The 230,227-nt window shown below is 37.8% G+C and overlaps 9 protein-coding genes and 1 long non-coding RNA gene across 76 annotated transcripts; 4 read left to right on the top strand and 6 right to left on the bottom strand.

Annotated features, from left to right (window-relative positions):
* Positions 1 to 581: 581 nt before the first annotated feature.
* On the top strand, positions 582 to 9,907 carry LOC110361950 (uncharacterized). The gene is made up of 4 exons (XR_010474358.1): positions 582 to 4,409; positions 5,966 to 6,099; positions 7,572 to 7,668; positions 9,798 to 9,907. It is a non-coding gene; the product is annotated as an uncharacterized LOC110361950 (long non-coding RNA).
* Positions 9,908 to 11,477: 1,570 nt separating this feature from the next.
* On the bottom strand, positions 11,478 to 21,096 carry RTCA (RNA 3'-terminal phosphate cyclase). Of its 2 annotated transcripts, none has more exons than XM_065072572.1 (11): positions 20,957 to 21,096; positions 20,118 to 20,218; positions 19,050 to 19,193; positions 17,833 to 17,956; positions 17,305 to 17,363; positions 16,644 to 16,785; positions 15,275 to 15,399; positions 15,090 to 15,148; positions 14,380 to 14,474; positions 12,419 to 12,523; positions 11,478 to 12,060 (listed from the first exon to the last, which is right to left on the bottom strand). In XM_065072572.1, exons 3-11 carry the CDS (start codon positions 19,166 to 19,168, stop codon positions 11,962 to 11,964), a joined length of 927 nt encoding a protein of 308 aa, XP_064928644.1. In that variant the 5' UTR covers positions 19,169 to 19,193; positions 20,118 to 20,218; positions 20,957 to 21,096; the 3' UTR covers positions 11,478 to 11,961. The 2 variants fall into 2 exon arrangements, with proteins under 2 accessions (XP_064928644.1, XP_064928643.1); XM_065072571.1 differs by having other exon boundaries at positions 20,340 to 20,962.
* Positions 21,097 to 21,172: 76 nt separating this feature from the next.
* DBT (dihydrolipoamide branched chain transacylase E2) lies at positions 21,173 to 31,952 on the top strand. 3 transcript variants are annotated; one of them, XM_065072566.1, is made up of 11 exons: positions 21,173 to 21,378; positions 24,297 to 24,420; positions 24,591 to 24,666; positions 25,576 to 25,757; positions 26,122 to 26,249; positions 27,005 to 27,242; positions 28,034 to 28,200; positions 29,230 to 29,307; positions 30,208 to 30,399; positions 30,576 to 30,647; positions 31,556 to 31,952. In XM_065072566.1, exons 1-11 carry the CDS (start codon positions 21,328 to 21,330, stop codon positions 31,721 to 31,723), a joined length of 1,476 nt encoding a protein of 491 aa, XP_064928638.1. In that variant the 5' UTR covers positions 21,173 to 21,327; the 3' UTR covers positions 31,724 to 31,952. The 3 variants fall into 3 exon arrangements, with proteins under 3 accessions (XP_064928638.1, XP_064928639.1, XP_021149029.1); XM_021293354.2 differs by lacking the exon at positions 21,173 to 21,378 and adding an exon at positions 22,094 to 22,561; XM_065072567.1 differs by lacking the exon at positions 24,297 to 24,420 and having other exon boundaries at positions 21,315 to 21,378.
* A 477-nt stretch (positions 31,953 to 32,429) lies between these two features.
* On the top strand, positions 32,430 to 46,730 carry LRRC39 (leucine rich repeat containing 39). Of its 4 annotated transcripts, none has more exons than XM_065072578.1 (10): positions 32,430 to 34,874; positions 36,644 to 36,717; positions 37,026 to 37,226; positions 38,105 to 38,210; positions 38,959 to 39,115; positions 39,656 to 39,792; positions 41,333 to 41,478; positions 41,857 to 42,009; positions 43,062 to 43,201; positions 44,228 to 46,730. In XM_065072578.1, the coding sequence occupies exons 3-10, from the start codon at positions 37,102 to 37,104 to the stop codon at positions 44,281 to 44,283; spliced, it is 1,020 nt and encodes a 339-aa protein (XP_064928650.1). In that variant the 5' UTR covers positions 32,430 to 34,874; positions 36,644 to 36,717; positions 37,026 to 37,101; the 3' UTR covers positions 44,284 to 46,730. The 4 variants fall into 4 exon arrangements, with proteins under 4 accessions (XP_064928650.1, XP_064928652.1, XP_064928651.1 ...); XM_065072580.1 differs by having other exon boundaries at positions 44,270 to 46,730; XM_065072579.1 differs by having other exon boundaries at positions 36,647 to 36,717.
* On the bottom strand, positions 44,351 to 51,391 carry TRMT13 (tRNA methyltransferase 13 homolog). Of its 2 annotated transcripts, XM_065072568.1 has the most exons (11): positions 51,201 to 51,391; positions 50,843 to 50,889; positions 50,687 to 50,753; positions 49,920 to 49,982; positions 49,731 to 49,800; positions 49,178 to 49,284; positions 48,056 to 48,223; positions 47,696 to 47,768; positions 46,636 to 46,710; positions 45,062 to 45,476; positions 44,351 to 44,755 (listed from the first exon to the last, which is right to left on the bottom strand). In XM_065072568.1, the coding sequence occupies exons 1-11, from the start codon at positions 51,324 to 51,326 to the stop codon at positions 44,560 to 44,562; spliced, it is 1,407 nt and encodes a 468-aa protein (XP_064928640.1). In that variant the 5' UTR covers positions 51,327 to 51,391; the 3' UTR covers positions 44,351 to 44,559. The 2 variants fall into 2 exon arrangements, with proteins under 2 accessions (XP_064928640.1, XP_064928641.1); XM_065072569.1 differs by lacking the exon at positions 45,062 to 45,476.
* SASS6 (SAS-6 centriolar assembly protein) lies at positions 51,365 to 64,441 on the top strand. Its single transcript, XM_005498765.3, has 17 exons — positions 51,365 to 51,483; positions 52,723 to 52,783; positions 54,029 to 54,108; positions 55,191 to 55,295; positions 56,147 to 56,318; positions 57,248 to 57,325; positions 58,292 to 58,411; positions 58,516 to 58,707; positions 58,916 to 59,110; positions 59,496 to 59,585; positions 59,679 to 59,858; positions 60,473 to 60,554; positions 60,989 to 61,098; positions 61,987 to 62,109; positions 62,428 to 62,519; positions 63,030 to 63,121; positions 63,224 to 64,441. Exons 1-17 carry the CDS (start codon positions 51,365 to 51,367, stop codon positions 63,307 to 63,309), a joined length of 1,977 nt encoding a protein of 658 aa, XP_005498822.2. The 3' UTR covers positions 63,310 to 64,441.
* A 583-nt stretch (positions 64,442 to 65,024) lies between these two features.
* MFSD14A (major facilitator superfamily domain containing 14A) lies at positions 65,025 to 80,650 on the bottom strand. Of its 3 annotated transcripts, XM_005498763.4 has the most exons (13): positions 80,570 to 80,650; positions 80,415 to 80,484; positions 73,260 to 73,355; positions 72,042 to 72,104; positions 71,306 to 71,433; positions 70,714 to 70,828; positions 69,406 to 69,624; positions 69,013 to 69,126; positions 68,434 to 68,505; positions 67,930 to 68,042; positions 67,688 to 67,785; positions 66,910 to 67,073; positions 65,025 to 66,360 (listed from the first exon to the last, which is right to left on the bottom strand). In XM_005498763.4, the coding sequence occupies exons 4-13, from the start codon at positions 72,066 to 72,068 to the stop codon at positions 66,154 to 66,156; spliced, it is 1,257 nt and encodes a 418-aa protein (XP_005498820.1). In that variant the 5' UTR covers positions 72,069 to 72,104; positions 73,260 to 73,355; positions 80,415 to 80,484; positions 80,570 to 80,650; the 3' UTR covers positions 65,025 to 66,153. The 3 variants fall into 3 exon arrangements, with proteins under 3 accessions (XP_005498820.1, XP_064928637.1, XP_064928636.1); XM_065072565.1 differs by lacking the exons at positions 80,415 to 80,484; positions 80,570 to 80,650 and adding an exon at positions 78,880 to 79,003; XM_065072564.1 differs by lacking the exons at positions 80,415 to 80,484; positions 80,570 to 80,650 and adding an exon at positions 78,335 to 78,571.
* Positions 80,651 to 82,698: 2,048 nt separating this feature from the next.
* On the bottom strand, positions 82,699 to 106,077 carry SLC35A3 (solute carrier family 35 member A3). 7 transcript variants are annotated; one of them, XM_065072576.1, is made up of 9 exons: positions 105,743 to 105,975; positions 96,288 to 96,539; positions 95,641 to 95,845; positions 94,720 to 94,874; positions 94,516 to 94,638; positions 92,692 to 92,863; positions 89,408 to 89,526; positions 88,776 to 88,909; positions 82,699 to 86,518 (listed from the first exon to the last, which is right to left on the bottom strand). In XM_065072576.1, exons 3-9 carry the CDS (start codon positions 95,825 to 95,827, stop codon positions 86,428 to 86,430), a joined length of 981 nt encoding a protein of 326 aa, XP_064928648.1. In that variant the 5' UTR covers positions 95,828 to 95,845; positions 96,288 to 96,539; positions 105,743 to 105,975; the 3' UTR covers positions 82,699 to 86,427. The 7 variants fall into 7 exon arrangements, with proteins under 7 accessions (XP_064928648.1, XP_064928647.1, XP_064928649.1 ...); XM_065072575.1 differs by lacking the exon at positions 105,743 to 105,975 and adding an exon at positions 98,784 to 98,799 and having other exon boundaries at positions 96,337 to 96,539; XM_065072577.1 differs by lacking the exon at positions 96,288 to 96,539 and having other exon boundaries at positions 105,780 to 106,077.
* Positions 106,078 to 106,454: 377 nt separating this feature from the next.
* LOC110361750 (hornerin-like) lies at positions 106,455 to 158,486 on the bottom strand. Of its 50 annotated transcripts, none has more exons than XM_065072507.1 (75): positions 158,331 to 158,486; positions 155,412 to 155,607; positions 153,056 to 153,192; positions 152,655 to 152,746; positions 151,472 to 151,580; positions 150,841 to 150,867; positions 150,445 to 150,483; positions 149,623 to 149,667; positions 148,240 to 148,281; positions 146,718 to 146,759; positions 145,720 to 145,758; positions 144,830 to 144,865; positions 143,570 to 143,608; positions 142,930 to 142,947; positions 142,605 to 142,640; positions 141,377 to 141,406; positions 141,089 to 141,124; positions 140,715 to 140,756; positions 140,391 to 140,420; positions 140,097 to 140,132; positions 139,728 to 139,769; positions 139,403 to 139,432; positions 139,103 to 139,138; positions 138,697 to 138,732; positions 138,062 to 138,094; positions 136,526 to 136,546; positions 136,222 to 136,260; positions 136,085 to 136,126; positions 135,869 to 135,904; positions 135,711 to 135,752; positions 135,495 to 135,530; positions 135,331 to 135,372; positions 135,115 to 135,150; positions 134,954 to 134,995; positions 134,694 to 134,729; positions 134,537 to 134,572; positions 134,153 to 134,188; positions 133,656 to 133,685; positions 132,401 to 132,436; positions 131,695 to 131,736; positions 131,454 to 131,495; positions 130,497 to 130,538; positions 129,945 to 129,986; positions 127,569 to 127,610; positions 127,428 to 127,466; positions 126,986 to 127,027; positions 126,824 to 126,883; positions 126,468 to 126,509; positions 126,327 to 126,365; positions 125,883 to 125,924; positions 125,722 to 125,781; positions 125,492 to 125,536; positions 124,968 to 125,033; positions 124,039 to 124,077; positions 122,381 to 122,419; positions 121,666 to 121,704; positions 121,312 to 121,350; positions 120,716 to 120,754; positions 119,943 to 119,972; positions 118,841 to 118,882; positions 116,943 to 116,990; positions 116,703 to 116,750; positions 116,469 to 116,513; positions 115,772 to 115,810; positions 115,458 to 115,493; positions 115,033 to 115,071; positions 114,634 to 114,672; positions 114,032 to 114,070; positions 113,200 to 113,235; positions 112,543 to 112,572; positions 111,398 to 111,436; positions 110,176 to 110,214; positions 109,701 to 109,739; positions 108,079 to 108,108; positions 106,455 to 107,667 (listed from the first exon to the last, which is right to left on the bottom strand). In XM_065072507.1, the coding sequence occupies exons 1-75, from the start codon at positions 158,358 to 158,360 to the stop codon at positions 107,569 to 107,571; spliced, it is 3,345 nt and encodes a 1,114-aa protein (XP_064928579.1). In that variant the 5' UTR covers positions 158,361 to 158,486; the 3' UTR covers positions 106,455 to 107,568. The 50 variants fall into 50 exon arrangements, with proteins under 50 accessions (XP_064928579.1, XP_064928585.1, XP_064928582.1 ...); XM_065072513.1 differs by having other exon boundaries at positions 135,711 to 135,749; positions 136,085 to 136,123; positions 138,697 to 138,735; XM_065072510.1 differs by having other exon boundaries at positions 136,085 to 136,123; positions 138,697 to 138,735.
* A 28,328-nt stretch (positions 158,487 to 186,814) lies between these two features.
* On the bottom strand, positions 186,815 to 221,789 carry AGL (amylo-alpha-1, 6-glucosidase, 4-alpha-glucanotransferase). Of its 3 annotated transcripts, none has more exons than XM_065072505.1 (34): positions 221,519 to 221,789; positions 220,937 to 221,086; positions 218,260 to 218,470; positions 217,202 to 217,368; positions 216,739 to 216,942; positions 212,143 to 212,324; positions 211,792 to 211,903; positions 211,382 to 211,502; positions 211,097 to 211,199; positions 210,909 to 211,006; positions 210,158 to 210,297; positions 207,555 to 207,742; positions 206,142 to 206,265; positions 205,388 to 205,551; positions 204,751 to 204,852; positions 204,379 to 204,531; positions 204,148 to 204,298; positions 202,943 to 203,067; positions 202,720 to 202,832; positions 202,459 to 202,593; positions 201,834 to 201,964; positions 201,106 to 201,242; positions 199,351 to 199,484; positions 198,448 to 198,623; positions 195,959 to 196,061; positions 194,478 to 194,703; positions 193,923 to 194,034; positions 193,403 to 193,538; positions 193,154 to 193,266; positions 191,904 to 192,115; positions 191,250 to 191,347; positions 190,620 to 190,707; positions 190,395 to 190,528; positions 186,815 to 190,129 (listed from the first exon to the last, which is right to left on the bottom strand). In XM_065072505.1, exons 2-34 carry the CDS (start codon positions 221,016 to 221,018, stop codon positions 190,012 to 190,014), a joined length of 4,593 nt encoding a protein of 1,530 aa, XP_064928577.1. In that variant the 5' UTR covers positions 221,019 to 221,086; positions 221,519 to 221,789; the 3' UTR covers positions 186,815 to 190,011. The 3 variants fall into 3 exon arrangements, with proteins under 3 accessions (XP_064928577.1, XP_064928574.1, XP_064928576.1); XM_065072502.1 differs by lacking the exon at positions 206,142 to 206,265 and adding an exon at positions 206,628 to 206,751; XM_065072504.1 differs by lacking the exons at positions 206,142 to 206,265; positions 221,519 to 221,789 and adding exons at positions 206,628 to 206,751; positions 221,181 to 221,365.
* Positions 221,790 to 230,227: the final 8,438 nt, after the last annotated feature.

The raw sequence follows: 230,227 nt of genomic DNA on the forward strand, positions 1-230,227 counted from the left end.
CCAAATTGCTGATGTTTGTCTTCCTACTGTCTACTCATAAAGAAAGTGCTTAGGAAATAATTTTTCTTTGATAATCTGGAGTCAGCTGTTTTAGAAATGTATCTGTGTAACATGTGAATTTGTGTCAACCAACAGCTGTGCCTTTTTAGAGAAGCATAACTATAGTGTGAACTGACAGCCGTCCTTGCAGCTATTTAATCCCCTGACCTAAATGTGGGTGTTTGTCACAACCACCAGCACTACTACTATTTGCTTCTAAGACTAAAGGGGGAAATAATGTCTCTATCTGCATGTAGTTGTAAAGCTGTGCCAGAGTAGGTTTTACTCTGTTAATTACTAAAATCTGTAAACTGTTAAAGTAAAAGCTGGTGCTGTTTAAGATGCCTTTTTTTTTTTTTTGGATAGTAGAAGACATTATTTTAAATACTACTAATAGCTACGATTAAATTAGGTGGATGTTTAATTTAACTTTGCTAATAAATTTGTCTCCTTTCCAAATGGTTGAGTTGCAACGGTGTTTACAAGGTAAGAAGTAACTAAGTTGATCCCTCTTTTTTTTTTTTTTTTCCACACCACACATAAGTCATCCCAAAAGCTAAGATCTGTTTTGTTAGTCTTTAAAAATTACCGTGGTTCTCCCATAAAGTAATGATCTGAGCCCAAAAATCATGTATTAACAAAACACAATGCTTTTCAATGTGTAAGTAAATTCAGTACACTTCACTGAGGCTTCAGTAAGTGTTTTCTGCGCTGTGGCCCAGCCCTGTGCTCCGTGCAAGATATGTGACCGTAGAGCTGCGGGGCTGTAATTGCAGAAATGTTGCGGAGAGGAGACAGGGTAGCAGCTTGTGAGACAGTGGAAGGATGGCCATGGAAGCACCAGGACTCATACAGCACAGTGACCTACGTTCTCAAAAAGTTTTCCAGATTAAGCACTTTTCCTGCAAAGGTTTTCCTCTTGATTTTGTGCATAAAATCCTAAAAATTGCTACAAAATCGCAGTTGATCCTAAGTTGAGACCCCCCCAGACTCATAAGTGAAAGTTGTTTCTGAATAACTCTTGTCCTGTTTTCTTGTTTGTAAAGAGAAATTATATAGATCCTGTGCACTTGGGAGTATTAATGCTCTACTGGAACAGCGGTGGTACCGCACACAAGCTGGGTGCTAGATTTTGTTCCAGAAAAGCAAATTATGCTAAATTCAAACAGTATGTGAGGCACTTTTGAACTTTTGAGAGCTCTGTTAGCATGAAAATAAAAAGATGGATTTTTAGCCTGATACTAGAGAGATGTAAAATATCATTACCATCATTACCAGTGATGTGCAGAAATCTTCAATCACAATCATTACAAAATAGTAAGAGCAGTCAGGCAGTGCAACTAGGAACCGAGAACCAGGGATCCCAAATCCTACTTTTTGACTCGGTCTTTTCTAATATGCCTTTTAGCAATTGATTTCACTTGTCACAGTCCATCTGTCCTGTATCTTGCCTTGTTGCAGTTTTATCTTATAGGCATTATAGTGAAGCTTAATTTGAGTAAATCACCCTGTAACTCCTAAGAGAAAGATGCTGGGGCAGAAGAGTGCTCTTCCTCATATGGTGGTAGTTTGAGTACAGGGTAGATAAAGCATATGTAGGAGTAAAATTCTTGGAAGGAGACTTTTCATGAGGTTCAAAATATTTGTTCAAATTTTCTTTAATCTGGGCTTTTTGTGGATTTCACCTATCTCGGTTTAATTGAAGGTCAGTCTTACAGTTACGTGAGAAAAACCGGTCTTGTTTTTTTTCCTGGATGAAGTTGTGAAACCTCAGGAATTTCATGCAAGAAATTTTGTGAAATTTCCGTCACAGCTTCCCAGCAGTTTGGAGGCAGTCTTAGGCATCCTCTGAACAATGCTCTGACACCTGAACAAGGAGAACTAAAAGAAAATCATCCTTCTTTCAAAGATGTCTGTGGTCTAATAACTGTTACTTTGCTAAGGACTGGGAGGTAGTTGCAAGCCTTCACAAATCTCCAGATATACAAGGAGGCCCATTTTTGCTAGAATTTGACTATATGTTATTATGGACTTATTTTTTGGCTTGCTTGAGCTGGAACTCCCAGACAATCCATGCCGCCTACAGATTAAAATCTCATTTTGTCTAAGTTGTTTGAGCCAAGGGCTTTCCAGGAGGGGTGACTCAGGCTCGGGGATCTCCAGATTCACACAGAGTCCTACCACTCCAGGCTCTGGGTGTACAGCTGGCTCCGGGAACTTGAGCATAAACGCAAGCACAGCTACAGCATTATATATGTGAGCTTAATTTGCTTCAGTTTCATGTGGTTTAAAGAACAAACTGTTCACTGCAAAAAAACCTCCAGCCAAACTCTTCAGGAGCAGGTGTCTCTCTTCTGCTCATGCAGAAATAAGGTGAATCCCATAATGCAGTGTTCCTTCTGTTTCAGAAGGTATCATGAACTGCCATTTACTGCAGCTGCCTCTGCAAGCAGCTGCGTTTGTGGGAATATCTCAGCAGAGTGGAGCCTCTGCCCAGTTAGACTGTAGGAGGGCCTTCAGAGTTGTCCTTGAATGCTTTCTCCATCTCCGATTGTTCCAGTTGGGAGGAAGTAAAATGGTTTTGCAAGGACAAAGGTTAGCTGGAGCCAGACTGTACTTCTAATTCTGTAGTTTAACAATACCATGATATTGTAATGCTTCTGTAAGTAGATGTGAATGTGAGTAAAGGGACAAGAAGCGAAATAAATGTAAATTTGGAGCAAAGGTGAGGAAACACACATAAAGCAGGAAAGAAATGAATTTGAAAGCGAGGCAGAGAAAATATAAATAAAAGCAGAAAAATAAGTAAAAACAAACAACAACAAGAAAGAATGTGTTTGTTTGTTTGTTTTTAAATTTGATCCCATTTGATCCTATTTGTCATAAGTAGCCAGTTGTGCTGCAACTGAGTCTGTGAGCTGGAGGTGCTGACAGCCTACAGTGCAAAAAATGGGCACTGGGTTGCTCATTTCTTCACAGATTCACGCACTACAGCCAGCGGCACAAATACAACAAATACTGAAAAAGAGAGAGATAAAGCAAGCAAGCCAGCTTAGATCAATAGGATGAGAGTGTGTAATTTAAACCTGCCAAGTATTGGAGGTTTTGTAATATGTTGTGAGATCGCATGGAAAACTGTGCAGTTTTTGCTGAGATTTCCTTATTTTCTTCTGCTGAATTTTGACTGTATTTATCTTACCCATACTACTGATGTGTTCGGGGTCGTAGTGGCTCCTGGAAATAACCTGCCTCTGGTTTACTGGAAACTTGAACTTCACGCAGTCACGTGGTGGGAGAAGCAGTGAGATAACAGTGGCTGGCACTGAGTCTCACTGTGCAGCTCAGGAGGAGCAGGGAACCGTCTGAATTCTTAGTGATTGCTGAGGAGACCTAAGCAGTACATGGGTGTCCTTCAAACCCAGTTCTTCCTGCAGGGATGTCTTTTCATCCATTTGTGATCTCGTAGTGTGAGAGCAGCAAGCTTTTAATCAGAAACACAGCAGGAGTCATTTAACAGTCAGGACAAGAGGTGGTAAGGTTTCCTTCTTTGCACAAGGTGTGAGTTAAAGCATCAGCCAGGAAGCAAGAGATCCAGGTTTGACTTTTTCCTCTGCCAGAAAGGATTTAAATAGTTTCCCCTCCAAACTGCAGCAATCACTAGCTGCCCAATTTGCTGTGGGAGAGACACTCTCCTCTTTCCCTGCCTGATAACCAGAGTGGCTGGAACATTAATGTGGACGAAGGTTTCGTTAGTTCTTTTTCAGGATCATTAAATTATCATTGGATAAAACACGCATCTAAATTCTGTCTAAATGTGGGCTTGAGCTTGACTCTTGATTGAATGGCAAAGCATTTGAATTGCACTTGTTTTACGCGGCACGTATGAAATACTAAACAGGATACAGGAATCTGGCTTGCAGTCAGAGGACATAAATCTTGTGGTCCTGGAGGTCACCATGTTCTAAGACGGAAGCAAACAAATCTGTCTAACAGCACAGTTTCAAAATTATTTGTGCTGACTGACCAAAATAAATTAAAAGCAAGTTAGTTCAACATCACGTTGACCTTTTCTCTCTGACGGTGGTTATTGATTCAGTTACCTTAATTCCTTTCTGCAAGTACAAAGGGTTGATATATTAAGTAATTTTATTTAGCGTATGGCTTTTTGGACTGTACTAACCCATTCTAAATATTCTATTTCACTATTACTATTCAAATCTGTCTTCAGCTGTGCAGGTTTTACAACTGACTTAAAAGTGTGAAGAAAACTTAAATATGCCCTTAGGTTCAGAGGAGCTGAGCAGACTGTGATGATTGTAAGCTTCGGTGGGAGCACAAGTAGCTACTTCTGGAAACAAGACTTCATAGAGGTATGTAAGTATTCTTTCCTTGGAAGCCGGCCCTGCCCTATGGAAAGACAGAAACTTCTAAACCAGTTAGTCACTTTTAAAATTTTGCTCCAGCAGTCCATCAAGTTTGAAAATTTTGTTCCTGTTGTGATTATTAAAGTGAAGGAAATCAGCACATGTGAATGTTTTCAGTAATTAGCTACACAGGTCTTTTCTTAGCCCTCCAGCAAAAGCAGCAGCTTAGACTGACTTTCTGTTTTTTTGTTTTTTTTTAATTGTTCCCTTTTTTAGCACTGAAAAACAGAGAAAGGAAAAATATGGAATTAAGAGTTATTCTCAAAGGCTTTTGAGACCAGAGACTCTTTCATTTTGGAATGGTAAAAGAAAAAAGCAATTAGTGGTGCTATTAAGAATGTTTCAGCTAAGAAGTCAGTTATGTGTAGCAAAATTGCTGGTAAAGCTGAGGAGCTGAAGTTTGAAGTCCAGAGCTATGATGTGGGGGGTAATAAAAAGATTAAAGGTTTGAATGGCTAGAAAGCCCAAGATCTGCGGGGCTTTATGGAATGTAATTAATTTTTAAGTCCTGCAGTTTTTAAGTTATACAGTTCAGTTTAACTTGCAAAGTCTTCCTTTACAGTCATACATCTGATAATTCAATTATGAAAATTGACTCTCCCACATAGAAGAGAATGCTAGCAATCTTGTTCTGATAAGAGATAATTATACAGCACCACCAAATCATTTAAACATAAGGGGGCCATGTGCTTATCCTCACTTCTGATGACAAGCCAACCGTAGCTATCTCAGATTTGTCAGCACATGTTGATATTCCCTGTTCAGCTGGGGCCAGTGCTTTCCAGTGCTACTTCAGAGTAATTTATTCAACTTAATTGGTATTCTGTGACTTTAATTGCTATAAATTGAGACTCTTTCTTTACACTCACATCTTAAAATTAATTTGCTGTAGAGTACTCTCTAGCAAGCCATTACAGCAAAGAATAATTCAAATCAAAGTGGTCTGTGGCTAAGTTTGCATGGATGATGGCAGAATAAAAGTGATGGAAATGCTGTATAAACTAACTGCTTACTCCCTACTCCCCCGTCTTTCTTTGCCAAATGCTGTAATCTGATAATCTTTTTTATTTATGCATATAGCCAAAATTCTGTCCTCAGTTATACAAATATAAATTGTCTTAGTCATGGTTTCATCATATTACAAGCAAAGGTTTGCTGTTGTATTATAACAGAGAAGTCTTGATCACTGTTTCTAAAATACACTATACTGGAATTTGTCTTGGTCTGTACATTCTGATAAAAAGTAGATGCTTTATTCGTCACCTTTCTTTTTTAATCGAATGTAATACCGGTATAGGAAAGTCTGGGATTGAAACAAGCCTGACGTTTTTCAGATACTACAAGTCTTAATGACTGAGAAAACATATGAACTACTAGTGCATTCCTGGATTACAAGAGTTGCATAAACTTCAGGTCAGCTGGAGTGTAAAGTTCTATGTTTATAGAGAGATTTCCATGTGGAAAAATCAGTAAAGTCTTTCACAAATTGTCTTTTTACACAGGAATCATTCCTCTGGTAATGGAAGTCTTCAGTGGCTAGACAAATTTATTTGGAAGGAGAGAAAGAGAAATAATTCTACATGTTTTCTGAGCTAATAAAATTTGTTCTTTTTATGGATCTTTGAAAACTTGCATGGTATGTCAGAAAGTTTGCCTAAAATTTCAACCTAAAATACTTGTATGTAAAGAAAAAAATTGTTATTATTTGAAAGTGGGATTTTCAAATCGGAGTTCCTTGTTCTAGCAGATATCCTATCATTATGGGATTACGGTATTGGATTTGGAAAGCATTAGGCAGAGGAGAAATTGTGAAACACCTCAGAAACAAATGGATGGTACAAAGACTCAAAACCACACAGCTTGTAGTGTGAGCTTCTGCATCTGTGTACTCCATAAGAGCTTTTAGCTTTTAAGTGGACTTATCAGTAGGTTTCCTAAGCCTTGAACTTGGGTCTTCAATGCACTAGTAAAGCTGGGATTAAAGGAAAAAATCGGGTTCTGCCTGAGTTTACACAAGACTGTGTTCCCACTTGTTTTAACTCAGTCTTTACAGACTTTTCTGCAGTCAAATATTAGGAAAGCACTTTCCAGTTGACCTATCTTACCTGATTTTTAGATACTGATATTACTTCCTATTCCCTCCAGTCCTCAACAGATTGAATCTCTGGGTTTACATTCACTTACTTTTAATACGAGAAGATGTAGCTCTAATTCTAAAAAGAAAAAAATATCAATTTTTTCCATTGTAAAAAATTTCATTTGGCATTTTTTCCCTACATGCACCTTTATTTGGTATAGTGTTTTATTTAACCTATGGCTCATTTTAACTATGTCATTTATAAATAAACTGTACTGGAATATTTTAGAGGATGCTTCTACACTGTGTTTGAATGACCACGAGTTGCCAGAGAGGGCATTCAGGATCACAGGATAATCGAGGTGGGAAGGGACTGCAGGAAGGCTCTGGTCCAAACTCCTGCTGCATGCAGGGTCAGCCGTGAGCTCAGACTAGGTTGGCCAGGGCTTTGTCCAGCCTGAGCTCTTGTCTCAGTTTAACCCCGCTGTCTCTGACCCTCCCACCGTGCACCAGCATGAAGGACCTGGCTCTGTTTTCTCCATAACCCGCTTGCAGGCACCAGCATGTTGCTGGTGGGTGCCCAAATCTGTCCCCTCCCCAGACTGAGCAAGGCCCTTCCCTCAGCCTCTCCTCACAGAGCTCCAGGCCCAGACCAACTTGACCACTGGTGTCTTTCTTGTATGGAGGAGGGGCCCAAAGCTGAAAGCACTTTTCTCAACATGGTCTAGAAAAGAGTAAATGTTTTACTAATATTTTAGTGACCAAAATGAGATGCACAGGCTCAGAAAAGGAATGGTTACCCGCTGAAGTAAGTTTAAGGGCACGAGAGGAGAAAAGGTTCAAAGGTACTCACTCTTTTTGAGAGAAACTCAGTTCAGTCAGAACCAGAGTGCAGTATTTCCTGGGGAGGTTTTTGTAACCATATGCATAGAATGCCTTCTTATTTGTCTTGAGACTTCAGTCACTGCACATCTCAGTGCAGTGCCTTTCTCTGGTCATCTTTCATCCAAACACAGTTCTCTCTCATGTAGGTATGCTACGGGCACAGCGTTTGAGAGGATTAATCCCATTTCCTTGGTATATGGAACTTGTGAGTCATCACCACTACTTGTTTGAGCAGTATTAAATGTAAGCATCTTAGTTGTATCTATACACCCACACTGAAGTTTTTATATAAGATTCAAATATGCCTGATTAACATAAGAAAACTCAGTGCACATTTGTAGAGCAGGTGCAAGCAACGTTTCATCTCTTCCTGAACAAAAGGTTAATACATTCTCACAAGTGACTTAATCCAACCTTATTGCTAAAAATTATTTGATTGTAAATTTATATAAATGAAAGTTAAAAAGCTTCAAGCAATGCACTGTAATTATTAGCTCAGAGTCAAAAAGGGCAGAAAGATTTTTAAAAGTTACACCACTAATTACCAACAACTAATTTGCACACACTGCATTAATTTTAAGAATTAATTATACTGTAAAATTTAAGCTTAAGTACATGCAGCACGTGCAATGTAGGAGCATGATGTAACAAGATCTGCAGCGCATGTTTTGACTTGTGGATTTAAAATCTAAGTGAATTGAAAATAAATGTAAACCTGGAAGATTTAAATTTTATGATACAGAATCCCATTGAAAAGGGAAAATAGCAACTTGGTCAAATATGAATTTCTGTGTGTGCATGTATAGCAGGAAGCCAGAATTCTTTTGGGAATTTCATCCTATTGAAGAGTAAAATCTTTTGTGGATGTATCCCATCTAGGGGTTTTCCAGCCCTCGAGGTAAAAAAGGCCGTATGTAAAGCCTGACCAGATCTGCACCAGGTTCCTTCAGTCCTGGAAACGCTGCAGGGGTGGCATAAGGAGACAGGCAGTACAGTGACAAAGGCAAGCAAGGAAGGGTCAGCTCGCCGGCCTTCCCATCCATCCAGTGGTGGCCCCATCAGTCATGTCACAAAAGAAGGCTGGACACTTGAATGGGCCTAAGGAAGCTACCAAGGACTGCCAGTTATTAATGACCGGCAGCTATTTTTAACCAGCTTATGGAGAGCAGGGAGGTGAAGTAACAGTTGTCAGTATTGCTGAGCTGCTATTCATTGTACACTTAGGAAGAGGAGGTCAAATAGGCTTTCTTTCCCTGGTAACCTGGGTTTTGTTAATCTTTGTTAGGTAGGTTGGCTGAGCATTTATACACTTCTGTATGTCTATCTGGAAGACAGGAATTGCATTTCAATCCTTCAACAGGAATTTTTTGTTCAGTGACTTTTTTTTCTCTGTAGAAACAAAGCCTGCATATTTTAAAATTCTTCCCAAAATAAATTTTTCATTAGATAGAACTGATTTCAGGAAGCGTTGTGGATATAGCTGGGAATTCTAACGTGAGATAGTTCTCCCAAGGTTTCGCTAGCTCTTATTTTTTGCTGCAATGGTTCCAAGACAGTCTTGGGCATTCATAAATGTGGAAGAATTTTGGTAGCACTGCAGATAACACCTCAGGTGTGTAAACTGGCATCGTTTTTCAGAAGCAAATAAAAGCTATGAAAAGATACCCCAGCCAGCCTTTGAACAGATAGAAAATTGTGGTGAGGCTTATCTTACTTTTAATGCATAATTCAATATGTATATGTGCACAAATATGTAAAAGCCTGCCTAATCTGAAAGATTTAATTTAGCTGTGCTTTTATTCATAAGGTTTTCTTCACATAACACGAGCTTGTGGTGCTGATTTATTTAGTCTTTAAATCATCTAGGCATTAACATCTAAGTATACTTACAGACCACGAAGAATCTATTACGCAAGAAAGTGGGTCATTCTTATTTGATTGCTGAAGTGAAGCAGTGATTACAGGGCAAGAAGGCAAAGTGTGTAAGGCATTCGCTAGAGATTTTATAACCTGAGGGCTTTCAAGCCCCTAAAGCGTTAGTTACTGGATTGTGCTTTATAAAGATCTATACAATGTTGGCTTACTTTGAATAATAGTACAAAGAAAGTTCTCAAGAAGCATAATTTCTACAAATGTTTTAATTGCATTAAAAAAAATAGATTTAATTGCCTGCACCCTTGTGAAAGTTGCTTGATTGGTTCTTGGTAAAAAGATACTCAACTACACAGAATCCAAAAATTGAACTTCAAAAGTATTAAAAAGGAATACTTTGTTAGTTACAAACTGTACTCAACATGCTTTTCTGTATTGATTTTAAGCAACAATATGTAACTATTTGTAATTAATTTTTGGTTTTATCATCTTATTTCTAGGGTTTACTGAAGCTGCCTTGTTTTCAGCTACCAGAGCAACCTGAGGATTCCCCACATACCAGAAATCTTTGAGTAAGACAGAACTGATTATCTAATTGTCTTCTGCCATGTTTTCTCTTGAAGAAATACTGAACTGGTACAGTGCTAAGCTCATTTTCCCTCCATGTTTCCTGTAGCAGGAAGTAACTTCCATTTAAGAAGTAGCCCCTCAACTTAAGAAACAAATAAAAAACTCCATCAAAATAAATAAAATGCCTCCCCCCCCCGCCAACAAACCACCAAACCAAAACAAACAATAACACAACAAAAAACGTAAGCTTTTTACCTGCTCACACTAAATGTCAGCGGCAGGAGTGGTTAAGCTCTGTTAACAAGTTGATCAGAAAAATTGTAGAACCTCCATCTTTGAAAATTTTCAGAACCCGACAAGGCCTTGAGCAACCTGATGTAACTTTTAAGTTAGAGGTGCTTTGATCAGAAGGTTAAATTAAATTACACCTAGCCATCTCTTCAGCAGGAATCTCCCCGTTAGAAGTAAAATTAGCCAAGTAAAGATACATTCAAATGTGGTTTAGAAGAGCTTGTTTTCTTAAGCACAGAGAACAGCTCCTTGTGGCTTTCTTTCAAGTTTTGTGGGAAAATACATTCTGAGTTCTTCCAAAACGAAACATTGCAAATCAGCAGCAGCACAGACTAGTAATTCAGAGAGGTGCTCTACATCAGCAGTCGAGTCTGTGGTACAAACGCACTTCAGCGGGTGTCTGCTGCCTCCTGCAGACCGTTCCCAGCCTTAGGGAAAAAGAACCGTCTTCTGGTCAGACATTGACAGCATCCCATTCCTTTGCACTAGTTTTTGGGTGGGGAGAGAGAAAGAAAACTAAGAAAGATGTTGTTAAGCAGATGGTTGGTGAACATTTTTGTGTATCAGCAAAGGATTTTTGTCATGTTAGAAATGCACCGTAATGCAATTATCTTAATAAGTACGACAAACAATACTTCAAGTTACAACTTCAGTTGTTTAGATTTAATTGTCACAACTGAGGAAAAAAAGATCTTAGAGCAATGGGTAAAGTCTGGGTTATGGAAAACCTTGAAATCAATTTAAGCTTCCAGAGTGCGTTTATATTGTTTTGGTTAAGTGATTCAGTTCTTTGTATGCCAAACAAATGATGCTCTGTCTCTCCTTTTACTTCAGAACAAGCTTTTGTAGCGCTATCAAGGCCAGATTGGCAGAAAGTCTTCCTTACTTCATCCACAGATGGGGGATTTTATATACCTAAATATACCTGCATGTTTATGCAGTGCCATGTACATACATTTCTGTACCTGTGTGCCTATGCATGTGTGTTCAACAGCTGAAATCAAGTACACCCTTTAAAAAAAGGCTAAACAACAACTTGGTGAAAATACAGACTCAGCTAGCATGTTAACAAGGACAACTATAGACAGAAAATCCAGTCATATCATAAGTTAATATTTTGTGTTTGCGATGTAATGTTTTTTAGCTTGCTTGAGAAGGTTTTTTTAAAAAATAGATGAAATCAGATGTAAAATAATATTATTTTACGCATTGAGTGGGTTTTTTCTGTTGGGAAAGAAATTATCCTTCTGAAAAGTTACTTTGTATTCAACTCCCACTAACACAACCTGCTGAGAAAACAGCAAATATAAATACCAGGCTTTTATATGGTGATACTGCTTTATTATTTCCTCATGCACGATTTAAACAAAATGGCTATAGAAGGAAAGCAGTACAGATTTGATGGTACACTGCATTCCCTATACCTCATAACATAAAGGTTCCCATTTTCAAAACTGAAATAGTTATTTTCTGCTGTGGTGAATCTGAAGTTTTAAAGCTTCTAATTGAAGCTCTCAAATACATACAATGTATTCTATTTATTGTCCTGTCTGTACTCATTCTGCTGCTAATACTTTAAAAAAAAAAAAAAGGAGAAAAGTGTAAAGTTGCCATTTTTCACACCACAGATTCTCAGCACATCAAGGAAAAACTCGACATCATCCTTGAAGTCAAAGCCCTCAGATGTGACAGAAGGCTTCTCCTGTTCATGCGCATATCATACATCCATTGAAATGTAGTGCAGTACATCACTGAGGTATGTTGAGTTTTGCTTTTGTCAGTTTTCTGCCTTTTTTTAAAGCCCTATAAATTTGAGTTTATCATCCCCATTCCTTGGCACTCAATGATGTAGGTATCTGTACTGGAATCTTCCTCTTCCAATTTTGTCACAGTAAATTTGGCCTAAAACAGAATTAGAAATATATCACTAATTAAGTCATAACATACGTAAGTTTAAATATTCAATATCTGATTTCAAATAATCGTATTGCCACGTGTTTATCAATATTACAGCTTTGACTGATTTCATTAAGAAGTGTTTAAATAAAAGTGGTGAAAGTATCTAACCATTCTAAAGGCATTTAACTGTAATGTATGTTCGTTTTCTACAGGTAAAACTCCCATATAAATATTGTAGCAATTATTTTGCTAGTGCTTTTTCTGCATGATTAAGTTCAGTTCACAATGCCTGCTAAACCGCACATTTTCTAGTTGCTGCATGGCAACTGACAGGGAAAACTTCCTGAAGTTTTGGACTCACCTTTGTTAGCTGCTCTGCAAAGTGTATAGCTGTTTGAGTATGAAGTGTAATTGGTCCACTTTTCACTCGAGACACCCCCTTCGCTAGTGCCATAAAAATGATCAGCTGAAAAGGAGGAAAAGGTAATAATTAAGTAACCCTTCAAATCTTAGGAACTTATTGATTTAAAAAAAAAAAAAAAAAAAAAGAAAGTATAGAAGATGTAAAAATCACAGTATCACAGTATGTTTGGGATTGGAAGGGACCTCAAAAGATCATCTAGGCCAATCCCCCTGCTGGAGCAGGAACACCTAGGTGAGGTCACACAGGAACATGTCCAGGCAGGTTTTGAATGTCTCCAGAGAACGAGACTCCACACCCTCCCTGGGCAGCCTGTTCCAATGCTCTGTCACCCTCACTGAGAAGAAGTTTTTTCTCAAATTTAAGTGGAACCTCTTGTGTTCCAGCTTGATCCCATTACCCCTTGTCCTATCATTGTTTGCCACCGAGAAGAGCCTGGCTCCATCCTCATGGCACTCACCCTTTATATATTTATAAACATTAATGAGGTCCCCCCTTAGTCTCCTCTTCTCCAAACTACAGAGACCCAGCTCCCTCAGCCTTTCTTCATAAGGGAGATGCTCCACTCCCTTGATCATCTTTGTTACCCGGCGCTGGACTCTCTCCAGCAGTTCCCTGTCCTTCTGGAACTGAGGGGCCCAGAAATGGACACAACATTCCAGATGGGGTCTCACCAGGGCGGAGTAGAGGGGAAGGAGAACCTCTCTCGATCTACTAGCCACCCCTCTTCTAACACACCCCAGGATGCCATTGGCCTTCCTGGCCACACGGGCACAGTGCTGGCTCATGGTCATCCTGTTGTCCACCAGAACCCCCAAAATGTGGTTTGCCAAGTTTCTTAAACGTTCATTGTGCTGAGTGTGAAGTTTGATCCAAGGCGCAAGAAGCCTGGAAATAACTGCTGTAATACCTATTAAAGAAGGGCTGCTACTTTTCTCAGTGGAGTTTGGCATTTACTACATTTAACTTGGCTCTCCCTCACCCTCCTGCCCCAAAACTCCCCAAAGTCATGTTAGGCTCCCGATTATTACTTTTGTGTGGAGAGAAAAACCTCAGGAAGGATTCTTTTTTTGTTGTTTTGTTGTTGGTGTTTTTCTTTCTTTTTTTAAATTATAACACTTTCTGGTGATGTAATCACCAGACAGATACTTAAAAATTCTGATTTCAGTTACAAACATCACCATGACAAGTACTCAGTAAAGTATCAGGTAAGTCTGAATAGTTCCCATACAGCCTGAATCTAGCTGTGGCATGTTGCCACCAAAATTGTACTGTGTACACTTTGGAAAAAGTAGGATGAGTCCTACACCAAAATACTTCCTATTCTACTATGTAATAGTAGTGTGTGACCAGGTGTTTACAGCTAAAAGGTAATGTCTCCTACCTAGAACAACCCAAGACTCTTACCAAGCTGCATTATTGGAAATAAGATAGTGGAGGGTGGAAGTTCTTAATTCTCAAATGAAATTAGGTGAGCATGACAAACAGGAACACCTCTTAGATATTCTATTCTCTTATAGCTTCACTTAGTACCGTTCTTAATGTGTAACCAGGGAGCTATTTTTACTCCACTACATGGAGTGCCAAATAGACGCAAATTCCTACCTCTTTTCTTCCATACCTACTAAAATTTGCAGAAAGGGAAACATTAATAGTGTTGGTGCAAAGCCAGGAGCATCTGTGGTTCCTGTGTACTGTATGTAATTTGCTAATCCTAGCGATATTGTGACCACACCTGGAAATCTCCTAAGACTTCTAATTATGTAAAGTCATGCCTACCTGTGGAGATGCAGTCTAACTTTGAAATCTCATTCTTCCCTTGGTCATACTTATTTACAAGTCATACATACATGCATGCTCTTTCTACTTCAACCTCATGTAAAGCCATTCAGAAGCCTTACTTGGTCTTGCAGAGAATCGTCCACAGTTCCACCATGTTTAAGATTCCTAAGCAGTATCTCAGCTGCTTCAATGCCAACCTTGTCAGGATTCTTTCCTAACAGAGAAATACAGGAGATTAGGATGCTGCCAATTATTTTTTAACATTCTAAAAATGCAGAAAGAGAAAAAAAAAAAGACAGCATCAAGGAAAGATCAACTTTTTAAACGCTATTTCCATGCTCTTGCCTCAAATGTCTTCTTAAAAAGACTCCCATCTTATGATGGCACATAGTAAGTAGCCCCACTTACAGCCAGAGAAATATTTTATTCAAATGATTTAAAACTAAAATAACTTCTATTCCTTTTCATCTAGATACACATCAACACTCAGCGCTAAACAAAAACTTCAGGGGTGAACCACAAATACTGTATGTTTTTAAAGTCCAGAAGTATTTTCAACTCAGTGATCTGTAACAATCCATTCTGATAAAAGGTGAGTTTAACAATTTTTATATTTTTGTCACTAGGCAGAAGCAGCTTAGAAGTATAAAGTGTAAGTTTCCATTTACTATGTTTAAAATCTGCTTATTTCCACTGTCCTTTATTACAGAACGACATCCATTTAAAAATGCAACACTCAAAGCATCACATCTTTGAACAAATTATACTTCAGATTCCTACTTATTAATAGAACATTAAATCTGTGAGGTGTACTTCATACAACTCTCACCTCTTTTGCCAAGTGATGACCCAGCTAACAAACAGCCTGTTGAAGTCTCTGCAACAACACTAAGCAGCAAAAATCAACATTAAAACCAAAATCACTCACATTATACTTAACAGATATGTAATCAAGATGTAAATAATCAACCAGCAAGGTTATAGGTGTCAACGGAAAGTCTGGGCTCATCTTACATTATTCCACTTCCAGTCCCAACGGCTTGATCATCAGGTTCTCGAACAGGCTGAATGTTAATGTAAAGATCCCTGATTTCTTTTCTGATGCATCTCACTGCTGCTGCTGACATGTCTTTTGCCAGCTAACAAGGTAAGAGGTAAAAAACATTAATTAAATTATGCAACTATAGTAATACTTTTTCCTTGTAAGTTGAATTATTACAGTGGATCCCTGAATAAAAGGGCTATTTTATCAACTAGCAAAACAAAAGACTCTAATAAAATCCTACAAGCAAGAATTGAACATCATATTTTCTGAGAATTATCTCACAAAATTAAGGTAACATTAAATGTTGAACAAATGAGAATTAGAGTGATATAAGTAGAAGCTTCAATATCAATAGAAATTCAAGAACTATTCTCCATTCATAGGGAGATTTGATTTTAGTTTTGATTATCTCAAAACATGAGTTTGTGAAACAAAAAAACAACCAAACAACGCACACACCCCCCAACACACATACAACCACCAACCAAAGAAACACCAAAAAACAACCCACAACCAAAACCAAACAAAAAAACCAACCCACAATTATTATGTGCAGGATGTACTCTGTAAGATATAATATATAAAATAACAATTTTAAATCACGGGCAGGTGGGGGCATATGAAGCTTATCCCATACTTGTGATGCAATCATAGCCAATACTAATAGGTCTGAAGATTTTAAGATCAAAACCAGCTCTTCAAAAAGTAACTCAGTTTCTCAGTTTCTTTACTAATTCCTAGCCTGTGCATGAGAAGGAGCATTGGAGAGATCCTGCCACTTATTCTCTGCAAAAACAGACAGGATAGGAATAATAGAAAGAAGGAGGTAAAAAGGAGCAAATTTCTCTCTGTTTTATCTTTGGCTAAACCTACCCTTAACTTGTTCTGTCTAATACCCTTAGCAATGGTCAAAAAATTTTACGTAGTCTGACCTCTACCTATTACAGTACACCACAGTTTACCCATAAATCTATGAACGAGGGCCATGATTTCAGATTTAAAATAATTGATGTAAATATGAACAATATGTACATCAGATATAAGGTACACCTCAATATACACTAAGAACTTTTGAAGAGTCATATGAGGGATAACAATGACATCATTCCCATTTCCTGTTTCAGATGCTACCATATTCCTATGCAATAAATGCATTTTAGAAACGTCCAAAATGCTATTCTACAGCCTGAATAACTGAAACAATTTAATAAGGCTACTTAGTTTGTATGTGGAAAAACTGCAATATACAGGAACAGCAGATATATGTTAAGCAGATCACATGCAATTTTATATAGATATATGAAGTTGGACAGTATCAGGGCTATTATCAAAACTTACTTTTATAGGCAGCGCTCCAGCAACAAATGCTCTTCCGTATATCTTCGTCACCGTGCCACGTTCTGTTAAGTTTATTGGGCTCAACTCTTTGACTGGTGACATCTGGACTACAACTTCACCACCTCCCTGAGGATAGTAGCCCCTATTTAGGAAAAGTAATAAGATATCATTAAATGCAAAGAGCACATGGAAACCAGTAAGAGTCAGAATGCTCTAAATAAATTTCATTATACATTTTTATGTTCTCTGTTACTGTACATATGAATTTTCTTGATGTGTTCCTTACAAGTCTTTATGAGAGAACTAGGTTCTCTAACAGTATTACCTCATTACACTTAATATTAACTACCTAACATCAACATAACTGGCACCTCAGAAAAAGCTCAGTAATGTCCTGCCTGTTCAGCAGGCGCTTCCTTCAGGGGTGCCCATAGGAAACATTAAACAGCAGCTGAAGACTCAGCAATGAAAAAAACCAGACAGGAAAGAACCATATCCCATTCATCATCTGGTGGCACTACACACAGGGGCAGCTGATGCAGATTAGTTCATCTATTATAAATTCATCCTCGGCTTGACCGAGGGCGCCTCGTGTGCGTGCCTCTGCGCTCACGCACTGGTTCAGTAAGGCCTGCCTCTGCCACATGTCTGCGTAACTCACCTCTTTTTTATGTCACAATTAAATGTGAAATTGAACTTTTCAACTATTGGCTTGAAAACCTGAAAAACAAGCATACATAAAAACATAGGGAGAATCTATTTTGCATTTATAATTTTCTATTATTTTATGCAGTTTTCCAAATAGAAAAATATTTAAACACACAAATTTCAGTAACATTATTGAAAAAAAAGATAGCCAGTCTTATATATACAGCTTATTTGATATTCCACATACTTCATTCTGAATAGACACTTTGTGTAAAAGGATTTTCTTACAGAAGGAAGAGAAAATCTTAACAGTTTACAGCACTTCTAGAATAAATTATATATTTTCTTTAGTAATTAAAAGCACAGAGACTAGTTGCTGCTTCATGAAATTCCGTGAAACACTGGTTGCTTTCTACGTGAATAGTGCAACGCCTAATCCCACAATTACAAATAAAATTGCAGCAAGAGGAACAGAAGTACAGTAGTTATGTTGCATGTATATGCATGAAATATGCACCAAACCGAAGAAATGTTCCCCTACCATGACTGTGTAGTCTATCTGAGGAGCCATCTCAGCATTAGTCCCACCTTTTAAACGAAGTTCTGATGGGGAAGCAGCAAACAGCACACAGGGCATTGCTACCTGCATCAGCAGACATACGCTCCTAAAAGCAATTGCAAGATAATCACAGAATCATTACACATCAAAGGCAAATGACCTTCCAGAGCATTGATAAAAGTATGTGATTTTGAACATGATCTGTAAACTTATTTGCCTTAAAAAATACTAATTTAAAACTTCATGTCCTTAGCAAGTCTAAATATGAAGGGTTTTGTTTCACAATAAGCGCATCTTTAATATTCCTCTTTGAAAGAAAAGTAATGTAGCTTACTTAGTATACTGATCCAACTGTGAAAACTGAGGTTTAGCTAACAGATGATAAAAACAGAAAAGTCTTAGGCACTAATTTCAACATTTTAATACTTATTTAATAACAAGATGTTTAGAAAAGTACAGAATTGCCTAGCAGCTGGTGAGCATCCTGCACAAGAAAATTCAGTATAGAAAATATGCTTTTAAAGTAATTTGTTCAGCAAAACAGTTATCTCAATGGGGTTTCAAACATAATTTTGAATTGTGAAAACAGTAAAACATGGGTTTGTTTTCTTAAATAACTTCCAAATGTTTGTGAACCATACTGTCTCCCTTTTTTGTGTGTGTGCTTAATTACTAATTCTGCTGCATGATTGCTTATTCAGACCTTTCTGTGTTAAGTAAAAGGCAGCAGCATGATTGTGTTAAGTAGAAGGCATCAGCATGATACTGCAGCTCAGAAAAATATTTATCTTAGCTTAAAGGAAACTTCAACCTATGCCTAAACTAGCTTATGCTTCCAAACAACTGTTCAGCCCCGCCTTCCATAGCTAAATCCAACTTGGTTTTGCCACACGGGCAACTTTTTTTGCTTAACATTAATCAAGTGTTCAACTTATAGATCAATTATAATTTTAAAACTTACACCTGCATGTACTTCATTCATATATATCCTGCTATTCTAAAGGTTCTTTGGTCACAGGTCCCTGTCTCAGGCAGCACAGATTTTGGCTCATTATGTGTGTAATAATGTTCTTTTTTTTCCCCCTCACTGTTTTGTGATAATTTTAAAGTTACAAAAAGTCTTCTATCATAATTTTAAAGTTACCAAAAGCAGTTAAGAGCAGTTACTCATCAGTCATTATCCATGTACAAAGACATACCCTGCTGTTTTTGTATCTGCTATGTGGGTTCCACCTTTAATCTTCCCAGGAGTGAAGGTTATTTCTGTTGAGCCAATTTCTCCACCTTCCAGCTTCCCCTCACATAGATCTCGAATCATCTCCAATCCAGACAGATGCTGAGGCCTTGGAGTAACAAAACAAAGATATATGCAAACAGACTAAATTCTTATGTTACGTTAAAAGAACTACTAAATACCAACTAATAAATACTACAACTGCAAATTTCGGATCAAGCAAGGATCAGAAATTCAATCTGGTTCCTATAGTACTTCTCCCGAGTTCACAGGAGCCAAGAGAGCAGCATTCAGGCCCTTCTGGAATTTGCAGGATTCTATTGTGTTTTCCATTAGAATGGGTCCAGGCAGACAAGACACAGGAGCAGTCACTTGTCCTAATGTGATAAATGCTTGGACAAAAATGCAATGGTTAACGATGGGAATGCTGAACTGGAGCCAAGCCAGTAACTGGTAGTCAGAGCCACAGGAGAGCCAACAGCTTTGCTGTTTATCTGTCTCACTGTGCCTGTGCTTCCACTTATTTGAGTAACTGAAACAGGAAAGAAACAAACTTCTTAACACCACACGCTGAGTGAATCACATTTTGCTGAGGCACTACGTGACCTCAAACGTACTTCAGGTTTCACGCCATGCAGTCTGCTTAGCACCTTGGAGGGCACTTCTGATGCTCTGTGTGGGGGTGTCTGACCGGCGGGCCCGGGGCAGCGCCGGCAGGACCAGCGCCGAGCGGACAGGGCGACGGGTCCGGAGCCTCCGGCCGGGAGGCTGCGGGGCGCCCAGTCCGCGGCCCAGCTTTCCTCCGGCTCAGCCCTTCAGCCGGGGTTTTCTGTCAAAGGGCCTTCTTAAAGCGATGGAAATACTTGGGGTTTGTTCTTGGAAGTACTTCAGGCAAAATCAAGCCAAGGCGTCTGCAAGGCCACGTCCCCGCCGGGAGGGCCTCACACACGGCCGCGCTGACCGTGCCCGGGGACCGCGGCGCCCCGAGCCAGCTCCCGGGAGCGCGGAGAGAGGCCGCGGGAAGGGCCGTTACCTGAGGCCGGGCTGGCTCCTCCCGGCGCGGATCCGGCGCACCCGCAGCGGCAGGCCCAGCAGGCAGCTCAGCGCCGTGGACACTCGCAAGATCTGCCCGCCCTGCACGGAGAAACTGCGCTCGTCAGCCGGTACAGCGCTGCCCGCCCAGCCAGCCACCGGCCCGGCCGCCACCGCCGCTCGGGGCGAGGTGAGGCGAGCCCAGCCCGCCGCCGGAGCTCACCCCCTCCATGATCCCGCCGTCTATCTCCACCCGGTCCCCGTCCATGGCTGGCGGTGAGCGGAGCAGTGTCTCGCAGAGGCCCCTGCCGCGCTGACGGGATGCCAGCGGGGCCCTGCACACAGCGAACCCTCGGCGAAGCAGCTCCCGGGGCCGCGAACGCTACCCGGAAGCACGCCCGCGATGCGATGCGGTGCCGGCGGCGCTGGAGCAGGCGCAGCCCGGAGCTACCTCCCGCCCGCCCTCCGTGGGTGGGCAGGGGCGGCTCCGCTGCAGGAGCAGCCAGCGGGGCACAGCGCACGGGCAGCCGCGCAGTGGCTGCAAGAGCTTCCTCCGCCCCGCGCTAAGGACCGCGTCCCGGCACAGGGCGGAGCTGCAGCGGCTCGGCGTCCCGGAGAAAACAACGCCTTGCCCCCTGCCCGAGGCTCTTGGGCCGCAGCGGTGACAAACGCGGCAGCCCGCAGCCAAGCGGCGGCTGGGGCGGCAGCCCCGGGGGCACAGCTGTGCCCCGCAGCACTCTGTTGCCCCGGAGGAAAGCAGCGGGATTCCGGCCGTCACGTTTACAACAGAGTAGTTCTCCCCTGAAGCCGAGTCGCTGATAGAAGCGCGGAGAGACGTACGCATGTTGGTCCGGCAGAGCGCTCGTGACTTTATTACAGGCGTACGGGGAAGGGCCGGGGTCCCCGCGCTGCCCTCACGCCACTCCGGCCAAGGGAAACCGCGCTCTGCTCCGGGAGGCCCCGCTAGGCGCTCGGGCACGTGACGCCCTCCGGTTACTTCCTGTGGGCGTGTGACGGCTCCGAGGCGCCGCCTGCGCTCCCCGAGCAGCGGCGGCACGGAGCGCCCGCTCCGCCGCCCCGCGCTCCCGCCCCCTTCGCCGCCGCCCACCCTGGCCCGGGTCTCGGTTGGCTGCGGCCGCCGTGGCTGCGCGGCGATTGGCTGGTCGGTGGGAGGTGTGCGAGGCGCGAGCGCTGCCTTCTCCCGGAGTAAGATGGCGGCCCTAGGCGCTCTGAGGAGCAGCTGCCGCGGCGCGGGGCGCCTGGTAAGGGGAGGGGGCGCTGCGGGGGGTGGCGCTCCCGGTTGGCCGGTGAGGCGGTGGCCGACGCGCGGCTCCTCCACCTCGCCGGCGGAATCCTGAAGCCCTGTGGCTTCCTTTCAGCCGGGAGCGAGCGAGGACCGGGCCGCAGCCCCTCCGAACAAACATGACACAGTCGCGGATTTGCCGCCGCCTCAGCCCTCCCGGCCGCCGCCTCCCCCGCGCCTGCGGGCGGGCAGTGCCCGCGCTGCCCCACCCGCCTCCTCTCAGCCTGTCCGGCCGCTGCCGGCCGGTGCACAGGTGACCGTGTCCCTGTCAGCCGGCAGCGCTCGGCCCCGCCCGGCCCGCGGTGCCCGCGGAGCCCACCCGCCGCTTCACGGTTCTCAGAGTGTTCTCGCTCCCCAGGGCCCCAGAACAGACTTTCTCTGCCCCAGGCTCCTGCCCGTCAGGGGCTTCGCCGTGTTCCCTGTGCAGGAAACGTGTGCCTCCCGTGACGAGACACTGACACCTTTCTCTTCTGTTATTTCTTAGTCGTCTGATTGCTTGCGTTGCCTGTGCGTTACACTGCCAGCAGCGCTCCTCCACCCCGCCATCTGCCCGCTTTGCACAGCGTTCTGCACAGAGGGGAAACCTATTGCTTTGGGTCCCAGGAGCCTTGATATTTGTACATTAAGTAGCTGAGCTACCGTATTGTACTTCAAGAGGTGAATCTACTTGATTGCGTTTTAGGACGCTTATAATCTCCTATACCATCCTGAAGACTTTGTGTTTCTTCTGTCTTTTTGTGCTATGGTCTTCCTGCTCTAGTGAAGAATGTTGGTTTCCAATTATGTCACTGCTGTTTTGTGGAATGTCAGAAACATCTTTTTGGAAGATAATCCAAGTGAAAACAAAATTAAGGATCAGTTGTAGTTCTCAATTTTTGCTCTTAAAAATTATTTGTATTGTATTTTGAAAAGGAGAAAGTAATGGTGGTTGTCCATGGGGGCTGTAAGTTGTGAAGAAGTAAAGAAAGAAGCCTGGAGGTCTTTGTGTGAAGTGGTAGGGAAATAACAGTCACCTGAACATGGTACCAGGTGTTTAGGTGAGGAATAACATCTGACTGAAACATGCTACCAAGGACATTGGTTTAGTATATAGGCAACTATATACTTGGAGATTCAGAATATATAGGCAAAACAAATAAAATGTAAGTAAATGTTCACTAAAATGACTTAATGTGACAGCAAGTCAGAAGAGTTCTGTAGAGGAGTATCCTTTAATGTGAAGTCATTGCCATTGAGCACAGCTATGCAATTTGACTTTGAAATTCAATGTTATTTCATTAGGTAATCAGTTGCCTGCAGGATGCATAAAAACATTTTTTCTGAGGCTAGCAGTAGAGCTTTGGGATCAGTGGTGGCTTAGAAAAGCACAGCAGGCTTCTTTTTAAGGAAACAACCAAAAGTGAACTAAACAGGGGAAAGGCAGTTCTCCCCCAAATAGCAAACAGCTCCCAAGTTGTCTTGGTTCAACCACAGGTCTTAGTCGGGCATATGCCCCTGGCTGGTGTGTCCACAGTAGCGGTAAAGAGGCTGGAGTGGGTCCTCAGTTTCTTCTCCCCACTGTAACTCCGTGCATTGAAGACTTGCATGGAAAAGGTGTTATCTTACTGTGGCTTTACTGCCTTTAAATTGTCATACGAACAGCCTAATAGTGGTGACATAACTGCTGGTACTGTGCTTGTCTTTTATTACTATATTTTTCCAGACATCAAGATATGTAGGTGGGTATGCAATGGATATTAGAACTAATTTTATCTTTTATATGCTTTTGGTTTTTTCCTTATTTGGCATTATACCAAAAATAGTAGTTTGGTGATTAAATACTGAAATTAATAAGCACAGGCTCTTTAATGGATTTTATTTTTTCCACTTGTTAGAAAGGAACACTCTTTTATGAACTGATTGGGTACTGTATATTTGCTTTAACATCCTAGCACACCAGCTCTTTAGTAGAGAATATGCAAAACTGCAAACCAGAAAGATTCATTTTTTTTTTTAGTGCAGTAGTTTTGAATTATTCCTACAGATACAATTTGAAACAGCATTTAAACTCTTCTGCAACAAAGCCAGCCTGTCTTTTTTGGCAGTGATATTACTAATTTACTACCTGCGTTGGTTACCAAATGTTAAAAACACATGGAAAGCATTATGAAACTTCACATTTAGAAATAGTTCTTAGATTTGCTGTGCTCCTTCACTGTCCGAAGAACCTTTCAGAAAATTCCATTGACCCTTTAAGTTGATTTCTGGATAAATATAATTGTAACCATGAAAGAAAACCACCTCATGTGCAGTTCTTAAAAAAATCATTAAAGTTGATGTGAAATTACAGTTACTTGAAGACCGATTGCCTTCTATATGTTAACAGAAATAAGAGGGCAACTGTCCCTGCCTGCTGATGTCAAGTTCCTTTCCAGTTCGTACTTCAGATCAACCTTTGATTGCAATAAGAACTGACAAAAATATGCTAATTTTTCCTGCAGTCTAGGGGACCCTTGCAGCATCCATTCTTGATAAGAATGTTTCAGATGGCTGATATAGTTAATACCATGTATGCTTTTTGTGTGTGTGTCCTGATTAAACTGATTGCTTAGAGAAACAATAGCAAGTATGAATCTCTTACCAGATCTTGTCATGATTTTTGTTAATTGATTATGCTGTTGTGGCTTTGATCTCCCCATGTGTTGTGTTAGTGAAAGAAGTTAAAATATTTGGCAAAGTTTATGCTAGTTTAATGGTCATTGTACATGCAGTGTGTGTCCGGTATAATAGTGTTTCCATAAGAACTTATATAAACTAGAAACTGTTGCATCAGAAATATTAAATGAGCTCTACGTTCCTCAGTCCATTATATTAACACTTGAGACTTTTCTCTCCCAGGTTTGCATTCACCGTGTTAGATCGTGCAGCAGCATTCGCTTTATAAAATCAAAATATGTGTGCGTGTTTGACAAATCTACCCTCAAGTTTAGTCATCAACAGCGATTATTCAGAACATCTGCTGGTAATCTTTTTCATAATAAAATAATGTATTTTATTTTGCTATTTTATGAGTGTTATGTTAGCAGTTTGTATATGACTGGTATGTAGACTAATTTTGATGCATTCAGATTGTTCTGTCTGATACATCTAATACTAAACATGCTGTATTTCCATTTCCTTGTTTGTTTTAAGTTTCATGTGGCCAAATTGTCCAGTTTAAGCTTGCTGACATTGGAGAAGGGATTACAGAGGTGACTGTAAAAGAATGGTAAGCTCTGCTTTATTAGAAATACACTAAGAAATCATTAAGTAGTTTAACAGCTGTATCAATTATTTATCTGAGAATATGTTTTCTGAGTTACTAGGGAAGTTTTTTAAGTTTAATTTTCCACATTTTAAAACCTTGCATATACTGAGCTTTACATTTTGTTTATTTGCAATCTGGTTTATTTGGGAGTGGAAAAGATGTGAGTTAGGATGGCCTAACTGCACCTGTATTTAGGCTTTCTTTCAGTGACTAATGTTTCTAGAATGCTGGAGGTCTATCTTTTATTACACTTGCTTAGGCTGGACTTTAGAAACAAATGACTGGTCTGGAGAATCTAGATAATTTCATCCTATACCCCTTTCCTATTGATTTCAGTAATTTGAACATTTAAATAGTTTTTAAAAAGCCAATGATGAATGGATTAAGCAAAATCCAAGTGTACAGTGAAGGAAGGCAGCATTGAAATGCCCCGTTCTTTGTACAAATAGGTGAAAATACCTCCTTTGCATAGAAGACAGCGTTTCCCACTTTTGGTGTCTTTTCTGAAACTGATTGTATACTGATCCTGGCACAAAACGAAGAACTTCCTTAGGTTCAGATTAAGCTGGCCTAGTTCTTATTTTTTAGATGTCGTATAATCTGTCAAGAAAACTCTGCTTTACCGAAGTAATAGGAAGAATATATGCATGATGATATTGTAAATCATTGTGTTGTTTCAGACAGCAAAGGGTTCTGAAGCAGTCAGGCAAAAGGTATATAGCAAATGTATCCATTATGTAGAATTTGTCCTCTTAACTGGAATGCATTTGCATGTTGTGGGGATGTATATAGCTGAAGTTATCAAAAGGATACACAGCATGGATTTTTACACTTAATGTGTTTTATACTGACCCGTGTCTCTTCTCTCAGGTATGTAAAAGAAGGTGATAGCGTGTCTCAGTTTGATAGCATCTGTGAAGTACAGAGCGATAAAGCATCTGTTACTATTACTAGTCGTTATGATGGCATCATTAGAAAACTCCATTACAATGTAGATGAAACTGCTTATGTTGGAAAACCATTAGTGGACATTGAAACTGATGCTTCAAAAGGTATTTTAAGCTGTTTTTTCTCTTATATATTTTATGTTTGTTCTTATAAAACCTTCAGTGACAGAGGCGTTTACGTTTTCCTCTTGAAAGTCTTAAAATTGAGTTATTTTTTTTCCTTTATAGAGTCAAGAAAATTAGTAGAAAAAGCTGTGATATTTTACTAGGATTTAAAATCTCGAAAGCCAAACATGTCCTATTGAAAGTTTAGCTTAAGCAGCAGGCTTTCGCATGCTTTGTTCCCATCCACAGTAGCTCAAAGTAAATGTTAAAAAGTTCAGCTGTCACAGAATCGCGGGATGGTTGAGGTCGGAATTTAACAAATGCTTTTAATGTAGAAAAGTTAATGTTGTTCTTTCATTTGTAGATGTTGCTCCCGAAGAAGATGTTGTTGAAACACCTCCTATGTCTCATGAAGAGCACACTCACCAAGAGATAAAAGGTCACAAAACATTAGCAACCCCTGCAGTTCGTCGTCTGGCCATGGAGAACAATGTAAGTTTGCTGAATCAGGTCCTGCTACATTTTGTATAGCAGCTTGACTGACTAGGAGAACAGTGATCTAAAAGGAAGTGCAGAGAGAAATGACTTGTTTTCAAATACTTTTAAAATGTCTAAAAACTGTAGTAAAGGTGAGAGGACTATGCTGTCTGATTATTACGGTAGATAGGAAAAGAATTACTGGACTTGAAATGCAGCTAAGATGCTTTAGGCTGGAGATTAAGATGACCTTTTTGGAATAAAAATAATAAAGTGTCAGAATAGATTCCTGGGACAGAGGAAGGAGGAGAGAAAATGGAATCTCAGCTTTAGCTACCTTGTTCTGTTTTTCACATTTGTATTGGAGCAGAGGATGTACTAGGTGACCTTTAAGTGCTATTCTAATTATTTTTTCCTGTGAACCTACAAGAATTCCATTGGTTTTGAAAGCTTGTGGTGCATTTTTAGGAGAAAAAATTAAGTGACAAATTGCTTTCTTCAAATTAATATTTCATTATTGATTCTGTGAAGTAATTAAGAGGCAAGTAGTATTCATAGTTCCTCTTTAAATATGCAGTTAGACACCTAGCTGGTCTTAAAATCTGGGTGATTTTAACACCATTGAGTACCTAATAAATCATAGAAAGTGAAAAACAACTGTAGGTATGTTAGACCAGTAATCGGAATAATTTTTAACTGTAGCTTACAATATAGGATATTTTTATATTGCTGTAAAATGAAAGTATCATAGCTTGTTATGTTCTTTTCAGATTAAATTGAGTGAAGTTATTGGAACAGGGAAAGATAACAGAATCCTTAAAGAAGACATACTCAACTACTTGGCCAAACAAACAGGAGCTATTTTACCTCCATCGCCAAAGGCTGAAATTATCCCACCTTTGCCAAAATCAGAGACTGTGCCAGCTGCTCCAAAGGACAAGGCACACAAAATTCCTGTTTCCAGACCTATTGTGTTTTCAGGAAAAGATAAAACTGAACCTATCACAGGTAAATCATGAAATATGAAATCTTGAGATCATGTTCCCAGTAGACTACCACTAAATGTTACTCAGTGAACAGTTGATTCCTTTTGATGGGAGTGTTTCATGTTATTGTCATGCAAGTGAGCAACAGGAAAACATGCTCTGTAAGGGGGTGTTGCATGAAATAACTATTTTATGAAATAATTGTTCATGTTTCACTCAGATGGAGTTGGGCTGCAAGTTGCACTTGCTCATTTTTAATCCATGTTTCTTCAAACGTATGCTGAAACAGGTAGGAATTCTGAAACGTGAATTTGTTGCAGTATGAATCATCATGCAATTAGTGGCAAAGTGCAGTGAATTTAAGGGTTTATCAGTGCCTAACAGTAGCGTATTTCAGCATTCACATTTGTTCTGGAGAAGAGTGCAACAAAAGATGGCGAGTTAAGAAAAGTCACATTAAAAGAGGAAGATAAAAGGTTTTTGCTTGCCTTTCAGTCAATGTTTATTTGGAGAGGCTGGAAAGAGTAGTGCAGATTACTGTATTAGGATTTCAAATAAAAACATACATAGGAGATATATGCAGTAATATAATCTGAAATATTACAATTGTGAAAATTGAATTTCATTTGCTAAATAACTGTTGATCCTAAAGTGAGTTTACACTGTCCTTTTTCTGTTGTGGTTGGGTTTTGTTTTGTTTTGGTTTTTTTTGAAGTTGTGTAATCTCTTTGATGAAAACAAGTAACTGAAATTTCACCATAGCTTCCCAGAAGCTTATTTTGTTGGTTTAAGAAGTTGGTGAATATTTTGCAGGTTTTCAGAAGGCAATGGTAAAGACTATGAGTGCAGCCCTGAAGATACCCCACTTTGGTTATTGTGATGAGATTGACTTGACTCAGCTTGTTCAGCTGCGAGAAGAGCTGAAACCTCTAGCACAACTTCGTGGAGTTAAGCTTTCCTTTATGCCTTTCTTCATAAAGGTGAGATGTGCGGCAGAGCACTGTACAGAGCACTTATTGCCAAAACCCGATCAATGATCGTTGTAAGTTTGGAGATCCTCTCTATCATGTGAATAATTACAGGTCACAAGAAAAGTCTCAACTTCTCCAGTTTATTGAACCACTTATCAATTTACTGTTGGAATTGTAGTTAGGGTTATATAGTATCAAGGAAAATTTTTGAAATATGAATGGGGAAGGACAGACCAGATAAAGCATTATTCATTATGGGGGTAAGCATCACTGGGCGTTTGAATTACACCAAACAAATTTTGGAAACTGTCAGTATTTTTTATGAGCTCCATTAAAATGAACCTGGTGTGAAATGTGTCCTTATTATTGTTGTTGTTATTATTACTATCATATTTCTGTTGGTAATGAACCCCTCAGGTGTGTCCCTTCTGTGGTTTAGAAGACCAGGTGCTTGCATTTGTTTAGTTGCCATGGTTCTATTTCCAACTGTTGGCATGAGCGGAGGCTGGTGCATTAGCTAAGCTACACATTGAATGCATAGCTTAGTCTGAAACTTCTGGTAATGCTTTTTCAATTAGAGTGCTAAGTAAGCACTCATTGTGCTCATTCTCTTTAGGGCAATAAGTATTACTTCCTTGAAATAATTGTCATCTAAGTGGGGAGCTGAGAATGACATTGCTGCTGCATCTCGAATCTTTTGTCTTGGGATATTTTATTTGAATTGTGGAATAGAAATAACAAATGCGGATTCAGCTTCAGTTATACTTGGGAAAGAGATTATAACTTTTTATGTCTGTCTTGATGTATATCTGTTTTTTGTAAGTTGTCCTTTTCTTCTGCTATCTTCATAATCACAGAATATCAACAAAGAAGATCAGGAGTTGAAGCGAAATTTGATTGCATTGAGGAAATCCATATTGTTATTAAGCTAAATTGTCTCCCACTGTTCCTTCCTTTCCATGCAGTTTTATGGTTATAAAATACAAATAACTGTATTATTTTTGTCTTTTTTTTTTTTTTGTCTTTTTTTTTTTTCAGGCAGCCTCTCTGGGATTATTGCAGTATCCCATTCTAAATGCTTCTTTGGATGAAAGCTGTCAGAATGTCACATATAAGGTTTGTAAACGACCAATAAAAGTTGTGAGCAGAAAACCTAAACTAACAGCTACCAAGTGCTTTTCAGAATGTCTGAGCTACTTGTTAGAACCAAAATTATGGTGATGTGCTGGGAAATAGTTTGTGTGTCCAGATTCCAAGATTAGATTTGATTTATTATTGATCTTATTTCAACAGTTTATTTGATGAGTCACTTGGTTATTCAGGCTTGCCTCAAAAGCGTATATTAATATAGTGATTTCCTATTTTTCACCTGAAGATGGGCCAAGCATTCAAAATGAAAACATTTAAAATCTAATACAGTAATATTTGTAGTAAAGGCACAGCGGTTCCACTGTTCTAGTGTTCAATCCTCATGTATTGAAGTAATATTTTAAACTCAATTTTGATTAAAAATGAATTAGTTTTCATACAAACTGCTGGATTGATACTTCTGGGCAGCACGTTTCTATTAAGTGATGTGTATGCATTTCTTGTAATACAAACGTTTTTGTGCTGGTTTATCAGTATCTCTCAGATGAATCCTTATATATTCCTTCTAGCAAATGAAAGGCAACTCAGTTTTCTTTTTTAAAAAATTTATTGTTCTCTCTAAAATCTACTAGTCATGTCTTGTTACTCAACTGAAATATTTTTAGTGCAAAATTGATTCCAGGATTTTTTATTTCCTGAATGTGAAATTGCCAAAAACAATTTGCACTTTGCAGATGTGGAAAGCTAATATTGAAAACTTTACATCACTTTCTCCCCTCAAAGTTGTGTAGAGGAATTGTTTACTACAGACAGCACTTTCTAGGTTAAAAAGTTATTTGAAGAAGACATTATTCAAGTGCTTTTTATGCCAGATACATTTTATGTTGACTGCTTACGTTAATGTCTGGTTAATGGAACTTGTTGCAGGCTTCGCACAACATTGGAGTTGCTATGGACACAGAGCAAGGTTTAATTGTCCCAAATGTGAAAAATGTTCAAGTCTGTAGTGTGTTTGAGATTGCTTCTGAATTAAATCGCCTACAGTCCTTGGGCTCCGCAGGCCAACTGGGAACGAACGACCTCACTGGGGGAACATTCACCCTTTCAAATATTGGCACGGTAAGTACAGAAAAAGGAGAATTTATATCTGAGAACTGCTTCTGAAATGAATACCTTAGTAAAGTTTTATATGCAATGAACAGAACGTAGCAACTAATGCAAGAGGCAATCTGCTTTAAAAAAAAACGAAAACAAACCAAACCCACAAACTAATATTCCCAGATTTTTCTTTCTAGATTGGTGGCACATATGCTAAACCGGTGATACTACCTCCTGAAGTAGCTATTGGAGCACTTGGAAAGATACAGGTATGTTAACTTCATCTTAGTGATGTGAATGCTTAACTCGACCTAACTCAGGTCATCTGTAGATAAAATGAAATGTGGCATCCCTTTGTTTTGTTTTTGTTATATAAACATTTCCTCTTTATGTTACAAAAAACTGCATAGCTTGTGATTGACAAGTTTTGTTATGCTTTTAGATGACTATGCAGAGACACCAAATGTTTAAACAGAGATCTCATGCCAAAGGTTCAGATTTGTTTTCTAGAATCCTGTTATATTTCACTCACATGTATGTTTAGTGTTCTAGTTATCAAGAAACAACATAAATATGTTTTTACAAGTTTTACAACGTCTTGATAGCATTTTTGTTATCATCAAGGAGAAAACTTGAGACTAAAAACCTATTCTGATAATGAAGTTTAATTTCATGAGCCAAGTAGCTTAATCCATACAGAACTCTGTATGGTGAAGGCAGTTTAATATTTTCTGAATTTCAGGCTTTAGTTCTTCAACATATGTGTTTGAGATCAATGTTGGAAATGAAATTTATATTAATTAATAAACTTTTTCTGTGTTATTCCTATGAGCGTTTCGTTTAGGGAATGTTTTAAGGAAGCTCTCACTTTGAGCACTGACAGTGCAATAAACTATTCAGGAAGAAACTTTTGAGCCAAGAAGAATTTTCACTACTTAAGCATTTCCATGATGGTGCAAACAAGATATGACTGGTTATGATGTAGGTTTGCAACATCTTCTAATCCACAGCACAAACAATAATGGGAAGGTCTTTGTTTTTGGAATGGCACTACTGCTGTCTGTCTAGTTCGGCAAAATGTTTAAATCTAGATTAACAAATTAACAATAATAAAACACAGATTTGTTAATGAAAGTATTTAATATTTATTTTTTCTCCACCTTTCTCTGATTTTTAGCTTCTTCCTCGGTTTAATGGAAAAGGTGAAGTATTTAAAGCACAGATAATGAATGTGAGTTGGTCAGCTGATCACCGCATCATTGATGGAGCTACAATGGCCCGGTTTTCTAACTTGTGGAAATCTTATTTGGAGAACCCTGCTTCAATGCTGCTAGACCTTAAATAAAGAAACCATGTCCAGAATATGCCTTTAAACTTTGTGGATTAGACTGAATAACTATAAAAGCTGGCTCTGCTAGCACGTGCCCTTTGCCACTCACATAATATAATAATTTTATGTGTTTAAAAGTTCTCAACAGCTGATATCAGTCTATCAGTTAGTTGTTACTTCTTTTAATTAGTAGTGCTGCAATTTCTTCTACAGCAGACTGTCAATAAATCATGGTGCGACTTCCGAATGTGGTGATGGAATGTCTTTATTTTGCCTTTTATAATATATCCGGTTGTGAGGCTGGTGTGACTCAATGACACTGACCTACATCTGCAGTATGTATAATCTGACTAACCTGTTTTGAAGGGAGATACTCATAGTTCTTTCTTGTTGGACATGTAAATTTATTTTAACAAATAATATACAAATTCACAAAAGAAATTATGCAAACAGCATGAACAAATAAAATGCCTTTTATGCTTCTGCTGTAAGATGTCCAGAGCGATTTTTGTTGTTTAACTGAGTAAACCTTTCAAGTCTTTTGCTAGTTCACTTTTTCCTGCCAATTACTTGCCCAAGTACTCTTTATCAAATTATAAATTAAGAGGCCATATCTATTCCAGTGCTTACTGAGAACATTTATTGATAACTAGCAGGGCCTTAATACCCTCTAGAACAGGGAATGTAGGAGTAGTTACATTTATACAAGCCTAAAATTACATTCGGCCCTTGGAAGGCAACCACGAGGCTGATGTGGCCCCCGGTGAAAATGAGTTTGACACCTCTCCTCTAGAATCTCCTGGTTTTTTTATAGGCTGGAAGTAGTTTAAGTCCTTAAATGCTTTCCAGTTATTTTTTTTTTCTTATAGGAAGCATCTGATTGTTAAAAAAAAAAAAGAGAGAGAGAAAAAAGGAGGATCTCGTTACTCTGTCATTAGGTAAGACTGACAGTAAGCAGAATGTTTTGTAAAACCTTGCATCACCTTGTATTATTGATGTTCAGATACTAGAATTTGACAGATTAATCAGATACAACAAAGAATTAATGTTAAAAAATACTATGTGAGATAAGGACTTTTTAATCTCAGATATGAGGCCCATAATGAATAGGTTCAAGTTAATGCCTTCAGTTTTGCATCTTTAAGGTAAACTACACAGATAATGAGGGTTGCACTGGTTATTTAACAAGAGATCTGAAGAAAACTGGTGGATATAAATACCTTCTAGAAACGTAAGTTGCGAACAGACGCAGGAGGAGACAGTTACATGGCCTTAAAAATTAATTTGTGAGGCACAAAATGGACATTTTCTCCTTTCTTCAGATGTATCAAAAGCTGCCACTACAGGAGCATTCTTCAAAATTGTAAACCAAAGTTGTCTATTGCATTTAGCTGTGAAGATGCAAGGCACAAGCTCCAGAGGCAGAATCTCTGCTGTCCTTGATGCTGAGACTGAGCAAGAGGAAAGCTGGTAATGTAGGGGAGGGAGCACAGGATCACACATGTAAGATGCTATTTATATTTGTATTGTGGTATAAAGGTCTTTTATACATAGGTCATTTCTTGCAAAGTTTGACTGATATATTATGCTTATCACCTATTTCATTTTGATTAGATTTATTTATTCCTAATAAAAAAAAAACACAAAAAAATTGTTGTAATATTGGTTTTTTTTGTGAATTGTATGCAGGCGATCCTGTACAGGTGATTCAAATTTCTATTTCTTCTTGTCTTAAAGAACCTACTGCACTCAAGACTACCAAAAGAACAGTCTAATGGCTACTTTCCTTCAAGTATAGTTGTGGTTAGGGCTTAGTTTGAGCAGTTTATTTTTTAATGTTATAACCATGGAGAAAATAAATAGAGGAAATGTAAGTGTGTGATAGAGAGCAGTAAAGTGCTTTTGAAATATTTGAGACAGAATAATTTTGTTCACGCAAGGAGCCTGAAATTTGTCTCTCAAAACTCAGTGAAAGGATTTTTTTTTCTAGTTCTAATTGTTTGTCTCTTTTAAGGAGGAGGAGATTAGTTAGGTAGTGTTTAAGTTATGACTTTTTTAGATCAAGAAAAAACATTGATTAAAAAGCACTGTGGGGACTGAATTTATACCAAAAATGAAAGAAGAAATACCTATACCAAATAAGTTGTTGGATCATTTTTACTTTTGCATAACTTTTTCAAAAAAAACTCAAACCACAAAGTTTAGAAGATGGAAAGTTAAAGTGGTTCGTGTCTTAAATGGGTGTTGGTGTTCAGGTATTTAGTTGGTCATGGACTGGAGAGGGGTTTGTTGGTTACAAAGTTCTGTGTGGTAATGCTAGAATCTAAGGCTAATAATGAGGAAAAATATTTCTGCTGAAAGAGGATTGTAACCAAAAAGGTAACCAAAGATTTAAAATTTAAAATTTCATCTTCACATCTTGTACTCCGGTGCAATAATTGGTTAGAATTATCCAGGTTTATGGTTTCTGCCTCAAATAGTGACTGTGATTATTGCTGTCCCTTTCCATTTGGTTAAAAAAAGATTCTGACAGAATTGTTCTTTTCTATTCTGTAAGGGCTCTTTGAAGAAATAAAATGTTAAAATGTTTAGTGATTGGAAGCATGAAAAGGAGTGAGTAATAAGCCCTCTGCACATCCCAATGAAGATTACTTTTCTGCCTGTACTTCGATAATTTGCACTAAAATTCTTCAACAAGAGAATTGTTCAGCATGGACAAAAGTAATGAGTAAACTACTTAGTGATATAATGCTTTTTCTAGTGTAATTAGTAAATATTGCTCTATCATAGCACTTGGAAGCTCAGTTGCCTTGAAGAGAAACATTACTAGAGTAAAGAAAACAACTGTCCTTTTGGATTCAAAGCTAGTTTATTTTTCATTATGGACCTTAACAAGTACTCCTTTGTTCTTTTTGTTCCCAATTTGTAACTTTAGTTAATGGAGTCATGTTGAGTGGTACATGTTTGGGGGGTTTGCAGAAGTGCCTCATGTGATACCTTCTATTCTCAGCATAGGTTAAAATTAGAACTAGACTGACATTGCATTGCAGTCTGAGTGAGAGTTCTACATGGTTTTGACAGTACAGGCAAGATTCAGAATCTGTCTCTGCTCTTGGCCAGAAAGCAATGAGTCACTGAAAATCCTAGAAAACACCAGATAATTGAGGTAAGTTGTTGTTAAAGTCTTTCAGATGCTTGGAGGTGAATTTGTTAGGAGATCTGATTACTTGGGAGTAAGTTTGCAGTTGTTTTACAGCCACGCTTGGGAATTCACTGCTGAATTTTTGGCTGTGATGGCATGATTATTATGGGTTTCATTTTCCTGAAAAATAATGAGAACTAAGAACAAGAAGCTTTTGGTGGAAGTCAAGCTATTATATAATTACATTTCCTTGAAAACAGTCATATACTTAGGCTCTCTTTCATATTTCATGGTTTTAAAGCAATGTTAGTTGCATAATATCCTTTCCACAGCAAAAGATAGTTGCCCAGTGTAAGCTTTCCCCCAAAAAGTGTTGTTTTGACTGTATATTCTGATACTGGTTTTAGCAGTACAAGTTTTAACAAATATCTCTAGAGATTTGCACCATAATGTCTCTTTACGGTGCGATTTATGTAAAAAGGCTTACAGTTCAAAAAATGTCGCAAAACAACAAGAAACGATAGATCAGGTGAATCACCTAATCCGGGTCTAATCTCAGTAGAAATTTAATCCTGAAAAATAAGGCAATTTAAATTGTAACCAGTAATCAGAGCAAAAGCTTCATACAATGTCTTAGTCATTATTGCTGCATATTGGGATGAGGAATGGCAAGGTAATTACTATGAGGACCACTGAAGGAGAAGCTAATCCTTCAAACCAGTAAATGTGATCACGTTTATGTGGGGAATGGAAAGGGGATACAATCCCTCTTTAGGAATCCAAATGCCAGACTTCATTGTGACACACTGTGGTTGCCATTTGTGTCACCTGTCAAATCCTGCCATTTTTTCTTAACGAACAGAGAACAGTTAAGAATCCTTAGCATTAACATATTGGACCAGATTCTTCTTTGTTCAAGCATTATAATTTGATTTTATGACGTCTTTACAACAGGAAGCAATCCTGATGATTTACATGTCTTACTATTTGCTTGCTTATATGTTTTTAATTAAGTGATTTCAGTATAATCAGGATTTACAAATAACTATGTTAGCAAAGATATGGTAAACATAAAATAGAATGATGGATAGTTTGAATACGAAAATGTTCACTGAGCAATTGTGGCTTATCCATGCCACACAAAACTGTAATGGAATAAATTCCATAGAAAAGATTGCTCTAGAAGAGAGGCCCGCAGCAATTACTGTAGTGAAATATGTGTATGAAAAGACATGAAATTCCGTTTTGTTGTTATCTACCTGCTTGCTTGGCTGAAAGTTATCCTCACTTTTTTAGTTTTAATGGGTATGTAAGACATTTTTCTTAATTGTCTCTGCGAGTATTAGTAAGGGGTTAGAAAGGGAGCGTTCAGATCATCAGTGCTCAGAGTACACATGCTGCTGTTGGCATGAAATTTAGCCCTCCAAGCTTATCTGAATATCAATGTCTTGGCTCCAGTTTATTTCAAAAAAAATCTCTTCCCCAAGTGACTACAACAATGGCAATACAAATGTTTTTTAAAGGGATGCACTGATTAGGATGACTTTGCTGCTCTTCAGGAAAATATGTATTAATTATGTCACTAAGGAGTAGATGACTTCAGAATTTTAGGCTGAATTTTCTTTTAAATGTGGATCCTGACACTCAGCAGGGCTATAAGAAGATTCAGAGAGTTGTGAAGACTGTTAAAAGTCTTTTCTTAAAGGTAATGCATTGTGAACTATAAAATACATTACAATGAGTTAAACTATGAAGAAAATGACTGCAAATAAAGTATACTAATTTATTTCCAGCAGCCGTTCTGTTTCTCTAAGTGCAAAAGTCATTTAGGATGCGACTAGCAGGATTTAACTGCATTAAATTGCAGGTAAGGGCTTAATTTCTTCCTGGGAAGGGAATGAATACTCATATCTGCGTTGAACAATTATGGTCAGTTCTCAGCCTTCCACTGGAAGGAACTGAGAGCAGCAGTTGTTTGCTGACTAAGAATGCAGAGAGGCTGCAAAAATATAATTTCTTGTTATAAGAAAATGTAGCTACATGCAATTATCTATTTTTATAAAGAGAAAGCAGTTGGTAAAATTCTGTCGGTTCTATACATTAACTAAATTTGATAATATAGTCAAGTGGGTATTGCAGCATTTTAGTTTTCACATCACTGTCCCCATTTGGTAGGTGAAACATGCACTGATGCATTGAGCTTGGAATTTAGAGTCAGGTTCTTGTGACTGAACCTAAACATGTGAGGATCATGACTGACACTGCAGTTTGTGTTGGAACGTTCACTGCTGTGAAGAACCTTTGGGAAGTGAGAATACACAAGATAAATGAAGAACTGCAGAAAGAAAAGGAATTCAGGCAGAGGTCTGCAGGAAGGTAGGTAAATACAGATCTTTAAGTATGTGAAATGCTAGACCGTAGTTACATTTCAGAAGACTATAATTGATTTTCCTAAACTCATCCAGAGTCTAATTCTTTAGTTGTTACTCCAGCAGAATTCCCACTGGTTAGAATCTAGCAATATGGTCAGGTCAAACGAATAATTGCATTTTGTGATAAAAATATTAGCATATATACTAAATGCCCTAAATTCAGATATTTGAATCCTCTCCTGTGTGGATATTCTAACCAGTGGAGATTTAATTTATTACGCTTTCTTCTCAATGGATGCATTAACAGGGTCACCTGGTCTTCTGTCTGGCCAGCATTTCATGAAATGTGAAGGAATTTAGCATTCTGGTTTGGGAATTCTTCCTAATTTATCAGATGTGCTGAAATGGAATACCAAATTCAAACGTTACTAATGGAAAATACAAGCAGAATGAAAGATAATTAGCCTAATTTTCATAATTCTTTTTTAAGTTCCCTTTGGAAATGAAGAATCTTTACCTGCTTGACCTTGTTTGATTGCGCTTATGTTTGCTGCAACTGAAGGCTTTATTTTTAGGAGACTGCTTCAAAATTAATGGCTTTGGAACTTAAGTCCACATGACTTCATATCCTGTTGCCCTGCTGCAAATGAATGAAGTTATATCTTCCTTCTGATTGTCAATTTGAAGGACTGTAAAACAGAACTATAAATTACCTCAGCCAGACATTATATTATCTTCTGGTCTTCCCTCAAACTGATAATATATTTAGTATCCATATATATGTGTTGTCTGACATCCAAAAAGGCTAATCCAGAAAACAGAACAGGTAACAATTATTGCCTGTATTCGTTGTTGCACCACTGACAGATCTTTCCCTTTTAGGCTACTGCTTGTCTGGGAGGAGAGAGCCGCTTTAGCAAAGTTGAAAGAAAAAGTTATTAATGAAGATGGAAGAGCGATTTTAAGGATAGAGGAAGAAGAATGGAAGGTAGCGTTGATAGGAATGAATGTTGCGTGGGTTGAATGACTGATGCATTTCTTACTGTTGTTTATTTTCTAGGAGTGAAAATGAGCCATAATTCTTATTTCTAACCTGTGGGGGGAAGCAGCTAACTGTAGGATCAACAACAGAGTGGCAGCTCACAGTCTGTTTGGAGCCACACAAGTGCAGATGCCAGTTCCCATGAAGTGAAGAGAATTAGACTGTGTTGAGGCGAGGGAGAGAATGACGGCCACACCAGCAGTGCTCTGATGGGCCGTAGGCCAGCGCTGCTTCAGAACTTGTAGCATACAGGCACTGCAGTTTTTCTGTCCCTCAGCTCTTCTGCTCTCTGCTGCTCACTGTTTTTCTTAACAGAATAGGAAATACAATTTAGATTACCATTAAAATGCAAAAAGCTATGTAGAGCAGTTTCATCTTCAGTTATATTGGCTTTGTTTAAAAAAAAAAAAAAGAAAAAGAAACAAAACCAAGCCTGAGGCTTTTCAAGCAATGACGATAGGGCAGATATCTAAATCCTGGCAGCAAAAAGTGGGCAGGTTAAATCTGTGGTCAGAATGACTCACATGGATGGTGTTCATTTGGGGATGTTACAGTATAGCTTGAGAAGGATCGATTTTTAAATTTAATTTGATTTTAAGACGACTGTTACTGTTTCAAATAAAACTTCTACCTAAGCTTGTATTCTTGTTGTATACTAAGCTGAATTTCTTCTGGTTCATATTTTTTGTTTTAGACACTACCCTCATGCTTATTGAAACTCATCCACCTCCAGGAATGGCAGCTTCATAGAACTAGTTTGCAGAAAATTCCTCAGTTCATTGGAAGATTTCAAAATCTTGTTGTTCTCGATCTATCCCGGAACTCAATTGAAAGAGTACCTAAAGAAATAGGTGAGCCGTGCTTTCTTTTATTTTAAGCTGCTTTTCTTTAAAAATTAATCTTACACAAACATGCACTTTGTGCACTTTGCCTGTCTAATAATTCTATTGACTGGCAGCGAGACAGGTCTTAAAACCATGGATTTTCTATAAATTAAAACAAATGGCTGGATGGAGGAGACAGACTTTTATGAAACCTCCACGTAAGAAAAAAGCTAGTAAGCACAGCAGATACAAGGTATCAGAATGCAGATAGAAGAGTGATATTGAAAGCCAGGTTTTGTGTTCTGAGTCCCCAGCATGGGTAACCTATGTTCATAAGGTTTTTTTTGTGTTTTAGGGGTATTTTTTTGTAGCACTCAACTAGAGTGTAGTTCTGTACTAAAGAGTCCTGAAATCCTACTATTTGAATTTCAGTGTTTGTGTTTTGGGGTTTAAGTGAGAACATAGAGCACTTGCATAACAATATAAGCATAACACAAACCAAATAATATTGTATTTCAAATAGAATGAATGTGAACATTTATCATTTCTCCTTTGTGCTCTCTGCAGGCCAGCTGACCAGCCTCCAAGAGCTGCTTCTCAGTTACAACAGAATAAAGTCTGTTCCTGAGGAAATAAGGAACTGTGTCAGTCTGGAAAGACTGGAACTGGCTGTCAACAGGAATATCTCTGATCTTCCTCCTCAGGTTTTGACAGACTGTGTTGTTTTGTTTAGATTTGTTTAATGTATATTTTTAATCTATCCAAAACCAATTATCATGAAACATTGCATGCCAAGTTTTCAGATTTGCCTTGATATTTTGATTTCATAACTACTCCCCAGAAACACAGATGTGAAGAACATTTGTATGGCTAGTCAAACTGAAACTACATAAGAAGGTCATACATACATATGTAGTAGTTGAAGGAGCCAATCTTTATTTTGTCCTGATAAATTACTTGGTAGTCCATGTAGGACAATGATACACTTGATAATTTGTTCAGGCTGAAGGTTTCCACTGATTTACCCCACCGAGGATCTGACACCTTAGCACAGCGAAGTTCCCTTTTACGGTTGAGTATACAAACTCACACCACATGCCAAGACACAACTGGAAGCATCCTTACCAGAGCTGCTAGCTATGAATAGGGGTTGTGTGATTTAAACAACTGCCTATGCACAAATAGTTGAACAAATGTTGTGAGATGATGAAAGCACCTAAGAGAATAAAAACAATTGCTCACCTACTGTTGAGCTCTAATTGGACTGATATAACTGTAAAGAGACCTGCATCTCTTAAGTATTAGTCTCTTAGACAGAGACAACAAGTATGTAACTATATTTACTTGTTTTAATTTATTTAAAAAAAACCAGTAGTGGCAAGAGTTGACAGCAATCAGTGCCTTGCACAATTGAATGAGTCCAAACAATAATATCTAACAACAAACCTTCAAATGAAAACATGCACTGTTAATCAGAATCCAGAATTTACAAAGTCTATGTGGATACAGGTTACATGGTGTAATGTAGAGTTATAGCTTTTAAATTAACAGCTCATAGGAAATACATAGTTCTGTGCTATTGAGACTATGGTGATGGGAACACTGTGAAGCTTTGGTTATGTGTACTTGAGTGGCATTCAGTGTTTAGGCAGTTGGACCAGATTTGCAATAAAACACCTTTGCATCACTTGAATATTGTATGAATCATGCCTGAAGGGATGATTCACCAAAGCACCTAGCTGTTGCCATACTGAACGATGCCATGTTTAATTTTTAGAGTGTCTTGCCATAGTAGTAGACTTCACAACATAGAAAGTGTCTCGGTTCACTCTAAAATACGGTCCATGCAATTTGATCCATAAATATTGAAATATTTGACTAATGAAAAATGGCATATTGCATGGAGAAACACCACTGAGTGTGAAAGACTAAGGACAGTGAAGTCTTTAAGTTTCATTTTTTTCTCAAGGGTTGGGGTATATCTGTGTTGCAGTCACCCAGTTAAGGCATTCACTGCCTGGTGGGAAATAAAGTTCTGCTGCCTCAGGCCCACCCACCTTCAGGTGAGAACAGTAACTGTTAGGTAATACCAGCTAAGGTAACTCCGAAGCCATTTTGTGTTTACTAACTCCAAAACGTGTTGTAATGTGTTTAAATTGTTTCCTTCTTTTCAGTTAACATTATTACAACACTGCTGTCGTGGACAGCTGTACAAATGTGTATTAAATCTCCCTTTCTTTTCAGCTCAGTGATTTAAAGAAGCTTTCACACATAGATTTGTGCATGAATCAGTTTACTACCATCCCTTCGGCTCTTCTCAACATGCCAAATCTAGAATGGTTAGATATGGGGGGAAATAAACTCCAGGAGCTTCCTGATGCAATTGACAGGTACAGAAAGCTCAAAGCTCCCATCTTAGTTCCATTGCATTGAAATTCTAATTATTAAATCCTACTTAAAAAGATTTTTTTAATGTTAAACTCGTTGCAAACTTAAGATTTATCAGCCCTAATGTAATATTTTTGATGAGTTTGAATAATCAATTCAATAAAGAATAGATTCATCATCAAGTTAAATATTTCTTGCCAATGACATTTTTGACTACAGGTTAGGTGATTATCTTGGATATGGGATTTTCTTTGACAATGATTGTATTCTTTATGTGAGTCCTTTATGTGGCTGTAAAAATGAATCCATTACTTTACATTAATGATTGATAAGATTAATTTTCTGAATCTTAATTGATTGCACAAATACCTATTTTACAGAATGGAAAATCTCCACACTTTGTGGCTCCAAAGGAATGAGATAAAGTCTTTGCCAGAAACCATTGGTAATATGAAAAATCTTAGTACTCTTGTTCTTAGCAACAACAAACTTAAGGATATTCCAGCTTGTATGAAGGACATGACAAATCTGAGGTAAGAAAAAGCAACAAATGTAAATTAAAAAGCTATAAGTTTTAAAGCTTCCCTTGAGTTTGTATGTCATAGAATGATACTAAGGAAATGGAAAAGGCATGTCCGCAGTTAAACAGATGAACACAATACTATATAAGTCAGCATAATTACACAGATTCACAACAGTTGGGGATCTGGTCAAGAAAACTTTGTGTAGCACAACTTATTTAAAGAAGTAAGCTATGGTAGTTACAGTCCCAAATGAAAAAGGAGACTGTAATACATTTTCTCACTTCTGAAAGGTCTAGATGCCCACTTCTAATTGGCCTTTTATCTCACTCTCTAAAGCCAAGAGCTAGGAGGATAAATGTGTGACAAGCGTAAAAACGACAAAATGTAGAACTTTGGCACTGAGAAGTCACATGTTCAGAATTAAACAAAAAGGACTAGGTATAAGGATATGAATGAATCTCTCCTGTACTTGATTTGAAAAATAAAAATTAATTAATGTAAAATTTTAATTAGTAAAATTGGAAATATTACTTTATTTATTGCAACAGAAACATTCCTGTTGTTTGCATTTTTATTTGAATTACTGGATGCTGGGCACTCTAGAGAAAGAAGTAAATCAAATCTAACCCAGTAAGACAATTGCTGTTTTCAGATGTTTTGGAAGAAGCAGCACCTCTTTAAATATATAGAAGTCATAGGCCCGGGGATGGACCAAGGACAAAGGGACAGGGCTGGCTATTGCCTTGCAGAGTTGGGAGGATGCTTGTTCTCTTCCTCTTACCTGTTTGTGGAAGTTCAATAAGGCTGATAATGGGGTGAAAACCTGAAGACAAAATGACAAGAACTGCGATGTTTTCTCCCACCGCAATCAGCTGTTGTTACTATAAAGCATCAACTTCTCTTAATTTACTTAAGACTACTAATATAGTGGTTTAGTATACGAAAAGACTTATTTTGTTTTATTCCAAATACTGTTTGAGGAATCTTAATTTAGTTTCAAGATACTTGTTCTCTCTGGACAAAACCTTCTGCAAGAGTAACCTTTTCTGGTGAACTGTCAGATTTGTCAACTTCAGAGACAATCCGCTGGAGTTAGAGATAACACTCCCTCCATGTGAGAATGAGGAAGAGGAGGAGCAACAGGAAATGTTTGGCATTGAATTCATGCACATGTATATCCAGGAGTCCCTCAAGAAAACAGGTATGGCTTTTTTATTAATTCTAATTCCTCTGGAATACAGTGAGGAAGGGAAGGATACTCTGGATATAAGAAATCTAGGATATGTATACAAACGAAACAGGAATAATCTTCTTAATGAGTAACATTTTCCCAAATGCTGTGAACGGGTTTTAACTGAGGGCAGCAGTGCTCCTATCCTATCAGGAGTTGGCACAATAGGTCTCTATTTGAACAGCATATATTCTAGTAGGAACATACTGGAATCATGGAACATTAGAATAAATGTGCCTGAGTTACCTATGGTCTGGATAACTGGAAGTTGATAGCTGTCTTTTTGTATTTACAATTTAATCAGAGTTTACATAGTGTGGTTCTTCCAGCACTGTTTGTCTCTCGAAGCTCAACTTTCCCTGTTTTTGTATGTTGTCCAGCTGGGGACTACCAAAGAGGGATGTAAGGCAGAGATGCTAAAGTTCCCAACATACATTTTTTAGCAATTAATGTCAATACCTGATATACAAATGTTTCTCACAACTTGCTTTCCCTGACAAAAAATCCAGAAACCTAAACAAAACGTGCCACAATTTCATCCCATTTCTAAATCACCATGACAAAAAAATGCTGTTAGTAGTCTCAAAGGTAACTACTTAAAGGTTGCAGTCAGAGACCAAAATAAGCACTTTTGAACAGATGTGCAGGTGGCAGCTGTTACTTGCAGAGAGAACTTTGTGCACTGCAGGTATAAAATATTCTCTTTGATCTTCATTCTATATAAGGTGAAGGCTTAAAAAATGAATGACTGAAATGTTCTTGGTTTAGAATGCTAAGCCAGCTTTTTTCTTATCAATATTTCATGAATGGTCAAATTAGCAAAAATATATTAAGATGACAGTTCTTCTTTAAAAGATTCCCCTAGCAGCATGGGCTGATGGAAGTACCTAGGCCTACTTAAATAATTTAAGACCAAATACAAAGCTATCCTGAACTTCAAAGTGAAACAAAGTATTAATATGTTAATTTCTCTTATTTTAACCCCTTGTCTTTCAGGAAATCTGACAAGTTGTACCTCTTGTCCTTCTCCTATCGTAGATGCTAGCGAATAAAGAACGCGACTGTGGATGGAAGAAAATATGAAATATACTTCTTCCTAACAAAGAGGCATGCAACAGGTTTCAAATATTCTTACAGATTTTATTTTTCCACTGATGAGAACTTCTTTGCATATTTGTAATTCCCAGTGAAAATGGGAAATATAAGATCTTTTCCTGGGTACAGGAAAGACTAAAACAGTTTTATTTTGTAAGCAATGAATTCACTTTTAAAAAAATCCAGATAAGTTTTATAGGTTTTTTTCCTGCCAATTCCAAACCTATCTCCTGTCATGTAGTTGGCTCTGGTATCAAAGATGGCCTTGGGACAGCTGTCAACAGGACATTCTCCAAGGACACAGCAGACTCTGTATAATACTGTAGTGCAGCCTTGTATCCTCGTTGTTGTAAATATTCAATCCGTCCATGATCAATCAGCCGTTTACAGAGGCAACCTATCTCCTTTCGTTCTTCAACCGTAAGTATCCTAGTTTCATAAAGAGGAAAAGAACGAACGTGTCAGAAGAACAGTTTTGTTTAATTAACGTTAGCAGTTAAGCTTAGAAAAACTACTGAAATCACTGTAAGTTCACTTCAGGCAAGCATGACTGTCTAAACATTTTGAAATGTATGATGTCCATGAAAATTGTATTTTTAAAGTAGAGTATTTCTAAAAATTTAGTAATTAAAATATTCAGTCAGTCATTTTGAGGACCCAAAACAACTTCATATACCACTATACATAATTTTGCTTTTCTGTAGGAGTCCATTTGCTGGGAAAAAAGTTACATACCCCTGTAAAGTATCAGAAACATTCTCTGTATTGCTCAAAGTTTGCTCATGTTCTTCTGTGTCATTAGTGGGATCTTCAGTTTCTTCACTTGTAGAGGCTTTGGTTGTGGTTTCTCGCATGCCACAAGTGGCCCAGCTACTCATTCTCTGAAAATAATTAAATTCTACTGGTCCAAGTCCTACTGATTTAAAGAACTCTCTGCCTACATAATGTGTCCAGTCACACTTGTGATGGCAGCACAGTGCAATAACAATTCCAGCTACAGGCGTACAGTTGTCTTTGTTGCTTTCATTATCAGCAGAATTGTTAGAAGCCACCTCTGTCTTATCAGTCCTACAGCGTTTTGGTGCAGGCTCTTCATTTTCTCTATCACAGCAAGCTGTATAACTTTCAACCAAGCATGTCAAAGCAAGATCTGGGAAAAAAGAGATATACCCCCCCCCCAAAAAAAAAATAGTGATGAACACCGTGCAATTATTTATGCAGGCTCTATCATGGTTGCGAAATGTACTTCCCACAAAGAAGAATAAAAGTGTACATCACAAGCTAAGCCAAGAGCAATTTTAAGGATAACTAAAAATTGCAAGCATGCTTGGGCAACCTGAAAACCGTAAATGCTAAATGAATATTATGAGACCTCTGGAGCTACTAAGGGCTGATCCTCTTGAATATTTGTTCTACACAAATGAATTTGAAATACCTTGGTTAGCAAATGGGCATATTGAAGGAGGAGCTCCTCCCTGTAAAACATGCAAGTATTTGCTCCAAAAGTTTGATATCCAGGACACAATCTATTTAATATGTACATGTACTTCTCAAATCTGAACTGTGTCATCTTTGTAACAGTACCTATATAGGTGTCATATCTGAAGTGTCTTTATCTACTTAGTAGACATATAACATTAAAAGTGTATTAGTCAAAAATTATCAGGATAAAAACACATTCTTCTAACTTGTTTGCTTGGGGTACAATATTCAGACAACCAATACAAATTTAGAAAGAAACATATTTCAGAGTAGCGATGATGTTGCCAAAAAAAAAAAGATACTTTCAACAGTTTACACATACATGACCCGTGTCGCCATACACTATTCTTTGCCCTACTCCACAGAAAACAAGAAAGGTTTTACTTTTGTCTGAAGTAACCCTGCATCTATTCTACTGAAGTCAACAGATATTTAGAATATCACTGCTACATTCACCAACAAAGGGTGAGAGGACAAGAAAAGCCTAAAAGAGATCCGTCCATTTAGATTGTAAGATTTAGTATCCTAACTTGCTGCAGTCAACACATTCTTCTCTCAAGTAGTAAGTGATAGGACAAGACAAAACAGCCTCAAGTTGCACCAGGGGAGGTTCAGATTTGATATTAGGAAAAAATTATTCATGGAAAGGCTTGTCAGGCATTGGAACAGGCTGCGCAGGGAAGTGGTGGACTCACTATCCGTTGAGGTGTTTAAAAGGCATTTAGATGAGGTTCTTAGGGACATGGTTTAGTGCTAGGGCTAGGTTATGGTTGAACTTGATCTTGAGGGTCTCTTCCAACCAAAATGATTCTATATATAATTCATACCTGTTGCAGCACCACACAAATGCTTCCCAATTCCTACTACTGGTAGTTTTTTCTTCTCCAAAATAGGTACCTTATCTGGAGGGAAGGGGGGGGGGGGGGGGGAATAAATAAATAAATAAACATATATATAAATAAACACCCACAATCCACAACACCCCCAGAACCTCTATGATTATAATTGCGGCAATATGTTTTCTGGATAATGCAATTTCAGCACACTTTCAAAAAAGAACTGAATGCTTACCACTACTAAAAATACAGCAGTCTGTAAATACAGTTGTAAGCTATTAAAAGGAAAAGTCTCTTTTTCTAAAACCAATTCAGAGAATTGGATGCTCTGGCTGAGAAGAATATTCTTCTTTTGCTTAAACAACTCAATCTTGTCCAAAGGCAAAGAATGTATTTTAATGGTATTATGAAGCAACAACATTACTATATAGCAGTAAAATGATTACCAGGAACACTGGATTGGTTTTCCTTAGCAGAATTATCTATGGCCCAGAGATCAGTTCCAGCTAAATAGCAATATAAATACTTCTCCTTTTTATTAAAATAAAGTATTAGAAATACAGGATTTTGCATTATGCTAAGATAGTTACATTTAGCTGTTTAACCATTTCAGCCATTCTAAACTGCCTATGAAATGTAAATATGACTTTAAGGCCCCTCTTGACAGGTGTCCCCACAAATTCTACAGTGTTGACATGCACAGCACATCAATGATGTGCATGACTTGCTTCATTCCACGCATCTAAAACAAACAATACAAAGGTGTGTAATCCTGCAAGTTCTAGAAAATCTTCCCAATGTTTTTGTTTTGGTATTTCTCACCTATAATGATGTCTTATAGGTGTATAAAAAGCAGAACATTTTAAGTCCTCATTTAATATAGATATATGTTTATACAAACAGCATTAATGTGTCCAAGCCACCATTGATAATAGTCTTCAGAACCAGGTATATTTAAGCATGCTACCTACAAATTGATTTGAACTCCAGTATTCAAAAATCTAAAATTAAGCCCCTATTTCAGAATTACACAAGCCAAGAAGGAACTTACTTAAACATAAGTGTTGAATATCAACTTGAAGCCTTTCAAATACAGAATCTCTCCTTTTATGTTTTCCATCCACCTGTGTAAACAGAACAAGGTCATTAAGTAGGGCTGGCCACTACTAATTATAATCTTGCTCCAGGTATTAATGCCAGACTTCTTTCCTGTCAAGTCAACATCTGCACATTTCCAACATTAGACACCAGGATTCTTTTCTTATAAATTTGCTATCAAAGTACTGAATGTAGGCAATCACACTTTGAGCGTTTCAAAAGACTTTATGTTATTTTTGAAGATAAAAAGCAAATGCTAACAGCTTCAATGACAACAGTTTAAAAACACTAATTAGACAATACCTTCTCTTACCTTGAATCTTGTAGTTGCCCTTTCCACGAGCAAAAACTGAACATTTTCAGCATTCTGTAAAGCAACATCAACCCAATGAGACAGCTTTCCTCGCCCGGCTCCAAACTCAACAAAACATCTTCCTGGGCCAAGTAAATGTAATTTTTCCATGTTACCTAGAATAGAAGCCTACAAACATCAGAAGATTATTTGCAAACCAAGCAAATATATACGCTGTGTATCATACTGCCTGATAGAAAAATGATTACTTCACCCAACTGCAGAAGACTTTTTCAAGTCTTCCCTTCCATGTGGGATTTAGGAAAAGATCTTGTGTGTACAGAGGAAAAGGATTATAAATTCTGCCTAATCAGCATTACCATGCCCTTCTTCGCTGCTCACAGAACTCCAGCCAGAAGTTTTTTGAATGGATTTTTGGGATCAGGTACAGATGAGAATAGTGTTCTCTGCTGATTCTCAAAGTAGCCATCCAAAATATGGGGATTCTACTGGACTTTCTGTGAAGTATCAGTGCCTGCAGAGCCCTCTCTGCTGCATTTACACATTTTGTAAGACAAAGGAAAGCAGAGCATGGGAAGAAAGTACAGAAAACAAACATTTCTCATTTTTCTTAAAGCTTTTTTCTTTTAAAACTTTCTCTTTTAATACAGTATAAAGCCCATCTCTCTTAAAATTCCTTCTGTTCAATATACATTAAAAAAGGCAGAAGGTAAACTCAGGCTCTCTAATTCTTTTTATGCATCTGTTACACAACCAAGCAATCTAGGACCAACTCTTACAGAAAAAGTAAAAAGTTCCTTTCACTTCTTAGGTAATACATTTTACCTTTTGTAGCTCATATTTATTATGAATTACTATAAAATAAGTAAAAATTCAGAAGAACAGCACACAACTTGTAACTTATTTCAGCATCCTTAATAAACCTTTGGTACTAAGACTTAACAAAGCAGCCACTCAAAAGTTATATATGTGCTGTTATTTGAAGGGCATAGTTATAAAGCATATCAGATTTGGTCTGTACGAAGTGACCAGCATTACGCACCCCCAGTTGCTAGAACTTCCAGCAGCAGAATTCCACATGCTTGAAAACATCTACAGCTATTAGTAAAGCAGTGACCATACCTGTTGTTTCAGGTGTTTGAAAGCAGATTCCCCATTCTTTGGGTCATTTAAGGCTTCCTGTAAAGCCTGGTGGGACAGTATTTGTTCCTTAAGGTGAAGTTCTAGGCCTGCACACAAATGCAAAACTTTTAGGTACATGTTTCCAGTTTCAACAGTTTCTGGTTGTGCAACACACACCTTACAGTGGTCGGACGTGAGCTCACACTGTGTAGCACCAACAAAACAGTCTGATGGGGGCATAAATCTATCATCGCATGTTTGTAACAGAGCTGTATTGTTATCTGTAGTAATATTTGAGTGGGAAACAAACAACATAAAAGGAAATCAGCTTTATGAACAAAAGATCAGTGGTTTATCATTCTCTCAATCTAGTTTGTTCTTCTGAGTAGTATTTAACTATCAGAGGACTGCCTGCATCTTGATGATTATTACTTAAGATGTGCTCAGTGCCGAATGTCTCGCTTTTTCGCAGATCTCTAACAACACAAATAACAGTGAAATATTTAATCAATTAAATTCAAAACATCTTATTTTCAGTATTAAGTAAGCTCACCATTACTTGCTTTTTTCAACTTGATAATTAAGTTCTCCAGCTCTTCTTTGGACAGAGAAGAGATAGGTACCTTTTAAGGAAAAAAAAACCTGTCATAAATTCAAGACCTTTTTGTTAGTTCTTTAGTCATATGATCAGTTGGAACATGTTATGTAGGGCCTGAGCTTTAGAACAGATAAATGTACTCACTTGTTTTTCCGGTATTTCTGCTACATCTTTTAAACCTGCATTAATGTCTTGAACAAAGTAGACCTTTAAAAATCAAAATAAAGGAATCTGTTATTGACCGGGAAGCAAACATCTAAATTCTTCACTGTTTTTATCATAAGGTACATAGCAATAGGAAGCCAGTGCAAAATAAGATATTCCAAGTATTTTTTTCCTATAGCCTGATCCTTAATCCCCAGCTGACTGTTCTGACACAGTTTGACAAGACTGAACGTGCTCACAGGAGTTGAGCTGTCAGTGCTTACTAGGCTGAAGCCAGAGTCCATGTCAAGGTTGTGTTGAGACATCCCCCACCTCCCCCAGCGCGGGCTGCAGCCTGGCTGTCCACGGCGCTGCGGGCCCGACACGCGGGCGGCCGGCTGGGGCTGCAAACGCCCACAGCCTCCCTGCTCGCTTTGCTGTCCAAGGACGATCGCTCACCAAGCCTCTAAACGAACGGCATTGTGACAGACTATTCTGGGGGAAACTTTGTGAGAAAAAATAACTCAGCATTTTCATTCGTCACTAGAACTGAAAAGTCGTACTGAACTACAGTGAGAGGGGACAGGGAAGATGAGGAGAGCAGAATGCGAACTGCATTTCAGCAGGCACTTGTCCAGCTTCCACACTGTCCTCGCTGGCGTGCTTGCTGAGACTGCTGTTCCAGCTCACAACAGATCCTGTGCGGAGCTGCAACGTTTTGGTCTTATATCTGAGAGGAAGTAGCGCTGAGTTTATGCTGCACTTACCGGCTTTGGCTTCTCTCTCGAATTACATTTTGTTAAGTGTTTTTGTAGTTGGTCTTCATATACAGTGCTAAAATCCAAAGGGAAAAAAAAAGTAGGGAACAGCATTTATCATGGGAATGCTAACAAAGAATAGGAAAAGTATTTACATATACTTACTGTTTTGGATCAAGAGGGCACGGAATTCTTTTTCTGTCATTTCCTTCCTAGTTATAAAGGACAAGTTTTAGGCAATACTTTAGAATGTGTTCAGTGTTTCTGTTTTAGAAAAGCTCTCGAGGGACATCTGGGTTTTATAAAACATCTCTTCTGAGGTAGCTAGATTAACCGGAATGGAGATACTGAGACAAGGATTTCATACTTAAATGGATCCTACAGGAACAAACCACGGCTGTAATGGCGGTGTTACTGCTGAGGTGAGCTGAGCTGAGCTGACCTGCCGGCCCTACACACGCAGGGACACAGCCCGGGTTCCGGGCCCCCGCGAACCCTCCCCAGCCAGAGCACGGCGCAGTACCTCCCGCTGCCCGTGCTCCCCGCAGAAGCGCCTCCCCGGAGCCGGGATCATCCTGCAGAAGCGCTTCTTCCTCTCCACGAAGTAGGCGCATCGCCCCGGCACCGGGCTCCCCTGCGGCGCCGCCATCGCCGTCCCAGCAGCCCCCGCGCTCGCCGCCCCGCTCCATGTTGCGGCTCCTCCTCCGCGGGACCGCGGCGGCAAACTCGAAGGGTAAGATGGCGGCGGAGAGTCTGTTCAACCGGCCGGTGTGCGTGCAAGTGAGGTGCCAGGGCTGCGAGGAGAGGTGAGGGGCCGCTTGAGCGGCGCGGCGGGCGCCGGCTCGCTCTCCTCAGCGGCTGCGGGGGAACTTTATTGCGTTGTTTATGAGAAGGGCTGCCGAACGGCTCTTTCTTCCTCCCGTTTCTTTGCGTTGTGCGGCGCTGAGCGGAGCGGCCTTGCTCTCGTTTGGGGGCCGCTTGCGACGATCCCTCGGGGTTGAAGAGGGGAAGGGGGCTCGGTGGCAGCCGCGCTGGAGCTGGGGGCTGGAGCGGCTCCTGCGAGCGCCGTGCCGGGGGACTGGGGCCGAGGAAACACGCAGTGGCATTAGGAAAGGTCCAGGGGTTGGGGCCGAACGCCTGTGCTCTGCGGGCGGCGGGAGGGCCGGGGCTCGGCCTCAGCCCGCTGGCCCTGTCAGCGCCGCCCGCCCGGCCGGGCTGCCGGCTGCGCGGCTCCCGGGCCGCGGCCATTGCCCCGCGGGCGGGCCCGTCCCACCACCGCCGCCCTCTCCTCCCCCGGTCAGCAGCCGGCCTCAGCGCGGCCTCTTGCCGCTCTGCAGCTCCCTGCGTGCTGCCCGCACGGCCATGCCCGTCGGGTTCTGCCCTGGGATAAGCCGGTGCGGGCGCACCCGGGTACGCCTGGCTGAGCGCTGGTGTTCGGTAAAGCCCAGCAACGGCTTGTGTGAAGTATCTGTCCAAATTACCGTGAATTTCGGCAATATAGGACCTGTCTGGATTCGTGTGTGCAGGTGTCAGGGCTGCTGTGTCTGGCCCGTGTCGGGAGGCACAGGGGGCACTGGTGTGCGCTGTAACACAGGCGGCCTCTCGGGTCACTCAGTAGGTAAATGAAGACAAGGTAGCGCTGTGTAAATGATCAGCAAAAGTTTCAGCAGGCTTTTCCAAAGGTTCTGGTTTCTGGATAAAGTTTCAAAACTTCTGCCTTGTTATTTAAAGTTTGGTGAATGACAATAGAAAACCCTGAGCTGGCTGAGGAGCTGTGGTGATAACTGAAACCGGGGCCTGCAGGTGTCTTCGTAGAAGTTGGCAGCAGGAACTTTTCTTCATATTTGTGCCTAAGCTTTTGTTTTCTAAATGTCATCTGATTCCTGTAATTTGGCAATTATTATACTATATATATATATAGTGTTCTCTCTATATAACATGCTATGTGTAGTATGCTATGTATAGAGAGGACACTATATATATATATATATTGTTATCCGGAGAATGTTTTGATTTGGTACTAAGTTTCATCTTTTTCTACACAGGAGATTAAATGTTCGAGTGAATATTGAGCTACTGTCAATTTCTAATCCTGTTCATAAAAAGGTTTGTGGATTAATTATATTTGTGTCATTCATTGGGTGTTATCTGAATTTCATTGTATATGAGGACACAGACAAAGGAAAAGCAAAATAGGATTTTATTATTTTTGTCACTTGACCTTATTTTTCATATGTTTTCTTGAATAGTTTATTTGGTTTGTTATGGTTGGGTTTTTTCTAGCCTTTTTAGTCCTCTCTTTTAGTTTGGCTGTTCATGAGTCTTAGTAAACTTGCAAATTAAAAGTATCTGGAGACCCTCAGAGGAACCCAAGTCAGAGCTTAAGAGCAGTCTTGCTTTAAATATATTGAACTCTTATTTAAGATTGTAGGGTAGCAGTTGTCTTTGCCAAGTCCTCCTGTTAACGAGCAATAATTCTGCTGACTGTGACAGTGACAACAGTTGAAGCAGCAGTTCAGTTCAGAGCTGTGTACAAGTGGCAGCCCCTGTCAGCAGGAGCCTGGAAGTCAGTTGGGTACTTCAGCGAGTGATCAGTCTGTAAAGCTAACCTCAAAGGCTTGGATCGGTCAGCGGGACATCAAACCGAGCAGGCAGTCGTATCGTCACCAACCCCACTGTTTTGGGCTGGTGTCAGCTTTAGCATAAGCTGAGCTGTACATGTAAATCTCTGTGCTTGTTTACACATCTCCAACTGAGCGCTTTGTTAGTGTTACTGGTATCTGAGTTACTGAAACTCGTTTCAGTTCTGTGTGTGTACATGTGCTATGGTCACGCTTCAGTGATACAGGAAGAGCTGTGTCGGGTCTGTGCTTTTTTCCTCTCTCCTGGGGAATGTTACATTCATCACACAGGTGTGAGTCTCCTTATAGAGAACAGGTGCCTGGGCCCAACAGATCAGGTGTTTGGCATAAGCTAAGCTGCATAATGCTGCAATTTTCCTTATGAGTTTACTGGACTTCATCTGTATCCATTTTGTTTGCTTTGTGAAGGTCTGCATTCAAATACATAAACTTTTCAGAAGGTGTTTTCTCAAACTTGTAGGAGCAGTGTGCTCTGAAAAAACTTCCAGTTATGAGAATGATGTGTTTGTGGTCCGTTCCCCACTGTAATATTTGAAGTTGTATCAAATGTTAATGGTTTCCACCTTCTGAATTAGTCACCACAAGTCTATCTTATTTTTGGTTTAAAAAAATAGTAAATACTGTTTGCAATATTGCTTTACAATATTTAAACAATCCTACCGAGTGGTTTGTAGTATTTTTAATCATATTTAAATGTCTGTTTTTTCAGGATTTAGCTGTTCGATTGACTGATGATACTGATCCTTTTTTCCTTTATAACCTTGTCATATCTGAGGAGGACTTTCAAAGGCAAGTGAAACAATAATGTTTTATCTGTGAAACATTTCTAAATGGCAAAAGATGTGAAGGAATATTTTTAGCTTAGAGTGGTCTGTCTTAAAATTTAGGTTTTGGCATTATTCACTTGTGGAGTTTTGTCAGTATTTTGGTCGTGTTGTTCTCTTTGACCAGTTGGTGAAACAGCCAAGTATGGGAAAGCGATTGGTTCACATTATCCAGATGAATGACAGAACCCTGATATTACGCTTCCTACATAGCTACAGTACCACAGTTCACATTACTGCTTGCATCTTCTGTTTATCGTAACTACTTCTTACTATTGTATGTGTGTGAGCTATTTCACGGAATAATTGCAAGAGGAAAGTCTGTTTGCATGGGCATGGATTCACAGACCTGAGCCTTTGTCTTAGAGGTTTCTTGCATACTAATTGTACTGTGGGTCTCACTTGACTTGCTCAGAATTTGATCGTCACATTTGGGCACCAGGCATGAACAGTTCGGTTTTCTCCTTTGTTGTTTGAGAGTTTTATTTGTTTGTTATATTTTTTTTTTTTAAAGATACGTGATCAGTGTGTGAATCAAAAGGTAAAATAGTGTTTGTAAAACAGAAGTGCAGAAGAAGTGTTTTGCTATACAAGTTGTGACTTTGTGCAAATACTGCTGAATGTCTGTTTCTGGTTTCGAGTTTGTGTCTATGGTGAAGGCATGCAGTTAAATAAACAAGTAGATAAAGTCATGTTAGCGGTTGAGTCTCCCCTTGTCCTTTGCTTGTTCCATGTGCTCTCATCCAGTGACTTTACCACTCTGTGCTGTAAGGACGTTGTCTACTCAAAGGAGCACATTTGTTCTGCCACAGTAACTGATTTTTTTCCGTAGCGCAGCTCATTTGCAGGAACTCTTGAAATCAAAAATAGCCTCTGGTGGTGGTTATCTAAGACATGATCACATTTATCCTGTGTTCAGGACTGAAAATAACATACCAGTGAACTTTAATGGCATGATCAGAATTACTTCTTTCTACTGGTGTAAACAGAATATTTTATAGGAAATAAATTACTCTCTGATATATTTTTTCCACTCTGTTTGTATAGTTTAAAATCCCAGCAGGGTCTCTTGGTGGACTTCTCTGCTTTCCCACAAAAATTTATAGACCTGCTTCAGCAATGCATTCAGGAACAGAACAAAGATATCCCAAGGTAGGTAATAACTGAGTGTCGTATTTCTCTGTGTTCTTAAAATACTTGTCAGCTGCTCAGACTGAGAAGAGTCAGCAGAACAAGGAGAATTAACCTTCCCCTGGACACGTCTAAATATGAGTTGGTGGATGTTACTAACAAAACTTGGGAGGACTGAGCGGTGGAATTGATGTCTAGTAGTAGTGTTCCCGTCTGAGTTGAAGCTGTCAAGCTCCCACCCGAGCAGATGTGCAAGGATGCAGCACTAGGCCGTTGTTGGTTTTTGTGAGTTTAATGCTAGAGAGCTAATCTGAGTTTGGTGGACCGAGGTATGAATCGTTCTGTTTCACAGGAGAAGGTAGAGTTACAAGGCATTCTGACAAGGATTTTTTTAAATTTCGGGGTTTAGATATTGAGACATGAGTGGGGGACCATGAGGTCCATTCTTTCCCGTAGTGGCCTTTTCACATGTTGTTTTCGTTGGTGTGGGTGGCTGAGGAAAGCCCTGCCCAGAGTCCCTTCTCTGCTCTGGTAGGCAGGCCATCTCCTGAGGTATGTCTTGGCGGCTATGGGTTTTACTAGGTTGCAGGAAACATAAAAGCAAGTTTTGGATCTGAAAACTTTACAAATAAACAAACTGATTAGTTTTGTCTATTTCTTGTAATAAGGTGCAAACATTTCAGTTGATATTTATTTGTAATATTAACAACAACACAAGTATTGATTTTTGTAGTTCTTTTTCAAACAAAAACTGGACAGACTTATTGCACCTATAAAAATATATTTTATTTGAAAATGGCTTATAGGATCTACGGGTACTTTCAGGAAAAGAAATATGTTAAACACTTGTTAATTTTTTGTATTTTCTCTAGGTTTTTGTTGCAGTTAGTTTCTTCAGCACCTGTTCTCGATCACACACCTGTCTCTTTAAATGTAGTGGAGACCAACCCTTTTAAACATCTTACCCATCTCTCTCTAAAATTCCTACCAGGAAATGATGCAGAAATAAAGAAGTTTTTAGCCAGCTGTTTGAAATGCCTTAAGGTAAGACGAAGGTTTGTCATAGCTGCAACTAGGCCTTGATGCTATGTGTATTTAAGCATTTTTTTTCACTCTTACACTTCAGAAGTATGTACCAAATTGTATGCTCTGGTTTAGTTTTTATTTTATCTTGCATATGTAATTGCATGCAGTTATTTGCATGTTATAAAAGTGAATTGTTACTGTCACTCTGGCAATGAAAATATGACGTGCATGTTCAACCAAGTGCTGTAATTTGACCTGGCAGAAAATCAGACGTCACACATGCAGTGCACATAGAACGCAGCTGTTGTGTAAATGCTCCAGCGTCTTGTGCTTTAGAGCCTTGAGCTGATTGTCAGATCAGCTGCAAAATAAAATACCGTCAGCTTTCCATCTCTTTGTTCTGCGGTTGGGTTTAGGAAAGCTTGCGTGTGTATGTGATTCTAAGGCTTTATGGACTTCAAAGGGCTAGTAGCTATAAATAGCAAACAAAATTGTAATGTTGATGCAGTTGGTAGCATGCTAGGTTTTATTTAATGAGAAATGAATGGTCTCATAGTTTGCCTGTTGTCTGTTGATTTATGTCTTTTCTACTTTGCTGTCATGTTTATAACCACCTAATAAGCCTTTTTAATAAAATAAATTTACAGTGTTTCAGTTGATTTCTTGTTCATGCAATTCATTTTTAAGCAAGTCTTTATGATAACAAGTTTCTATAAGGAAATACTAAGAATTTAACTCAGGGTTTTTACCTTGTGAGTTAATGCCTTTTCTTTTAAATTTATTAATTGTATCTTATTGAATATGATTACTTCAGAAGATGTTTTTTTCTACAAATGTAATGGGTATGTGGTTGCTTAGGCAGGGTATGCTGATAAAATGGAAGGTAAATATAATAGTATTTGTAATTTGAGAGCTAAGGATTTGACTTGATGTCAATTTGTACATAGGAAGACAAAATGATGTTGGAAGAAAAGCTTAGAAAAACTGAAGAGAATCTTAGCAGACAACTGAGCTACACTCAGCAGGTAATGCACATTTTTAACTTTCCTGTTGTCAGTTGCATTTCTTTTAGTCTGTGCCAAATGTGCCTTCTTGTGGATGGGTTGGTTTAGCTGCTGCCTAGCCAGGGGAATTAACTTGGGAATGAGTGGAAGTTCTCTGCTGGAGCTTTTCTTCAGAAAGAGTAAACGTGCTACTGGATAATAAAATTTAGTTGTTAAAGTACTAAACCAGAATTTTACTGTGTTTTGTACAGAGGTCTGTCTGTATATGCACACACAAATTATACACTAAATATATGTTAGTGTGAAGATAAATATACTCCACGTATTCTGTGAATGGTTGGAAATCCTTAGATTTGGAAAAATTGTGAAACAATGATAGATAAATCAGAAGTCTTGGACTTCATGTTATTCTGCTGCTGCTTGATTTTTTGCAGTCAGCCCAGTAATGACTTCACATTTGTGTTTGTGTCAAATTCTAGAACTATCAAGGTTACTTTTTAACTGTCGTGAAACAGAAAAAAGATCCATCAAAACTATTATGGAGCTTTTTTGGAATGGAATACTTGTTTACCTCATCTTTGCACTTCCAGCTGGAGTTACTGGAATGTGTTTGCTGAGTTGGAATGCAGAGTTACAAATCAAAAAGAGGAAAATATGCTGCTTAAGAACTTTTTTGTTTTTCAATTCCCTGCTAGGTTCTGTTACAAGGGTAGGGAGCATGAGCAGACTGGCTTTTCACTCTTAAATAGTGGTTGGAAGAAAATACAGTTGGAAATGAAGATTGTTTTTTCCACAGTGTCAGAAATGCGCTCTCTAGCTGCTTGGTGCCGTACTTTCCTCTTTACAGAATTAATAGATATTTTGGCATCTGATGTTGAAATTTAGACTTTCCATGTCCTTTTAAAGAAATAATAGTAAAGAATCATTCAGTATTGACTGAAATGCTTGAATTTTTAAAACTCCATATGCTTTGTCCAACTTTAACAGAACTTGTCAGAGAAGAGCCGAGAACTAGACAAACTGAAAAATGAATGGACATCCTACACTACTGCTCTAACGAACAAACACACACAGGAGCTGACAAATGAGAAGGAAAGAGCTCTCCAGGTATGACAACGGGAAAAAATTAACAGTATTCTTATATGCGAATAGTTTCTTGGCTGAATTTTCAGATTTATTAGATGACTACTTAGTTTCTTTGCTTCTCATAGGCACAAGCTCAGTACCAGCAACAGCATGAACAACAGAAAAAGGAATTAGAAAATCTGCATCAGAAGAGTATTCAACAGTTGCAGAACAGACTCTCGGAACTCGAGGTCATCAATAAAGATCTAACAGAAAGGAGATACAAAGGAGACTCCACAGTCAGAGAACTGAAAGCAAAGCTTTCTGGAATAGAGGATGTATGGCTTATTAATTTCCATAACCACACCTACTATTTTTAAATTATTAACACTTCCCTCCTATGCATGTAATAGGAAATATAGCATATTAAGTTTGTTCAGCTCCTCTTCATCCCACACTATGATTGCTATTTAGATATATCTGTTTGAGTTACTATTAGAGGTTTTCTTAAAAATAATAAAATAAAACTCCTTCCCAACATTCTAGGAGTGTCAAAGAACAAAGCAGGAGGTGCTGTCGCTGCGTCGGGAGAACACTACTCTGGATGCTGAATGTCATGAAAAAGAGAAGCTCATTAATCAGCTACAGACACGGGTTGCGGTTCTGGAACAAGAGATCAAAGATAAAGATCAGCTAGTTATCAGAACAAAAGAAGTATTAGATGCGACACAAGAACAAAAGGTTCCTTCAAGTTTCAAAATAATTTTCTGTGAAGCTCTGTAGAACCTTCTTAATTGTAGTCCCTATAGATGAGCAGCTGGCCGGTTTTTATGAATACAGCAAGTAAGCTTTCAAATGTAGTTAAAGATTGTAAATTATAGGATCTAAAGTATACTGGATCCAGTTTGACACGGCTCACTGCTGCTTTAATACTGTGGTACTGGAGTAAAGTCAGTGGTACTTTTAGTAAACCAAAAAATGGATGGATTGATATCTGTAATTTGACTGAAAAGCAAGGACTGAATTTCTTGTAAGAATTAGTTCCCAAAGAATTATTGAGCTTGTACTTGAAATCATAAGCAATGTCTTATATCTTTATTACAATATTTTTTATATTCTTTTAAAGGTGATACTGGAAGAAAGTACAGAGAAAAAACAAAGTCATATTGAAAAGCTGGAGACAACAATTAAGTCGCTGTCGGCTGAACTTCTTAAGGTTTGTTTGAATGTGCTGTTGTCCTCATGAAATGTCTTCCTTATTTCTAGGTGTTTCTTTGTTTTGAGAATATCTGATTTTTTTTTTTAATAGGCTAATGAAATTATCAAGAAGCTACAAGGAGATTTGAAAACTCTAATGAGTAAATTAAAATTGAAAAATACAGTAACAATTCAACAGGAAAAGCTATTGGCAGAAAAAGAGGAGAGACTTCAAAAAGAGCAGAGAGAATTGCAGGAGACAGGACAATCTCTGCGAATGAAAGAGCAGGAGGTATTGTGATGGGTGAACCCCCTGTCTGGTAAATGCTGTTGTGTTCAGTGTAGTGGGGTTTGTGAGTTTTAATACAGCAACGAGGTCTTAAATCTTTCTGTGGAATAGAAAGTACTGTATTCTTAACATGTTCGTTCAAATGTGTAATCAGCTTCTCGTTTTTTTTCATATTAAACTGGTTTGTAAACGCCATCTATCCATATAGAAAAAAGTAAAATTGTATTGTTAGCAGTACAGAGCGATATGATGGATGAATTGTCGCGCTGTACAGGGCACAGTCATGTGCAGCTTGGTGAAGGAGGTGAGAACAGGAACAGCGTGAATGTTTTCCATTAAGTATGTTCCCCTGCTTAAAGTCTTTGCGTTATTTAATCATAGAAGAATTAAGGTTGGAGAAGTTTCTGACTGTCATCTTGTTAAAACTCTACCTAAAAGTAAGGCTTTTTTTAAAAGGATTATCATACTGCTTTTGTAAAAACCTGAGTTGAAACTTCTCTAAATAATTTTGGAACAACTTCATAGACCCTTTTTATTTACCGATGCTACAATTTTTCTTCAGTTTGTAATTAGTAGCAGCTCCTGATGGTGTTATAATTATTATGGGAATATTGCAGGTTTGCAAGCTGCAAGAACAGCTGGAAACAACAATACAAAAGCTAGAAGAAAGTAAGCAGCTACTGAAAACCAATGAAAACGGTAGGTGTGTCTGATTTCATTTCTCTCTCTGTAAAAAGACAGTGAAGTAGCTGCTGCTGAAAATTAAGGGAAGCAACAACACTGCTTTACCTGTGCTCTTTCTCTGTAAAGAGCTGTGATTATGGAAAACAAGCTTCTGTCTGTAGCGGCTCTATGGCAGCCTAGAGCTGCGGGTGGAGACCATTTCGTTGCATGTGGGGCTTGGGGTGGTGTGTGTGGGGAGTAACTCTGGAGGCGCGGCGGGAATCGTCTGCAGGGTGGAAGAAGCTCTGAACATGAAGGCTTTTCATAAGACAAGGACTTGTAGTCATGCTTGAGCTTAAGGAGGAAAAATAGTCCTCCAAGTTGTCACTTTTTTTGAGGAAGGGCTACTTGCTGTTTTAAATGGCTTATAAGAGGTAGGAGGTGACTCAACCGCTTTCTTCTCTCTTCAGTTATCACATGGTTAAACAAACAGCTGAATGAAATTCAGATGGCCAAGAAGCTGGAGCCTTCTGCCCCGACGCATGGTGCTGTTAGGAGTGTCCTGTCACCTCACGGCTTGGTAAGATGCAGCTGTAAACACCGTGGCTGTCATGTAGTCATTATGTCCTGAAACACAGGGCCTCTGCAGAAAAAAGGGAAAGTGCTTTCATCCTCTTAGAGCCCTATAGTTTCAGGTGGGTGTGCTGGTTTGGGTTTTGGTGTGTGCTTGTTTTTTTCTGTTTAGGTTTTTTAGTGTTTGTTTTTCTTTTTTTAATAACTAAATACCCTGATGGGTGCTACTTGATGCCTTGGCATTCAAAGTGACAATTTTCTAAGCTGTCATTTATTAAAATACACAAAACAATGCAAAATCAGCTTGGAAAAGATGAGGTGCAGGGTGAAGGGGGGAAAAAACAAGGCGGCATTTTTGTGTTGTGAGGTTAACTTGCGTGCTGATTATCTTTGTATAGGATTGCAAAAAACGTACTATTTGAATACTCTTATTAGTGCTATTTAGAAACATGAAAATGAGGGGTAAGACACATATCACCTACTATTTTTGATAAATACCATAGCTTATTAGTTCGTTGTTGTCCCAGTGTGTACAGATGTCCGTTGCCACTCAGCAATCAATGAGCTGCTTTTTGCGCAGCGGAAGGGCATATTTGTGCAAAGAGGTCTCTGATGTATAGCTGGATACATTTACTGTATTCAGCAATTATAGGGTGTGTAGCTTATTATGAGCTTGTTAGCTGAGTGCTCAACTCATCTAACTAATAAAAAGTGACAAGTTTTCCTTACAAAGTGGGTCCTGGAGAAGGGATGTTTTCTTCCCATCCGGAAGACTCAAGTGAGTGTTTGCTTTGTGATTGCGGCTACCTGTTAATTTTGGAATCTCAGATATATACAAACAATTACTTCAATAATTGTTTTTCTCCTTTATGGACATGTTCTGTTTCTCTTACAGCCCGACCGACCATCCTTTCCCAGCCCAGGAATCAATCATCCCCTTTCTCCCCTGTATGCCTTCCAGAACTTGGGGGAACCAGCGCACAACAGAACCGTCAGTTCACAATATCCAGTACCAAAGGCAGGCACTTTGACTTTTCTCTTTGGTTAAGAATGGGATGGCACAAAATAACAAAGCTTTGTGTTTTATTTCTCAAAATGCATAAATATTTACTGTATACCCTAGTACTCTTAAATTTCCTGTCTTAACCATTGTCAGTATTGGTTATGTTATAGCTAATGCTTGTTTCTAGGACGCTTATTCTTGTGTGCTTTGCTGCGCAGAAGTGCTGTGCAAAGAACAGGAATATTCATCCCCAAAAAGTTGTCTCTGAATACAGGTACGGGTGAACCATCGTGCCTGGTGTAGCTCTCACCTCCAGCTCTTCTGTTTCTGCAGGTGCAGTGTAACACACAGCTTTCTAAAATGAATCCATGTTCCAGTGTTCAGACGGTGGCTGCTGCAAGTAGCCATCCAGCAAATAAGGAGAAGTAAGTGTCATCTATTGCATTTTTAGTGGTGGTGGTGGGTTTTGTTGTTGATGTTGATGTTGTTGTTTTTTGTTTTTTTTTTTTTAATCTTTTTATAAAACCATTTGTCTTCTTACGTGTGTCTGGAACTGAGCAGAACCTTTCCAGTACCAGGCTAGTTGTGTGATCTGCCTTTCTCCATCAAGTTGTTGTGATAGACTGAACTGGTCACTCAGCATGGCTTGTAGATAACAAAGAGCTGTGCTTGCAGGAGTGGGTCTCAAGGAATAGAAGTTCATTGTCCCTCCTGGTGACAGATCAAAGACCATCAGGTGATGGGTCAGTTGAGGAAAAAGAAATAGTTCTAGACTGTTCTTATTTGGTAATAGTTTACCTTTAAATAGGAGTTCACAGGAGTGCAGTAGTTCCACTTCAATTTGATTTTTCTGCATGAGTCTGTATCCACACTTGTTGATGTACTGCTAACTAATGACATTTGTTTTAAATTTTAATTAGCCTTTTTATTTCTAGTGGTGATAATTTGGGGCTGGAATCAAAGTATTTCAAGAAAAAAGATGACAGCATTCCTTTAAGAGGGCTTAGTCAAAATACACTGAACTCAGGTATGTATGGAAATATTAAAACAAGACTTTGTTTGAAATGTGCTTAAAGGGTATTTACATTTATGGTTCTAAGAACAGAATCTTGTTTCTGCTGTTCTACAGAGTATCTGAAACCCTACTTAGCAACAAAAGCCCAACCATCACCAAAAGCTGCAGTAACACCAGCCTCGGCTTATTTTCCTGGATAGTAGGCAGGGTGCTTAAAAAGAGGCTGCTTTTAACTATTTGGGGGATTTGTGGATGTCCTGCAATGATGTATTGGTAAAGTATCAATGTGAACTCTCAGAATTTTCTAAGTCTGAATTTGTTTTCTTTGAGAAAGATATCTTGACTGACTTGTATGACTTTTCAGGATACTCAAGCCTAAAGAAAAGATAAAGCTTTAAACAGCCTCAGGCTTAGTGGGGCCAGTGTCATAGTTAAGCCAAAGGGGCAGTGCTGAATTTTCTCTCGGAGTATTGGAGACCCTGTATTCTTCCTAAAACCCCTGCAGCACACTGAGTGTTTTGTTCTAGGAGCCGATGAGATGCAGGTTAGATAGGTTTCCCTTCTCCTTTCAGAGAAGGATGATGCCAACAGCAAGTGCTGCAGAGCAGGCTGAGGCTGTTGATTTTAACAATGGTCAAGCTCTTAAGTTGGCACAACTGCCTCCCTGATCCTCCCTTGCAGTTTTAATTTTAGAACCTGCTTAATTTTGCAACCAGCTTATTTGAATTGCATACAGACTTACAAATGTATTTAATATTAAAGATGCCAAATTATTTCCTCAAATGTATAAAATTATAATTTAAGATGCTCACTCTTCATCACCCTAAATTTTCTATTAATCTGTCAGGATCATATTCCACAGGCCACATGCATAAAAGGTTATAAAGTGAAATAGCTGAAAATTTAACTATTGAAAGTATCACATCTAAAAGCTACTTTAGTTTTACTAATTATACTTTACAACTGTAAGACTGTACAAAAATTTAGGTTACTCTTAACACTCAACTTTATTTAGGCAGACTGAGTCTATTCAATGTGTTTGACCTGGTTTCAAATCATGTGCCATCTTTTATTTGGTGCACTGGCATGCAAGTATTTGTAACATTCAAAATACACCTTTTTAATGGCTATTTACTTACATTTGTTGTTAAAGATATTTCAGACCTTTTACTTTAGTTATTTAACTGCATCCAGAGGATTGTATATTTAAGTGCTTTGTTTTGCAGTGCAAAATGTGTATATTTGTTTATAAATCAGCACCATGTCAATGTATATTCATTTGTTTTGGCATGTGTAAGTTTCAATGGTAATATTAAATGGTTTTTATCAAAAGCTCTGGTTAGTAATGTTTTAAAAGTACTAAAATGATTCCATTGCTGAAATTCCAAGACGAGGTAAGTGCCAGGTACTATTTCGTTCATCCTACCTTCTCCTGGAGTTTTCTTTCGAGCGCGTTCATTTCCCCAGGCAAGGCAGCGCCACTGGACCAGCACGCTGATGCACGTACAGCCCCCTGATGGCAGCCACCCTGCTCTAAGGTCTGTGCTTTATGCTACTATTTCTAGTTAAGTTTTAGTAGGTGTAAATTACTTCAAGAGGAATAGACCAAATTCACATCATATAGAAGCTGGTAATGAAAAGGTGGTGGCTTTCCCCCTCTCCTAGGCCCACTCAAAGCTAAACTGCAGCAGCAGGGCTGTGCAGCACAGGGAGGCAGAGGCTGGAGGCCTGGCCTTGGATCCCAGCTCATCCTGGTCCTGCTCCCTGGAGCCAGCACAAAAGGGAGAAGGTGTTGTCAGCATCTGCAGAGCAGCTCTATCTGACAGGTAAAACACAGTGCTGGACCTGCACGGCTGAAATAGAACACACATACACTATAGAGCTCAATTAATGTTTAAAGACACATTAACAATCATTTAAAAATTCATTAAAATATTCAACTTTATTAACAGTATATTTACATTTTTTTTTCCTGCTCTTGGTCAACCATGGTGAATGTTCAAAGGTAAAAAAGCATTAAGCAATAACCACAAGATGAAAACATTTTAAACCTATACAATACTTTATACACAAATTTATACAAAGGAACACTTAAATAATACAACTGGACACAAAAATATACACTTTTAGAGAAATTCACATCAGTAATTGTATAAAGCTCTCTTCTTTACTAAGGGTCCTGAAAATTTAGGACTAAAACATTAGCTCTGTAATGCAAAAGGGTTATTGTGACAGTCCTCAAAGGCCACTATATAGCACACGGACATATTCAAGGCTATCAGCTTATATTTCAGTCTGTGTATTCAAGTTTTGAGGTCCTTTATGATTACGCAAACATCAGGAATATAGTGGTATAATAAACGGTGCTTAGGAAAGCAGAGTTTTAGAGCCAATATTAAAATTAGTAGGCTCAAAACACCCACTTAATATTTAAACAAGTGTTTGATACTACCGTTTATTCAAAAATAGAGTAAATGCACTTACATAAAAAATAACTTTTACTGTTCAGCAAGCGTGCTCATGTGATTTTTATATTAGTACAAACTTAAAAAAAACTGCCATATGACTCTTAAAATAAATGATACCAGTTTACCTTCTCCCTCCTTGAGTACATTTACATTAAGGCTTTGAATCATCTGACCCAAGATTTTACGACAACATTAAAATGAGTGGGTCTGCACGGACGCGAGTACGTCTCATTGAGACTCAGCGTGACTAGAATTAAAGCTCACCACCTTAAGGAAACAGAAGGACACATGCTCATGCCTTGACTCTATTCTTTTTGTCTCTGGACTAGAAAGTAAGGTTTAGTAGTAACAGTATTTCATGGCAAGCGACAAGTATGTAACAGTTTGTTTTTAAAAGCAAATTACTAATTCCATGGCAACATCTTTGGAGACACTTCTTTTTTTTTCATTCCTATGAACTTCATGCAGAAAGATAATTCTTAAGATTACCTTAAGAAATCACATTTTCGATGGAATTGGAATGTGTATCCCAAACTGCTGATGAAAAACAGTCTAAAAGATTTTCCTGGACTTCTGTCATACATTTGTATCTTGCAGTAATGGTTCCTTAGCCTCACCAGGAGTTTGTGGACTGTGGGGATGGCCATGGCTGCCACAGTGTTTCTTCCAGTTGCTGGATCGCAGGTTTAGGTTTGTGTGTTCAGGAATAAACAAGGCAACAAGTAGCGCCAACAGCACAGAGCACGCTCCAAACAAGAATGGGGGTCCAGGGATTATAGAATTCTGAAAACAACAGTAACACCACAAAGTATTAATGAACCTTGAGACACATGTTAACAGACTCCACTTGCTAATTACATACATTTCAAGAGTGGGAAGAACATTTTATTGCTACACTATAGGCAATACAGTATTTGTCCCCTGGTGCAGTCTTCTAGAAGGAATGTGGGAAGTGTTACATCCCAAGAATTAAGGGAGCTCTAATTAACATGTGCCAACATCCCTGTCTTAAAAGAGAAATAAACAAAACTGTACAATGGCTAAGAGGTAAATACAATGCCAGGGAGACAAGAGGAGTGGGCTGCTGCAGTTATCAGTGCATCCCCCTGCACAAGAGTCCTCCACTGTCTAACTGCCACCAGCTCTGTCTCTGAACGTTAAACTGCACTATGCCAACAGCCCTCTCCAGGGGTCAGTCCAGAACCTTTTTTTTTTAACATGCTTCATGTACAGTTAGCTTAACATGTAATACAGCATCACGCTCGAGAACTGGTGGGCACATCTTGCCTTCCTAAATTCTATTTTTGGAATTAATAAGTAAAAGAAGAATACCTGTTGTAAATGGTATTGTGTGACCACACTACCTCCTGGTGGTGATTCAGGCATAGGGAGTTCATTCAGTTCAACATGAAATATATAGAATATAAAACCATAAAGTGCTGGTCCCAAACCATTGCACAGTCCTCTAATTCCTGTTATCATCCCTTGAACAACACCTGGAAAAAGTAAAATACGCTGTTATCTGTCTATAACAGATAATTATACAGATATAATTATTTTTAACAGATTATCAGCAGATCAGTAAGACTTTAGTCAGTTCACCTTCCAACTGATGCAAGCAGGAAAGCTTTTCTAAATGGTGTTGCACTATGGGTAGCAATAAACAAGGGGTGCAGAAAAGTTGTCATTATAGTATATTCAAGGGTTGGGGTTTTTTTTTCCATCTCCCTATAGGCACCAAGTAGTATTTATTGTGCTGTGCTCATTCAGAGACCAGTATATATACAATATGCATACAATGTCCTTGCAGGCAGTGTCTCAGAGAACACACTGTATGCAACCTGGGCAACTGAACAATACTTTTGTCAAAAGTGAGGAAAATAACCAGCATTTTTAAGTTTGCTAAATAGTTTGCTGCTGTTGGGACCTGTCAAACATTTTCCATCTGTGCCAGAGGGATGTGATACTCATGTATTACAACTTTGAGGAACTTGGATTTTGCCATTTTGTGCCCTGTGCTCGGGCGCGGGGCAGCTCTGTGCCACACCTGTGCCACACCTGTCCTCACAGTGTTCTCGGAGGAGAACCCGAAGAATAGGACAAAACCTACCCTGCTGGTCAGCGTCTGCAGTGCGTGAAACCAGCGCGCTCACTGCTGGGAATGTGATGCTGGACATGGCTGCGACAGCGCCGGCCGCCCACATCATCCTGCAAAACACACAAAGTCACTGCTCTGCGCCTGCAGGGGCACAGGTATGTATACATGTACACCACTGAAGTGTCTCCCTTGGGCAAAGGATAAAATGCAGAAAAATACCGTATTATTCAGACATTAAAGTGAAATGTACGTACCAGGGTTCTGATCCAAAGCCATACCATGCAAGTTGCAGTATTTGAAATCCCAGGCCCAGCAGGATGGTATTTTTGTTTCCAATGGACCGCATGAGTAAACTCAAAACTATTGTCTGGCAGAGGTTAAAAAAAAAAAAAAAAAAAAGAGAGAAACACATTTTATTCTAAATGTTAAATACATGCAAATAAATTAATTTTAAAGAGACAAATCAAATTCTCCAAAAGCAGTATTTGCCAAGTATTCAGGAGCCTCTACAAAAAAATAGTATTCATTTAGTGAGTATTTCAAACAAACTGTCACACAGGATTTAGTTTTCCCAACACAATGTATTTTGAATATTGATGAATCAGCTCCTGGCTGGCCAGCTGTTTTGTCATCCAAGGTACAGGAACGGTGTTAATTGTCAGTGACTTAGAAGAACAGCTGCAGAAAGCTGAGTCCCATTTTTGGAACCACAGTATCATGGAAGTCACCAAGTGTATGAAATATGCAGCAGAACTTACCTGTGCAATAATGGAAAGAATCCCCAGGACTGCTATAAATGCCGCAACACTTTCAGATGAAAATCCCATTATCTATATTAAAAAAGGAAATTTGATTATTAACCTTAAAATGTGTATCATGAAGTCACAAACATCAGTGGGGGAATACACAGTGCAGTAGACCAGTATTCAACTCCTCCCTAACTTAAAGAATGTGAGGTTTTTGTTTGTTTTGTTTATTGTTTATTTTTGTTTTGTAGTTATTAAATCAAGAAATTATACAAAAATAAAGGGGCATAACCAGAAAACAAGTAAATGGTTCATTCAAAAAATTTAAAAAGAGTTTAACATAGTAAACATCATAGTCCAAGAATAAGGCAAGTGATTAAAAAAAAATATAAGAAATTGTTTTCTTACTTGTTCATCTCTCTTTTGTCTCTCTAAAAAGAGACAAAAGCAACAGCAAGAGGACTTAAATCCTTAAAGCTGAAAGCTTTTCAATGACACTAATGATCTATACTTTCTGTTTTAACTCAGCAATACTGAAAACTTTCCTACAAATTTGCTTTTGTTCAAATTCTTACCAAAACATTAAGTTACCTGTCTGAGGTAAAGGAAGAAGCTGGAATATTGACCTGCCTCTGGGAGGTAGGAAAGAAAGACTGTTATGCAGATTAGCAGCACAATCGAGTCCTGGCCGACTTTCTTCAGTGACTGTGGCAAGAAAGAAGTATAAAATGGTTAGTGTTCATATTCTGAAAAGTTTACCTAGCAAGAGTTTGAAATGTCAGCTAAAGAAACTATTGTGTGGTACCACCAAAACACCTGCACGTTTAGCAAGGTCATTGCAAAAGCATTAGCAGCAACGCAAGGTTAAATGTGAAAAAATACAGGCTTTGTTTTTGAAGCTTGAGATGCAGAAAACGCAGTCTTTCCTGTCTCAAAAGGTCAACGTTTACAAATAACTCAATACTCCATATTTAAATAGCTTACTGCAAAAGGGTCAGCCTGTTCCCATGAAATGGGCGCTCCCCAGGATGCCGGCCGCATCTTCTCTGGCAGTGATTCTGGTACAGCAACAAGAATAAAACAAATGTCTAACAAGGCTATTGCTGTAGCCAGGACCACAACCAAGCTGTCTCCGTAGACTCGACCAAGGTAGGCACCGATAGCGGGGCTGGTGACCAAACTTGCCGCAAAAGTTGCTGAAACCTACAACAAATAACAGCTGGTAAGATTTTCAATTATTTAAGTCAACAGTATTATTACCCGTTTTTCCTCATTTTCAGAAGCCTAACCATTCTAATCATGCGGTGATTAAACGTTAACCTTTGTCCTGTGACTATGTGGTAGCAGTGGTATATTTTACAGACAAAAGTTTTCAAGAAAAGCTTTTTTTTGTTTTGTTTCTGGACAGCAGTGTGAGGCTCACAGCTCTCTTACATGTACTGACATAATTAGGTGTAATTAACTATACACTCTGCTCATATCTCTGGGCAGTGATGAGCTGTATTTAATCTTCATATTAGCAAAATATGCAAGGCCTGTTGAGAAAAAAATTCCATGTATTAAGAGCATATTAATCCAACTCAGAGAGCAGTGGATCTTCAGAGGGCAGTTTTCAGTTAACCAGCTGGCCTTGGTGTGAAAGGTGTTAACTGCCAAACTGAAGCACTTTTCTCAACACATCTCAATCCCTGACACATAAAGGCAGAAAGAAACTATTTAGTGCTACATCCACTGCTTTTGGCTCTTCCTGCTGAATATGACAATGGATTCTGTAACGTGAATGCAACAACTGACTTGCTAAACCATAACACGTAGGGTTGTGAAGGCTCCCAAGATCTGGCAGGTTATTGGGAGATGGAGAACTGGAGGTGAGTTTAAGAACTTAAAGACAGACAAGTTAACTCAGGTAGACTTGCTCTGAAGTGCAGCAGTGTCACTGGAGACATGGGCAGGGGTGGTCAAGATACCATACATCAGTTCCAAAATGATCCAGAAACAAAAGGTCAGATTTTTTAAAAGATGACAGAGTAGTGCTAGTGTAAGAAACAGTGGTGGAATAACTAAAGTCCCTCAAATCACAGCATTAACACTGATGATAACTGTGAAGACAGCCGTCTGAAACACAGCTTTTAACACAGTCATATGGTGTTTTAACTAGAATCACAATATTCAAGATACTCCAAACTAAAATCAACTTGCTAGAGAAGAACCCAAAATACAATTTTGAAAATCTTTACCAATTCAAGTATTTAGTACTGAACACCACAGAAACAGAGCCAAAAAAATACATACCAAACCATAGGCCATGCTTCTTTCATGTTCTTGGGTTATGTCTGCTACATATGCAAAAACCACAGAAAACGTCACTGCAAAAACTCCAGACACAGAGATAACAGCGAAGTACCACCTAGGAACATTATACAAAAATTAGAACAGCTAAATACAAACAAAAAGTCTCCACAATCCCAGTCCAGTTCAACAGTAAATCCTCTTGTCCAACTGATGGATTTTAAAACTTGACAGAAGTACAACCCTGCAGCAACATTTTAGGTTACAAATGGTTACTTCATGCACTAGCTAGCTTAGGCAAGGTTTTAATTTCTGGGTAGCTGGTTAGTATTTGAGTACTATGGCCACAATAAAGACCTGCAGAGTTTACCAGATAGCATTCTAGTATCTTTTGCAAATGTGCTGAAGTAGGGCCTACAGCTCAGGGCAGCTACTTCAGTTTGGCTCTGTTCTCCCAGCTTTGCCCTGAAGTAATAGAAAAGCTTCAACCTTCCATGGAACACAAACAATATTTTACCAACAATGCTACAAGCGTAAGCCTTATATGGTAACCTTGACAAGAAACGGCAAATCTAGTGTGAAAGCGTTTACTAACCATGGGCTGATCTTCATTAGTGGTATCGGTGCACAGGTGAAAAATACTGTTAGCAGCAAGAAGGACTTTCGTCCCCACACATCAGACAGGGCACCTATGAGTGGGGCACTGAGGAATGATAATAAGCCCTAAATGAAACAAAACTTAAGTTAAACCTAGGTGGTTAGAATTGTGACAGCCAACTGTATCACAATCTGAGAGCAGGCGGAGCTGTATTTTTATTCAAGTTGATGACTATAGTGCAATGCATCAAAGGCACTATGGTCAGGCATTACTAATCTGTCTCATGTCTGGTTACATAAAGTTTGGATTTATTAACTCAGAGCTACACAAAATTCAAAATGCAGATGATCCAGTGATACTAGCATTTTTATAAACTGTGTTTTATAGCTTTATCTTTTTCTATTTCACATAAATATAAGTAATTGAAAATACCCTACTGGAGCAACAGACATGAAGTAAAAAATTCTCAAATCTATTAATAAACACATTTGGGATTAGTGAATTACATTTTTATTTGTTGAACCCAAACAGCAGGTACAGAGCAAAAATATCTCATTAAAAGTAAAATGATACATATATTGCCTTTTTAGGAATAATTTATTCCCATGCTTTATTTATACCAAAAGGCTATATTAGAAAAACTATTGAATGTTGCTCTCATTTGTCAATGATTTCTATATTCCTCCCATCACTCACTTCAAATTGTACTTGTGATTAACTTCTGTCACCTTACCTTTACTCCTTGAATTAGACCATTCATTAGAAATGTGTGTTTTGGGAAGGTTTCATGCAAAACCTGGAGAAGAAATACAAACACTGTCATTTACTATTAACCATAAATATTACTCATGATGCATCCAACTTCTACAGTGGCACGCCCACACTAGTTTTCTGTTTTCATAAAACATAAAAAGACACCACGAATAATCTGTTTAATCTTTAATTCACATGGAAGTTACTTGGAGATTTTAGCTGTACTTGGTAGAGGCCTTGGTTCTCTCAACATTTTGGGAAGGATTCAGGTCATCCAACCTCCGTGTCTGAAATCTAAATAGGCCACAGAGAACGTAGAACATGATCTCAAACCAGACTCTCCACACATTACTGTGTCATCTGGTGGGGGTGGGCTGGGGAGAGAGAGGAGAGACATCATCATTCTGAAGTGTCTCTCAATTTGGTGATGAGAGCCTGGATACACAGGTTAAAACAGGCACCTCTCTCAGTCTAACTTGTGTTACGTGAGGTGGATTCCATTCAGTGACCAACGTGCAGTTTATATCCAAGAGACTGTTCATGGTTAACACCGGCTTACACAGCCGCACCAAGACTGCATTTTAAGTGGAGTTTGCTTGGAGATCTTTAAGCCTTTGGTCCTTTTAATTTCTAAGCATGTGTCACTCTCAAAGATTAAATCCAAACAGAAAGCAACCAACTACGTTAGAAAATAATTTGGTACAAACATGTTGGTATGACTGTCTTCCTAATCATAGGGAAGCTTCGACTGGTGTAACAGGGTCTGAGCTCTGAAGCTTCCATTTAAAGCACAGCCAGGTCAGCAAACATCGCCCTACCTACACACACATGCTTGCATAATTTTACCCAATTTAAAGTGTATTTTTGTCCTTACATTTGTAATGTGCCAACTTTTTGTAGCATCTTGAAAGGAAAGATAATTTCATTACTGTCTTACTGACTTCAAGTCAGAAAATAATTACATGTAAGCTTGAGTCTTAGCAGACTTGCATGTAAAGAGCTATGCTGCATCATTACACTGCTTTAATGAAATAATTTTAAATTCCTGATTCCATGTAAAAACACAAAACTTTTCACCTGCACAACAGAACAGCTCCATGATATATAGTTTTCATTTAATTCAGAAGATGTTCAGTGCCTTTGCAGTAATTGCCCCATATCCCATACAGGAGAAGAAAAGCTTAAACGTATCACTCACCACCAGAGTGGGTGCTGTCAAGAGCCCCCAAGCAAAAAACTCCAAGAAGATCACTATCACAGCATGGTAGACACTAGGTGAACCTATTCCTTGAGCCTAAAAGAAGAGAAACAACAGGTAATTAAAACAACTAACAATATATCATAGTAATGAGAAATGCATATGAACACTATGAACAGAAGATTAAAAAATGAATGACTTAAAACACTGGAATACAGTAACTCAACCTAACTGGTACTTCGCAGCTAATATCCTGAGGTGCCTTAATCTTCCACAGAATACAAAAGGCGCTCCCATCTCAAAAAAATAAACCACTTACACTGCCAGTCTGGGAAACAAGGATGCTACTGAAAGCAGAATCAGACTCTTATTTGAAGAATTAGTGTCTTTTCCTTGAGAAAAATGCTTAAGCCCACACAATGCTGCAGGGAAAACAGGTTTTCATAATTTCAAAACATGGCAGAGTGCTCGCACTTGGCTATCCCAAAGCCTAATTAGCTGGTCTATCAAACAGCTTTCAAGTACTTCTGTTAGTAAAAGGCAGCACGGTTGAGTTCAAAACTTTGATAACTCAAAATAAAGAAAAACTGAAATAATTAGCACCAGAAATTAATCTCAGGAACAGCATGGACCACTTCCCAAACATTAACAGCAGGCCTATTAGCTACTATGTGCTTCAAAAGTAGGAAGAGATTTAGATGAAAGACTTGAAATAAGGAACTTCAAATACTTTGGTCATTTGGTATAATCAGAAGTAGCATGTGAGAACAAAAAGAGCATGGGTGGGACAACCTGCTCATCTCCCAGACTCTCTAAATGCTACCCTGTCAAACAACATGCCAAAGTTAATCATTTGCAAATTGAGGAAACGATGCACCAATTATTTTCATATGAAGGTAGCAGTATGAATAAGTAATCAGAAATTTCATATGCATTCTTTATGCATAGAAGTGCTGCCTTAACATCTACTTTCCTGGCCTTGTGTGAAGAGGAGTTACTAACAGAGTAGTGCTGATGTGACAGACACAGCACTTATACTGAGCAAACACACACAGGCTGAAATCCTGAGCTGCTTCTCAAGAAGGCTCAGAGGGATCTTATCAACATATATAAATATCTGATGGGAAGGAGCACAGATGACACAGCCAGACTCCTGTCAGAGGCATTCAGTGACTTAAACCTTGAACAAAACAAACCCCTGGAAACAGGCAGCCCAGTGAGGCTGTGGAACTTCCGTCTCCAAACCTGACTGGTCATGGCCCTCAGCAAACTGCTCCAGCTGACCCTGTTATTAGAGATGTTCAGAGGTGCCCTCCAATCTCAAATGCTATGCAATTTTAAGTTTGGGTTAGGTAATACTAGAGTCTTTCTTTTATTGCAAGATCTATGCAAGTCATACTTAGCTTTTCTGTATTTCCAACACAGAAGAAAAAAAGCCTTTTAAACAACTGTAGGAAATAAATACAGAAGATAGCACTGGCCATTCACCCCCATTGCTAGAAAAGGTCATAATTTTCAAAAGTAACCATATCGATATATAAAAGGTGAGCTGCAACAGCACCTTAGCACTGTGCTGTTTTCCTTTCTTTTTCTTTCCCAGGCTCTCTTCAGTAAATACAGACATCATACCATACAGCTCTTTCTGCTATTTTTTTCATGCTGTTCTCTTAAGGAGGTAAATTAACAGTCTTTATAGGTACAGAAACTGGCTATAGTTATCTTCACTTCCCACAATTCTTTTCCCTTTCCACCCACAATGCTTATTTTAGTTTTGGGCTAAAAACTGATCCAGCTCAGCACAAACTGTAAGCAATGATCTTAGTTGTCTGCCTCAGTCTGATACAGAAAATCGGGTTCATTCTTGTAGTCCCCAGATTCCTGTCACGTTACTGGCTCGTGACTCCCAAGGCATTACAGACGCTGAGGAGTCATGAGCCATGCCTGGCCCTCCAAGCCCAGGGCTCAAAGGCACCTCCATTCTGTTCGCACACAGCAAACACAGACTGACTCTGTGCTGCCCTTGTCCAGCTCTGGGCAGCTACCCAGAGATCCCACACAAACCAAACCAGCAGAATGAACCCTGGGCTTGTCCTGCATGGCTATCAACTGTTGGCGGCTGTAATCAGCCCAACTAGATGTTTCTGTTTCATTGGCAGATGGGGATCCTGAGAGTGTAGCTTTCTTCCTGCTAACACTCACTTATAAAATTTGTCCTTATCTATAAAAAATTAAGTCATTTAGTCACATCTAGATCATCACCTCTGTAGCTATTTTTCAAGATGGTTGCAACCATAAAGTATCAAAAATACTCCTGAGGTGGAAGAAATAGTGAAGATTAGAAGTGGTTACTTACAGCACATTAAGATACATTATGTCCATTCAGTACACAAGACCTAAGTACTAGTCTGATGTACTCTCACACCCCAACATGAACAGATGTTGGGTACTTAGGCCCCTCTTACTCCACAAACCCGCCCTGCTGTGCTTTACAAACTGGCTAATGCAGTGTCATGTAATGTAACAACCCCAGTGCAACCACATCGGAAGACCTTACACCTGGAGATAAAAGATACAGAGCCTCTGTGTGAACAACCTGGAACAGAGATGTTCCAATCAGAGTAACAGCAACCCTTCTTATGTTTGGCAAAATCTGTGGCACAAAATAGGGCTCTAAGTGCCCCTTTCTCTAGTTAGAATGTCTTTAACCAAACACTTTCTACTGTCAGTCATGCCAGTCAGAAAAAGTGTATATGCCAGGCAACCCTAAGAACACACTTCTGACAACAACAGAATAACTATCAAAGCAACAAAGGCATCGGATATAAGATCACAGCTGCTGCTCCTCGGCTAGAAGAGGTACCAAATGTCATACTAAGCTCTAATTCTTTCCAGCATTGCCCAGACATGCACCTCCCAATTCATTTACTGAGCACTTGAAAAATGCATAATCTTACATAAAATGAATTCCAACTGGTCATAAAGGAAGGCAAAATTAACTATAGGGTTGAAACCACTTCACTGGTGTTACTGCCTCTCTTGTGACAACACAGACTTGAGTACACATCACATTGTCTTCTGTGATACAGCTACTAAGCTGCAGAGAGAACACCACAAAAATACCACCAGACACCAACCCAACCTCCTGCACCACGCACCGCCTTGCCAAGGGGATCCAGCATAGTCTGGGCGGGAGAAAAGGCTCTGCAGAGGCAAGGTTTCATTTCCATATCAGTGGTTATAAGTAACAATAAATTGACAGAAGCTCCCCATCAGTAAACTCTTTTTGCCTGTGACACTGCCCCACTGCCAGCAAAAGAGTCACAGGGTTTTATTTTATGTCAAATAATTTCAAAATAAACCAATCAGGCTGGAAACTGTACACTTAGATGCATGTTGGGTAGCCAAAGAAACTAAGGAAACTGAGCACAGAAGGCTAATTAAATGTTCCAGCAAAAAAAAAATCCAAGCATAAAGATTTTGCTGTCATTGTAAAGAAGACTGCTCTACCAGACTTTATAACTTTAAAAATGTATTTAAAGCGAATTCTCAAAACATTTATTTGGAAGTAGAAAATATATCAAACTGGTGTTTTTGTTATCTAACAACCATCTGCATACCTTCATCTAATGTTAATAGCTCACCTTTCCACCGCTTTGAAAACAACTGAAAATCATGCAGAACTCGCAGAAGTTTGCACTCTACTTTTGAACTGGTGGGAAACACTGATACCAAATGCAGTTACTGTAATATCCTTTCTCCTCTCTTGGCAAAGGAAAGTGAAAATTGAGGGATAAAGGAGACTTGGAAGTATACTCTCTTTTAATCAATGATTACCCCAGAGAGAAATTTGAAAGCACCATGTCCTACGAGTAACAACATTTGCTCTGCTTCTATTAGTAAACCTAAAATATTTGCATTTAACATTTGTACAAGGTAATCCATACATTTCTGTCTTTAAAAAGAGCAGGAAAACATGTCCTGGAAAACATCAACATCTATCACTGGAATTAGTTTTGCTTCTTACCACTAAGTAATCCAGGCAGTTGGTCACCAGTTCAGTGAACAACTACAACGACTAACACCTCCCTTTTCTCCAGTATTGTTCCAAAAACAAACTGAAAGGCCACCAGCAGTTCAGTCTGTCAAGATGTCTCTTCATTTGAAATACTAATACTGTATTTAGAAGAGTGCACATCAAAGCTACACAATGTTACACAGCTGAAAAAATCCAGGGCCATTGATACATTTGAAGTAATGCTACTCATCTACTGAAAAAAAAATCAAGCTACAGCAGCTGAAACATTTAACAACTCCCCTTCTTTTTAAAACTGATACATTTAAGAGGAAGCAAGACAGTGGGAGGGAGCTGCAAAACACTTCTTCCAGGCACCCTTTATGGACTCCTCTGATGCAAGAGTTTGTCCCGCTCGCTGGCCTGTTCCTTCTCGGACTGCGGGAGGAGAGGCCGGAGGTGCCGGTGACCCCGCACCGCGGCGGGCCCGGGCCGTCCCGCTGCCCTTGCCAAGGCCCAACGGCCGCCCGCGCGCCCCTACCGCCCGCCAACCGCCGGATCCCGGCAGCGCTTCCTGCCGCAAAGCGTCACTTAACGAATATTCAATGCAAAGTTGGGTTCGAACACTTGCTGCTGGTCTCGCACACGACAGCCGCAGTCACCTGTGCCTCAGCCCCGGGCCGCCGCTGCTCTGCATGCCCGACCCGGGCAGCTCGGCCCGCACTGAGGAGCGGCACTGACGAAGCGACCCGAGCGAGCGTGACGCCCTCACAGGTGTTTCTCGGGCAACTGCCCCACGGAAGCCAGCCCGGGATGCCGAGCGAAGCTATGGCGGCCGCAGCAACCCGCAGCATAAAGAAACGGAAAGCTCGCCGGAGCACGGCCCCGCCAGGCCCGCGGGCCCACCGCCCGCCCCGCACCTGCCGCGGGCCCCTGCCCGACGGCTGCCAGCTCTCCGCACGGCCGCGGGACCCGGGGCCCCGCCGCCGCCAGTTCGCCCCACAGCCGCCCCCCTGCCTCCTCCAGCTCGCCCCACAGCCGCCCCGGCACCGCCTGGCCTCACCGTCCCGCCGTCCTTAATGATGATCTTCTTGGCCAGCATGATACTGCGGTTCACGGCGCGTTTCTTCTTCTTCCCCCCCTGGGTCATTTTACCATCCTACAGCCCCGGGGAGGAGCGGGGGCAGCAGCGGACCCTCCCCAGCAGCCGGGCCTTCGCCTCCCCTCCCCGCGCGGCCACCGCCACCGCTCACGCACCCGGCGCCATCTTGCCCAGCCACCCCCGGCGCGAGCCGCCGCCGCGCATCACGCGATCGCCCCATTGGCCGGCCGGCGGTCACGTGCGCCCGGCCGCCCCCCTGCCCCCGGGCCCGCCGCCAGCGCCTCGGGTGTTCCCGTTCACAAATCTGACCGTCAGGGTTGGGAGAAACACCCACGTTTTAAAAATGAAATAAAAGAGAAGACGCTGCTGCCAGAAGCCGTGCGGCTGGCTGTGACGCGGCAGAGACAGCCCGTGCGCCGCCCCCCGCAGAGGGCTCGGTGCCCGGGAGCGCGGAGCCCCCGTCACTCCGGGCTGAGCAGCCTCCACCTCCGGCACACCGAGACCACCTGCGCTGCCGGACACGCTCGGCTTTGCTTCCAATCCGGACAACGCTGGGATTTTGAAACACGTATCGCGGCCTCTTCTGCCCCTCAGAAGCCTCTCCCGGTTCCGCGGGCACCGACCCGCCCAGCCCCTTCCTCCCGCCCCGGGCTGCCCGAGGGGCCTGCAAAGAAGGAGCAAAACCCCACACTTCTTACTGGATACACCTGTTGGACACCGAAAGACGTTTCTACAGCCCAAGTACACAACCACAGATATAATCCGTCTTAAAAATCCAACTTGGAAACGTTCTGCTTTCTTATTCTCAAGATTTAAGTTAGCTTGTGAAAGCTTTGGCAACTTCAAACAGGCAGGTCATTTCAGGTTCTGATTTACCACAGAGCCTATGGGTAATAAGATAACAGGGATCAGCTTTCCCAAGGCATCATACCCACTAGTGGAGGAAATCCTTTAGAAACATGTACTATTATTGTTGTTATTAATTATTCTGTGGCTTAGAGTTTAAATTCCTTCACTGCTGATGTCTGGCAGCACTAAACAGAGCAACATCTGTCCACGTGCGGGACTATTACATTTACGATCTCAGACACAACTCTCCATGGCTACATGCACATACCACTCTTTTCCCTATGTTCTTCACTCAGTCCTCCACCTGCCAGCCCTCTTGCTGCACATCCCTGCCTCCCCAGCTCCTTCCCCCAAAACTTCAGCCACACGCTGACATCTTCCCTGTCCATACAGGGGCTGCTATGTGGAACCCCAGGCCTGACACACACAGCTGTGCTCCAGCTCCCTCACAGCACCGACACCACTGTGCTAACAAAGGGGTGTAAATCAAGCACCACTAAAGATCATGGGGGCTTATTGACCATAAGACCGAGCACCCTTTTATCAAAATGCAGCTTTTAAGGAATTTAGAATTCCATAGGTGTAGCTCTACTCAGGCCAATGGATCTATTCTGGTCTTACCGTGAGCCAAACGCAAGCAGGCTCCAGCTCATGACGCAAAGTGTGTCTCTACTGGGCTACTCACGGGGGAAAAACGATGTTTGCAGCCATTGCTACTATCAGTAATTTCTTACAAGTCTTAATAAATTATGCCAAGTATGTGACAATTCTGTTCCAGGGTTCCTCACCCCTTCTACTTGTAAAAAGGGGTCCAAAATACTGGCATGGTTTCAAATCTACTCCTTGGAGAGAGTGCTGTTACATTTTGGTGGGAAAGTCACACACAGACATGTACATGACATGTAAGGTAGTCACATTGAAAGTTAACACAACTACACCTCGAAGACATTTTGTAACTCGTCTGATTAAACAGCTGTTTTTCCATCCACACCTTTATATTAGATCAACCCTGTTATCGACGTCTTTATCCCAAAATAAATGCATCTTAAATATCGATTTCACTTTCGTAGGGTGAGCAGATGACTCAAGTAAGAATTGCTAAATATAGAACAAACTCTAGATAAATATGATATGCTTTTGCTGTCATGAATTTCAGCCAGCTACACACTTTCAAATATCAAACTCCACTTACCTATGTAAGTCTTGACTTAATCCACTCTGCCATTATTTGAGACACAAATTCCTGACAAAGACTTAATCTCCTGAAGAAGAGAAAAAAAATTTGTCTTTTACATCTCAACACCTGTAGTGTTCAACCTTCTCTACAAAGTAAGTGCATCATAGTACCTGCTAGCTGTAGAAGACATCACCATCTTTCCAGAAGCAGGATGAAAACAGTAGTTATCTTCTCCCCAAGGGAAAGCCTTGCTGCTAAAGCACAGACAGAAGATGGTTTCAGTTATGACTTCTACAGATTGCTATTAGGCCAGACTTGAAGAACACTGTCCCCTGCATCCCAGTACTCTGTACCACCTATGCTCCTGCAGTTAGTTGATGAATAATTAATTTCTGTCACCTAATGGCCTAAAAATTCCAGTTTAAATCACGCTGCATGTGATCACTAAGATCAGAGCAGAACTGCAAAAGCATTTGACAGAAATGAACAGTACTGAACATTATTGGTGCATAGCTGGTGAAGTGACCTGATTTTATTATATATCTCTGAAAGGGCATGGAAATGTGTTATCTACCATCCACAGTAATGTGTTTGTGAACTCTGTTCAGGTCTTTGATATATTGTAATGTATAGCTATACAAAACCTCAGCTTCTAAATTGTGACATGAAGCAATGGATTGTGTTGTATTCTAGAGGGTATATTGTATGGTACTTTCTACTGCTGTCAAAATTCAATATTTAAAATGGGGGACGGAGGGGAAAGCTATGGAATCTAGCTGGCTCCTGGTAATTTCTGGCAAAACTCTCCAAAAAGGATTAAAGTGTTTTACAATTGCACACCATACTATGTCTTGGTATGTGATACACAGATGCTCCCTACCAACTCCAGTTCAGGAACCACAGTCCTGAACAAGGAGATGAGGCTTTCGGGCCCAAAGAGTACAGAGACACACCGTCACAGAACACTGCTGGAATGTGATTCACAACGAGTCATGATACCGTGGTCAAAAAGAAGCATGTCTAAATAAAAATTATATTTCTCAGAAAATTCAGTAAGCTGTATGTTGAAAGGTACCACTAACGGACATCTTATAATAAACTGTTTTATTTCTGCTAAAGTGTATAAGGCAAACTTCTCTATTTACAACGCTCCCAAACATTTTAATATCATATTCTTAATAAAGCCGGTGCTTCATTTTAACCAGTTCATTACTATAGTGACATTATCTACACATACAGGAGAAAAAAAAATACAGTATGTTACCTTAATATGGAGGTAACTGTATGAGGTCATGTAAGATGCATTCTACGGTTCAGCAGTGTTATACCAAAAAAATAACCTGTTTCCAAACTGCCTGGAAACCATCCATTAGAATTGTATTCACTGTAATCACACATAAATGTCAACATCAACATATAAAAATATCCTACGACTACCTAAAAAACTTGCTAAAATGTTTGAATACATGATTTATATTTGGGCTTATATATTTAAAATGAAATTTAAAATATATTGACAATAAAGGCAAACTTTAAAAAAATCTGAAGTGTTACTCATAGCAGCAAATCCAAACAGATGCTTAGCATATATGCAATTCTTACTGAGCTATAAATTGCTAACGAAATGAAATGAATTATGTCTAATTGCAGCCAGAACAATGATGGAAGGTCTTCTAGAAAGAGTTATAAATTCATCCAGTGGGAAATGATTAGAAAAAGTTATGAACTCAACCGAACAGAAATTTGGATTCACAGTAACCAGAGCAGAAGATATAATCTAATTAATCCCAATTATTTTGCCGCATTTCCCCCTGTGTTTTTTTTTAAGTAAAAATATCTTAATTCTCGATATCTAAAAACATATAATGAGCTTACCTGGAAGGAGTGGAACTCTTTAGTAACTTCCTCTGGAAAATAATGAGCTTTAAAGATAAAAGAACAATGAAAATAAAGGCAAAGGGACACTTCCTGGACTTTCTTAAAATAGCTGAACACCATAGGTAATGATGCACTACCACATACATGGTATAACACCACGTTATAGGGAAATGTTACCTTTCTAATACCCAAAACCGCCTTAATGCTTTTTAGTATCTCTCTGTTACAAATCATGGATTTCAGAGAAGAAAACCATGAATAATCTTCCTCACTGACCGTATATAACAAGGCACATTTTCAACAGGAGGAAAATTAACAACTTCAAACTTGGAAAATGATGATTGTTTAAATACAACAGAACATGCACAGCTGATAAGGAAATACATTAAAATATGAAAGTTACTGACGACAAAAACCAGAAGAAATGCAGCATTTCATTTATCAATTTTAAAACAATTTAACAAAATCCATTACAGTCTTTCGAATTACAGCCATGAAAATAAGTTAGGAACACAAAACAAATACGTACTTCTAAAAACCTGTGAGAGAACTGCATGAGCAACTGAAATGCAAGCATATGCTACCAGAATAAGATTTTTTGAGGAAAAATAAAACAATAGTTTGTAAAAACTTACAGGAAAAACCCCAAGGTGCTGTATTGTAGAAGCCAGTTCTAGAACATTAATCTACCCATTATTAAAGCAAACAAAAAGGGACATTTTCTTATAGTTTGTCCAAAACAAAGAAGTTGAATAGAACTATAAAATTACCTTAATTCTTTGAGAAAAAAGATTACTGGGCACTTGGGGATAGCATAGAAATAGAATGTTTAAAGGAAAGTTTATCTTACTAGATTAGACTCAAGATTTTTCACCACTGAACTGCTGATTTATTTTGCTTTGAAGATAGTTCTCAGTTTATTGTTATCTGATAATTTATCATGTATCCCAGAGATTCTCAAATAAAACTACCAAATATCCAAGTATTCAATAAATACTAGTACTCCCATTATGCAAGTCTGAGGAAAAAAAAAAATCACATAATTAAGTTATTGCAAATAAATACCTAGGAAACTTTATAAATATTTAAATAAAATTTTTCTACATATAGGTTATCCTTCTAAATATACAACTAAACTAACAAATCCATTGTCTAAAGGACAGAAAAATAGTTCAGAAAGACAGGTTTATTTTTGCCAAGTTAGACTCCTAGATTGCTTTTACAGGAAACTCACAGCACACTATCCCCTGCTTCCCAATGCTCTGGGCTAGCTACGCTTCTTTGGTTAGCTAATGGGTTACAAACTTAAAACTGCCTTTTTTATTTTTAATTTTAAAATTCAGATACAGAAGTATCTCAGTGAGAAAATGTCCATATGCTCTGAGATTGCAAAGGTTACAGAAAACAGTCAAACCCTCCTCAAATCCTTTCTGCTCTCAAGAAACATATGGTGTCTTCCCTCTATCTAGAGTGACGCTTTTCAGCCTGGTGCATCTCTAGGCAAGAGTCTTTCCTCACCCTGCAACGGGCTAAAGAAAGAGAGCTAAAAAAGCAAATTCGTATTCCCTTTATAGCAACAAGTGGATGAAGAGATCTATCCTTCTACTGGAAAACTTAATGGAACTGTAATTGAAATAATTGAAAGCATGGAAGAGTCACTGGTCTATGGACAGGAGTTACTACTCCATAGTACAGTAGATATATTGTTTTCAAAAGCAAAGAGCACATATTCCTGTTCTTTCCTTTAAACTGATCCTTATTGACAAATATTGACAGGTGGACCTGAAATATTAAAACTGGGTTTTATGTTACAGAACTCCAGCAACATGGTGGTTATTTGGCCAATTTGGTCCCTTCCTGCACTACTGGTTTTAAGCGTTCTCCTCAGCCTGCTCCATATGTATTTTGGAAAAATTTCTCAAGAAGTAACCAATTATATTGCCTGAACATTTCCACTACTGTGATTCATGAAATTAAAAGCACTATCATGCACGCCAAACTCCAGTTCAGATTTTACTGCCAACACTTCTCAGATCATTTCAGAGTCATGCACTTCCCATTCCACACTAAGTGAGGCTGGGAGCCATTGGTCTATGCATATATCTTACCTGAGGCTGTATTTCAGTGGCAAAATGACTAAATATAATTTTTCAAGGATTTTGCCACACTGAGTGATATAGGTAAAAGGTTTAATATTAACATAGAATGCTAATTTAGGGTAATATGGGATAGCTTTGACTATTGAGAAGTGGAGCTCCTGCAATTATGGCTTGCTAGGATAGATTCACAGTTCACAGAGTTTAGCAAGCCCTTGCTGTAATCCTGAAATTTCCTGGCTCTGGTATGATAAACAAACAGAAAGTTGATAATCTATGTCACTGCTAAGAAGGAAAACACAATTTTTACTTGGCTAACGAAAGTGGAATTTTTCCTTTCCCATTTACAACACTTCATTAAAAAAATCTCAGAGCACTCTTACAGAATCTCCTTGCCAATATGGAAAAGATGACGAGGTACTTTGGTAAACATCTCTCTCTTCACAACGTGTTCATTTGCACAAGTGAGAAAGAGCATGAGGGGGGAAAAAAGGAAATGATACCTTTTTACCTCTTGCCATTCTACAGGTAAGGGACTATTGGTATGTTTTTGTATAAATCTGTACCTTTATAAGTGTAATATGTGGATAAGAAGTCACTCTACGCTAATATCCATGAATAGGTCTCCTGAAAACAAGTAATTATAAAGACAGCCTTTTTGTTTAGTAGCTCTGGCATTTCTTTTTGGTGTTTCTGGCTATAAGAAAATATTTCAACAAGTGTTCATAATTGCATCTAGGTTTCTTTGTGAAGTATGGTGGGTTTTTTTGGTTTAAAACAGCAGAACAGCATTCTTTTATATTTACCTATTGCACTATTAATTACTTTTCCATTAAGTTTCCTGTTGAAGTATTTCCACCAGTAGATGGAGTAGCTCCAGATAAACCATTTTGGTCTGTTGGCTCAAAGACTTCCAGAACAAAAAAATAATAATAAAAAACAATAATCTCTAATGAAGCCATTACATAGAAATGTACTGAAAAAGCCTTGGAGAGTTAATGAGTAAACAACACTTGTTTAAAAAACACCTCTGTAATAAAGTACAATACAGTATATGGATGATATACCATAATAGCTCCAGGTGGAGCTGTTACAGACAACAATAATGCATTTAAAATGTTTATTATGGACTTTTTAAAAAAATGTGGTTAAAAAAGTCCCCAGAGGATATTTAAAGCATAAAAACTACTTTAAAGGTTCTACCAACAAGTTTATAATCAATAAAAATAAAAAGAATGAACATTACATTGGAGCAAGCACTCCATCATAACCTGCTCTTAGTGCAGTAACCTCTGGCCTGTGTCCACAGAGTTATTGCATCTGGTGGAACACTACAGGCTGTCCTGAAGGCTGGAGCATCAGCACAGATTTCCAGCTTTCACTCTGAATTTCTCCCTTTGCATACTTAGGTGAGAAAGTTAACGTTCTTACAACAGCTTTATATAAGCAACAGAACACAGATTTCTGTTATTAAATCAGCCTTCTAAAAATATAAAAATATTTGATATTGTGAAAGTGTCTTTCAATCATACTTCAATCTTCACAGTTTTAATAAGGAATATTTAATTAGAACCATCACTTTAGAACTATGATGTGTATTCAATTGATTTCATGTAAATAGACAAACAGTTAAAAACATATTTACTAAGATTAAATATAGTCAAATTGCAAAAACATACAACTGACAATGTTGTCATGTGCTCTTTGAAAGAGTGCATAGGATGTATTTCTCCAGCAGTCAATACAGTAAATTCTTTTGAAGCAATCTCAGTCAAAGCTGTAAACATTCCCAATTGTAGTTTCTCGGAAACTTTTTGTTCCTTTCAAGTTTTTATTAGCACGTTGCACTGGGCGTTCTCCTGCCATTGTTTTCCCCATCAGTTACAGACAGTATCACCATCAACCTTTAACCCCTCTTCGCTGTTCATAGGCATTTCTTCACTAGGTCCAGGGCAGTATTCCTTCCCTTGCAGTGCACAATGACACTTCCCACATGTCATTGTTAGCAAGGCCCCCAGCACATGATCTTGAGAAGCAGGTTGATAAGGAGTCTGCTATGCCTTAATGGGATTTCCTGCAGGTTTGGGATCATAACCGTATAGGAAAGTGGCTGCTATTACAAGGATGGCTCCGAAGAAAAATACACTGCATAGAGAAGAAAAAAAAAAGTTAGCTCATTTTAATTTGATAACATTTTATTTTTGTAATGCAATCAAAAGAAATGGCATTTTTCCCGAGGAAACACAGAAAGATTGTATTTGTCCAATTTATAAAGAACAAAATAGTTTGCACATATTTATTACAGAAGGATGCAGGAAGAAGTTGAAATAAGAAACATCCACAAAGTAACGTGTCATTATACTGACATATTCTGAAAATTAAAATTCTCGTTTCATGGAACAATTGTCAAAAGTAATCAGATCAATCCTTTTTTTTTTTTTTTTTTTAAATTTCTTTGGCTTAAAGCTCTGTGCAAAATGTAAGCAGAAGGTAAACAAGTGAAACTACTGTGGTTACCCAGCCACTCAACATCTTACATACATCATGCTGCTGAAGTTGTGTTTACTTTGAAGTCCAAATCTTATGTCAAAACAAATTATTGCTGCCCAAGAACCAGTTTACAAGACAGTACAATCTAATTTTTGGCAGATACATAAAGATTTATGCAAGGAAAAGATAATAAAGGCATCTTTTGTATTGTGACATATAGGCCTTTCAAGCTGTTTTCATAGTTACAAGCCAACAGACAATCAGCACACATTTTAGAAAAGAACCTTGTCATAAAGACATGCCAATGTTGACAATTCGATCTTCTGAACCAAACACTAAAAAAACTTTGGCGCATGACAGGATAATCCTTCAGAGAATACAGTTGGCCTATTTCTGGACACGATCCATTGCAACACGTTCAAGCACTTAAGTACTTTACATCTATTATCCCAATCAAAAATGTTTGTTGACGTGAAGTGAGAGAAACAATTACTCAGTTTCAGTTCAAATAAATTCATTTGGCATAAGCAAGGTACTAAAGATTAAGTTTTATTAACTCAAGTTAATCAAGTTTTATTAAAATAGATGGCTTCAAGTTCTACATGCTGCTAGTTCGTTCTACCTGATTTAATTATTTACCACTGTTTCCATTTTCACCATGTTTGCACAAGCTGGTAAGTTACTTATTAATTTCCCATTTGAGCACACAGAAATTCTTAAAGTACTTTCTACATTTGTTTTGATAGGACAAGTATAGGCTACTTATAATTTAAGTTCAATGTTTTCCACATTTTAAGACTGAATAGTTGTTCTACTTCCTTTTTTTGAATGTTTAATTAAACTCCTGCTAATATTGCAAATACTACTTTTAGATAAAAATGTTTCTTTATATCAAATACAAAATTTGTAAATATGATTCAAAATATTTTTACACTATGAGTCTGTGTAATATATGTGAGGAGTGTAGGTCAATTATAAGCAAATTCCTATTATAAATCTAAAAGTTGAAATATTACTTCTACACTCCATATATTAACAAGCACCACCAGGTCAAGCGCTATTCCAGAACCTACCCGTGTTTAAAACCCGCAGTGCACAGAGCTACTAAAATCTGATTCACAAAATTTCAGGACACAGTGTATAGGACCTAGTAGCATACAGCAAGCGTTTTTCTCTCTTTCTTGGCTGTGTGTTTTCACTAATGAATATGGTATTATCTTTACAGAAAAAGCTCTGACTTTGGGCTTCTGGGTGTCCTTGGGCAACTAACTACTATGGTGTAGCTTCCATGTGTGAGTGATTGCAATTAGCTCTTGTAGAGACTGTATTGAGACTGCATGGAAACCACTATAAAAAGATGATCATCGTTATTAGTGTTCAGCCATAACTCATCTTGCAATGAGATGACTTATGGAAGACAGGGCCATTCAGAGGACAAGGAAAAGAGGCGTCAGGCATTGCCTCTGTCAGGACCGTACTGAGTGCAGCCGGCAGAGGGGAGGCTGCTTCACAGAGCAGAGCCGCAGGCAGCAGAACAGCATCAACACTAGAGCAGACATATTGAGCATGAAAGCCAAGTGGGCACTGAACAAGCCCAGGGAAATCGGGTAGAAGGAAAAGGGGAGAAAGGGACAGTGAACTAAAACAGAGCTCGCAAGAGTGGTTTGTCAAAAGCCAAGGTTTGAGATTCAACCATTCTTGACCTGTGGGGGCTGTATCTGACAGAAAAGGTCATCTTGCCAACTACAATGAGAAAATTGTCAGTTATGTTATGCTATGAAACTATACTTTTGTCTGCAAGTTGCAGCTAAACATTCTAAAAGTGTGGCTTAGACTGTTTATTTATTTTTGCAGTTATAGCTGGTAAACATTAAGTTCTTTTCTTTCAGCATACATGAAAAAGAATTCTTACCTTGTAGGGACAAAGTCTTGCAGCCAGAAATAGGAGATCAATGTTGACAGTATAATAGAGAGAGAAGTTGCGAATCCCTTTAAAATGTTGTCTGCGTATTTTATAACAGCAGCAATCACCAGACCTCCAAGTGCCTGAAACATATTGAGGTTTGGATTTGCAACCTGATAACTTCACTGAAAGCATCTATTTTAACAACATGTGTTTACTTTAGGAAAAGCTCTTGTCTGTGTTTAGGAGCATTATTTTATGGATATATACTGGTGAAGACAAGTATTGGAGGAGTTCCTCTTGCCCCGCTGAAGACATCATTGATCATATTATCATCGTTAAATGAGTGGAAATGCTTGTATACTATACATTTTTAGCCACAGGAGGAAGGGCATTTTTTTTTTAACACTGCAAAATAAATAATGCTTACCTGCTTTTATGTTGCAAATACTTAAGTCATATACTTGCTATATATTTTCCTGGTTTTTATTTAGAGGTTTTAGCTAATAGTGATAGATCAGACTTTTGACTACAAAATTCTCAGTAGCTTCAATGACACCCACTAGTTTCCCCACTCGTTTATAGAAGAGTAAATCCCAAGTGCCAAGTTTCACAGAAACATATAATACTAGGTATCTCACCTGTAGAACAACAACTATCCAAGTAAGTTTATTGTATCCTTGAAAAAATCCATTCTTTGACAGTTGTTCTCCATCATAAATGTATACACCCATCAGTCCAAATATGCTACCAAAAAATCCTGAAAGTATAAGAAAGATTTGAAAGTTTCAGGTGAACAACATGCAAACAGGTTGTCCTCAATGACTGTTCACATACATCTGATTTTAAAATAGGACTGCCACTTCCAATACAATCACATTCAAATGCAATACAGATATTCACTTTTAAAAGCAATTTTCCACACTTATAACAGTTTTGACTGTTTCCATTAGGACATTCTTATCTTCCATTGCTTTTTTACTGGAATGGGGTAATTTTTGTTTATGACACACAGCAAAATCCATTAAGCACCATTTAGGTTTTCCTGCAACTAGTGATGACTGAAAGCTGAAGTCAAACTATTACCCGAAAAGAAAAACAGGGAAATCTTTCAGTGGAGGAGATGGTCACTGTCGTATTAAGCGCAGGAGTTATCACTTTGCCAATTCAAACAAGGATCTTGGAAGTGGAATTTTTCTGGACCAGTCTCAAACACAACACAGGTTTACTAGTAGAGACTTAATGTCAAAAGAAGAAACTAGGATGAGATTAAAGAGGTTATCATTTGGTGAGTACAGTGTTCTTTTATCAGATGGGAAACTTTTCCTAATCCCCTCAGGCATGGAAGCAATACAAGCACCTCTTCTGCAACTGATGTAGCCTCTTGTCCTGAGCAGAAAAGGGGAAACTTTTTTCCATTCCATTTCTGTGAAAAGCTGACCTCTATTTTCATCACATTTCTCTGCATCTGAAAAGGGTGGCATTGTTTTGAACAAAATAAAACCTTCCATCTGACAAGAAATAATTCTTTTTTGTAGACATAATTAAAAATTTAGATTTAATTCAGATTAAACCAATTATTTCTATTATCCAATTGATCTGGTAAAATAAATAAATAAATAAAGCATCTCTAACGTGATACTAGTATGCATTAAAAACTGAATGAGGACAATTTTTCAAACATGATTCAAATATAATTTCCAATTTTTTTCTACAGTTCTAATAATTCTCTATGGATATGAAAATTAAAACCAGGTTGGACATATAGTTTTCATTGTTTGTGTTTTAAGAAAAGCTCTATTTCAAAGCTCTTGCTTATGACTGGCTTGCTCCTGACTGATACCGTGTTGTGCAAATACCTTGTAGTTGCAGAAAGGATACACTAATGTATTTATGAAACTGTGATTTAATGTTTTGAATATTTTCTAAGAGCTGTATCAGGAAACCCTCTATGAGACATGAGAAAAATAATCTCTTTTTTGAACTGAAGAGAACTTCAATAGTAAACATATTCTACTGCATTTTGTATTGAGGCAAATTAAGCTCACTGACAAAAAATAAAGAAAATCAGGTCATTAAATTCTCACTAATAACACAGACATTTATGTCTTCATGTATCACTGTCCTAGCTATTAATTACCCTGAACAGTTTGTGTTTAGATGCAGTCTGTTCTGATCTCATAGTTTTCACAAAGCAATTACTGGAGCATTCAATAAATGACCAGGCTGGCTATCAAACTAGTGAACTCATTTGTTTTCATATATACTTTTGTGCACTGTAGAAAAAACTAAAGAATGTTTTAGAAGAGAACATTGATTTTTCAACAATTATGTTTAATTGGAAATTGTTTCAGCTATCTGCATTGTTGCCCACCAAAGTGCTTTTAGCATGGAAACTGAGAGTAATAACAATCAGCTTTTCTTAGCAATGGATTTTACATTGTAGCTCCATCCAGAGCACCAAATCTTACCTTAAATCCTCGACCAAGCCCCAGCTACCCACTCTTCTCTGCCTCCAAAATTCCCTAACATAACCTCTCCTGATGTAACCCCTACACCCTGTTCAAGAAAACTTAGTTTCATTATACATTATTTCAATAAATACTAGCAAAGAGTAAGTAGAGGTTTTGATCCCATTCTCTCTCCTCAAGTTTCAAACCACTATGGATGTGTAAAAATACTAAAATATAATCCAAATGCAGTTCTGCATTTTTAACTTATTCCATTTATAATTAAAACACAGAAACAGGAAAATGAAAAAAAAAATATAGCTTGTATTGAGACATTTTTTACCATACCAGTTTTGACCAACTATCTACTTACAAACAAACAAACAAACAACCCACACAATCTCCTGTTTTCATGGTACTTCATTACATTCTACCAGACTGAGCACACAGCCCTGATCCACTAAATCATCCCCATGACTTAATTCTGCAGTACCATGGATTTGATCAAGAGTCCATGCTAAAATGCTGGAAAGTTCAAATTCTGCTGAAAGCATTTGTTCAAATATGCAATAAATAATTATTGCCTACAGGTGGAGACTAGAGAAAGAAGGGCAACTCCAACGATAAGTTTTGATCCTCTTGCAAAACAGGAACAAAAATATATTGCTGATAATGAAATATTGAAATATTGCATATTTCCAACCCTGTACACTGGACAAGATTGCTCTGATCTGACGGAAAACTCATTCAGGAAAATGGATTAATTTGGCCATTAATATCTAGGGTCTAGATGACCCAGAACTACTTTGGAAATAGAATGTATTCTCTTACTGATAGGTGCAAAATAGGTGACGGCATTAAAATGGTTAAGATTAACTGTCTTCTGCACACGCCTCTCTGCAGTAATTATATAGACAACTAAAACAAACTGACCTTTATACTGAAATAATTAATTCCCTCAACTTTATTCACAAAGTAGTTCTTTTGTATTATAAGTGCCAATCTATAAAAACTACCTACCCAGACAAAAGAGAAAAAAATGTTAATTTTAAATCATCTCAAAACATTGATTTCGAAACACATTTTTGGTTTAATGTCCCTATATTATCTTAAAAAAAATAACGAAAAACTATCTGTATTTATCAGATCTTACAAATCAGTGCAAAAGACAATCATTTTAGACACAGAGGATGCACAGAATTCTGCATAACACTCTTTAAAACATTTTAAATACAATCAAACAGACCCTGTACAAACTTACTGACACTCTATAAGCAAGTTAAATTAAGAACTTGGTTGAGATCAGAAAGCAACTCTTAGAATTCTATCTAGAAGAGTTTGTACTCTTGGTTTTAAAAGTACATTTACACAGAATACTAAAATGTTGGTGATATCTTTATATATCCATATTTTGTACATTTATCTTAATTCTTCAGAATGCATTATCTCTAAGAGATGACTAAAATCCAACTTACCAAGCTGGATGTTTCTGATCCACACTGACTGCTTAGTTTCTTTCAAAATTTTCTCAAAATAAACCCCAGCAAATCCACTAGAAAAGCATGCTGTAAGAACTGCCATCAGGCCTACAAACTGAGATCCTGCTGAATGTTCCTTAGCAGCCGTTGCTTGAGAGTCTGAAGGCCACTGGATGCAAAAACAGTTACACAAAATTCATGGATAAAATCAAGTCATGAGTATCTATAAATGCAAATTTGTTTTCTAGCAACAGTTACTAAACACAGATAATCACACACTTGAAAAGTTCTATATTTTGCACCATAAATACTTCTAAAGGACTGCAAAACCATAATTTTTCTTTCTACGTATTTGTAAGGAGCAAAATTGTGCCTGGACTGGGAGAACACTCATCAACTGCAGCAGGTCCAGGATCTGTGTTTTATAAAGCAGAACTATTCCTGAATCCCAGCATGACTCATCATGGTCATTCACAGTCACCAACTTTCATCACCGGACAGTTACTTGTCCTGGTTTCGGCTGGGATAGAGTTAATTTTCTTCCTAGTGGCTGGAATGGTTCCATGTTTTGGATTTAGCGTGAGAAGAATGTTGATAGTACACTGATGTTTTGGTTCTTGCCAAGGAATGTTAATACCAAGCCAAGGAGGCTGCAGGTGCACAACGACATGGGAGGGGACACGGCCAGTACAGCTGATCCAAACTGGCCAAAGGGGTATTCCACACCATATGACATCATGCTCAGTATATATTTTGGGGGATGAAGGAGGAAGAGGGGACAGGTGACAGAGCCCTGCTTTCCTGGAGGTGGCCGAACACCTGCCTGCCAATGGGGAGTGGTGAACAAAAACAAAAAAGGCTTTTGCTTTACTTAGTAAACTGTCTTTACCTCAACACACAAGCTTTCTCACTTTTACCCTTCTGATTCTCTCCTCCATCCCACAGTGCGAGGGTGAGTGAGCTGCTGTGTAGTGTTTATTTGCTGGCTGGGGCTTGACCACATTACCTTACGAATATAAGCACAGTTAGAAAACCACTTATACCAGCTGTCTTTAAGATGGGATGAACTGTCTTTTGTGTGTGCCCCTCCTCAGTGACTATGTAGACAACTAAAAGAAGCTGAAACTTATGAAGCTAAATCCTGCAATATATCTAATGCTAACAGAATAAAATGCAATACTATAGACAAAAACATACTGAAGAGTCTGTTAATTACTAACAGAATGTTTTATTCGAATTTTTAAATTATTAAATTTGAAAATTTTATAAAATTTAATTATCAATTTTTTTTGTCAAATCCTTAAGTTCTAAAATAAAAATTCCTAATAGGAATTTAGGATACGCTAAAAAATCCTTAGAACACTCTCTTATCCCATGATCCTGCCCTCTGAAAACTACGAAGTCCTGTACTTGCTCTATTAGAACAGATGCCAAGTTTGCCCCTTGAAAAAATTGAAGTAAATTTGCTGTGCTGAGACCACAAGGTGAGAAGTAGGACTGTGCTGGCACAGAAGTACCTGTGAACCCTAAATGTCTGAAGAAGTGTGCTAATAAATACTGCTTATTACTTTTATTTGCAAGTTGCTCCAGAGGCCCTGTCACATTCTACAATAGAGCACTGGGACACAAAAGAGGTGATCTCTTCTACTTTTGAACCATTTCTGGTGTCCTCTAGCCCTGGCGAGGGGTGATTCGTAGCTCCTGACCATACTTGGTGCTCATATGCAGCTGGTAGAATCAGAAAGCTGTATGATCGGTATAGAAATTCACGTTCCTTGAATAAACACATTAAATTAAAACAAACCACCTGTTAATATTTACCTGCACAAATGCCACTCCTGTCATCAATATCACTAATGAAAGCCACTGGTATACACCCAATTTCTTGCTTAACATGGACACAGAAAACAATGCTGTGGTAAGAATTTTCAGTTGATATGTAACCTAGAAGAACCCAGAAACAGTTACTACCACATAATTCATGAGCTTTTTTTAAACTTACAGAGAAATACATATGTACAATACCTGGTATGTGGCTGCATCTAGGTTTGACAATGCAACATACAGCAAGTTATTCTGAAGAGTATAAATTCCTGAAGGAATAGCAAGTTTAAGGGTTTCCATGGGTTTATTAAGGATTTCATCATGTAGTACTCTGTTCAGACTCCGTAAATTGCACTCTACCCAAAGAAACAACAAAAGAAATAGACATTCACTAAAAGGAGAGGGAAAAAGAGAGCGTGGAGGATTCTGTTCTTAAAGATTGTTGCCCCCTTTCTATAGCTATCATGACCTCAAAATACTGTGTTTATTTGACTTTAAGAAGCCTCATATATGTAAGAAAAAAAGTCTGCAAAGTATCTTCCTGTAGCCTGGAATATCAGAACTAGAATGATAATACAAAATACTTTAAGTAAAACTTATTGAAACTATATAAATATTTGAAGATGATACATTAAAGAGTATCACCTAAAAATTGCACATTAAGAGCCTAAAGAGTCATTAATATTTATGCATATACAATATTTTAAAGCTGTTGAAGATCAAACATACATGTCAAGGAACTTCCTCCCTTCAGCATCTGTTGTCTATTATAGGCTTCTAAATTATCATCCATGCTTTGGATACACTTAAAGCTTTTCATTTTTTCCTGCTTCTACATATGAATTTCATAAAATGCCTGAGCAAACACGATCTTCAAGCTGTTGGTAGAAGATATATCCTTGCACCCCTCAATATCCACATTCTTTAGAGAACTCTCTTCAGCAAATAGACAGTATTGTGTGTTGGGGAGTGCAGTTTGATTAGCATCTTTCCAAGACTATTTCTCACATGAAAAGGGAAATGCTTTGTTGTACACCTGTACTCACATGGCTGCTTTGCAGCTGCCACTGCAATACAGCATATTGATTAGGAAAATTAATTGGTACAAAATTTGATACCTACTGCTGTCTTTGTAGATCAACAGAATGCAGGCCAAAATCTTCAGAAGTTCAGCAATAACCACTGCAGTAGAGGACAAGTAACGAGGTCCTTCTTCTTTCAGTGTTCGAGAATAACGCATGGTCAAGACTAAACCTGTGGTCTGAAAAACCAGGATGCCCAAGGAAAGGTATTTTAAATTGGTAGACATTTCTTGACTTTCTTCCTTCTGAAACAGAAAAACAAAAACCAACACAACCAGGCTTAAAAGGTTATATTGCAGATAGATGTTTCCCTTAGGAATCAACATATTAAAAGAAGTTATCCAGGGAGCTCAGCCAACAGAAAACAAACCTAATCTGATATTTAAAAATAAAAAGGAGATTAACACTGTAAAAATGTTTTTCAAATACATTATAACAAATGGGGGAGCATATCAGAAGAAGAGGTGATAACTAATAGAGAAATGAAATTAAGTATTCCTTATCTGTAACAATAAAGTAAAATAAGGACTATTAACTCATAATTTGCCTTTCAATAACTGGTTTCACAAAAGAAATCACCTAAGTTAAATCAATCAGGTTTTTTTTTTTTTTAATGTAAGTGAAGGCTCAGAAGATATTTTCAGAGTGAAAAAGCCCCACACTGTAGTACTGCAGAATGTCCAGTACCCCTACTGCAAGGAGCTATTCCCAGAAGGCAGAGATCTCATTCTTCTACCTCTGAAGTTTTTCAGGTTGCAGTCTCTGCCTTGCCAGATGACAGTTCCAGCACAAGACAGGGTCAGGGTTGGGCTCCTTCAAATGAAAACAAGAGGAATGCCTCATGCTGAAGAAGTGTTGTGGGAAAGCAGGGTTGGATGGGAAGACGTGCGATGGAGGAGCTGCAGAGGAGACAGCACTGAACCTGTCCTGCTGATTATCCTGCTCAGAAAAAAATAGTTGAATATAGATAACTAGGTGACTGCACCTACTTTTACATACTGCACTGACTACCACAAACCTTACATTAGTAAAGATGTATCATCTCTACCATGAACTTTCACCAAGTTTTTCTTTGCACTTGGTCACCAATCAAAGCACTAAATTAGTGTAGGAGACTAACAGAGAAAGCAACTTTCATTTTGCAAGCACAGTATATTACAAGGAAATTTAAAAAATGCATCGCTGCTATTCAGAACATTATATAATTTTCTGCTGTTCTTCATATTAAGTATGAAGAATTTCCATATACACAGAAATTAATACTTTCTATTACAAATTCATTGTCCACATATTCAAAAACAGAGCAGTGTTTTATAATGCCAAAGCAAAATAAAACCAGTCATTAAAAGTTATCAAATACATTTTCAAGTGAAAGAAAAACAGTAACAAGTCAAGACAGTGAACGCAGTTCTCACTTTCAGAAAGTGCAGAGATGGCATAAGCAACAGCTAGTGGATATATATGACATAGCTGTCCCTATGCATGTCTTACACCTACAGATGCACAAGTTTTGACTCATTAACTATCTGTTTTTGTACACACTGCTGAAGGATGCCCTGATATTTCTAAATATTTGTAGCTGAAACTGAAGCTGCTTCTTGCTGACTGCATTTCTCTAGCTCAAGGTGCATTTCATAACAATCTTCATTGCTATTTTTTCAGAAATCTGGAGAGCTGTGCTATTCAAATATTTCTGACTTGCCTTTATCTTGTCTCTAAGCATTAATAGATTTTCTCCAGTCAAGCATACAATCAAATGAATACCTATATGGCACGGATACTTAAGAGGCACTGCAGTAACCTGCAAACAAATATGAAATACCAACAGCTGCAGAGATATGAAGCACATATTTGTATCCTACACAATACAATTGTTTACCTCAAGAATTATATGAATGTAAAAATACTTGTAAAAGCATATTGGCAAAGGAGGAAGAAAAAGATGCCAGGATGCAGAAACTGAGGAAGGAATACACAAGGATTCCTTTAAGGAATCTTAATAGAAGATACTTTCGTATGAACTATGGTCTCATTTAACTCCCTGAAGAAACAAATACTACAGATGCAACTGCCCTGGACAACATAAATCAGACAGAAACGTAAAGCACAAAGGAGAAGAAAGCTGCAGACAACATTCAAGATTTGATAACTTTTTCCATAGGTTCTGGTGGAATAACACTTTACATGAGGATGTTAACTGTGGAATTAAGCATTCCCAACAATAAAATGGAGAATATCAGCTAGTCAAACAGTAACACCTTTGAAGAACAGATTTGCTCTAGCTGAGAACAAGGAGGAGAAACAGAAGAACAGTTCCCATGAAGGGATGAAGAGGGACATGCAAGGCCAGAGATCATAATCACTGGAGAAGTACCAGCAACTTAGAGAAGACGGAGAAAAAGGGAAAACAAACAAACAAACAAACAAAAAAAAACTGAGAGAAAAACAGAACTGAACTTCATGAAAATATCTGCTTGTGCTACTGAAGAAAACTGACACTGCAAAATGGACATTCATGTGACCCAACTTACACAAACTGTTTATTCCACCTTTTCCATCTACCTAATTTTTTAGTACTGAGACACAACAATCTGGAAACACAAAAAGCAATATATGGTTAAGATGAACAACACTAAATTTCATGAAAGCACACTTGCAGAAAAATAGGTTCTTAAACTTTTTGGTTTTCAGTTTTCAAAATGCTTCTGCATATAATATAGATAATGGGAACACACATCTCTCCTGAGCTTGGACCCAAATGTCTGCATTCTGTGAGCCTGTGAAGTGACAGAGGGTTTTACAAATGTTCAAAATTCTCAGAGATCAGTTCCTTAACCTTCAAAATAGGTCCCAATATCAGAAAACAATGTTTACATTAATTTCTTGCTGAAACACAACCAACCTCCTTCGCTGGAGACAATGAAAACCCACCTGGACATGTTCCTGTGCAACCTCACCTAGTCGTTCCTGCTCCAGCAGGGGGATTGGGCTAGATGATCTTTTGAGGTCCCTTCCAACCCCAAACATACTGTGATACCGTGAACTATTTACTAAGCTGCTTAAAATGTAATTTTAAATATAAATCACTAATACCTTGTTTATAAGCAAGTATCAAAGCATTCAGCATGAAAACATACCAACAAGCATAACAGTTTAGTAAGCCATCAGCAAAGGAATACATACCACAACATTATTTTGAACTACAATCTTGTCTTCATTAGTGGTCATGATAAAAAAAGAACTTTCCCCAGACAATGTCTCCCAAAGGTGCCAGTAGCAGAAAACATTTCTTTACCACAATTCACTAAAGCAGTTTCAGAGTTTCCAAAAGTCACACAAAATAGACTTTAAGTGTCCAACATGACAGTTGAAATAAGATATTTGTTACAAGTTGTCCTGTCAGTGGTCAGCAAGACAGGCTAGTAAAGAACAAGTCTGTGAAGTTTCATACTGTACTTACGAACAGTTTGTTCACAAAGCCGGAACTAGAGTCCTGAACTTACATTTGCCAATAAAATAACCACCCTCTACTGAGCACACACAATATCTTATCAGCTCTCCTGGTCCCACCTCCTTTCTGTTAAAAGCAGAGCTGCATATCAGTTCATAGAACTTGGTGCAAACTGGCCAAAAAAAGCCAAGTACTGAACTTCAAACAGTTGAACTGACTTCAGCTGCAGTTTTACAGCAGGCTTAGATCTACAGATTACTACCAGAGCAATGCAGTCACATTCTAAATGAACTATTGTTTTCAGTAACAGCCCACATTTTCATTGTCTTAAAACAATAATGAAATGAAAGTTCCCAATGCATTTCCTATACAGAGTCACAGCCAGGCTTAGATTTCTTACTGGGCTTTGGAAAGACTACTCAGTACTCTGCAGGATGCATCTGTTCCAAAAACCAAATTCAGGTTTGCTGATTCAAAGACTGGAAGTTAAGTGGTCACATTAACTCAAGGGACTTTCAAACTGCATCTTACAATGGCAGTTCCAAGTACCTGCAACTCATTGACTGTAACATAGCCTACCACATCTGTTAATTCAGTGACTAGGCTCATTATTCTTTCATTTTATTAGTCTTGGTAAAAGAAAAGTAAACCACCTCCATGCAGTTTATACCGTGTAGACACACCCTACAGCTAGCAATACAGAAGGGAGGGGAAGAGGTTACAGGCCGGTCTATCTGGCAAGTCAACATGCAGTAAGCCAACACGGTATTTACCGCCACGTAACCTCCAACTTCAGTACACACAGGTGGGTATAACTGAGGTGGATACTACATGAAAAGTTGTTTTCCTTAAATGTATAAAAGAAGAGGACCTGGGAAAGGTTTCACAGACTCCAAAAACAAAATAAAACAATCTGTACAAGAAGTAATAGCTTCAGCTCAAAGTATCATATTGTGCAAAGTCTGAAAAACACCCGTTCAAAGGTACCAGACTTTTTAAAGTGGAAAAATCATGGAATCATTTAGGTTGGAAAAGAGTTTTAAGACCACTGAGTCCAAGTGTTACCTAACACTGCCAAGTCCACCTCTAAAAGTTCCTAAGCATCACATTTTTTAAACACCTCCAGGGATGGTGACTCCACCTCTTTCCTGACAGCCTGTTCCAATGCCTGACAAACCTTTCCATGAATACATTTTTTCTAATATCCAATTCAAACCTCCCTGGCACAACTTTAGGCCATTTCCTCTCATCCTATCACTAAGAAAGATTTTCTTACAGTCACTGCAGCTGGCTCACTTTTTATTTTTTTTTTTTTTTTTTTAATTTCTGAAACTTCAAGAGACTATCCGAGAAAACCTGAAAAAAAGAAATCAGTGCCCAAATAAACCCAAGCACCCAACGCTATCTCAAGAAGTAGATAAGACAACAAAAAAAAAGCAATTAACATTGAATTCCAATAAGTCACATAACAAAAAAAACAGGTTAAATTCACAGATTAAAATAACAGCATGTGCTCTGTCAAATGACTGAGCAATCCACAATAGAAGTCACTCATGCAATTACTTTGTATTTGAACTACCGGATAACAGAAGTGACAGCCTACATTACAGTCAATGAGTTGGAGGTACTTAGCACTTCTCACTTTAACATCCAATTTAAAAGTCACTTAAAATAGTTTTGAGGTACTTGTGGACATAATGTCTATAAATCAAGGTCCATTCACCACTTTCCGCTGACACATCTTTAGAAGGAGTCCATAAAGATAAAATGAATTCATGACAGAGGAAAGGTAACAGGTCCCGCTGGTTAAGGCTCCCATCCTGCAATTTATGCCTCACTGGCAGTTCCTGGGATTCTACACAGGCACAAAAGCAAAGGCCTTACTAGGTCATGGCCTAGGGATGCACCCTATGGAAACCAAACACATACAGACTAACAGAAAATCAGGAAATGACACCTTCCCAACAGGCTGGAGAGTTAATGTTTATGTTCTTTCCTACCCATTACAAAAGATTAGACATGAAAATAAGTTCTACTGGCAACTATTTCTTTACTCCCTACTCTGTCACAAAGAAAGTAAATTTTTAAAACAGTAAATTACTAACTACTATTATGCTTCCAGTCTTCAAAGTGATGGCAATATGTCAATTAATTCCAGCCTAGCTGTGAAATGTTTCCACTGCTCATCGTCCTGTAGAATAAAAAGCCAAGTTACAGGAGTTACAGCTATCTCTTATCCCATTTTATGATTAAGGAGTTTAAGATCACAGAATCACACAATGTTAGGGATTGGAAGGGACCTCAAAAGATCTTCTAGTCCAATCCCCCTGCCAGAGCAGGAACACCTAGATGAGGTTACACAGGAAGATGGCTTAACCAAACAAAAGGCACTTTCACAATAGCTAAAATGCAAAGCCAAACAGAGGCAGACAACCAGTTTCTTAAAACTGCAAAAGGAAAAGTTTAAGTTTTGTGTGCCAGCACACCAAGTTCTATATCTGGGAACTGTCAGGAATTAAACATGGATTGAGTCTGCCTTACAGAAGGAAAAATAGAGTGGAAAGTAAAGTACATGATTTCATTACAGTGGAACAGGTATGGACACACGTCCTGGGTGTTTGCTTTCAAATCAAGATAGTGGACTAAAGACACAGGATTGAGTTCTCATATTTCTCAAATGAAATGTCAACCCAGTGCTGCTGCTATACCTACACAAATATAAGCTGGAAATAGAGAGGAAAAGCACAGTTGGAAGGTGGAGTAAAAGCCAGCTCACAGAACCTGAAGAACATATTTTTATAAGACTTCCTTCTATGCTTTCACACATGCATTGCCCTCTTCCCTGTCTTGCATAGAACACAAACAACATGCCACTTCCTATAACACAACTGCATTCCTCAGAGGAAAGTTCTATAACACAGAACTTTTTTCTGTTGGACTCAATATAGCCTTTTTTTTTTTTTTTTTTTTTTTACTAAGAGTAGTATCTAATAAAAAAAAAAAAAAAAGGTTTATGTATAGAAATCAATGGATGGAAGGAACCTCATGAAGTTCAACAAGGCCAAGTGCAAGATCCTGGACATGGGCCACAGCAGTCCCCAATATCAATGCATACTATAATCTTACTAACATTTCTAGTAATCTTAAATCTTATATTTCTCACTTCAAAAATGTCACTAGTAATGTTCTCTATCTTCCTCATACTTGATACAAGTTTCTGCTCTGTTCTCTCCCATAAGCTGTCTATAATTGTCAGCTGTCTCTCCCCAAATACATGGCACTTTTCAACTAAACCACTGCAAATCACTTCATCATTTTAAAACTTACCTTACTCTTTCTTTTGTTTTTCAGTTTGTTAGTCATTCTTCTTGCTGGATATATTATAATGTGTACACTGAAACAAATAAGCTATGTTTTTCCTAAAATCTTGTATTCTTCTTCAGAAGCGTTATTCAAAGCAAATTCTCCAGCAGCGTTTTAACACAGTAGAACACTGGTGGACCTCGCTCCTCTAACAGTCATCTAGCTCCCTACCCACAATCTTATCTTGACCTCTTCAAAATCATACAAATACGTTTTAGCACTGGCAAGTGCACTTATGCAAAGAGCAGTTACACATTAAGTTGTAACTACTAAAGATCAACCAATGATTCTTCTCAACTTTGCTCCAAAAACCTAGGCTTTCGCCCAGGCTAGTGGAGGCTGTATTCACTGGCCTGTCACTCAACCAGGAAATTCCACTATTGCCAACTCTAACAAAAGAAATACAATTACATATTAACTGTAAATTGCTTGGGACTCAGGTAAGGTTTTCTTACAGGTTGACAGAAAACCTAGCAGAAAGGGAACTTCACACTGCTAAGTTTTTTTATGATCTCACAAAGTGTTAGTTTTTGTTTGTCTAGGGTTTGTTTGTTTTTCTTTTGTGGGGGAAAAAGCCCCACACCATTCTAATCCATGTATCAGACAGGAAAAGTTGGGCACTGTAAATCTTAAATGTCAAATTTGTGCCTAAATATTCTTCATGTCCACCCCATCCTCTTTATCCTTTACACCAAACCTAAAGAATCCAAAGATAAGATTTGTTTGGCTGATGAGAATTTGGGTTGATAAATATTAAACATATCACATATTGAGTAAAAATACTCAGCATTCAGGAAAATCAGCCCCTCATTGAGCTAAAACTAGCAGCAGTATTTCTTGAAAGATGAAGACTTCAACTATGTGCACAGTAGTGCAATAGTTTTATATTGACATAACGGTTATTAAGCAACACTCTGCCTGCCAGCACAGAAATTTGATACAACCTGCCTTAACTGCCTCTCTCTTTTTCAAACAGTACATACACTACGTTCATTGTATAGTTCACAGTATAGAAAGACCGTAGTAGTCACATTCAGATTCTGTGAGCAAGGAGGCATTTGGTTCTTAGTTTCAGTCGCAATGCCCGTCCCTCCTCAAGCGTCGAGGAGTGCAAGGCCATGAACTGAAGCACTGCCCAAAAGCAGCTCTTGTGGATGTGTCAAACCAATGAAGGAGCTTGACTGAAGGTACTGAAGGACTGAACATTGAATACAGCCAGGGTTCAGCTGCCACTATTTATGAATTACTAATCAAGTCTGCATTCTTGAGGCAATGCAGCCACCCTCAGTAAAGGTGACCTAATTTGAGCAGAGTAAGGCAAACTACACACTACAGTAAAATCTGAGACACTTATTACAGAAATCTACTAATTACAGATAAAATTAGACAGCTGAACAGTGTGCTGAAGGTGTATGAATATAAGACAAGGTTTGAAATTTCAATGGGAAAATCCTGAACTCCTAACCATCTGAAATTATTACGCTAGATCCTAAAAGGATCTTCTCTGCTCTAGAGACATCTTCTATTGATGGGATTCAGCTGTGCAGCCTCCTGAGTCCCAATGAAGGCACAGAGCCTGTGCAAGCAGCATACATTTGGTGTGAACTGGAGTAATCAGTGAAGAATAAGCCCAGGTGGCAAGCAATTAAAGAATAATAAGAGAGGAATAAGTGTATCTAGCAAGGCTGTCCCAGAGATCAAGAAGGTGTTGCTCTCACTTAACACTGCCAAATCTGGAACTGTTTTAAGCAGACACATGTGATTTGATTTCCCTAGGCACCTGGTTCAGATGATCCCTGCCTTCTTCGTGTCACTGCAAACAGCAGCATAACCAGCATAAGGAATAAGGCTGTGTAGGCAGCCTGTAGGATTGTTAAAGACAAAGTGTCACTTCTAACAATACACTGCTCTAAATAAAGCAAATTTATACTTACTACCACCATAGTCTTTCCCCAAACCAATATTTTTGCTACGCGTTCTAACTCTACGAACCAGAACATCATGCATTTCAAACCAGTGGATCTGTATCTCCCAGAACTGTAATTTTCAATCATGAATTCTCACAATGCCTAACAATGTACAAGGGAATAATGAGCTACAGTTTCTGAAAGAAGAGGTTATTGTAAATCAGTTTCTCCACAACTATCACCTCCCTCAAACTCACCCTGCCGCCTCTAAAGAAATCTGATGCTGCTTATTCTTTAAGAAAAGCATGTATCACAGAGCGAGAGTCTACTCCTGCAAACTGTCCGTACAGTGACAGTTTTTGTGTAGGTCCTGTGTACTAATTTAACAGAGAAGAGCTGAACAGGTCAGGCTCAACTCAGTACACATACAAAGAGTTCAGATGAGTCAAGTGCAGTTCCTGTGGAGAAAGGGAACCCCACAGATTTTGGGAGAACCAGCTCATCATCTAATGTTCATTCTAAACCCGATTTTGTCAGTCTGCACATACGTTCTTTGAAAAGTGGGAGTTGCTTTAGATTGCAACGCTCCTGGGTAGAGGCCACTGTGGCAGATAAGCTTCCCACTATGGTGCTCACTCAGTTTTAGAAAGGTTTGTTGCATGTGTTTTTATGTCCCAAATAACACATTCCCCTGTTGCAGGAAGCAGTCTCAGTATCCTCCACCCAATCAACACTTATAAATCTTTTCTCTAGTATACAAGTCTTCTTTACTCTGACTTAAAATATAGCTTATAGGATTCAAAAAAATGAAACAAGTTGGAGGACCTTTTGGTGTTTATCTTTTACCTTCCAGTCTATTCCATAATATGTATTATATCATGATGCTCATTATCTCCGCATTTTCTGGTATGCTGATTTAATCCATAAGCTTTGTACTGCTAAAGCACTTCTCATTTCAAAAACTCAGTATAAAATCGTGATGCCATGACAATACTTGTGAAGTACGCGCTTCTGTTAACTTCGCACACAGCACCACACGGGCACCGCGAGCAGCCCCTCAGCAGACACCACCCGCACTGCCGTGAAGCAGACACACGGCGAGCTGCCGGCTGGACCCCCATCCCTTCCCAACTTCACCGGCAGCTGCTTCCTCACAGGAACTTCACCATCAGCCCTCCCTCGTTCCCTGACTATTCCATTTACAGACATTTCTCTCAGGATCTCCTCAGTCCCAGCCTTCCCCTTCCCAGCCTGCTCCCTCAGACCTGCTTCCCGCCCCATCCACCCACCCCGATCGTTTCCCCCTCCCACGCCACAGGCCTTCCTCAGGCTTCCTCCCCCACCCGCAGCCCCGGCACGGCTCCCTCCGGGACAGCGCCAGCCGGGCTCTGCTGCCCCCGCTCCCAGCCCAGGCCTCCCACCTGCAGCTCCCGGCCGCCGGCCCAGCTCGCCCCTCACCGCCGGCTCCGCTCGCAGCCGCCACACGGTGTTTCCGGGCGCCGCGGTCCCGTCCCGCAAAGGCTCCGGCTGCAGCCACGGCCCCGCCCGCTCCGTTCCCAGGGCCGGGGAGAGCAGCGCGCCCGGCCCGTCACAGGCCCCGGCGAGCCGCGGAGCGCTAGCCCGCCGCTCTGGGAGGAGCGGAGACGGGCGGGGGCCAGCGGGACCGTGCCGGGGCCCCTGCAGCGGAACAGCGACGCGGGGCGAGCGCTGGCGGCTGAGGCGGGGGCCGGAGGTGCCGCACCGCGCCTCGCGCTTCCCGCCGCCCGCGAGGCTGCGCGCGGGGTCGGCGCCACCACCCGCAGCCGCCGTCAGCGAGCGTCCCCCGGCAAGACCGTCTGGCGACAGGGGACTGCCGGGGAATGGCGCGAGTGTTTCGTATGAGATCCGTGAGAAATTTATTGAAGAAGTGCAAGGCTAGTTCGAATTAACATATGGACCTCCCAGAAACAAAGTGCCCACCAAAGTTTGAAGATCCTGTTTAGGCAAAACTCCCTTATGCTTCAGGCACTTGAGTTGATTTGCGGATGGTTGGCAAAGGACAGTGAAGGCATGAAATCCTGTCCCCACTGAAGCTGGTGGCAGAACTTGAAATATATTTCATCAGTTGCAATTGTAAACCATGGGAGACAAGCATGAGAGTAATAAATTTAATTTTAGTACGAGGCAGATGTTGAAAAAGACATGAACTAGAAGCATGCTTTAAGAGAAGCCACTGCAGGAACACGGCCCGCGGGTGCTGACCCGGCCGGAGCTGCAGGAGGCGGAGCCATGGCGGCACCATCGCTGCCAACACGGTGCCGGCACCGCGGTCACTGCGCACACAGGAGGTGGCGTTGCTGCGAGATGGGGAACTGCTCCTGAACTCAAAACCAGCCACAGTCTTTCTGTGACCACATTTACTGTACCTGCTTGCACATGTCAGCAACATTCTTGAAATTAAACTTGCAGATAGGTATCACAGGTTAGACTAAACACTTGAGAAAAGGAGCCAAGATAACTATCAGTTTTATTAACTTAATTAAATTCCCATTCCTTCCCAAGGGAAAACACATTGCTTTTCAGCAGCTTTTAGAGTATCACGCTAATCTGGGATGCATTGTCTCTTATGCTTCCGTACAGAACTGTAGGTGTTTGCACTCAGTGTGAACAGAGCTCAGCACGTCTTTCCTCTAAGCTGTTTGGCTTCTCTAATGATTTTTTTTTTTTCACTTTGAACCTCCATATTGAACTTGCAGTTGATTACAATAGACTAAAACAAATATTCTGATATTATCCTAGCATCTTTTCTTCTGCCCCATGGAGGACTGCTTTTCAGATGTTTACATTAGCCTCATTTTATGCGATGATAACCAGGCATGGTGCTCAGTTTGTATATACAACAATTCGTTTGATCTCCTCTGCTTTGGTTAATAACCAAATCTTTTCTAAATGTTTCTTGCACCAATCAGGTTTCAGGTAGGTGTTCATCACATTCCCCATCAGAAATAAAAATAAACCATGCAGGTAGGGTACAACATACTCTCTTAAAATGATGCCTAAAACAGTGACAAAACTAATGGTATCTACTAATGACTAAAACCAAAAGTAAACTAATGAGAAGCATGACATACTAGCTAGACATACAACAGAACAGCCAAGTAGCATTTGACAATTTGACTTAAGGGTACTTTTTTTCTTACATCAAGTAATTAATCTAATATTGCTGAATATAATCCATGCCTAGGATGCCAAGCAGCTCTTCAGAAGTTCATATAGACCATTTTGATGTAGCAGCAGAGAGAGCAAAGGCACTCAGAACACTGAATAACAGCAGGAGTTGGGGAGTTGAGTGTTTCCCAGCAGAGCTCTATTTAAAAAAAAAAAAAAAAGAGCAATTGGATTAACCCAATTCAAAGTAGTTCTATTTACTATTATAAAAACATAGTAAATTTCAGGGATATATTTTCCTATTAGCCCCTTCTGTTATGTAAACACTTATGACGTTACAAAGATCACGTGCCACATCTATAGTGCACATAAATCAACAGGTGTTCAGTTTTCACATGCCAGGCAGGATCAAAAGTATAAAGCACTTATGTGATCCCACTTTTCCTCATTTCTGTTGATACTATTCTCATATATTATGTTGCACATGTAGTCTCAAACATTTTTTCAGATATAGGAAATGTGACAGATACCTCACAGTATAAACACCACTTTGTTTTCTACAGTATATATAGGAAGAAGCCACTAGAAACTACAAAGAAAAAGTGCTTACCACTTGACTGTTGCCTGAGGAAGGTGAATTCTGAAAGTAAACAAACAAATTAATCTAGAAGTGTTCCCACCCAATGGTTTTAAACACAGTTTTGCCTGTGATCAACAAAATTTTAGTAGCCTAACTCACAGCATTGTGTTAAGTTGTTCAAGAGGAAAGCAGCTTTGCATAAATAGCTTTAGTTACACCCTCTACTCTCATCTTACATCTGCAAATTTCAGCTAAAACTGATGAAAGGGCAAAAGTCTATTTTCCTCTCATTCCATTATCATATTCCATACAGTTAAAAATTGATAAGCACTGAAGAAAAAAAAAGAAGTGCAAAACCTGGTAACTTGCCAGTGAAAAACTCAACAATCTAGCTTATTAAAAAAAAAAAAAAAAGAAAAGTGAAGGATTAACTGAGCAGAGCCCATGAAAATCTGCACAGAAAACAGTAATTTAAAAATAGAAGACAGAAAAATGTAACAAGGCCACTAACTGGAATGTGAGGCAAGACATATTCAGATTTAAAATATCACTGATATTGAAATAGTTTTCTGAGGCTGAGGCCGTATTTTTCACAGCAGTTTCTTTAAATGCACTCTAATACAAATGGAACTAATACAGAATGTTCTCTTCAGACCAAATCATCCTGAAATTGCTCTACCAACCACCCAGATTCTTTGTTTACTAAGAAAACAAAATTAAATCACGGTGATGAAAGTATTCTCATTGGTTCCCCAGAATAAGTGCTTCCTGAGCCAGACAAGCCCTGTAAAATAATTATGAACCATTTATTTTTATTATATGAGACTCCTAGTGAATTGTGTCCAAAGAGCACACAGCCGTCTTGAAAATGCCCTGGATATTGGTAGTTTTGACACTGCCTTCGATTTTACCTTTTTCCTTGCACATTTTTCCCATTTTAATTGAATACTCTCAAGTCAGCACAGTAATGTTCTTCACAGCAATGTATCATTGACTGAACTACAAAGTTTGAAACTGAAACAGTTATCCTGATATTTAAATACATCATTCTTAATAGAATTACCCAAGCATGTTCCTATGAGTAAGTAACAAGAGTATATCAAAACTCTGCTATGGGAGGAATGAATGCTGCCTCATCCTGAAGTTTAAGTCTGAACAAAATATTCCGATTTTTATTGGTCAGCTTTCTCAGAAATTTACCATTATAACAATTTTAAATTTTACCCTAGTTACTGTTACCTATTTTAAAAAAACAATACCCACATTTCTAACTTGACTGTGGAATAATGAAAGCAGAATACCCTTACTGACTTTCCCTGATCACTGCCTCCTGAGGAAGACAAGCCCTGAAAAAAATATACCCATTTTCGACTCTAAACCTCTTTGTGCCTCAGTATATTTTTGCTATCTGGAATAAAGAACCACAGGAGAACAAACACTATTTTGTGTCTAGTCATCCAAAAATCCCAGGGAAATCTTATCTGAAATACAGATATTTAAAATCTTTCTGTTACAAGTATTCTTTTGAATGATGTATTAGTCAGAGAATTCAGTTCCAAGTCCTCAAGAAGAAAGAGCTGTTTTGTAGTCATGATATGTTTAATATATAGAAGGGAAAAAAATAATAAGGTGTTTGGGTTTTTTTTACTTACTGGTTTGCCCTGTTTACTGGCTCCAGAAGGACTTGAGCCCTGCAAGAAGTGAATCACACATCTATTAACTGAATGAAAAAATATTCTATCACTGTCCTGAGACAATTTGCCCAACTTAGTACAAACATATTTGGATATTGTTTGAACAAAGCGTAACTGGGGTACCCAAAGCTTAAGCTATCTACAGCACAGCAAAATAATGGCCATTTGTTATTCTGAATCAAGAAAGTGGTGTTACGAAATACAGTATAGCAATTATGGTATGTTGAAAGGAACATTTTTACACAGAGTGGTAAAAATGTAACCAAATCCTTTATTCAGCTTGCTGAAATGACTTGAGTTAATACTACCTCAACTATTTAAGGTCAGTAAAATGACCAAATGAATGTATTTTTCAGCATCAAGTAACTGACCTGAACTAGACAGTACAGGGGAAGAGTGGGGAGTGATGGGAGGAGGAAGAAAATATACTCACCTGCCCACCATACTGGCTGCTTACTGAGGGAGAAGAGCCCTATTAAAAACAAAACAAAATATCACAGGAAACGTAAGTGTTTAAGTGTTGGAAGAATAACAACAGTTACTTCTCCCCCTACTCCCCAGTGGAGAATGAAGCATAATAGACTTTTTGGCGGGAGGTGTCAGTAGCAATCTGGAAAGTATATTAATCTAAAAAGATACAGTGAAAGACGTCTGACTTAATTCCTTAAGTTCCTTAACAGCTGAAATTAGTAAATTTGGCAAATATTCAGAAAACACCTGCTATGACTATTCTCTGACATAAATATAGGGATATAGTGTCTTTAAGTGTGGCTCTGTACAAGGGAAAAAAAAAAATCTACGTTGTGATTTTCTGCTAGGTAAAACACGTTCAGAAAGCATCCTTATTATTTCAAATAAGTAATTTGGGAAAAATTTGGTTTGCAGCTTTTACAATTCCTCTCCATGCTACAAGAAATGATCTTCTTAATAGCGTGATATTGAACTCTAATGCTTGCCAACGGAATAAAAAGAAACTAAATTATTTTTTAGTATAGCAGAGTGAACAGAATAATATTAATGAAAAATGTGTTCCACCTTCTTATTAGATAGCCATCCATTACATCTGTTAACTATTTGGGCTACTAAGATTTCTTGATCAGTGACAAACTACTAAGTCTACAAAATATGCACAGGGAGCTGCTTACAGTAAGAGACTCAAATGGCAGGTGAAGATGAGAAAAGTAGTATTACTGCAGGTAACACAGCAGAATTTATCTTTTCAAAGCAATATCCATTGGTACATTTTGTACTAAATTTCCAAGTATTTAATCTAAATAAATGCAAAAATAATAATTCAATATGATGATTGAAAAATAACACAGAAAACAGATTTTGAACTGGTGTGGTAGCAATGTGAAACTGAAACATAAAAATGGTTAAATAAAATTATCACTTGAGATAAGAGGCATTCTGAGGTAATACAACTAAAATTATCATCTATGCATCTATCTTTAAACTGAAGTTTGTTCATGCTACTCCATTTCAGTTACTGAGAAATGGTCCCTTTTTCAGGTTGAGAGTAAAATTACTCTGAAAAACTGAGTAAAATTATGCTGAAAAACTGATTGGCAGTATATGCACTGCATCATATTTTTCATTCAATAAATAGCACATAGGAAGAAGATCTAGAAAACAAAGAAAAGTTGCTTGCTTGCCTGTCCTCTATATGGACTGCTTCCAGAATATGATGAGAGCTGTAAAAAGAATGTGAAAATTTTGTAAATAATTTTTTAAAATACCATCTGGCATCAAAAAAACCTGGACCAAATCTAAACCATACTCACAATACTGATTAGCTGGAAGAACTTTACACAGTTTTTAATGCAGTGGCCAATTTGCCCTGATTACTAGTATAGTAATTCTGTTTGGTAGATTAAACAAGTAAAGGATTTAATTTCAATTTATCCTTATTCCTTCAGATTGTTTACTTGCAAAGAGAAGCTGATAATTTACATGTTGTTTCAACACTTCTCAGAAGTGGCATGTATGCCATGAGTGCTGTACTTCTGGCATGTGGGTTTTGCTTGATTTCATAATCTGAGAAAGTGTAGTAGTCATCTAAGCAATTTTGACTATACTGAGACAACAGAAAACTGAACTCCCCCTCAAAAGTAAATCAGCTTAATTTCAGTAAATAGTGGTTTGTTTTGTTTTCTTTTTAAAGTATTTACAAAAGCATAGGGAATATACTAATTAGACAGAAAATTGGAAATAGCCTTAACTTTTAAAATTGATTGTTCTGTTCCTACTTGGAAGCATTTTGGGCCAAGATTTTCGATCTAAGTTTCACTAGTTCAAATCATACTGTTAATAACCATCATAAGAGCAGCATTGTTACACAAATGTGTAAAACCCAGCAGATAAACTATGAGATATTTGGGAAACAGATTCTTAGGAAATTTCCAGGCCTCTCTTACAAACCAAAATAAATTAAATGCTTTGAAGCAGTTATTCATAGCTGGATATTTTACAGAATTAGCCGCAGTCTTCCTTTAATACAGATATTGGAGAACACTACTACTTCTTTTAATCCGGGGTGGCGAAAATGCATTCTATTTTATATGTGTTTCTTCGAAAATAGAAATGTATCTGGGTAGCTAGTTTTGAATATAACAATATCACAGTTGCAAGTCACTTAATGTTTTTGTCTTACGCAGGTTCAAAAGTTCTCATTTTAGCACAACGTGAAAAAAACTTCCACCATACATATACATTCACAAATAGAATTATTTCAAGACATGTAGTTTGGGAATTTTGCAGTATGTGTAGATAGTATGAAAAATATACAAAGAATACTTACTGAACTTCCACCGGGGCACACACATCCACTCTGCATAAAACACAACCAAACTTATTTTCCTGAGTCTATGACTCAAAGAGGCCTCTGAATCAGTAAACTAAGCTCACATGCTGCTACTGCAAGAATATGGACTACGAAATCCTGCTCACAGACTCACCAAGCTCCATCTAAAAAGTAGTTTCTTTCTGTCTCCACTGTCCTTTCAGGGTAGCTGTGCACTTACTGATCATTTTTTTAAATACAGCCTTCTGATTTCGCATTTAAAACTTAAAGTAAAAACCTTACCCACAAAAAGGATGAGTAAAAAATTCTGACTAGTACTACAGAATGTTTGGGAATATATGTAGTACTCTTTCATGCTACAGATGTTACAGAAAACACTAAAGATGACTTCCAGTGGAGGCCTGCATTGAAAAATGTTCAACACCAAAGCAGGTCCAGAACCTCCCATACAAGTGCCATTCAGACAGTTACTACTGGCTGCTCTGGCCTGCGGGATGTCTGAATGACACAGAAAAAAGAAAATCATGTGTTGCTGGGGCTTTAGGCAAAAAGGACAGTGGTGAAGGAAAACAGTTCTTCTGAAGGAACGACTCAAAGTAAATTGTGAGTGCCTGACAGCAGCAGAACCGAACAGTGTGTGGAAATAAAGCATACCTGTCCGCCAGACTGGCTGCCTCTTGAAGGAGAGCCCTGGAAAACAGGAAAAACTGATTATTTCTGTGTTATGGTGTAACATTCTCATTTGTTCTCAGGCTTTCAAATAGCTTCTGTTTAAACATAACAAAAATGGGCTTCTTGAACCCTGATCTGTGTAAGGAAGCATTTGCATGCTGTCACACAGATCCCTGTATCATTTGTTCATACCATGACCTGATGTACCAGGCAGACCCATACTTACCAAAACCCTCACTCAGTTTAGCTTAAAGCTATTCTCTCTCAGAATCTTCCTTTTTTAAAAAAATGCAGTTCAGTTTTCCTAATGAACTGTGTTCTAAAACTGCAAACACTATGAAAGTAGAAGTTTTACCTGTCCGCTATACTGGCTGCTTCCTGAAAAAGCTATACCCCAAAGAAATGAGAGAGTATTTATGTTTGTTGCACATTCTTTAACTTACAATGTCATAGGAAAAAAAAACAAAACACTTTTACTTGTGTTCCATTGATCTAAATGTCACGAGAATGTGAACACTTCCTTTATAACCATATTGAAATCTACTAGCCTTTACAATGGCTACTGTTTAAATTGAACAAAGTTTAAATCCAAGTCAATATAGGCAGGTGTGATTGTGTGCTCAGGGCAACCTCCTGTGCTTTACATTCCTGAGTGGGCTGAAGCAGCAGAAGGTCATATATTCATCTATTCTACTTAGATGCTGTTTTGCTATAAGCCACCCCTTTATAAAATATTCTGTTTTTCACAAACCAGAAAAAGAGAGAAGGGTGAACATTAGAAAAAACAACCCATAAATAGAAAAACAATTCTCACCTGTCCTCCATAATGGCTGCCACCAGAGTAAGGTGAACCCTGAAGAAAAGGTACCAGTTACTTATCTATCAAAAAGCTTCTTTAAGGGTTTTTTAAAGAAAGACTATTTGATTTCTCTGTTGTACAATGGAAGACAAACACACAACCTGTTCCTTTATGTGTTCTATGCAAATTAGAGATGGTTTGTACCACAAATCTTCCATAATACTAATGATGAGTTAGTAGCATTATATACCTAGTTTTAGGAGAATGTATTTGGACTAGAAATCTCTTTCTCTTCTAATTCCCTCTCCAATAAATCTGACCATAAATGTTTTCAGAGGCCAAGGACGAGTTTGTTGGGAATTTCACTCCGTATTAAGGGCTATACCACTAGACAGCACTAGGAACCCTATCCATCACCTTTCATTTCCCAGGAGCATGGAACAGCTCTCACCAACTCCTGCCCCACTCCCCTGCTCCCCGCCTGAGACACACTGCTCCTCTGATATCAACTTTGATATCTCATTTTGCTGAAGGAAGCGAGGTATTCTGGAGGCTAAGGTAGAGAAGGAATGCAATCTGGGTTTTTGGATAAGGACTATACAGGAAGAGTTTCTCACCTGTCCTCCATACTGGCTGCTTCCTGAAGAAGGTGAACCCTGAATAAAAAGAATTAAATTCTCTCTGTATCCATGTCATAGCTCTCCTTTAAACCATGCTCCATAGGAGGGAGAGGTACCTAATTTCTTTCAGTGCAAAACCAAGTGGACTGAACCACACTGTGCAAAAAGGACTGAGACTCATCTGCATTTACCATGATGAATCAGAAATTACATCTCCTAAAAACTCTCCTGTGGCTTTGTATCACATACATTTATAACTACCACACACCAAGCAACAAATGAAATAAAACATGAAAAAAAAAAAAAAAAATCAATCTCCTTAAAATGTTATTTTACACAGACAACTACTAAGTCTTTTGGATGAAGTAGGAAACACTATGAGAGAAGAATTCTCACCTGCCCACCATAATGCATGCCTCCTGAGGAAGTTGGACCCTGAACATAAATAAAAAAGGAAATAAAACTTCTTTACACCCATTTCATAGAATCATAGAATGATTTCATGAGGCTTTTAAAAATTTTGGTCAGCTTCATGAGCTACTAATTTATTTCAGAAAGACACAACTTCTAAGTCCTGAAAATTTCAGAAGCCAACTGAGTCAACTATGTATTTCAAGTTCTATTTTTTTCTTACTCTTAAGTAATGGTTTTCATCTGAACTTGTTTTGTTTAATCACAGTAGCAGCGAATGCTACAGAGAAAAATTTACTGAGATTTTAGACTAAGATAAATAAAGCTAAGGTAGACAGCTGGGTATACAATGAATAAACTACAAGTTTGCATAGGTCAAAACTACAAAAGTAGGGACTATTAATGCTTACTTGTCCACCAGAATGGCTGCCTCCATAAGATGACCCCTGGAAAAAATATTCAAAATCAGTTTTTTCTGAATATCTGATTCATGGAGACGGAGAGTAAAGACATCAGTATTTTGTTATTTGACTGTTTGTTTGTAATCTGCCCAGAATACACTGTATATTTTTGTCTTCCTTGGATTCACAATATTACTACAGAGAATACACTATAAAGTTTCTTGAAATATAAAATTGAGATAGCTATCTGCATAATCCTTTCCTTGATAAGAGTTGAATGATGGTAAAACAAATATATAACATAAAATATTAAAAGAGCTTACATGCCCACCATACTGGCTAGCTCCAGAGGAATATGAACCCTGTAAAGAATACCAAATAAGTGAATTACCTGATGTAGGATTTCTTTAAATCAAAACATGACTCTCCAAGGACAATAGGAATGAAGGCAGGACTTTTTGTATGCTTTAATAACTAGAGTGCAAGCCTTACAAGGTAACTTGGGGAAATTCCCAAGTTCATAAGCAAGGCTGGAAGGTAAAAAACCCCTACTGCTTAGTTTTTGGAGAATGGCATGTCTTTACTTAGAAAGCTGAATCCTGGGCCAAAGCTAGTGGTAAAAGATCAGCAACCTAGCAGGACTCTGCAAATCAAACCAAGCAAGTTTACTGAAACCTCATACAACAAGAGGTCTCTTTAAAGAGGGGAGATTTGGTTTGTTTTTCTTCTTAATGGACTTAGGTCCACTAGGAATCAAAATTGCTATGTTTTGATTAATTCTTTCCCCACACCTATTTTTTGTATGAACTTCATTATGCAAGTTTCACACAAACAAGGGCACTATTTGCTAAAAACGTCTCATGTATAACTTTTAGGACATATCAAACTCAATGATGAATTTAATTTACTGAGGTTTTGCTCTTTAGACTTATTTCCCATATCAAAACTGAATTTGAGTTTGTGAATAACCCTCATTCACAAAAGTGGCAAGCTGGATCTCCTTTAGGAACGAGTGCTTACTTGGCCGCCATACTGGCCATGGTGGCTGCCTCCAGAAGATGAGCCCTGGGGAAAAACAAACAAACCAGTTATTTTCCTCTGACAGAACTATTTCAAAGCAAATCTTTGGAAAGGATAGCAATATTTAAATTTCTATTTAAACATTTTTACATTTTTGTTTGGGTTTAAAATCCACTCAAAATGTAAAATCTAGCCTTCCCTACTTTGTTAATACATCTAAAATTTAGTGGGTACCTGTCCACCATACTGGCTATAATGGCCACCTCCAGAAGAAGATGAGCCCTGAAGAAAAAAGAAAAAGAAAAAAGAAACTAGTTATTTTTCTCTAACAGAACTATTTTAAAGCAAATCTTCGGAAAAGATAGCAGTGTTTAAATTTCTATTTTCAACATTTTTGTTTGAGTTTAAAATCCACTCAAAATATAAAATCTTGCCTTCCCTCCTTTGTTAATACATCAAAAATTTAGTGTGTACCTGTCCACCATACTGGCTATAGTGGCTGCTTCCAGAAGAAGATGAGCCCTGGAGAAAAGAGAAGGGAAAAAAAAAAAAAAAAAGAAAGAAAGAAACAAAGAAACAACCTAGTTATTTTTCTCTAGCAGAACTACTTTAAAGCAAATCTTCGGAAAGGATAGCAGCATTTAAATTTCTATTTTAAATATTTTCGTTTGGGTTTAAAATCTATTCAAAATATAAAATTTAGCCTTCCCTACTTTGATAATACATCTAAAATTTAGCATGTACCTGTGCAACAGAACTGCTGCTTCTAGAGCCCTTTCACAAATACCAGTTATTTCACTTCAAAGTATCTGACTGAAGGAGTGGCAGTTTATTTCTTTCAGTTTAAAACCAGCACACTGAAGAATGACATCCCCCAAAAAAGCTTTTAACGTTCATTCTTGCAGAATACTACAGGCCTTTCGAGCCCTCTGAGCTTCTACAAGATCTGCTAAGCTCATAAGGAAATGAAACTGGTTTGTGTTTAGTATATAATGTTAAGCATCTATCAGAAATGTGTCTTTCATAAGGAATCTTAACTATGTAAAATTACTTTTTCATTTCCCTGTAAAGAAGACATTCAAGACAATGTTCTGAGGCAGACTGCAGTACAGAGTTGGGGAAGGACTAAGATCTACATTCAGTCTGCAAAAGCCATTCACCCATGCTGAGGTACTGGGTGCATCTAGACATCAAAGTACAGATCAGGAACGTGCCCTTGAGACAAACCTCCCGTTAGTAGTCCCCACGTGCTGTGGCTTGTTTTGCACCATGGAGTGGTCTTGGAGTGAAGTAATTGGATGCCTTTCAGATTAAACTAAATTGTAGAATGCTCTCTAGGGGCACACTTAGTGCTTTCAGGTAGTAAAAGGACCAGAGCAGTCCCTTCCTGAAATGTGTATAGTGTGGCTGTCAGTTCATCAGCACTGATTTTTTTCACTCTGTGTAGTGGAACAACCCCAGCAGTTTGCAGTACTTGTTGACATAGACACAATCACTACGTTCCTTCAGTCTTTTTACACACTCCTCGATTCTGAACTGCTCTTCAAAGATGGCCAAAGTAACTAAAAAGATATAAATCAGTCCTAATTGGAAGTTTCATAGGAAACAAATCTCAACAACAATAATATGAAGGATGTAGAACACAGATGGGTAAGAATGTTTTTGTGTCTGTAGATATATAAACATTCCTCTTTCCAACAAGGGAGCATAAGACTTGTCTTATTTATAATGTAATATTGATTTCTGTATGGTACATTGATGTAGCTGTGTCCCAGTTAGCTTTATATCAGTTAGCAGTCTGGTAACAATGCTACAGAGTTTTGTGCTAGATACAAAGAGACTTCCTTTAGTGCAGCACATATAGAGCTCCAGTGATGTAGCCAGCATGCCTTTCTAACACACAATGAACAGAACTGGTCTTGTGAATGCTGTAAACAGGACTCTCCTGCAAAATCTCCCCCATACGATAGGGCCAGCATCATTAAATTACTAGTCTATGAATACTAACCTTTCTTGTAGTAAATGGTTTAAGAGGAATACAAACACATAAATCCATGTCTTTGGGGATATTTTGGCATAATACCAAGGAAGTCAATGAAACTGACTCCCAAAGTAAATCTTTATATTGTTATGTACCTGCATTTGTGCCAAATAGCATTTTTCAAACATTTCCAAACAGCACTTGTCTTTGAATGAATACTGTTTCAAATTGAAACAAAAACTGTGAGTGCTGCTTGAATGTTCTGTGTGTATTTTTAATTGTAGCTAAGGTAGTTTATTTTCACAAGTGACTGATCCTTTTTAACCTCTCTAGCCATTATATCAACAAGACAAGTACAGGGCATCCTTACAAGCTGGTGAACAGTGCTTACATTTGCAGAGGAATCACTTCTGACTAAGGTAGGGGATCCACCCTGTAAGGGAAAGAAGAAGAAGAAAAAAATTAGCCTTTGTCTGATCATAAACTGAAAATAAAACAAAATCTTAAAATGTCTGTTCTAGGGTATTTTAAAGGAAAACTATCACAGTCTGAAATGAAATTACACTTACATTTCACTTACTTTTCTTAACTTGCCAAGATAGCAAATAGCCTTTTTTGGCCCGGAAGACCATAAATTAAAACGTATCATTTTGTATCTGCGTATAACTCACTGCCTAGAAAATAAGAACACTATCCACTGTGCAGGCACGTCCTTTGCATATTACATTACATATTACATGTTGATTGACCACATATGATTTGCTTTAGAAAACATGTATTATCATATTTCACAGTCTTTAAATAATTCCATATAGATTTAAAAGCACAAATGAGAAGTGGCTCAGGTTTGTGGGTGTTTTTTTTTTTTTTTAGGTAAGTATTGATTTCTGAGACAACTTTTATGGTTGGCAATTTTGTAGACTTGATATTTTTGAGATTATTGTAGCTTCTGTTCATGACAGATTTTCTTTTTGTCAATGAATTCTACTATTTAATGATTTATTTTTTTAAACACATACACATCTCTGTAAATACTGGTCAGAGAATACACCTTTCTGCCACCTTTTAGGGCTCCTGGCTTGTATCAGAACTAGTGTGGCCAGCAGGACCAGGGCAGTGATCATTTCCCTGTATTCAGCACTGGTGAGGCTGCACCTTGAATCCTGGGTTCAGTTTTGGGTCCCTCACTACAAGAAAGACATTGAGGTGCTGGAGAGAGTTCAGAGAAGGGCAACAAAGCTGGTGAGGGGTCTGGAGCACAAATCTGATCAGGAGCAGCTGAGGGAACTGGGACTGTTCAGCCTGGAGAAAAGGAGGCTGAGGGGAGACCTTATCACTGTCTACAACTACCTGAAAGGAGATTGCAGCATGGAGTGGTATATAAAAATAAGGCTACATTCAAATAAATAGGTTAGAAATAAATATGACCACAGATAATTTTCCAGTTAAATAATGTACTAAAACAAAATGTTTAGCGAACAAATAACACTTACGGAACTTCCTCCAGAACAATTGCATCCCTCCTGTAAAGAATGCAGAAAATATTTAAGATATCAAGAACACAGAACTGAAAAAGACTCCAGTTACAACTCAGGTTACTCCTTCTACTATCCCAGGTATGCAAGCCATAAAGTTACATGCAAAGTGCCCAAGCACCCAAATCCTAGAAAGCAGTCTATTTTTTTGTTCTCTTTGTCCTGAGCAACAATTCCCACACTTATTGCTCCGATGGTGAAAAACTTCTAATTTTGTTATGTTTAAATTTGTTATCTACAATCTTGACCTTGAAAACCTTATACACTAAAAAAGATGAGTAAAAAATTCTGAGTAGTACTACAGAACGCAGGGGGATGTTGTTTACTTTTGGGTTTTTTTCCCTAGAGAGGCCAGAGCACCTGGAACACATGCAGTACTATTTCATGCTACAGACGTTACAGAACACAGGTGATTTCTGCTAAAACTGAGAGGTGGCCAGGGCTTTGCCATTCGGTGTCTCACTTTCCACATTCAAAGTTCATGAAACATGAAAGAAAAATATTCAGCACCAAAGCAGGTCCAGAACCTCCCATACAAGTGCCATTCAGACAGTTACTAGTGGCTGCTCTGGCCTGCGGGATGCCTGAATGACACAGGAAAAGAAAATGACATGTTGGGCAAAAAGAACAGTAGTGAAAGAAAACAGTTCTTGTGAAGGAAAGAGAGTCAAAGTAAATTGTGATTGCCTGACAGCAGCAGAACTGAACGGTGTGCAGAAAGAAAAGCATACCTGTCCACGAGACTGGCTGCCTCCTGAAGAAGCTGAACCCTGTAAATGATACATCTTCATTTAAAAGATTTTCCTTCAGTTTCACATGTATATTTTATTACAACGTATTGTCTTATACTCTCTAAACTATGTTAGAAAAGATCTATCTGGTTAACAACCCAATTTTACTTATGAAAAGATGAACAAGGATAAAAACCCCACAGCAGTCTGGAAACGTAGGTATTACCAAACTGGTAATATTTTCTTGAAGTATGTACATTGGACAACAAAACAAAAAAAACGAACACCAAAACAAATACTGAAGAAATATTTCCCACCTGCCCACCATACTGGCTGAAAAAAAAATCACTTAATATATGTTTAAAAAATATAAATTAATACAAAATATTTATTACTTTCATTTGTTTCCTGGCATTGGAGCATCAGTGAATACATGAATTGTATTTTGACCACTCTGCTTACACTTGGACTTTTACATGACATATTTAAGGAAAAGGTGATTGAGTACCAAATAGATCTTGCTCACAGATAAAATAATGCTGGAATGCAATTCGAGGACATACTTCAGGTCAACAATACAAAGAATTAGCATTTACCTGTCCACTGGAGTAGCCACCACTTTGAGAAGATGATCCCTGCAAAAAAGCAGACCAAATTTATTTTTGTTTAAAATGGCTTCTGGAAAACAAGACTATGTTGTTGAATAGTCATGGGCATATTTTTATGAAAAACAAAACAAACCACACACACACACAAACAACCAACCAAAACCAAACCAACAAAACACCAAAACAAAACAGTTTGCCATTTGGTTTCACAAGACATGATGCCAGATGTCATGAAAAATTCTAGGAGATAACAGTTGAGTATAATTTACTTGTCAGGATAATTTTTAAAAAAACAGCTGTTTTGGAAGGGAACTGCAAATAATGAATAAAATAGATGCTTACATGTCCACCTGACTGGCTGCCTCCTGGGGAATAAAAATCCTGGAAAAATGTATTGAAATTACATGAAAAAACCAAACACTTCCTTTCTTTTGTAGTATGGAAAGATGAGGACAGAAGCTGAGCATTCATTGCTTCTCCACATTCCTTAATTTTCTCTCATGGGTCGTTCAAGAACAATAAAAAAAGGTCTTTCTGTATAAAAGAGCACATGCCCCTTTACACCTGTTGATAATTGCGCTTTTGGTGAAAGGTATCATTTTGGATACAATGATTAAAGAGTTGTGGTATCTCCAACAAAATAATTTCTCAGTGTGTCATTTAATTCTCCTTAGAATAAATGAAATGGGCTATGTAAAAATGACAGGAAAGTGGAAGCCCTTATAACTAAGTCATGCAGCACAACAAAGCAAAGGGTTTCACTTTGAATAGATGCTGGACAAATCATGGTACTGAAGCCTTTTGCAGTCAGGCAATGAGTAAAAAGGCACAGGAACCTGAATGTGTATATTGTGATACTGCGATTGTAATGCATTGGTTGGGATTTCTAGCGGTACTACAATACTTTAAGCACATCCTCATTCCCTCTGTGCTTGATAACTTTCTATCCCACACTGGAAGCTGCCACAGCACCTTCCACACAATATAATTTAGGTGGCTAGTGGTTGCCAAGCACTGGGGCAGACACCCTGGCAACATGTAAGGACGGAGCACTTACCCGTTCACTCTGATGGCTGCCAGATGCTGATGTGGAATTCTAAAAAAATATTAGAATCTAGTTATTGCATGGCAAATACTTCTATTTTTTTTTTTTTCTAAGCAAGTTTGGAAGGCAAAGGAAACTACTGCTTGTTTGCATGCCTTGTTGGGAAGGTTCAAGATGGTAGGGTGTAGGATAAGCAGCACTCTTTCAAAGTTCCTCCCTTGCTCATTTCTGGAGCATGGCATTTCATTATTTGGAAAGCTGAATTCTGATATAGCATAATAAAGGAATGAGCTCGCATCTCAATCTACGTTATTTCCTCTAAGAATGCTGTAGGGGTAAACATCAGCACTTTAAAAGCTGTGTTGGTTCTGGGTAAGACCTCAGTGGTGCACACTGATGTTGGAATACTTTAGTTTCTTTCATACCTTAGTTTCTCCCAGAGGGTCTTGGGGCCTCTGTAGTATCATATGTTAACTTTGCTGAACATCCACAAGAAGATTTTGCTACAGAAACTGTGTGGAAACTAATGACATTATACTTGTGGCTGAAGTGCACAGATGAATTTATAAAAATTTGTGGAGAACAATTTCCTACTAACCAGGACAATGGAAAACAAGCTTATTAGAAATCCAGTTAAAGTACAACCAATCACTCAAGAAAACGAGACATCAAATTTGGAAAGTTTTATAAACAGCTTCACCAGAATTAATAGGAAATATACTTTAGTTGGGAGAAAAGGCATGTTCTTAAGCAGAACAGCAAGCAGTTCTCACCACACTACATGAAACCAGACCATTCCTATGCAATATACAGATGAAGAAATATAATGCTTTTATGTCCAGCACTAGGAAAACACAAATCAAGTGTAGCGTGAAATGAAGATGGAGAGAGGGAATTTGTCTGTGCAGTATTAATTAGGGAAGCTGTATTTTAGAAAAATAATAAAATAAGATAATGATTAAGGGTCAAATACAATGTGTTTTCTCAAAAATACAAGGAAAAGTTGAATTTTAAAATAAATCTGTATCTTAAGAGCAATTAAGTTTGAAAGTCTTAATTTGTGGGAATTGCTATGAAAGTCCAGAATAGTAAACATAGATAGAATATAATCTTATGGAAATAAATGACAAAAAATCACCCTTAAGAACAAGAAGGGCTGATCTGACATATGGATAGTATTGTTCTTGTAGTTAAATTAGTGGTTTTGTATTAAATTAGCTCTGAAAAAGTAGACAAATTAAATTGCTGGAATTAAGAAGTATCTGGTTCTTTTATACACTATAAGCCTATACTAATATTAAGTTTCAATGGAAATTGTGAAATAAGGGAAGAGAGTTTCCTTTGTAAATGCCAATTCTAATAACTGATTTAAAAAGCATATGGTTGTTACAAGTCAGAACTGTTGCAACTGCAATTGTAATTTGCCAAATCCTTATCGTACCATAGCACAATAATGTGACATAATATGAATCTACATTTTCCTTTATCTATAGAAACAATATAATTTCAAAGAAGGTATTGCAGAAAATTACAAGACAGATGATCAGAATGTACTGTGAAGGACCTCTTAAAGATAAGATGATGAGATAAGGTAAAGGTCCATGTAAGCACCTAGATAGTTTAAAAGGTAGTAAATTCTGATATTGATATACTTGAGAAAAAATGCTTACATTGTCGTCAGTTTCACCGCCTCCTATGGGAAGTGAATCCTGTAAAATAATTGAAAAACAGTTATTTTCATGTAAAAAGGACTCTTACATGATCTTACTAGTGGAGAATATAAACTATACTTTTTTTAACGTAAAAAATACTAGATAAAGTTGATTTGAAAAATTAATCATTTTTTACATTCAGAAATTGCATTATCTATGCTCTCTTTCTAGATCCGGCACTAGAAGTAGCAAGACAACACAATTTTCTACGAAAAACCCATCTGGATTATATGCCTTATTATTTTTAATATATCATTCTATATGACTTCAGTTGTTTCAAATGTATTGCTAAACAAAGCAAAAGATGGTCCCTATAGAATAATCCTGCAATGTGACACAGTCTTCAGATACAGTGCATGCATTTCTCTAGACTTTCAATAGCTTCTACATGACTAAGGTGTGTAAAGTACATGCACAAAATATTTTCCTTTTGAATAAGCTAGTGCATAAACAACAAAGTAGTTAAAGTATTGAATAACCACAGTGGCACAGTTGGCAGGATGGTGCATACACTGCATCACGTTCCCTCCATCATGGAAACATTTGGAGTTGTAAAGGGGTAAATAAAACCAAAGAGAAACAAAGGATAAAATGGCATTTCTATGGTCATCACTTAAAAACAGAATCATAGAATGGTTTGGGTTGGAATTAGTTCCAAGCCCCCTGGCATGGATAGGGACACCTTCCACTAGACCAGACTGCTCAAAGCCCCATCCGACCTGGTCTGGAACGCCCCAGGGCTGTGGCATCCACAGCTTCTCTGGGCAGCCTTGCCCTGTGCCTCACCATCCCCATGGTGAAGAAATAATTGAAATACAGAAGCTAGTGCACAAAAGAACTGAAACAGCAAGCTTAAGCTTTTGATGTATGAGACAAATAACATTTACCTGACCAAAAGATTGACTACCGCTAGGTGTGGAAGATCCGGCACCACCGTAGGTAGAAGATCCACCCTGTTCAGAAAACATAAATCATATTCATACTGCAAACAGACTTTTTTTTTTTTTGGTCACTTACTGTAGGGATCTCCTTCTGGGGAGATTTAAAAATATGAATATTTACGTAGTTATCAGAATGGCTATTGAGCAACTCATAGTTATGTCCCTGTAAAACACTAATTTAACGTATTTTGAATCCAAATTCTATTTTCACTTTTGCAGAGACCTTCATTCAATTCAAAGCTAGCATTGTTGGGGAGAATAAGCTCTAATGGTTGGAGGCACTCCACTTTTTAAACTCATAAACTTTCAGGCTACTTAGTTAATAGTATATGCAAATTGACTCCACAAACAAAAAACCCCACCTTAATTAAAATGTAGCGAGAGCCAAAATATAGAATATAGCTGCATATAGGAGTCAGGGTGTTGAGTCTCAGCACCCTTTACACAAAGATGAAAAAAAGAGTATTTACCTGACCATAGGATTCACTGCTACCGTCATAGGTGGAAGACCCTCCCTGTACAGGGAAAAAAAACAACCAAACAAACTTTATTATTTTGGTCCCCTCAAGAAAGAGCTTTCCTTCTTTCAAGGGCAGTATATGAATGAAAATAACAGAGGTCTGCTTTATCTTTATGTCACCATTTAGAGCAGGGTGGCAATAAACAAAGTGTACACTTACAAACGAGAAAAAAAATGTACCTGTCCAGAAGATCCACCATGAGAGAAGGAGGATCCGCCAGGATAGTAGGAAGACTCTCCCTGTACAGAAAACATAAACATTATTGTTTTGTAGTTGAAATGTTATCTCAAGGAAGACTTTCAGACTACTCCTGTGCAGACACAGCGACCAGAATATTTACCTGGTTACCAGAGTAAGAGCTGTGGGAAGAAACTGGGCCGCCCTGAAAGGAAAATCACAGAACATTATTTTCATGCAGACAAGCATTTAAATTGCAGTGTATCCACTTTCATTTTACACCCTTTCTCCCAGTTTTGAGCTAACTTTTATGTACCTAAACAGAAACCAAGACCAATATTGTTAAATGGAAGAAGTTTTTGGGTGATCATTTTCTTAAGCCTGCTGAAATCTGAATACTGCAAAGAAACTGCAGATACTGTTTTGTACTGCTCTCTGTCAAACCTCACACCACCAGGTTACATCAGGGTTAATTTAGGTTTTCTTCTCGAAGAGACAGCTATCAGGTCTGTAATTATAGCATGTCATAGCACCCACAATACTGGCAGTGAAGGAACCAGGAAAATGGGAGTCTGAGTTATCCTGGTAAGGGAGGAAGAACAACTACCTGTCCATAGGATCCTCCAGGATAGAAGAAAGGCCCTCCCTGTGCAGAAGACAGAATGGGTTACTGGCTTACATTTGACTGCTCCTTCAGGGAAGGTTTTAGATGGAGCTTCTGAATAAGGCATTTTATCTGAACATTTACCTGGTCACCAGAATATGTACTGTGTGCAGAACCTGGGACTCCCTGAAATGAAAACACAGACTAGCTATTTTCTTGCAAACGGGATGGTGTAAATAGCAATGTACCTGACTCTTATTGTGGGCCGAATTGGTAAAGAACAAGGAACTTCTTATGACTAATTTTCTTAGCTGGATGAACGATCATTCCAAGGAAGTTTTAAACACAGTGTAGTCTTTGCTTCTGTCAGACTTTATGGTGTAAGTTAGAAATAGTTGATTCAATTCTTGAGTGTTATATTTCACAGCAACCACTACATGGAGAATATAGGAAGGAAGATAACAGAAGTCTCTCTTATGATTACAAATGAGGAAACACACCTGGCCGGAATATCCACCAGGATAGAAGGAAGCTCCACCAGGATAGAAGGAAGACTCTCCCTGTACAGAAAACATAAACATTTACTGTTTTGTAGTTGGAATGTTATCTCAAGGAAGACTTTCAGACTACTCCTGTGCAGACACAATGACCAGAATATTTACCTGGTTACCGGAGTAAGAGCTGTGGGAAGAAACTGGGCCGCCCTGAAAGGACAACACAGACCACTATTTTCATGCAGACAAGTGTTTAAATCGCAGTGTATCCCCTTTCATTTTACACCCTTTCTCCCAATTTTGAGCTAACTTTTATGCATGTAAATAAAAACCAAGACCAATATTGTTAAATGGAGGTAGTTTTAGGGTGGTCATTTACTTAGCCTGCTGAAATCTGAATACTGCAAAGAAACTGCAGATACTGTTTTGTACTGCTCTCTGTCAAACCTCACACCACCAGGTTACATCAGGGTTAATTTAGGTTTTCTTCTCGAAGAGACAGCTATCAGGTCTGTAATTATAGCATGTCATAGCACCCACAATACTGGCAGTGAAGGAACCAGGAAAATGGGAGTCTGAGTTATCCTGGTAAGGGAGGAAGAACAACTACCTGTCCATAGGATCCTCCAGGATAGAAGAAAGGCCCTCCCTGTGCAGAAGACAGAATGGGTTACTGGCTTACATTTGACTGCTCCTTCAGGGAAGGTTTTAGATGGAGCTTCTGAATAGGGCACTTTATCTGAATGCTTACCTGGTTACCAAAATATGTGCTGTGTGCAGAGCCTGGGACTCCCTGAAATGAAAACACAGACTAGCTATTTTCTTGCAAACAGAGATTTAAGTGAGTCAATTTCCAAATTTCTATTCTTTCAAGATATAGCTTTCAAAACTGACATTACCGCAATCATTGAAAGAGATCACTGGGTTTTTTTTGTTTGGTTGGTCTGGGTCTGTTTGTTTTGTTAAAGATAAGGAAACCTTTAGCAGATACTTTTCTGTTCAGGAGAAAAGACCTGAAATAAATAGTAACTTTTCATTTTACTCTTTCTAATCAAAGAATCCTATGCCATACCTGGTAGACTCTATGTTGTTATAGATTATCATGACCCTGATCATGTTTTTCAAAAGTTGCCAGAATGCTGAACTTCTAAAGTATAATATAAATAGGGTTTAGGAGAGCAGATTTTTCAGCTCACTGCTTAAAAGAGAAGACTATTTACCATTTCGTAACATCCATTATTACTTCCACTCCCCCTTTATATACAAAACAAAGGATTATTCTATGGTTAGGTTGCAACCTCACAGACTATTTGTAGACTGAGCTTTTGTCTCTAGGTGAAGCTTAGAGAAAAGTTGGAATAATTACAGTGTAAAGAATTCAGGCATCCACATAAGGAAACCCATTGTTTCCTTTGAAGCAAGCTGGTTTGAATATGTATAGCTTTGACTCTCAATTTATAATCTTTCTCAGGTTTGAAGAGACCTTTATGTAACTCACGACTTTTAAGTTTAGAAGAAAGCTTTTTGCAGATATTTTCCTACTGAGCTGAAGAATCTTAAAGGAAGTAGATGACTGTCTCTTTTACGTAAGATTCAGGAATGCTGCTTTATTTATACATATACATCTACCTATACCTTGCTTCTTTTAATTCAGAAGAACAAACCTGACTATCATGGCCAATGTGCTTACATGCTGATCTCAGGCACTGCTACTGCCATATGTAGAGGATTGACCCTGGACAGAAAATGAAAGCAAGTCCAGTTTTTAATTCAGTCTATTCCTTTGCAAAGATCACTGAACTTCACTGTGGGGTGAAGACAAAGATCAAGACTATCACTATCTAGTTTATAATAAATTAATTCTATCAGCTGATACTATCACACATAGAAATCTGTGGATCAAAGTAGACATGTCTGCACTGAGAACTGGTTTTCTAATGTGTCCAATTTAGATGCCTTATTTTCTTCATGTTGGAAATTATTGTTTGATAGCAACTAAATACACTCTTGTCCTTCTGGCCAAGCCATGATGGCTTGCCATTAAAAACTAAGCCTTTTTTGCACCAATTTAAGCATGCAAAGAAAAAAGCCCCTTTTTTGAATGAAAACTTGCATAAAGATGTCCACATTTTTTCTTGTAAATGTATTTGTGTATACAGCATTACTATCCCACAACAAATAAAGTTCTTCCTCAATGAAGTTTCGGTATTAGATATTTTAATAGACTAGTCCATATTTTATAACATGTAGGTCATGATTAATGTTCAGTCTCAATTATATCAAAGAGCTAGTATTTTACCTGACCAAAATTACTGTTGCTATTTGTTAAAGCCAATGACAGTTAAGTTCAGAAAGCAGTAATTTCTTTATAAAATTATTTTTTAAAATAGCATACTTTTTATAGAAATGATAATACATAGGATTCTTGTTGAAACTTATATCTGAAACAATATTACATTCTTCAAATGGGTTTATGTAAATACAGCTTCAATAAAAACATCAAAAAGTTTTCAGGTAGAAGACAGGTGACTTTAAAATCCAAGTTCACCTGGCAAAGCCAGGTGAAGCCAGAAGCCTGGTAAAGCTTGTCTGTAATGCCCCTGTAACCTCATTCCTTGGCCTTTTTCCTGGCACAGAGACATCGTCTAAGAGAAAAGTTCATCCAGTGCTACTGATTGTGAAATTGCAGTCATTCTCTTGATGGGAAAAAATAGTTTAAATACTGATTTAAGAGATTATATTTTGAAATATTTATCAGATCTTGACTTTTGCTCACAATATTTTATTGCACCAGGGAGGACAAGGAACCTACAGTCAATGCAATTGAATTCTGTGGTTACTACAGGGCATACTGACTCTGGTTTTTGAAAGTAATGAATAATAAGCACATAACAGTCAACTGACAGAGCATCGGGATTACCACGCAGAGTTACAGAAAGTTAGTGGCCACATAGTAATTATGCAGTTAAAGTGAGACTCGTTCTTCCATTTAATTGTATATTAATCTGTCCATACTAAGGAAATTATCAATAATGTTTAGTGTTACCCAAGTGTCCATACTTACTAGGTGATTAATTCAAAATACTCCACTATGTAGATGAAAGTATAAACCCAGAAAAATAATTACCTGTCTACTACCACTGCTTCCATCAGGACAAATGCAGCCACCCTATAAATTAAAAAAAAAAAAAAGGCAACAGTTATTGCTTTGTGGAAGTCTAAAATAAAATCTTATTTCAGATGTGAAATTGTATTTAGGGGAAGAGAGACTGGGACTACAGAGTAGCTGTGACCTTCCCTAAACCTAGAATAAACAAGGGGACAGCATAGCTCTATACATTTAATGTTTGCTTTGGAAGTTAGACGGATACTACACTTCTCAGTGCTGTCTCAATGACAGATGCCTCATCAAGAGAGAATTAATGGGGTAGTCAAGAGTACAGGGAATCACCATTGTGCTCTCACCAATAAACTGTCAAATCGAAACAGTGTTAAGTGATTTCAGAGAGCCATTTCAGATAAATTTAATCTGAATAGGGTCACTTAATTTACAATTTAATGCATAAAATAACCAGGTCCCCAGGCAAAACTACTGGATTTAAACTCTGACTCCTGAATTTAACTACTTTAATTACTAAGAAGGTATCTGGACAAGACTGAAAATAGAGAAAATCCTGACCTGACTACTTGATCCAGCATCAGTTGCAATAAATGATCCACCCTGTGAAGAAACCAATTATTTTTTATAGAAGCATTCTATCCGAATCTAACATGTATAAAATGATGCAGTGATAAGTAAGGTGACAAACTCTTTGTACTACTTCCCTGCACCAACAAACATTATTTCTTCAGAACTCTCTGCATGAATCATTGTGAAAACATAATTTTGGACAAAACTTAATTAGCGAAGAGATACAATACACATGGAACGGATATTAGAAAAACTAATTAAGGAAACTATTGCTCTCTGGAGCTCAGAGATCTGACTGTACTATTGAATTAGACTTCAAACTCTCTGAGACAGAGGACTATGATATTGTTACATCTACAAAATGCTGGGCATAATGGGATTCCAGATCTCGGGGAAGCTGAGGGGTGTCAATGCAGTACAGTACAAAGTATTAAGAAAAACAGAATCAGGTACCACTCCGGATCAGTTAAATTTCACATAATTCTGTAACACTGCACCAGAACATAAACCTACAGAATATGAAAGTTGGACCTAATTTTGTAACAAAAGTACATTATTGCCAAGATGTACCTTATCAAATTCTAAATGAAACAGAATTATGTATCTGGCCATTACCATCACTAGAACAGGACTGTTTCTAAAAGAAAAAGATTCTAAAATTATTTGGTTTGTGTTTTGCAAACAACTTTTATGAAGTGCCATCTAAATAAATGCCTGAAATGATTACCTGCCTAGTGGAGTGAAGGAACAGAGGAGACAGTATATTCTAGGCCCATCGTCATTATTTACAACTGCGCAAAATTATAACATTATAGCAATGATGTTTCCAAATTAAAATAGCAACCTTCAGCACAGATAAATTAGTGGAACATAGTTTGCAGAAATTAAATATAATTTATCAGAAAGCTCCTTGCAATAAGATAATGCAGTAGACACTGTTATTACCTGGAAGTTAGTGTGGTTGCTGTTTGAAGTAGAAGATTCATTCTGTGAGGAAACAAGAAATGATTCATTTTTCTGGAAGGGTAATAAATTAAATACAGAGTTCTATTGGGAAAGAACTACCTAACCCTAAAGAGGATACTCTGTTACGGAAACTAGATCCTTATTCTTCTTTTTTGTAGGTAATACACCAAGGAGCTGTAACACCAGCAGTAGTTCAGAAAAAGTGACAAGCATGGTTTACCTGTACATCATGGTCTCTTTTGCCCAAAACACGCGATGTATCCTGTGAGAACCAAAGACATTTACTATTAGGAGATGAAAACTCTATGATCAGCAACAGACCTTTATCTATCTGTATTATTTATTTATAACAACTTCAGACCCTTTAATACATACCTTGAGTAGGAATGCCTTATTATATAATAAAAGGTTATTTGCACAACATTTTTATCTTCAAGTCAGACTCAGCAGTGACCTATATACAATACACATCTGTATCTCCTCCACAACACGCTGAGCACAATAAATCGCCAAACATTCTTTCTTTCTTCATTATTCTATCTTACTTCAACTAACATTTTAGTTGTCCTCTGTGTAACACTCATTCAATTTTAACTTAAGCTTGGACCAACTCTGTATATGTGCTTCCTGAAGAACAAGAGTTTGTGCTCCTCTATACCTCAGAGCAGATTTTTCATGTCTTTTTTCATATATATATATATATATATATATATATACATACATATATATACACTTCCTTTAAAATAAACTCAACCAAAGAACAAATAGCCCAGCTATTTTATTTTCATTTTTCCTTAAATATGAGAATATTAATTAGGGCCAACATAATTAGCAAAAAATCAGGCATAATCGGACAAATTAGGTATAGTTAGGGCAAAAATCCTACAAGCAGTAAAAAAAAAAAAAAATTAAAAAAAATTACTTACTCTGACAACAAGTTTCTTTCTTGCACAACCAGATTTCTGCAAAGGAGTCAGAAGCCAGTTATTACTTTATAGATGCGGCCATCCACACAAAATGCTTTCAGCAGAAATCTACTTAAACTTGTCAAGGTGGCATATTTCAGGACAGAAAAGTGTCCAGAGCTATCATTTTACTATAAGTAAGTGTCTTAAAATGCATCTCCCTAATATGTTTTGTTTGTTTGTTTGTTTGTTTCACCTTATCACTCCTCCATCAGAAGTTCCTGCCTAGCAGAGTTTCCCTCAGCTCAACCCCTGTGGTATAGAGAACAATCTGTGTAATTTTTTTGTTTGGTTTTTTGACATTCCCCACCTTTCCTTGTGAGAACGTTTAGAAGCAAACTCTTTTACAGTAAAGTCCAGCAATGCACGCTGGATAGGGATAAACAAGGGAATAATTGCATCTTTTGTGAACAAAGGAGGAACTGATGAGACTCTTAAATAGGGCTTGCTGCTGAAGGATTTTTCTCTGCTAAATACAAGAAAATCCAATGTTTTCAGAAGGTCTCCTTACTTCCTAGTGTACGTGTTTGGTGCAGTATCAAAGTGGAAAAATAGGGAAAATCATGAAGCAGTAAAGTATATGGCTGATAACCGAAGAGAAGGCAAGTAGCTCATGACAGAAGATTACTCTAGATGGCAGTAAAACAAAAGGAGGCTGTAACAGAAAAAGCTTTTCTATGAACAGAAACAAGTACAGAAAAACGTCATTTATTTACACAGCAGTATATTTGCTTAGTCACAATCTATCCATGTTAATCACAGTTTCTGCTTGTAGGACAGATGGGAAGCTTTGACAGAGAGTGTTTTACCATGGGATAAACATTACTTTACAATACTAGCATATATATATTTGACTTGAAATTAGAACAAGTGGAAAAAGCTTGGGGTGGCTACATGCCTTATGTGCACAGGTGGTTAATTCCCAAATTATTATCCAGTTAAAGTGCATATACTGCAACATGTTAGTATATAATGTTAGAAGTATTGTGCTGTTTTAAATAATTGTGCAGCAGCCTTGAGAATGGATAGAAGTGATTGAGAACAGAGAAATATAATATCACATATCTCATCCTTGAATTAACTTTTTGAAGGGCATTATAAAGCAATCCTACACTAAAATTAGAGATCAGGTCTAATGTAGAAGTGTTCGGTTACTAACACTGTCCTTAATCATAAGGATTTGAATATTGCAGAAGAAAAAAAAAAACCCACTTACTTGACCATTGGCACTATAGGTAGTTTCATTCTGGAAAATAATAAATTATTTCATTCTTTGAGAATTACTTCAATACAGTAAGCTTACAGAAATGTGATTCTTTCTGATACTGCATACAGACATAACAAAAATAATTTGTTGCTCACATCCTCCACAGCCTTGCCTAAATTAGTTTGAAATCTTACCATTCCAGTCTGAAAAACATTTTAATAGCAACTTTAGATTGGGAGAAATGTATCATGAAAAGCAGTGAAATTTTCGCCACTGTATCTCCCTTCTTTGTTTCATTGTATGTATTTAAAGCTTGTCTATGGGATTTTCTTTTTTTTTTTTTTTTTTTTTAAATTACTGTAGAGTATACCCTTAGATTTTGGGTAAAATCTTCTGAAATAGCTATTAGTGTGGGAACACAACATTTATTCTGCTCACAAGACTACATCTAGCAGTGCAAAATTTTCCCATCTACATGAAAAGTATATTAGAAAAAGCATACTCACATCATCACAAGCGTTAGGATTGTAATCCTGTGAACCCTAGAAGGACACCAGATAGCAGTTATTTCTTCAGAAAAATGGAATATTAAAAATGCACTTTGATGTTGTATTCTGCAAGACAGAATTGAGGCGCATGCAAAGAAAAAGCTGAGTTAAATTAAAGTAAGATCTTTATAAGGAGAATGAGGAGGCAAATACTTGGTTAAAATAGTTACTTACAGAGAATGTTCCACTCTTCGGTAAATAAAAAAACCAAACCCAACCCAAGTAAAAAATATCACAGAAACTATTATGTTTTACTATATCTTTGAGAAAGATGATGCAGTGACTACAATGATTATAATGAAATAATATGTAAGTAGGAGAAAGGAAGAAAGAAATAGTTACCTGGCCATCATAATAGCCAGATGAGGATGATCCACCCTTGAAAACAAAAAAAGACAAACCGAAGTTGAGAAAAATACAATATAGAAAGCCTGATTTTGGGCAGAGGCTAAATCTTGTATGAAGTGATGTACAAGTAGGGAAATAGAGCATTACTTACTTGGCCACCACCATAGTTTTGTGAAGAGTATCCACCCTGTAAAACAAGCAAATAGAAACCCTACTTCAGAAGAAGCTATGGTTTTGTTTGGAGGCTGTAAATCTGGAATAAACAATTGCCTGGGATTTCTTGATCTTTTGAGGCCCCTTCCAATCCCTGACATACTGTGATTCTTTGAACAAATACAGCTTTCTAGATATGTAGATTATTTATCAGATATGATGAAAATTCTTACCAGGAGAAAATCGAGTTCTACCTACCTGGCTGCCACCATAATTTTGTGAGGATGATGATCCACTCTGCTAACAAAAAAAATAATTAGAATTAATATTACAATATTGCAGATCAGTTATTGTTCAGCCATCGTGGAACCCGTGTGAAGTAAAACCTCAGTGGGAGGAAATAACAATCTAGTACTTACTTGGCCACTACCATAGTTTTGTGAAGAGTATCCACCCTGTAAAGCAAGCAAATAGAAACCCTACTTCAGAAGAAGCTATGGTTTTGTTTGAAGGCTGTAAAGCTGGAATAAACAGTTGCCTGGGATTCCTTCGAACAAATACAACTCTCTCTATATCTAGATTATTTATCAGATATGATGAAAATTCTTACCAGGAGAAAATCAAGTTCTGCCTACCTGGCTTCCACCATAATTTTGTGAGGATGATGATCCACTCTGCTAACAAAAAGAACCAAAAATAGAATTAACATTACAATATTGCAGATGAGTTATTGTTCAGCCACCATAGAACCCGTGTGAAGTAAAACCTCAGTGGGAGGAAATAATAATCTAGTACTTACTTGGCCATTACCATAGCTTTGTGAAGAGTATCCACCCTGTAAAACAGGCAAATAGAAACCTTGCTTCAGAAAAAACTATGGTTCTGTTTGAAGGCTGTAAAGCTGGAATAAACAACTGCCTGGGATTCCTTTGAACAAACACAACCCTATAGATATCTAGATTATTTATCAGATATGATGAAAATTCTTACCAGGAGAAAACAAAGTTTTACCTACCTGGCTGCCACCATAATTTTGTGAGGATGATGATCCACTCTGCTAACAACAACAAAAAAAAGAATTAACATTACAATATTCCAGATCAGTTATTGTTCAGCCATCATAGAACCCGTGTGAAGTAAAGCCTCAGTGGGAGGAAATAATCTAGTACTTACTTGGCCACTACCATAGTTTTGTGAAGAGGATCCACCCTGTGAAACAGGCAAATAGAAACTCTACTTCAGAAGAAGCTATGGTTTTGTTTGGAGGCTGCAAAGCTGGAATAAACAATTGCCTGGGATTCCTTTGAACAAATACAACCCTATAGATATCTAGACTATTTATCAGTTATGATGAAAATTCTTACCAGGAGAAAACAAAGTTTTACCTACCTGGCTGCTACCATAATTTTGTGAGGATGATGATCCACTCTGCTAAAAAAAATATTGCAGATAAGTTATTGTTCAGCCATCATAGAACCCATGTGAAGTAAAACCTCAGTGGGAGGAAATAATAATCTAGTACTTACTTGGCCACTACCATAGCTTTGTGAGGAGTAAGATCCCCCCTGTGAAGGCAAAACAGAACAGTTGTAATGCTGGAGAGCTGATTTTGATCAGAATCTGTAGAGCTAGCTTTATTAGGTTGCCAAGTTCTTTCTACGTAAGTGGAATTTCAGGGCTGATAAGAAGCACCTTCTTTGAAGAGAATGAGTTGCAGGCTGGAGCTGGAGAGACTCTGCAAGAATCTATCACATCATGAGCAAGAAAACTGTACTCTGGATTAGAACTTCTTAAAAGGTTTTCACCAATGGATAACAAAGAGCTACCTACCTGACCACCCTGTGATTCACCCTGTAAATGGACAAAAAATATGCCTGCTTTAGACACTTACTGTTTGGCTATGGATTCTTTTTAATGAAAGCTGTGATACTTGATTAGGGGGAGTAAAAGGTGCAGAGGCAGATGCACAATATAGATGTGACTTCTGACATAGTAAGCATAGATTGCCAATAGTGCAAAAGTAAATACTAGATAAGACATATGTCAAGAAACTATAAACATTTATCTTTAAGTAATTCCTAGTACACAGATGAGTTTCCTTCTGAACAGTCTGCAGAAAACGTACCTTTTTTTCTCTTGTAGAAAACTCAATTTATACAAGAGGAATGAAAAAATCCCCTGGTAACATTATTACACAGAAAGCTGTGAGATACAGTGGCCTTAAGGAAAAGGTTTTAAATAAAACACTTGGTGTGTTTCAACATGGCTTGTTTAGAGGCAAATGTAACTCCTCCAAGCGAAATCAGAAGAGGCATTTGTAGAACTATTAGTGTTAAAAGTGCATTATAAGAACAGTGACATCCTGAGCTATTGAAGTGGGATATTTGTCATTCGCTAAAATGGGGTTGAGACTTCATCCAGAAAAAGCAAAGGAAAATAAAACGAAAAGTATTATCTTTCAATGTTCTAGCAGTTTTTGGTACAAAATGTGTTCCTTTTAGTCTTAAAAAGAAATAGCTCCACTTTGCAAATAAACTTGAAATGCTATTATGAAATAATTATATACCTGTATCATATATTATTCTTCCAAGTTACAGTAACATATTACATACAGCATATTGTATATACTATACCACATAATAATAATATATTATAGCAACATCTATGTTGTTCATAATTTATATAATACATATCTATAGTGGTAAAACATGGTATTTATTAATAAAATGAAATTACCTGATTTTTCCATTTCTTGTGAAAAATCAGTACGAATCAAGAAAAGTATCACAATATATAATCTAATAATAATATATAATCTATTGCTGTTTTCTTACTAATTTTTAACATCTACAGAGATTGTTTCTCTAAACAAGGCAGATATCTTTTAGGATACTGGGTTTTAGAGTTCCAATGCTGAAACTTGTAACAAATACACATGCAGCTATCTACACTTCACTGCACGAACTGAATGAATTGTGAAGCCCGTTTCTTTCAGGAACCTCAAGGGGCAGTCCTAAAATATTTTCTGACTTTAGATGGGAAATGTCCACAGAGAGGATGGTGAGCTCCAGCACCGATTTAAGTAGTGCCAGTTGAGCAACTCTGCAGCAGACTTATTCTTTCCAGAATCTGGCCTTACTGTCCTACAGAGATAGATATGTCACAGACATAATGCTATTAAAGAGGCGGGGAAAAGATCCCAAGCCTCTGTGATGCTCTGGTATATAGGAAGATAGTGAATTCTAATCTCATAATTGGTAAGATTACATGGATTTGCACTCTAATTCACTTAGTACCAACTGCAGATGCATAGTGGCAAACCTCATTTTAGACACACACTAAAATCAGAAAAGGAAGAATATTTACCTGGTGACAGGGATTGCTATCATAGGAAACACCCTGTTAAAAAACAAACGAACCAAAAGGTAAATACTCAAAGTTTAATTTTCTTGCAAAATCAGCTACATAATTCTGCTAAATATTTCTGTATTTATGCTTCTCTTTCATTCTCATTGCTTTCCCCAATATATTTACTTGAACACAGATTTACTATCATGGCCTCATCCATGATCCTTTCACCATCATTGAAGACACCATCTTTACATTCTTGTAGGCATAAATGAGTTGAAATGGAACAAGGATGAAAACTACTAATCTAATTCTTATTCCAAAGGAGCCACTCTCTGATCCTATCACTTTCTTTAGGAACTAAAGAGTAACTTCTGAAAATCATTCAGAAGCAAAGACTTTATCTGTTTACTGAGTAGAAAGAGGAATCACTACTTGTCCATCTTCTGTGTCTAACACTACATGGGAGAAGCCACTTTATTTTGGTTACAATGACCAGCAATATCAGATTTCCTTGATGTCTTTGCTAGGAAATTCCATGTAAGAATGAAAACAAAAGATTCCAAGTAACAAACATTATATAACTTCTTGAAAAATAAGTTATAAAGAAAACTGGGTCCAGTTTTCAAACAGATTAGAGAAAGAGGACTTACCTGTCCACAACCGCTGCTGCTACCTGAAGATCCACCCTGCTGGGAAAGAAAAAAAGAGCAGCTCAGTAATCCGTGTATTCCTTTTCTCCATTCCAAGTACAGAAATCTGTCTTAAAGGGCTTTAGCTACGTGACTGCTTAAAAGCTAGAAGACAAGCTACACACTAATATAGATTGTGTATATTGAGTATTATACTGCATCAAAAAGCTGACACCTACACACTCCTTTCTATGTGGGAAAGACCTGCTTCGAGGAGCATATTGTTCCCAGATCCAAATGAAAAAAAGTTCACAACTCCAACTTCAAATGAGAACTTATCATATTATTTCAAGAAACCACAGGATTCTCTGTACCTATATGGGAATATCACACACATGTGATGTTCTGATGGGTGACTGATGCTTACCTGGCCATAGGAACTGACACCTTGAGATGAGTAGCCCTGTAACAAAGCAAAGAACTCATTTGTAAAACAGAGCTGTAGTCCTAGCACAGCTGCAAAAGAGGAGCCCATTTCCACTAAAAGTTCATCTATACAATGTTCTTTTTTTCTTCAAGGAAATTCAGTGATGTGAACCAAAATCAAGGACCACTCAGCAACACCAAGAAAGAAAATAATCAAACCAAACCAAACCAAACACCAAAGCCCATTTAGAAAGCAGGACCCTGAAGAAAACCTCAATACATTTCTGCATAAATGTTTCACCTGTCCGGAGAACTGGCTGCCTTGGGAACCCTTTAAATAAAGAGACGATAATTACCACCTTGACACGGATGCTTCTATGGAGAACATAAGGTTTATGGAAACACAGCTGCAGGAGGGATTTATAAAAAAAGGCTCTTCCTGAGCCAATGAAAACCAGAGCAGTACACTAAGCTCTGTGCTGCAGACTGTCCCAGTCTTGGCAAAAGCCATGAGTTGAATCAATTTGGAGACTACCAAAGGAAATATCACCCTCAAAAACGTGCCAGTTGTGCTGGTCACAGAGAGGTAAGTGAAGAACACCCTGCAGAATATCAGATTTGCTTACCTGGCCAGAAGAACTGCTGCTGCCTGTGAAACTTGGCTGACCCTAAAGACAAGGACACCATTTGGTTACTTCCCTTTTGTAAGGGACCCAGTGTGCATTAAGAGAAGTAACTACATACTGTAGCTGTACAGGGCAGGATGAGGAGCCTGCACTTCCTCCTGGCCCTCACAATGGTGGCAAATAAAATGAATCGCCATCCTGGTATTCCAGATAAATAAGTAGCATGTGGATACACTATGAGAACAGACACTTTCAGAGAAAATGTCCTTTTAAGTTCAAATGCTGAGAGATTGCTGTGTGGTTTTGCAGTGCCATGGCTCCCTACTTCTGCAGACATTGTATTCTGACTGGTGACTGGCTGATGCTTACCTGGCCATAGGAACTGACACCTTGAGATGAGTAGCCCTGTAACCAAGCAAAGAACTCATTTGTAAAACAGAGCTGTAGTCCTAGCACAGCTGCAAAAGAAGAGCCCATTTCCACTAGAAGTTCCTCTCTACAATGTTCTTTTTCCTTCAAGGAAATTCAGTGATGTGAACCAAAATCAAGGACCACTCAGCAACACCAAGAAAGAAAATAACCCAACCAAACCAAACACCAAAGCCCATTCAGAAAGCAGCCCCCTGCAGAAAACCTCAATACATTTCTGCATAAATGTTTCACCTGTCCGGAGAACTGGCTGCCTTGGGAACCCTTTAAATAAAGAGACGATAATTACCACCTTGACACGGATGCTTCTATGGAGAACATAAGGTTTATGGAAACACAGCTGCAGGAGGGATTTCTCAAAAAGGCTCTTCCTGAGCCAATGAAAACCAGAGCAGTACACTAAGCTCTGTGTTGCAGACTGTCCCAGTCTTGGCAAAAGCCATGAGTTGAATCAATTTGGAGACTACCAAAGGAAACATCGCTCTCAAAAACGTGCCAGTTGTGCTGGTCACAGAGAGGTAAGTGAAGAACACCCTGCAGAATATCAGATTTGCTTACCTGGCCAGAAGAACTGCTGCTGCCTGTGAAACTTGGCTGACCCTAAAGACAAGGACACCATTTGGTTACTTCCCTTTTGTAAGGGACCCAGTGTGCATTGAGAAAAGCAGCCCGTCTTATGGCTGTACAGGGCAGGATGAGGAGCCTGCACTTCCTCCTGGCCCTCACAATGGTGGCAAATAAAATGATTTGCCATCCTGGTATTCCAGATAAATAAGTAGCATGTGGGTACACTATGAATATGAGAACAGACACTTTCAGAGAAAATGTCCTTTTAAGTTCAAATGCTGAGAGATTGCTGTGTGGTTTTGCAGTGCCATGGCTCCCTACTTCTGCAGACATTGTATTCTGACTGGTGACTGGCTGATGCTTACCTGGCCATAGGAACTGACACCTTGAGATGAGTAGCCCTGTAAAAAAGGCAAGCACTCATTTGTAAACAAAGCTGTAGTGCTAGCACAGCTGCGATAGAAAAGCTCATTTCTACTCAAAGTTCCTTTCTACAATGTTATTTTTCCTTCAAGGAAATTCAGAGTTTCAAACCAAAGTCAAGAACCACCCAGCAACAGCAAGAAAGAAAATAACCCAGCCAAACTCCAAAGCCCATTTAGAAAGCAGGCCCCTGCAGAAAAGCTCAATACATTTCAGCAAAACAGTTTCACCTGTCCAGAGGACTGGCTGCCTCGGGAACCCTTTAAATAAAGAAAAGATAATTACCACCTTGACAAGGATGCTTGTATGGAGAGCATAAGGTTTATGGAAACACAGCTGCAGGAGGATTTCCCAAAAAGGCAAAAGAGGTTCTCCTGTCTCTGTACTATATCTCACAAATCACCACTCAAGTCATATCCATATTTATTCTTATTATGACTGATTTTTTTCATGAATAAGCACTAATTTTTGACAGTGTCTTTGTCGAAACTAAAATTAGAAAAGCCACAGGTACAATTTAACAAAGGGAAATGTCACTGCATAAAATCTTTCAGTTTCCATGAAGTACATGGATAATGAGAAGAATCACATATTCTGCAATTTTATTTATAAACACACATTGAAAATATTTAACTTGTGTAATTAAAACACTATACATTTATATTCAGAAATAAAATAACAAGGAAATATTATTCCTTTCTCTGTCAGGATTCATCACTAGTTATGGAAACATCTAATGCTATACATTTTGAAAGCAATGATTTTCAAAATACGAATTTCAGCTGTGTTAACCTGCTACTGATCTTTTAATGAAAGTGAGAATTTGTTGTCATAGTCTGAAGGAGCAATGCCTAAACTGTGAACAGTGGTAGGTAGGTTAAAACTGCAAAGGATGCCAAAACTACATCTGAGTGATACCCATAATACTTTACAAACATGCTCTTAATGCAATTGGATTGTAATCAACTTTCCAAGTGCCTCGTTATCAAGAAATGATGTTATAAGTAGAACAGCAAACAAAAGTTGAGCTAAACACTAAATGGCACTGTTTTTTTAAAAAAAGTAATGCTGAACTAGTTGTTTGCATTAGAATAATAGAATGTTTAAATGAACATGGAACTGTGCAGATTATGATCTATATATATTTTATTTAACATAGAAAAACATTCAAGTTTAAGCTCTAAAATTCCATCTGCCTTCCTGAGCAGGTTGAGATGGTTAAATTTTGCAAATTTTGAGATCATTATGGAATTAGCATACAGAGGGTTTCATATTTTACGACTGTAGAAAACAGCAACCACCACAGAAATGTCCTACTCCACCACTGTAGTTTGTGAATATCTAAGATATCCATAAGTGATCCATACTTATTTATTCCAGAAGAGATGAATCATTATTTAGTTCACTGAGACAGGGCTTCAGTTAAAACTCAAGTGTAATGGAAAAAAGAATGTCTACCTGTATTATGATCCTAGTAGCAGAACTTCCCAAGCTCTGGAGGAAAACAAAACAAAAAACCACAACAGTAAACATTTAATTTGACTTGTTTAAATGCAATGCAGTTAAACAGCATCATCCCTCCAACCTGTCTCACTGTCACCTGCATTGGACATATATCAATCACACATATGAATCCAATTTCTGATCCAGTCATTTGTTTGATGAACTTTGGGGCATGAGGGATAAATGTAAAAGGGTAGCAGACACCATCCTGAGGAAACTGGTTTGCTCCCATAAGAACTGTATTACTGTTATAGAAAATACAGGAAAAAAGTATGCTTACCTGGGGGTAGGTATGACGCTGCAAATGAAACAAAACAATCTTTAATTATTTTGCACAAGGCCTTTTCCAAACAGAAAAAGGGCCCTATCTTTTGGACTCAATACAAAACCAAATGTAGAAGAAAGATACAGAAAGGATAATGTAGGACAAATGCATCTCAGTCTTCATTCAGGTTAGAACAACAACGTGTTTGATTAGAAACTAGACATCAGAAAATCATATATATCAAATGTTATGTCATACAAACTCACTTTAAGGATGAACTTACTTTTCACTGATTCGATGAGTTCCAAGTAAGCAGAGTAGAAATTTAATAATTTTAAAATGAGAATGGAAAGAAAATTGCAGTAGAAATAGAAAATCAAAACTATTCAAGAACACAGAGGCTGTATACATTGAGAGACCTGGAATCCGCAGTTAGTCCAGTATCTCTGCAAGTACTAAAATCAATCAAAGAACCACAGGATTTGAAGCTATCTGACTCCTGGCTTTCCCTAAAAGTAATTATGTAGCTAGAATAAACCCAGCATGCCAAGGAGCTGTCTACACACACCAGGAATCTTTTGGACAAATTCAGCATCTAGATATTTGAAAGCTTTTTAAGTGGAAATTTTGAGCACTGTAGAGAATAACTACTTACCACAGGTGGATAAGGGTTGCTGTTGGTAATGACCACTACCTATAGAGAAATCAGAGAAAGCTGTTTACTCAAAGAGTTTATTCAAGTAGTTAAATATATTAGGAAAATGAAGAATACTGCATTAGCTGAATTTACAGACTCCAATAATAATGCTATGAATGATCACTTCTGTAAAACATTATTTTAATAAAAATGTTTAATGCACATCACCAAGCAAAGAATATATATGTATACATGGTTTACACAATTGTATAAGGAGATAAACGACTTGCTCCTAGTCAGTCACACAATGACTCAGCTGTAGAGGCAGAAGCGGGATTTCATGTATTATACTATATCTGCTGGCCTATACTGTGTGCCCTTTTTGATCCCCAACTTTCCAACCCAAACCGGAAGATCAATTTCTTTTTTCTTTATTCAGTATTATGCTAAAAAAAAAAAAAGGCTTAATATTGAGTTAATTCAAAAAAATAAGCCAAATACAATAGTAGTATCTTCTGTTTAGATTTTAATGTTTTCTACTTAGAAGTTTTTTCCTTTTTTTCCGCTCTTCTACCCCTGCCCCCCGCCCAACTGAAATTGGTTCATATTGTCCAGTAGTGTAGAAAGGAAGAGTCAGTGCTACCAGAAGTAAACAATTTTAGTATAAACCAGGGAGAAGTATGACATTTTAAAAACTAAGTTATTAAAAAAACCCAAACCAACAACAATCTATCTGTATGTTTTGAATTCCTAAAAAAATGGAAAATTAAAATGAAAAAGTATCTGTGAGGACATGAATGGGTACACTGTGCGTTTCATGAACATAGCACAGCATTAGCCCTGAGCTTCCTGGGGACTGAACTAAGAGGAACAGTCCATTAAATGTTATGAGTCAAAATCAACAGTAATATGAATTCTACTGGTTTTACTTGCCTTGAGTCACACTTGTTTTCCAGCCCCATCTGAATAATAATTACAAAATCTATCTCCTTAAAAGTCCTAATTACATCACAATCCCATTTCTAACTTTTTAAAAACAAATCCTCATAAACATGGATGAAATTTTATTTTCTATACAGTTAAGTTAACCACAGCACAGCTAGCTAGTATAAGGCATCTTAAGAACCCAATTGATTCAAATAATATGAAGCAATCTGGGTTAAAAACTTGAAAAGTCTTAACTGGTAAAAGGAACTGCAGTACCACTGAAATAAAAGGAGTAACGCCAAGTTACAACTATAAGAACATTTTTCCTTTCAGTTGAAAAGGAATGCTTACCTTCTTACTGGAATCTGAACTGCTTGAAGGGATGGACTATAAAGAAAACAGAATCCATTTTTTGCTTAGGTAAATGTATGACAAATTAACTACAGCACTATTTTCCACAAGAATGTTATAGTTAACACCATTTCCGTAAAATATCAAACAAAATAGGATTCTGAAAAAATATTTAATGCATTGGCAATTAATAAATTAGTGACTGAAATAAATCAACTTGACTATTTTTTTCCACAAACCCCAATTATTTTGCTAGTTTAATGCAGCACTGTAGAAAAGCTGCAAATGTTTCATCTAGCATCAAATTAGAAGTTTGCTTATAACAAAAATAATTTCTTGGTAGGAAAAAAAATATTGTCTACCTTAACCAAAAAAGAAGCCAACCCAAACTCCACAACTAATCCCCCCCAAAATATAAAAACCTACTGTTGAAATACAAACTGGAATAAATGGGATGCACCATAAGAATAGAAATGTTTTAAATGAAGCATAATGTGCAGCGAAGTTTTGCATTCCATCAACCCATACATACAGTCGCATAGGTAAAAGCCACAAAAAATACTTGTAATTCTTAGTAACTATTGAAGAAAGCACTGACTTTTGGAAAATCATAATAAAAGTAACTGGTGTTCATTTACAGAATAAATGTAATTGAGTTTCTGTGCAAAACAGAAGTAAACAACTTCTAACTAAGTTGATATTACAACATACATTATACATGTAACTCATCTCCAGAAGTTATTTCCAGATATGACTATTAACCATTTGAAGACAGTCCTCTTTTACCCCCTTTCCATGAATTTTATTATCGTTTGGTAAAAACTGGGCATAACTGCTCAGTTTCTGAATAGCTTAAGAATCTGAAAATATGTTGGAAAGCACATAGTTACCTGGCCATAGGTAAGACCATTGCTGTATGAGGATGCACTCTGAAATAAAAACATAAATTGGGTATTTATTTGTATAGTAATTTGTTAATTATATCTAGAAGTATTGCTTTTTGCTCTTAGATGACACAGTTTTCCTATGAAACTCATTTCATCTGTACTTAAATAGATCTAGGGCAACAGTAAAGTATACTGAACTTGCTTAAAGATAAATGAAGTAAAAATTTGCAAACATTCTACTGTTGTCATAAGTTTAATGTTGCTCTATCACAAATACAATTTACACTTACATATGAAAAAATATAAAATCTATTTAATATTTAGGATTTAATGTCACTAATGACGTATTTGAAGTTAAGCATACAATTAAGCAGCTTTTTGGCTAGGGTTTCAGTTCCCAACAGGTATTAGAGAGTGTGTTGTCCTTCTGGTAGATTTTTTTACTCGCTTTTGTGATTTTAAAAATGGAAAACACGTTAGTCTTTTTAATAAATCTGTTTTCAGGTGAAACTGAAATAAATGAGATTGAAATAGAAATATTTCTAGTAATTAACAAATTATTGGATTAATACAAAAATATTGTAAAAACAACAACAACAAACAAACAGGAAAAAACCCCAAAACCAAATAAAAACCAAACAACACAACAAAAACCTCCCAAATAATATTGCAATATCCAAAGACAATTACTCTAACAGACAACAAAGCATTACACAGTAATAATTCTGACATTTTAGCAGGCTAACAAATTAAGCATTTATAAAGGTGAAGCGTAGCCTCTGTAACATAAATGATTACACTTTGAGGAAGTGACAAGGTAACACCTTTTCATTTTGTTTTTTGATCCCAGAATAACACCTCAGGCAACTGCCATTTTCCTTAATATATTTAGGAAGAATAATACAGCTGTGCAGAAGAGAATCAAATGCAATTTGCAATAAGGAGATGAATTAAGAAGCACAGTAGTAGACAACCAGTAAATACATATATAAGCAGCTTACATCTTTACAGGCGTATTGACCATATGCACCAGCAGCACCTCCCTAAGAAAAAACATGAAAGCAGTTATTTCTCATCTATAATTACTTAAGAAAAAAAGGCAAATTTCAGACACCTTCAATTCTGATTGATCCTTATGTAGAATATGTGCAGAATACATGATAAGGAGAGTATTGTACTCTCTACTAACACATGAGCATTCATGTGTGCACATAAGAGCCAGAGACATTAGCCCTTTGTATACCAGTGCTTATCTAGTGGTATTCAGGAAACATTTCAAAACAGACACTGTCAAGACATTATTTTAATAAAAATAAATTATCAAGATTTAATATAACATTTGTAATTCAAACATTATGTATGTAAAATGTACAAACACATATATATAAAAATTAGGAAGTGGAAACTGGGAATTAACAAAAATCATCACCTTCCTGACTTGCAGTCAATCAAATATAAAATATCAAGGTCCAGCATAAATAGTAATAGTTCCCTTTTCAAAGTAAATCTCACTTATTATTATTAATACAATCAATAGTCTCCCGCAAAATTGCAGTTTTTGTTTTCTTACCAAAAATCAAATACATACTGTGACAAGTTTTACATTTTACCACTATTGATGACATGAATGTTTTAAATTTTTGGAAACATTGTCCTTGTTGGTACTGGCTCATCCCCATTTTTCTGGTTTGAAGTGGCAACTGATAGTTCTTAGCAAAAGAACTACATGACTGGTTTATTTTTGTTTACTTGCTATACTATGAAAAAGAAGCAAAAAGACCTGTCATTGACACAGAAAGAATAAAACTTGACTGTTTCATTTATTTTTCATGTTCTTCCTCATTTTTTGTATTGAGTAAATGTTTGAACATAGTAAATTTGCATTAAAAAATAAAGATCTTGTAAATGCTGAAAAGAAACCAAAATAATGATATATATTTGACATTAATCTGCAAATATTTTAGTCCATCCAATTAGTCACCATGTTGATGAAAAAATGCTTCAGTTAAGTTTTAGATCTATTCAGCACCATGTTAGAGCACTCTTGCATCTTTCCCCTGTTTCTGGCTTGACCTATCTAGGATTCATAATTTCACAAGCACCCCTGCTGCATGAAAGAATGAAAAACTGAAACGGTGTTAGTTATTGTAGATATGTGTGTGTTTACTTCTGAGAGGAGGAACAACTTAGAACATGCAGACCAATTCACACCAGTCTTGTCTTGGGTAGGAGAATAGACAACATGTATGAGTGTAATCTAAGTGGAAGAGACAACCCCTTTCAGTCTTTTTTCATTATTCTATAATCTATATGTTTCTATTTAACTTTTTAACATCTCTGCCAAATACTTTGTGTTGCTGAATAAACCGTAATATTAATCTTCAAGCTCTCTCTTAATTATTTTCTATTTGCAACAAAAGATCTCACATGAACACTGAAATAAACAATGCAACCAAAGGGTAAGAGTTGCTATAAACATAGTTAAGTTTGGGACAAAAAAGTAAACGCAAGTAAAGTGCTTACAGGGCCGCATCCATTCCTGGTTATTGTGTAGACTTGTCCACCCTGAAATGAAAACAGAAGTCAATTATTTCCATGTAAAAAAAAGGTGTGTGTGGGGAGGGTAGGGGTTAAAAAACAAACAAACAAACAAACAAACAAAAAAGCGCCCTACTGTTCATGGCATGAAAAGCTGCACAAGTGACAATGTTTGTGTGCAAATATGGGATAAGCAAGTACAGAGGTTACAAGTTCACTGGCAACTGGTTGTAATAATTCTCATTTAGTATGAGACATTAATCATCATGGTTTTCATATAACATTGTCATTGGTCACGTAACCTTTCAAAATCCACAAGTTGTTGAGCTAAACAGTCTATATTTTAGAAAAAAAATTAATAACTTCAGGTAGTTATGTGACATGATGAGAAACTCAACTCTTAGAAAAGAACATGTATTATATGTGAAAGAAACACAATGGAGAAAAATCAGTATTTACTATTTACATAAGAATAATTGGTACTTCTCAGAATCTGGCAATTCCACTTACAAGTTGTGAAGATTGAACAAATGGAATATTACAAATTAATTCACTAATAAATATAATCATTAGTAAATAGTAAGAAATACATCCTTGAGAAGCTCAGTTCAAGAAACTGGAGATATACCAGAAAGCACCTGACAGTTCAAGTGCAAATACATACATTATGGTAGTGGAGACAATTAACTAGAAAACAAGTACTCTATCAGTGAGAATGCAGACATACATTCCACAAAGTTTTCAGAGGCTACCTGGACAGTGAAATCCCCAAATTTTCAACTGCAAATATAACCTGGTGTTAAAAGTGATCGACATTATACTTTAATATATGCACGCATATCCAGTGAAGTTTGGAGAAATCTTGCAATTTTTTGTGGAGAAGACAGTGAAGCACAACTATATTCAGTCCTTTTATTTTGATTATTATAAAAAGGAAAAATGCCAAATATATCCATTTATAATAACTACAGTTTCATTTTCATTATGCCAGATGTCTCTAAAACTATAAAACAAATGGTTTGTGAGTGTGTTTGCACACATGGGTAGGAATCCTCTAGGAAAATGGAAGTTTTTTGTTTTTGTTTTTTTTTCTCAAAAGGGTCAAGTTAATGCTCAACAAAAGTTTAATGTGTGAAATCAGAGGTGGTGAAGGTAAGAATAGGACAGCAAGTTATTGAGCTCAACAGAGTGTAGGTAGTTGAACCTAGTCCAGTTTACTAGATGAATAACTCTGGTACTCTGTGTTAGCTAAGAGAGATAATATTCCAGTACAGTATTAAATCACCTGAGTACTCTGTAGTTACAGAATTTCAGTTGTTCAAGGTAACTAAAGGAAAACATACAAATGCTGGATATTAGGACCCTTACCTGACTGCTTGAATAGCTGCTCTGAGATGAACCGGAAGGTCCAACCTGTGAAGAAACCAAAATGCTATTTATTATTTTGCAGAAAACTGATTTTTATATAAATTATTTTCAGTGAAAGATCTACTTGGTGGGAAAAAGAAGAGCACACAAAGTCATTTTCTGTAACTTCATAGCACCAATTGATACTATTAAAATTATTTCAGAGATCTTTAAAGCCCAATTATCAAAACTATACAAAAACACCTGGTACAAATTAACATCTGGCCTCATACACTTGGTGTCCATTATTCAGGAAGAGACCTACACTATCAAGATCATTAAAAAGTAGATGAAAACTTTATACTGATATTACTATGTAATCACTAGACACTATGTAATGTAGGGTGTATTTGCTGGGAGGAAGGAAAGAAGTTTAAGAGGCTTGTTCACTGAGCTGAAAGCGATAGTTTTCAGGAAAAAAAAATAATTAATCAAGCAGTTAAATTTTATATCTAGATCATGATTTACAAAAGGCAAGGTTCAGAGCTGTTAAAATAAGTTCTCTTGAAAAGTAAGCAAATACTATGACTAAAAAGTGAAGACAGGAAAAAAAACTTCTGTTAGGAAGTTACTTCAGATTTAGCTAGAGAATCTGCATGAGGAAATGGTAACAAGACTGACAATGATTTAGAAAGTTTGGGATTTTAATCAACCAAAGTAAATTGCCAAAAAGAAAAATGAATTGAGCAACAAGAGGGATAAAGATGTGACTAGAAGCAGCTTTTGACTAGGTCTTGAGATCTTGGGCAATCAGCAGTAAATCTCTGAAGAAAGAATATTTACCATGATGCATCGGCCCTGTGTTGTGTAAGTCCCTCCACGCTGCAAAAAAAGTACAGATTCCAGTTACTGTTTATTGACTGGTGTATAAATATAAAGTTATTTTAAACATGACATCAACTGAATTCACCCTCATGGTCTGAGTGGAGTTGTTAAGAGTTTCATTGCTTACGATACATTGTAACAATCTGATCAGAGAACTAACATTAACTAATTCAAAATAAAAATACCTTCAAAACTGCATGCAAAATGTAAGCCTAAATGAGATCATGCTAGGAAAGTAATTTCAATGGTACAATATAATCTTCATGCTACAACCATGCAACAACTGGACAAGTAGGACAGGAATTCTAAAACAGGTAACTGAAAACTGGGAAATGGAAGAAAAATAGCTCTTACCTTATTACATTCTAGTTCTATCAGAATCTGTGGGGAAAAAAAAAAAAAGAGGGAATGTTTGCAAATTGTTTACCGGAGGGAAAAAAGGGCAGCTTACTGTAGGAAACAGGAAATATATTTGGTGAAGCAATGGAGAAATGACAGGTGTTTGCTCCTGGTTAGATCACAAGATGATGTACATCAGTGCTGGTACAGTCAATAACCAATATAATAGATTTGAACAGACTTTCTTTACTTCAGCTATCTATCATGTTTAAGTTGTTTCATATAAGCATAATTCTTGGCCAAAAAATAAACTCATTTCCAAGAATGTGCTACACAGCTACAGTTCCCAGGGACTGGTGCAGCAGTTGAGAAAAAAACAGTACACTATATGTATTTCATGCTATGGATTGTTTTGATAACTAGATTGTTAGATTCCCTGTTTTGAGGGCAGTGGGGGGATGATATTTATTTTTTCATCAATTTAGTAAGATGATTAGGCTGTTAAATTAAAAGTGTTGAAAATACCTAATGATTTTGGCCATCTTAGTTATTGAATACATGACAGTGGATGTATGCCTTGTATCAAGTCAAAGACATTTTAATTTACTGTATTAGTTTATTGTATGAAAATACACACAAAACATACCTTCCTTTTACTTTTTCCTGTCGCATTAACTGACCCGGAATGTGTAGCTGTGAGAGTTTTGCTTTGAATTCCAACCCAAAATTTCTCTAGATCTTGGACAACAGTTGCACTATAAAGAAAGCAAAATAATGATTATTTTTCTATGAAAATATTTCACTATAAAATACCAATAAACTCTTCCCACTCCCCAGCAAAGAAAATCCACTCTGTTTTCATTTTAAGGGTATATAATACAAGTTCAAGAAGAACATAATTTTCCACAACACTTTTCTAGTTACTGTGTTGTCATCCAACATAATTTTGAAGATAAACAACGCAGATGTTGAGAAGGGGTAGAATAGGAATGGACACTATTTGAAGAAGCATTGACTCCAGTGGGGATTATCAGCTCAAATAACCATAAAAATTGTCACACCTCTTTCCCTCTCTGACAATCTGTATCTATGATGGTGAACTGATTTTCATGCCATTGATAAATGGAAGTGATTGTGTTTTTAATTCATGTTCTTCTGCTCCTTTTTGTATTCCTCAAGATTTAATGAAACAAGGCGAAGGCATCCCCTTCATAAATCCACATTTCGAACAATATCAAGCTATCAAATATTTAGATATCTACCAATTACATTGAGTGGGCATTTTGTTAGACTAGGTGCTATTTTTACAAGCTTCAGATCTGCAAGTAAAGTATCAATAAACATTGGATAAATTTGTCTTCTATTTTCAGCCATTAGTTCGTCGGTTGTAAACTTGGTTTTAAATTTATCTTACAATCATCTACATCAAACTATTATTCTTCTGCTGTTCAAAATGAGAAAAGGTGTTATTGAATAGAGTCTGAACTTCATTTACTCGGGGAACTGGTTACATTCATATTGTTGCTCTTGTAAATAAAGAGGTCAAAATGTAAAAACAGGTTATTCAAAGATCCATTAATAACCTTGTGCTTAATGAAGTTATTTACATGTATTAACATCTGGAGGAGAGTGTTTACCTTTCATAATTATACTTTGAAATGGAAATCATGTTATTTAATGGACACAGTGGGAAGTTATGACAAACTATGAAAAAACCCCACAATTGTGACAAGACAAGATCAGCAGAAGCAGCAACACAGATTCATATCAAAATAATCCATAGAAATAAAATTCCAAGGAAAAAAGATTAAACAAAAGCAATTATTTACATAAATTGAAGATCTCTAACACCATGTGGAGCAATCCATGTTGTTGTAACTTTCTTTTTCTCGTCTGAGTTTGCATGACTTACTGCTGAATTCTGGAATTAAAAGGAAATACATATAATGATATAAGATACAAAAGTTACTTTTACCTATATTATTAGGGGAACTGTCTCTACCACAACAGGTAACACTGACATCTTCCTAAAAAGTGACAGGTAGCTTCTACATTAGATTCATATCACATATAGAAGGTACAGGTATTTCTTGACAAATTCTAATTTTTTAAACTCTACTGATGAAATAACTTTGCCATATAAAAAATGCTTACTTTTTCTATCTATTCTGATCAAAGTATTTAAAAGGAAAACAAGCTTAAGTAAGTATTCCAGAGACTGAACACTTACCGTCGCATTATGACAGTCCAAGCCTTTAGTGTTTGGATCTGTAATTTTAAAAGTACCAACAGGAACATCTCCTTCTATTTCTCGAGCTTGTAGATTAAATCCTTTAAAACCAACATCTTTAAGTGCTTCTAGAGTCACTGTGAAAACAGATGTTTCGAGAAATATAAGTTTCATATACAACTAAAACCTCTTAAACGTTTCACAACTAATTTCCCTCACTCCAAAGCACAAGACTGCATGTACAAAAGTTACTTAAAACCTTTACAGTTTTTTAAAATGTTGAGATTAATGACAGTTTTTATTAATTACCAAGAGAATGACAACAAAGGAAAAGGAAGAAATTTGGAGAGACATTTCTGTCTAAAATAACATGGAATATACTACTTACTGCCAATTTTTAAAGCAATTCTGCTCTACAGCTTTCTTATTAATCTAATTTGCTCCCCATGCATACTCAGTATATTGGCCAATGGCCTTGCTGACCAAAAGGTTATTTATTTTCTGTCTAATTAGGCCCACGAAGTCAAAATAACTATGGGAGGAAGAGAATTGCATTTCTTTCTATCTCTGTTTCAAAATAAAATATTAACTTTTGCCTAAGGTAGAATTGCAGAACCATTTTTTCCTGTGTTACAACTGGAAAAAGAGAAACTGGTCAGTTTGGCTCTCATATTCTGTACTAAATATGAAAAATTAGTAATAATTAACTACTTGATTTTACTCAAATTTTGCTACTGAAGGAACTCAGAAAATACAGAAAAGAGCAGTTTCATGTTTTTTGTATATCCAAATTAAAAATTAATTTCAAGATGCATAATAAAATTTTTATCCTTTATTATAAACTTGCTCTGCACTTCTGCAAATAAAATCAGAATAATGGTTTATACCCAAAGGTATGTGTAATCATTAAAAACAAGGACAGATAAACTTGGAATGACACTGAAGTCAAGGCAAGGACCAATCACACCTCGCCAATTTAACATTCCAAATACCTGCATAATTACCCTTCCTATTTGTCATCAACTTTCAGTCTTAATTCACTATTTTTTCCCAGGTCTCACAGAATGGATGATATCCAACCCTTGAATGCAGTCTTAAATCAAGCACAGATGCAACTGCAGGAGTGTTGGCCACAGGTGAAACTGCAATACACTCAATGGAAGGGCAAACTAATGCAACCTAATGCAACTCCCTGAGACCAGGTAGTGGGTGCTTACAATTTGAAGCAATAGAAAAGTAGTTCCAAAGAAAGAAAAACATGGTTAGAAATAAAGGGGGAAAAAAAATGCAAGGTTAGTAGCACTGGGATTCAATATTTTACAGTAAATCCCATATAACCTCACAGAGAACAGTCTGCAGATACTTAAATCCATCCATCATTTTGCTGGTAATTCTGTTTTAAAAATAGCTATCAGCTATCAAACAGCCCTCCCATCCTTGAAAGTGTTATTCACATGTTTTTCCAAGAATGGCAGCTATGATAGGACTCTAATGCTTCTCCATTCTTCTCTCTACATAGCACTCTCTATGGAAGCACATCCATGGTACTAGGTTCAGGTAAAACAGAATTCCGGATAGACAGTAGCTACTTCGTGAATAATGCTCTTTTTCAGCTACTAAGATACAACAAAGGACGTATGACAGGATACAACTCACTTCCACTTCCATGCTCCTTCTAGCAAATGGCTGGAAAAAGAAGCATTAGCAAGCCACTTAAAAGTATGACAGCACCATGAGACGGCATCACAGTGTGGAGAAACAAGGCTTTCAAGGTGTTCCATCCAGAGGGCAATTTGGGATTAGGAAGATAAAAAGGTGGTTTAAGCCACATTAGCTCCACCCCTGCAATTTGATAAAATCTGGGATGCAGCTCCTAGAAGGATGACTCAAAATGTCTCACTCTTGAGTTGCCTTATACTGTATCCTGATTTTTTATTTTCCTGTAAGATGACAGCATGCGAACACCTAACGAGTAGGATCTCTTTGTATTGCGTAGGCCAGATACAACAGCAAATACTTAAATACTAAGTTAAAGAGCAACTAATTATTAGTTCAGTTTGGCCAGCTGTCCCATTTCATTTTCATTTTGTCACAAAAACTATAGCATGAAGTTGATGTATTTAGTAGATAAGGAAAAAACAGATAATGTATTGTCAGTTATACAAATACATACATATTTATATATATTCAAAAAAACATTTCCAAAAGATTTATATCTCGGGTATAGATGAACAAGATTGAAATTAAAAAAAAAACAAAAACAAAACTAGACTTAGAGGGAAATTGGGAAATTTTGGTGAAGACTGGTAATTCTGAGAGACACAGATAAATATTTAATGACATTCAGATTATTTACCTTGGATTTCATTTCCTGGCTCAAAGTTATCAAAAGATGCAGTAATAATATATGGTGGTGCAGAAGTCTGTGGTTCAGTTTCATAGTTTGGTAACAGAGAATCACAATCGATTGAGTTATTTGTCTGTGGAAAACCAAGGATTCCAGGCAAAAATATCCCACAGAACAAAAAAACAAAGCCGGAGTGTATCCTCATCTGTGGAACAAAAAGACAATATAGTTTATAGTAACTTATTTTTAGTAGTTGTCATATTTGACAAGTATCTGCTTTTCTCCAGGTCAGGAAACAGAACCAGCCTACAAAGCTGGGCTTTCATTGCATTCATGTATTTGGAAGAAAATAAATTAAAATAAATTACCTATACACACTTGCAGAACAGTGCAATAAATAACACAAATATTTTTATTTTAAAATATTAAATTATTAATGGAAATTTAAATTCTCTGGTTACATGACAGCAATCCACTAACAGCCATGTCTGCTGCATTACGACTTTGGACTAGAAGAGGCTTGAAAGAAACCTCCTCGTTGAATCGGCAGATTTAGCTCAGCTCCTTCATTATTCTCAAACTGCTTTTTGTAGATATAAACATGACTGGCATACTCACTTTTTACTGTTTTCCCTACTCCCACTTCCCAGAGACAACCAAGAAATCTATTGTCAAATGCCAGGAACTCTTTGAAGTTTTTAAAAATATTTGCTTCCTGAAGGACTTAAGAAGACTTTCACAAAGTCCTTTGGAACTTCTAAACAATTTTGAAACACTGAATTGTTAGTGCATGCTTTCTGTTGGTTAAGAACAAATTATACCCAGTACAGAAATTCACAAAAATGACTAAGAGGTGGGACTGAAGCCAAGTCAGTGGGAAGAAAAGATATTTTCTTTATAATTCACTTGTAGTACTGACACTGATGGTCAACTGTTTCTAAGAAAGAAAGGAAACATTTCCCCACAGGATTCTCAGGTGTTTAATACTGGATTTTAAAGTTCGAAGATGTTCAAAGTCTAAACGTTCAACCATGGCACCACATAATTTGTAAGGCCATTACTTCTTACAAATATCTCCCTGTTCCAGTCACAAAAATGCTGATACAACTGTAAAATCACAAGAAGTATGTAATAATGCTATTTTTCATGTCTGTCTGCTACAGGGTTGCCTTGTGTGATACAATAAGCTGTAACAGAAAGAATGAAGATATTTACTTGAGATTTTTTAAAACATTTCAAGCGCAACATAAGAGATATGTTCAATTTGTATTGTCTACCTATGTATTAGTGCATGAACACATACGACCATTCGCTTTTGTATTTGCTAATAAGTAACAGAATCATCTGGAAGCAGGGGGGAAACCTTCAGAACACAATTCCAAAGACCCATGCACTTAACTCTGAACTTAAACAACTTTTTAAAAAGCCACTGAGTCAACAGAAAATAAAACAGGTGACAGTGAAGTGCTGACAGATTTCCTATAGGAAGATGATGAAGGTTTGCATGGTGTCACAACCAGTAAGTGCAGCAATCAGGAAAGCTGTATGTGCAAGCTATCATGCCTTTAAGGCAGGTGAAGTCTATCCCTCCCAAAAGTCTCACAAAAATGTCACTTAAATGGGATCCTGGTAAGCATTGTGTTTTGGAATCTATGCTGGGTGCGGTTATCCAATCTCTTGTGATGATTTTGACATGGCCCACCTCTAATTAAATTTTAAATACAGCATAGGTGCTATTATATCAACAGATGGGGTAAACAGTGATTTAATACAAACCAGTCCGTGTGTTGTTGAAATCTTTGTGTGACTCACGGAGAGACAGAAAAAAAAATAAATCTGTTTCTAATTAGATGTGCTATTTCAAAGCACAGAGTCTTTAGCACTAGCTCAGTTGGGACTGGAAAATTGTCTGGAGCTGCACTTCACCACAAGATAAAACCAATCTGCACGCTCCTTTCCTCTTTTTCTAACTTGAAGAGAGCCAGAAACACAAGCACAACAAGTTGAAACACAGCTGAATGCCTTCACTTTGCATCAGCTCTCTGATTTAACAGTTCAAGGGCTATTCTAAGAGTCTCATCATGCCATCCTTTGGAACTAGGTTTTAGATGAGCAAAAGATATTAGCATCTTACAAAATTCCACATCGAGACTTGAGGCAGAAGCAGAAAACAACTTCCATGGAACCCAAGTTCCAATACATACTCTGCAATTATGTTATCTTGCATAACAAATCTACCTTTTCTCCATGAAAATGTAAAGAAACGGAAAGTAAATATTTATAAAATAGAAACATAGGAAATTCTGGCAAATAGATTATATTTACAAGCTTCTAATTGGATATGATTATGAAAGGTTTACTCTATCCTCAGTTCCTTCATCTGATAAAAAACATTCTAATTCCTTACCACAGATACAAACCCTTCTTCCTAGAAGACTATATGACCCTTATCTTTGCAGTACCTGAGCTGCTACCTTAAGAATCCTCTTCCACATCTAGTCTAATATGACTTCAGGCCAACAATTAAGTCTCTGGGTGCTAGTTAGTTAGCTATGGCTTTCAAAGTCTAGTGGACTTGGGAAGAGACACTTTGATGGTTTGCTTCTCCAGAGCCTTGGGCAAACTTCTGAATAGAGACAAAAGTTGTTTTAAAAGCCTTTACACATACAGGATTTAATTAATATGATAAATACTTTTCTGTAATTTGAAAAACACAGTCCTGGCAAGTCCAGGACTGGCAAGACCATCCTGCCAATGCTTTAATTTTCAGTCCTGTATACCCCTTTCTAATCCCATTATTTGTGAGTAATTTTCTCCTTTCTTTTCTTCTAAACGTTCTTGATGAGCCACAGACTTACTGTTTAGCCTCTGAGAATAAATATCACCAGTCAGTGAGCACCCTTGTCCACCACATCCCCAACAACACACCTTATCTCCCGAGTGCTGATGCGTGGGCATCCTCCGGTGCCTCTGTGGTCAGTGTGGCGGAGCTGCAGCTGGGCAACCTGGCTGCCCCAGCAAGATGAGAGGGAGGAGGCGGGAGGCTCGGCCAATCGGCAGCAGGGCGGGGCATTGGCGCGGCCAATCGGGGCCCGCCCTGCTGCCGCCGTGGAAATTGGGGCACCACAGGCGGGACTCCCTGCCCAGATGGGGCAATGACAACACCCGCTCCCAGGGGTGAATCATACCCCTGACCTCCACCACAGCATCCACCACAGGTAACCCTTCCCAAGGTGGTAGCCTTGGCTACTGGGGTGACTAAAATCTACAGAACTATGCTGTACAACAGCCTTACTAATATTTCATGAGCAGCTCCAGTAAAATGTTCTATGGAAAAGGCAGAAAATTCCAGTCACTGTAACACCACCAAGCATTTTCTCATAGCAAGGAGTTAATGAGGCTGTTTTATCTCATGTATCTTGTGGGAAATATCTGAAGTTATGGCACCTGACCTGCATTAAAACCCAAACAGTTTTTTTCTTCAGAAGCATTTTCACAAGCTTTCTGCTGAAGACTGGGAAAAGTCCATAAGCTGGATGACATTACACAGACATGACTATTTAACCAGTGAATAACAGGAATCAATGAATCAAAGATTGTTCACAACAAACTTCAACTTCTTAATGTTTATGCATTTAAAATAGACTTAAAATTCAAAATGCTGATAGCATTTTAAGAACACTATCTATTTTTAAGATTTAGCTTATTTAAATAACTGTATTCTCTTTCAGTTAATCACCTTTAACTAACGAGTAACATTTTATTTACCCTATTCCATTATGAAAGACACTACTTCCTATCTTCTACTGTCCCTTGGGGAAGAGATCATAATCTTTTTTCTCTTACTGTACCATCAAACTTACCATTGATACCAATGTTATAAATAGCGATGAAAATGCACGTTACACACCACAAATGCAATTGCATACTGGCAACGCCATCAAATAAATGACACAGTAGAGGAATGGCAACTGATTGCATTAGAAACACATAAACAAAGAGATGAGATCTTACAAATGCACGTGTGAAAGACCTCCTGTACTACTGGAGGAGGTACCACTGCCTGGGAGACAGTGAAAAGTAACTATCAGAACTATCACTCCAGGCTACTCTGCACAGCAATGAGTACGGATATGAATATTTGGTTTGATGGGCAGGCATATAAACGTCAGGCAATGAATTGCCGTAATCTTGGTAATATTATATTTATAAAGAAGCATAGATAAGACAAGAAATATGCTTATGTTTCCTATGACACTAATAAAAGACTACACTGAATAAGCTGGTGAAGACTCAGATCAGTTTACAGTGTGAGAATTGTAAACCTGCTGTCCCAGCTCTTAAACAACATACTGCTTGTGGTTTATTTCAAAGGAACAGTATTTCCACTTAATCAAACATAGGACACTGATTCAGTAGTAACTTACCTGTAGTCCAGAATTGCCATTTAAAAAAAATCTAAAAATATAACTCTTTTTCAGATCTCCACAACTGAAAGGACAATTTTGAGACAACAAATTATATACTAACTGAACTAGTGGTGATTTCCTGACTCTGGTGAAACCATGACTGCAAAGTTTGCTGCATACTAAAACTACTGTGCAAATGCAGATCAAGCCTATGCTGTATGCACATGCACTGCCGGGGTGCTCGGAATGCCCTCAATGCATGTTCCTGTGGGAATCTTAGCCACTTGGGGTTTTTTAGATCTCTGACTGTATGGCAGCCCAGGTTACAGAGTTGGCTGGTTTTTCTTTAAAATAGTCACATTAGACTTGTGCCATCAAGGGTGTGTCAATTCATTTGAGGAGCAAGCCAGGGAAAGTGGGAGTGAGGCCGGAGTCCAGAACACTGAAACGAAGGGGATCCCTGCTGCACAGTGGGTGAAATTTTCAAAGGGTACATGGTGGCCAGAGGGCAAACCATCTACTCACCTAAGCAAAGGAGAGTTTCTTGAATAAAGGACTGCACACCCTGGCAGAATTCTCTAGAAATACTTTTTTTCTACTAAAAGCTGTTTACGTCAAATCAGACCAAGTAGTCTGTTCCCTTTTTCCTCACTGACGTTAAGACCTCCAACTGCTTTCATGATCCTCAACAGCCTTCAGCTTGCTCTCTGCAACTTCTGAGCCAACGATTATTTTTGAGCTGGTAACTTACCTTGTGATTAAAAATACTAGAAAGCATAAGAAAGCTTCAGCTAATGCCAACATATATACACAAATAACAAGGTAAAAGACGCTAGGGTTGTTTTTGTCGGGGTCTGGTACCCTTTTCAAACTGCTTTGATGTTCCCAGTGTGCAGTATCGATATACCACTGAGTCTTGGACTTTGCAGGAGAACTGACAAACTATTCACTTGGATACCTCAGATGTGCTGAGAGTCAATGAATGATAAACCAGTAGCCACTCCAAAATTATTTCAGAGAAAAAGTGCATAAGAAGTGGTTTTACAGATATGAAGAGATGAGATTATAACTAAATACACCTTTTGTTGAGACCTCCAAATTGACTCTATGAAATAATAACAGTAAGTGGGAAGGAAGAAAAAAAACTTTGTTTCTTCCAAACACTATTTTCCACAGTTCTGACAAAGAAAATTATTACTAAACATCCTCGCCTTCTTTTAAGTGCCAGCCACCTTCCCAAGATCTCCCAGTCTTTTTCTTTGTTTCCTCCTTGCCCTCAGATGGAAGGCTAAGAAAAATTCCTGTAAGTATTAAAAATAAGATTTCCTTTCCTGACTCCTACTTTGGCAATAAAAATAAATTTCTGCAATATCCTACATTTAATCTCAAAATGAAAGTGGTTTGCTCAGTGTACAGTATTAGTGCTATTAAGAGAATGTTATCATTGTCGCAGTCCTCCAGCATATGTTCTGTAATTTGAAAGTACTCAACTGAAGCTATTTAGAAACACATTCTACAGTCTAAATTTAGTGTTGAGGATTCTTAATAGGCTATGAGAATTGTATCATAACGATTATAGGAAGAGATATGTCTATTTACTTTTCCTGCAGTGTTTCTTGTGCCTTGTACTAGCGTGTCAATATTTATATCTTATTTCTAAGGCTGTTAAGAATTGCCACATTCTTTGTTTATAAAGGAACACTATTCTGCTTTCGTTCAGTAATTATATTCTCGTCTTAAAAATACACTGACTTATAATACAGTAGAATTGCTTGCTGCTCAAAATAGCTCTAGCTATAACTAATTATAGTGCTCAGGAAAAGTCTACATTAAAACAGTGCATTGTAAGAGGCAACTAAAATTTACATGGTATATTTTGAACTCTTACAGAAATATATTAAACATACTCTTGATAAATGTGTAACTATCTGATAATTCAGTAAGCTAGTAATTTATATATTTTGCTAGAAAAAAAAATGTATGAAAATTATAATTTCTTACATAATAAAAATTTTCAACTCCTTGTTGTCTTTAATTTCTTGTCTTTGCTCATGTTCATGCTTTTCTTGTCTGATTTAAACCCTGCCAACATTAGTGTAAGTCTGGTACTCTATAAGTAACAACAATGGTCCACACCCCGAAAGTCCTAGTCAGATGATGACACTGGGAGCCTCACATGAGAATTAGTGGGCAAAATTAAAAAAAGGTTTGACTTGACTATGAAAGAGTAGAAAGGGAGTGATCAAATAGATCGCTTCTACAGAGCTTTTTTGCCACATTTATGTGCTGCTTGGGAGAAACACCTGACACGAACAGGTCATACAACTGCAATGACATGTGAACATTGTGTCATCTTATCTCACGTCTTAGGCAAGCTGACAAATAGTATTGTGCCTATGTGCTTTTAAGGTGAGTGCTTGGGTGTGGCTGCAAACATATCCAATACTTCATATAAGCCACAGTGACTACTATTTGCTAGTGATTTACCGGACTCTATATTCAGATTTAAGCCAATGTAAACATCTGTTCATGGAACTATATACATTACAGAAGAAGGATCCCGTTACTGAGATTTGCAGCCCAAAAGAAAACTGGAATCTTAATATTAACAATCAAATTTGTTTCCACAGTCACAGAAAAACTAAACAGTCTTTCTTATATATATCACCTACTGGTGTTACTGAAAATATCTATTTGCCTGTCATTTGTATCTATGGATCCAGAATACTTCAGGCACAATTGAATCATGTTTACAGGCTATTTTTAAGTTCCTGCGGCCTAGAAGATTCACCTATATAGTGGAGTTAATGCAATGCACGTATGGTTCCCTCATGAGTGAGCATCTAGGGTTCAGTAATCTAAATTTAGCTTTGGAGCTTACACCGATCTGACAGAACTGAGTCAAAAATACCATAGCTACCATACCATAGCTACAGGATACGAAACACCAACTGGTATAAACTCACTTAGCTGATGTACTCTCATTCATTCATTCAAAAATGTTGACTGATTACGCTGAATGAGTTTCGACTAATTTGAGAGAAACATTGTTGCATGTGCACAACTGATACCCACGACATCTGCACTGTGTGATCAGACTATGCACAGATCTGCTATTAATAAGCTCAGAGCTGCAGCTTATAAGAGATTTGTTTTTTTTTTTTTTTTTCAATCTCCTAAACCAAGAGAGAGATGCTCACACTAGTGGACATTCTTTTGGACTTCAAAATCAACTAAAACATTTGGGACCCACTTCTTTGAAACTGTAACTAAAAGAAGTTTATTGCTTGTCTTTATGTCAACCTATACAAGATGTTCCTAGGTAAGAAAACATGACTGTAGCTTTGAAGGGCCTCAGGCTCACCATTTATAGAAGCCAAAAAGAAGTCATCATAGAAAGAGGCATGTTTTTTTGACAGGCAGAGAGGTTGTCTAATTTTGCATAATAACAGGTGCACAACTACTTGAATACAAGAGCATAAAGGAAGCTGAGGAAAGACAGAAGGTCTTATGGGTTTATGTGGTTTCTGATAACATCAGATTCCCAAGCAATAGCCTGTTAACAACATATTTTTCAGGACATGATCAACAAGGTATTTGATACTGTACAGGTTACCAGCAACAAATAGCAACACTTCCACTGCATCTTTTCTATTCCTCTTTAAACATGCCTTGCAAACAGTCATGAAATAATCCCCATAACTCTTTGTGAGGCATGGAAGTATTATTATTTGTACCTAATTCTGAAGAGGAGGAAACCAAGTCACAGAGGGATTAAGTGACTCGGCCAAGGTCATACAGAAAGTCTGCTGCCACTCATGGTATGTGTCAGTCCTTGTCAGCACTCAGTGACACTCCCTGAAAAGTTCACTCAACCCCTTTCTCCGCGTAGGCCAGCATCTTTAAGATTTCATAAGCATCATCTTCCACCCTACCCTTGACTGAACGAAGAAACTTCATCAGCCCGGGTCAGTCAGGCTGAGCATGATCCTCAGTTAATGGCTTTTCTGCTCTTTCATTTAGGACTCCTGATTATTTCCAGGATTCTACTTTATTTTCACCTCTGCCAGGAATTGCTCCTAATGGACTCTTTTAATCCCCCTTTCCCTACCTCATCTTCTTCAAATTCAGGTTTAGGATTCTTGCATTCTATATAACCTGTTTCTACATAAAAGCAATCCTATACCAGTAATAGCTTAGTTCCTCCATTATAGTAGTAGAAAAGCAGCAGAGACACTTTTTTTTTCTTTTACTGATTCAGTAATCCACCTCTTCAGTACATGCATTAATTGTGCTGCTCCAAGACCAAGAGTGCCTTTCCTTTAGGTACAGAAAGAGTAATTTTGTAAGCAAAAGAATAGGCATGAGAGCTGGGGGACCTGCCATCTCTTCCTTGCTCTGTCACAAATTTCCTGCGTGACTCTAGCAAGTCATTAATCTCTATATGCCTCATCTAGAAAATGGGATAATGATATTTAACTATTTCATTGGGAGGCTTTATGGTTGTGAAACATGCTGAGCTCCTTGGATGTAAGGAAACTGCTGTCAGAGTAAACAGTAATAGCATGATTATGTTTGGTGGCAAGGTTTTAGGAGAGTCACTTTGTAACATCAATATCACAATTCTGCATTACGCACACAAGCCTGGCTAATCAAGTGAGTCACTTACTGTGAAATTTGTGTTTTACTTCACTTGTGGTATATCTATGCATAATGTCTGGTCCCTAAAGTCAAGATGAATTGTTAACACCCTGCAAGTATGTGGAAAGAGACACCTTCTTTAGACAATGACACATCCTTTCTCTAGTCTTAGAATCTAACTGCCAGCATCAGCCTACAAAAGGTTAAGAAACACGCCCACAGGCTTTGAAACCTGCTACAGACTAGTATATCCCACCATGTGGCAGATCAGAGTCATAGACTGTACCGAAGATACTAGTTCCTTGTTTTTTCTGTCTGATACTCCAGAAAACAATGGGTCTCAAACTAATATATCTGGCATTCACATACCCTTAGATGGGAATGCAGCTATAGATTCTGAATGTATTTGTGAAAGAGTAATTCATGCAGTCAGTGGGAACCACAGGTGCTTAGAATCTCTACAAAAGACCACATAACCTTTTTTGAAACCTCTCTATGGATGTAGGTACCTAATGTTAGATACAAATACTCAGCAGTTGTAACTTCCTAAAGCCTCACTTCTCTCCAGTGTCCCATCCTCTCCCTCCTTCTCATTAATAGTTCCTGTTTGTTTGTTTGTTTTTTCCTGTTAGCTTAGTTTTGTTTTTTCTTTGTTTGTTTTGTTTTTCTAAAGGTTTGTATTCCTTTAATTGAGAAGAGGGTGTGACATCAAATACTCTTCTGTACTGCTTTTGGCCAGCATAACAGGAAAAATACTGTGACTATCTCCTACAACCTCAAACAACTCATGCTGACAAAATGACTGGTAACTTATTTTTGGGCAACAGCTTGAAACTGATGCTTCTGCTTCCACCATAGCAATAATTTCATTTCCGATAAGGAATTAATACTGGTCACCTAAATCCTCTGAGATGTTTTAAAGTTGGTACAGCATCAAAGAATGTGCCTTGTTTTCCTCTTCAGATTAAAACATCACCTGAAGTAAATATATCTGTTTATATACACTGTCTGTAAATACCAAATACCTCACTGCTGGTATCTTAAAAAAAATTCTTGATATTCACAGCCAGTACCTTGGCTATAGGAAATACCAAACTACCTTTTTACTTGAAAAGGGAACTTAAATCAAGCATTCGTTTTCATCAAATACAAGTTATTATATTACAAGGAATTAGAACAGTGTTACGTAATAGAGAAACCATTTATATACGTATATACATATATATATATATATATATACACACACAGAGAGAAAGCTACGCTTGTATCACTGTCTACAGAACACATTCTCAAAGGTGAGGCATGGCTTTCATGGGGATACTAGGAATGTTATCACATCACAGCAGACATAAAGTCTTCTGATTGTAGTGGCACTAGAAATTGTAGTATTGGCCCTATCTAATAAATTTAATTCACAATGCTTTAGAAAATTAACTGAATTTTCTCTAGGAAACATCTGTCCAAAGGAGACCCATATTTTGGAAAAAATATGAGATCTTGGGATAAACATGAAGTTCACATATATTCTGTTGCTGAATAAGGATCCTCTTATACGTAAGTCACATTTTATGGTTTCTTATCTTTACAATCAGGAGATTCCACATCATCACACTAGTGCTTTTTTAACTGCTGTATCGTTGGAAAGTGAGCATTTCTGAGTAGAGACAAAGTATGTCATTTAAATAGACTTGCAGGTAGCTGCACTTTTGAGTTCCATCACCAAATGACTTGATTCATGCCAACCCAAGTAAAACAAAAGACTACTTATGATGTGTAGTGGACGGAACTCATACAGCAGGTCAACAGGTTAAAATATTCATTCTACAACCAGTACCTTGGGAAACACACATGGAATAATCGAAGTCCTGAAAAGAAGAAAAAATTACCATTTACTCTAGCAATTTTCAAAAACGCAATCACAAATGAGTGTTGAAACAGGAATTTGTAACACAGGACCACTGTGGTTGTTTCTGCTTGACAGTATCTGAATAATGCAATTTCTGTTAGTACCCATACATTAAGGAGATGACAAATTATGAATTATTATGTTAAGGTTACAAATGAAATGCAGGAATAGCTGAATGGACTGCTCCTGTTCTCTCAACTGTTTTCTGCCTGATTCTGTGCTCTGGTAAGCCTTTCTGATAATAACAGTTTTAATATATATGTCTTGTAAAGCGCTCAACACAGGCTCTTGCAGGACAAGTCATAGCCTATATACTACAGGATACAACAATAAACCTCTGAAAAAGCTCTTGGATTAACTTTACTCCAAATTTTAAAACGAGAAGGATCCACCTGTTTCACAAATCGCTGCAAAATAAACATATGGTGACAAGGCCTGCCCACCACCTAAAACAGACCATCTATTAAAGCTGGAACTTTTCTAGTATGTGTTGATATTCTAGAATCTGTGGTTTTAAAATTAAATCAGGTAATGTAAGTTCCAAATACGTGCTTTCAGCAAAAGGAAAGCAGTAACCACGTTGTCTAAGCTGACATCACCAACAGGCCTGTACAAATCCACATTTGCTTATGACAACACAGAGATTTACAGCTGAGAATGAGCCCTACTTTCAACTCAGAAGGCAGCGTCTGCCAGTAGGACCTAACACTCAGTGAAGAAAAATGTGAGCTTGGCATGACTAAGGTAGGCATTAGGAGATGTACAGCTGGGAGTGGATAAACTGGAATGGGCAAGGTCGAGACTATTAAAATTTGGCCTATTTCTTCTGCTGAAAAGCTCACTGAAGGATCGTACAGTGCCAAAGTACTCTATTGTTGGCATGTAAAGAATAGTAAAAATAAACCAGTCTTCAGAAAAGGTGTTAGGAAGAAGAATGTGTATGACAAGTTCATGCAAATTAGGAATTAAGAAAATTTAGTAAAATGTAAAGAGGCATTTAAAGCACTAAAGGAAGAAGTTAGAGATTACTTATTTTCCCCTGAGTCTTGGTCTTGATATGTATTTGGCTATATGGATGGAAAAAATTATATAATATAGTATTTCATGCCCAGCTCATTCTTGAACTTCTCTTTCAATCTAATTTGAACTGTGTGAAATCATAAAGGACATACCATACCATGAACCTCAAGAAACTACTGTGCCACGACTGCAGAGTTCTTAAATTGCACAAGCTCTTGTGCCTTGCTAAGATGGGTAGGAGCATGTAACAGCTGAAATGAGAAAAGTAAAAGGGGAGAAACAGAGGGAGAGAAGCAAGTGCTCTACTAGACTGAGTCCTTGAAGTGAGAATTGTAAAAAATCTGGAATTTCCAGTTCAATCTTTTCAAAGCTTCTGAGTCTGGGTGACCCTAAAGTAGCTCTAAAGGACTGAGCAGAACTCTAACCACAACCAGCAGTTCCCCATTCAGCTTCTGGCAAGAGAATGAGTAGGTCTTTGACAGTTACAAGACAGTTACAAAAGCAACACAGATAACCAACAAAACGATCAGTGGCCTAGCTACCCTCTGAATGAAATCTTTTCTTTTTCCTTTATCAATATTAAATGCTTAGTGGGTAACTTTAGGAAGTTTATAATTTTAGAGCATAAAAATTAACCTTCATTATAATTAATATTTGTAATGTTTGGTGTTAAAAAGTTCAGAGTAAAAAAAATTAACCTCCTTTATAATTCATATATATAATAATCCTCAAATTGTAATGTTTATGTGGTTAGCTGCAAGGTACCTAAAGTTTTATACATTTATAATTTATACTTTGAAAGTGTTTAAGTGTCTTTTAATTGTAGAGGGCCACTTTGTTGGAAGGGTGCAACCCAAAGTTCAAGGATTGACACTGACCTGGGTGGTGATGACTTAGAGCCCTAGGGAACTGGGATGCCCCTTAATTTATTATGATGCTGGCTGAGACACATTATCAAATTTTCTGGCCTCTTGGTTAATGGTAACCTTGATTCTCATTCCCTCACTAGAGAAACACAAGCTAGTTAAGATATACATGTTCCCCAGTATGCTGTAGCAGTTTTATGCAAATAAAGTGGAAAGTAGGGAAAAAAAAATAACAGAAAATCTAGACAAGTTAATTTGAAGGATCCAACTGACAGGCTTTTGCTAAAAAAAAAAAATTTAAAAAATAATTTTTTATTTAAACAATACAATATTGTCAATTCTCATGATTTTTTATTTAGGACAAGAAGAAAAGTGATTACATAAGAATATCAGCTTCCCTTTTTCACTCTAGTTATGCCCCCCCTGCCTCCAATTGAAAACATCATCTGTATTTTAAATACTACAAACAGTGATTATTATTTTTCAAACCTCATAGCTTTGTAAGGTTGAATTTGCAATCCTAGACCTGATCTCAATGCTTTTGCTTTTCTAGATAAAGGGGAGACCCTCCTGCTGTAGAACTCTCTCACACCAAAACAGACACTGAACCAAAATGTAATTCTTCCATTGGCTTTGGATGTCAGCGACAATACAGCTATTGATCTGCAATGCTGCTTGTGGAAATGACAAATTGGACTCCTTGTAGGTGGCTAAGACCTTTCAAAACATTAGATAATTTAATAGAACTGTTTGACAAATTTAAGAAATGCTAATAGTAGTAAATGAGAGCACTATTTTCTACTTATCATTAAAATGGGAAACCTGTGTTCAAATGTCTTCAAGACACAAAATTCTAGGTTGGTTCTTATTTTAATCATAGCTTTTGACCCTCTTCTAGTATATAAAAATGCTGTGAAATAAAGCTTTTTGAACTTTGGGGTACTAGAAGATGTAGACACTCTAAACAGGCTGCAGCATTGCTAAGCTAGACATTTTTTACTACAGCAAAAAGTTTGGAAGAGGGTGCAACTCTGAGTTTATTATTGCAACATAGGAGCAGGTTTAATCCTCACAGTCCTAAATAAATACTGGTTCAGTACAATCCTGAATTTCTATCTAAGCCAACAACTGAGATATTCTCCAAAAAATCAGAAAGAGAGCAAAAAGATAGGAGACAGATGAAACTTACACCTACATCAGTCTCAGTCTCCAGTATTTAACTACCACAGTAACCCAGAAACTAAAATGGAAAGTGTAGCATTAGTGGGACTCTGGTTCCAACTAGCCAGAGCTATTTATTTTGAGAGAGAATGTAGAAAGAGGAGGGAAGGACTTGTAATGGAGCTGAGGGAGTGCTCTGTGTTTCACCATATCCTGTTTTGAATAGTTTCATTTGGCTTAACCTACAATTAATTTTAGGAACAGATCTTGCAGCACCCTTAGGACATCTACTCTTTCCTGATTCTGTACTCCAGAAGCTCACACTGAACTGGCAATACTTCTAGACCATAAACTTTTTCAAAGCTCATCAACAGTCAAGAAAGCAAATTAGTTGCTGCATTCCAAAGTTCGAGAAGAGAGCATTAGTCTTGAATCGGACTGTTGGGGAGCTGGTAATGCATATTAGTAACCTGAGTTACCTCCTACTACACTTAGTGACCTATGACTTACTGATACTATTTCAGGTCTTAAAATGAGAAAAACCCAAAACCTTTCAAGAAGTCGTTTGCTTGACACACAGAAAGCCAGTGGATCCTAGAAAACCGAGGTGCTAATGAAGAATGAAAATTAAGAGCATAGCATATACTAGATGAGGGCCTAATGTGCTTTTAGTCAACAAGACTAAAAACCATGAACTACCTGTAGAGCACATTCAGTACACTGGAAACATGAGGCAAATTTAAATGTAAAAAATCCACAGCTATTTCACAGAGTATTTTTGCCTAACAAAACTATTTCTAAAAAGTAATGAAAAGCTGATGAAATGTGAGAGAAAATGTATCATTAATGGACCTGAAGTTTTAAGTAGCTGTTTTTTTTTCTGGTACTAAATAAAAACAAGTTCCTAAAAATGAAGCTTGGGAACCAGTAACAGCAATGTCACTGATAGTACCAGCAAGGGAATGATCCTTTCCATCCTTAACCATATCAAAATGATACGCAGTGTTACGAAAACAGGAGGGTGTCTCTTTCAATCTATCTGTTAATCTAGATGAAGGACCCTTCTGTGCTCAGAAATAATGGGACAAGAGAGGTGTGGACACACATATGCAAGAACAACTATTTATTTATATGGCCTGGGAAACAAGAAGTTAGGTGTGACAGGCTTGGGCAATGCCTATTATCATTTCTGCAGATACCTTGCTATACTGAAATCAGTCCATGTGATAATTATTTCTAAGGGCTTGACTGCTGGCATTGCATCATAACTCCAACTTTATACCAAACCATTTTTGCAGTTCCAAAAGCAGATTAATCCCAAAGCACTTGACAGATGTATGATGATAGGAAGTGCGCTTCATGGAAGTGATGGGGAAGAACACAAATGACACAGGAAGAGGCAGATGGCACTGATCAGTGGCACTGCACATGGTACACTTATTTTGTTCTGATAAATTATGAGAAGTCTGATACACACCAATATCTGAACATGGTCAGATTGGTAACTGAAAATAATAATAATTTAATCTCCATTAACTCATTTTTTTTTGAAGCAGCAGAAGAAAAAACTTGCTGGGTGGCTCAACTAATCAATTTAGAAAGATTAAGATGTCCCAGTGACTTGGAACTAAAGTTATTTCTTGGATGTGAGCTACTTTCACGTTTTAGGTACAGGTATGTCTCAGCACAGCTAACAGTTATTACTGCTCTCAGTCAATAATATCCTTATAACTTATGTGAGCTAATTCTAGACTGCCCAAAGGAGCATTTTTATGCAAGAAATCATATACTAACACTAATTTGACATATTTTTAAAACCAGAGTGCAAAATGGTCAGTTGGTAAATACAATTTCTATTTGTATCTTCACCAAGCTTTCATAAGCCAAACATAACTCAAACATTTAGATGTTTTTTAACATATATGTCTACAGTAGTTACTATTGCATTAGTTCCAGAATTTTTTGTTCTTAGAACTACATATAAGATCACAGGATCTGAATCAACATTTTAAAAATATGATCATCTAAATTATAATATGTATGACAGTGTAGGTCTTACAATACAAATGCAGTAACTGGAACCACAGAGGAAAGACTAACTGAAGAAAATGTTTTTGTTATGGCCTTTTTTTGTCAGAGAAGCATTCCAGTATCACCACAATATCATTGACTTTTTAGAAAAATATAGAAACAAAATAAAAATGACAACAGAGTAATCCAAGAAAGCATCCAGAAAAGGTCTGGTCATATGTTAGAGATTTTGGGAACAACGTTATTATTGTCATCTGGTTACTTTTGACAAATTAATTACACTAGTTTAATTGTTTTAAAATTAAAACACACACACTGGTTGAATCTTTAGCCTTATAAATCAAGGAGATTCATAAAGATGTACTTACTCTTACAAGCATCAGTAGTTTAACTTGAGCTTAATTAAATACAAATTTAGTAAAGAGCTATTGATAACTGCAGTAGAAAGAATGTGAATGTGATGACATAAAAACACATTCCTTTTCTCCTATGTCCTGAGAAGTCTTGAAGAAGCTGAAGAATCTACTTGAAAATTGAAAAAAAATGTCCCTTACAAGCTAGTCTGACTGCCTCAAACTGGATGAAGGAAAAATGTTTTGTAAATTAGACTGTAGATTAAAAAGTCCAAATAGCAAAAACTGAGAAACACACTTTAAAGAATTTGTCCAACAAATGTGCCAACGTCAAGTGACACTTCTGACAAGAATTTAATAAGGTGTTCCTGCTTCGGCAGGGGGATTGGACTAGATGATCTTTCAAGCCCCCTTCCAATCCCTAACATTCTGTGATTATGTGATATTTTAGAGATCAATAGATGGAATCTGAGAACATGAACTGTAGTCCAGAGTAGACAACTGATTAGGACAGCTGGATCTCAGACTCAAGCAGTCCTCCTGATTCTAAGCACAGTCTGGCTGCACCTACATCAGTGCTATAATTCAGACCAGGAATACACTTCCACATCACCTGTGGAGCACACATGTTCTTTATTTTAGCCAAATCCATCTTATTCCTCTTTTTCCAAGGTCCTTCCCAGGTCTCACTCTAGTGCATCTAGCCTTAACAGTAACTATTCTGTGCCCCATTCTGCCTGATCAACAAGGTCCTTATTCATGCTGAGTCAGCAACTCTCCCTAGCTGTTCATTCGTCTTTCTTTTATTAGGAGGTAGCCGTCATACCATTTTAGAAAAGAAATCTTCTAAGTATAAGTTAAATACATCTTCGGTGGTAATGTATTTTCATATTTTGTGTAAGCGTGAGTGACTTTTAAAATATTTTAGAATTTGGAAGTTGCTTCATTCATTGGTCTAAAATAGCTTGACTTTGGTGACTTACACACAGAGCGAAAGATTTCTCCCATGTTTCTTTGCAGAAGGCTATTGATGAGCTACAGTGAGTGGATAACATGGAGATGCTGCACGCATCTGTTGGGCCAGACTAATTTAAAGAGCTTTTAATTTCACTGGATAATGAATAAACATTTTCAAGCACTTAAGACTCCTTAAATTTGGAAAAATAAAGACATCTTTTAAATACATGAAAACTGATGTTTGCGAGCAGAGGTAGTAAGCTTACTGGAGCAAGGGTTATGGCTCCTTATATCATCATACTCAACACAAGAACACCTACCCGGGACTTCTAGATATTGCCTTAATACAAATATATTAACATCCAGATAGGGACTTGGAAGGCACAAGAGAAGCACACAAGAAACAGAGAAAGTCTTTAACTACAGCCTTTCTCAGTAGAATCAGTTGAACTTTATTGTTTCATATTCAGAGGTTTCCTCCAGATGCTAGGACTGGGATGTGTGTTTTGGCACTCAGGGCTTGCCAGTCAGAGTGTAGAGAGTTTCAAAGGTATTCGTTGACTGTTTCCCACGCCAAGCCTGTCCTTTCACTCCGCATAGCAGTGAGAAGTCACCACAGGATGTGTCCTCATGATGCTAAGTCACCAAGGTTGCACTGAGTTTTCACTTTCAAACACAGAAGGAGGTAAAGTCCCACTCCTTCAGCAGCTATCACTAAAAGGAATACCCGGTTAACAACTTCTGTTCAGTATTCTTAACATTTTTTCATGATGAATTTGAAAGCTCTTCACTGTAAGGAAAAAAACAGCTTACTTTCTATAGACAGTTAGATCCCCAAATCTCAAACAACGTCTTGCATTTATTTTCAAAATAATAAGCATGCCTAGAATGATATCTGAAATAAATTAAAAATTAAACTGAGAAATGCACAACAGTTTTAACTCTAGCACACATTCATTTGCCTTAAAAACTCCCGTAGTGCACTCTGTCCGAGGATATGATGATATCTGTTATTTGCCTAATATGACAGTACACACAATAAATACAAAAATACTTAATGCACCTAATCCTGGTGGGGTGGTGGTTTGTTCATTTGTTTCTTTTAATCCCCATGGCAATGGTTAGAAGTGCAGTATATTTAGTATAGCTACATTTTCAGGAAAAGCTACACTCACCAGTCTGCAACTCTTTGATTGGGATAGACTCTGTCAATGTCTACCAACATTACCCTCAGAATACCATCAACTCACCCTCAAAACAAAAGTATCTCACTTCTGTTTGGCACTCCCATTGCATGGCAATAGATACAAATGCAGTAATGGATTAAATTTGTCATAGATAAAGCCTCAGAACAGCTGATGTATCATACATCCTCTGGTAATGCAAGTAGCTATAGAGCCAAGTTTGCAAAGACCACTCATTACAGATAGCATAATATCAGACAAAGGACCTAGAGGATGAAGACAGAACATTTCTACCAAAGCCTCTTAACCTTTCCTTTTTGACCCTTATTTTTTTTCTTCACAATTAATCACTTTCCTGCAACATCACTGACTCCTCCATCAGACAGAACATGATCTTCCTGTGGGAGCTGTGGCTTACACCAACTCCCTGGCTTGCAAAGTCAGTTTATAAACTTTCACATCCTTCAGGCAAAATCTGCAGTCCTGGGGCGTGATTAACAAACCAGGCCTTGGAACATCTAAAATTCTCCATCCTATAGACCAAGCCAGAGATTACATAATTTTTACTAGACTACGGCATCTTTGTTTTCTTAAGTACTTGACTGTTGGGTACTTTGGTTTTCCATGCAGTATTCAAGGACTGGCAAAATGAGTGACATATCAGCAATTATGTGATTTCCTAGACGAAGTAATGACATGGGAATACACACAACTCCTAGGATTTTGAGGAGGAGAAACTGGTTCAGAGCACAGTGAGAATGGAATATACAGAGAAGCTGAATTCCCATCATTGTTTCATTATCATGTATTCCTGGGCACAGGGGGCACACAGAGACCTGAGCATAGAAGAGAATGCAGAAATGAAGACAGCATAGCAACAAAGAGCTCCAGACAGATGAGGGACAGCCATGGAAGCAAAGCCTGTTTGCAGGGAAGCACAACTCACAGGGTACCTCCCCATGAAATGGAAGAGAGGAGACCCTGGTGTGCACACAAGCCACTCAGTTTACAAGACTGAGAAGTGCACATGCTCTAGAAATTGGATAAATGCAGCTGCCCTCAAGACAACACATTTCTCTTAAATAAATAAATAAAACACTTCACACTAGTAGTATTTGCTTCCATATACTAGTCATGAAAATACTTTGACCTCAGAGTTTACTTAATTACAAATACCTAGCTAGTTAACTAAGGCAAAGATCATGTGTTTTTTGAAGTGGTCACTCTTCTCCTTCCATCTAATTGTCCCCTTGTCTCTTGCTATTAGTTATGATGTTAAGCCTTAATGTAAGATTATCACCTTTTGGAGGCGGAGACCAAATATCATGTCTTTGAAGCACAATGAATCCTAATTAGGTATAATCAATAATAATTATAGTTGTGTAATGGAAAATGGGAAGGTGAGGAAAAGGAAATAGCTGAGATCATAATAATTACTTTGTATTAGAACTGACAGGGAAAACTAGTGTGAGAAGCTGGCCACCTTAAGAAACAGATACCTATTTATTGGAGATTTCCTTAGAGCTGAAATAGTTAAAATGTACTAAGTGTCACAGTAAACATAACTTGAACATTAACAAGCCCTGGAAGTGAAGCTATATTTTCTTTTGACTTGAGGTACGTGTATCTGTACGTGTATCTGGGTTTTGCTGTGGTAACCTCTTTGGAATGCAGCAATTACCACCTACATGGCAAATTGGAAGTGTTACATTCCTCTGCTAGTAAACCACTCCTCATTTAGCCAGAGGACAGGGAGGAGGAGGTGACTCCGATGGAGAAAACAGTCAGAGCCACAGAGTATCCTACTGGGAAGACAAAAAAGCCCAAGGTGTTAACCTCACAATGTAAGATTTACAAGCCCTCCACATGGAGTGTAAATCCCCTGTATACCCATGAGATACAAGGTAATTTGGGTAAAAATGGAAATTGAGCTCCATGACACTTCTGATCTCATGCTTTATGTTCTTACTGACCATTGAACTCTGGCATTCCCAGGAATGTTGCTCAATGCTGTCTTGCTAACAATATTTTGTTTTCTGACAGGCTCACAGTTAAATGCTACACACTCCAATGATAACTTCATGCTACAGTTATTTTTTTGCTTTCCAATCCAAGGAGAAGTTATGCTACATCTGTGTAATGGTGTCAACATATATAAATGTATACATATGTAAATAAATAAATATTGGCATGTATCAGCATAATGCTACCACTTCAAGACCCAAGTTTTACAATTAAAATAAGGTTTTACCTCCCAAATAGTTGTGGATAAAAGGCAAGAATTTTAGAATGGGTATGTACTTCAAAGGAAGAGAAAGTAGCACTGCATGGACACAAGCTGCTTAAGTTTTTTAAGAACCATTATGTTAGCCTGAACAAGATGGGAGAGCAGCAAAAATTTCACACATACTAGTGTTCTTCCTAGTCTGGCTAAAAAACAAAACAACAACAAAGCCAACCAACCCCCACACACACACAAAAAACACAAAACAAAAACAAACAACAAACAAACAAACCAACCAACCACCAAAGTCAAAACACGCAATTCTCAGCCTTTAGGTTGCAGTTCAACAGCCTCAGGCAATCTCCAAGACCAGCCACAAATGCTCTTAGTTCTCTACCTAATTTGACATCTATGTTTCAATCACCATACAAAAAAAAAAAAAAAAATCCTATGTAAACCCCGTTTTTTCTCAGTTGTCTTTGTTACTGTTGGCTCATAGCCAGTTCCTACACTAAGAAAGTGGTACTCATGTTGAATTGCACAAATTCCTGCTTTTGCTACAACCTGTAGGTTTATACTAATGCTAAACAAAGCGCTTTGATGACCCCAAAATCATCAGATTCAGTTGTGAGTAGGTGTAAGATGACACAGCTTTTATTTATGACTCCAAATGGTAGTAATATGATGATGAAAACTCTTAGTAGTAAGTAGTGTAAATCAGGCTTTTTAGTGCCGCCTTAGATTGTGGCCTGAGTGCAGGTCACAGGCCACTTATGATCTTCAGTGCAATAAATCTGAATACAATTATATAACAACCCTTATGGAAACATTCATTTACTATAATCCGCTAATTTAAAGACTTTCAAGCTTAGTATGATACTATACACAGTATGAAAGAGACTGTCTGTTAACAACTTATCAGCCTTTCACAAAATAATAGCATCTTCATAGCAACTGTAATTATAGAGAAACAGTAATACAAATATCCTCAACACATCTTTTAATTAGGTTTGGCAAGTGAAAATATTTTGGAGAGTCAGCTCAAGGTCAGACATCTAAGGACCACCATCCTGCAGCGATTCACAAAGCCCTGACTGAGGATTCCCACAGTAATTCAAGAAAATGCAGTATACTATCTGCTATAGCTGCATACTCATACTATTCTTGGTACTACCAATACATGAATACGCCTTTGTGTGTCTGCTTTAAAAGGGTTAAACCACACCTATATCCAGAGTGTAAGATTAATTAGATACTTGAATCTAGGTCACTGTGTATAGTTTTCAACATTAATTTAAAAAAAAAAAAAAAGTAATACAAATTGGAATAAAGATAGAATAGAAGTGAAAAACAGCAAAGCAGAAGAGAAAAAGGAAAATACAAACACATCTCAAGTCAGGACAAGTAGCTGAGGAAGAACATACATCTCCTAACTACGTAGTCCACAGGTTTTAGATGTGGAGACAGATACTTTCAGCTTCTTGTCTAAGTTCACAGAAAGACAAGCTTCATCTTTAATTAAAGAATAATTAAAGAATCTCTTCTTTTTACATTTCCAATGCTTTCTCCATCAATGTGAAAGTCAGGAGTGTGTGACTTACAGTAACAGTAACAGAAATGTGCGTTTCTATCATAGCCTTTAAACCTGTGGTCTAGCCATCCAAAGATCTAAATTATGGAATAATCTTTTAAAAAACATTCAGCCTGCATTACAGTAATAAATAGATACAACTTTCATGTATGAGTTCTTCACATGCCATGTACAAAATGCAGTATGGTAAATAACATCTCCAGAGGTATTCAATGGATATTTGAGCTGTTTCATTAAATAAAGACATACGATGATCCAAAGAAAGACCTGTCCCGGACTTTTTGAAACCTTTGTGACACGTTTCAGAAATCAGTTTGGAGATGATGCCTGAAACAGCACCCAGAAAGCTGCATATAGTTAGGTCAGAGACTAGCAAAGGCTGTGAGGTTTCCTGATGGCTAAACATGATCTGACAGAATTGAGGACAAAGGAGCTGTAAACTGTAAGAGATAAGGTGTTTTGTAAACTAAGTATTTAACTATAGGTAGTGCAATCTAAAGGCACAAACACCAGAGGATGTTCAGGCCTATTGCGAAGCATTGTGAGATTAGTCATGGTGTAAACTGCTGTATGATCCCTGGCACACGTACAGTAGGATTACATATCAAGCACATACGGAGGGTGAATCCAAGGTCTTGCCACTTTTCACGACAGCCCTCATGACAGGGCAGATAAAAGTAGCTCCTGATGAGTGCAGTGCTCAGACAAATGTTAGTATTACTGGTACACTGTGGGAGTGACCTGAACAGGTGGAATTAACGCTGTATGGGTAGGAAAAAAATCCTTGCCTTCCTGTTTTTAAATGTTTGTGTCCTACCGTACTTGACACTGTAAGATTATTGTCAGCTACCAGTCACCCTTCATCAATATGTTAGCAAGAAGAGGGGTTATTTTTCTGTTAATAGTCCGGCAATAGAAGCAGCAATTTTTAGAGATCATATCCAATAACAGAGGCAAAATCGTTGATTCTTTGCTTAGAAGACACCTTCTCAGCTAAGTAGCAGTCTGGCCAGTAGTATTCTTGTTATCAGCAGAAAACAGTTACTAATTACTGATTAACTGGGAGGGCAGTGAAAGTGACAGAACAGGAAACCAAAAATCAAAAACCTTTCAGAAAAGCGGTGTGCTAACCAGCTAGCACCAGCCATCATCCACTTCTGCATGTCCTGAAGCTACCAAAAGTTCTCAGGGCACAGCAGTCACAATTTTCCAAGAAAGGAAGTTTAGGCCACAGAGGCACCTACATATTATTCAGATGTCTCTTCAATTAATTCAGAGCAAACCTTAAATTCTTAGCATTGGACACAGACTAGTGTGACTGGTGTGTACTAATTACTGTCACAACTGTCTAGTATTTCAAAGCATTCTCACATCTGAGTTTCATATCAAAATTGTAATGTAATATAATAACGTATTAATAGTAAAAAAATGCTAAAGATATAGTATTCTTGACTTCTACTGCTTTCCCCCATGTTTGAAAACATATATACATCAAACATATATACATGTTGAAAGAGTGTATTTATTAGCAGCACAGTGAGTATATAATTTAGCAAATTAGAGAACGCTGAGAATTAACTTTATGAGACAAAAGTTACTATTATAGTAATGACTACTATAAGTTACTTTTGTTTATGATGTCAAAAGAAACGTGAATTTCAAGCACATAAAACCTTAGAGTCTGCTGCAGTACTTATGTTTCCAGTGATCCTGATGATTTCTGGGTGAAATTCACAGTAGTATTTTAGCTATACTGAAAAAGGGTGAAGTGAAGGATGGAGAAATTGGGAGTCCTCTTTAAGACACCACAGTGAACTGGCTGAAGAGCTAAAAATAGGGTTGCCAAAATAACGCAGGATTTTGACTGCAGTCAGGTAGAAAAAGTTTTTTCATCCTGTACAGGGGTTCTTTTTACCCTGAGATTTCAATAACAAAAAAAGTATTTTTCAAAAGTGAAAACTAGATGACAATTGAAATTAATTTGTAAATGCATCCATGGTGACAATTAGTTCCTCAAGCCACTCTTCCCTTCTGTGGTCCATCCAGAACTCCTAGTCAGACTACTGTTCTGTTTTGGTATAATATCATTAGAGTCCTATGACTCTGATGCCTGTTAGGATATAGTATCCAGTTGGGGAGACAGAAAAATAGGGCTTAATGTACTAGGGAGTACAAATCTCACCAGGCAGTTGGCTGTATCTCCAAATCAAACTACATTTTGACCACCACTATCTCCTTCCCTCCATCTTCCAGGGTCTGGAAATACAGTCCATGGACAGCTGTGTCCAAAGGGACTCTTCAGTTGTTACATTTATTAACGTAATGGTAAGAGTCTGCAGATTACCTTAGTTGCACAGCCTCAGCCCAGACGTTATGGCCACTCCATGAAAACTTGAGAATACTCTTCTTGTTCTTCATTTTGCTGACTTTTTCTTGAGTCTCACATATGTATTATTTCATTCCAGGCTGAATGGTGCGCTTTCTGTTGAACAAAACAGTATTTTTTATTTGCTTACAGTAAAACTAGAAACAAAACCAAAACCAAACAAAAAAACAGAACTAAATTATCTTCAAATCTAATTGTTTTTTATTGTTGAAAAAAAGTTCCTTTGCAAAGGCTTCTCATAAGCTGTAATGCAAATACCCACTTTTGGCATTCAGCTGCGTCATCTTGGAATTGATCTATTAAAAAAGATAAAAACAATTACTTCAATGCAGCAATAATACAGGTAGTTTAGGCAACCTCAGTTTAATAATTTAAGTGAAATTATATAGGATTGCAGATCTGAAACTGATACAGTTGAAGAGCTAAGTATTAAAAGCTATTTTACTTGTCGAAAATCTTTCTGATTAAAGGCTTTGTAGCATGAAAACAGTTACAAACTGATCTCTTGTTAGTATAACCGAAACTGTTAGATTGTTTTTCTTTTGTAAAACATGAATATGAGGAGCTAAGGTATTACAGTACAATGAAAAACTACAAATAATGCTTAAAATAAAATAAAATGCCTGTTCTTTTTCAAAGCTTGTAGAACATAATAAACCTTTGTTATAATAGTGTTGAACAGTAGGTTACTAAGTTACATTTGATTATTTCTTTCAGAGAGGACCATGAAAAAAATCAAGGCAAATCATACAATCTAGAAAATATTCCCATTTATTCAAAAAATGGGAAAACAAAATTTCCAGAAATAAAAAAAGAACAATGTCAGCAATGTTCCCAAATCCATGCTCTGCTGGGCATCAGATGTTGTCTTTTAAAGAATCTTGCCAAGTTTCAACAACTTCCTCCTTTTGCCCTTCACTGAAACAGAGCATCGTACAGATCGTCCATAGGCTCAGACTAACGTTAAACTGCAGCTTCCCCCCCATTATTTCTGTGGTAATATGGCACACAGCCACACAACACACCAGAACTCCCTCTCTTTCCTGCCTCTTCCCTTCAAAACACTCCACAGCTGAGGAAACAGCCCCCTTGTCCCTCTGTGTCCTCATAAGAAGTCCTTCTCCCTCTCACGCCCTCTCTTTAACCATCACCACATCTCTGACTGTCCTGAAGGACTCATCAACCACCAGGCAGTAGGATGCTCTATAGATGATCAGGCTGGAGTTAAAACTGAAGCTGAAACACAGAGGTTCCATTTTTGCAAAAGACTCTCTTCCCAAAGAACAATGCTACTTTTTAACTTCAGCTTTGGCAACATAGAAACACCCACCCCCCACAATTAAATGGGGCCATTTATGTGCAAGGAAATGAGGGAGAAGGATAGGAAGCAAGATGATAACAGAAACATTCAGTTTAGAACAATTACTTCCTCACTGATAAAAAGTATGTGCTAAAATGTAGAAGAAAGGTTTAATTACTGACTGAAGGCTTCTCATCTCATCTACTAAACTAATAAGCATTTACTTTTTGAACATTATAACTTTCAAACTTCTATAGGCAATCTTCCAGCACATACAGAACAAAATTTTCTAACAATCTAGAAACCCTTCATGTTTTTAAGAAATTTTTGCGTAAAGGTCAGCTTTGAAACCATGGCAGAAATAACCAAAGGAACACCTGTTTACTCTTACTGACACATATACCTTATCACCACCTAGCTTTTATTTGCTTTTAATATTCTTGCAGAATGTTTTCTCCAATTTGATAAATCCAAAGTACAAAATTCCATTAGCTTTTTGGGAATACAGCAGAATTTAAAATCAGTTCTGTTAGATTGTCACAAAGGTACTGACTTTCATTTCAAGGAAGGCAAAAACTCCCTATGCATGACTATTTTAAATAATCTATTGCGACAATGTATCCAATCACAGTGGTGTAGACTCCTTAACTTGGAACAAAATAGTTTATAGTGTTAATAATTCTTTTACCTGATGCTTGCAAAGGTGTATAAACCATTTAAATCCAAAATTATGCAAAAGTAAAACTGAAATTATCCAATGCGTGGAAATGAAATTACCCTCTATTTACTCTAATCTAGGTGATAACAGAATCTGGTGCTTAAGTTTACTAGAAAGGTGCCAGGAGATCTTGGGAAATCTCTGGAGTGACGTGACTGTACCAAACGTACCGCTATGGCCCCCAGAGGCTTGGGGAGAGACCTGGGGCAGTGTTGGCCAGATACCCATTACAAAATGAAACTACCTCTTTAATAGCTGTCACAGTAAATCTGATTAAAGACTTTACAAATTACAAAATTATCTGGAAAATGTGGTGTTCCCACCCAGGTTCAGCAACTGGAATAACTGCTAGAAAACGTAGCCCGTTAAAAACATGTGAAGCTGATGGCTGGAACTTAAAGCTGCAGGACAGCTGCACCTGCATTTTTTCAGCTACAGATTCTGTGTTTTATATAAAGCTGTTCTGAGCCACTCAAAATGATCTAGCAGTTCATATCACTATTTCTATTATTTTTTCTTATCATATCTCAAAGCCTGAGTCCATTTAGATTCTTTCCTACTGCTGGAATTCTTATCTGGACCTTCCCATTACTGGCCTTCATTCTTAGAGTACAATCTTAAAATTATCTTTCACTAAAAAGATCCCAACATAAATCTCAGGTCTATGAATCTTTTATGCCCTATAAGAACAAAGGCATTAAATACAATTTAATAATAATAAATGCAATTTTTCCGAGTCCCAAATTATTAATTTTCAATTACAGTTTCATCACTTCAGCCTCACTGTTTGCAGTTGATTGTCTGAGAAAAATACAGTGTGCAAGCTGAATGTCACTAGAAAAAATCCATGTAACGAAACATTTTGCTTAAAATAACCACAGTTATGGTGAAAGATTGCTCAGGCAGAATTATTTTCACTTTTCACATTAAGTTTATTTGTACATAAAACAGACAAGGAGGTGGATACAAATATAAGCAATCATTAGATGAACTATAACACAAATAATAAATAAATGCCTAACATAAACCTGGTTTCATATCCTAGCATTTCCCATTCTTTAGGAGATAAATGGATTATTGAACTTTGCAATAAAACAGATAAACAGATTCCTGAATTTTTTAATACTGAAATCTACTCATTAGCTTCAATTATCACCTTAAGACATCAAACTGTCAAAGATCTATCCCTTTCCTCTTCCCTTTCCTGGGAATATATTACTGAAACATTTTCTAAACGTCTAAAAGACTTATTATGATTTTTGACCTATGGAAATGGAGATTTCAACCTTTAAAACATGGACGACCAAGTGTGGCTGTACAGAAACACAGACTTTCTCAGGAGGAAGAAGGGCAGAACTGAAACACCCAGCCCAACACTAGCATGAGCCTGAACAACAGAAGGTGGCAAACTGGCGCCACCCTCTGCTATGAAGATGGAAACGTTAATTTTTCAGTTGTAATAAAAAGTTGCATTATTCTCACCCAATCTATCATCCCCAACTTTATACTGAGACGTTCACCTCCAGCCAGCCCACAGTGCTCATCTCCATGTTACCATATGTTCAAGTAAGATCTTTCCTAACATGTCACCCGTGACGTTCAAATCAATCGTTCACATACACAAAATTTATATACCAACTTATTTCAAAATTCTACTCCAAACCCTCCTTAGGCATAATACTACATCTTGACAAGAACTAACCTACTAATGTCCTCCAATGACGGCTCTTGCTAAGACAACGTTACCTCATTATGTTACAACTCTTCAGGGTGTTATGCAAGCAGCTGTGAGCCTTACTTTGGCATTTGGAACCAATGTTTCATTGCATATTATTAGAGAAGATACCACTTTCCAGGTCTAGGCTGTATCAGGACCTTCACAGACAACAGCCATAAGAAGAATTTGGAAGAAATTATCTAAATGCCTCCTAAATGTACCCCACAAAAGAACAAATACTTCATTTTGTAGAAACCTTTCCCTTAAAGATTTATTTTGGCAAGTAACATCTCCTTTCAGCTTTCCTGAATTTTTCTATGTGATCTGGACTTTAAAAAACACTTGAAGAAAAAAAAAATACTTAAACTATTATAATTTAACCCACTTTATAGCATTATACTTTAAAATAACTGTACTTACAAGTCTGTGATTCCTAAGTGACTACAAATATCTTTCCTTAGAATTACTTACAAGACATCATCTTACGTTTCTCACCACTACACAAAATTAGGCTCTAGTTTATTTGCCAAAATCAGACTTAGAAATATAGGAGTCTGTGTTTGTTAGAAAATTTAATACATGGAACTTACCTCTACTAGTACTTGAAGTCTGTGTCATCCAATTTAAGACCCTTGCCAGGCTGCATTACAATTCTCTTCATTCTCATTGCAAAAATACACTAAGGAGAATAGTGTTTCCATCTGGAAGTGTACCAGGTGTGCATTGCTGTGGTGCACACACATGGGGAAACACTCCTGGGTTTCACAAATTACATAAACTTACATGATTGAAGGTAAACAATTTTACTACTTGTCAAATACAGTAAATGATACCAAACTTCATCTTTATAGTACTCAGAGAATATGATACGAGGTGAACAGCCACCTGTGAATGAAAGGTTGTGCACAGCATAGACATCACAAAGAGGTAAAGATTTCTGAAAGAAACAGATTCAAGGAGGCATTACACAATGAGACAAACACCTCACAGGCAACAGGACCGTGCAAGTGCTTACAGAAGCTCAAGAGATTGCAACAGCACAGACTGCTGATAGTGCCGTCTGACTAACCATCAGGGACACAGTTTTCTTTCTATATTGCTCTCAGGTTCATTTTCCTACCAACACAACTGCTGGCAAGTTTGCCTGCTAATTCTGCTTTGAAATTTGACCCTGTGAGAACCGGTGATTCGAACAAGTAACAAAGAAGTTGCACCTTGTTCAGGATTGTACATGCTGTTCATGCTCTGAAATCGACACTCCCTTTCCCAATTTTAAACGAGCATTGCTCCACTTGGACAGATGCACTTTTATGCAACACTCAGAACTAGGAAGCCTCTGCTTTAATTTGGTAAACACCTCTGTGAAATATCAAATGCGCAGGTAAGTCTCACAGACTCTGAAGAACTCTCAGGGCTGATTATGCTATTACATCAAAATGCCAAGTGTATAAGCTCCAAAGTTTGCAAAACAAACCAAATACTCATAGGCAAATCCATTTTTCTTCTTACTGTTTACAGGCACATTTGAAAAATGTTTTCTTTCAGTGAGGGCATGTTTCACCAGTTTTCCCAACAGAGGTGGAGCTCACCTATAATGAAATGCTCGTCACTCTGGATGGTGCTGCACCTGGTGGTGGTGTTGGTCAACGCCTCAAGTGGTCTCATGAGACACCTCTAATGACTGGGCTGATGATGCCCTAGCAGGGTTGTGTTTTGACAGTCATTGCTCCTGAATCATGAGGTACTGCGCAACCCTGTGGCTGGCAGGAGGATACACGGGCTGTGTCTACAAAGGGCCGCTCGCTCAGGAAGAGAACTCAAATAACCTTTAAAAAGTGACCTAATGCACAGCAAGGCAGTACTCGCCGTAAATATCTGACACGCTTAAAGGCTAATTTGAGCACGCGGTTACATTTAATTGCCTATTTACCCACCTGACCATCACCTGGTTGCACTGCTCAGCACACCGGCCCTGTGGCGCAGGTTCCCGCCCAGCAAGTGGCCCCAGCTCCCACAGCTGCCGACCCGGCTCCCACAGGGCACACACAGGGTGCTGAACCCCACGCTGCCCAAGCAGCGGCCCTGCCGTGGGCAGCCTGTGTCCCCTCTGCAGGAAAGCAAATGCGGGGCCCTTCCCTCACGGGCCCCTCACCTTTCCCGCCACCAGGCAGGCGGTCAGGCAGGCACTGTGGAGATGGCCCGCAGGACCCCCTCAGGCACCCCCCGCAGCCTCCAGGGAAGGGGAAGTCCCTTCTCAAGTGATGAGATTACCTGTCATTCTGGGGTGACCTGCAGTAATATGGCAAACTTCCAACCTAAAGATGTTTCCCAAATTGCTATGTGCAATCCCAAAAGGGGCTGTTAGCAGGAAGCTGCCTGGTCACCACTAACCATCCATTTTCTCCTCAGTGGAGCTGCCTGAGGTGCCATGAGGTTTCAGAGGTGGCAGCTCTGAGGTCACCAGCTGCCCCTCTCCTTGGCAACTCAGCAACCAGTATTTCTACAGTTCTGTAATGTTTTTTCAATAGGATATTTTAAAATTAAAATATTATACAATAGAAAAACAAATTTCTCAAAGGAAATGCTTGAACAGAAGATTAGAAAAATCCTGATCTACAAAGCATGCAATGAACTGGGGTACTCACCAAACATGTTCTATTAGAGCCAGCTGTGCTGTGAGACCTTGATTTTAAAAAGCAGAGCTGGAAAGTGGAATCCCTTCTCTATAGTGACAGAAGTTTTGCACAGGAAGTTAACTAATAACTGCGTATCACTTGGGCAGCTGTTACCAGTTTACCTTCAGACTGTTCTCTTTGGGAATTTGCAGTACCATGGCTTAAAAGTACATAGTAACTTGCAGCAGAAGGGATATGCAGAGCTCTTCTAGTCCAACCCCACTCAAACACAGCTGAGACACTGACACACACAAGAGAATCTGGGTACAGAGGTCAAATTGATGAGGTTTTATTTTAATTAGCTGATTGTTGTTAGCACTTTTTTTAATTAATATTTGACCTGAGGAGTTAATGATCTCTCTGATGTGTATAAAATGACAAACTGAACAAGCAGCATCATCTCAAATATTAGACTTTTTTTCCCAAACAACCAAGTGAAAAAGTTAATTCTGACTGAATTAAATGATTTTATTTTGTGCAGTTCAGAAATAAATGAATAATGACATTTTCTAAAAATCAGTTGTTGCTGTGCTAGACAGACATATGTAAAACTCATCTTTCCATTTTACATGACAACATGCAGTGCAAGAGTGATACATTATTTTACTTGAATACTCAAGTTAATAATCTGAATAAATCAAGAGTTGTTAACTGTATGAACACTGGTAACAGATAAAATTATTTCAGTTGAGAGGAAGAAAAAGAAAAGTCTCAACACCATATAGATCAAGAAACGCCAACTGGAACACAATGGGATCACAGTTGTTACTAAGTTCTTTAGTTTATTTCTAAACCAGTTTTTACTGATTATAACTCTGCAGTAATAAAAGTTTTTGAGTGTATAATATAAATTATACTAATGAATGAAAATACAGTTCAGGATCAGTCAATGTAAGTCAGCTATTTTTAGGGGATTATGACTTACATATAGAGTTCATTTAGATTAATATAAGCTCATATAAGTGTTAAATTTAACACTGCTTTCTTCCCTCTTAATTTTTAAACTATCCGTCTTGACAAAGTATTGAGTAGCTTTGTGATACAAAAACCAAACAAAATCCAAACAAACAAACCACCATCAACCCCCCCGTTATAACCTCAAATCTTGCTTTTGCTGCTACTTCACAGAAAAGTCTATCAATATGATACATATTTTTTCCTATTTAAAACATCTGTCAAAAAAACTATGCTCAACTAATCAGTGCAGAAGCAACACAATATATGGGCATGTTTATAAGTTCCATAACATACGTATTTTTGTGTACACAGTGATGATTTATCTTTAAAATTTTACTGTTAAATTAGAAAAAGAAACTAGCAGTGACAAATATGCAGTCTCTATCAGCAGTGCAGTTTACAAAACAGTGGAAAGTTATCTGTAATAACATAGGAAGGTTTTGATGAATAGTTTTCTCACTTTTTTTTTTCCAACATTGGCAGAGTGTTATTGCCAATGTTTATAGTTTGACACCTTGTGGAAATCTTTTTCAACAGCCATCACAGCTCTTAAGCTGTACTTCCAATTTTGAAGTGTTTTCATCAAGGAAGAATTTATTCTGCCATATTGCTCCTACTTTCTAAACCACAGGAGCTATAAGACATACCTTGAAATAATAAATAAGAAATAATTATCTAGGAAAACACTAACAAGCTAGTGATACAGTAGGACATACACCTCAATATAATTATTAAAATTTTGGCAAGTTCAGTACATTACGAAAAATGTATGCCTCTTGCATATTAAAAAAAAAAAAAAAACAACCTGTGGCAGACATTTCAGTAACATTTTTGATCCAATGACATCGGTCACACATTGTGTCAAGAAAATTAAAAACTTCCCAACCCATGCACTGCAGCAGCTCAAAAGCTGAGGTATAATATAGACCTTCCCTAACCATAACGTCTAAGTACTGAACACTTCAGAAGGGGAGTTCAAATACTTATTAACCTTTCAAACACATAACATGAATATAACCACTTGTTACAATCCATCTGTCTTCAGCCTATTAATTTGCCCTTCAGTGTATCTATCTGTAACACATCTCTGAACAAGACAGCACACTTGCACTGTACTTTAAACAGGGTACAGAAACTTGAAAATACAATAAAATCTTGACCTATGTGTTATTAGTGCATTATAATTACATCCTGCGTGTATTTTTTCAACATATATTGTCTGACATTAAGAAATGCGGTACCAGTTTTGCTCTCTCTCCCTGTGATGTGGGAAGTGCTATCAGTCTCACTTTCTGCCTGTTTATTACACTAAAATGGGGAAAAAAAAAACATTACAAAAATCACATGAACAGAGAGTCGAGAATTACCAACTGCTCTTTTTGTCAGCCACCCTTCAGTTTGGGAACACCGAACACACTTTGCATCACATTCACTGGATGCAGTTCCCAAAGACCCCCACATAGAGGCAGCATGCTTATTCCTAGTGGGGTCACTTCAAAAAGGCCTAAAAACCTCCACTTCTCTAGTGGCAGGGTAGTATCTCTTCCCACTGATGTTAAGTGTTTTCACCCGCTTCAATGAAGCCAGGATTTTCTTAAGAATAAAGGGCTAAGGTGACCATACTACTTCAATAAATTAATTTAATTAAGCAGTCAAGCACATTGGCTTCTCTATCTTTGGACTCCCCTAACATATATGCACATGCACATGTTTCTTATGAACTCCACATGGTGAAAAAAGATTTAAATGAAGAAATAAGTTTGCTACATGGCCCACATTATTTAAATAAATTCAAAAATTAATTACCATAGGATATTACCTCATTATTGCTAATAAGTTAACCCTCAAAGTAGCTTAAAGTTTTCAAAGATTTTATATATAACTTCAAATGTTGGTTTATTACCGTATTCGTAAACTTTATTTCTGTGGTTGCTTAATGGAGTGTTCAACTGAACACATACAAAAAATTCCTTATAACATAGTTCAACAGAGAGACAACATATTCTGCCTTCATTACTGTATGGTGCTATAGCAGAAAGCATAACAAACTCAGAAAGCTATAGGTTAGTCTACTCCTCTTTAAGCATGCATTTGCAAAATATCCATTTACTCTTAAAGAGACAAAGAAAAAACATGAGAGCTGTTCTTTGTATTTCTAGCTCAGGAAAGAGCCACTTAACTTTGCTACATTAAGATTTTGATTTGAAAAGTCTAAATAACCAAAACTACTTAAAATTAAGTTTGTGCATATTCTTAAAATCGCTCCTTACTAGAAGTTTCTGCATCATGTGTGCACTGCAGTTTTATTGTCATGGCCTGATTTTCAAAAAACAACCCAAGCCCCACACAGTCGTAGGGCACGGGAGCTGCCAGTACTCAGCATCTTTGAAAGTCAGGACACAGCTTAAGTGATTGTGCGGAACAGGACATTTCCCTTGCAATATAAGCCAAGAGTCCATTTATGCTCAATAAGAAGACCACAGAAGTTTCATCAAATCAATCAAAATAAACTTTTACAAGTCATAAAGGATTTCAAGGATAACACCGATTGACCAGGCCTGAGTTTCACAGCTAAAAGGGCAATACTGTCCATTTTCATTGGTCAGTTCTGGAAGCCCTTTCCAGGATGATCTGATAAAAGAAAAAAAACAAACAAATGTACTTGTTAGATTATACATTGAAATTAAAAGAACATTTCATTTCAAAACCTTTTAGAAGATTATTCCAGTAGGAAAATGAACTGACTTGAGATCTGCAATAGCACATATAGCAGTGAACTTTGTATGTAGAAAACAGATACTATTTATATGACAGATCTGTACTTTTACATGAAATTAGATAGTGGATACCGCTAGCTCGGATGAATATTTTGAATCTGTGTTAATTGGTGTCTTACCTTTCAAGGTGAACATAGTGGCGAGAAAGAACATTCTTAATCATAACTACAGTTTTTGCATATATCTCTGGACCAATCAACTTTGAGAAGTATAATTTGGCACGAAGAAAATATCCAATTGGCCACAGCCATTCCTAAGTAAAGAACAATAAGAGATTAGTATTATAGCTGTCAGTTCGAAAAGGTGACAGCACTTTTTCTAAAATTGAAAAAACTGGTTCTTACAGGTCCTTGGTGATAATTAAAGCCTTTGGCTACGTTATAGTTGTCGTTGTCAAGAGCATTATCATATACTCCACAGTAAACCATATCACTACAAGAAAGAAAAAATGAATTATGCAAACAAAGCCTTAACAAAAATGATACATAAACACAAAAGGCAGAAATGAACCACAAATCTGTCATGGCATCTACAATTAACGATGATTAAGTCAGAGGTCTCCATCAGGTTCTGTATTTTATATAACAATGAATTCTAAATATGATTTGAACTAGTGGGAAAATTGTTCAAGTCTTCAAATTATTTGAATTCATAATTTTGCCCTTATGCTTTTACACAAACTGTAGCACTGTGCACTATATCATATATAAGTATGTATCAAGATGAAAATTCAGCATATTTTATGATACCAATTTTAACTTGCTTAATGTGTGGCATCCAAAGCCACCTGGTGACTGTGTACATAAATAAAATCAATTGCATGGACTTTTAGAACAGCAAAATAATTGTTCTGGAAGTATTTATTGTAGCCTTTTCACAAGTACATATGAGCATTTTATCAAAAGAAATAGCACAAGTAATTCCTACTCTTATGTCTTCTAATTAACACTTATTCTTATCTCTTCTATACTTACTCAGGGTCTAAGGTCTTCATGCCTAATGGACCAAGCAGTTTTTCCTCTGCTATCTGCAGAGCCTTCCAAGCTTTCTCAGGTGTGAACAACTCAGGGGCCTAAAACAAACATTTAAGGAGTAAACTCTGTGCATGTACACACATAAGACTGTGTATACAAATGCAGATGATCTCAAAAAGCCTAAATTTCATTATTACTGAATCAACTTCTCGAACCTACAATTCAGCATAAGCCAGAACACAGAAGCTATCCAGTGGTGGTTTTAAATTTTATTTTAAATACACTTGCCAAGTATTATTGCTGAAGCTCTAAAAACCAAACAACCCATCCTTATCAGCTAAGTTGATGAGAAAAGTGGCCTCCCAGACCTAACCTTAAAAGACATTCTGAATACGGCAAACACTGCAAATTTATCCTGGCTATAAACTGGACAACAGCTTCATTTCGTTAAGTGCTGCCAAGGATGTATTTTTAGGAGGTACGCCAAGATCGACCAATATTAAAGGCATGGAAAAGAGAAGCTTTCAAAAAGTTATTCTAAGCAGTGTATGGTCCTGATATAATGCCATGCAGATAAACCTTACAACACAGGCTTAGAATTGTCATTATTATTGAATTAAGTGCAAATGCTTCTCCCCACTTCCCCTCACTTACCACAACCATTGCTATTGTAAAATTTGGCCTGAGTTGGTAATCACACCATGGACTTGAAGCTCCATAGCTGTCCTTATAAATTCCACGTTTGTGAACAAGATTTGGATGTTTTTCATTAGGATCTGCTGGGTTCTCAGAGACAAAGAATAGCCTTTCAAAGTGTCCTTGAATTTTTCTGTTCCACTCATCATATGTGATAGTTTCCTCCTTTCCTGCAAGATGTTACATACAGGTTTTGTTTTCTGTAAACAGACACGGTGGTAACACATGCACAACTTTTTTTTTTTCTCCTTTTTTTTGGTTTTCCCACACAACATTTTCTAACTAGCTGGGAGCAAACAGCATGCAGTACTGTGACATGTAGTAAATATTTAATTGAATAAGTTTAAATTTGTAATTAACATGCCAGCACGGTAATGTGTCAGCTCTTTTATAGTACTTGATATACATATTCTTGCTGTTTTGGGGACTTCAAAGAGAGTGTCAAAACGTTAGGATAAGTGTCACTTTCAAAGCTTTCTCTTCCTGAATTCCTGATGCTTAACAGGAGAAGACCAAGGATCACCTCTCTCCAGCTGGTAATTCTCACAAAAAACACCCAAAACTCCTAACCGCACACACACACGAAAAAAAAAACCCAACAAAACAAACTTAGTCACATTTTCTAAAATAGAACAAAAGAACCACTAAATTAATGGTTTTCCAATATTACCCTTTACTGAAGAGTAAAAAGGCTTTACAGGGCACATATATTCACTTTGGCTGGGTAAGCTCAAAGTAAAGTAACTTTGTACCCAGATTAGTAACCATCTGAAATATGCAGGACATCTAAAGATACTTATATAAATATTCACAAAAAGTCATTTTCTGTATTGTGAATATTGAAAAAATAAAAAGAAGAAAAAAGAACAGAATAGTCTTGTGTCATTTTACTTATTCTTGTAATAAATAGATACATATCATAATACATAATAATCCTACCACTTACATCCATTTTTGAGAAATGGTATTTAGTCTCCAAAATTCCTTAATGCATGGAATAAAATCTTTGAAATCTAACAGGACAATAGCAACTCTTAATAAATTTCTGTAGTAACAAAAGGTTTTAATCATATAATTTCCCAAGTTTTTCCCCTTTTACCCGTATGCCTTTTCAGTAGTTTGATAATCATCCCTGGTGTTATATGGCCACCATTTCATTGTTTTAGTTATACTCCAGTAATACAGTTATGAGATGTGCCTGTTTTTACCTTGTCTTTTTACAGTAACTCCACGGTATGGAAACACATTTTTCCCAGATAAATCCAGCAACCAGCGAACGGTTGACTTGCAGAGGCCAACAATTTCCACAGCAGAGCCATCTCTAAAATAATGATGATTTAAAAAAATCATACCTGCAGCAGTTTGCTAGCACATTGTAAAGAGCTTATTTTTAAAGTGATTAATCTCAGCTAAAAACATAATTTAAAAACGTCCCCCCAAAAGCCTGGCTTTTGTACCTTGGAGTAGCTGGAATTCCTCTATTGCGAGCCCTGTCACTCTCTCCCATTTTATCCATCCAAGTGCCACAATTGAAGCGGTTCCCTCCAAAGACAAAGCCAGTTTCACGGTCAACACCTGCAGCTACATTAAAACCTGCCGAGCAAGAATATCATGTGTGAAGTTTATATTTTAAACAAAACCAAACCCCAACTGCCCAACCCAGCCCAAACCTCTAAACACACACAAGCCTCCTAAGTGAACAGCAAAGCCTCCAAACAAGAGATTTGAGGTCTGTTTCTGAAGGAAACTGTACTTCTTAAGTGAACTTAAGAAGTGCAAGATAACTTGCACTACAACATATAAACAGTTGCTGATAATAAATAATTAACTAGGCATTTTTTCAAACATGAAGTGTATTTAAAGTACTATAGTTTAAGTTGCACTAAATTTTCAAAAACACACTCAATAGCTAGAGGAAAAGAAATATAAAATATAATCATTTTTTGACTTGCAAAGCTAGTATTCTATGTACGTTACCTTCATCTCTCATGTTTTGATCTATCTGTGGACCAGCATTCCTTTCTCGGAAATTTATGCCTTCCATGTGCCGTTGCATTGCTTCCTGTATTACTTCATAAAGTGGCTGATCCTAGATTGATTGAATGTTTGGATGGTATGTGAAAGGCAAGATGAAAAGTGAGTAGAAAGGTAATATCAACGTGCAAAGAGTAGTAATTCTTAGCTTCTAGAGTTTATGATGCTTCAAAATAAAAGCATCTAAAATTTCAGTAGCAGCTTTGTCAATGGCAACACATTGTATACAATTTTTAATATAAGCATTGTTTCAAGACAAAGAACAAAGAAAAAATTTAGAAGCTAATGGAATTTTTTTCTTCATTCCCACCTCCCTGCACCTGTCTAATCTTATGATGCACATGTAGTAAGATGTGCCTAAAATACAGAATACTTGTGCTGTAATCAGTTTTCACCATTCACAGCAGATAGTGACAGGTTCTTGTAGCCAGAAAAATTACATCCTTTCCTTAAAAGTTTGTAGTTGTGTTAAGTACTTAGATCAGAACTATTATTTACCACAGTGCCTGGAGGTTGAGGAGAAGAGTCATCTCTTGGGTACATCCTGGAAACAGGACACCTGAGAATGTCTAATCCATTTGGAACAATTTTACAGTAGTCCTGGATACACTGAAGCCACCACCACACAGCATCACGGCAGTTGTATCTGGCATGTGTCCCCTGGCCAAGCAGATTGGGAATGAGACCATGCCTTAAAGTCCCACCAAATGCTAAAATGATGTTTCTAGAACAAAAGGAAAATATGGTCTTGACTAAGTTACTTTCAAGGCCATTATTGGACCAAGTATTAACTACAAAGCATTCGAGTTTACCTTAATAGCAAGGTAAGTCAAGGAAACAAAAGGGATCTTAAAGACAGATGCCAAAAGTTTGTTGTTGAAAACAATTAATGACTTCATTTAGCATGAACTTATTTTACAATAAAAATTTATCTATTCCCTACAAATTCCCCAAAACGAATACATTAAATCAGTTTGTACAAATCATACATCTGCTAATATGAAAAAGCTAGTTGGCTTTTTCATACATAGTGTTACAGAACCTAAATCCAAATCGCACCGAGGTCACAGGGACGGTTTTTATTGACATTGTTTATGATTACCCTGGTATCCATTCTGATAGGTGGGGTGGAATGGGGACGGAGGGCAGGAGTAGATGGGAATTTCCTATTGAAATACAGAGAGGTGACAGCAACTGAGGTTATGAGAAGTTTCATTTGAGAACCGCTGCGCATATCTTGCAGAAAACATGGATTCCAACTAGCTTTAAAAGGGAATAGAACACACTAGTAGACTGCAGATCTTACTGCATGAGAAAGGTAATAGTTGGCCAAATGTACAACAGCATAAATACACTCTCAATTAAAACAACTAATTTTTATGCTTGTATCATGTGGTGAGCTTGATGCAAATTAAAAGATTAATGGAAATATCAGATAAATAGATCTGGCTTATATCTGGCTCATTTGTCAGGTTAAACATTTACATACAGATATCAGATTGTAACAATCCAAAATTAGTTGATTTCTAGTATTAATAGACAAATACCAGCACTTACCAAAATCAAACAACAAAAAACCCCAGTATACATGAAATCATACTTTCTCCTTAAAGTAGTATTCTCTTGCTACTTCGAATTTGTAAATAAATAATTTTGAAATTATTGCTCAGCAACAATGACGCAAGTATATGTGAAACACAATCACTTTAAGGACAAGCAGTAGTGTTACAGGGGTTAAAACTACCTTATCGATAAAGAACATCAGCTTCATATGAGTGCTAAGAAAGAAAAACAAAATTATTTAAGTAGTGCTTTTAAATCCACTTAGAGAGAACTCCCAAATCCATCTGGGGTCATTAAAGTTTTATACTGCACATGAACAGTTTCTAGCAGCTTGTGTGTCATCTCAGGTTTTGAGAGCCTGTCTTTTTCCTAAGAACCTGCAACAGCAGTAAGAACTAAGAATAAGCCAGTCTTACCTTGCTTCTAGATAGCGCCCAGTAACTAACATTAGACCTCTCAGTGCAATAAAGGTATCCCTTCCCCAAGAGCGAAAAATTCCAGAAGAAAAGTGGGGTAAACCTAAAAAGAAACGTCATTGTTCATCTCATTTATTGACATGGTAGAAATCTCGAAGCACACATGTATGTGTAAAAATAACCAGACATAAACATATATTCCCATTGATTACTTTTTTCCTAGCTTAAGTAAACAATCCTTTAGATCAAGTTCTTGATAAAATGAAATAAAGCCTCATTTTAGAACCATTACCTTCTAGAATTTCAAGACCACACAACAGAATTTCTCACATCAATAATAAAGTCACATTTAAATCTTTAATAAACCACTTTGTGCCATCCTTTAATTAAAAACGCAGAAATAAAACTATCAAACAAAAATCCAGAACTATGACTTACGTATGAGAGCTGTGTCAACTCAGTTGCATGACAGGGATAAGACTGGAAAGCTGAATTTCTTCAGCCCAAAATTGTTTTCAGCCACTATAAAAGGAACCCTGTTTCTCTTTTCCAGCAGCTTCTAGTCCTACATCTTACTGCAGACATTGTAACTTGTAACCTTAAGAAGAATTCTGACTGATAAAGCCTAATAATTACAACAGTAAGGTCAATCCTTGTCTTTCCTTCCATTTATTAACTTTTTCAGTCTAACAAATAAAAGATTCCATATGGTAAAGTAAAAATTCCATATGGTCAAGTTTCAAAACAGTAGTCTCTCAAAACATTCTAACTTTTATCACTTTTCCAAAATACTTGTGAATACTCCAATACGGTCTCCACACTTCTGCAATCTTAGAGTACATGGCAGCAGCACCTGTGAATCACAGTCTATGCACAAGTTACCAATCTCAGACATGAGTACCAGTGAATACGTGAAGGGAATATTTAAAACCAAACCCTCCAGTATAATTAATCTTTATGACCAGTTTCAGGGAACACTGTGCCTCTGTGCTTCTAGGTAACACTAAAACAAGGAAATGGAATGTTACTAAAAGCAAGAAACTAAAAGCAATAAAATTCCATGAGAGAAAAACAGACAGCAAAAAGAAGAAAATAAACACCCTGGTGAGACAGATGACATAGAATCTGTGGATGTTAAAAGTTTCTGTGGTTTCAGAAAAGGAATGAGCCAACTTAGAACAAAAATAAATGAATTCTAAGCCATTAAACACAGAACATAATACTTCTGACACAGTAAAGTGCTCAATCCAAGGACTGCCAGAAACTGGCAGAACATTCAGAGGTATAAGCAGTATTCGCTGATTGCTTTTATGCTCTTTCCTTCCGGTGACTGTTTCAGATCAGGTGTTCTTCTGGTTTGCTAATGGTTCTTTTTCTGCAAACTTCTAAACACCAAGATCACCCTTGACCTCCATTATAATTCAGTTCTTAAATATACTTAGCATAATAAGTTTATCTTTTTTAGACATGAATTTATCTCAAGCAAGTCTTCTGGAAAGAGAATGTACTTGTGGATCTCCATATGTGACAGAAGAAGATAAAACGTTTCTAAATAAAGTGCTTATGAAGTACCCCCCTCCCCAAGAGCAGTAATAAAAAGGTGGAGATTTTTTTGTTTGTTTGTTTTTAAATCTTAAACACAAGTTAAAACACCGGTGTCCTGGTTTTGTTAAAAAGAAAACCAATTTCTCTTTTAGTGAATTTTCCTTTCAGCTAAATTCTTAGTAATCGCACTTTTCTGAAGTTGGATACATCTTTTGGTAGACCAAGCAATTGTGTGCGAGGTCACTGATAAGAATGCACCTCAGGTATTTACAAGGTGGAGCGAACAGAACAGGTGACTGAAACTGACCAATTAAGTATTCCATCCCATCCATGTGATACTTCATATAAAAGTGGGAGATTACAAGGGTCTCATTCTCTTTGACTATGGCTGGCACCTGGGGAGGACCCTGCCTGCTGTCCCTGCAACCTGAGGCCTAGTGACAGACCCTGCATCCTTGAATCCAGTTCCGATTTGCTGCAGAGTCCAATCCAGGACTTCCAGGTGCCTGCCCTGCATTTGCTGGAGCAGTGCTGAGCTTTGCTGGGGAATTCAAGATTGGTTTTGTTTATTTTCTATTATTTTCTCTATTTCATTAGTAGTATTAGTAAAACATTTTCAACTTTTTCCAAGTTGCAAGTTCTCTCTCTCTTTGCCTCTCTTTGCCCTCCTATTGCCTTTCCTTAGTGGGGAGGGAGGGAGGGAGGGAGGGTCACAGGGGGGAAAAAGTGGGGAGCAGTTAACAAAACATCTGCCACAGTTTATTGTCACCCTGCAATCAAATGGTGACAACAGGGGAAAAGTGAGGAAAATTGCTGCCTATACTGTACACACAGTTGCTGACATATGGATACCAGGAACAATCAAGACAATTTTAGTACAGTTACTATAAACAGTTGAATTATTTTGAAAGACTTTTTTTAAAAATAACGTTGTTGTCACTTACCAGCTGCCAAGGAAACACAACACTGTTCTTTCTCATTTGTAATCTCATTCAGCCGATAGGGAACATCATGTAAGGAAGGAGACAGATCTGGCAGACAAGAATATTTTCCTATCCCACACATCTGGATTGACCCCAAGGAAAGGTGTTTAACAAATGTTGATCCATTCTGCACAAAGCTATAATTCAACATAATTAAGATAACTTTACATTCAGCAACACAGTCTATAAAATGTACTTTTGTTCATTTACAGAAGACTTGAGTATTATGCATAATAAAAATAATAATCAATGAGTTAATTTTAATATTTTGCATTAACCAATTTTGTCTGTAAGCTTTAATTTGTAAATCACTTTTTTCTCCAAAAGTGGGTGCCCACTTTTGTGTTAAATATTAATTTTTAATGCCAGTAGGAGTGTTTATGTCAAATACTTCCCTTTCCAGGACACAAAGGAGAAACAGAAACTAAAGATGAAACATATTTCAAGAACTAAGGAAAGAGCTCAGATAATGAAAGATATTTATCCGTGTTAATGAAGAAATGTTGAACAAGGCATCTGCATCATGTCTGATCTGTTATATTTTTTTTTTCCCCTGAACTTTAAAAGAACAATTGCATTTGTATTGAAATAACAGTAAAAAAAGTTTCTGAAGCCTGGCAAAGAAACAATGGCTTAAGGTTTCCTCCTCGTACTGCACAATGCCATCAGTAACCCTTGGTAGATATCTGAACTCTCAGTCTTTCAAACTACCACCATTAGAAAACTGATTTGATATTCACTACCAATTTTAGCCTTCTACATTGGACGAGTATGAAAATATTCAAATTAGACTGTCCAGCAGATAAAACTTAAAAGGTGCAAACATACAGAGGTGCCTCTATAGCTCTGACATGCCAAGCATACCTAGACATCTGACGCCATCCCACATCCAGAAGCGTTGTGTATGCACCCACTAATATGGCATCAAAGTAACATGGGATGAGGTAACGGGGAATTCTCTTTAGGTAGACAAACATAGCCTTCAACCATTTACCAACCTAATAAAACACAATATTATTAGAACTTGATAACACCAGCATTCAAAACCCAGTGCTTTCAGGATCCACCTAGTTAAAGTATTTGTTGCAGGTTTTGTACATTTATTACACTCAGGTTGTGCCTGACCACCTCAAACATGAGGTGAACTTCAGTTATTAACACCACCACTAGCATGCAACCATTCATATCTAAGTCATCCATGCTAGATAATTGTAGTAGAATTACTGTATCCTCCTGCTCCAAAATTTCAGCTGAGAAAGATGAACTCTAAGGAAAGTAGTAGTGAAAAATCTGTACTATGACATAAATGGACAAGAACATTAACTATATAAAGAGATGAGACTTTGCTAGTCTTGTAGCAAATATCTCAAGTTATTAACATTGAGTAGCAAAGAAAAGCTGCAACTCAAAAGACATCACTACAATCCACGTGCGGTTATGAGGTTTCTCTCTGCTTAAAAACACAGGACTGAAGAGATGAAGCTTGAGACCAGAGACAGAAAAATTATCAGAAGGCTAAATTAAGTACAGCCACTAGTGAAAATGACTGTGGTCGAGGACTTAGAAGTCTGGAGCTTCACCAGTGACACCACCTTGTGACACTGCAAAATGTTTGACACCTGGGAAGTATTTAGCTTCATTCCTTCTCGTAGTGTTACAGAACATCATGGCCACCTACTAGAACATCATTAAAGACTTAAATATTGCAGATGAAGAAAATATGTATCCATATATTATGGAAAGTTACTTATGTAAACAGTGAAATTATAAAGTTTAGTTTCATGTGACTTTAGTATAGCTATAGGTGCTTTGTTTTCTGCAAAATAGAATGAGACACCACAAACTGAGAACTCAAAATATACACAGAAAAAAAAAGCAGCAGTCTTTGAAGAGCAATAAATCTGGCAAGTATCAGACTAAGTTCCTTCCTAGAAAAGCTCGGTCTGAGGTCAGATTCAGCACTCACTTCAGTACATTAGACTGCTTTATATCACTACACTTGAATTCAGAAAAAAATGAAACAAGAATGCTAAAGCCTTTACTGTTACATCCATCATGTAAGCTACACAAATCAGGTCTTCATCTGTGAAATTAATAAAGCAATTGCCATGCAGGAAAATAAAACATGACAATGAAAGAAAAGGAGTGTATTACAATGCAGTTACACAGGTAACTTGAATGTCAGTATTTCCTGTCTTCTCAGTGCACGAATGTGCAATCTTACTATAACTGTACCATAGTTATACACGCCTCAGTAGTACTGAGGTCTCTTCTGAAAGTACTTACTTAAAAGAAATGGTCACCTCATTTTTATTTGAGGAAAAGTAACAAACAGGGAAGGATCCCTGCAGGCCTTTATGCAAGAGCTAACAACCCATTCATGCTGTACTTACTTTTCTCTTCACTTTTGTAGTCTATTCTTAAATAGAATTGAGGCATTAAAACATATTAACAGTTTAGTCCCTTAGAAGAAATTGCCTAGACAAGAAATATGTTAAAGACAGACTGAACTAAATATATATATATATATATATATATATATATATATAAAAATAATAGAAAAGGAAACAAACTAGTAATTTAAAACACCAAAGTCACCAAATAAATATTTTTACTCACTTCTGCACAGGCTCCTGAGCGTGAAATCAGACGATTACTGACATAATCAATCATCCAGTCTCCAGATCTTAAATTATCACAAAATGGATGACCCAAATCGTTCTTTGGTCTGATGTCTGCCATCACTGACATTAACCCTGCAGATACAAACCCAACAGTGTATTAATGGACACACCATTATCACAAGCAGCAATTACGATTCAGGAGGAAAAGGTAGACAGCAATAGATGCTTTAACTGGATTTAATTGTGTTACTTCTCCTGACTTGCAGAATTAGTTAGGGTACAGCTCAGTTGTATTTTCCTCACCATACATCCTAGACAGTTATGAAAATCGTTGAATAGCTAGCACGACGGAATTCATACATTTGGATATGTGATCAACATTCCTCAATAATCTAGTAATGCTGAGGGTTTAATTAATGTGACTTTTCACTAAAGGTATATGCTTTTTCTTTTTATTTTAAAAGCAAGCACATTGGTGTTAAAATACATATTGAAACTTAATTTTGCAGCCCTGAGTATCAAGACAGAGGGTTCTTGTTTCAGTATGCGATCTCCTGGGTACAAGAATGATTAGTATCAAGGTCAAGCAGAAAAAGCACCACCTTAGTGTTTTTTATCCAAACAATGTCACTAGCCATAAAACAGTACTAAGGCATCATCTAGACTGAGCAGCTCTACTTCACTTTTTTTCTTGACAGAAAAAAAGGATGCTGTAACTATTACCTTGGAGGCCTGCGTACTTCAGCGGTGACCAGTTTGGTATATTGTAACAACCTCCACCGTCTTCTTGTTCTTCTGACTCACACCTATACAGTACTTGATTTAGGTCAGCCAAAGTTAGTTTAGATGCAATACTGAAAAAATAGTGGAGAAAAAAAAATAAAACTCCAACCCGAAAAGCAGCATTAGCAAAGAAACAGCAAAAGGATTTCACAAACAATTCTAGTTTCAGATTTACATTAAAATGATCACATATACACAACTCTCTCACCACTTAATCTTGGAAATTAAGAGCCTGATTTTTCAGATGTTCTGCTCAGATGTTTCCCTATTTATTTATAAACACAGTATTAAGTACAAACTCTGAACAATCATACCCCAACACTGACATGCACTCCATGTTAGTCAGTCTACTTTAAGCAGCAATTACACTGACCACAAACAAAAGAGCCTGGGAAGTTTAAGTATTAACTCTGCTTAGTATTATACATATAAAGAGTATCTCAGAGGCTTTTATTGCACTCTGACAATACAAATACACCTGTGGTAACAAAAAAAAACATCTGCCCTTAAAGTGGGTTCCCACTGTAGCTCTCGGTTCTACTTCAGAAACTTAAAGAATACTCACGAAGAAAATAACGTTTTTAATATAGGCGCTGAATGATCATCAGGAAGACTTCCAGATTTAAAATGAGGGCTGAACTGGATCAAATGATTGCGGAGTACACCAACAGCCTCTTGTGCCTTTGGATCAAGGCTAACTCTGTAAATACAAATGTATAACTTGTAGAAATATAGCACTTCGAATAACTAGTCCCAAGTCTCAAACCAGAGAACCCTATCGTTCTATTTTAACTAACACAACCATTTGGCAATTATAATAACGTACCTGAACACTATTACACTTCCTGGCGTTAATCTTTCGAATTCTATTTCTTGAACAAATTCATTTGGGCCTTTTATGGCAGTTCCTGCTTGCTTTATAATTTTACTGTCTTTAATCTAAGAAAAGAAAACACATTTGCAACTGAAATTCACTGTTTTTTTTCTAATATAAAATATCACAAATTACAAAATATTACATCAGAACATGGGTGAAGGAGGCTAATTACCTGGATATGCTCTCTGAGTTCCACTGTGAAATTAGGTAATCCATTTATAAAATGTTCATCTTTTTTGTAAGGACTAGCAGTTCTCTCAATAGTCCTAGCCTCAAGTACTACTTCTTCTATTTTTCCTAAGAAAAGTTAAATCATGTTGTAGCTGTTAATATACTTTAAATGAAAAGTGATTCTTTTGAAAACATGAAGCAAACCTAGAACTAAAAGCCTAAATATTCAAGATACAAGTCTCTGTTGTACAGTTAAAGAACATCTAGAAGTGACAAAAACATGTGGGGAAGTGTTTTAAAATATCCTCTAAACATTTCTTACCAGTTCATTTGCTGTATTGTATTTAAAACTGCAATTTTATTATTTTTTAATAAATTAACCATAAAATCAGTCAACAATTAGTGAATTACAACCTGTCTTTTACTCATCACCAGCACTGCTGGTTTCCTTGTTATCTTTTTGGAGACTGTATTAGATTGGCTTCCAAACTGTGGCTACGGATGGTTTATCTTCTAAGTGAAACAACTTATTAATATTCAAATATTTTCTCTATCCTTTCAGTAATCTGCAAACTAAGGCATACAAGTCTTGCAGCCACTTGTGAACATCTTCACATATAACATGACTGACTTTAAAACAGGCACACACATGCACTGAAAGAATTGAGTATGCCTAAAAAGCCAGTTTGGAAAGCTTCTCTTCAGAAATATGTCCAGGTAATATGTTTACATTAACTTACACAAAGTTGTTAGGTAATATGTTTATATTAACTTACACAAAGTTGTTTCTCATTAAGACGTATTTTAAGCCCACAAAATAAGTCATATATAAGACACACTGACAAATAGGATGAGATTTTAGCCTTTTTTCCCCAGTATAGCACTTAATAAATAGTAACCCCCCCAAACAATTAACCATCTTGCTGTCAACTATTTCTTACCAGGTCACAAACAAGGCAGTAAACAAAACCACAATCTAATTGGGAGCCTACAGCAGGAAGCGTACTCAAGATGTATGTCTTTGAAAACGCTAAGCAAGATACATTTGCTATTACTTCTGGTGCATGTGTCTTAGTACAAATAATATGAGAGTTTTCAGTATATAATGCTTCTTTTGATTTTATGTGTTTTACGTTAAAACATACAGAATTAGAATAACTTGAGTTTTTTGTACACCTGCCATCTCTTGAAGAGAAATCTGATTACCTGGGATACACATTTCAGGTACTTCTTTACTGTAGAAGGAAGTTTTAGGATCCCTGAAGGCAGTTCGACTTACAGCCACAACAGACTGGTGTGTGTTAGGGCAATGTCTTGTCACTGCCACTATATCTTCATCAACTTGATCTACGTACACCTAGAAAAGACACACCATTGCAACTGTGCTCACTCAGAACATAAATATGGAGAAATTGCAGTGTTACCCTCACTTCTTGCCTGATTAAAGCCTTTAGCCCCCAGCTCCTGATGCAGCCTGTTTATGGCCAGCCTTCCTGAAAGAATTCCTGTTTGGAAATTTACTTCACCAGAAGCCAGGTGTGCTGCTGGATTCCACTTTGCATAAAACCTTTCTTCCGATACTACAGAGATCTGTAAAGAAATTAAGATTTAAGCAAATATGAGCTACTCTGAAAAACAGCTGGAGGTCTCAACTATATAATCAATTCAAATTTCATATGAACTTGGGCAATCTGAAGTAATGCCAGCCAGTAAACTGCTTGAGATTTCAAATAAACAGTTAAAATCTATGTCCTAGGACAAAGTTTACATTTTCAAAATTAACTTAGGAGTTAAACTGTAGACACATACCTGGTGTGGCACTAGTTCGTCATAGCCTTTGGTGCTTCCTGTAGCACAGCATGCCATGGAAACAATCATTGCACTAGGAAGAGCATCATATGCTGATCGGTGCTACATTTAAAAATAAATAGGCAATAAACAGTGAAACAAAGATATAATTCATCCCTCCCCATTCAGCATACAGAAGATATACTCAGTTTAACAGAGGAATTGCTATTCACATGATCATAATTTTCTCAATCACAAAAGATACTAATGCACTAACAAAAGCAACCTCAGAGAAACCCTCAAAAACAAGCACTCCAATTCCCACCATTCTCTCCCACTCGTTCCTGTAAAACAGGAGCTTAGGAGAACACGTTAACAAGCAGAGACAGAACCACTTATAGTAGCTGGAATGAAAGAATCAACACAGCTTTAAGTAGCTTTACGTACTTTTTCCCTTGAAAGACAGAAGCTTGAATGTCAGAGGGAGTTGTTATAAAATTTTTTTCTGTGCATGAAAACTTGAAGATCTGAAATATGCTCTTCCTAAATATCGCTCAGGAAGAACATCCAGATTGCACCACGCCCTCCCATGGTTCAGAAATATCAATTCAGAAAACATTCAATGTAAACATGGTTTTTTTTTTGTTTAGGTGCTCACCTGAATTGGACATTCATTATCATGCGTAATATCCATAAACAATGCATGAGCAATAGCTGGCATCAAAGGCCTCAAACGTGGCTGAACAAAAGAGCCAACAGGTTCACCTCCAAAACGATAAACTAACCTTCCCTCTTCATGGCTATTATAAGCAGTCATTGCCTCTAAAGAACAAAATACGTAAGTGTTTGCATAAGAGTAACTACCATAGAGTACATCATGCACAAAGATGTTAATGCAGCATTTGACAGTTGTTATTTTACTCACTCACAAGAAAAAAAAAAACAAAACAAAACCAAAAAACAATCACATAACTATATTCTCCAATGTGGATCCATAACCTTGGAGTATTCCATTTACTATAATATATTAAGGTATAAAAAGCTAAGGGAGAAAAAAAAAAAGGAGAGGAAAAGCAGAGATCTAAAACTGTTTCTCGTAGGCTTTAAGAAACGTGACATAACTCAGACATGATGCATCACCTGCATAGTAGAACTGTGCTATAACTTTTTTCTCTCACTAGAATAAGAGTGAAATATTTAACCTGTAAACTAATGCAGGATGTCTCCTCTTATCTTACAGCTAGTACTGTATTTTTTGCTGAGTAACAAAAAGTTGTAATACAAAACCTGTACTTCCCATTACATGGTGTATGAAATTAAGAGTGCATAATCCAGAAGAAACCTCTGGCTTGGAAAAAGCATGTCATCTATAATCTCTCTTTGGAAAGAGACCACACACGCAGCAAGCCTACCTCTTATTAAGGAGGTAATGCCCAGCCTATTCACAAAGATATTGTCCAGCTCCTCATTTCCCGTGAACAGTTCAGCCACTACATACAAATCGGCTCGCAATTTTCTAGCTGTGTCCAGCATGTACTGCAAAAAGCACAGCCAAAAAAGCCACAAAAAGGGGAAAGGCAGATATAAAAAAGGACAAGTTTCAAAGCTAGGCAAGGATTGGACAATAGGAAAATGCCATGCAGCAAGGACAAACAGAAAGCCAAAAGTAAGGAACAAAAAAGTTGTTACACAGAAGAGGACACACAAGCATAAGGAAAAATCAAGAATCAGCATAGAACACAGGAGAAGTTAAACAGAAAACAAAGAAGAGATAATAGCATAAGCAAAGAACACAAATACGTAAGAAAAACAAAAAAAAGCATAACAATGTTAGTTTCACATTAAAAACTCCAAACCACACATGACAATCCTACATAATTTTCAATTGCTTATTGTACCTCTAATCAGGCTCGTAATTCCCAGTCGGTTGACAAAAACATTGTCAATGTACTCACTGCCCGTGAAGAGTTCAGCTATCACATAAAGATTAGGTCTGACTGATCTGGCTGTTGCTAGCATCTCCTACAGATCATAATACATTTTTAATACAAGAAATCCATTGTCAGCTTTGTATATGTAATCATTAACATGTCTTAATCAAACATAAATGAGTTATTCATATATGCAGTTCATTAAAAAAAATATCCATAATAGGTAAGATTCATAAAACCATCTTTATATTTTACAGAAATTATGTAAGGACTGAGAAATTCCCTGAAGACTTTAAGCTAATTATAACTTTCTTTTCAAACAAAATTGCAACTCAAAATGCAAGAACAAAGGTTGAATAAAAGAGATACCTCTTAGGGTAAGAAATCTGAGTAGGAGTTCAGATTAAGCCTTTGAAGTTACCATTCCAAAAACAGTAGCAGTAAATAAAAAGACAGTAGAAGTTTTGAACTGGCTGCATTTAAGAGCCACTTTTTGTGGGCAAATCAACATGTTTTAGAGAGCTCTCCATAGATTCAGGTAAGCTCTGTAACCAAGCTGAAACTAAGCACTAATGAGTTGCACAACTTGAATCTATTAAAAGCTAATTTACCAAATAAGTACAATTTCTGGATGTAGTCAGCTCCATGGTAAACAATAAGCACTATTTCAGCTAAATTGGAGAAATAGAAGATACAATGGCTACACCACTCTAACTGTTTTAAGTAGCTGAAACCCTATCTAAACATCACCAGTCAAAACTTGGCTTATGCTAAGAGAAGATTCATTCACACCTGAACTCTGCCATGTAATCCTGCAGATTTTGTCACAACAATGTAGAAACTTATTTCACAGACAGAACCTGCTTTATGGCAAACATGATTAATTTTGCGTACCTCAGCTACATGAATTGGTGTTGAGTGGCAGTTGTCAAGACGAACACCATGGAAGTATTTGGCAGTGATTTCAGTGTATTTTTTCATATGTGCCCAGAGGTACGGACAGTCTTCAGGTTTATTACCATAACGTAGTTTCACACTGTCTCCCCAACAAATAAGCTCTCTTCTCAAGTAAACATTTGAACCTGTAAGAGAAATTCACTGTAGTGTGTGTGTGTGTGTATATAGATAGATAGATAGTATAGACCATGCACCAAAGTTAGTAAGTGGTATTTCATCTTCTACTGCTGAAGAGCAAAAAGCCACTGTGATGAAGAGTAAAAACTGTAACAATAACCACATCAACTCAATCTATATGCCCTACGCTTATGTATAATTTCAAACTACTTCAAGGGAATATTTAACTCCTACAGTGATACCGAAATAATTCTTCAGATTGAAATAAAATTCCTTTTAATTCTTGAAAGTAGTATCAAAACTGTACTTGAGAAAAAGAAAAAAAAAAGCAACAAACAAAGGAACAAAATCCGCAGTCTCATTGTTTATCCTGGCCAAACTTAAGAAAAGCATCTCACTGTGTTACCATAAATAAACTGCCACAGCTGCAATTTAAAATTTTATGTTGTTATCGGTCGACTGCAATGCTGTAAGGCAAGGTTCCAAAGTACCCATGCAGACAGGCCACTTAAATGGAAAAAGTCTCTAAGTAATTTTGTGTGTATGAAAATATTTATCCTCTATCTAATCTAGTTTTCTATGCTATTTTTCGCCTTCTTTTTGACACAATCAATAAAAAAAAGTTTAAATCCGAGTTTACCTGTAATATACTTACTGCACATAATATACTGAAGGAGATTTAACTGGACAATCAGTCACGTCTAAAAAGTTACTTCTGTCCTATATAAATCATATATTTGGCAATGGCAGTAATATAATTTAAAAACCAACCAACCAACCTCACCAAACCCCCATGTTATTTTCAGTGTAGTGTTCAGGCACAACCACGGAATTGTCAATCATCAGACCCCACATAAGAGAAATACCTTTATCTTCAGCCATCAACCTTTTGAAGGTCTATTTATATTCCTGTTATGTAAACCCGATCAAAGCACAAACAGGCTCAGCATCACTCAGGACAGGCAATACAGAGCTACTCCATTGCTATCTGCTACTCCTAGACCAGCTATAAAGATGCATCACCACAGTTATTTCAGTGGTTGAACCTTGAATTCGATCAGGAAACTGGTTCAGCCGAAAAGTAATCCTGCCTTAGCAAAGAGATTATTTTTCAGCCAGACTAATTTCCTAAGCTCACAATGGACACTGAAGTGATTTGGCCTACAAAATGAAAGACGTACAAGAGCGAGCAACTAGTAAGCAAAGAGCAGGGATTTTAAGTCACCACTACTTCCAAAAACATTCACTTAAGCAGAGCCTAACTTTTATCTTTGCTAATGACAACATAGCTACATGGACAGAAAAATTGGCTTTGGATGTACGCCATGATTATTTTATGGGCCATTTACAGGACTGGCTGCATTTGTTTTGCAATTTATGTATTTGTGCCCTTATGTTTCATGTTTTCACACTGTATTGTCAGCTACGATAATGTGTGGTATAAAACAAAGGTATAACACAAACATAAAGCACTCAAAAAGCTGTAGACAAATTAAGAGAGAAAACTCAGTAATGGAAGTTAAGTATGCTAAGTGAAGCCAGCGACTGAAGGAAAAAATACAAGTCTCTGCTCAGAAGAAATGGCAATTAGCTGAAAGGCAAATGAACAAAAACACCCTTGAAATATCTATTATCTTCATCCGTGTGAAAGAGAAAAAAAAAAAAGTAAATAAAAAGCAGCGAAAGGGCTGTAGAATGTTTTGGAGAAATCAGGTGTTTGCTAACTCGCAGTCACTCTGGAGCATCAATCAGGTTAGCTTCTGAATGAGATGCAACAAACTCTAAAATATACTTTTTAAATTAGAACTGAACTGGCCTTTGTTTGATTCAGTTTACTAAGTGAATAACTACTCTGAAAACAAGAGTTATCAACCTTGCCTTTTTTTTGGATATCAGCAGAGTATGAATACAATATTTTAGTGAATGGTGAATTCATACGCTATCTTACTTCCACAAGCAATCTGCATACTTAGCTTGGATTAATTGCATGATCTCTTGACTGCCACTGGACCTCTCAAGGATCCAGTTTTTGCTCACTAATACATAAAATACTGTCCACCTTTTTAATGCATTAGTTTTCTGCCACATTGTCATTGTCTTATGGAAATGCCCATGAGCAGTGGTATTGCAACAAAGCACAAAGTAAGCAAAGAGAATGACAGAAGTGAGGAAGCAGGATGCCCCCATTTCAGTGGCATAAAGTTGATAATTTGCCTATCAAATCTTGCAAAACTAACTCAACTCCCAATTCTTACAGTTGTTCTGTATGCTGAAGGGCAGATAAAAGTGCTATGAACTGACTGTCTGCTGTTCTGCAGCTTCACAGAAATACAACTGGAAAAAAGACAGATTAAGTAAAATCTTTTTTGCTTTGGCTAGAATATCAAAAGGTTTATAAGATGATTCAAAATTATTTTACAAACCTGGTTCTGCAAAGTTTCTAAGAGGATCATCTCCCATAACCCAGCCATTATGAGCCATAAAATAACAGGCTTTATCCGGTTGATTTATCATAGTTTCTTCTTCCTGAACAGTCAGCTCTTTGAATGGGTAAGTAAAATACCTATGGAATAGACAAGCTATTAAAAAATGAAACAACACAAACACATAATGTAACCTAAACTGAAATTATTTATCTTTGAAATTAAAATATCTGCTATGAAGTGACTTGTAGATAAAACAGCTATTAAAATAAGCAGCTGCTAGACTAGAAATGATGGGGAGTTTTCTATTTTATAGCATGCCTGAAGGAGGAAGGACAGGTGTTGCCACTATTATCTTGGTGTCAGCTGGTAGTGTGAGATTAGAGCGCCAGCTCTTCAAATACACGAATGGCATCAAGTACATCAAACTTGAAAGGCGCAAGCTTCCCTAGTTCCACCTGTCTTCCACCTACAAGAGCAATTTGCACTATGTAAGGCTTCCATGTGCTCTGAGCACTGTTTCATGCTCTCCGGTCACATTTGTTTACTAAACAGTTATCACTGTTGTTTAAAAAAGATAGTCAATGCATTGAGTGGCATTTGTACCCAAGAAAGAAAGCATAGGCCTGTACAAATAAATATATATTTTAACAAACTTTGGACTCACTTTACCTAGATATGTTGTAATACTTTAAAAAAAAAAAAGCCACAACCCAAACAGACAACAAACAAAATTCAACAACAATAATACCTGGTAACTAAAGGATGTTTTCTACTGATAGGACCCTTCTTAGGACCATTACCAGCCAGTCGTTCATAAACCACAGTCCCCACAAGACAATTGACAGCCTAGAAATAATTAAACCATGCATTATCATAATGCCTTCATTTGTCTGCAATTTAAAAAAAATCAGCATTAAGACACAGAAATTATAAGACCTGCTCTTGATGGTGATTTGTTTGTCTGTACTGTTCGGCATTCAGTTCCTCAACCCTCTTGCGAAACCAGTTACAACATTCTTCTATTGCAGCTGGGCCATTACTTAGCAGGAGGACATTAAAAGCAGAGAACAATTAGAATAATTTATTTTTGAAACATGCAATATACCTAACGAAAAGAAATGAAAAATCAAACTTTTCCCATCTCTGAAAATAATTTCATTTATTTGGTTTTGCAAATTTAACTTCATTTTTGATTTTAATTTGTAAGCAATAGTACAATACCTGTGTGGTATGAATGTTGCCAATGCTATATTCATATCTACAGTACAACCAAGTCGTCTGTAATCAGGGTCCTGAACTATCTGAAGATGCTGATTTGGATCGGATTTAGTGCTCATTTTACCTAAGAAGAAGATAGAAAAGAGTATTCATAAAGTAAAAACAGGAATTACATTTAAAACATATACAACTTTTATGCTTCTAGCATAAGCAACATATGGGTAGATAAAAGCTTTGAAGGGGTACAAAATCTTCAAAGGCTTTACTAGCCCTCAAAGCATTCTTGTATGCTTAAATCACCACGGTAGATTTCTCACATAGCAAAATATGGGATTATTTGGTTTTGCAGATTACTGTTAAGTCTACCTATAAATAAATAATCCACATGCTTTGGCAACATACCCTTTCTTTACCTTGCGTTAGAAGGGCTTTAAATTGCTGCACAGCTTTGTTAACATCCACTTGGAAAAACTCCCATAGTTTAATTTTTGGATATATATCTTCCCAAATTATTTTACGGATGCACTGTAAAAAAAAAATTATGTTAGATAATAACATTGATGATGAATATAATTATGAAAAGCTAAGTGCTTGTATTGGTTGTTCAGAAAAAAACAAAATTTCAGGAGTAAAGTGTTATTTAATTAACTATATCTGCAAAGTATACATCATTTTTTGTGCGCTTCCACACCCTTAGAAATATTGAAGGTTTATTCAGCTATTTATAGCATGCATTAGTTTGTACTTAGTTCTCATTCACTTACATTCAGGTGATTATCGTTTTCAATCAAGGGAGGGACCCCTTTGGCAATACACTTTCCATCAGCCACCATACAGGTCAGGTGCCACAGAGCTCTATCCAAGACCCACGCTGGCTTCAGGTGAGGAGAATTCACAAGGTTATAGCCACACTCCGGATGCATCCTGAGCCATTCACTGTTAGTGGCTTATTTGAGAAAGGGCATGGGGGGGAAAAGTAAGTACATAAGCTGAACACTCAGCTGTTTTGTACAAACATCTTAACACCAAGAATTTAAGGTACTATGGTACGTATAGCTAGTTCACATTTCGACTAAAGTTTTCCATACCAACAGAAAATCATGTCTTATGCAGAGGTATGCATCACTGATAGCCATTTGTTTTGCAACAAATACAGTTGCAGAGAAACTTTCTGTTAGTTACATAAAAAAATGCAATAGTATGACCAGTTATAAGACAGTAAATAAAACAAACAAAAAAACCACAATGTACTTTTCTTGCAGGAAATACATCAAGTAATGGACATTAAATGTTTTGTGTGTTGAAGGCCAAACATATATCCCAAAGCAACCTTTATAAACAGCTTAGGCTATCTTATTCTTCAACTCTATCAGATGCTAAAAACGTACAGCCAGACAGCACGACTGCACACACACACAGACCAAAAAATAATTAATGAAAAATGTAGTTAAATGGGCTTTTAAGAAAGAATTAGCGGTGACACTGTCGTGTACATAATCAGAAGTGGTACCAGGGAGGCTCGCACAGGAAGATGAGTGCACTGCCTGGTGTGGGCAAATGGAACACTAGTTCACATCCAACACTGTCTCTATTTTCTAAACTTTCCCTGTAGCATCAACAAGTACCAGAAGATACGCTGAACATTGAAAATTAACTCAAAGAAGGTAAGGAACCTTCACTAGAAAATGAGTGCGATATTCTAATATAGACAGTAGTGTGACTGCAGCAGTACAAGTAGATATATACATAGCGAGAATTTTTATTTTGGAAGTACGGCAATGAAGGAAAAAAAAATCCTCAAAAGTTAATATCAATTTTCTGGAACTGTTCTAAACATTGTTTAAGAGAAAATAGTCTTCATATATTCTTTTGAATGAATCTCAGCAATTGAAAAACTAAATGTTAAAAAAATAATGGCATGTGTAAGAACAAGAAAAAATTTACCAAGGTTTTACAAGGTTCTTTAGAAACAGAACACATCTTATTATTGCAATGTTTTAGAAAAACAGTGAAAAATATAAGTAGTACTTCACACAAGCAAAAAAAAAACCAAAACAAAACAAATGATTATATTTGAAACATGAAGAAACGGCCATTAGTGTGTCCAAAATTAAAGCAGGACAATTAACACCTAAACCCCAAGTTTGTTTAGTTCAAAGAAATTCAAACAAAAACATCAAATGGAAATAAATGAGTGTACTCTCTCAATCTGTAGTACGAACAGCTCTTCCGAACACCCTCTTACATTACATCTCAAGACCATCATGAACATGGCAAAATTCTATATTTATAAGGTCAAACCATTTGTGGAAATTAATATCTTCATGGTTTAAATGCCACCTACAACTAAAACCATCATACTTATTTTGAAGTTACATAAAGCAATAAGAAGCTGTTAAAGGCTGTTCTAGGCCAGCTAGATCCCCCTTCTCCCTTTTTAAAAATATATATACTACCTCTACTACTCCATTTATCTAGCAAGACCCATGATTTTCTACAAAGGACTTTCATGAGTAAATACAAGGAATTCTAAAGAGTCAATATATTATTTAAATCTAAGATGTTATCATTAAAAAAAAAAAAATAGAAAAAAAAAAAAAAAGAGTCAACAGGCCTTCCCCTAATTCTGGTATGGAACAGAATGATGTTTTCTGATCAGAAGATAAGCTCCAATGATTCACAATATAACACACACACAAAAATCTAATTCTGCCAAAAAAAAAAAAAAAGAGAAGACTGAAATATCACTTGTGATTACATCTGTTACAGCTAGGGAGAAAATACAGGAAAGTATAAAAACATGGAAATATTATGATGAGGAATTACAGAAAGCAATTTCTAAAATTCATTACATTCTTATTTAAAAGAGTAATTTCACATTTTTCAAATCACTAATTCATAGTTCTATAATTTAAACAGAAACTTAATATTATGATGCTCACTGCCCAGGACGTTTTTTTCCCCCCTCCCCTTTACGAAGCTGAGAAAGGGTGGTGTTTGATGCTATTAGTCAAGTGCTTGGAAATGGGAGTTACTCAAGTGTTAAGTTGCAATTAGACAACAGTAGCCTTTTCTGAAAGATAAGGTAGATACAATTTATTTCTGTTTATTACTTTATATGATTTATTACAGCTACTGAAAGCTCAGAAAATAATAAAAACCCCTCAACTCTCCTTTTTCTGTCTCCTGGTAAAAAGCAAATGCCAGCCAATACAGCATTTTTGGTTTTATAGCTGCACAGAGATGTTAACATCAAAACCCGATTCCCACCGTTCTCTACTATGCAAGTGGTCTGTTCTCCAGCCTGGCGTGAAAACCAAACACCTCCACTCACCCATTTATTGCTGCCAGCAAGCTGGCTGACTGTACCCCAGGAGCAGAGGGGAAGCATTGCCATTTCTGTACAGTCGTCACAGCCAGAAAGCAGAAACTACCAACAGATACAACCACCATAAACTGAGGGCTCATGGGCTGTACAGTTACCGGCATTACAGGATTTACTGTGAGACACCTTAAGCTTTTAATGCAGACATACTGCAGAATTAATAACTATGTGCAAGTATCCATAATCTACTCACAACTGACTACACATTTTGTGTCTTTTATATTCAAATACTTCTATGAAACATGTTTTACAACTAAATCATTCTAATGTGCAGGAATTAACTAATTTAACTACTAGGAATTACTGTTCAATTAACATACAAAAAAAGAGGTAAATTGCCATCTAATCAAGATCCAGACAAAACTCCCCCTGAAAACTATTTGCCTATTTTCTTATTTCAAAAGCCCCCAAAAAAGCTCCACAGGCATATACAACTTTATTGTTTACTCAGACATTTATCAATGTATCTTTCTGCTTATGCTAAATTTGGTATTTAACGAAGTTTGGTGTCAGCTGTAAATCAAGAAGTCTTGGTTATAAACCTAAAAGTGTTAGAGAAGTTCCAGGCGGGAAAGAGGAGGAATAGAGTTTGAAAGCAGGAAACAAAGCCGTCAAGGATACATTGCTTAATGACACAAGTCAGTACCACAGCCATTCGAATATTTCTGTCCTGTTAAAAGAGACTTCTAAACAGCCTTTCACCACAGTAAAAATGTTTAGTCATCCATCCCAATAAAGATTACTTTGAACTCTGAATGTAAACTGAAAAAGTCCTTCTACAAATATAGCTAATTAATGTGACATTTTCCTTCTCAAATATATTTTGGAGTCTAATAATTTGACTTTGTTATTTCCGTCCATAAAAACATCCTCCTTGGTAGCACACAAATATACACAGTAAAAAGATAACAGGATCTCAAGCACGTATGAGAGAAACTGAACACCCAGTTGGTAAAGTGCAAGAAATTTTTTGTCCAAAATTGGGAGAATGTTTAAAAGCCCAATTCCCTCAGACACGTAGCCAATAACTATACTTAGTAACTTTGCAACAAACAGACAGGACAAACAACAGGGCCCACACTGCATTGCAGACTGATTGGACAGGAATGTTTGGCAGCAGTCAACACCAAAGAACTAAAGCAAATAAAGCTTGAAACTCACAGATAGCTGTGGTTAAGGTTTCTCAAAGGACTGTAACATCAAGATAATCATGTGTTGTATTCTCTGCTACAAGAATGCTAATTATTCTGATCGTTAGGATTACAGCACAAGATGAAAACTGCACTGTAAACATCAACTCATCGCCCAAATAATCAGCAAAATTATGAATGATGAAGTACTATGATTTAAATTTCATCAGATCATACTGAAGAAAAGCCACTGTCCCTCAAGCAATTAAGTAAAGCCTTCAATGCGCTGGCATTTTCTATGCCTAATAAAAAATGAACCAACCCACCCCAAACACAAAGCTATCTTTTTTCTTCTCCTTTCCCCAAAGACCGAGCTGTAACATTTCCTTCATTGCTTAATCCTACCCTCTTGTCCCTATTCTTTTTGTTGTCCAAATTAGAGCACTTTTAAGCAGCTACAAGAGTAACACCCTGTTTAACAATAAAATACTCAGTTTATGTCCACCAAATGATTCATGATGCATATGCCATTCACTTATGTGGGAGCTGCACACTGCAGATCATAAAAATAAGCATATTATAAAAAATAGACACATGCACAGTTCATTAATTCTAAGACTGGCTCTATTCATTCAGTAACAATACCAAATTCTTTTACATCTGTTATGGAAACACATCAGTTATAATTGTAAAGAGCTGTCCAAGATTTGAGAAATTCAACGGCAAAGACAACTAAGTTGCTTAAACCAGCTACTAAAAGATGGGTTCAAGAGGGAAAAGTTAAGGGAAATAATTAAATATAATCACGGGACCCATCTGGTAATTAATACACACAAAAATCATACCAGTATGATTGTAGACTACATCTGTGATGCAAAGCATATTCCATTCATTTTTCATTTTTTCCACAAGCGCTCCTATATCACTCCAAGTGCACTTTTTATCACGGCTTGAAAATTCCGGATTTACTTCTAACTGATCAGCCAATGAATAACACGATCGAGACAGTCCAAGCTTCTGCAGTGGTGTAAAATGAATCATGTTGTAACCTAGGTAGTAAGAAGCCATTTATTTAGTACTTAAAGCTAGTGTTTGGAATAACCAGTGTAAATTAATCTGAATTGTCCCCTTGAAATTCTACGTAACACAAGCTTTAGGAAAAAAAAAAAAAATCAAAAAAAAAAAAATATCACACTGTCAGTTCTACAAACGTCCAAGTCTATCCGAAGTCAAAGCCATAGAACAAAAGTGGTCTCCTGTATTAGGAAATCCCTGAATTTTTGCACCTTTTATGTGTATTTGCATTACCTGTTTCTTTTGCAACTTTAAGCCTGTCTTCCCACTCATGAAACGGTCCCAGACACTTAGCAAGGAACGTCTGGAGTGTAACACAATCCAAAGGTAACACATGATTATCGGCTCCCACATGCAAAATAGGATCCACAACTATGTAACCTCCACCACTTTTTTCATTCCTAGGAAAAAATAATTCTCATTGGTATAGTAAACACCCAATGTACCATTCAGTTTCAGAAAGAGAATCCAACAAGCACAGCTATTTCAAGAACAGCAGCTGGGGGGAGGTGGGGAACAGGACAGCAGGACACCTGAAGAAATTAGGAAACTCTGAAGAGATCCTCACCTCTTAGGCGGCATCATCTCTACCAGACTTACAAGAATACAACTGGGATACAGAGCTTTAAATGCTCTGCAAAAGTGAGATACCTTTGTTATATTCTGAGACAGAGTACTGGTTCCTCCTTTTAGGATATGGAAAGCAAGAAAGCAAGCATGACTCCCCATCTTTTATACAAACACCTCCATTTGGAGCACCCTCCTCCAGAAGAGACCTGAGCTAAGTGCCCTTTAAAGCCTCAGGGAATTTAACCACACATCTTCCTGAAACTCAGAATACCACACTACAGTCAATCCAGGTACTGGCACTCACTTCTGCACTTCTGTTGAAGCAAATGAGGAAGTAAAGAATGCGAAGTAAAGAATGACAGAACTTCTGTGCTAGAAAGATAGAAAGCAATCTTCAAAGTTGATGAAGAAAGTAGAAATTAATCATTCAGATACTCAGGATGCTGATGACTTAAACTTATAAAAATGGCTTGCCTTTCCAACACTCACAGAAAACTGACCAACTTTGTCCTGGATATTCTCCAGAATATTTTTTGCATCAGAAAGTATTAAACAACCATCACAGCTACTGTCTTTCATTAGCAGGTTCAGATAGGCCCCATAGTAGCAATTTGAAAAAATGACTGGAAAAAGTGTGTTTATTCTTCACCGTGATTTCTTCAGGTTAAAATGTAAACCAAGGGACAGACTGCACTTGGCTGCAAGTATAGAATTTCACTTACCCAAGACTAAAATAGTACTGGTATGATCCAGAAATCTGGAGATCCAGCTTGCAGTATTTATCAGAGTCATCTTCTTTTCCTGTGGGATTGTGCCATGACAGCGTCCTGAACTTGTGGCGATCAAATACTTCTCCAGAAGCTGGATAATTTGTGTACACAGTAACGGCTTTGCCTTGAAGAGTTGGGCCCAAGCGGAACTGTAGCTCGAAACCTCAAGGAAGAAAGATAAAATCACGTTATCAGGAGAACTAGATATTTCTATTCTGTAATTACAAACCATATTTTGATATTATGTTAAGAAGAAAGTGCATCAACATATTCACCAAGAGTTTGAGCAGAATGGTGTATTTCTATGGCATCATCTCTCCCCACTTCACTAACATTTTTCTTTGCACACTTTACATATAGTTTTCCTTTACTTATGTGGTACTATTCAACTCCTTTCCAATTTGTTCCTCTTTGCTATACAAGAGTCTTTAAATAAAACACAGCAAAACACCAGGATCGTCAGACTACATACAATTTTATGCAGATTTTGGATTATGTACTATTAAAGTATTTAGGTTTACCAAGTGTATATATTAAACAGACCCATGAAAAATCTGGAAAATGCAGAAATACATTTCAAAACAGGAAATATTTCAAATCCCTTCATTCTCCATTGAGACTTCACTAAACAATGGTACATTCCTTTCGCTTTTAACTGTAAAATGAAATGCACTTGTGTGTAATCTACAATGAAGAAACAAATTGTTAAACTTTCAGAAAGCTCAACAAACCAAAGGGAGTTTTGTATATGTGCTGCAGGTCACATGCACATAGAAAGAACAGCATTTAGGCTTAAGATACCCATGATAATGAGAACAAAATTAAGTTGAAATATTAGGACCTCAAACCATACTGAAGTCTGTTCAGCTGGATATGAAAAATTCAGTTTAGTCAACAGGTTTCAAAATAGGTTTCTACTTGCATATATGAGGGCCACCATCATGTGCATGGCTAATTACATGGTCCTTTCAAGTGACCAAAACAGGTGTGTTTGCACAATAACTTCTACTAAATGACATGCCAGTCATGTAGTTATATGTGGTGAGATGCCCGCTGGCCCTAGCAGTCCACAAAATTTGGAGTAAAAGAAACCTGAATATTTGTAAAAAGAGAAAACTATTAAAACACAGATAATTAAAGTGTGAAAAAACTGAACAATGACAAGTTCCAGTATCTTGAGCTGAAAAATAAGCCACTTGCTTATTAAGTAGAATCATGGGGACTCTAATAGCAGATTTCAATATCTGAGTACATTCAAACGCAAGTCTCACCAAGCTCAGAGTTTGTCTTATTAACATAATCACCACTGCACCAAACACCACTATATAAAGCATTGCTTTTAGGATATGGATGTCTGTCAGGTAAACTGAAGCTCATTTGACTGAAACCAAAAACAAAAAAAAACCAAACAACTTTTACCAAAAAATCAACACTTTCGGAAGGTTAAGTACACTCTCCTCAGCAGCATCCTGACATTACAGGGATTACTAAAATTAGAGCACAGGGATATATGCCATTGATATCTTATTTCCTGTAACAGTTACACTGACAACAGGAATGCTGTGCTCAAAATTAGCTATGCCCTCTCAGAGACTGTTACCAACAGAGGCACTTTAAATGTTTGATAGCCCCACACTTCTATGTGACTCCTTCCAATAAAATGTACACAACTGGAAGGATAAGTTATAAAAGGAGACTAGGGTCAACTCTGCACTTGTTCACTAGTGACATTTTCTTAGGTTACACTGTCAGAGAAACTTGAAATCAATATAGAGATAATTCTTTTTCTCAAAAATCAAAACCTTGTTCCTCTACCAAAGTACTTTGATATTAGGTTCCTAGATCAGTAGCATAAAGTAATAAGACCCGCAAAATTTCATGAGTAATAAAAATTGTTGTATCATTCAAAATGGTTTCTAAAGACAATGGCTTTAGTTTTATGGTCTGAATTTGCTGAGCAGCATAATAGTGGACCAATTAGTAGTCTGAGTTTGTTGTCCTTTTTTTGGCAAATAGACTGAAGAACACTTTCAGAGAGAAATAATGTCAAGCTCTCAAAAACATGCAGCCAGAATACTAACATAGCACAGCTACAAGAAATCTGACAGGCAAGATAAGCTTCAGGAGGAGCTAAAGATCCCATATTCTAAAATATTATCTCAGAGTTTTCAAAGTGTTACTAATACTGATACATCTCAAAATAATAACATTAAAGATAGGGTGCTGCATAACACATTGCAGATAAATACTAGAGAGCTTGACTTATGAGGGCAGGTTATAAAAGGAAAGGGCCTAAAAACCGCTTGGCACTTTGTTCCCATGCAGACTGACGGCTCCCAGCCCATCTGCTCTCCATTTCTCAAGGGTTTTATCTGTCAGACCAAACTGCAACTGGAGCCTATAGAGCCCTGCAGTCGAAGCAAGCATGTCAGAAGTTATTAAACACTGAAACAATAAAAATAAATAAAAATAAACAAAAACACAAACAAATGACCACCACGGCAGGCTGAGCTCCCTTTCCATCGCTACCCGAAGAAGGTGGCAAGCTCCCGGCCATTCCCTCTCAGCCGGCTCCGAGGGTTCCTCGCCGAGGAGCAGGAGGCCGAGGAGGCGGCCGCCCCGGACCCACCTTGTTCCAGCCTGAAGAGGGTCTTGTCCAGCTTCTCCATCTCGCCGAGGTGCAGCAGCCGCGTCTCCTTACCGCTCGGCATGGCTGCGGCCGCCGGCCCGGCGCTGCTCCCGCGCCAGGAGACTCACTTCGGGGAGGGAGAAGCGAGCCCTGCCGTGAGGAACAGACAAAAACCCATAGGTCAGCGGGGACACCCGCAGACGGCGGCCGCTCGGGAACGCCTCAAGCCGCCGGTCTCGCTTACATGTTCCGCAGCCCCAGGGGAGAGAGACGAGGCGCTGCAGAGCGGGGACACGGGTTCGAGGCAGCTGTCAGGAGGCGCCCGGCCCTTCCCCGGCCGGGGACCGCCGCCGGCAGCACCCTGGAGCAGCACCCTGGAGCAGCTCCCCGTCCCACAGCGCGACCCGGCCCGCAGCCAGAGCGGCGGAGGTGCCCCCGGCCCGAGCCGCCCCGGGGGGGGAGCCTGACACCTGTCACTCTCCCCGCTCGCCCCAGCGCTGCCGGGAGTCACCGCCAGGCCCCTCAACACCGCCCTGCCTCTGCGGGGAGCGCTGCCCGTCTCAGCCGCCCCACCATACTCACAAGCGGGCCCGGAGAGCGGCGGAGGCGCAGCTGCCCGGGGACGGTGACAACTGCCGAGGCCGAGCGCAGCCGGGGCGGGGGCTGGAGCAGCCCGTCTGTCCTCGCCTGGGCTCGCCCCGGGCTGGGCCGACCGGGCGGGCGGGCAGCCACGCACTCGCCAGCAGCCGCGAGCCACTCGGCGGCACCGCTCTTTAACTCCCCTTTTCTTGCTTTTATCTGAAACAAACTTTATTGGTTCCGCCGCGGCCGCGCACGGAGACGGGCGGCGTCTGCTCAGCTCCCGCGAGAGCGCAGCGCCCGCCCGGGCCAGGATGGGCCTGCCCCGCCCCGCCCCTGCCGGGCCCGCCCCGCGCCGGGAAGCGCCCCCCGAGGGAGCGGTCGCCTCGGAAACCACCGCTGTCCCCGGCGCTGTAGCGGCGCTGAGCGAGCCCCGAGTCCGGGCCCCGGACACCTCCGGCTTTCGGGGAGCGCAGGGCGGGGGTGCCTTATCCGCCTGGCTTTGCCGCAGAACCCACCAGCGCCTTTACACACGGCTCGTGCGTGCCGGCACGAGAGGCCGCCCCTGAGGGAACCGGGCACCTGGAACTAGAGCTCCGTGTGATTTACCGGCCATTCCGCTGAGGAAAACGGGACTAAGGCCGCCTGGACAGCCCGGCTAAGGCCTGCGGGCCCAGCCGCTCTTGGCGCGATGGGAACGCCGCTCCGGGGGCACAGGGGCCGGCGGGGCACCCGGCGCCTGGCAGCGGCTCCTGCCCCATGGGCTGCGCTGCAGAACAAACACGATGTCAGCCGGGCTTAAGTGCTATATATAGTGCGTGGACAAGGCTACAAACTCAGGGGATCTGTCTTTGACCAAGAGGCAAGGTGGCTTAAAACAAACAAACCCCAAACAAAACCCAAACACCACCCCCATTCATTTTAAGCACGCTGCCATCTGAATCGCTGTCACCAGACAGCCCTTACCATTGCTTTACATCGCAGAATGCCTGGGACAGTTGCTCCAGGCCTCTCACCACTGAAATCATGAACTGCACCCCACTGTAAAGGTCAGCCTTCCAGCTCTGGAAGGTCAGTCTATTTTTATTGCCTAGGACTACGTCAAAAAAAGAACCCTATACTTCTCAATTTACAGTCACTATGTTATAATGTTTATTATTTTTGTTTATTTTCAAAGGTGGTATATTTTGTGGAACTGGGAGGAGTCTGCAAAACTATTTAGGCTTTACTTCCAGTCATTCCATACATAAGCTTATAACATTGTCTTACTGCAATGTGTTCATCCAATTCTGATAAACTCAAGGGCAGCGCAAAGGCCTTGATATTCATGGAAACATTTCCACCCATTTCAAACTGAGCTTGCAATCTTTCGGTAGCTATTTTTTTTCCTTCCTCCTTCATCCTCTCCTCCCTCTGAACATTTTAAGAAATCTGTTTGTTCCTCATTACACTTAGTGTTTTTTTTTTTGTATTGTTGAGAAATGTTTTTCTGTTGGTGTACGTAAATATGTCAATTTTTATGCCCCCTGAAAATATCAGGATCCCTAGATAGACTGGGGAAAAATTCCTAGTAAAAGCCCCCTGTGTGTTTGTGCAGCTCCCCTAACATTAACCTCAGTGAGACTCATTCAGATGTGGTTCAAATGTGATACTTCCAATCTGGATTATTTTACACAGATATTTCTTGGGTGCCCAGCAGGATTGTCCTCTCTTCCTTGTCTTTCCTGAACTACTCATTCCTTACTCAGCTCGCTGGCCTGCGTGCTTTGTATACAGGACAGACTCACACTTAGCAGAGGCCCAGCTCTCCCGACATGCTGTTTCCTCTGAATAGGACATGTCCTAGTAAAGGAGATACAACATAGGAATGGAAAATACAAGAAGCTCCCACAGCATGACAATCATAGGAACGAAACCAACAGACACATCATTGAAAGATCTGGACCATCTCTTTGCTATAGTCCTCAGCAGGCTTTGGTATCCTGAAGTGACTTTGCAATCAGTCTGCCAGAGTCTCGCCTCTTCCTCCAGGTTTGCTGTTGTCCTGTCACAGACTGCAAATGGGGTGTGATTTAGCAATTTCATAAGTTGCTTATGCCATGAGGAAATAACACCTATGGAGCCAAGTCCTTTGCATAAATAGCTACCCCAAACCACATGCTGTGAAAAGCAAGAAAAACCCAAAAAGGTTATTACTGAAGGCAATTTTACCACTACTACTAATTTTTAAAATGTAAGTGGTTTTCCCTATTTGATAGGGACACTCAGCCAATTCTAATTACTAGGTTTGTACTGCCACAGCTTCACTATACTATGCATTCAGACAGGTTTTGAAATGTATCCACATTTATGAACAAAGATGTTTAAGTTTCTCAAGACAAAAATCATTAGGAACCAAACTAGTGTACAACCTCCTCATTCCAAATCCTGAAGCAGTTATTTTGACCAACACTTGTGACTGTAGCTAAAACAGACGTTAACAGTGGAAATGAAGGACTTGATCAACTACACAGCAAACAAGCTCCTTAACTACTACTAAATCACTTACTAATTAGAACAGTATCACTTCATTTGCCTTCAATATAAAAAACCCCACTATATGAATGAATATAGCAGGTCCCTTGATTAATTTCAATCAGGACAGCAGAGCAGACTGCTATTATCCTTCCTCCATTAACATCACCTTTACACTGGCACATCCCTTACAGACTTGGGGCCTGTGTTAATTTAGCAGACGCAAATTGAGCAGGCGTTCTGTATGTGGGAACCCCATGGGCAAAACATCAGTGCACAAGTGCTACCATTTAGCATTGCAGATAGTGTGTAGGACACAGCCAACAGCAATCACACATGGCATTTGCTGCACTGGCATCTAAATGGTGGATTTCACAGTGCCATTTTATCTTCAGTTTGTGTGATATGATATACCACAGCAGGAAAAGATCAATAGTTACTTCAAAATAAGAGTGGATACCATATCAAAGTCATTATCAGGAAGTAATTTTCCAGCATTTTTAAATAAATTAACACCAGAATTCTTCAGTCCTTTTACAAACATCGTCCTTCCCACCTTCTCTTTTGCAACACAGGATTACACAACACTCATCCTGGCAGTGGCCTCAATACACTCTGGAGAGCATGTTCACCGGGTGTCAGATCACACGTCATGTTGCTTATGCCTGTTGTAAAGGTTATGTGTAGTAACTTAGAAAACTTGCAATGACAATACTATTTTTTTTTTTTTTTTAGTAGCAGAACAATAGTTCCCAATGACAACAATAGAAGCCAACTAGCACGGAAGAGAACTTAACTGAACTTCTAACTAAAATTATAGGCAGATTCCTTTGGCCTGTATGCAGGAGATATGAGACCGTAAAATTTAAAGTGATAGCACAGTTTTTTCTCAATGCCCCACACTCATGACCTGTAAATTCATGAATTAACACTGTGCTATTGTTCAAACAATAGGAAGCTTCAGAGATGTTGAATCTTCTGTCAAGCTTTTGTCTTCTAATGGGGAGATCTCATCCAGAAATGCAAACCTGATTTTGAAAGAAAGCTGCTTTTCTTTAAAACTCTATGTCTGCAGTTTGATTAGACTGCAGTTTTTTTTTTTCTGTGAGTTAGATCTTTGCTGTGCAGTGGCTGAAAACAAGTGCTGTTCTTAGGCACATTATGTGCCCAGCAGACATTTCCATATGGCCTTGGACATTAGAATCCAATATAGAGAGAAAATATTGGTCAGAACATGGAAGTAATCACCTGCAGCCTATTTTTTTTTCAAATCTCTTCTAAATAGCTAAACAGATTGCAATAGCCTCATAGGCAGGGAATAAATAGTAGGCTAGAATAAAAATGTCTGTATAAATAAGAAATCAAATGAGATAGAGAGGCTAAGACACTAGCCTATGCAGTTTGTTCTTACTGAACATGTAAACGCCCTTTCCTCTAATTTCTTGGCAGCGTTGTTTGACCTTTCAAAGATGAACCTGGTGTCATCATGAATTTTTGGATGGCAGAAACATTTATGGTTTGTTTTTAAACGCAGCTCAGCCATTCTTTTACTGTGTGGCCTCAAATAATCAATGCTCTTGCTTTAACTTATGTATCAAGTTAGACTGCTGTTAATTTTTAATAGAAAATTGTAGAATTCAATGCATTTATCTTTAAAGTAGTCTAAATTTTATTATAGTTACATGTAGCTTTTCTCGTAGATGCTTAAGATACATTTAACTGTACGTTAGCTAACAGCATCACATTAACTTGATATAAATAATCTTCTGCAAATGTGGTAACTTGGCAAACAAAAATTTAAATGAAGCCACTGAATGTTATTCTCATACCATTCAACTTAGCTAAGTGTAAAATAAATTCACACATACTGGGCCAATTTGTTTTACAAGGAGAACATATTGTACCAGTTTGCTGAATCACTACCAGCACTTTTATCTTCCTGTAAATTGTTCTTCTTTCTACTGTATCAAACCATAATGAGAATACCATGGATGTTTTACTGGTCCATCAAAATAATAATAATCCTTAAATCTTATCTAGACAGCTCTTTAAGCTCAAATGGTAAACAACTGAGTGGACCTGTGTCTCTTATATAAAATTGGCATCTGATTTTTAAGCAAAGAAATAACTATGTACTAGTCCCACACAGCCTGAGGTTATCTGAAAGCTAATACTGAGGTCTGTGGGCCGTAGTGATTTAAAGAGTCTGCCACGCTGTGGTATGTTGCAGATGTCACCAAATGTGTGACTACAACAAACATTTGTTTTAAAAGATAATTTTCATCTTTTCCTCATCTTCATGCCTTGAAACAAACCTTACTTCTTACTGACAAATCACTTCCAGTCCCAGACCTCTTCTCAACCAATTTTTATATTCTACCACCAAGTTAAACGTGAGCAGAAAGATGCTGCAAGGGTGGTTTGCACTAGAATGCTTCAAACCTAAAATTCAGACTGACAAATCTTTTGCATATAGAAATAATTTACAGTTGAATTGTTACCAAAGGCTGCTACCAGAAATTCCAAGTCCTTACTTAATGTTTGTCTTATTCATATTATCAGATCTTCTGGCTAGCCATGAACTTGAGCTTAGGAGTGCTGCTCAGAAGTAGCTTGCCCATAACTGGGCAGCTGCTGCCAGGGGAACTCACAGGACGCAGGAGTTACTGCTGTAGGCTGGGGCAAACTGCTGCTGCGTTTAGAGTATCTTACCTCTGTGCAACCTGCTGGCTCTCCATTCCAGCTGAATTCTTGTTGGAGGATGAATTGCTGTCTCATACAGTAGTGCAGTATTGATATTTTGCCTCTGAGTGTGTCAGTGACATATTTGCTGGGTCGCTGCAGGTGCTGTGCAGTAGGTTCCCCAAAGTCTGGAACTTCCTTGGAGGTACCAGCTTGCACAGATGATATACTAACCTGGCTCTGCAAGAGGCAGCTTTCCACACCATCCCTGGACTGAGTCACTTTACACCTCACTGTGAGGTGAGGTGAGGATTGCTACTTACAGCACTTGAAAGCTGGTATGAAACCATCTTATCTCTTTTTGAAACTCTGCTATGTTGGACATGCCTTTTACCAGCTCTGTTATAGCCTGATCAGTTTATTAGCTTTTGGAAGTCTCTGCAAGCATTTAGGTGAGACTTGCTAAAGTAAGAGCTAAAATCCCCACAAGCATTCCTACCAAGCACAGACAAACATCACCATACAGCTCCTACACAGGGGTACTGAGCATGTACTAACCAGCATGTTGCTCTAACCAACAGCATTGCACATCATGGATCATCCCTACAGAACCATTGCTTGTGCTTGAGCTCAGAGCAATCTTAAACCCCACAGTCTGAACAAATAATGCAGTTATAAGCCACGAAGGAAACAAATGGAGAGCCGCTGAGAAGAAGGTGAAAAACTGGAAGTGGGTTGTTTGTGAAAGGACCTCCGAGATGGAAAAGAGTGGGAAAATCAGTTCTTAGTCTGAACGCAAGTTAGAAGGAAAAAAGCTGTGGAGCAGAGGTGGAATTGAGATTGGCTGGCAAAGAAACCGATCGGCACGCAGAAAGGCACTGTATGAGATTTGAATTAATCTTGTAGCTCTACATTATGAATTGTGTAATCAGGTCTAAAGTGCCTTAACCTGAAGCATTTACAGGTCAATGCTTTTGCCAGCAAGCTCTTTGCTCCCTGTGAAATGGAATAATAGCATCTCATCACACCTTGCTGATATAATAAAATTAATAATCTTTAAAAGCACCACAGAAATTATGAAAAATATAGAAAACTCAAAGTTAACAATTCAGTACTATTAGTAATTTGCATCAGATAAAGCAATGTCCCACATCCCTTGAAGTCGGTAAAACTATTTTACCGCAGTCCTTTAACCATTGATTTAATTGTGCTGTGCACTGAATTAAGTGGAGACTCTTTCAGAAAAGTGGCAGGTTGTCATTACATCATAGCACCTACACAGGCATGGCTCTGATCATATCAGGGAACCAAATTAAATTCTTTCATTTCGTTAAGCAAGGAATTGTGGGGGTAGTTCAGCTACTGATGTGTACAAAAACAAGCGGGTTTCTATGTAGTCAAGAGCGGAAAACCTTATTTTACTTAGTGGCTACTGCCACCAGGTGGCTAGTTAGTGCAATTGACTGAAAGCCGTAAAATGCTTTTTTATTTTAAAATACCTCTGGGTAAACAAGTATTGTATAAATACATTTCCAAGTGTGAATTTTTATGTGTGACATAAAGTTTAAAAACAGTGAAAGTAAAAAAGGCTGATTAGTAAAGGGGAATATAGACCAAAGAGAAGCAGACATAAAAAGGATATTTCTGCAAGTCAGTGGAATACATTTATCTAGTTTGTAGGTTAAGACTAAGTCAGTTGATAAAACAAATTAGTATGAAACAGTGCCAAAGCTCAAGGGAAAATAATTAATTAATTATGGGAAAAATATGTCATCCTACATTTTGACTTTTATCATCATTTATTTCCTTTTAGATGGTCAGGATTCCTCCTTCTTTGGAGGAAAAAAGCATACTCATATTACTTTGGTAGGAAAAAAGTCTTCCTAAGATAATATTATTATTATTTCCTAATACATATTTAGTAAGATAATAATGCTGAAAAGCTTGAAAAATGCTGAAGTCTAGTCTTGTAAATGTGGGATACACAAGAGGGAGATGAATAAATACAGGTGTCAGAACTGTTCTCTTCACAGGAAGACCAGTATCCTGCATGTATTCGACAGAATCTAAATGCTCTTTTTCAAACACATGTGAATATATGAAAACAGAAAACAGTGGTAACAAAAACTTATTAGATCCAAGTTATCCATCATCAAAACAATCTGATAGGGATTCAGCCTTTTTGCACATCAAGCATTTGAACTCAAGCAATATTTCACTGTCATAATGTTGCTAGTAGCATAAAGAAACCATTTGCTTAGTGAACACATATATGAAACCTGGGCAAGGGCTGACCTTCTAAAATAACACAGTTTTTGCTCTATAGTTAGCTTAATACCTAAGAGGAAATTTAATTACAAGGAACCATGTAACAACATGGGTTCTCTTCAGACCTAGCTTCAATGGCTTATTGTTTTTTTATATTATGTTTGGCTTGAAAAATACCATTATATGCCTTGGACAGCACAATATTTAATTTCCAAAATTATATATATTCTACTTAATTGTTTCCTCAGTTCTTAAGCAACAGAAATTCCCCTTTATATACTCAGCGTGAAGTCTCCCTTATGAAAGTCCTGGTGCTTTCAAAATAACAAGCTGTCACTTAGTTCCTTGAGATCCTGTAACAAACTATGCAAAAAAAGTCATCAGCTTCTTTTCATGTTAGATAATGTTCATTTGCCACTTGACATTGTCATCCTCTGACATAGTTCAATAGTTGGTTACACAACTTCATCTCTCCTCAGGCTTGCAGGAAGATCAAAAAACAACCACGAGCCCTCTGTATCTGTGATCATTTGGTTAAGCTAGAAACTTCTGCTTTGCTATAAATACAGAATTATCATGACCACACTAACAACTATAATTGCAATACACTTTACAAAGAAGATGCATCTGCAGACTTTTTATAGTTCATATATCCTAATGCATTTTATTTCTTTGATACATGACACTTAACAAATTAGCATGCAGTACTCTTTCACAGAAATATTTTCATTAAAGCTGTAGAACTATTGAGTATTATTGGTTTTTTGTCGTTGTTGTTTTTTTTTGTTAAGGAGACAAGTATGTTTGCATACTGTATCCTTCCAGACAGATTGGTGCTTGCCTATGCAGGAAGAATATGAGTACTTGCATTTAGTAGTTACAAAGTAATTTTATTTTCCTGGGAGGGACAGGGGGTTTCTTCCCCCTGTCCCCCAATTTTCTTGTTCTGTAGCTCTTTGGCAACAGCCAATACCTTCTAAAATAAGAAAAGCTTTAAAATGTGAAGCAAAACAGTATTCCCTCCCTTATCTGGTTTACCTTTCACAGATAAATGATTTCTTTTTTTTCTTAAACATTGACTTCAGTTTCCAACAGGACTGTAGCTTGCATTTCCATCCCTTCTTGTGGGTCTTTATGAGGAAATTACTTCCATATATTCATATATTTATAACAGTGTTTCAGAAGTATACACCTCATCTTGCCCATGAGCCAAGACCCTAAAATAAGATCTTAAAAATATTTGGATGT

This window comes from Columba livia, chromosome 8, assembly GCF_036013475.1.
Source record: "Columba livia isolate bColLiv1 breed racing homer chromosome 8, bColLiv1.pat.W.v2, whole genome shotgun sequence".
NCBI classification, from domain to species: Eukaryota; Metazoa; Chordata; class Aves; order Columbiformes; family Columbidae; genus Columba; species Columba livia.

Excerpts from the sequence above, each read along its gene's own strand:
- RTCA (XM_065072571.1), bottom strand. The coding sequence starts at position 20,384 with ATGGACGGGGACCGGGTGGAGATAGACGGCGGGATCATGGAGGGG. Across the intron at positions 16,786-17,304 it reads AATTGTGACATAAAAAAGAG|GGGCTACTATCCTCAGGGAG; the intron begins GTGAGTTACGCA and ends TTTCCTAAATAG. Across the intron at positions 12,061-12,418 it reads TTGCAGAGCAGCTAACAAAG|GCCAAATTTACTGTGACAAA; the intron begins GTGAGTCCAAAA and ends ATTCTGTTTTAG.
- DBT (XM_065072566.1), top strand. The coding sequence starts at position 21,328 with ATGGCGGCCCTAGGCGCTCTGAGGAGCAGCTGCCGCGGCGCGGGGCGC. Across the intron at positions 21,379-24,296 it reads GCCGCGGCGCGGGGCGCCTG|GTTTGCATTCACCGTGTTAG; the intron begins GTAAGGGGAGGG and ends TTTCTCTCCCAG. Across the intron at positions 24,421-24,590 it reads ATTATTCAGAACATCTGCTG|TTTCATGTGGCCAAATTGTC; the intron begins GTAATCTTTTTC and ends GTTTGTTTTAAG.
- LRRC39 (XM_065072578.1), top strand. The coding sequence starts at position 37,102 with ATGACTGACACTGCAGTTTGTGTTGGAACGTTCACTGCTGTGAAGAAC. Across the intron at positions 37,227-38,104 it reads AGGCAGAGGTCTGCAGGAAG|GCTACTGCTTGTCTGGGAGG; the intron begins GTAGGTAAATAC and ends TTTCCCTTTTAG. Across the intron at positions 43,202-44,227 it reads GGAGTCCCTCAAGAAAACAG|GAAATCTGACAAGTTGTACC; the intron begins GTATGGCTTTTT and ends CTTGTCTTTCAG.
- TRMT13 (XM_065072568.1), bottom strand. The coding sequence starts at position 51,326 with ATGGCGGCGCCGCAGGGGAGCCCGGTGCCGGGGCGATGCGCCTACTTC. Across the intron at positions 47,769-48,055 it reads GGGCAACTACAAGATTCAAG|GTGGATGGAAAACATAAAAG; the intron begins GTAAGAGAAGGT and ends CTGTTTACACAG. Across the intron at positions 44,756-45,061 it reads GTTTCTGATACTTTACAGGG|GATACTTACGGTTGAAGAAC; the intron begins GTATGTAACTTT and ends TTATGAAACTAG.
- SASS6 (XM_005498765.3), top strand. The coding sequence starts at position 51,365 with ATGTTGCGGCTCCTCCTCCGCGGGACCGCGGCGGCAAACTCGAAGGGT. Across the intron at positions 54,109-55,190 it reads TCTGAGGAGGACTTTCAAAG|TTTAAAATCCCAGCAGGGTC; the intron begins GCAAGTGAAACA and ends CTGTTTGTATAG. Across the intron at positions 60,555-60,988 it reads ACTGAAAACCAATGAAAACG|TTATCACATGGTTAAACAAA; the intron begins GTAGGTGTGTCT and ends TTCTCTCTTCAG.
- MFSD14A (XM_065072564.1), bottom strand. The coding sequence starts at position 78,421 with ATGACCCAGGGGGGGAAGAAGAAGAAACGCGCCGTGAACCGCAGTATC. Across the intron at positions 69,127-69,405 it reads AACAGGCTGACCCTTTTGCA|TCACTGAAGAAAGTCGGCCA; the intron begins GTAAGCTATTTA and ends TTCTTGCCACAG. Across the intron at positions 68,043-68,433 it reads TTCTTTCCATTATTGCACAG|ACAATAGTTTTGAGTTTACT; the intron begins GTAAGTTCTGCT and ends AACCTCTGCCAG.
- SLC35A3 (XM_021293250.2), bottom strand. The coding sequence starts at position 98,828 with ATGACCACTAATGAAGACAAGATTGTAGTTCAAAATAATGTTGTG. Across the intron at positions 88,910-89,407 it reads GGATAGTTGTTGTTCTACAG|GCACTTGGAGGTCTGGTGAT; the intron begins GTGAGATACCTA and ends AATATGTTTCAG. Across the intron at positions 86,519-88,775 it reads CAAGACTTTGTCCCTACAAG|TGTATTTTTCTTCGGAGCCA; the intron begins GTAAGAATTCTT and ends TTCTCTATGCAG.
- LOC110361750 (XM_065072506.1), bottom strand. The coding sequence starts at position 158,360 with ATGCCCACGCATCAGCACTCGGGAGATAAG. Across the intron at positions 120,755-121,311 it reads GTGGCTACTCCAGTGGACAG|GGTTCAGCTTCTTCAGGAGG; the intron begins GTAAATGCTAAT and ends TATCATTTACAG. Across the intron at positions 114,673-115,032 it reads GCATGCATTATGGTGGGCAG|GGTTCACCTTCTTCAGGAAG; the intron begins GTGAGAATTCTT and ends CTTTTTATTCAG.
- AGL (XM_065072505.1), bottom strand. The coding sequence starts at position 221,018 with ATGCCGAGCGGTAAGGAGACGCGGCTGCTGCACCTCGGCGAGATGGAG. Across the intron at positions 193,539-193,922 it reads TCAAAACATGAGAGATGAAG|GTTTTAATGTAGCTGCAGGT; the intron begins GTAACGTACATA and ends CTTGCTCGGCAG. Across the intron at positions 190,708-191,249 it reads ATGAAGACCTTAGACCCTGA|TGATATGGTTTACTGTGGAG; the intron begins GTAAGTATAGAA and ends TCTTTCTTGTAG.